Source organism: Symphalangus syndactylus, chromosome 14, assembly GCF_028878055.3.
Source record: "Symphalangus syndactylus isolate Jambi chromosome 14, NHGRI_mSymSyn1-v2.1_pri, whole genome shotgun sequence".
Taxonomy (NCBI): Eukaryota; Metazoa; Chordata; class Mammalia; order Primates; family Hylobatidae; genus Symphalangus; species Symphalangus syndactylus.
Window position 1 is genome coordinate 55358284 of NC_072436.2, and position 278077 is coordinate 55636360.

The window sequence follows — 278077 nt, forward strand, 5'->3', positions numbered from 1 at the left end:
TCTGTGCATTTATAACTAAAATATAATAGGATTCATATTCATTTTGAGGAAATGATGGCTCATGTAAAAATAATGTGTTTTTGTATTGTATGAAACATTTTCTTACGAAAACATAGAACAAAATTCGTCATCTCTAAAATAGTGCTTAGTTTAAATACTTTTAAAATTCTTAAAATTTGTGAGGAAAGAAATCTTTCATATAATTCTGCATTTCTCTTTTTTTACTTTTCTCAACTTTTATTCTAGTTTCAGGGAGTACATGTGCAGGATTGTTACACGGGGAAATTGAGTGTCACTGGGGTTTGGTTTACAAATGATTTCATCACCCATATAGTGAGTATAGTACCCAATAGGTAATTTTTTGACCCTCCTCCTCCTCCTATCCTCCCTCTTCAAGTAGGCCCAAATGTTTATTGTTCCCATCTTTATGTGTATGTGTACTCAGTGTTTAGCTCCCACTTGTAAGTGAGAACATGTGGTATTTGGTTTTATGTTCCTGTGTTAATTTGCTTAGAATAATGGCCTCCAGCTGCATCCATGTTGATGAAAAGGATATTATTTCATATTTTTTATGGCATTGTACCACATTTTCTTTATCCAATCCTTTGTTGATGGGCATCTAGGTTGCATGTCTTTGCTATCATGAATAGCGTTGCAATGAACATATGAGTGCCTGTGTCTTTTTGTTGGGCAATTTATATTTGGTGGTCCATTTGATGGTATGGTTTCTCTCAGTGGGAGCAACTCTTCCTCATTACCTCTAGTCACCCATCATCAAAAGCAGTCACCATTTTCTTTTTCAGTGTAATTTTTAATAGCTTCTCTACTGTAGATCATTCCAGATACTCCTGAAAGTAACGAGTGCCCACACTTGAAAGGCTTTTCAGTAATTGAATAAGATGACAGGCCTGAGATCCTACAACTCACATCAAGGAAATACAACAGCAGCCTAATTACTGATATATTGTATTCATTCTGCATTTCTCTTGCAGTAAATGAAGTAAACTTTATGTTCTCCATGTTTCAGTTTATGCTTTTTATTGTCTGCCTTTGCCTGTCTTTGTTCATCCTAATATAAAAGCATTTAAGTATTCCCACTTTTGTTGGTCTTCATTTACTTATGAGGGCTCCCATGTCATACATTATATTAAATAATATAAACTTTTATTAAATAAATCTGTATGTCTGTCTCTTGTTAACCTGTCTTTTTTTTTTTTTTTTTTTTTTTGAGATGGAGTCTCGCTCTGTCGCCCAGGCTGGAGTGCAGTGGCGCAATCTTGGCTCACTGCAAGCTCTGCCTCCCGGGTTCATGCCATTCTCCTGCCTCAGCCTCCCGAGTAGCTGGGACTACAGGCGCCCACCACCACGCCCGGCTAATTTTTTGTTTTTTTAGTAGAGACGGGGTTTCACTGTGTTAGCCAGGATGGTCTCGATCTCGTGACCTCATGATCTGCCTGCCTCGGCCTCCCAAAGTGCTGGGATTACAGGCATGAGCCACCGTGCCCGGCCTAACCTGTCTTAATGTAAGTTTAATTCTCGAGTCCAGCCAAAAAACCCTAAGAGGGCAGAGGTAAAATTTTGCCTCTTCTACACATACATTTGAGTAGGAGTTAAATAATGATAGCAATGTTTTTTGTTGTTGTTGTTTTGTTTGGTTTTTTGAGACAGAGTCTTGCTCTGTCACCCAGGCTGGAGTACAGTGGTGTGATCCCAGCTCACTGCAACCTCAACCACCCTGGCTAAAGCTATCCTGCCTCAGCCTCCTGCATAGATGGGACGACAGACGTGTGCCACCCCACCCAGCTAATTTTTGTATTTTGAGTAGAAACAGGGTTTTACCATGTTGGCTAGGCTGGTCTCGAACTTCTGACCTCAAGTGATCCACCCACCTTGGTTTCCCAAAGTGCTGGGATCACAGGTGTGAGCTACCGCGCCCAGCCTGTATTTTCACTTGCTTCTAAAAGAGTAATGTATTTCTTGTGAAGGTTAATTAGAGCTGGGAGTACTCAGGAGTTCTTAGTCATGTTAAAAGAAAAACCAAACTCTGTAAAATTTTTTAGATATTTATTCAGGGCCAATGTGACTGACCACAGCCTGGGAAAAACACAAACCCAAGGAACTTTGAGTAAGTGGTCCTGAGGTGGTCAGATTACGATTTTATGCATTTCAGGGAGGCAGGAGTTACAGGCAAAGATGTAAGTCAACTCATGGAAGGTATACATTGGTTTGGTCCAAGAAGCCAGGATATGCTGAAGCGGAGACTTACAAGTTACAGGTGAATTCAGAGATTCTTTAATTTGCAATTGGTTAAAGTCGTAAGGCTCTGTCTAAAACTTGGAGTCAGAAGAAAGAAATGTTGAAGATAAGGATGCTATGTCAGAGTTAGCCACAATATTTTGCGTCAAAATGATCTATTCAGCAAGACTGATGGCCTGCAGGCATGACTTAACCCTTGCCTTGCATGGCCTTAGATCTTTCTATAATTTGGTATCTTATTGCCACAGAGTCTTATGATCCCTATTTTAACATTAATGCCAGTCAGTTGTGTCTAAACTCTAAAAGGGAGGAAGTAGAAGGATGAATGTCCAATCTCTTCCTGTTATGGGTAGAAACACAATTTTCAGGTTTCTCTGGGGTCCCCTTGGCCAAGAGGAGGTCTGTTCACTCAGTGGGAGGCTTAGGATTTTATTTTTAGTTTACTGTCAGGACCCATGGAAAACTAGGGGTTTTATAGAAAGACTTCTGAGGGATAAAGTAGCCAATAGATATCGTTGGCTACATTTGGTGTGTGTTTATATTTTGGGGAGAAAGTGTCTGAGGCTTTTATCAGATTCTGAAAGCATCTAGTAATATCAAAAAGTTTAAGATTCATATTCAGTGGACATGGAAAATAAAAATTTTAAATTAAAACACTTTTATTTTTATTTTTGAGACAGTCTTACTCTGTCACCCAGGCTGGAGTACAGTGGCGTGATCTCGGCTCACTGCAACCTCCACCTCCTGGGTTCAAGCGATTCTCTTGTCTCAGTCTCCCGAGTAGCTGGGATTACAGGCGCCTGCCACCGCACCCAGCTAATTTTTGTATCTTTAGTAGAGACAGGGTTTCATCATGTTGGCCAGGCTGGTCTCGAACTCCTCACCTCAGGTGATCCGCCTGCCTTGGCCTCCCAAAATGCTGGGATTACAGGTGTGAGCCACCGCGCCCGACCAAAACACATTTTTTTAAAAAAGCAAGGTTCATGGCTTTTCTCTGTAATGTAGAATACACACATCCTTTAAAGCTTTCATTGAAAGATTTTTATTGCTGGGGGCAGTGGCTCATGCCTGTAATCCCAGCACTTTGGGAGGCCGAGGTGGGTGGATCACCCGAGGCCAGGAGTTCAAGACCAGCCTGGCCAAGATGGTGAAATCTTATCTCCACTAAAAATACAAAAATTAGGTCGGCATGGTGGTGTGCACATGTAATCCCAGTTACTCGGGAGGCTGACACACGAAAATTGCTTGAACCCGGGAGGTGGAAGTTGCAGTGAGCAGAGATCCTGCCATTGTACTCCAGCCTGGGCAACAGAGTGACACTCTGTCCCCCCACAAAAAATAATTTTATTTTAGGACCTACTACTTATTTAATTTTTTCATTAAATAACTTTTTATTACAACAGTATTACATGTACACTGTAGATATTTAGAAAAATCAGGTAAGCAGAAAGCCATCCTCAGTTACTAAGAGATATACACTATAACTATGTTGGTGAATAAACTTCCAGACGTTTTCTACGTAGGTTGATAGATTTTACTCTATTTTATTTTATTTATTGAGACAGAATCTCTCTCTGTTGCCAGGCTGGAGTGCAGTGGCATGATCTTGGCTCACAAGAGCGAAACTCCACCTTAAAAAAAAAAAGAAAAGAAATCACTGAAGTGACAGAAACCCCTATAGAAAATGGACAAAGAAATAGGAAGGAATACAAGCAGCCAATAAATATAGTAAAAAAGTATTTACTCTCAAAATTTAAGAAATGCAAATTAAAACAGTGAGATAATATTTTTCATGTATCATATGGCAAAGGTTATAAAGAATAATATAGCTGGGTACAGTGGTGTGTGCTCATAGTCCCAGCTACTTAGCCTGAGATCGGAGGATAACTTGGGCCTGGGAGGTCCAGACTGCAGTGAGCCAACATCGTGCCACTGCACTCCAGCCTGGGCAACAGAGTGAGACCCTGTCTCAAAAATTAAATTGGCCGGGCACGGTGGCTCAAGCCTGTAATCCCAGCACTTTGGGAGGCCGAGGGGGGCGGATCACAAGGTCAGGAGATCGAGACCATCCTGGCTAACATGGTGAAACCCCGTCTCTACTAAAAATACAAAAATACAAAAAATTAGCCGGGCGTGTTGGCAGGCGCCTGTAGTCCCAGCTACTCGGGAGGCTGAGGCAGAAGAACGGCGTGAACCCGGGAGGCGGAGCTTGCAGTGAGCCGAGATCGCACCACTGCACTCCAGCCTGGGGGACAGAGAAAGACTCCGTCTCGAAAAAAAAAAAAATTAAATTAAATTAAATTAAAAAAATAATATCAGTCAGTGTTACTAAGGTTTCATAGAAATAAATAGGTGCAGCCTTTCTGGTAGGTAATTTGTAAATTATGTGTTTAATGGTGCTTTTTCTGCTTGCCACCCTTTGATTTATGCTTTTTCTTTTTCACCAACCATTCTCTGCAACTTCTGTAAGTACATGTAAAACAATCTATAGTTTGTCACTAAGTTTGGTTTACTTGGAGCCATGGAAGCAACTCTGAATTTGCCTTTTATAAAATTATTTTAGGAAGAGAAATATATTTTTTCTATTATAAAAAATGCCTCTGGCTGGGCACAGTGGCTCACACCTGTAATCTCAGCACTTTGGGAGGCTGAGGTGGGTGGATCACCTGAGGTCAGGAGTTTGAGACCAGCCTGGCCAACATGGTGAAACCCCTTCTCTACAAAAAATACAAAAATTAGCTGGGCGTGGTGGCGCATGCCTATAATCCCAGCTACTCGGGAGGCTGAGGCAGGAGAATCACTTGAAGTTGGAAGGTGGATGTTGCAGTGAACCGAGATTGTGTCACTGCACTCCAGCCTGGGCAACAGAGTAAAACTTTTTCTCAAAAAAAAAAAAAAAAAAGAGAGAATACCTCTTTACTGGATAAATGTTAATTAAAGTAGTCTAGATGAGTAGATTCTCAACCATGTGGCACTGCCTCGAAAGGGGCATTTCAGTTGTCACTTTTTTTTTTTAGACGAAGTTTTGCTCTTGTCCCCCAGGCTGAAGTGCAGTGGCACCATCACTGCAACTTCCACTTCCTGAGTTCAAGCAATTCTCCTGCCTCAGCCTCCCGAGTAGCTGGGACTACAGACATGTGCTACCATGCCTGGCTAATTTTTGTATTTTCAGTAGAGATGGGGTTTCACCATGTTGGCCAGGCTGGTCTCGATTTCCCGACCTCAGGTGATCCACCCACCTCAGCCTCCCAAAGTGCTGGGGTTACAGGCGTGAGCCACTGTGCCCAACCTCAGTTGTCACTTTGAAGGAAGGGTAGGAATGGAATAGGTGGGAGAGAGGTCAGATATATAAGACATCTTCCCACGCAGGGTAGATTCATAAGGGTGAAAAACCTGTTTGTTACTATCTAAGCCTAAAGTCAAACTCTATTTTATATATAAACACAATCTATTATTATTATTATTTTTATTTTTTTGAGACGGAGTCTCGCTCTGTCGCCCATGCGACAGAGTGCAGTGGCGTGATCTCGGCTCACTGCAAGCTCCGCCTCCCAGGTTCATGCCATTCTCCTGCCCCAGCCTCCTGAGTAGCTAGGACTACAGGCGCCCGCCACTAGGCCCGGCTAATTTTTTGTATTTTTAGTAGAGACGGAGTTTCACCATGTTAGCCAGGATGGTCTTCATCTCCTGACCTTGTGATCCACCTGCCTCGGCCTTCCAAAGTGCTGGGATTAGAGGCATGAGCCACCACGCCCAGCAACACAATGTATTTTTAGTTTAGCATTAATGTATACAGAATATTCCAGCTTTGCAATGACTGTAGAGTGAGGAAAGAGTGTTTTTTGTTGTAAACTTTACCAACTGTCGTTCACATTTCAGAACATCATGTTACCAGAAGCAACTGCCCTCCCTCTGGAGTCACCAATATACCACACACCTGTATCAATTTGCATTTGTAGAAGTCACAGGTGATTCTACATAAAGATGTAAAGATGCAGATCATCTGGCTACTTTGTATGTCTTTTAGTCAACTAGTATAGGTGTACCCAAACACACATATTATATTATAAATTACTTTCCTTTTCGTTTTATGATAAATTACAATTAGGTCATTAAATTGATTTTTAAATTGAGATATTCACATACTATGAAACTAATCTTTTAAAGTGTACAAATCAGTGGGTTTTAGTATATTAACAAGGTTGTGCTTCCACTTCCAGAATGTTTTCATCATGCCCCAAAGAAACTCTGTACCTATAAACAGTCACTGCCCATTCGTCCCCTCCTCCAGATTCTGGCAACTATTACATTACTTTCAGTCTCCATAGATTTGTCTATCCTGGACATTTCATATAAATGGATGTCCAACATTTGGCCTTTTATGTCTGGCTTCTTTTACTAATCCTGTTTTTTTTTTTTTTTTGAGACGGAGTCTCGCTCTGTCGCCCAGGCTGGAGTGCAGTGGCACAATCTCGGCTCACTGCAAGCTCCGCCTCCTGGGTTCACGCCATTCTCCTGCCTCAGCCTCTCCGAGTAGCTGGGACTACAGGTGCCCGCCACCACGCCCGGCTAACTTTTTGTATTTTTAGTAGAGACGGGGTTTCACCGTGGTCTCGATCTCCTGATCTCGTGATCCGCCCGCCTCGGCCTCCCAAAGTGCTGGGATTACAAGCGTGAGCCACCGCGCCCAGCCTACTAATCCTGTTTTTAACTCTCATTCATGTTGTAGCATGTATCAGTACTTTACTCCATTTTATGGCTGAATAATATATCGATTTTTTAAAATTATGTGGGTGGGAAGTTATATTAGCTATGCATTTCATTTCAGGATAGTAAATAAGGTGTTAACAAAATATTTGTCATATAAAAGAACATTGGATCAGAGCCACTGATCTAGCTGGAAAGACAAGTGTATATAAAAAGGCAATTAACAACCCAAACAAAAACATTATGTAATCAGGAGATAGTTAAACTTTCTGGAACAGAGAATGACAGGTAAGGATTAGGCAGAGATTAAATCTGAGTGATCGATCCTATTCAGTTAATGGGTTGGCAAGTCCCGGAATGAGATACAGCCATCTAAAAATTAAACTGCCAAATTTAGAGGCTGCTACCCCATCACCAGTAATCTCTGCGAGCAATCTTTCTTTCCAGTAGGCTCTGCAGTGATGAAGGGGATCAGGGGAAGCTAAGTGACCCTACTGGAACCAAACGGATATTTCCATGGAGGTATCCTAAGGGGATGGGTTTTGTAGAGCAAAGCTGTAAGCTGCCAACTCTGACCCGTGGGGAAGCCTTGCCTCCAGGTTCCCCATGGTGGTTTTGCACAGGCTATTTAGGCACATCTCGGCCGCCGTGGCGGGGCCCGGCTCAGCTGTTGCGGGGCGGGGCCTTCGCAGAGCATGGCGGCGGGCGAGCTTGAGGGTGGCAAGTCCCTGAGCGGGCTGCTGAATGCGCTGGCCCAGGACACTTTCCACGGGTACCCCGGCATCACAGAGGAGCTGCTACGGAGCCAGCTGTATCCAGAGGTGCCACCCGAGGAGTTCCGCCCCTTTCTGGCAAAGATGAGGGGGATTCTTAAGGTACTGCTCTTCTCTGTAGTCTCCGGCTTGGAGCAGAACCCCTTGGCCGCTGGCTTCAGACTCGCCCCCCTCGCCTTCCCCCGTCCCCACAAGCTGAAAGGCTTTTCCTTCTCAGACCTCTACTCCGTGGGCTGCACATCGGGCTCCTTCAGATTTGCTCGTTCTGTCTCCCCTTCTCTCTTTCCTAAGGGTGACCTTTTTCTGCTGAAGTTCCCAGTCCCCCGGTAGACTGACACCCACGGGGGTTTTTCCTTCAAGACATTTCTGTCTCTTGGTAACCGTCGCGTTTCCTCAGCAGATCTGTGGGATCTGGAGTTTTTAAAATTAAGAGTTTTAGGTCGCTAGCTTTCCCCTGTTGTGGAAGTTGGGAGCGTTAAAATGAGCCAGTGTCTGCTGGATAAGGGGTGGCTTAGCCCGAGTGACATCTGTCAAGCAGTCCACTGCGTGGTTAAGAGAGCATAATTACCAGCTTGAAGTCAAAGTATAGACTAGATCGTCCAATAGAAATATGTGAGCCAAAAAGGTGGAATTAATATTTTAATAATATATCTTATTTAATCCAGAATTACCTGAGTTGTGACATAATATTGTGAAGCAAGGTGTCAGTGGAAATAATTTGACTTAATTATAGTATGCTATACAAAATAATTCTTTCTTTTCTTTTCTTTCTTTTCTTGGCGGAGTCTCGCTGTGTCGCCCAGGCTGAAGTGCAGTGGCGCAATCTTGGCTCACTGCAACCTCTGCCTCCTGGGTTCAAGCGATTCTCTTGCATCAGCCTCTCTAATAGGTGGGATTACAGGCACCTGCCACGACACCCGGCTGATTTTTGTATTGTTAGTGGAGATGGGGTTTCTCCATGTTGGTCAGGCTGGTCATGAACTCCTGACCTCAGATGACCTGCCCACCTCAGCCTCCCAAAGTGCTGGATTACAGGTGTGAGCCACCACGCCCAGCCTGTATTTGTATTGATTGGCATAGCCAGAGGTTTGGGGTCCTGCTATCTGGTAAATAGGCAAATATTCAGTAAATGTTTATTGAATTGTAATGTGAAATATCTTTAATGCACCAGAAAGTTGTAATATTTACCATATAATTTTTTATATTAATGAAGAAATGAAAGACAGCTTGTTTTTCTTTCAGCTCCAGTCTCACTTGCTCTACCTGTATTCTACCTGGTATTGTTACCTTTACATTCTTCTGTTCCCACTGCCACCACCTTCTTTTAGTCAGGACTCTTGATTCCAAGTTATAGGAATGCAGCTTAAATTGAATAGTTGATGGAATTTTGGGTTGTCTGTAGGAAGGATGCTGAGATAGCATTATAGAATTGCAGGAAGGCCTGCAGGAACCAGGGTCTTGGGAACTGTAAAACAGGTGTATCACCCCATTAAAATCCACTCTCATCTCTCCTTGGCTTCATTCTATTTTCTTGCAGACATGCTTTTGCCAAAAGGTCCAAGAAAATGCTGTCTGTAACCCCAGCCTCATATCTTTCTTATACTGTGACCCAAAAAGACAAGACCATTTCTCCTGCCCTAAATTGGGAAATTCATTTAGACCAGTCAGTGTGCCCAGAGAAAGGAGGATATTGTGATCTGTTTGGTTTGGAGCTTATGCCAGTCCCCATGGCCACTAGCAGATAGGGGCATAGCAAAGAAGAGGCAAGGGGAAGCTTACCCTGGGGGACTAACTTATTAACTGCTGCTGTCCTCTCCTAGGCTCCATTGCCCTAGCCCTCTGAAAATTTTTCACTTCAGTCCAACTACTTACTGTTATCAGATTCAGCTTAAAAATTTTTTTTTTAATTAAAGACATTTTTAAAAGAGAGACAGGGTTTTGCTGTGTTTTCCAGGCTGGTCTCAACCTCCAGGGCTTGAACAATCCTCCTGCCTCAGCCTCTGGAGTAGCTGGGACTGCAGGCATGTGACACCACACTGGCCAGATTCAGCGTTCTAAACCACATGTTGCATCATGATTTCCCAGTTACCTAGCCTTTAGTGGCCCCTCATTGCGTATATATAACAATGTCTAAACTTGATGTACTTTAATCTGGCTCTAGACTGCCTTCTCAATCTTATCTCAGTTTTTCTATTCACTGTTAAACTGAGCTAGTTGGCCCTCTAAGTTCTGATAACACTTACATATTCCTCACTCAATCGTCTAAACCTTAAGTAAAAAATTTGTGGTAATACTCTTCAAATCATTGTTTGATGTCTCAGGATCTCTGAAGGCCAGCAACTGAAGCATTGTAGCCACTCGTTAGGGACTGGCATCTCTGTATCATTGTTGGCAGAATGTACCAGTCTACATTTTTTTCAGTGGTAGTGATACCGAGTCTACTTCTCTATGTAGTCACTTGTGACAACTAATCAGAGGGAAACCTGGCTTAACTGTTGAGGCTTTGGCCCTGCACTTAGCTCATGGTGCTTTCAGGAAAATCAGTTGACTGCTTGAAGCTTCAGTTTCCTTTTCTGTAAGTTGAGAGTGAAGAGCACTATAATACTATCGTCTATCTCATTGCCTTTGAAAATTGATTATGAGGGTCAAGTGCAGTAATACAGACATACCTCAGAAATACTTTGGGTTTGGTTCCAGGTGGCCACAATAAAGTGAATAATACAATTAAGCGAGTCACATGAATTCTTTTGTTTCCTAGTGCGTTAAAGTTGTGTTTATACTATACCATACCATATCATACTACACTATATTGTGTGTAAGAGCACTGTGTCTTTAAAAGCAGTATACATACTTTAATTAAGGGATACTTTATTACTATTCAAGAGGCTGAAGTGAGAGGATTACTTGAGCCCAGGAGTTTGAGGCTGCAGTGAGCTATGATTGTGCCCCTGCACTCCAGCCTGGGTAACAGAGACCCCATCTCCCAAAAAAAACCTAAAAACTTTATTGCTAAAAAATGCTAATGATTACCTGAGCCTTCATCTAGTCATATTCTTTTTGCTGGTGGAGGGTCTTGATGTCTTGTTTTTGTTTTCTAAGTGTGTGTGTGTGTGTGTGTGTGTCAGAAGTGGGATTTTAATTGCCTTGATGTCAGTGGCTGCTTACTGATCAGAGTGGTGATTGCTGAAAGTTGGGGTGGCTGTGGCAATTTCTTAAATAACACAACAGTGAGGTTGTTTCATCGGTGGACTCTCCCTTTCATGAAAGATTTCTCTGTAGCATGTGATGCTGTTTGATAGCATTTTACCTACAGTAGAACCTCTTTCCAAATTGGAGTCAGTTCTCTCCAACCCTGCGGCTGCTTTATCAACTAAGTTTCTGTAATGTTCTAAGTCCTTTGTTGTCACTTCAACAATGTTCACAACATCTTTACTAGGACTAGATACCAAGAAACCACTTTGTTTACTCCTCCATAAGGAGTAACTTCTTATCCATTCAAGTTTGATCATAAGATTGCAGCAATTCAATCACATCTTCAGATTTCACTTCTAATTCTTGTTCTCTTGCTGTTTTCACCACATATGCAGTTACTTCCTCCACTGAAGTCTTGGACTCCTCAAAGTCATCCATGAGGGATGGAACCAACTTCTTCCAAACTCCCGTTAATGTGGATATTTTGACATTCTTCTATGAATCGTGAATGTTCTTAATGGCATCTAGAATGGTGAATCCTTTCCTGAAGATTTTCAGTTTATTCTGCCTGGATCCATTGGAGTAATCACTGTCTATGGCAGCTATAGCCTTACAAAATGTATTTCTTTCTTTCTTTCTTTTTTTTTCTTTTTAGACAGGGTCTTGCTGTGTCACCCAGGCAGGAGTGCAATGGTGCCATCTTGGCTTATGCAGCCTTGATCCCCTGTGTTCACAGTCATCCTCCCACCTCAGCCTCCTAAGTAGCTGGGACCACAGATACGTACTACCCTGCCTGGCTAATTTTTTTGTATTTTTTTGTAAAAACGTGGTCTTGCCATGTTGCCCAGAATGGTCTTGAACTCCCAGGCTCAAGCAATCTGCCCACCTCGGCCTCCCAAGTGCTGAGATTATAGGCTTGAGCCACTATGCCTGGTCACAAAATGTATTTCTTAAAAAAAAAAAAAAAAGACTTGACGGTCAAAATTACTTCTTGATCCATGGACTGCAGAATGAATGCCGTGTTAGCAGTCATGAAAATAACATCTCCTTGTACGTCTCCATCAGAGCTCTTGAGTGACTACGTGCATTGTTAATGAGTAGTAATATTTTGAAAGGAATCTTTTTTCTGAGCAGTAGGTTTCCGTAAAATATTAAGCGCACTGTGAATATTTTAAATTCAGCTGAATATTTTAAATTCAGCAAGCCATGCTGTAAACAGATATGCTGTTTAAGCTTTGTTGTTCCATTTATAGAGCACGGGCAGAGTAGATTTAACATCATTCTTAAGGGCCCTAGAGTTTTCTGAATGGTAAATGAGCATTGGCTTCAACTTCAAGTCACCAGCTGCATTAGCCCCTAACAAGAGAGTCAGCCTGTCCTTTGAAGCTAGGCATTGACTTCTCTCTAGCTGTGAAAGTCCTATTTTATGAGAACTCACAAACAACAAATAAAGTCCTAGATGGTATCTTTTTCCAATACATGGCTGTTTCATCTATATTGAAAATCTTTTGTTTAGTGTAACCACCTTCATCAAATAGCTAAATCTTCTGGATAACTCGCTGCAGCTCCTACATCAGCACTTGCTGCTTCATCTTGTGCTTTTGTGTTAATGGAGACAACTTTCTTTAAACCTCACGAACCAACCTTGCTTCAAACTTTTCATCTATAAGCTTTCTCACCTCTCTCAGCCTACATATAATTAAAGAAAGTTAGGGCCTTGCGCTCGATTAGGTTTTGGCTTATGGGAATGTGGTGGCTGGTTTGATCTTTTGTCCAGACCACCAAAACCTTCTCCATATCAGCAATAAGGCTGTTGTGCTTTCTTTCTTTCTTTTTTTTTTTTTTTTTGAGACAGAGTCTCACTCTGTCCTCCAGGCCGAGGCTGGAAGTGCAGTCGTACTATCTCGGCTCAGTGCAACCTCTGCCTCCTGGGTTCATGCATTTCTCCTGCCTCAGCCTCCCGAGTAGCTGGGATTACAGGCGTGCACAACTACACCCAGCTAATTTTTGTATTTTTAGTAGAGACAAGGTTTCACCATGTTGTCCAGGCTGGTCTCGAACTCCTGACCTCAAGTGATCTGCCCGATTCGGCCTCCCAAAGTGCTGGGATTACAGGCGTGAACCACTGCGCCCGGCTCTGTTTTGCTTTCTTGTCATTTGTGTGTGCACTGGAGTAGCACTTTTAATTTATTTCAAGAACTTCTCCTTGGCGTTCACAACTTGGCTAGCTGTCTGGCACAGGAGGCCTAGCTTTCAGCCTATCTTAGCTTCCTCTCTAAGCTTAAACATTTCTAGCTTTTGATTTAAAATGAGATATGTGTGACTTTTTCACTCGAATACCTAGAGGCCATTGTAGGGTTATTAATTGGCCTAATTTCAATATTGTGTGTCTCAGGTCATAGGGAGGCCTGCAGAGAGGGAAAGAGAAGGAACGGCCAGTGGTTGGAGCAGTCAGAACACAAGACATTTATCAATTAGTTAGTTTATCTGTCTTCTATGGGCGTGGTTCATGGCACCCTGAAAGAATTCCAGTAGTAACATTGAAGATCTCTGATCACAGATCACCATGACAGATATAAATAATAGTGAAAAAGTTTGAAATATGAGAATTTTCAAAATGTGACACAGAGACACAAGGTGAGCATATGCTATTTGAAAAATGGCACCAATAGACTTGCTTAGTATAGGGTTGCCACAGACCTTCAATTTGTAAAAAATGCAGTATCTGTGAAGTATAATAAAGTGAAATGCAATAAAATGATGCACAATAAAATGAAGTATGCCTGTAGATGTGAAAATGCTATGGTATGCTAAAGATTACTGTGCAAATTTAAGGCATGTTACTATGCTTGAGCTTATATTTAGTTACTGTGTCTTCTTGGATGCTAGAATAGAGAACCCAGATTCAATGGCAATTAACTTTTGAAAATTTATGGGAAAGTATAAAGTAGTATATAATTTCACAGTAGTATTATTGTGAATGAGCTGTTTGGCTGAAGATGGGCTTCAAAGCTAAGATAATACATTCACTTAACAATAATTTACTTAGTGCATCATATGGATAAGGCATTATACAGTTGAAGTATATCAAACCAAGCCTGGCTATAAGGCATTGTGAAATTATGTAAGATTTTATCAGACAACCAATTAATTTTATTCTTTTGTTTTATTGTTATTATTTTAGAGACAGGGTCTTGCTATGTTGCCCAGGCTGGACTTGAACTCCTGCGCTCCAGCTGTCCTGCCTCAGCTTCCCAAGTAGCTGGGACTACAGGCACATACCACCACACCTGGCTTGTTTTATTACTTCAAAAAAATTTTCATTTTATCTCCCCGCCATAGAACTGGATATTTAAAAATTATATTCTAGTTATTGATACCAAATTGAGTGACATGGAATTTTTAACAGTAGCTTTTCTGATATTTGATGTTTCCAAAGGGAGTATTTTTGTTATAAAGAGCTTATTCTCATTATTTTCTGCTCCCTCCCCCACCCACTTTTTTTTTTTTTTGAGTGCAGTCTTGCTCTGTCGCTCAGGCTGGAGTGTAGTGGTGCGATCTGAGTTCACTGCTACCTCTGCCTCCCGGGTTCAAGTGATTCTCCTGCCTCAGCCTCCCGAGTAGCTGGGACTACAGGTGTGCGCAACTACACCCGGCCAATTTTGTATTTTTAGTAGAAAAACAGGGTTTCACCGTTTTGGCCAGGCTGGTCTCGAATTTCTGATCTGCCCACCTCAGCTTCGCAAAGTGCTGGGATTACAGGTGTGAGCCACACCGTACCTGGCCTCTTTACTATCCCTTGATGACCTTTTATTAAAGTTTATTTCAGTGATTTTTTTTTTTTTTTGAGACAGGTTCTCTCTCTGTCACCCAGGCTGGAGTGCAGTGGCGCAATTTTGGCTCACTGCAGTCTCTGCCTCCCGGTTGAAGCGATTCTTGTGCCTCAGCCTCCTGAGTAGCTGAGATTTCTGAGATTGCTGTTATTGCATATATACCACGCACAACCATGCCTAGCTAATTTTTGTAGTTTTAGTAGAGACAGGGTTTCACCACGTTGGCCAGTTTGGTCTCTAACTCCTAACCTCAAGTGATCTCACCTCTGCCTCCCAAAGTGCTGAGATTACAGGCGTGAGCCATTGTGTCTGGGCTATTTCAGTGATTGAAGAGTCACTCAAAATATGATCTGTAGTTAAGAAGCTATCTTTTTCTAATTACCTACTAAATTCAAATTTTTTGCTTTTTCTGTCATCTTTATAGTCTGTTGCGTCTGCAGACATGGATTTCAACCAGCTGGAGGCATTCTTGACTGCTCAAACCAAAAAGCAAGGTGGGATCTCATCTGACCAAGCTGCTGTCATTTCCAAATTCTGGAAGAGCCACAAGACAAAAATCCGTGACAGCCTCATGAACCAGAGCCGCTGGAATAGCGGGCTTCGGGGCCTGAGCTGGAGAGTTGATGGCAAGTCTCAGTCAAGGCACTCAGCTCAAATACACACGCCTGTTGCCATTATAGAGCTGGAATTAGGCAAATATGGACAGGTGAGTTAAACTTAAGTCAATTTTCCTTTGTAAACTCTATTTTTCACTACATGTTAGCTTGTCTATTCAGCTTGATTTTATGCAATAACAGCAACAGGAAAAGACACTGTTTCCTAGAATCCTTTTTCAGAGGTAGAATTGTCTGAAAATTTGGATACTCTCACTTGTGGACAGAGTCTGGAAACTAGCCTCAGGGTCCTGGCAGCTGTCTCAGAAGAACGGAATGGGCCAATAATGTGATTGTTCAGAAGCTGACCACTACTGCATTTGGTTAGATCTCAAAATCCTTGGCGTTTGGTCAGAATTTCCAAGGCAATAATAGAGATAATAAATAAAGACCAAGAATTTGGATTAAACAACACAATCTCATCCAGTCATCTTTAATAATCAGTCAGGTATAGGAGGCAGTGTATCTTAATTTACATTAATACATTGTTCGTAAAGACCCCTAAATGTGCCATCAGAGTCCTTGAGGTCACAAATAATTCTCAGTTTAATCTTACATACAGTGCTTCTTTTCCCAACAGTTACAGCAGTCATTATAGCAGATAATTTTAATGTCTATATGGTTTTTCTTGAAGTCATTCACTTTGTGTTCCAGATGACTGCCAGCTCAGACTTTTAATGATCTGGCTTATGTCTTTGGGGAAAAAAAAAAGAGACTGGTAATTAGGAAGAGAAAACCCAGGTCAATGAATTAGCTAATCACATTCATTTTCAGATAAATAATCAAATAAGTGCTTCTATTATATCCTACAACAGAAATTTATTTCTTACTTGATGAGCTGTCAGATTTTCTTACATATTTTCTTTTATAGTTTCTTTAGATATTTCAGTGTTTGCAGTTCTGTACTGACTTTAATTTTAATTTAAAAGATAAATCAGGGCCTGGCATGGTGGCTCATGCCTGTAATCCCAGCACTTTGGGAGGCTGAGGCGGGCGGATCACCTGAGGTCAGGAGTTCGAGGCCAACCTGACCAACATGGAGAAACCCCGTCTCTACTAAAAATACAAAATTAGCTGGGTATGGTGGCACATGCCTGTAATCCTAGCTACTCGGGAGGCTGAGGCACGAGAATTGCTTGAACCCAGGAGGTGGAGGTTGCGGTGAGCCGAGATCATGCCATTGCACTCCAGCCTGGGCAATAAGAGCAAAACTCTGTCTCAAGAAAAAAAAAATTTTTAAATAATAAAAGATAATTCAGCCCGAGCACAGTGGCTCACGCCTGTAATCCCAACACTGGGAGGCCAAGGTGGGTGGATCACCTGAGGTCAGGACTTTGAGACCAGCCTGGCCAACATGGTGAAACCTTGTCTCTACTAAAAATACAAAAATTAGCCAGGCATGGTGGCAGGTGCCTGTAATCCCAGCTACTTGGGAGGCTGAGGCAGGAGAATCGCTTGAATCTGGGAGGTGGAGGTTGCATTGAGCTGAGATCGAGCCACTGCACTCCAGCCTGGGTGACAAGAGCAAGATTCCACCAGAAAAAAAAAAAAAAATTCATTAAAAATTTTTGGCCAGGCGCAGTGGCTCATCTCTGTAATCCCAGCACTTTGGAAGGCCAAGGCAGGTGGATCATTTGAGGTCAGGAGTTCAAGACCAGCCTGGCCAACATAGTAAAACCCCATCTCTTCTACTAAAAATACAAAAACAAAACAAAACAACAACAACAAAAAAAAATTGCCAGGCATGGTGGCGGGCACCTGTAATCCCAGTTACTCAGGAGGCTGAGGCAGGAGAATCGCTTCATCCTGGGAGGTGGAGGTTGCAGTGAGCAGGGATCACATCACTGTACTCCAGCCTGGGTGGGAGACCCTGTCGCAAAAAAAGAAAAATTTTAAATTTGGAGTACCTTTTATTCAGTTATTATAAAGTAGTTCTACTTGTACTTGTTGACTACTTTGTCTGATCCTAAAGTCAGTTATCTTGCTGGGCACGGTGGCTCATACCTGTAATCCCATCACTTTGGGAGGCTGAGGCAGGTGTATCATCTGAGGTCAGGAGATCGAGACCAGCCTGGCCAACATGGGGAAGCCCCATCTCTACTAAAAATACAAAAATTAGCTGGGCATGGTGGCAGGCACCTGTAATCCCAGCTACTCGGGAGGCTGAGGCAGGAGAATCACTTGAACCCGGGAGGCAGAGGTTGCTGTCAGCCGAGATGGTGCCACTGCACTCCAGTCTGGGCAACAGTGAGGCTCTGTCTCAAAAAAAAAAACCAAAAAAAAAAAAACAAAAAAACAGGCCGGGTGTGGTGGCTCATGCCTGTAATCCCAGCACTTTGGGAGGCCAAGGTGGGTGGATCATGAGATCAGGAGATCGAGACCATCCTGGCTAACATGGTGAAACCCCATCTCTACTAAAAACACAAAAAAATTAGCCGGGCATGGTGGCGGGCACCTGTAATCCCAGCTACTGGGGAGTCTGAGGCAGGAGAATGGTGTGAACCCGGGAGGCGGAGCTTGCAGTGAGCCGAGATTGTGCCACTGCACTCCAGCCTGGGTGACAGAGCGAGACTCCGTCTCCAAAAAAAAAGCGAAAAAAAAACTTGTCTGTTCTCTTAACCATTATGTTATGTAACAGATATTTTTATACACACACACACACACATCCAACAGATTAGAAAAATTTAATAAGTACACTTGGATATCTAAGTTTTACCAGCTATTTATATCGGCTATTTAGTTTTCATCCTGCCAGCAGTGCTTATTTCATTTTGTCTATATTTAACATTTGGGCAGGAATATGAAAACATATCTATTTTAAGATTCCTAGAAAGCTATGATATTATTTCGTTAATACTGTCATAGGTTTCTAGGTTACAGGTTGCTCGCTTCTGTAATCCCAGCACTTTGGGAAGCTGAGGCAGGCAGATCATTCGAGGTCAGGAGTTTGAGACCACCCTGGCCAACATGGTGAAACCCTGTCTCTACTAAAAATACAAAAAATTAGCTGTGTGTGGTGGTGTGTGTCTGTAGTTCCAGCTACTTAGGAGTCTGAGGCACAAAAATCACTTGAGCCCGGAAGGCGGAGGTTGCAGCAAGCCAAGATCGGATCACTTCACTGTAGCCTTGGTGACAGAGTAAGACTGTGTCTCAGAAAAAAAAAAAAAAAGAAAAAGGAAAAAAGTGTGGCAATGATTGTATACATATGTCAAAACTTATAAAGTTGTACACTTTATTATGTACAGTTTATTGTACATCACATACTTCAAAGTAGTAAAGATGTAGTCACAATGAAAATGATTGATGTTGCAGTTTAGCCCATAAAATCCTTTTTATTTGTTTTTTGAGACAGAGTCTTACTCTGTCACCCAGGCTGGAGTGCAGTGGCACAATCTCAGCTCACTGCAACCTCCGCCCTCCGAGTTCAAGTGGTTCTCCTGCCTCAGCCTCCCGAGTAGTTGGGATTACAGGTGCCTGCCACTGCGCCTGGCTTATTTTTTGTATTTTTAGTAGAGATGGGGGTTTCACCATCTTGGCCAGGCTGGTCTTGAACTCCTGACCTTGTGATCCACCCACCTCGGCCTCCCAAAGTGCTGGGATTACAGGCATGAGCCACCGCGCCCGGCCTATAAAATCCTTTTTTAATACAAATATATGAAGTCAAGAAAAGTTGTAAAGAATAAAGTAAACAATAATAGAACCTAGACTGGCAGTAAAATATACAGCCCACATCCTACAGGAAATGTTTTTGTGAGAACTGGATCCTTGGTTAGTACTTATGCCAGCTTCTAGGTTAGTGTTATTTATGAAATACTCTACTAAATCAAGTTCCCAATTTTTAGAACACCTATAGGCACCCATCTCAAAGTTGTTTTCACACTGCTGACATTGGATGTGCTTGTGAGAGAATTAACAATCCCAGGATATCAAGAAGTTGCTTCCAAGAAGGGTGACCAGGTTTTTGTTGAACTCTGGTGTGTGTGTATGTCTATCTGTGTACCCCAGGGCAACTAAAATACTGTCTTCAGTTTATATTATTTTAAAGCAGTAGTTTTCAGCCATGGTCACACATAAGAATCACATTCAGAGCTTTAAACATTTTGATGCTCAGGCCTTACCCCCAGCCAATTACATAAGAATCTGTGGGGATGGAACATAGGTATCGTTATTCTTTAAAGCTCCCCAGATGATTTCAGTATCCAGGGTTGAGAACCATTGTGTTAAAGGTAGCCAAAATAATTGGATTTGATGTGTTAATAGAACTTGGTATCATATTTTTACAAGAATTCAATATATGTTGGCATATTGCTTGTACTTGATATAATTTGTAGAGTGCTTGAGATTATTTATTCAGGAACTAGTGAAGGTGGGTTTCTTTCGTTTCCCTCACTCCCTATTTAAATTTCTCTGTCCTGTTCAGTTTGTCTGTATTACTTTTCTTTGGTCTAAAAAGTACATTTGAAAATCGGCAGCCAAGTACATACATAACCTTGTTTTCTAAACCACAGTATATATTGCAATATCCTTTGAGATATGAGGAAGCCAGAGTAATAGAGAAATAACTAAGGCAGTATACCTTAATGGAAATCTGCAAAGCTAGAGAAAATGAGTAGGAACTACTGACCCAATTACTTTGCTTGTAGTGAATGTTTTTTCCAACAGAAGTAAAAATTTTGCAAAGATAAAACATGATTCAATTATAAAAACATGCAGAAAGCTTTAAGGTGAATATTTTATATCCAAAAGATGAACATCAAGTGCTTTGCTTATGAGACTGAAATCCTGTCATATTTGGCCATAAATCACTGTGAGATCCGAGCCATGAGGACTGTAGGAATCTGGCATATGTCTTTAGAAATGTTTTATATTTGCTCACCTAACACCTTTGTTGTGTTTTCCTTTCTTGGAACTTCAGTAGAGATTACGATAGAAGCGTTTTCTTTTTTTAAACACTAACTGGAGAGAAGGGATGGTAATTTATACCTTTAGCGGAACCTCATTATGCTTATTTCTTCTTTTTAGGCTTGAATTTGGGTATTTTATAAAAATGTATTGGGTTTTCTTTTATGACTTCTTGTCCTTCAAGGCCAAAAGGACATTTTGTGAGGAAACATTTAGACTTAGTCTCAGTACTGAACCATTTAGTACTGAATTGTTCTTGCACATACATTTTAAGATGCCCTGCATGTGGAGATCCCAAAATATAAAACTTTTTTCTTTATTGTTTTTTAATTTATTTATTAATGGCAAATGTTATTGCCTTTTCTTAAGTAAGTTTTAGTTCAAGCACTTCTCCAGTTTTGGGTTGAGTTTTCAGCAGACCTGTAGAGGAAGACAGATTTTTATATTTTCTGATCTAGTTGTTTTTTCTAACCAACTCATATGCTCACTCCTGTCATTTATAAGCAATTAGATGAGGGGGATATTCACTGACCATACATTACAGAATCAAAATAGGTTGGGCTCTATATTAAAAACCCAGCAATTTTGTCTGAAATATAGATAAACCTCTAATCTCAAGGGAAGGTATTCATTTATTTTTAATTTCTAAATTTCTTTTGAAATAAACTAAATACAATCATGCTCTGCATAATGACATTTCAGTCACTGATGGATCACATATAGGATAGTTGTCCCATAAGATGATAATACTGTATTTTTAAGGTATCTTTTCTATATTTAGATATGTTTAGTTACACAAATATAATACTTATCATTGTGTTGCAGTTGCCTACAGTATTCAGTACAGTAATGCCCTGTACAGGTTTATAGCCTAGAAGCAATAGGCTATACCATATAACCTAGGTGTATAGCAAGCTACACCATCTAGGTTTGTGTAAGTACACTCTATCATGTTCACACAATGAATCACCTAATGGCACATTTCTCAGAAGGTATCCTCATCGTTAAGCTATGCATAACTATACACTGATCTCCTTTTGTAATTCTAGCTAGTAAATAAGGAGTAAGAATCTGCTAAAACCTATAAATAATCCGTTTATATCTGGGCGCAGTGGCTCACACCTGTAATACCAGCACTTTGAGAGGTTGAGGGAGGCAGGTTACTTGAGCCCAGGTGTTTGAGACCAGCTTGATCAACATGGCGAGACCCCGTCTCTACAGAAAACATGAAAATTAGCCAGATGTGATAGTGCATGTCTGTAATCCAAGCTACTCAGTAGAGTGAAGATCCCTTGTGCCGAGGAGGTCGAGGCTCCAGTGAGCTGTGATTGCGCCACTACCCTCCAGCCTGGGTGACAGAGTGAGAGTGAGACCTTGTCTCTAAATAAATAAATAAGTAAATAAATAAAATCAGTTTATACTGAGCTTGGTCATGTACCATTGTAGCTTCACAAGCCTGAGGAATGTCACCACAGCTATCTGCTATCAACATTCAGTGACCATTTTGAGATCATGTTGTCTTACTCCAAATAGCTACCAAGGGGAACAGATATCGTGCTTGGTTATATAAGCTGTAATGCAAGCAATACAGATTTGTTTCTGATAATTCTTGTATTTAAGGTTGATTTTTATTTTTAATAATGTACTAAAGGAAAGCCTCCAAAAAATTAGTGAAACTAGTTTTCTGATAAGACATTCAACTATCATTTGTCAGTAGGGATTGATAAAATTTAACAGCTTGAAGATACTTAAATCAGTTTAGAATACATTATTTATTTGTTTGTTTATTTATTTATTTATTTACTTACTTACAGAGTCTCCCTCTGTTGCCCAGGCTGGAGTGCAGTGGCATGCTCTTGGCTCACTGCAACCTCTGCCTCCCATGCTCAAGCGATTCTCCTGCCTCAGCCTCCCAAGTAGCTGGCACTACAGGCATGCACCACCACACCTGGCTAATTTTTGCATTTTTAGTAGAGACAGCATTTTACCATGTTGGCCAGGCTGGTCTTGAACTCCTGACCTCAAGTGATACGCCCACCTACCTCGGCCTCCCAAAGTGTTGGGATTACAGGTGTGAGCCACCGGGCCCAGTCTAGAATACTTTTAAAAAAAACAGATAAAGGAATTTTCCATTTCGTATTTTATATCAGATTTAGAACATGGAATTTACTTAAACTTTAATTCTGAATGAGTCAACTCTTTTTGTAGCTCTAAGAAGTGTTCCATAATAGTTTGTGTTCTAAAGTTATGGTCTTCAACTTACAGTTGAATTTAAAAGTATAATTTATAGAAGGCAATGCTTAAAAGTTTATAACAGAAAAAAGAAAGAATAAGACTGGGCATGGTGGCTCATGCCTGTAATCCCAGCACTTTGGGCGACTGAGGCAGGCAGATCACCTGAGCTCAGGAGTTTGAGATCAGCCTGGCCAACTTGGTAAAACCCAGTCTCTACTAAAAATACAAAAGTTTGCCAGGCATAGTGGCACATGCCTGTAGTCCCAGCTACTCAGGAGGCTGAGGTAGGAGAATTGCTTGAACTGGGAGGCAGAGGTTACTGGGAGGCAGAGGTTGCAGTGAGGCGAGATCACACCACTGTACTCCAGCCTGGGCAAAACAGAGTGAGACTGTCTCAAAAAAAAAAAAAAAAAAAGAATAAGAAATTTTGTTTCCTTAGAAAGTTGTTAACATTTTTGCTTTCACACACTTGTTAAAAAAAATCTATGAAAATCCAAAACTTATTATTGAAATTCAAACTAACTCTGAATTAGCTATTTGTAAAAACACTTTGTAGAGAAGGGAATGTTTTACCAGAATAAAATAAAAAATAAAAAAACTAAGAAAAACCCCTTTTAAAAACATTACTAGTTATAATGAATAGTGAAAGGACTATTCTTATGAATTCTAGTGAATGGCTAGTGAAATACTTGTAGTAACTAGTGAAATAAAAATGTAAGTTTAATGCTTTTTAGTTTTGAAAACATTAAAATCAGAAGTATTCAGTTATTGATAACTTACCAGTTGAAAAGTAGAAATTTTTGGGAATGCTTTACATAAGGATTGTAATAAATGATATTTATATTTTTGATGTATTGAAGATTAGACTGCTGTACTGTTAATACAGTACTTCTTTTTCTTGGCCAAGTCTTTCCTTTAAAATTGATATAATGTTTTTGCATTTATTCTCATTTTAAATAATAGTCTTGAGATTTTAGTTACTGGATCCATAATCAACATTTGACACACTTGAATTGCCTTGTCTTTGAAATATTTGTCTTCCAGAATACCACATTTGCCTGATTTTCCTGCTAGCCTTCTAGCTCTTTTTTTTTTTCTTTTAAAATCTCTTTTGCAGCTTCCTTCTAATCCTCACAACATCTAAATGCTGGTGTACCCTTGAACTCTGTCCTCGATCTTCTTTTCTTCCTTTTTACAACTCACTTCCTAGTTGATCTCATGTAATTCCTTGCATTTAAATACCATCTGTATGGTAATGACTCCCAAATGTATATCTCCAAACTGGATTTCTCCCCTAAATTTCAGATACATATTTATGACATACTTGAGATCTTCACTTAAATGTGTAAAAGGTATCAAAAATTGAATATGCCCAAAACTAAGTTCCTCATATATCTCCAAAACCTGTTCCCCCTGCATTTTTTCTCATCTCAGTTAGTGGCACCTCCATTTTTCCAGTTCATATCTTTTTGTTTTCTCCTACCCACATCCATTCCACCATCAAATTTTGCTGGGTCTATTTTTAAAATATATGTAAAATTTGAACACTTCTCACCACCCCCAACTGCTTTGTTTAGATCACCATCACCTCTCTCCTAGATTATAACATCCTCCTAACCGATATCTCTTTCTGCTTTTCAGTCTGTTTTCAACACACAGCATCCAGAATGACTGTTAATGCATAACTCAGAAAATATATTCATGGCTTCTCAGTTCACTCCAGTGGCTTTCTATGTCAGTCAGATTAATAGTTCTCTCCCTTACTTTGTCTACTCTAGCTAGACCCACTGGCCTTGTTGCTAATTTCTGAAACATTCCAGGGATCTTCAGGACCTGTATACTTGCTCTTGCCTCTTTCTCAATTTGTCTTACTCCAGTTGTGGCTAGCCTTTTCACTTCCTTAAAGTCTTTTGTTTTTTTTAATCACCTTCTCATTAGGCCTTCACCAGCTACCTCTCTAAAAGAGTTCTCCATGTCCTGCTTTATGTTTTATATTTACAATTTACAATGTATAATACGATAAACTATTTAAAGTGTACAATTTGATTAATTTTGGCTGGTGTACATGTCTGTGAAAACACCACTACAGTCAAGAACCAGAACACGTTCCTCGGCCCCTAAATGGGGACTGTATCCCTTTACAGTCATCCACAATTTGTCAACAACTGCTGGTCTGCCTTTTGTTACTTTAGTTGTTTTTCTTCTTGTTACTTATTACTACCTAGCATGCTATTTTACTTATTAATCTTGTCAGTGCTCCAGATTAGCATTTAAGAGGACAAATATATATTTTTTTAATTGCTGCATCCTCACAGTCTTGGATGCATCCCGGCACATGGTGTTCAGTTAATATTTCTTGAGTGGATAAATCCCGTAACTCACTATAAAGCATCTCCTATGTGTCAGACACTACATAGGAGTTGAGGAAGTATCAGTGAACAATACAGACAAGTTCATTATCTTATGGAGCTCACAATGAAAGAAAGTTGTTAATAATTAGTATAAGAAATTATATCAGAGATGGAAGAGCCTTACCAAAGCTCAAAAGATGGAATGGCTATCTTTACCCAGGAAGTTGAAGAAGGCAGTTCTTAAGAGGTAACATTTACATATGATTTTTCCAACATCGTAAACTCTCTGATCCAGAGCTGAGAATCATGAAATAAGAACAACAAAAAAGTTGATACAGGCAGGATGGATTCTCTAGAGTTTATGAACATATCTTTGCATTTAATGCATAGATGTACGGCTGGGTGCAGTGACTTATGCCTGTAATCCTGGCACTGTGGGAGGCTGAGACAGGTGGATCACTTGAGGTCAGGAGTTTGAGACCAGCCTGGCCAACATGGTGAAACTCTGTCTCTACCAAAAAATACAAAAATATTAGCTGGGGCTGGGTGTGGTGGCATGCACCTGCAATCCCAGCTACTTGGGAGGCTGAGGAATGAGAATCGCTTGAACCCAAGAGGCGGAGGTTGCAGTGAGCCAAGATCACGCCATTCCACTCCAGCCTGGGTGACAGAGTGAGACCTTGTCTCAAACACACACTCGTACATGCATACATACACGCACGTGACCTTTGGCAGTGATTTTTTTTTTTTTTGAGATGGAGTCTCACTCTTGTTGACCAGGCTGGAGTGCAGTGGCTCTCACCGCAATCTCTGCCTCCCAGGTTCAAGCAATTCCCCTGCCTCAGCCTCCTGAGTAGCTGGGATTACAGGCGTGCACCACCACGCCCAGCTAATTTTGTACTTTTAGTAGAGACGGGGTTTCTCCATGTTGGTCAGGCTGGTCTCGAACTCCCGACCTCAGGTGATCCACCCGCCTGGGCCTCCCAAAGTGCTGGGATTACAGGAGTGAGCCACTGCACCCGGCCCCTTTGGCAGTGATTTAGTACAAGTCCCTAGTGATTGCCATTTCTTTCTCACCACCTCCCACAATGTTGGTTTTCCATTTTTTCAGCCCGCTGTCAGTAAGACGTAGCAAGAAGTAAATTGGCAGAAAAGCTATTATAAGCAAAAGGAAGATTCACTTAGCTAGTGATTCAAAGCATCACTATATGTCAGACTCACCTGAGGAGCTTAAAAAGAAATTAAGATGCCCAGACCCCACCTCAAAGTAAGTGGCTTTACTTTAATTTGAGTGAAGGAAGATTTCTTCTCTGAGGTGAGCTGAGCTTTGAATGACAAGAAGGAGGCAGCCCCAGGAAGATCTGGGGGCACAAAATACAGGCAGAGGGAGCAGCCAAGGCAAGAAATTAGCCTTGTTAAGAATTTTAAGTGTAATGGGAAGCCATTAGAGGGTTTTAAACAAGGAAAGATGTGATGCGACTTATGTTCTAATAGGATTGCCTTGATTCACCCATGGAGAATGGATTTCTGGGATCTCAGTACTAGGATACTGAAATCCCAGGGGGAAAATATCACTAAGGTTGGAATTGCTTTTCTGCACATTAAAAGCAATTCTCTTTTGCCTCGAAACCTCCATGTGATGGTAATTAGGTAAATGGGATTTCAAGGAAAAACAAAATACAAAACAACAAAAAGAAAAACCGTTATCCTTCATTCTCTTAATAAGATGAGGTGTTCAGAAATGAATGGAGCCAATATTAATATTCCACTCCAAAAAATAGTAGAAATGAGTTTACGTGGACTTCTCACAATCTCCATTCCACATTTCCGTCTCTGTTTCTCATTTATGACAGGTCCCTTCCTTTAAAAACTTTTTTTATTATAATGTGTTCCAAAACTTGTTTGTCAAACCTAGGGATAACTAATAAAAATCAGTATTGTAGGGGGAAAAAAGTGAAAGCAGGAGGCCACTTACTGGGCTCTCACAGTGGTCCAGGTGAGATAACAGCATGGAAATAGAGGTAATTTTAACGAAGTGAAGTGAGCAGGTAGAGTGTATGTTTTGAATATGGGTGAGTTGCTTTGAGTTGACTTGGAAGGGATGTAGAGAATGAGAGAAAGTGAGGAATTGGGGATAACACCTCATTTTTTCTTGTAAGACTATGTTAGCATAATTTGGTAATTCTAGTCATTGTTAAAGTCTTATTGCAGTGTTGACTGTCTAATATACAACTTGAGTTTTGTGGTAGCTATAATTACCCCTTCCACTTGGAGAAAAATATAAAAGAAATCATTTAACATTTGGCAGTTAAGAAAATGTTGTTTGTGCTGAAGTAATTTTATTTTTAAAACTCTCAGCTTACAGAGAGATGCACTTGAGATTACTGAACATAAATTTTTTATAGACTTTAAAAGAAAATCATTGTTTCTTATGATGTGCCCTTTCTTATGTATACTATACCCAATAAAATGATTTAAAGAGGAGGAGAGAAAAAGATGAATGTCTTTGCAGATTCATTGACCCTGTGAGAATAGGGCTTTGGCACTGCTGAAGTCCTCAGCCTCTGACTAGTAGCTTGCCAGCACGCAGCCCCTGGTGTTGGACTTCTTTCAGCTGTTCAGGCTGTCTGTTTCTATTCTTGCGGACAGATGGGGTGCTTGAGAGGAAGCCAGGAAGCCGAGCCTTAAGAGGACTTGGAAGCAATTTTTGGATATAAGTCCCTTGTCCTAAACTCAGGGCAACAGTGTATCCTGCCCAGCAGTGTTGAACTGCCTGTGTTTGTCTAGTATGTGTGTACTGCTGGTTGGCTCTGGGCTTCATTCCATGTATGCCACTGCTCTATTGCCAAGATAAATGTAGAAGGCCTCTGGCCCAAGCCCATCCTTAGTACTTAATAAAAAAAAAAATTGTGGTACAATATACATAACATAAAATTTTACCATTTTAACTTTTTTTTTTTTTTTTGAGACAGAGTCTTGCTCTGTCGCCCAGGCTGGAATGCAGTGGTGCAGTCTTGGCTCACTGCAACCTCCACCTCCTGAGTTCAAGTGATGCTTCTGTCTCAGCCTCCCGAGTAGCTGGAACTACAGATGTGCACCACCATGCCGGGCTAATTTTTGTATTTTTAGTAGAGATGGGGTGTCACCATATTGGCCAGTATGGTCTTGAACTCCTGACCTCGTGATCCACCCCCCTCAGCCTCCCAAAGTGCTGGGATTACAGGTGTGAGCCACTGTGCCTGGCCGTTTTAGCAGTTTTTAAGTGTATAGTCCAGTGGTATTAAGTACAGTCCAGTGGTATTAAGTACAGATGGTTTTCTTTTTTAAGAGATGGCAGTCTTGCCACCCAGGCTGGAGTACAGTGGCATGATCATAGCTTACTGTAGCCTCGAAGTCCTGGGCTCAAGCAGTCCTCCTGCCTCCACCTCCCAAAGCACTGGGATTACAGATGAGCCATTGCATCCGACCCATTCATGATGTTGTATAACCATCACCACTATCTATTTGCAGATCTCTCTTTTTTAAATCCCAAACAGAAATTCAGTACACATTAAACAATAACTCCCAATTTCCACCTCTCTTCAGCCCCTGGTAACCTTTTTTCTCTATGTATTTGCCTATTCTAGGTACCTCACATAAATAGAACCATACAATATTTGTCCTTTTGTGTCTGGTTTATTTTACACATAGTGTCTTCAACTTTTATCCTTGTTGTAGTACATATCAGGATTTCATTCCTTTTAAAGGCTGAATAATATTCCATTGTGTGCATATGCCACATTTTGTTTATCCATTTATCTGTTGATGGATATTTGAGTTGTTTCTACCTTTTGGCTCTTGTGACTAATCTGTGAACATGGGTGTACAAATATCTATTTTAGTCTCTGTTTTTAATTCTTTTGGGTATATACTAGGAGTAGACTTGTTGGATCATACGGTAATTCTATGTTTTAACTTTTTAAGGAACTGACAAACTATTTTCTACAGCGGTTGCTCAATTTTATGGTTTTTTGCAGTACATGAAGTTTCCAATTTCTGTACATCCTCACTAACGCTTGTTAGTTTCTGGGTTTTTTTTTTCTTTTTTTTTTGATAGTTGTCATCCTAATGTATATAAAGTGGTATCTCATTTAGTTTTGAGTTGAAGTCCTTAATGATTAGAGATGTTGAACATCTTTTTATGTGCTTATTGGGTTTGCCCTTTTTGTTTGTTTTTTTGAGACAAGAGTCTTGCTCCATCTCCCAGGCCAGAGTGCAGTGGTGCAATCTCGGCTCACTGAAACCTCCGCCTCCCGAATTCAAGTGATTCTCTTGCTCAGCCTCCTGAGTAGCCGGGATTACAGGCACACACCACCACGCCTGGCTAATTTTTGTATTTTTAGTAGAGATGGGGTTTCACCACTTTTGGCCAGGCTGGTCTTGAACGCCTGACCTCAGGCAATCTGCCTGCCTTGGCCTCCCAAAGTGCTGGGATTACACGCGTGAGCCCCGACGCCCAGCCAGGTTTGCCCATTTTCAAAAATCTTTTTTATTTTTCTTTCTTTTCTTTTTGTCTCTCTTTTTTCTTTTTTCTTTTCTTTTTTTTTTTTTCGAGACAGGGTCTTGCTCTATTGCCCAAGCTGGAGTGCAGTGGCACAATCTCGGCTCACTGCAACCTCTGCCTCCCAAGCTCCAGTGTTCCTCCCACCTCAGCCACCTGAGTAGCTGGGACTACAGGTGCAAGCTACCATGCCTGGTTAATTTTTTGTAGAGACGGGGTTTTGCCATGTTGCCCAGGCTGGTCTTGAACTCCTGGGCTGAAGCAAGCCACTGCCTCGGCCTTGCAAAGTGCTGGGATTATAAGCATGAGCCACTGAACCCAGCCTCTTTTTTTTTTTTTTTCCTACACCAAATACCTGAATCCATTTTACCCACTTTTATTGTTTTTTTAGTGTATTCAGGATATCAATCATATATTAGATATATGGATTTGCAAATATTTTCTCCCCGTCTGAGTTCTCACCCCCCTCCAGATCATATCCTTTGATGCATAAAAGTTTTAAATTTTGATGTGGTCCAGTTTATTTTTACTTTTGTTGCCTTTGCTTTTGGTATCCTATCCAAGAAGTCATTGCCAAATCCAATGTCATGAAACTTTTCCTCTATGTTTTCTACTAAGAGTTCTATAGTTTTCACTCTTAGGCTTAGGTCTTTGATCCACTCGAGTTAATTTTTTCATATGATATGGGGCCATTCTTAAAATTTTATATGGATTTTTAAAAAAATGATTTATGCTACTAGGGAAACAGAAAATAGGACTTCTGAACATGAAGCTGATAAGTTGTAAATTTATCATTTTTCTGAATTTTCTAGATAACTGTGTAATTAATTAAACAGAGCTGTTATCACCCAAGACGTTAATGAGTGGTAGTTTCTAGGAACCAACTCAGACTAACTGCCAAATAAGCTAAACTTCCTTTTTATTGCCAGAGTTATTAACCTAAGTGGATTATAAGTCAATAACAGAGGAAATATATCTGAATTTTAATGAGCCATTTTATAGTCTTGTGGATACAGTACAAAAGCCTGAACTGAATTATGATAAACCTAGTGAATGTAACAGTGTTGATCACAAAATGAGTTTGATCTTTGATCCTGTGATATTGGCCTTCCTCCACACACACACTTCTTAGTCTAAAGAAAACAGCCTAGTCTTCTTAGAATATCATTTAAAGGCTGGGTGCATTGGCTCATGCCTCTTATCCTAACACTTTCAGAGGCCAAGGCAGGCAGATCACTTGAGCCCAGGAGTTCAAGACCAGCCTGGGCAACATGGTGAAACCCTATCTCTACAAAAAATAAAAAAAAATTAGCAGGGCATGATGGTACACACCTGTAGTCCCAGCTGCTTGGTAGGCTGAAGTGGGAGGATTGCCTGGGCCCAGGAGTTCGAGGCTGCAGTGAGCTGTGATCCTGCCACTGCACTCCAGCCTGGGTGACAAGAGTGAGACCCTGTCTCCAAAAAAAAAAAAAAAAAAGGAAAAATGAAGGTATCTTTTGGCTGTGTGGCTCTGTTCATCTAATTCTTTAAAAACGCTGACTTCAGGCCAGGCATGGTGGCTCACGCCTATAATACCAGCACTTTGGGGGGCCAAGACAGAAGGATTGTTTGAGGACAGGAGGTCAAGATCAGCCTGGGCAACACAGGAAGACCCCATCTCTACAAAAAATTTTTAAAATTACCTGGGCATGGTGGCATGCACCTGTAATCCCAGCTACTTGGGAGGCTGAGATAGGAGGATCACTGGAGCTTTAGAGGGGAGATCGAGGCTGCAGTGAGCCATGGTTGTACCTCTGCACTCCAGCCTGGGTGTCAGAGCATGACCTATCTCAAAAAAAAAAGTCTGACTTTATGTCGAGGTAAGATCATAGCAGGCTCATACCCATCTTTTCAGGTACTTCCATCTTCCCAACACATGTATATTGATGAAAGGTGGATTCTTATTTTCCCTGCTTAGGTCACATGGCACATGGCTACCCAGGGAGAAATCACTGTTTATTGGAATTAGGGTAATTTAGGGAAGGTGTAAATTGACAGCTGATACCACAGGGAATAAGTGAGGAGCAGTTCACCAAAGGAATTAGGCGTGCTGGACAAACAAAACCAATATGATACAAAGGTACTTTTGTCAAAATAAGAAACTAACAGTAGTACTTCGTTACTAACTAAACTCCAGATTTTATTTCTATTTCAGCAGTTTTTCCATTAATATTCCCTTTCTGTTCCAGGATTAAATCTAAGCTACCACTAAATTGCTAACTAACTAAATTGCACTTACTTATCATGTCTCCCAATCATGTCAGATCACTGTTTCAGTTTTTCATGAGCATTATGGTTATTTTCCAGCTTTATTGGGATATAATTGGCAAATTCAAATGGTATATATTTAAGGTATAAAACGTGATGTTTTGATATGTATGTACATTGTAAAATGACCTTGACAGTCTTGAAGAATACTAGCCAAGTATCCTATAGTGTGTCCTCTAATCTGTGCTTGTCTGTTGTTTTTCTCATGGTTAGATTGGTTTATAGGTGTCTTAGTGCGTTTTGTGCTGCCATAACAGAATACCTGAGCCTGGATAATTTATTGAAAACAGAAATTTAATTTCTCATAGTTCTGTAGGCTGGGAGTCCAAGATTGAGGTGCTAGTAGGTTTTGTGTTTGGTGAAGGCCTGGTCTCTGCTGCCAAGAGGGTGCCTTGAATACTGCATTCTCCAGAGAGCAGGAGCACTGTGTCCTCACATGGTAGAAGAATAGAAGAGAGCAAACCCACTCCTACAACCAACTAACCAACCTCCCTCCGTCCCTCCCTCCCTCCTTCCGTCCCTCCCTCCTCCTTCCTTCCTTCCTCTTTCTTTCTCTCTCTTTCTTTCTCTTTCTCTCTCTCTTCCCTCCCTCCCTCCCTCCCTCTCTCCCTCCCTCCCTTCCTTCCTTCCTTTTCTTTCTTCCTTTCTCTTTTCTTTTCTTTTTGACGGAGTTTCACTCTTGTTGTCCAGGCTGGAGTGCAATGGTGTGATCTCAGCTCACTGCAACTTCTGCCTCCCAGGTTCAAGCAATTCTTCTGCCTCAGTCTCCCAAGTACCTGGGATTACAGGCACCCACTGCCACACCCAGCTAATTTTTTGTATTTTTAGTAGAGATGGGGTTTCACCATGTTGGCCAGGCTGGTCCCAAACTCCTGACCTCGAGGGATCCGCCTGCCTTGGCCTCCCAAAGTGCTGGGATTATAGGTGTGAGCCACTGTGCCCGTCCCTAAAAGCTCTTTTCATAATGGCATTAATCCATTCATGAGAGTGGAGCCTTCATGATCTAAACATCTCCCAAAAGGCCCTACCTCCCAACACTGCTGCACTGGGGTTTAAGTTTCTAACACATGAATTTTGGGGGACACATTCAGACCATAGTAGTGGATTTTGGGAAAGAGCACAACAGAGGTGAAGTAGCTTTCTTGTCATACCATGTTAGGCGATAGATGCAATCCGCATGGCATCACTGTTGATGTTAACCCTTACCACTTGGTTAAGGTAGTGTTTATCAGATTTCTTCACTGAAAAGTTACTATTTTTCTCTCTCCCTACTCTATTCTTCAGAATTTGCTTTTTTGTTATCGTAGAAACAAGTCAGTCCAGCCCGCACTCAAGAGGAGGGAAGATTGGCTCTACATTTTGAAGGAAGTGTCAGAGAATTTGTGAACATATTCTACATCTGTACAATACACTCTTCGGCCACAGATTATTTACATTCATCCCACGTGCAGAATACACTCACCCCCTCCTAATATTCTGCAGAATTCTCATTTATAGCATCAGCTTACAGTCCAGGATACTGTCATCTAAATTAAGTCTAGTTTTGGATGAGGCTCCTCAGTTGTATGTAGTTTCTTCAGCTCCCTGAGTACATTACTTCTCTATGTGAAGACCTATGAAACTAAAGAGGCAAATTGTTTGCCCCACATGTAACCAAGATGCAATGGTTGGTCAGGTGTATGATAACTAGTGTAGACATTCTTGTTCAAACAGAGGGAAAATGTTGGTACAACGGTGTCGTTACGTCACACCATTTTTGAAATTCAGCTGGGCACAGGTTGGTAATTCCTTGATTAAAATTCAGGTCTGGAAATAATTCATTATGGCTCTTAGCTCATCCTTCTGGGCTTTTGTTTCCACACTCTTTTTTTTTTTTTTTTTTTTTTTTTTTTTATTATACTTTAGGGTTTTAGGGTACATGTGCACAATGTGCAGTTTTGTTACATATGTATCCATGTGCCATGTTGATTTCCTGCACCCATTAACTCGTCATTTAGCATTAGGTGTATCTCCTAATGCTGTCCCTCCCCCCTCCCCCCACCCCACAACAGTCCCCGGAGTGTGATGTTCCCCTTCCTGTGTCCATGAGTTCTCATTGTTCAATTCCCACCTATGAGTGAGAACATGCGGTGTTTGGTTTTTTGTCCTTGCGATAGTTTACTGACAATGATGTTTTCCAGTTTCATCCATGTCCCTACAAAGGACACGAACTCATCATTTTTTATGGCTGCATAGTATTCCATGGTGTATATGTGCCACATTTTCTTAATCCAGTCTATCGTTGTTGGACATTTGGGTTGGTTCCAAGTCTTTGCTATTGTGAATAGTGCCGCAATAAACATACGTGTGCATGTGTCTTTATAGCAGCATGATTTATAGTCCTTTGGGTATATACCCAACCTGGGATGCAAGGCTGGTTCAACATACGCAAATCAATAAATGTTTCCACACTCTTGAGTTTTCTTTTCTGTGAAAAGTAGGAAAGTAGGCTTTTTTTGCAGCTGTCTAGATTCCTCTATCCACTTCCAACGTGTAGATGTTTGGGAGTCCAAGGCCCTCTTTTCATTTTGTACTATTTCTGTCTCTTTCATTCAAAATAGGCAGTGTTTCTGCCAATATAACTTTCTTCAAAACCTTATGGGTCTCCTGTTAATATTTGGGCGCACTTCCTTAAACAAAAGTCACACCTAAAAATCTCTTTGAGATAAGCCATTCTCATTCTTGAAATTCCACTGAGGCAATAGCTTTTAGCTTCTTAGAAACTCTACTCTTTGATGGTTGGGCGTGGTGGCTCACTCTTGTAATCCCAGCACTTTGGGAGGCCGAGGTGGGCGGATCACCTGAGGTCAGGAGTTCGAGACCAGCCTGACCAACATGGAGAAACCCCATCTCTACTAAAAATACAAAAAAAATGAGCCAGACGTGATGGCGCATGCCTGTAATCCCAGCTACTCGGGAGACTGAGGCGGGAGAATTGCTTGAACCTGGGAGGCGGAGGTTGCGGTGAGCTGAGATTGCGCCATTGCACTCCAGCCTGGGCAACAAGAGCAAAAGTCCGTCTCAAAAAAAAAAAAAAGAAAAAGAAAAAGAAACTCTACTCTTTGATTAAAATAATCTGTAAGTCACACCTTTAAAATCTTTAGGAGGCCTTTTGTCTAACTGAGTAGTACTCAGAGGCATGATCTGGGATCTTACCAAGGTTGAATTTTGTAGCTGTGTCCTCAACCACATCTTTTAGATCATGTTTTCTTGACAGTGCTTGGGATTTGAATTTTGCTGGGAAGCCATTTTTTGTTTTAGTATTTTTTGCGTGTGAGAGACTAGGAATCTTCAAAACCAGCAAGTTCTGGCTCCTTTTTGCTCAACTGTTCTTGAGATATTTATTAGAAGTTTGGAAATTTGAGTCTTTGTTACAGTGGTGCAGACTTGGCAAAATGAGAGGTCTGGGAGTCTTGAGCATTTGTTCATTGGAAGTTGAAGAGATTGAGGAGCAGAAGGAAAGCTAAGGGTGGAGCTTTGAGAAATGTGTATCTTTAATAAGCAAATGAAAAAAGACTGAGAGAGACAAAGTTGAAGGGGGTCAAAGACAGATTGGAGAAATGGAAAGTACAGGATCAGAGAAGTATTGACAGTGGCCTGGCCTCCTCACTTTCTTAACATGGTTGGTTTGGTGGAAAGTTTTCCAGTTTCTCTTCGTAATAAACTCTTTGAGTCAAGCAGATTAATACCTTTTATATCTTAATGTTTATGTTGTTAGCTTTTGTATTAAGCTGAAGAATGAAAACACCACTCCAGAGGCAAAGTTGGAGGGCAAGTCTATATAACTTCGCCCTGTATAACCATAAAGAATACCATGGAAAAGAATGTTACATTCTTAAAGTCATACATGCTTTCAAAAATTGGCTTGTCTTTTCGTTGTTGAAGTTTCACAGGGTTTTAATCTACTGTGTTTTTAACATCAAGGTTAAACTCTCTAACAGATACTTGATTTGTGTTTTCTTCTGTAGAATGTCTTTTCACTTTCTCAATAATGCTCTTTGATGTACAAAGTTTTTTAATTTTTATAAACTCCTATTTTTTTTGTTTGTGCTTTGGCGTCAAATCTAAGAATCCATTGCCAAATCTGATTCATGAAGATTTACCCCATGTAGATCTTATATTAGATTGTTGATATACTTGGAGTCAGTTTTTATATAGGGAGTAAGGTAGGGGTTGAATGAATTTTCTTGTTTTATTTTATTTTAGAGTGTGGGAATCCCAACTGGTGAATATCTGTCTGTTCTTATACATTGAGGGCAGATAGTATACAATCGTATACAATACAGGTTTTAGGAGATTTTCTATAATGTAGTTTTTAACTCCTCTGTCAGACTCTTAAGAAAATTGCTTGACCCTAGTTCCTGGAATTTGGTTTTGCTTCTTTTTTTTTCTTTTGAATTTTGATTATAAAGAAGGATAGTTCTAGAAACTGTAAGTTAGATATTTTAGTTAGATAGTTCTAGAAACTGTAAGTTAGATATTTTAGCATGAGTCTTCTAATATTATTTACCGGTGCTTCATTTTTTTTTTTTTTTTTTTTTTACATGAAGCCGAGACCAGTGTATGTTGAGGCACTTGGTGAACAAACAAATCATAAGGGTAAAGTATTTTTAACAATGTTTGGATGTTCTCCTTGGAATGTGTTTTAATTCTAGTTTTACCATTTTTTTTTAGCCAAATCAATAGCTGCGTGTCACTTTTTTTAAAAACAATTAATTGGAAATACTTCTGAATAAAATGATTTTTGTAAATTCATACTTTGTACCCCCTCTACTTTAGTAGAAATGATAGATTAAATGTAGAAATTGAAAAGACTTAGCCACATTAAGGAAAGATCAACATGTCTGTGAACCTGAAATGGAATCAAAGAGTGAGGTGATGAGTGAGGCTGAAAGCCGGGGATCGTTTAGAGTCCAATGTAAGTGCTAGTCACTGAGTTTCATTCCTAAGTAGTAAGAGAAGTAAATGTACTTCATGGACACCATTTATATAAAGCTTTTCAGAACATCCAGTTCACTTTAAAAATCTCACACCTGTAATCCCAGCACTTTGGGAGGCCGAGGTAGGCGGATCACCTGAGGTCAGGAGTTCGAGACCAGCCTGACCAACATGGTGAAACCCCATCTCTACTGAAAATACAAAATTAGCCGGGCGTGGTGGCACATGCCCGTAATCCCAGCTACTCAGGAGGCTGAGACAGGAGAATCGCTTGAACCCGGAAGACGGAGGTTGCAGTGACCTGAGATCATGCCATTGTACTCCAGCCTGGGCAACAAGAGCAAAACTCTGTCTCAAAAAAAAAAAAAAAAAAAAAAAAAAAAAAAAAAAAAGCATGAGAATGCAAACACAAAATTTAGAATAGTAGGTACCCCTGAGGAGTGGAAAATTGAATAAGGGAAGACATAGTAGCCTTTAACACTGTATGTAAACATTTGTTAAACTTAAATCCAAAACAAAGAGAAAAACTGAATGTGTGTATTGTGAGGAAGAAGAGGTACCCATAGGAATTTAGCCTAAAGAAACAACCCAAGATTCTACAAATATTTATATATGCAAATATTTATTGTGTATTTTTTTTTTTTAATACAGAGTTTCCCTCTTGTCACCCAGGCTGGAGTGCAGTGGAGCAATCTTGGTTCACTGCAAGCTTCACCTCCTGGGTTCAAGTGATTCTCCTGCCTCAGCATCCTGAGTAGCTGGTAGTACAGGTGCACACCACCACGCTTGGCTAATCTTTTGTATTTTTAGTAGAGACGGGGTTTCACCATGTTGGCCAGGCTGGTATCAAACTCTTGACCTTGGGTGGTCTGCCCGCCTTGGCCTCCCAAAGTGCTGGGATTACAGGCATGAGCCACGGCGCTTGGCCTATTGTGGAATTTATGTGGTAGAAAATTAGAAACAACTGAATGTCCAATAATAGGGAATGAATGGGAGGAAAGGGAAGAACAGGAGAATACAATGGTTATAGCTACTCTGTGGAATATTCTACAGCCATTTAAAAAAAATCAGTGTTGTTGCAGACCAATATTGGAAAATGTTTATGAAATAATGTTCAGTGGAAGTAAAAGCAAGATACAGAATTGCATACATAGTATAATCTAAATTTTTTAAAAATGTTAATTGTGGTAAACTACATATAATACCATTAAAAACATTTTGGTATATTCACAATGTTGTTCAACCATCATAATCCAAATTTAATAAATAAATATTTTGCATAGGAAAAAGTACCACAAGAAAATACATGAAAGGTGTTCACGGTGATTTTTTTTTTGTTTTTTGTTTTTTTTTGTGGAGACAGGGTCTCCCTCTATAACTCATGCTGGAGTGCAGTGGTGCTATCTCAGCTCACTGTAACCTCTGCCTCCCGGGTTCAAGCAATTCTCCCACCTCAGCCTACTGAGTAGCTGGGACGATAGGCGCGCACCACCATGCCGGCTAATTGTGTGTGTGTGTGTGTGTGTGTGTGTGTGTGTGTGTTTAGTAGAGATAAGGTTTCACCACGTTGGCCTGGCAAGTCTTAAACTCCTGACTTCAAGTAATTGCCACTTTGGCCCCCCAAAGTGCTGGGATTACAGGTGTGAAACACTGCATCTGGCAGATACTTGTAGTTCTTTTTACCCCTCAGTAGTTTCCAAATTTTCTGTGGTGAAAATGCTTTGCTTGTTTTCTTTTTCCTAAGAAGATATTCAGCCTTGAAGTGGTTCAGGAAAAGCATGCGTATATGAATAGTTGAAGCAAAAATGGCAAAATTTTAGCAAGTATTGAACTTAGTGGTAGATACATGAGTGTTCGCTATTTCTTTCTCTCTTTCTCTTTCTTTCTTTCTTTCTTTCTTTCTTTCTTTCTTTCTTTCTTTCTTTCGTCTCTCTCTCTCTCTCTCTCTCTCTCCCTCTCTCTCTCCCTCCCTCTCTTTCTTTCTGTGAATCTCACTGTATTGCCCAGGCTGGAGTGCGGTGGTGCAATCTCGGCTTTCTCCAACCTCTGTCTCCCAGGTTCAAGCAATTCTGCCTCAGCCTCCCGAGTAGCTGGGACCACAGGCACACACCACCATGCCCGGCTAATTTTTGTATTTTTAGTAGAGACAGGGTTTCACCATGTTGGCCAGGCTGGTCTCGAACTCCTGATCTCAGGTGATCTGCCCATCTTGACCTCCCAAAGTGCTGGGATTACAGGCATGAGCCACCACACCCGGCCCCACTGTGTCTTTCTTAAAAGAATTCTGTTTGAAAAAATGTTAAAACAACGTTTTATTCATCACTAGCTGGTTATAGTGGCAAAAAGGAAAAAAAAATTTTGGAGAAGTATCACACACACACACACGTGTGCGCGCGCACACCCATTCCAAGCTTCAAAGTAGTAGTCTATCCTCTTTCTTTCTTTCTCTTTCCTTCTTTCTTTCTTTCTTTCTCTTTCTTTCTTTCTTTCTTTCTTTCTTTCTTTCTTTCTTTCTTTCTTTCTTTTTCTTTCTTCTTTCTTTCTTCTTTCTTTCTTTCATTTTAATCATTTTTTGATGTTTATTTTCCTTATGTTTTTATTTTAAAATATCATACAAAGGGCTAGAGGGCTTGAATAATTCATTTTTGGCGTGTATCCAATCAAATGCCCTACTGAATCAGGTTAATAATAAAAACATTAAGAAATTGAATGAAGTTTGGAATTGAGCTTGTTGGTAATGTTTCCAGGTACTTTCTTGGTTGTTGAACAGTATTCTAAAAATGACCATTTTAAAAATGGTCATTTTAAATGGTCATTTTTAGAATATTGAAAATGGTGAGATTACCATTTACTCAGATTTTCAAATTTATGAATAAACATGTATATTACTATTTTCTGATCATAAAATGCTCTTCATATTTGTTTTATTCTGTAATTGGCAGAATTTAGGTGATGAAGTTGTGGAAGAATTGTACTGTGTTTGGGCTTAAATCTGCTGGAGGCACTATTTTACAGTAGTTCCCCTTTATCCTAGGGTGATCTGTTCCCCAGACCCCCAGTGGATGCCTGAATCCACAGGTAGTACCAAACCTTATATGTACTGTTTTTTCCTGTACATACATGTCTATGATTAAGTTTAATTTATAAATTGGGGGATGCAGTAAAAAAATTGACAACAATAATGATGAAATAGAACAATTATTACAATATGCTATATTAGAAGTTACGTGAATGTGGTCTCTTTCTCTCTCAAAGTATCTTATTGTACCAGACTCACCTACTTTTGGGCCGCAGTTGACTATGGGTAACCAAAACCACAGAAAGCGAAACCATGGGTAAATGGAGACTACTGTATTTTTTGTTTTTACTGTGCAAAAAGTAAAGGTAGACCTAGGATCTTCTTCAATTAAAGGAAATGCCTACAAGATTGTTAATGTGTTAATTGCAAGCCTAGTAAATTCCATTATAATGTATGTGATTATACTCTGTAGAGTAGTATACTATATATACATCCTTTGCTATTGATGGTTACATTCCAACAAAGTTAAACTGGAATTTTGTATTGAATCTTTCAGGAGGAACTTTGAAGTTGTTTATGAATATCTCCGAATATCTTTTTCGGGGCTTATATAAATTAAAAGTTATACAAGACCTTTTCGACCTAGTTAGTCTCTTAAGAGTGTTCTTTGTTTATAGGCTTCTGTAAATATGTAATGTAATGTTACCTTATGTAATTAATGTAAGCTACCTTATTTTGAAAATTCAGAATATTTGCCTTATAAGATTTTTTTTCTACAAAAATTTATCTGATGCTATCGGACCTGTAATTTCTTTTTCTCTCCACTCAGGTTTAAAAATTCAAAATATTGGTACATATAGGTAGTTAACAAGAAGCAGTCATTAATGCTATTATAAATTCTGTTCTTTCTTTCTTAGTGAACTAGAATTTTCCTGTTTCCTATGCGATCTTGATGCTTTTAAAAAAAGGCCAGGCGAGGTGGCTCATGCCTGTAATCCTAGCACTTTAGGAGGAGGCGGGCAGATCACCTGAGGTCAAGAGTTCAAGACCAGCCTGGCCGAGAACCCTGTCTCTGCTAAAAATGCAAAAATTAGCCAGGCGTGGTGGTGCATACCTGTAATGCCAGCTACTTGGGTGGCTGAGGCAAGAGAATCGCTTCAACCTGGGAGGTGGAGGTTGCAATGAGCCAAGATTGCACCACTGCACTCCAGCCTGGGGGACAGAGCGAGACTCTGTCTCAAAAAAACAAACAAATAAAAAAAAAAAACAACAGGCTGGGTACGGTGGTTCACACCCCAGCACTTTGGGAGGTTGAGGCAGGAGGATCACTTTAGGCCAGGAGTTCAAGACCAGCCTGGGCAACATAGCAACACCCCATCTCTACAAAAAAATTCTTAAAAGGTTAGCTGAACATGGTGGTGCACACCTGTAGTCCCAGCTACTTGGAAGGCTGAGGTGAGGGCATTGCTTAAGCCCAGGAGTTGGCGGCTGCAGCGAGCTCTGATTGTGCCACTGCATTCCAGCCTGGGGAACAGAGCAAGGCATCTCTTTTAAAAAAACAAACAAAATCAAACAAACTCAACCCCAAAGGCAGAAAGTAGACAACCGATGCTAAGTCAATAATAAAAAAAATACTAAGGTCATTTGCTTTCTGACAGGTAAGTAAAGATGAATGGGGATACACTGTTTTTTTGTGTGTCGGTGTTTTAAATTATTTTGTTTTTGGAGTCAGAGTGTCGCTCTGTCACCCAGGCTGGAATACAGTGGCACGATCTTGGCTCACTGCAACCTCCACCTCCAGGGTTCAAGCCATTCTTCCGCCTCAGCCTTCTGAGTAGGTGGGATTACAGATATGTGCTACCATGCCTGGCTAATTTTTTTTTTTTTATAGTTTTGATAGAGGTGGGGTTTCGCCATGTTGGCCAGCCTGGTCTCAAACTCCTGGCCTCAAGTGATCTGCCTGCCTTGGCCTCCCAAAGTGGTGGGATTACAGGCGTGAGCTACTGCTCCTGGCCAGGATACGCTGTTCTTCTACCTACTTTGCACTTAGGGAAACGGGCATGGAGAGGTGAATTATCATAAAACTAGTAGAAGGTAGAGCCAGAATTCAGACACAGGCCTGTCTGATTCCAGTCAGGCTTTATATAAAACTCAGCAACCCATCCAGCTACCTGTTGCTGTGTGTATTAGGCCGTTCTTGCTTTGCTATAAAGAAATACCTGAGACTGGGTACTTTATAAAGAAAAGCAGTTTAATTGGCCTACAGTTCTGCAGGCTGTACAGGAAGCATGGTGCTAGCATTTGCTTGGCTTCTAGGGAGGCTGCAGGGAGTTTTTACTCATGGTGGAAGGCAAAGGAAGAGCAGACAGTTCACATGTCGATAGCAGGAACTAGAGAAAAGGGTGGGTGGTGCCACACACTTTTAAATGACCAGATCTGTTGAGAATTCACTCACTATGGTGAGGACAGCACCAAGCCTTGAAGGATCTGCCCCCTCGACCCAAACACCTCCCACTATGCCCCACCTCCAACATTGGAGATTACATGTTAACATGAGATTTGGGTGGGGACAAATACCCAAACTGTATCACTATGTGATTAGTAATCTCTCTCACTTTTAGCTGTTCCTCTCTTGGAACTATACCTTACCCCTTGATGCCAAAGCCACTGTATTCTTTAGGGAGATGACATTGTCACAAAAGGTATAGGACAAAGATGGTAGATTCTGGATCCTGACATTCCTAGACTTAAATCCCACTTCTGATAGTAATCAGCCATGTCTCCCCACCATTATGATCCTCAGATTTCTCATTCCTAAGGCAGTGTAGTAACATATACTGTTAAAGATTGTTCTGAAAATTAAAGATAATATATATTATGTGTATAAACATATGTATATGTATATGTGTATTCATTCTTTCCAACGCTTATCTAATATCATTGTAACTTATGATTCCTTTTAATTTTAATCATGATTGTTGGGTTTCTAATTTCATATTTTCTCTTTTGCTACTTCTTTTGATACCACCTGGTTTTGTATATACTTGAATCCTTTTTGTATTTATTTAGTGATAACCATTATCTTAGTACTATTAAGATATCATGTGAAATTTTTATTCACTTTTGTCAAAAAATCACTAGCCTAAAAGTGTAAATCCCAATCATTGATATGGGATAGTGTAGCAGTTTCTTTGTTAATATTGCTTATTATATCTTGCCTAAGTTCTGAATTATGTGGACTGTATAGGTGTAGCATTCTACATTATGAGCTTGTGTTTCTCTTCTGGCTAATACAAAAATCAAGAGCTGTAAGAGTTTATAAAATCATGGTTCTAATATTTACCATCTCTGTGGTAATTTGATCTAATGAGTTGACTCTGTTATTACTAATGTTTATACAGCATAGGCAATTATTCCACCAAGAACAATTGTTTTTAGTAGCATGCCCTACATAGGGCTGTTTTCATTCATAATTTTTTTGTCACACTTGTCAAATAGGTAAAAGTTACTGGCAACACTGGAACACCTCTTTTAGAACCATATTGAATATGGCATTACTCTTCATATTTTGGAGACATTTTAATCTTCAGTATAATTTTGTGACAGAAAAGGACAGCAATGCCTGCAAGTCCCTATGCCTTACTTTTATTTTATTTTATTTTTTATTTTATTATTTTATTTTATTTTATTTTATTTATTTTTTATTTTTTTATTTTATTTTTTTATTTTATTTTTTATTTTTTTCTTATTTATTTATTTATTTATTTTATTTTATTTTATTTTAATTTTATTTTTTTTGAGACAAGGTCTCGCTCTGTCACCCAGGCTGGAGTACAGTGGTACTATCTCAGCTCACTGCAGCCTCCACCTCCCTGGCTCAAGTAATCCTCCCACCTCAGCCTCATGAGTAGCTGGGACTAACCACACTTGGCTAATTTTTGTTATTTTTTTGAAGAGACAATTTCTTGCTATGTTGCTCAAACTCTTAGGCTCAAGTGATCTGCCCACCTTGGCCTCCCAAAGTGCTGGGATTACAGCCATAAGCCACCATGCCATTATTTTAAAAATGGGTAATAATAGCAACTAAATTTAGTTCCTAATTTTTATAGTCCATGTTAGCCTGTTCAGTGCATTAAAGAAAACAGTGGAGTAGAAAGTCTTCTTCACTTTAGAATTGAAACTCAGTGACTACTGTATTTAGGAAGAATAGAGTAGCAACTAACTGCCACCATGGAGATTTGTGCTACCCAGCTGACTTCAGTGATTGTGGCTTTGTTTAAGAATCTTTGCAGAGGACAGGTTGTCAGCATGATTACTCTGTCTTTAAGCTTCTGCATAGGTTTGCAGTAAGGTCTTCTTTTTTCAATATAAAAGGAAAGTATGTTGTTTTCTGAGAGAAGATAGATGATAGCTTTCTCTGAACTGTCACTGGGTAGGGGTGAGTCTTGATACACTTTAATATTTTGTAATAATTTAGCAAAACATTATTTTTTAAACTAGTTTTTAATGCTTTATCCAAACTGTAACCATGTCTTTTGTAATTCAAAAGCAGTATTATTTTCCTTCTAGCTGAAGATTTTGACAAAAACTTGAGTCTGGGAGGTCATGAGCCATGACTGTGTCACTGCACTCCAGCCTAGGCAACGAAGTGAGAGCCTTTCTCCAAAAAACATGAAAATAAAAAGGATTAAAATAATGATGCTAATAAAACTATTGGATAGGTTTTTTTCCCCAAAAGGGTGTTATATTCTACTACATTGGATGGATTATAAAATTTAATATTACAGTTGTCTTCAGTGACTCTTCTTTGAATACATTTCATTAATGAGATATAGTCAAATTATTTTATTGTAGTCACTTAAAATATTTCCTGATTTTGTTCTAAATGTATGAACACTTGCTTGATGAATACTTCAGTTATTTAAGTTCATTTTTATTATGAGGGTACTGATGTCCTAAAAACTGCCAGTTTTTGTCTCCAAGCTGCTTTTATCTAAATGATCTTTCTTACTAGTAGCATTCTGGTTGCCAGAAAATAGAGGAAATTGGCTTCACCATCAATTTATGAGATAGGTAGGAAGATATGGTTGACTCTCCAAAGGGATGCTAGAATTATATTTAGCTACCATATGATTATTTCGTAATGATTATAAATGGTTATAGATAGAAGATTCATATATATGAGATACTGCTAGATATCCACTGTACCTAAGAATAGAAACGCTAATAATATTATGAGATGTACATACTGTTTTTTAAATTCATATTGTTTTTTAAGTTAGATACCCAAATCTAATTGTTATACTCTTTGGGCACAGTTACCGATTGGTATCAAGTCACAAGCCCAAGAATACAACAGGATATGTGTATGCATAAAGTTCACAAATTTAGATAAATCTCATTTCACTTTATTAGATTCTAATTTTGTCTTGATATATGGAGGCTTTTTATTATCTCCTTTTAAATTTTTTATTATGGAAATTTTAAAACAAAACAAAAAATATATATAATGTATCCAATATATGGGCATAAATAAAATAATATAATGTACCTATATTCCTATTACCCAGCTTCAATGGTTATTAACCCATATCCCTTCTTGTTTTCATCTATATTTCTTTGCCCATTAGGTTATTTTGAAGCAAATTCCAAAAATCATTTAATCATTTAAAGAGAAACTCTGTTTCTTTACATACATAACCATGATGTAGTAATCATTATTGCATCTGAAAAGAAAATTAGAGTTTCCTGTGTTCTGGATTTTGCTGATTGCATCCCCATGAAGTTCTGTAGCATGTTTCTCTGACACCTGTATTTCCTGTTAGATCTAGAAAAGGTTCTCTCAACTTCTCACTGTTGGAATTTTGTACTGGATAATATTTTATTTTGGAGGACTGCCATGTGCCTTGCAGAATGTGTGGGAGCCAAGCCCTTCAACCCCAGTGGTTTGCTGAAAAATTACCGACAAGAAGCAGATTGATTAATAGGAAAAAAAGGCATACACATTTGTTTAACATGTATACACGAGAGCCTTCAGAACAAAGATCCAAAGATATAGGGAAATTGTTCATTTTTATGCTTAGGTCCAACAAAGTATGGACAGCCATGTAGAAATATGATTGGATGAAAAGAGTATGATCTAATGCTAATAGACTTAATGGGAAAACCCAGCAAAGCCTGTTTGTTCAGATTCTTCTTGCCCTCTCAGAGCATGCATTTCCTCCTTCTGGATGTGGGCAGGGCCCTCTCTGGGATAGGGGTCTTATGGCCTACAGTCAAACAAGGTAGGTCATTTCATTTCTTTATGGCCAATTTTTACACAGGGTATTTTTAGGCTTTCTGGTTGGCTTTTGAGGAAAGGGGTTCTGATTTCTATGACCCACCTTGGGGAAGGGGGATTCTAGTTTCTGTGGCTGACCTCAGGGGAGAATGGGACTGAGAGACAGGAGAGCAGAAGTCAGAAAAAAAGCTTAGCTTCTGCAGCTGCTTCTGAAGCCTACAGTTTGGGGATTGTTTTCTGAGCTCCAGTAGATGTTTAGCAGCATCGCAGGTCTCTAGCTGCTAGTCAGCAGCACCCCCTCCACCAATTGTGACAACCAAAATTGTTCCAGACATTGCCAAGTGTCTCCTGGGGGCAAAAATTGTCCCCTGTTGGGAACTCTGCTAATCTAGAGGCTGATGAGATTCAGGTTCAGTTTCTTGGCAAGAATTCTTCATATGCTGTTGTGGTATTTTCTACCTTTTCTAAATATCACTTTTTATCTCTTTTGTCATATACAGTCTCTTAATAGACTATATACTTAAAATATTTGCTGAAGCTTTAGAAGCCTCAGTTTTAACATTTATTTGAGTATTTATATGATAATACCCAAAATATATTAGTTACTTTACCATTTATTTTGAATTTTAGAAAAAAACACAATATATTTTACAATTTGGTAAAAATACGGTACTCTAGGTAACTGTGTAACCTCTTAAAATTTTTTCATTTAAACCCCCCAGGTTTGGATTTAGGTTTACAGTTTACAGATACAGGTGCTTCTTGTTTTAGTATTAGTTTGATAAAGTACCAATTATTTTTAAAAGGGATGATACTTAGTATCATTAAATAGAATTCCAAATGATTAATAAGAGAGAGAATGCAGGCAAAGTAAACCTTTGAGATTTTGTAAAACATCCTCTGAATTCTCTGTATTCTGGCCATACTGATCATTGCCTCACTACTCTTTTATCTGTCTTGGCAATTGACCTTAGTCTCCAGCCCCTTAACCGACTATTCCTTAAGTCCTCACATTAGTTAGACACAACCAGCCCCAATTCTAGTGAGCTAGGCCTCTGTATAACAGAAGACAAAATATAATTAAATCCTAAATAAATGATACTATGTTTATTGAGTACTTTTTCCTTTTAAATTAAGTTTACTTAGAAATTCAAATGCATTCAGTAGACACTGTTTTGTGTTTGATCTTTTAAGTGCCCGACTCTGTTGCTACAAATCATAGATACTTTTTCTATCCCATTAATTGGCTTGATTGAAGCTGTTAAGAAGCATAATACTCATTGGTAGGATACAGACTAAAAATACTGGTTGTTTCTAACTGTGCTTCACCAGTGAAAGTTGTTGGTAATTAAAATGGATTAACTCATATCTGGTTTTTCGTTTCACATTAAACTGAAGAGCCAGGGTATCTGTCATCTTACACTGGGCTCATCTTTTCTCTGGGGGCCTGTTGTTTATGTTAAAGTACATTTTGTTTGATTACTTGTTTTCATGATGCTAGATTTGCATGAATTTCATTTTGAAGACCTTTGTGGTTATCAGTGGCTTTTAAAATAAAAATAGTTCCACATTCTCAGGAGGAGTTGGAATTTGATCTCTAACGAATCATACAGGGAAAGGCTTGTGTGGTGGGATTCCAGTGATCTTTACTCAGATTGTCTCTGTCTGACATCTCAGAAACTGGGTTATTTTAGCTCCCTTTAAATTTGCTTTTGAGAACATCCACTATCACATTAACAATACTTAGTTGATTGTTGCTTCTGTGAAATGCTCTTTTCTGCTACATTGGTCTACCTTTTCTTTATATGCCTTTAGCACTTTAGTATGTATAACACAATCTATCACTTCGTACAATTTATTATTTCCCTAGTTAAATTTTTGAAAAGTTTTGAGTATAAAATTGTGTGTTATATATCTTATACTGAACACATAGAAAAGACTCAGAATATGCTTTTGATTGATTGTTAGGTAATTAAGAACTATCCAGAATGTATGAATTTTGTAAATATGCTCACAGGAAGAGTTACTTCAAATCTGACTGTGCCAGAAACCATTGACTCATGACCAGGTGTGGTGGCTCACACCTGTAATCCCAGCACTTTGGGAAGCTGAGGCAGGAGCATCACGTGAGCCCAGGTGGCCGAGATCTCCCTGGGCAATGAAGCAAGACCTTGCTTCTACAAAAAATGTAAAAATTAGCCAAGTGTGGTGGCATGCGCCTGTAATCCTAGCTACTGAGGAGGCTCGGGTGGGAGGATCGCTTGAGCCCCAGAGTTCCCGGCTGCAGTGAGCTATGATCATGCCACTGTACTCCAGCTTGGATGACAGAGCAAGACCCTGTCTCTAAATCAAAATAAAATTAAGGAAAAAACCTACAAACCATTGACTCATGGAAATAAAAAATCATATCTGCTGTTCAAAGCTTCAGGCATGTTCTTTGAAATTGGTAATTGTTTATTTTGGTGGAACCTCATACATCCCTATAGATTTCCCCCTTGCTGCTCTTTTTCTATTGGTTTAGCTTCTTTCTCTCCTTCTCTCCTTCTCTCTCTCTCTCTTTCTTTCTCTCTTTCATTCCTCCCTTCCTTCATTCATTCATTATTTTTTTGAGACAGAGTCTTACTCTGTTATCTAGGCTGGAGTGCAATGGCGTGATCTTGGCTCACTGCATCCTCTACCGCCCGGGTTCAAGCAATTCTCCTGCCTCAGCCTCCCGAGTAGCTGGGATTATAGGCATGTGCTGCCATGCCCGGCTAATTTTTGTATTTTTGTAGAGATGAGGTTTCTCCATGTTGGTGATGCTGGTCTTGAACTCCCGACCTCAGGTGATCTGCCCACCTTGGCCTCCCAAAGTGCTGGGATTACAGGCGCGAGCCATGTTGCCCGGCCAGTTTAGCTTCTTTAAAACAGACATAAATAAATGTACCGTAACTTACATCTTAGGTTTAGATTTTTGAACCATTTATGACTTAGCTGTATTTGGTTACTATTTCGTACTAGCTTAAAAAAAAAGAAATTAATTTTACCAGACCCGATTTACTTCTTTTTTCTTTGGAAACAGGAATATCTGGTATAAAGGGTAACATCCTACTAGAGATGAATGAGGAAACCATAGTTTTAAGATGATTTCTGCTGATACAGGATATGCTTTCATTATGCTTTTACTTACCTTTCTCCTCAGTTAATGAACAAAGGCAAGTCTGACATATTTTTTGGAATGAAAATGTTGAATTAGGATAGCCTTGGGGGAGAACAGAAAAATATCTTTTTTAAAAGTTGCTTTTTGGACACAGTGGCTCATGCCTGTAATCCTAGCACTTCAGGAGGCTGAGGCAGGTAGACTGCTTGAGCCCAGGAGTACAGGACCAGCCTGGGCAACAACACAGCAAGACCCCCATCTCTAAAATTAAAAAAAAAAATTTTAAGCTACTTCTTAAAAAGAAGTACCTTAGATATAAATAATTCAAATATTTGTTTGATTTTTCCTGCTCTCAAGCTACTACATTTAGTTGTTAAATTTGAACTCCAGGTTTCAGCTAGTGGTTATATTAGCACATTAGAGAGGGTGAAACCCATCAAATGGTGTGACTGCCCACCTTGTCCTCTATCTACATTTATGATGAAAACTGAAGTTAAAAATGTATCAAAAGAGGCTGGACACAGTGGCTTGTGCCTGTGATTTCAGCACTTTGGGAGACCGAGGCAGGAGGATTGCTTGAGGCCAGGAGTTCAATACCAGCCTGGCCAACATAGGGAGACCCCATTTCTACAAAAATGTAAAAAAAAAAAAAAAAAGGCTGGTGGTGTGCACCTGTAGTGCCAACTACTAGAGAGGCTGAGGTGGTGGGATCGCTGGAGTCTGGGAAGTCAAGGCTGCAGTGAGCCAGCCTCAGCAACAGAGCAAGACCCTGTCTCAAAAAAAAAAAAAGGAAACGTATTAAAAGAGGTTATGGATTTGAAATTCAGCCTGTTGGGGTGGAAATGTTAGGTAGGAGACTGTTTTAGTTTGGTTCTTTGTTTCCATTAATAGTCACACTTGGCCGGACATGGTGGCTCACACCTGTAATCCAGCACTTTGGGAGGCCAAGGCGAGTGGATCACCTGAGGTCAGGAGTTCGAGATCAGCCTGGCCAAGGTGGAAACCCCGTCTCTATTAAAAATACAAAAACTAGCCAGGCATGGTGGCAGGCACCTGTAATCCCAGCTAATCGGGAAGCTGAGGCCGGAGCATTGCTTGAACCCGGGAGGCGGAGGTTGCAGTGAGCCGAGATCGTCCCACTGCCCTCCAGCCTGGGCGATAGAGTGAGACTCTGTCTCAAAAAAGAGAAGAAAAGAAAAATACAGTGAAGACTCGTGTACCTACCACTAATTTCATTACTTTCTAAAATTTTGCCATTTTTGCTTCAACTATTCATGAACATCTAAATGTTTTCAGATGGTTAGGGCTTAATTCATCATTTTATAATTGGGCCATATCTACCTTGACCAGGAAGTTGTTATAGTATAAAATACACAGTATAGTTGCCAGTCACTATGTGTATGGATGACTGGTAAGGTTTTCTCAATGTACAAAATACCTGACTTGCCTTTGCCCTTTGATTTCTAAGGAGAAACAGTTTTAAAAAAAAAGTCTCATCCTATGTTTCTGAATACTAGACTGTGAGAGCTTTAGTTTAGACACACATTAAAGAGAACCAAGCAATAAGTGAAGCTGTCAGCAGCATGAGGCTCAAATTACTTGCTTCATCATCATCTTTGCTCTCATGACAGCCAAACACTGTTATCCAATGACTATTATGTGTAAGATAATCATTTCACATGTTTAATTCTTATGTTTCCTCCTGTGAAGCATGTAGGAAGTTTGGGACATGATTTCAGTATTTGATTTAGATAAAAATTTGTGCAGATCTAAGCTTGCAGATCCACACTACTACAGCACAGACCTCTGCAGCACAGGGCCTTAGGGATAGGGTGGAGTAGGCATTCATAAGTTTAACTGAATAGTGTTATTTTGTATACTGATACTTAAAGAAAAAAATGGCACCTCTCATTTAATGGTTTCTCTAGAAGTTTTCACAATATACCTTCCCCTTTATTCTAATACACATTAGGCTAGAATTCAAAGCTCAACTGAAAACTGCTCAGGCAATTGAAATAAGTTTTTATTGATAGTGACCTCTGATTGATGAGGATTCCCAGTTCTATGTTTGTGTGTTGAGAGAGTGCCAGAGTATGTGTATAAGCTGTAGCAATCAAGGTAGAATGGTTTTTTGGCCAGACATGGTGGCTCATGCCTATAATCCCAGCACTCTGGGAGGCCTAGGCAAGTGGATCACTTGAGCCCAGGAGTTCAAGACCAGCCTGGCCAACATGGTGTAACACTTTCTACAAAAAATACAAAAATTAGCTGGGCATAGTGGTGCACACCTGCAGCTCCAACTACTTGGGAGGCTGAGGTGGGAGGATCTCTTGAGCCCAGGAGGTTGTGGCTGCAGTGAGCTGTGATCATGACACTGCACTCCAGCCTGTGCAACAGAGACTCTGTCTCAATTAAAAAAAAAAAAAAAAAAAAAAAAAGCAGGGCTGGCATGGTGGCTCATGCCTGTAATCTCAGCACTTTGGGGGGCTGAGATGGCAGATCACCTGAGCCTCAGGGGTTCAAGACCAGCCTGGGCAACATGCTAAAACCCTGTCTCTAAAAAAAAAAATACAAAAAATTAGCCGTGTGTTGTGGCATGTGCCTGTAGTCTCAGCTACCCAGGAGGCTAAGGTGGGAGGATGTCTGGATCCTGGGAGGCGGAGGCTGCATTGAGTCGAGATTACTCAACTGCACTCCAGCCTGGGTGATAGAGTGAGACCCTGTCTCTCTCACACACACACACACGCACACACACACACGCACACACACACACACAAAGTTAGGATGGTTTCTTAGAAAAAAGGTGTAGGGGTTTTTTCTTCTTGAGACAACAATGCTAAATTAATATGGAATCTTTTCAAGTTTAGTAAACAAAGATAAACCTTCTATTTGCCATGATTGGTTGGTAAAATGAATATCTTTCACACTGACGAGTTACATAATAATACTTTAAATCGTGTTTTATGGACATTGTTTTATCATATCCTTACAACAATACTGTGAAATAAGTAGGGCAGCTGTTAGAATCCCTTTTTTTTTTTTAACAAATGAAAAGGCCTGAGAAAAAAATTACTTGCTTTTTAGCACACATGGGTAATTTGTAACATAGGCAAGGAGAAAACAAACTTACATTCCAGTTTGCTGTTCTTTTTGAAGACCACGTAGTCTTCATAGTCTTTAAATTATTGTGTATTACAACTGCAGGATATGGTATTAGGTATAACAGCTAATTTATTGGATGATATGTCTTTGGTAGTTAGAAAGAAGTGCAGCTGATAGTGGCTCCTCTGGAGCTGATGTAAGGGGCTTTGTTTTGTTTTGTTTGTTGTTGTTGTTTCCTGACCTTACATGATTTAAACTTTGACATCAGTTCCAATGTTCCTGATGCTTTGTAGACGTAGCCTGTCATTGGTAGTTGTATACATAGACCATCCATCACTTCCACCTTGGTTTTATTCTGAATTTAAGATTTATTTTCAAAGGTAAACTAAAATTTACTTTCCGTTTGGCTCCTAGGATTAATAAATTTAACCTGCTTGTTGATTATTGCTCATACTCTTGTGGTAGGACTTTTTAAAATAATACTTTATTGTTGTTGTTTTACAAGCCATTTGTAGAAGAGTGATATATAGTGGTTCATTGGGGTGATTGGGGACAATGAGGTTTTGTTGTACCTTGCATTCAAGTATATTTACTTATGCCTATAAATCATATTGCCTCTCCTTTTTCAGATGTCAGTCCATCAACAGTGTATGCTCTTCACCATTTGCATTTCAAGAACCACTTGGAAACTTGGAAATAATCCTTTATTTTTGCTAGTCATGCCTCCGTCGTAATGTTCTAAGAGGCCTGGGCTGCTTTGGAGAGGCTTGTGTGGCTTTGCCTGCCCCCTGCCTCATTTAACTACAATAGAATAGCTCATAAGATGCTCTCTGCATAAGATTTTATTTGAAGGAAGGTATCTATATTTAACTTGGGAAACAAATAGCTTAGGTAGAATTGTAAATGAGATGGTAATATTGCCAAATAAATGGGATACACCCTGCCCAGCTCCTTCCCATTCTGTCACACACAGTGCATAGGAGCAGTTTAGTAATTAGTAAACTCTTTGTGGCCATGATCTTTGGAATGGTATGTATGGGATATAACTTTTATTTCCATTAATATATATTTATGATTATGAAAGTCTTAGATATGGTAGCTGCGAGAGGTATCATTTTACTGGTTATTAGTCTTATTCATATTTGGATTAGAACTTTATGGATTTCCTTGGGCAATTAGGGAGATAACTTTTAATGGTTTACATTTTGCTCCTTGAAGTTATGATGTTACCCAGAAGTCTCAAAGCCCATCATGGGGGAGGGAGAAGCCAGCTGAAATATACATGGCTCTGGCCCTAATAGCTATTTTAGTTGGAGGAGCTCCAGTTTTATCTGTTAAATTAGTGGGGTTCTACAAAAAATTAGTTTGAAAGAGGATTCTGGGGGTAAAATAAAATTTGAAACCACTGGATTAGTAGAAAGATCTAGGAGTTAGAAGACTTATGTTCAGTTTTGGATGTCCCATTAACTAGCTTTTTGTAGTGTTAGATAAGTCACTTAACATATCTTTCTCAGTTTTTCACATATAAAATAGAACTAATTCTATCTGCCTCACAGAGTTGTCTTTGGATAGTGGTTTTAAAAACCGGTGAATCAGGCTGGGCATGGTGGCTCACTCCTGTAATCCCAGCACTTTGAGAGGCTGAGACGGGAGGATCACCTGAGGTTAGGAGTTCGAGACCAGCCTGGCCAACATGGTGAAACCCAGTCTCTACTAAAAATACAAAACTAGTCGGGCATGGTGGCATGCACCTGTAATCCCAGCTACTTGGGAGGCTAAGGCAGGAGAATTGCTTGAATCCGGGAGGCGGAGGTTGCAGTCAGCCGAGATGGCGCCATTGCACTCCAGCCTGGGTGACAGAGTGAGACTCTGTCTCAAACAACAACAACAAAAATAACCAAAAAGCAATGAATCAAAATGTATTAAGTAATGAAGATATTGTTAATAACAGCAATACTCCAATAACTGAGAAATTGAAAATGGCTTTGAATTTTGTTGTAGAATTTATCATAATAACGTATGCCTTTCTTTTTTCCAATTTTCTGTTATCTGGGCATGATTGTTTCTTTTTTAAATGTTTTATTTTTTGATATTTTATTTTTTATCATTTATTTATTTATTTTTGAGACGGAGTCTTGCTCTGTTGCCCAGGCTGGAGTACAGTGGCACAGTCTTGGCTCACTGCAACCTCAGCCTCCTGGATTCAAGCAAATTCTTGTGCCTCATCTTCTCAAGTAGCTGGGCTTACAGGCATACATCACCACGCCTGGCTAATTTTTGTATTGTTAGTAGAGACGGGGTTTCACCATGTTGCCCAGGCTGATCTTGAACTCCTGACCTCAAGTGATTTGCCTGCTTTGGCTTCCCAAAGCGCTAAGATTACAGGCGTGAGGCATCACTCCTAGCCTCTTTCCTTATTTTTTTAATGTTAGATTTGTTGACCACCTTCCTTAAAATTTCATTTCTAATGAAAGACAGTTTATGTATACTCATATACACAGCATATATAGTTGTGTGTATGTATTTTGAAAAATTTATATTGATTTTCTTTTACAGTTTCTAAAACGTAAGTAGATAAATGAAGCTTAATTTGGAGAAAACTTTAACATTCTCTGCCATTCCCAAGAGAAATCAAGCTCAGGATGCTTGCATTTATTTCCAGCCTTTGAAGGGCCAGAAAATTGTGCCTGAAAATTGGGTTAGCACATTTTCTGAATCTGACTGCTGTTAAGTTACTCTGTAGTTGGGTTGGATGCTATTTCCTGTCTCCTTTCCTTCAAGCAGAGAATATGCACTTCACATTTTTTAGGGAAACCATCCCTAGCTTGTATATTCATTTACATTCTACATCTTATGATTGCAAGGATACACATAAAGAGTAGGTCTTATTCAGAAATGTCCTGGCAGCTGTCCCAGCCTTAAAGAGAACAAGCCTGTGCTCTTCCCTTTTACCTAATGGAGTATCACTATGGCCTTTCTTTGAGGAGTTGATTAGCAAACTTGACTCAGAGAGGAAGTGAGAATAGCACCTTGTGGTTAGGTGGTGCTGGCTGATTTTCTAGCTCTTGCACAGCATATGCCTCTTAAATATCAGGGGGAGTAAGCTGCTCTTGCATCATACCACCATGGTTGGATAGCCCAAGTTGCAATTTCAAGTATTGCTGGCCAGTTTCTGGTACGTAGTTATGGAAATATAGGAAAGCACAATTCTGTCTGACGAAGGAACATATCTGCTTGTGGAGTATTAAGTGTGAGATATGCCAGGTAGTATTTTCTATCTTTTGGAAGTTAAGAAAATTAAATACCTGAAAAGAAGTGTTCTTTTTTCTTATTTAAAGCTCTTTCTACTAAACACAAATATCCTTAGAACCAAGAATTCCATAAGAACTATGAAACCTAACTGGTCAAGTATTTTCTGGCATAGTAACATGTAGTTTTATTGTCCAAAGGCCCTCCTGGGAAAAATTTATATAGCTAGCAATCCCTTTGATAATCATAACAATAGCCATTTGTTAAGAGTACCTCTTGGCTGGGCACAGTGGCTCATGCCTATAATCCCAGCACTTTGGGAGGCCAAGACTTGGGGGATTGCTTGAGGCCAGGAATTTGAGATTAGCCTGGTCAACAAAGAGACCCTGTCTCTACAAAAATTACAACAATTAGCTGGGCATGGTGGCATGCACCTGTAGTCCCGGCTACTTGGGAGGCTGACGTGGGAGGATTACTTGAGCCTAGGGAGTTGAGGCTGTCATTAGCCATGATTGCATCACTGGCACTCCAGCCTAGGTGACAGAGTGAGACTGTCTCTAAAAATAGAAAAAGTACCTCTTATATGCCAGTTCTTAAAAAATTTATTTTAAGGTAAATAAATGAAGACAAAGGTCATACAAGTTAGTAGCAGGGCCAGAGGGTTGAGTACAATTCTCCCTGGTGTAAAACTCATTTTCTTTCCCTGTGTTCTCTCAGTGAAAAATCATTTATAAAATATATCTTTTACTTTTCAGAGTATAGTTTCTCTTGAAAACAATGTATGTGAAGTGAAACCTACTTGTATTTTTCATGGTGAAATTAGACATAATATCCCTAAAAATGAAAACCCAAAAGACAAAATATTTCGGGGAGAAAATTAAGCTTGGAGTTCTTGGAATTATATATCACCAAGATCAATTTGCCTTGCTGAGGGTTTTAGTATACACCTGTCACTTTTTGCTTGTGTCATAGTCTTTAGTACAGGAATTTTTCTTTGCCCCCTTCCCCCCGCGCTTTTTTTTTTTGGAGACAGTCTTGCTCTGTCACCCAGGCTAGAGTGCAGTGGCGCGATCTTGGCTCACTGCAACTTCTGCCTCCCGGGTTCAAGTAATTCTCGTGCCTCAGCCTCTTGAGTAGCTGGGATTATAGGCGTGCGCCACCACACCTGGCTAAGTTTTGTACTTTTAGTAGAGACGGGGTTTTGCCACGTTGGCCAGGCTGGTCTCAAACACCTGGCCTCAAGTGGCCTGCCCACCTTGCCTCCCAAAGTGCTGAGATTACAGACATGAGCCACTGTGCCCGGCCTTTTTCTTGCCCATTGGTCACTATTTTCCTCTTCACAGTGATGTACTCTACCCCCAGAACATTGCGAGGATCTTATCGGTCCATGCTCTTTGCTCTTCCTCTAGAAACTTTGCTCTTCCTCTAGATATTCATGACTTATATAGGAATGCAATATTACATTTAGTCAGTAGATGCCATCATCTAACATATGATGTTTCAGACTGAAGCTTCTTTAATTCGTGGCGTTAGTTTATTTTAAATTAATCCATTTCTACTCTCTAGATTAAAAATTATGAATCTCTTGATTTGTTAATGAAAACTACTTGTAGTTTTTTTTGCTCAATAAATTACATTTGTAAAGTTGATGTGTGTTTTCTTTTGCCAGTTTTATTAATAGAAAAGTAATCATTGAGCTGTTTTTATGCATTTTGTTAGTATTTTGAGATAGGGTCTCACTCTGTCACCCTGGTTGGAGTACAGTGGTGCTATCATGGCTCACTGCAGCCTTGACCTTCCAGGCCCAAGCAATCCTCCTACCTTAGCCTCCCGAGTAGCTGGGCACACTTGGCCAATTCTTTCTGTATTTTGTGTGGAGATGAGGTTTCACCATGTTGCCCAGGCTGGTCTTGAGCTCCTGAGCTCAAGCCATCTGCCTCCCTGTCCTCCCAAAGTGCTAGTGTGTCCGGAATTGGTGGGTTCTTGGTCTCGCTGACTTAAAGAATGAAGCCGCGGACCCTCGTGGTGAGTGTTACAGTTCTTAAAGATGGTGTGTCTGGAGTTCGTTCCTTCAGATGTTCAGATGTGTCCGGAGTTTCTTCCTTCCTGTGGGTTTGTGGTCTCGCTGGCTTCGAGTGAAGCTGCAGACCTTCGCTGTGGGTGTTGCAGCTCATAAAGGTGGCGCAGACCCAAAGAGCAAGCAGCAGCAACATTTATTGCGAAGAGTGAAAGAACTAAACTTCCACAGCATGGAAGTGGACCTCAGTGGCTTGCTGCTGCTGGCTCAGGTGGCCTGCTTTTATTCCCTTATCTGGCCCCACCCACATCCTACTGATTGGCCCATTTTACAGAGAGCTGATTGGTCCATTTTACAGAGCGCTGATTGGTCCATTTTACAGAGAGCTGATTGGTCCTTTTGACAGAGCGCTGATTGGTGCATTTACAAACCTTTAGCTAGACACAGAGCGCTGATTGGTGCATTTACAATCCTTTAGCTAGACACAAAAGTTCTCCCAAGTCCCCTACTCGATTAGCTAGCCACAGAGTGCTGATTGGTGCATTTACAAACCTTTAGCTAGACACAGAGTGCTGATTGGTGCGTTTGCAAATCTTCAGCTAGACACAGAGTACTGATTGTTGCTTTTACAATCCGTTAGCTAGACAGAAAAGTTCTGGTGCATTTACAATCCGTTAGCGAGACAGGAAAGTTCTCCAAGTCCCCACCCGACCCAGAAGCCCAGCCGGCTTCACCTCTCAATGGTACTCTCTGGGGGACTTTGTGGCACCTAGCCTGGGCACTCTGGCAACCCAGAGGGAGCTTGTCCCCCGATCAAGCCCAGCAGGTGCCGGCCGGCCCTGCCGAGTGCAGGCCCGCTGAGCCCGTGCCCACCCGGAACCCGCGCTGACCCGCGAGCGCCGCGCGCAGCCCCGGGTCCCGCCCGTGCCTCTCCCTCCACACCTCCCCGTGAGCAGGAGGAGCCGTCTCTGGCCTCAGCCAGCCCCAGCGGTGGGCTGAAGGGCTCCTCGAGCGCAGCCAGAGCAGATGCGGAGGCCGAGAAGGTGCCGAGAGCGAATGAGGGCTGCTAGCACGTTGTCACCTCTCACCAGGACTACAAGCATGAGCCACCACACACCCGGCCTCTTTTATGCATTTCGTATGCTGCCATTGAGGTAATGGTGCCACTGGTAAAAGCAACCCTTTGATGTAGATGAGATAGTAGGTCAGTTAAAGCCTTTGTCTCCGAAGGTATTTACAAGAAATTGAAATAACGTCTTTTATTTTTAAGGCCAAACAATACTTCAAACCTATTTTTTCTGTGAAGTTTTAAACAGTTGAGAAGATTGTCACGTATCTTCCAACTTTAGACTAAAGAACTCTGAGTCTACAGTCTTTCACCCACTAAATACACATTGTTTTATTCAAAGATGCCAAGTCCTATCATCATCTTGAGATTTGTCCATGAGTCAGACTTTGGAAATACCAGCTAAGCCAGTGACACTGGATATAGCTTCAGGCAAAGGGAATAGTTTGTACCTTGGCCAGGTGGAGATTAAACAAGAATAGCAGTTATTATTCACTGAAGATGCTTCTACTTACTAATGGCTAGGGAGTCTAGGGGTATCTCTTTAAAATGTCAGACTTGAGTTCATTGCTATTTCATATTTCTTTGTTAGCTGCGCTTCCATCAGTTCTTTATCTTTTTATTTTTTAGGACCAAACCTTGTTGGGAGTCATTTTTCAGTCTCATAAGGAAGAAGGAAAAGTCTTTAAATTTTTGTTGTTGTTGTTACAGATATGAGCCACCAAGCCCAGCCAGGTCTTATTCCTTTTTGCATCACAGGTGCTTATGACAGTATTAGGCTTAGTGGTGCCAAATATAAACTTGTCGCATTAATGGACAAACTGAGAGTCAGGTGTTAGGAGAGGCAACTAATTCTGGGTAAGGATTTGCCTAACTGATTCTCTCCAGAATATTAGTTCCCTAAACTAATAACTCTCCTCTAAAATCTTGCTAACTACCTTGACTGAGTACAGATAGAAAGAAGAATATTAATGATGAATATGGAGAAAGTTAGCTTTTCTGAGAGAGGATCTTGTATAAATTTACAAGATCAGTGGTAATTTGCTTTTTGGTAACCATGAGAACATTAAGCCATTTGTTTCTGAATTTATCGTGCTGGTGTTTTGGGTATGTGTATTTCATTCTTTCTGGTTAGGCTCTATATCTGTTTTTTCCTGATGCTATGTCAGTTTATAATAGTCCTGTATCACTCACTGTCTGTGGCATCAAGGAATATCTGTCATATCATTTTTGTTATATTTTTGTTTTTCAATGAGGTGAGGGAGAGGGGCAATCCAAACATTTTCCACACAAAAATCATGATCCTCATGTAGTAAAGTTTTATGCTTTGCTGTTTTTATGGCCTTCTTGCTGCTAATCTCCAGGTGGTGGTTTTGCCTTTTGGCTTCCCTCTTGTTTATGTTAAATATGTCAGTAATTGAATTCCAAAACCCTTGCAAACTTTGGCAGCCAATTTATAATCAATTTGTTTATTCTTTTTCTTCATTATGATTAACCAAGACTAGATTTTACTTTGCAGATTTACTTAAATTTGTGGCTGTTTAACAACTCTTCATTCTCCTCAATTAGTCTTCGTAGCATTAGGTTAGAAGAGAGATGTCATTTTGAAGGAGAGATCTTTATGTTATGTCTGATAACCTAATCTACCTCCTGGTTTATCTCTTGCATTTGCTGTTTGTGTGTTCTGTGTTCTGCCTTGATCCTTTTACTGATTTCTGTATTGACCTCTGTTTTTTAAGCTACCAACTTAAACTGGAAGTTAGGCACAGAATTTAGAATGTGAAAATAGTTCTTTAATATATTTTGCTTTATAGTGCCTTCCCTCCAAAAACGCTTCCTGCTTTTATAAGTAGCTTATTTGTCTTCCTGGCATCTTTGCAGAATAGATTCAAGGATTGGGATCAGTGTTTCTTTTTTTACATTTGTTTTCTGAAAGGGTGAACCAAACATTGTGGGCTAGCGGCCAGTGTCAAAGAAAAGTGAAAAGTTACATTAATGGGATGCATTCCATTTCTTCTCCCTTCACCTACCAAAGAAGCAGGTGAGAATGAGATTCTGATCATTTGTATGTAGAATCTTCAAGGAGCAAGCTCCTAACTTAAAAAAAAAAAAAAAAAAAAAGACCTGTTTTCTTCCTGAATAAACTATCAAAGAGCTTCTATCATCATAGTTTTATTAATTTGATCTGTGTTACAGACATTGGGGAACTAAGATTGTAATTGCCCGATGGGTTCTTCCCCACCTGCTGCACAGACAAAAATCAATTCACTGAGACCATGGCATTGCAGTAGAGAAAGGGTTTAATTGACATGAGGCTGGCCATGTGGGAAAACCAGAGTAATCACTCAAGTCAGTCTCCCCAAAGGCCTGCAGTTTAGGGTTTTTATGGACAGTTTGGTGGATGAGGGCTAGAGAATGGGTGCTGCTGATTGGTTAGGGATGAAATCATAAGGGTGTGGAAAAACTATCCTTATGTGCTGAGTCTGTCTCTGGTGGAGCCACAGGACCAGTTGAGCCATGAATCACAGGTCTGGGTGGGGTAGATCTGAAAAACATCTTTAAAAAATTAATCTTAGATTGTATAGTAGTGATGTTATCTGTAGGAGCACGTGGGGAAGTTGTAAATCTTGTGACCTCTGGCCACGTGGCTCCTGAGCAGTAAAGATTTATAGAAACTATACCTATATCTTAGCAGAGTTCAGGCCCCTCCCATAATCCTATTCTTGTGGCCTTTGATTAGTCTTTTTTTTTTTTTTTTTTTTTTTTTTTTTTTTTGTTTCGTGGTCTCTTTTTTTTTTTTTTTTTATTAATTTTTTTTGCATACAAAAACAATAAACATTTTCTAAAAATACATACAAACAAAAAGATGCGTATCAAACATATTAGGAAGGTTGCACATGGGAAGTCGGGGAATAGAAATGGGGGTGGGAGTTAAAATAAATGAGAGAGGGACTTTATATGGATCAGTGATAATAACTCAATCCTCTATTTGACAAAGAAGAGGGAGAAGGAAGAGGAAGAAAAAGAAAGTGGGATAAAGGATTAGAAAGGGAGGAAAATAGAAAAAATTAGAGTATGACTCCAGGGTAGACCTGTTTTGTTGTCATTGAGTTGGTTGGTTGGTTTGTCTGTTGTATTCTTCATGTTTCGCCAAGTTGGCCAGACTGGTCCCGAACTCCTAGCCCGAAGTGATCAACCCGCCTCGCCCCCTAGAGTGCCGGGACCACAGGCGTGAGCCACCACGTCCAGCCCCCACATTGCTTCTGGCCTCCGTGGTACACCTCCCAGACGGAGCGGCCAGGCAGAGGAGCTCCTCACTTCTACCCAGACACGGGGCGGCCGGGCAGAGGGGCTCCTCACTTCCCAGACGGGGCGGCCAGGCAGAGACGCTCCTCAATTCTTCCCAGACGATAGGTGGCCGGGCAGAGGCGCTCCTCACTTGCCAGACGATGGGTGGCCGGGCAGAGGCGCTCCTCACTTCCCAGACGATGGGTGGCCGGGCAGAGGCGCTCCTCACTTCCCAGACGATGGGCGGCCGGGCAGAGGCGCTCCTCATCTCCCAGACGATGGGTGTCCGGGCAGAGGCACTCCTCACTTCCCAGATGGGGCAGCCGGGCAGAGGCGCTCCTCACTTTCCAGATGATGGGTGGCCGGGCAGAGGCGCTCCTCACCTCCCAGACGATGGGTGGCCTGGCAGAGGCGCTCCTCACCTCCCAGACGATGGGTGGCCGGGCAGAGGCGCTCCTCACCTCCCAGACGGGGCGGCCGGGCAGAGGCGCTCCTCACTTCTTCCCGGACGGGGCAGCCGGGCAGAGGCGCTCCTCACTTCTTCCCGGACGGGGCGGCCGGGCAGAGGCGCTCCTCACTTCTTCCCGGACGGGGCGGCCGGGCAGAGGCGCTCCTCACTTCCCAGACGGTGGGTGGCCGGGCAGAGGCGCTCCTCACTTCCCAGACGATGGGTGGCTGTGCAGAGGCGCTCCTCACTTCTTCCCGGATGGGGCGCCCGGGCAGAGGCGCTCCTCATTTCTTCCCGGACGGGGCGGCCGGGCAGAGGCGCTCCTCACTTCCCAGACGGGGCGGCCGGGCAGAGGCGCTCCTCACTTCTTCCCGGACGGGGCGGCCGGGCAGAGGCGCTCCTCACTTCTTCCCAGACGGGGCGCCCGGGCAGAGGCGCTCCTCACTTCTTCCCGGACGGGGCGGCCGGGCAGAGGCGCTCCTCACTTCTTCCCGGACGGGGCGGCCGGGCAGAGGCGCTCCTCACTTCTTCCCGGACGGGGCGGCCGGGCAGAGGTGCTGCTCACTTCCCAGAAGGGGCGGCCGGGTAGGGGTACTCCTCACTTCCCAGACGGGGCGGGCGGGCAGAGGCGCTCCTCACTTCCCAGACGGTGGGTGGCCGGGCAGAGGCGCTCCTCACTTCCCAGACGATGGGTGACCGGGCAGAGGCGCTCCTCACTTCTTCCCGGATGGGGCGGCCGGGCAGAGGCGCTCCTCACTTCTTCCCGGATGGGGCGGCCGGGCAGAGGCGCTCCTCACTTCTTCCCGGATGGGGTGCCTGGGCAGAGGCGCTCCTCATTTCTTCCTGGACGGGGCGGCCGGGCAGAGGCGCTCCTCACTTCCCAGACAGGGCGGCCGGGCAGAGGCGCTCCTCACTTCTTCCCGGACGGGGGGCGGCCGGGCAGAGGCGCTCCTCACTTCTTCCCGGGCGGGGCGGCCGGGCAGAGGCGCTCCTCACTTCTTCCCGGGCGGGGCGGCCGGGCAGAGGCGCTCCTCACTTCTTCCCGGACGGGGCGGCCGGGCGGAGGCGCTCCTCACTTCCCAGACGATGGGTGGCCGGGCAGAGGCGCTCCTCACTTCCCAGACGGTGGGTGGCCGGGCAGAGGCGCTCCTCACTTCCCAGACGGTGGGTGGCCGGGCAGAGGCGCTCCTCACTTCCCAGACGGTGGGTGGCCGGGCAGAGGGGCTCCTCACTTCCCAGACGGTGGGTGGCCGGGCAGAGGCGCTCCTCACTTCCCAGACGGTGGGTGGCCGGGCAGAGGCGCTCCTCACTTCCCAGACGGTGGGTGGCCGGGCAGAGGCGCTCCTCACTTCCCAGACGGTGGGTGGCCGGGCAGAGGCGCTCCTCACTTCCCAGACGGTGGGTGGCCGGGCAGAGGCGCTCCTCACTTCCCAGACGGGGCGGCCGGGCAGAGGCACTGCTCACTTCCCAGACGGGGCGGCCGGGTAGAGGCACTCCTCACTTCCCAGACGGTGGGCGGCCGGGCAGAGGCGCTCCTCACTTCCCAGACGGGGCGGCCGGGCAGAGGCGCTCCTCACCTCCCAGACGGGGCGGCCGGGCAGAGGTGCTCCTCACCTCCCAGACGGGGCGGCCGGGCAGAGGCGCTCCCCACCTTCCAGATGGGGCGGCGGCCGGGCAGGGGCTGCAATCCCAGCACCCTGGCAGGCCAAGGCAGGCGGCCGGGGGGTAGAGGCTGCCGCGAGGCCAGACCACGCCACCGCCCTTCAGCCCGGGCAACACCGAGCACTGGGTGAGCGAGACTCCGTCTGCAGTCCCAGTACCTCGGGAGGCTGAGGCGGGCAGAGCACTCGGCGCCAGGAGCTGGCGAGCAGCGTGGCCAAGATGGCGAACGCGTGCCTGCATCCAAAGGAGAAAAGGCAGGCAGGGGTGGGGCGCGCTGGCAGTCCCAGGCAGTCCGCGGCGTGGGCAGCAGCATGGCGAACGCGTGCCTGCATCCAAAGGAGAAAAGGCAGGCAGGGGTGGGGCGCGCTGGTAGTCCCAGGCAGTCCGCGGCGCGGGCAGCAGCAAGCCGAGTAGACTGTAGCCGGGGCCAGAGAAAGAAAGAAGGAAAGAAAGAAAGAAAGAAAGAAAGAAAGGAAAGAAAGAAAGAAAGAAAGAAAGAAGAAAGGAAAGAAAGAAAGAAAGAAAGAAAGAAAGAAAGAAAGAAAGAAAGAAAGAAAGAAAGGAGGGAGGGAGGGAGGGAGGGAGGGAGGGAAAGAAAGGAAAGAAAGGAAAGAAAGGAAAGAAAGGAAAGAAAGGAAAGAAAGAAAGGCGATTAGTCGAAAGAAAGAAAGAAAGAAAGGCGATTAGTCTTACAAAGGCGGTTTTTGGTCCCTGAGCAAGGTGGGGGTTCATTTTAGAGAGGGACTGTTATCATGCTTACTTTCCTTCTTCTTTTTTTTTTTTTGTATTTTTTGTAGAGACAGGGTTTCACTATGTTGGCCAGGCTGGTCTCAAACTCCCGACCTCAAGGGATCTGCCTGCCTCAGCCTCCCAAAGTGCTGGCATTGCAGGCGAGAGCCACCAAATCTGGCCTCCTATTATCATCTTTACTTTCAAGTTAATTTTTTTTTTTTTTTTTTTTTTTTTTTTTTGAGACAGAGTCTTGCTCTGTCTCCCAGGCTGGAGTGCAGTGGCACCATCTCGGCCCACTGCAACCTCTGCCTCCCGGTTCAAGCAATTCTCCTGCCTCAGCCTCCTGAGTAGCTGGGATTACCAGTGCCCACCACCATGCCTGGCTAATTTTTGTATTTTGAGTAGAGATGGGGTTTCACCGTGTTGCCCAGGCTGGTCTCGAACTCCTGATCTCAGGTGATCTGCCTGCCTTGGCCTCCCAAAGTGCTGGGATTCCAGGTGTGAGCCACTGTTCCTGGCCTTAGGTTAAATTATAAATTCCTCCCAATATTAGCTTGGCCTATGTCCAGGAATGACCAAGGACAGCTTGGAGGTCAGAAGCAAGATAGAGTCAACTATGTCAGATTTCCCTTACTGTCATAATTTTGCAAAGGTGGTTTCAAGATTATTAGTATAGTTTTTACAGATAAAGAAATCAAGTCCTGGTTAAGTCATATAACTTTATTCTAACTATCCTTCAGCAAGTGCTAAAAATAGTTCTATGCTATAAAGGTACAGAAAAGTAAAGAACTTTTCTGGCTATGGATAAGACAGGTGCTTGTATGTGCAATTCTGACCAATAAAATTTATGATAGTGTGGACAAAAGTGCTAAGTAACTAAAAGTCAAGGTAAATGTGACTAGTCAAAAAAAGAGTTCATGAAATCGTGACTTGAGATGGGTAGAATTTATCCAGAGCCCTATGACTTGTAAGATAATTGGGATTTGTGTACATCATGATGTGCATTATATACTACTATTTTCTGCCTGAAAATTAAAATTAGAGTAGAATGTACGATGAAGCATTCACTGAAGAAGTTAAAGAGAAGATCTTATGAATTCCTATGCCTACTATATTGCCTTGATCCTCTGAACGCAGTTTATTTTCCTTCAGTGAATTTTGACAAGATGATTCAGAGAATTTAGCAGATGGCAGTTTTGAGGAAAGAACAGATGCATTTCTTTTTTCTCTCTCCAATTTACGATTTATAAAGCAGTCACATTATTCAGTTGTTTAACTCTCTGCAATAGCTGCAGCATTGGAATAGGTGAACTAATACATGATTTACAAAGATAAGACTAAGCAAATGAAGTTCTTGTGAAGCAAATAAAATGTTTGGTTTCTCTCCATTATCTTTGGATGCAAAGTAGTGGTGGTTATTCCTACCACCACCCCAAACTGCAGAAACGATCCAGAGTTCCTTGCTTGAGAAAGAAGACATTAAGAAACATTTATTCAGTTTTGCTAGATACCAAAAAGTATTCAGGAGAGTTACGCAGTCCCTACTCCCAAGTCCCTTACAATCTGGTTGGGAAGACAGAAATGAAGAACATACCTTAAGTCTGCATATTGCTAGTACTTTACAATTTATGAGCACTTTTCTCATACACAGTCATGTGTCCCATAATGATCTTTTAGTCAATGACAGACTGCATATATGATGCTGGTCCCATAAGACTGTAATGGAGTTGAAAAATTCTTACTGCCTAGTGACATTGTAGCTGTCGTAATGTCATAGTACAATTACTTTAGTCTAAGTGTAGAATATTTATAAATTCTACAGTAGTATACAGTAATGTCCTAGGCCTTCACATTCACGGACCACTGACAGACTCACCTGAGCATCCTCCAGTTCTGCAAGCTCCATTTATGGTAACTGCCCTTTCTTTTCTTTCTTTCTTTTTTTTTTTTTTTTTTTTTTGAGATGGAGTCTCGTTGTGTATCTTTATCCAGGCTGGAGTACAATGGTGAGCTCTTGACTCACTGCAACCTCTGCCTCCTGGGTTCAAATTGATTCTCCTGCCTCCAAATGATTCTCCTGCCTCAGCCTCTTGAGTAGCTGGGACTACAGGCGCGTGCCACCACACTAGGCTAATTTTTGTATTTTTAGGAGAGATGGGGTTTCACTGTGTTAGCCAGGCTGGTCTCAAACTCCTGACCTCGTGATCCACTTGCCTTAGCCTCCCAAAGTGTCGGGATTACAGGTGTGAGCCACTTCGCTTGGTTGGTAAATGCCCTCTTACCATTTCAAAATCTTTTTATACTGTATTTTTACACCGTATATTTTTTGCACTTTTATACTGTATTATACTTTTTCTATGTTTAGATACATAAAATACTTACCATTGTGCTATAGTTGCCCAAAGTGTTCAGTACAGTAATATGCTGTACAGGTTTATACCCTAGGAGCAATAGGCCATACCATATAGCTTAGGTGTGTAGTAGGCTATACCATCTAGGTTTGTGTAAATACACTCTATGATGTTAACACAACAACAAAATTGCCTAACAAATGATTTCTCAGAATGTGTACCTGCAAGTGACACATGACTGTATTCTGTTTCAAGAGAGTCTTGAAGTCACCATCCAAGCTGCCCAGTTGACAGACTAGAAGCCACATGATTTTTAAGTTGATGTGAATGAGGAACTAAATTTCTTTTTTTTTTTTTTTTTTTTTTGAGACAGAGTCTCGCTCTGTCGCCCAGGCTGGAGTGCGGTGGCGCGATCTCGGCTCACTGCAACCTCCGCCTCCCGGGTTCACGCCATTCTCCTGCCTCAGCCTACCGAGTAGCTGGGACTATAGGCACCCGCTACCACGGCCGGCTAATTTTTTTTTTTGTATTTTTTTAGTACAGACAGGGTTTCACCCTGTTAGCCAGGATGGTCTGGATCTCCTGACCTCATGATCCGCCCGCTTCGCCCTCCCAAAGTGCTGGGATTACAGGCATGAGCCACTGCGCGGGCCAGGAACTAAATTTCAGTACTTGGATTGCTAAATGTTATGCTATGGACTGTGGACAGTAAAATATTAATGGTCATGCAAGAATGAGAGAGACCATTGTTCATTGACAGATTTTAGGGGGTTTACAAAATCCCTGAAATTATATGGTAAAGTTTATACGTAAGTGTGTGTTTCTAGAATATTCATAGTTTTCAGCAGATTTTTTTCTCTTTTTTTTAATTGATGTATAATTGGCATTCATATCATCAGATTTTGAAAGTAAGTTCCTGCCTTAGAAAAAAGGTTTCAAAACTACTTGTCTTGAGTATTTGGAAAACGTTTCTTAGAGCATGAGGCCTTGGGATGAGTTCTGAAAAATAAGCCAAGCAAAGAGAAAGCAACCTGGACATAGAGGTGACAGCACCTCTACTTTTCTTTTTTTTTTTTTTGAGACAGAGTCTGGCTCTGTCCCCCAGGCTGGAGTGCAGTGGCGCAATCTCGGCTCACTGCAAGCTCCGCCTCCCGGGTTCACGCCATTCTCCTGCCTCAGCCTCCCAAGTAGCTGGGACTACAGGCGCCCGCCACCACGCCCTGCTAATTTTTTTTTTTGTATTTTTAGTAGAGACAGGGTTTCACTATGTTGGCCAGGATGGTCTCGAACTCCTGACCTCGTGATCCGCCCACCTCGGCCTCCCAAAGTGCTAGGATTACAGGCTTGAGCCACCGTGCCTGGCCAGCACCTCTACTTTTCATAAAGTGTCCCTTCTTCCCTTTACTCTGCCTCCTGTTACAGGAGTCCTAACTGATTTGGATATAGTGGTTACTGGTCACATCATAGTCTTAATAATTTTTAGATGTTATTGAACTAATATTTTTCTAGTTAAAATGGGTGAAGGAAATACATTTAAGAAATCACATTACATGCAATAGAAATGCAAGTTTAACCAGAAAATTGAATAATAATTAATTGCCCAATACTAAGGATATGGTATCTACATATTTTAACCCAGAAGCTTATCATGGACCAGAAATTTCTGAGAATATAATTACCAGGAAAAAAAAAAAAAAAAAAAAAAAAAAGACCTAGCCCTTGCTCTCCTGGAGCTTTCAAAAGGAATCCCACAAATGTGTGTATAATTTTAAAAACTCAGCTATGCTGTTAGATGTCTCTTTTTGGGAAAATCCCAAATAAGATTATTGACATATATTGGCAGGCCCCCTTTCAGATAGTTGTTCTTTTATTAGATGAGTGGATTATCCTGGGGGTTTGGGAGGAGGGATTGTCCCCCCAGGGGACATTTGGCAATGTCTGGAGACATCTTTGGTTGTTTCAGCTGGGGGCATGCTACTGATATCTAGTGGATAGAGGACAGGGATGCTGCTAAACCTCCCATAATGCACAGGACAGCCCCACAACAAAGAATTTTCCAGCTCAAAATGCCAGTCTTACCATGGTTGAGAAACTCTGCCCTAGTGGACATTTCAAAGTAACTGAAAAGTTAATATTACTGAACAGGCCTTTATAAGGTAGAGGCAGCACTTACTCAGGTATTCCAGTACTGCAATATCGTAGCATCTTATGGTTCTAGTGTTTCCTCATTAGTAGGTTTCAGACTTTATTAAAAGTTCCTCTGGTATACTGAATTTATATTCTGCTTTTGGTCCATTTCAATGGAGTGATTAATGTAGTAGGGGATAATGGCTAAGGTTTGAAGTTGGAACTGTGCTTTTAAAAGAAAAAATGTCCTAAATTTAGTGGTATGATTAATATATTGTTATTATTATCTGTTGTCAGTTTTACTGAAATTGCATGAATATATCTAACAGATAAATCAAAACAACATGATCAGTTTGGACTGACATATAGGAAAGACTTAGAAAGTAATCAAGATAGGTATTTCTGGATGAATCTCTATAACAGCGCTTCACTGGCTTTAACATGCAGATGAAACACCTGGGAATCTTATTAAAATATAAGCTACTGATTCTGTACGTCTGAGGGGAGGTCTGAGAGTATGCCTTTTTATGAAGCTTCTGGGTGGCAGGTCCAGATGAAGCATTACATCATTGCAAAAATAAGTCTGCTTTAAATATCACTTTAACCAAAAAGAAGACAATAAGTTTTAAAAGACTTTCTGGCTTTTTATTTATTTGTAATTTCATTTTTTAATTATAAAAGTGACAAAACTAATGTTGGAGAAAATTTGAAAAACAGAATAGAAATCTCTAGTACTAATAATGTCTGCCATCTCAATGAAGTTGCTAGTATTTTGTGTATCTTTCAGTTATTTTATCTTAAGCGCCAATTAAAAATGTTCTTAAAACGCTGTATGCATTATACAACTTTTTATTTTCTTTTGTTAGGGAAAAAGAGAAGAAAAACCTTCTCCTTTATAGTTTTCTCACTTGTCTTCTCTGCTACTGTGTTTTGTTATTCAGCCTTGAATAATTCATTTCAGGAAAGAATTTTTTACTCCTTTAGGAAGAGGCTTGCTGAGAGAGATCAAGGATCACATGCCTTGCTGTAGAAACTTCATTTTGTAAGCTGACTTATGTCATGTGGTAGTTAAAAATATATCTCTCATCACTGGGAAAACTAAAATGAGAAAAGTCTGTCCCTTTAAATTTGATTTTGTTTCTCCTTGAAGATGTATGACTGATGTTCTGAAACTTGACCTAGTCGAAGAACATGAACTTTTTTTTTCTTAAAGAAATACCTTTTCAGAAGAAGATCAGGACTCATGGATCAAAAACAAAAACAGAAACAGAACCCCTTTTCTTCCTTAAGATTGGCAGCTTTTTGACAAATATGTGGTTAAAGTACAAGTTTACCTTCATATGTGCAGGTACTTAAAATCTGTAGGTGAAATTGTTATTACGAATCTTATTTTCCATTTACTTATATTATTAATTCAGAAATGCCCTCTAATGAGAAGACTATAAAGAAGTTTACAGGTTGTTAGAGAAAATGACCCTTTGCTCTATGCTTTTAATGCAGCTTATTTATCTATATTTTATTTAATTATATTTTATTTATTTACCTGCTCACCTTAGTTAGGCTCAGTATATCTCATGATAGGCTTCTAGACTGACAAGAAATTAACTTACACTCTGTAGGGGTTACTATTATTATTATTATTTTAAAACTCCATGTAACTTATAAGCCATCTGAGATCTCTGAGGGTTCAGTAAACCATACATACTTCTTTAATCTCAACTCATAATTTGTAGAAAGCATCATGTTTGAAGAAAAATTGTAGAGTCATTTTATAAAGTTGTAAGAAATGTTATTGCTGTTCTGAAAACTAATATTTTTTCATATATGCATCTTAATTGTCAATCTAAAAGGTCAGTGACTGGTGACAAACTTTCTTCTCCTCATCTTTGGTCTTTGTCTTCTGATAGTACTCTTTCAAGCCTCTTGATAGTTTCTTTAATTTGACAAATTTCTGAGGTAGATTACATAATGTATCCCATTGGTTAGTTAGCCCTGTTGCACTGTTGAGTGATTGTTTTCCGAATTTTCTTAGGTCTGACTTTCAGGAATGAATTTTTAAGTTTCCTATAGTTATATCATAGTTGGTTCCATTGAAACCTCCTGGAATTGATTGAAAACAACACTGTAAATAGTCCAAAGGTTTTAAAAGCTGTATGTTCAGTAAAGCATGTTAATGGTTTAGTAAGCTCATGTATTCTGTCCAGTTACCAATGTGATTAGGCTTTATAGCAACTATTAGCATTCAGTGACTATGCCAAGGACTTAGCTCATTTACCAAGCTGAGTTCACTCTTTATACAAACGGCTCTTCAGACCTGCCACATTATATTGGAAGAATAGTAATAAAAAGTTCCTCATCTCCTTTCTCAGAGAATTATCATCCACTCTTTCAGTCTTCTTCAATGAGATGACTCTACGGCTCACTCAAAAGGAATTTCTTAACCATCCTGTTTCTCCTTACCGATTGTGTCAGTTGGGATTAAGTTCAGCTGCAAATAATAGAGAGCCAAATTAACACGGGCTTTAAAAAGATAGAAATTGGCCCAGCACGGCGGCTCATGCCTGTAATCCCAGCACTTTGGGAAGCCGACGCTGGTGGATCGCTTGACCCTAGGAGTTTGAGACCAGCCTTGGCAACATGGTGAAACCCTGTCTCTACCAAAAATACAAAAATTAGCCAGTCTTATAACCTGGTATTTAAATAAATAAATAAATAGATTAAAATTAAAAGAAAAATATAGAAGTTTATTTCTCGTTTATGTAAAAGTCCAGAGATAGGCTCTGTTCCACTTATCTTCAGGGTCCTAGACTTTTCCATCAGATTATTCCATTGTTCCTTGGGTATGATCCTTGTCCTTGTAACCCAAGACACCATTATATCCACATCACACGTCAGGTAATAGGATGCAGGAAGGGTCAAAGAAGAAAGGATAAAGGTACATATCTCCTGACATGAGCTATTTGTTAACATATTCACATAATCTCTCTTCTCTTTCTGAATTTCCATATACCACTACAGAGTTTATTTTTTCACTAATCACTGCAGTTTTTTTTATCATTTGGGCCAAAGGGACAGCTAACTAGTGGTCATGTTTATGGAAAATTCTTCCAGTCTTCAGAGTCCTAAGTATAAAACCCACGCTGATCAAAAAATATCATTCTTGGCCTGGGTGTGGTGGCTCACACCTATAATCTCATCACTTTGGGAGGTTAAGGTGAGTGAATCTCTCGAGCCCTAGAGACCAGCCTGGGCAACATGGCAAAACTCCGTCTCTACAAAAAGTACAAAAGTTAACTGGGTGTGGTGGCATGCACCTGTAGTCCCAGCTACTCGGGAGGCTGAAGTGGGAAGATCACTTCAGCCTTCACTGAGCCCGGGAGGTTGAGGCTGCAGTGAGCTGTGATCGCACCACTGCACTCCAGCCTAGGTGACAGAGAGACCGTGTCTCAAAAACAGAAAACAAAAATTATCATTCTCATACTTTTTATAATTCTGATGCCTGTCTCACCCCCTGAATACATCAGAGTATTAAAATATGAGTCACAAAATAATGAGAGGAAGATGAGTGTAGGAGCAGGATACTATCCATAGAATCAGAACTTGGAACTTTAAGAAATTGGGGTCTCTGGAAAATAAATGAAGACCAAGACCAGCTAATAGGAAATAATTTGCTCATATATTTTTTGGAGGTACTCGTCTTATTTATTTGTGGGGTTTTTTTTAGTGTCAAATTTTATTAATAGGGTTTTGTGCAATGAAAAAAAATACTTCCACCTCGCTTTCTTAGTGGATAGAAGAAACAGTATTACTTCTCAACTTTGACTGATCTACATATGTTTTTGAGGCGAATGAGCTGAGGTCTAAGGTTAGAACTGTAAGAAAAAAGAATGAAGAGAGCCAGTTCCTTCTTCTGAGGTGTTCAGATGAGCTCAAAATTAGAGCTGACTTACCTCAGCAGTGAGATTTTAGGGATGACTGGAATGATTGAATTGACGATAATCATCCAGCAGAACATCTGGAAACACATTTGGCCAAATTCTAAGGATCAGTGGCCATAGAATACCACATTGATGTCACACCAGTTACCCCAGAGAAGAAGGGTTTTTGTGCATGATGTATTACAGTTAGTATAGGTACATGGAGTATTTACATATGGCTGAATGTTTCATTTTGTTTTTGTCAATTTAAAATGAGGCCTGGAAACAACCCTAAAAATAGACAAATGGAACTTAAAGTTTCTGCACAGCAAAAGAAATAACCCACAGAGTAAAGAGACAGCCTGTTGAATGGAAGAAAATATTTGCAAACTATTCATCCAATAGGGGTCTAACATCAAAATACACAAAGAACTTAAACAGCTCCACAACAAGATCCAAATAATCCTACTAAAAAGTGGGCAAAGGACATGAATAGACGTTTTTCAAAAGAAGACATATAAATGGCCAACAGGTATATGAAAAAAATGCTGAACATTACTAATTATCAGAGAAATGCAAATCGAAACCATAATGAGATATCATCTTACCCCAGTCAGAGTGCCTGTTACTACAAAGACAAAAAATAGCAGATGTTGGCAAGAGACTCTTGAGCACTGTTGGTAAGAATGTAAATTAGCACATCCTTGGAGATAATGCGAAGATAGTATGAAGTTATCTCAAAGAACTAAAAGTGGAACTATCATTTGACCCAGCAGTGCCACTACTGGGTATCTAACCCCCAGAAAAGAAGTCAGCATATAAAAAAGGTACCTGTACTCGTATGTTTATCACAGCACCATTCATAATAGCAAGGATATGGAATCAATCTAAGTGTGCACCAATAGATAAATGGATAAAGAAAATGTAGTACATTAGGCCAGGCGTGGTGGCTCACGCTTGTAATCCCAGCACTTTGGGAGGCCGAGATGGGCGGATCACGAGGTCAGGAGATCGAGACCACGGTGAAACCCCGTCTCTACTAAAAATACAAAAAATTAGCCAGGCGTGGTGGCGGGCGCCTGTAGTCCCAGCTACTCGGAGAGGCTGAGGCAGGAGAATGGCGTGAACCTGGGAGGCGGAGCTTGCAGTGAGCCGAGATTGCGCCACTGCACTCCAGCCTGGGTGACAGAGCGAGACTCCATCTCAAAAAAAAAAAAAAAAAAAAAAAAAAAAAAAAGAAAATGTAGTACATATATACAATTGGATACTATTTAAGCCAGAAAGAAGAATGAAATCATGTCAGGGACAGCTGACTAATGGTCATTTGCAGCAAGAACTGGAGGTCATTAAGTGAAACAAGCCAGGCACAGAAAGACAAGTAGCACATGTTCTCACTCATGAATAGGTGCTGAAAAAAATGTGTTCAGGTGAATGTAGAGAGGTGGATAGATAATGGAGACCTGGAAGGGAAAGGAAGTGGCAGTGGAGCAGGGGAGGATGATCCGAAATTGGTTAATGGGTACAATTTACCTTATTTGGGTGATGGATACCCTAAAAGCCGTGACTTGACCACTATGCAATCTATGTATGTAACAAAATTGCACATGTACTCCATAAATTGGTACAAATAAAAAGGAAAAAAATAGCTCATAGGAGTACAAACCCTATTGTGAACTATGCATTCAAGGGATCTAGGTTGCACACTCCTTAGGAGAACCTAATGCCTGATAATCTGAGGTGGAGCTGAGATGGTGTTGCTACTAGCACTGGGGAGCAGCTACAAATACAGATTAACATTGGCAGAGAAGTTTGCACAGAGACCATAATCAGTTGCTTGCAGACTCATATCAAAACCCTATCAGTGAGTGGCAAGTGACAATTAAGCTGCATCTGGTGGCAGGCTTTATAGTGGCAAGTGAGCTGCATCTGGTGGCAAGCTTTAAGTCAGGCTTTATTTTAGTCTGTGCATGGCCTGCCCGCTATTTACCACTTCCATCTGGGCCTCTTTTCCTGCACTGTGCACTTGTCTCACTGACAGTTTTGTTAGCCCACAAGCTAACCCTAGCCAAAATAAGTAAAAAGCAAGAGTTTATTTGAAAAGGGGGAAAGACCCAGTGATGAGACAGCAGAAGACTCTAAGACTGCCAGCAAAAAAGAAAGCTGCATTGAAAAGAAAATACCAAGAGTTCTACTTAAATTACAGGTTCATTGCAACAGGTGATTCACATTCTCCAAGCCCACTTTGTATATGCGGTGACCGGCTATCCATTGAAGCCATGAAACCTTCAAAACTGCTTTGCCACATGGAGACCAAGCACCCTGCATTAAAAGACAAGCCTTTGGAGTTTTTCAAAAGAAAAAAATGTGAACACAAAGAACAGAAGCGATTATTGAAGGCCACCCACTTCAAATGTGTCTGCATTGAGAGCATCATTCTTAGTAGCTAACCGCATTGCTAAAGCTAAGAAGCCCTTTACTATTGGTAAAGAGTTGATCCTAAGGACATTTGTTTTGAACTTTCAGGAGAGGACACAGTTCAGAAGGTGGCACGTGTTCCTCTCAGCTAGCACCGTTAAGTAGTTGAATTGATTAAATAGAGGATATTGAGGCACAATTGATAGAGAGCATTAATGAGTCACTGTGGCACGCAGTCCAGGTTGATGAGTCTACTGGTGTTCACAAGGCAACAATGCTTGTTTTTGTGCACTATATTTTTCAGGAGGATGTGCATGATCATATGTGCACTTTTGTTGCCAACCAACACCATAGCTGCAGAAGTATTCAAGTCTTTGAATGGTTACATATCAGGAAAACGGAATTGGTCATTTTGTGTCAGTATATGCACAGAGTGGCTGCCATGACTGGACAGCTTTCTGGTTTCACTACTTGGGTCAAAGAGTTTGCTTCTGAATATGAGCGTATGTACTGTGTCATCCATAGAGAAAGGCTAGCTAGCTGAAAAATGTCACCTGAACTTAACATTTTGCAGGATGTGATTAAAATTAGCATCCACATTTAAGTACATGCTTTTACATGTTCACATAGCTCTGTGAGGAGATAGATGCAGAGCACACACATCTTCTCTTACGCACAGAAGTGAAGTGGCTTTCTAAATGTCCATCACTGGCCAGAGTTTTTGAGTTATGAGAGCCACTCCAGAGATTTCTTTTAGAAAAACAGTCACCACTGGCAGCACATTTCAGTGACACAGAATGGGTGGCAAAACTTGCTTGTGTGACATATTCAACCTGCTCAGCAAACTCAATCTGTCACTTCAGAGGAAAATGACGACCGTGTTTAAGTCGGCAGATAAAGTGGCTGCGTTCAAAGCCAAACTGGAATTATGGGGGCGATGAGTGAACATTAGGATTTCTGACATGTTTCAAACATTTGCAGAGATTTTGAGAGAGATTGAGCCAAGGCTTTCTTTCTCCTAGCTGGTGCATTATCACCAATCTCAGCTTTCAAAAGAGTTTGAGCATTACTTCCCAACCACAAAAGACCCATGAGCTGGGAAGGAACGGATCCACCACCCATTTGTGAATAAGCCAGTGGAATCGATTTTGTCCATGCTAGAAGAGGATTAACTGCTTGACATCGCAAATGACGGAGGCCTTGAAAATATGTTTGAGACAACTTCAAATCTCCATACATTCTGGGTTAAAGTCAAGGTGGAATATTCTGAGATTGCCACAAACGCACTCAAAAAGCCTGCTTCTGTTTCAACATTCTTTGTGAAGCAGCATTTTCTGCAGTGACAGCAACCAAAACAAGATTGTTACAGAGTAGACTGGACATAAGCAACACACTTCGAGTATCACTGTCTCCCACCACCCCCAATCCTGCAACTAAATGGGACCATCTAGTTGCAGGAAAACAAGTTCAGGGCTCCCACTGATTCTGCATTATGGTGAGTTGTGTAATTATTTCATTATATGTTACAGTGTGATAATAATAGAAATAAAGTACTTAATAAATGTAATGCACTTGAATCATCCTGAAACCAGTCTCTGGTGCCAAAAAGGTTGGGGACCACTGACCTGGATTATGTATATAATCTCATAGCCAAAAACGATAATATAATATCCATATATATGTGCATATATATATGTGTCTGTGTGATGTTATAATATTAAACTACCTTGCATTCCTGGGATAAACCCTATTAGCTCAAGATTTATAATCTTTTTGATATATTAATGGATTTGATTTGCTAATATTCTGCTAATATTGTGTGTTTATGAAGAATTTTGTTTAAAGCTTTTCTCTTGAGTACTGCTTTAAAATTTGGCACAAAAATTTTCATGTGTTGCATTTCGTCATTCAGTTCAAAATATTTTATTTATTTTTATTTATATTTAAGTTTTTTTAGAGATAGAGTCTTACTCTGTTGCCCAGGCTAGAGTGCAGTGGCCTCCACTCCTGGGTTTGAGCTATCCTCCTGCTTCAGCCTCCTGAGTAGCTGGGATTACAGGCATGCACCACCATACCTGGCTAATTTTTTATTTTTCTGTAGAGGCACATTCTCCCTATGTTGCCCAGACTGGTCTCAAATTCCTAGGCTCAAGCGATCCTCCCACCTTGGCCTCCCAAAGTGCTGGGATCACAGGTTTGAGCCACCACACTCAGTCCAAAATATTTTCTAATTAACTTCGTGGTTTCTTCTTGACCCATGGTTTATTTTGTTTTTATTTTTATTTTTTTTCCAAACCCTGCATGTGGCATTTGAGCATGGTTTATTTTAAAATATTATGTTAAATTTCCAGATACTTGGGGCTTTTCTAGGTATCTTACTGATGCTTTCTGATTTAATTTCATTATGCTCAGAGAACATACTCTATATAAGTTTACAATAAATATTTTGACATTTATTGAGACTTACCTTCTGATTTAGCATTTGATCTGTATTGGTGAATAGACCATGCACACTTGAAAAGAGTATGTTTTGCAAAGTTGTTAGTGTAGTATTTACAAATGTCAATTAGATTAAGTTGGTTAATAGTGGTGTTCACATGATCTATGTCCATACTGATTCTTTTTTCATCTATTTATTATTTCAGTTACTATGAGAAGGATGTTAGTTCACAATCATAGTAGAGATTTTTAAAAAATCTGTTTCTCCCTTTAATTCTCTCAAATTTTCTTCATTTTGTTTTGTTTTGAGACAAGGGTCTCACTGTGTTGCCTAGGCTAGTCTCAAACTCCTGCACTCACACAGTCTTCTCACTTCAGCCTTCAAATTTTCTTCTTAAGACCAGGCATGGTGGCTTATACCTGTAATCCCAGCACTGGGAGGCTGAGGTGGGAGGATTGCTTGAGCCCAGGAATTTGAGACCAGCCTGGGCGACATAGCCAGGCATGATGGTGCACTCCTGTGGTCCCAGCTACTTGAGAGGCTGAGGTAGGAGGATTGCTTGGGCCTGGGAGGTCAAGGCTGTAGTGAGCCATTATCGTGCCACTACACTCAGCCTAGGTGAGAGAGCAAAACCCTGTCTCAAAAAAAAAGAGGGGGGGTGGTTATTAAATAACAACACATTTTCTTTCTTTCTGTTTTTTTTGAGATGGAGTTTTGCTCTTTTTGTCCAGGCTGGAGTGCAATGGCGCAATCTCAGTTCACCTCAACCTCTGCCTCCTGGGTTCAAGCGATTCTCCTGCCTCAGCCTCCCGAGTAGCTGGGATTACAGGCATGTGCCACCATGCCCAGCTAATTTTGTATTTTTAGTAGAGACAGGGTTTCTCCATGTTAGTCAGGCTGGTCTCGAACTCCTGACCTCGTGATCCACCCACCTTGGCCTCCCAAAGTGTTGAGATTGCAGGTGTGAGCCACCACACCTGGCCACAAATTTTCTTCTTAAGGTTGAAGCTTTATATCAGACATATATACATTTCTGATTATATTTTTCTGATAAATTACCTGTTTTATAATTTTTTTTTTTGGAGACAAGGTCTTGCTTTGTCACCTAACAGGAGTGCAGTAGTATGATCACGGCTCACTGCAGCCTCTACCTCCTGGGCTAAGGTGATCCTCCCACCTCAGCCTCCCTAGTAGCTGGGACCACAAGTGCAAGCCATGGCACCTGGCTAATTTAAAAAAAATTTTTTTTGTTTTTTGTCTCACTATGTTGCCCAGGCTGGTCTCCAACTCCTGGACTCAAGCGATCCTCCCGCCTTGGCCTCCCAAGGTGCTGGGTTTACAGGCATGAGCCACTATGCCTGTCCTGTTTTATCATTATGAAATGTCAGTCTTTATTTCTGGTAATACTCTATCTTGGAGTCTATAACTGAAAATAATATAGCCTCTCCCCATTTTTTTTCCCCTTAAACATTATGCCATAAAAAGCTTTTCAAAAGGAGCTAAGTTGCCTGGCTGGAGTGCAGTGGCTATTCACAGGTGTGATTATAACCCACTACAGCCTTGAACTCCTGGGCTCAAGAGAGCTTCCTACCTCATCCACCCCAGTAGCTAGGACTATAGACACAAGCTAGCCTTTTTATACTTACTGTTTTCATCAAATGTCTTTTTCCAACCAGTTTCCAACCTGTCTTTGTATTTGAAGTGCATCCATTGTAGATAGTTCAGTGTTGCTTTTAAAGTGCTTACTCCATTTATGTTTAGTATGTTGACATGGTTGGATTTAGATCTACTATTTTGCTTTCTGTTTTTATTCCTGTTTATCCTTTTTTACTTCTTACAGCTTAATGAATTTTGGGGGGGGGGATTCCATTTTAATTTCTCTCTTGGGTTTTTAGCTACATCTTTCTTTAGGATTGCACTAGAGATTACAATATACATTCTTAATGTCTCACCCTTTTGCCTGGGGCGGTGGCTCATGCCTGTAATCCCAGCGCTTTGGGAGGCTGAGGTGGGTGGATTGCCTGAGCTCAGGAGTTCCAGACCAGTTTAGGCAACATGGTGAAACCCTGTCTCTGTGAAAAATACAGAAACATTAGCTGGTTGTGGTGGCACACACCTGTAGTCCCAGCTACTTGGGTGGCTGAGGTGGGAGGATCCCTTGAGCCTGGGAGGTTGAGGCTGCAGTGAGCTGAGATCATACCACTGCATTCTAGCCTGGGTGACAGAGTGAGACCCTGTCTCCAAAAATAAATAAATAAAACAATACCATTTAATTTAAATTTCAAGAATTATACAACCACAGAATTCTGTTTATGACTCTTCTTTTATGCAGTGTTGTCATGGTTTTTTCTTAATGTGATAACCCTGTATTTCAATATTATAACTTTTGTTTTAAGTAGTCATATGTATTTCCAGTAGATGAGAAGAGAATAAAACATAGTCTTATATATTTAACCATATATTTATCAGTTCCACTGATCTTCATTTCTTTCTGAAGACCTGTTCCGCCATCTAGTTTTGTTTCCCATTAGTTTGAAGAATTTCCTTTAGCATTTCTTGTTGTGCAGGTATGTTGGGCAGGGAGTTGGCTTAGTTTTCACTTATCTGAAAGTCTTGTTATTTCATCTTTATTCTTGATGGATATTTTTGATGAATATGGAGTTTCAGCCAAACAACAGTTTTGTTGTTTGTCTTCAGCAAAAGACAGTTTTTGCACTTCCCATTCTTTTTCTTATGAGAGTCCAATTAGGCAGATGTTAATTTTTTTAATACTGCATCCCATATGTTTCTCAGGCTCTGTTTTTTCCCCCAATCTTTTTTTCTCTCTTTTCAAACTGGATAATTTCTTTCCATTTATATTTTAGTTCACTGACCCTTCCGTCATTTCCAATCTGCTGTTTTGACCTTTTAGGGAATTTTTTCTTTTTTACCTCAGATATGTTTTTTAGTTTTAGAATATCAATTTGATTAGTTTATAGTTTATTTCTCTTTTGAGATTTCCTACCTGTGTGTTAATTTTCAAACATTTTTTTTATTCACATCCTTAATCATAGTTATCACTGTAGCTTTCTCTGCTAATTCTGACACCTAGGTAATTTCAAGTTTGGTCTCCAACTGTTTCTTTTGAGTGTGTCATATTTTCCTGTTTATTCATATAGCTAATAATTTTGTATTGTATACTGGACATTGGGAATGCTGCATTGTAGATATATGGATTCTGTTATTATTCTCTGAGAAATGTTGACTTTTTTGTGTTTGCAGGCAGTTAACTTGACTGAGTCTAACACCAACCCCTCTCATGCCTTCAGTGGGTACCTGCTGAAACTTGTGTTCACATATTTTAGCTTTATCTGGGCTTCTTAGAATCTGTCCTGTACATTCAGAGTTTACTTGTCAGCCAGAAATCTCAGTAGAGTTTATATGCAGAGTGTGGGTTTATGTGTGGCTGTCTTTCTTTCCTTTTCTTTCTTTTCTTTTTTTTTTTTTTTGAGACAGAATCTAGCTCTGTTGCCCAGGCTGGAGTGCAGTGGCACGATCTCAGCTCACTGCAAGCTCTGCCTCCTGGGTTCACGCCATTCTCTTGCCTCAGCCTCCCGTGTAGCTGGGACTACAGGCGCCCGCCACCATGCCTGGCTAATTTTTTGTATTTTCAGTAGAGATGGGGTTTCACTGTGTTAGCCAGGATAGGATGGTCTCAATCTCCTGACCTCGTGATCCACCTGCTTCGGCCTCCCAAATATTGTGTATTTTTAAAGTATCTACAGTAACCTTGTATCAGCTTAGTTTGTCCATCTATTAATACTAAATGTAGCTCCTTCAAAGCAGTTGGAACTATGTGCTACATAAATTTCAGTTTCACCCAAGGGAAGAAGTGAAATTAGTGAAGACAGTTACAGCAAAAAAACAAAAACAGAAACAAATAAAAAACATAAAAATTAAATAGCTGGCTCCAGTGAAATTAGCAAGGACTTTGGAGTCAAACTGACCTGGATTTGAATCCTGATCCTACTGTTTGTAGCTGTATGATCTGGACAAATGACATTAACTCTTTGTAATCTTGATTTTCTCATCTGTAAGACGCCAGTTGTAACTCCTAAGGATACTGAGGGGGTTGTTTTTGTTTTTTGGTTTTTTTTTTTTTTTTTTTTTTTGAGATGGAGTTTCGCTCTTGTTGCCCAGGCTGGAGTACAGTGGCATGATCTCAGCTCACTGCAACCTCCCACTCCCAGGTTCAAGCAATTCTCCTGCCTCAGCCTCCCAAGTAGCTGGGATTACAGGTGCATGCCACCACGCCTGGCTAATTTTTTCTATTTTTAATAGTGATGGGGTTTCACCATGTTGGCCAGGCTGGTCTACAACTCCTTTCCTCAGGTGATCCACTCAGCTTGGCCTCCCAAAGTGCTGGGATTACAGATGTGAGCCACCATGCCCGGCCTAGATACTGAGGATTTTTTTAGATGCACGTACAGTTCCTGACCAGTGGTTTGTGCCTAATAAGTAACTTATTACAAATTGTTACCCAGTAAAAACCCTGAGACAAGAGTGAAAAAATAAAGCTAATTAATCCATTACTTGCTAGTAAGAAAAAAAAAAATACCTCTGTTCATTTATGTCTTAAGATTTATCTTAAGATTTATCAATATCTCTATATAGTTTTGCATAGTATTACTATTATAGGAGGTGCTTTTTATAAAATGTCAGATGTTAGGCCAGACACAGTGGCTCACACCTGTAATCTTAGCACTTTCGGAGGCCAAGGCAGGAGGACTGCTTGAGCCCAGGAGTTCATGACCAGCCAGGGCAACATAGGGAGACCCTGTCTCTAGCAAAAAAGAAAAAAAAACTTTAAATATTAGTAGGTTGGCCAGGCATGGTGGCTCATGCCTGTAATCCCAGCACTTTGGGAGGCCAAGGCGGGCGGATAATTAGGTCAGGAGATCGAAACCAGCCTGGCTAACATGGTGAAACCCCATCTCTACTAAAAATACAAAAATTAGCTGGGTGTGGTGGCACACGCTTGTAATCCCAGCTACTCAGGAGGCTGAGGCAGGAGAATCGCTTGAACCCAGGAGGCGGAGATTGCAGTGAGCCGAGATCGCACCACTGCACTCCAGCCTGGTGACACAGCAGGACTCCGTCTCAAAAAAAAAAGAAAAGAAAAGAAAAGAAAATATTAGCAGGTTGTGGTGGTGCATGCCTGTAGTCTCAGCTAGTAGGGAGCCTAAGGTGGGAGGATCACTTGAGCCCAGGAAGTTGAGGCTTCAGTGAGATGTGATCTTGCTACTGCATTCCAGCCTTGGTGACAAAGTGAGACGCCGTGTTAGATGCTGAAGTCTTTATTAGTGCAGGAAGGCCAAAAAAAAAAAAAGTTAGATGCAACTTATATTAGTATTTGAAACATCCTTTTGAGCCTGTAGAATTTGAGTTAGAAAAAAAAACTCAATGAAAAATATAAAGCAGTACTTAATGGGAAACAGAAGCTACTCATTGAAAGAAGAAAATAGAACAATGTGCTAGGTGCTTACAGTCTTATATTTCCAAGATGTATGTATATACATCCACACACATATTTGGATACTGTTAATATCAGTAATATTTATCTCTATATAATTAACTCAGTTTTTAGAAAATTCCTTGATTCTCATTAAAGGTTAACAGAGGTATATTGCAGTTGATTTTTGGATTATTTTGGTCCTAGGGAGCTTGAGAATTTATGAGATTTGTTAAGGTCTTTAAACATTGTCCTGGCAGGATGCTGCTAGTAACATATCTGCTACTTGTAATATTGTGTCATCATCAACTAGTGGCTAATACCTTGTATCTCTGTAGCACATTTAAAGCCTGGTCACATCTGTTGTTGTGTTTTCCTCACAATTTCTCTATGAAGTAAATATAGCAAGCGATGTCAGCATTTAATAGATGAGAAGTTGAGACACAGTTTATTGGCTACATAAATATTCTGATTTCCAGTCATACTTTTTTTTCTAAGCATAGAAATCGAAATCTCCACAATCTTGGCAAATTTCTTGGTCATTTAAGTTTGAACCTCGACATAAAAATCAAGTTCTTCTTTATAACTATAAACTAAGTATCACCTCTCAATTTAGTACTGATAGATGATAAATATTTCTTGATTTTATTGATGTCTAACACATAGGAGGTGCTCAATAAATATTTATTTATTTATTTATTTTAGATGGACTCTCACTCTGTTGCCCAGGCTGGAGTGCAGTGGTGCAGTCTCGGCTCACTGCAACTTCCGTCTCCCAGGTTCAAGAGATTCTCCTGCCTCAGACTCTCAAGTAGCTGGGACTACAGGCATGTGCCACCACGCCTGGCTAATTTTTTGTATTTTTAGTAGAGACAGGGTTTCACCCTGTTAGCCAGGATGGTCTTGATCTCCTGACCTCATGATCCACCCGCCTCAGCCTCCCAAAGTGCTGGGATTACAGGCGTGAGCCACCACACCTGGCCTAATATTTCTTAAATGAGTGAATGAGTAAACAAGACAGCTTTTCTTATAGTGTAGCCAAAATACAAATTCCAGAGCATGGGGCTGTATTTCTTAGAGTAGTGTTGCTACATTAACTACTCTAATTACTTTTGGGTAAAAAATTACTTTTGGATACTTTTGACCTGCATGTTTCTATAATTTTCTATGCAGAAATTAACTTAAACTGTTTTGTATAAACAACAACAGTGTGGGCATTTTTAGCATTTTTCTTTGAGATTAGAGACTTCAATTTAGTGATTATATTTTCATTTCAAGAAATTCTATTTGGCTGTTTTTCATATCTGGTCATTTAAAATAATATATTCTTCCAGACTGGACAACAGAGTGACACTGTCTCTACAAAATATATATATATATACACAAAATATATATATATTAGCCAGGTATGGTGGCGTATGCCTGTAATCCTAGCTACTCAGGAGGCTGAGGTAGGAGAATCATTTGAACCTGGGAGGTTGAGGCTGAAGTGAGTGGTGATCACACCACTGTCACACCACTGTATGCCAGCCTGAGTGACAGAGTGAAACCCTGTCTCAAAAAATAGAATAAAATAATTTTTATTCTGTATCTGATTATTCCGTTTTGTGAAGTTCTTACAGGTCTAAATGCTGTTATTTGTTTCTGCTGATTATCACACATAGTAGATTTTTTATTCCTATTTTTTAACTTTTTATTTATTTTGAGACAGTTTCACTCTGTTGCCAGGCTGTAGTGCAGTGGCGTGATCTCAGCTCACTGCAACCTCCGCCTCCTGGGTTCAAGTGATTCTCTGCTTCAGCTTCCCAAGTAGCAGGGATTTACAGGTATGTGCCACAATGCCTGGCTAATTTTTGTATTTTTAGTAGAGACGGGTTTGCACCATTTTGGCCAGGCTGGTCTCGAATGCCTGACCTCAAGGGATCCACCCACCTTGGCCTCCCAAAGTGCTGGGATTACAGGCGTGTGCCACCATGCCCGGTCCATAGTAGCTTTTTTATTCCTGTGTTTTATAATTTTTGATTGAGAGCTCATGTGATCTCTTTGTTATCTTCTAAGTAGATTTTTGACTTGTTCATTCTTTTGCTGAGGAGAAAGCTCTCTGAAGGTTACAGTTTCATACAGAAGTCTCAATTCCCTCTCTGGCTTGTATAGCCCTCAGGCATTGTCTTCTGTCCTGTGTAATCAGTAAAATCCATTGATTTTCAACTCCCTCTTTGTTCTTGGCCCTCTTGCTTTTTTTGTGAGCTTAACCATTTATTTCAAAAGAGGTATTTATTTATCTAACCTTTCTAAATTTTTTTTTTAAAAGAATATTTGTGTACCATGTTCTTAGAAACTATTTAGCCTTTTTGTATCAATATTTGGCATCATAAAAATCTATGCTGTGCCAGGTGCAGTAGCTCATGCCTGTAATTCCAGCATTTTCAGAGGCCGAGGCAGACAGATTGCTTGAATCCAGGAGTTCCAGACCAGCCTAGGCAACATGGCGAAACCCCATCTCTACTAAAAAATACAAAAATTAGCTGGACATGGTGGCAAGCACCTGTAATCCCAGCTACTTGTAGGATCCCACAAGTAGCTGGGATTACAGGGGCTGAGGCAGGAGGATGGCTTGAGCCCGGGAGGTTGAGGCTGCGGTGAGCCAAGATTGTACCACTGCACTCCAGTCTGGGTGTGAGAGCAAGACCCTGTCTCTCAAAATATATATATGGTATATTTTCCCGTATTTTCCTGGGTAAGTGGGCGATGAAGCTTGAAATTCTATCAATAGCATGCAGAGATTCAGAACATATGAACAAAACTATAACTCCACCACACCTGGCCCTTCTATATACTTACTTTAAAGGTAACTGGAAATTTAATTGTTGCTTTTATTTCAAATGCTTTACCAGAAACAGTACCATTTAGATCATGAAGGTATGATGTTTATTATAATTGTTCATTTGTTTTTAGTAAAAGTCTTCAGGGTGAAACTTTTGATAGATTATACCTCAAAGCAAAAATTAACGTAGATGTTTCTGTGTAATTTAGGAGGAACCATTTAACTGGAAAGCTCTGTGATGATTTGAATTCTGTTATGCAGTTTAATTATTAAATTAGAATCTTGAAAGCTATGGAAGAAAAACGAGAAAAAGAGAGAAATAAGAATGGGAAATAGCTAGTCACAATGGAAGGAGTGTGAGACAGACCCAGGTGTAGAAATTGGGTCTTTCCACTTAGCACCCTAGAAGTATATTAGAATTTCCCACTCAATCTGGCTGATTTTAGGCAGTGAAACTGGCATTACTGGGGTTTAATTTGAATTGACTAAGGGTACTTGTCCTTATTTCTTCTGAAAGATAAAATTGGAGAGAGGACAACTGGATTCTTGAATTATTTGTCATTTCTAATCTTACAGTTATTTCCTAAAATGACCCACAGATACTCCCTACCCCACTTTTTTTTTCCCCCACTACTGTGCTCTAGCTCTTGAAATGATCTTTGTTTCGCATTCAGATACCTATACTTAGGTTGAGGGAGGAGAAGAGGGCAAAGTGATAATGAAAATGCCTAAACTCCCAGGGAACAATTAGGGGAAATTTTGACTACAGCTGCTTCATTTCTGTAATGACTGATCAGGGATGCAAAGCAAGATCAAATCTTTTTTTTTTTTTTTGAGATGGAGTCTCGCTCTGTCACCCAGGCTGGAGTGCAGTGGCGCGATCTCGGCTCACTGCAAGCTCTGCCTCCCGGGTTCACGACTACAGGTGGCCGCCACCATGCCTGGCTAATTTTTTGTATTTTTAGTAGAGACGGGGTTTCACCGTGTTAGCCAGGATGGTCTCGATCTCCTGACCTCATGATCCACCCGCCTCGGCCTCCCAAAGTGCTGGGATTACAGGCATGAGCCATCGCGCCCAGCCTAAAGCAAGATCAAATCTATATAGATTTTTTTGTTTGTTTTTGAGACACAGTCTTGCTCTGTCACCCAGGCTGGAGTGCAGAGGTGGGATTGCGGCTCACTGCAACCTTCACCTCCTGGGTTCTAGCAATTCTTGTGCCTCAGCCTCCCGAGTAGCTGGGATTACAGATGTGCACCACCATGCCTGGCTAAATTTTGTATTTTCAGTAGAGACAGGGTTTCTCCATGTTGGCCAGGCTGGTCACAAACTCCTGGCCTCATGTGATCTGCCCACCTTGGCCTCCCAAAATGCTGGGATTACAGGCTTGAGCCACTGTGCCCAGCCCAAATCTATATAGATTGATGGGCTATTTGTCATTGTTAAAATCCTAGGTTCCAGCCGGGCGTGGTGGCTCACACCTGTAATCCCAGCTACTAAGGAGTCTGAGGCAGGAGAATCGCTTGAACCCCGGAGGCTGAGGTTGCGGTGAGAAGAGATGGTGCCACTGCATTCCATCCTGGCTGACAAGAGCGAAACTCCATCTCAAAAAAAAAAGGAAAAAAAAAAATCCTAGGTTCAAGTTTCAATATTAGATGTGGAAAAAAGTACGGAACTTGGTCCTTATAAGTACTTAAAATTAGTTTTCTAAGTGAAAAATTGTAACAAATCTTCTATTTGCATAGTTCATTCTAGGCGTTTTCCTGTTTGCTTATTTGACCTTTAACAGTCTTTTGTTGTTAGACATTATTTTCCCCAAGCCCCATAGAGTTGTATGACTTCAAGTTAAAGGGGAGAAAAAAGTTTATGGCCGATGGCTCATAACAAGACAGAGTAACAAGAAAAAAGCTTGCAAATTTATTTAATATGAGTTTTACATGACATGGAAGCCTTCAAAAATGAAGGCACAGAGACCGAGGGAAAACTGTATTTTTTATGCCTAAGTTTGATGAAGAATGGGCAGTTATTTAGAAGTATGATTGGACAAAAGCAGGGATATGATCCTATGGTAATAAATTGAGGGTAACTAAGCAAGGCCTGTTTGCTCGGATTCTTCTTGGCCTTTCTCTGTAAGATTCCTTTCCTTTGCATAGAGGGCAGGACACCTGTCCCTTTGAGGATCTTCTAGAGAGAGGTCAGAGACCTTTCTCCTTCTAAGCTTTTCACAGTTTCTTTCAGCTTAAAATACTCAGTATGCTAAGGTGCTGTATTTTGAGGTATAGTGTTCTGTGCCCTGACAAGGTCATTGTTGATGGGACTTTTACTAGAATTGATTTTTATTAATTCTTAATCTCATTTTCTATTTATAGAATGCTGATTACCCTATCAAATTCTCACTAATGAAGAAACACACTGATCACAATGTAGCCACCAGATAAAGCCGTTCAGTTCGTGGTCCCAGTTAAGTGAGAAAGGATAAATACCTAGGTCAATATAATACTATATAGAGTCCAGAGCTATACCTACAGATATTTGGTCTTTTGATTCTCAACGAAGATTATTCCACGAGGAAAGGATATATTTCTTTCAAGAAATAGGGTTGGGACAATTAGACATCTGTATGTGTTGAGGGGAGCGGGAGACCTTGAACCACATACGAACATTGACTCAAAATGGATCATAAAACTATAAAACCTCTCCCAGATATTTTCTCCTAGTTTCTGGCTTTTCATCCTCTTAACAGTGTGTTTTGCAGAACAAAATAAGTAAGCAGAAAATGTTTGTGATTTGGGGTTAGGCAAAGAATTCTTACATATAACACCAAAAACATGATCCATAAAAGAAAAGTAATAAATTAGACTTCATCAAAATTAAAAACTTCTGCTGGAATTCAAAATGACTGCTGAAAGTTACTACAAGGATAGTAGTTACCTCTAAGGGTAAGATTGGAGAATGCAATTGGGAAGGAAGCTGCAGGGGCTTCAAAGATAGTAGTATTATAATCTTTTTTTTTTTTTTTTTTGAGACCGAGTCTCACTCTGTCTCCCAAGCTGGAGTGCAGTGGTGCGATCTCGGCTCACTGTAACCTCCACCTCCTGGGTTCAAGCGATTCTCCTGTCTCGCCCTCTTGAGTAGCTGGGACTATAGGTGCATTCCACCACACCCAGTGATTTTTTTTTTTTTTTTTTTTTTTTTTTTTTTTAGTAGAGATGGGGTTTCACCATGTTAGCCAGGATGGTCTCGATCTCCTGACCTCGTGATTCACCCGCCTCGGCCTCCCAAAATGCTGGGATTACAGGCGTGAGCCACCGCGCCCAGCAGTGGTATTATAATCTTAAGACAGGTGAAAAGATACTAAAGACCTTTTTGGAGAATGAGAATACCACTGTCAATCAATAAATCCAACTATATTAAATAGTTTTGTCTAGAGCTATAATATAGAGGATTTAGGAAAACTTTGCTTTGTATAACAAAGGCAGATATTTTATATTCTGGTTCTATTTTTACTTTTTCTGATATTAACTTCAGATTTTTTGTTTTGGCTTTTTTTTGTTTTGTAGAGACAAGGTCTCGCTGTGTTTCCCAGGCTGGTCTCAAACTCCTGGGCTCAAGCTATCCTCCTGCCTCGGCCTCTCAAAGTGTTGGGATTACAGGCATGAGCCACCATGCCCAGTCAACATCAAGTTTTAACATGATGTTAATTCTATGTGTTTTAGGACTTTGTAGAATAAGGAAAGAGGCAAATATGGGAGATTTGAAGATTTTCAGTGAGACAGGCAAAACAAGTTAACAATCTGATAGGAAATAATGTGACAGAAGGAGAAGTTTTCATTGATTAGGGCCAGGCCCTTTATTTGACTTAAAATAATTAGAGCTCAGATAGTATTAGGAGTAGCAACTCAGGTGGGATATTAAGTGAAGGGGACAGAATTGATGTGGGTGATGGGTAGGGCAAGGACTTAAAGTTGACCAAAAATACATAACAATACATATTGCTGGGGCTGAAGGACAAACCCTCACTGGTTGTATTTCTTGGCTGGCAGGCTTATAACAAGAAGTTTTCAAGGGAGACTACGTGTTAGTTTTTTATTTTGCTTGAAGAGAGAGATCATTTCCAAGTTGACTTTTGTCTTCTCAGTGTAACATTTGGCACTTCTTTTCCTAAAATTATCGCTTGTGGCTGAGATACAAGCTGTTGAATTCAGGCTATAAGCTAAATTGTTGGCTCTCGATTATTCTTGAGATTGAAAATCTTTCTGGCATCAACAATTTAGATCTATCAAAATGTGTTAATAGCGGTAAATCTTCAACTTAGAGACTTAGAATATACTGCAATATTTCAATTCTGATGCTAACCACTCAAAGTTAGCATAGACCCCACAAGTTAGAGGCAGTTCCCAACAAGACTGCCCTCACTTCAGATGCATGTTGCAAGTTGGGGTTGGGGGTCCCAGGCCATCTTCATTTCTGACCAACTGGCTATAAATTAGAGGGATCCCTTAAGCCTCCTTCAGGCTCTGTAATTAGAACAACTCACAGAACTCAGGAAAGCACTATACATTTGACCCTTGAACAACATGGGTTTGAACCGCACAGGTCCACTTACTAGTGATTTTTTCCCAACTAAAAGTAAATCAGAAATATAGTTGGCTGGGTGCAGTTGCTCACGCTTGTAATCTCAGTACTTTGAGAGGCCGAGGAAAGAGGATTGCTTGAGGTCATGAGTTTGAGGCCAGCTTGCACAACATAGTGAGACCCTGTCACTATAAAAAAATATTTAAAAATTAGCCAGGCATGGTCATGCTTTCCTGTAATCCCAGTTACTGTGGAAGCTGATCACTTGAGCTCAGGAGTTTGAGGCTTCGGTGAGCTATGATCATGCCACTGCAACCCAGCCTGAATGACAGAGCAAGACCCCGTCTCTAAAAAAAAAAAAAAAAAAAAAAAAACAACTAAAAGATAAAAGGAAACAAAGTATTTGCAGGATGTGACACCCATGTATATGTGTTACCAGAAAGGGCTCCTGATCCAGACCCCAAAAGGGTTCTTGGATCCCACGCAAGAAAGAATTAAGGATGAGTCCATAGAATAAAGTGAAAACGGTTTATTAATAAAGTAAAGGAATAGGCCGGCACTATAATCCCAGCACTTTGGGAGGCCAAGCATGCAGATCAATTGAGGTCAGGATTTAAAGACCAGCCTGGCCAACTTGGTGAAACCCCGTCTTTAGCAAAAATACAAAACATCAGCTGGGTGTGGTGGTGCATGCCTGTAGTCCCAGCTACTTGGGAGGCTGAGACAGGAGAATCACTTGAACCTGGGACATGGAGGTTGCAGTGAGCTGAGATTGTGCCATTACACTCCAGCCTGGATGATAGAGCAAGACTCCATCTCAAAGAGAAAGTAAAGGAATAAAAAATGGCTACTTCATAGGCAGAGCAGAGGCATGGGCTGCTCAGCTGCTTATTCTTATTGTTACTTCTTGATAATATGCTAAACAAGGAGTGGATTGTTCATGAGTTTTCTGGGAAAGGGGTGGGCAATTCCTGGAACTGAGGGTTCCTCCCCCTTTTATACCATATATAGTAATTTCCTGATGTTGCCATGGGACTTGTAAGCTGTAATGTTGCTGGTGAGAGTGTCTTTTAGTATGCTAATGCATTATAATTAGCACATAATGAGCAGAGGGATGACCATCTTGGACTTGGAAGGATTTGTCTGGCTTTTTTTACCACGTGCTGTTTTATCAGCAAAGTCTTTGTAACCTGTATGTCCTGCTGACTTTCTGTTTCATCTCATGACTAATAATGCCTTAACTTCTTAGGGGAATGCAGCCTAGTAGGTCTCAGCCTTATTTTACCCAGACCCTATTCAAGATGGAGTCACTCTGGTTCAAATGCCTCTGACATACGGAGGGGCCAGTTCTACTTACGATTACAGTTTAGTTATAAACTATTGTGTTCCATTCACTGAAAGGAAACTTTTTAAAAATGAAAAAATAATTATAAAAACAAACTATTATAAATCAAAAATAAAATCCTAAGCCTCCCATACCCCATGATCAACTGAGCAGACCCTCTTTTGACCATGGGAACCACAGAGCCACCTGAAAAACTAAATTCCCAGCCATGATAGGAAGGAAGGTTGAACACACCTCATTATACCCCCTCCCTTTTGGAGTTTAGGCACAACTGATTAGCATTAAGTTTAAAATGGAGATCATAAGACTGACAAAACAGACTCTTTATGGCAGTAAGATACCAAATTATAAATAAGACCTAAGCCCATGCAAGGCAAGTGGTAAGTCACACCCTCAAACTGTAAAAATCTTGTTAAATTGGTTTTTTTTTAAATTAACCCAGTATAATGTGGCTTACTTTCCAACCTCATTCTAGTATAGTATCACATGACAGATAGTAGACCCTGAAGAAAATAAAAATATTTTACTACACTATATATATTTATATGTATATATTCATTTATGAGCCACCTCCCCATGCTGCTGATAGTGACAGGAGGTAGACAAATTCCTAGGCAGACAGGGGCGGGTCCCTGGTGAAACCCAACCTTCAAACCAAAGACAAATTAAAGCCTGAAAACCAAGCTGCCAGTTCTGGGTAAAGTCCCTGACCAGGGTGAGAACTTCCTCAATGCCTTTTAACCAATCAAATGGTGCTGTTCTAGGCCCACCCATGGACCAATCAGCACTCACTCCCCCATTCTGAGCCCATAAAAACCCTGGGCTCATCCACACATTGGGACTGCCTGCCTTCAGGTAGGGGTTACCCACTTAAAGTCCCTCTCTGCTGAGAGCTATTCTGTCACTCCATAAAACTCTTCTCCACCTTGTTAACCCTCCAGTTGTCCACATAACCTCATTCTTCTTGGACACGGGACAAGAACCTGGGACCTGTCAAAGGGTAGGTATGAAAAGTGCTGTAACATGTTCCTGGCCAGCTCACCAAGCTGCAGAGAGTGACACACTCTTGTCTGCCAGACCATAGGAGTGAAGAGCAGCAATGCTTCTGCTCCCTTGGGGCTCCACATTTGCTGGCATCTCTGAGTTTTTGGGCACCACCGCATTCCCCACATCTAGATGCTGGTGCCCAAGGCAGAAGCTGCTTGAGGCACACCTGGTCCAGCCACAGCCTTGTATGGAGCTCATGCCTGTGCCAGAGTCTGCAGCTGTCTACCCTGCCACAGCAGCCGGTGTGCCTGGCTGTGCACTATGGATGGACCCTGCACTTACTTGCTCACACACCCCTTGCCACTCCATGTCTGGCTCACTTGTGGTGGGCATGGGATCCAGGCTGATAGTGCTAGCTGAGTGCAGTCCGCCAGGCCGAGTGGGGAAAGCAAGCCCAGTGGCGAGCCCAGCTGGCAAAGTGGCACTGAAAGAATTCTGTGTCACTGCCCTGTGTGGACCGCCACATAGGTTCCCACCCAGCATCACGGACAGGAAACAGCCCCACAATATATTTCTTTGATGTATTTTCAGATGGCTGCCACAGTGCTAACCTATTGAAATGGCCCTGCAAAGCCATCTTTTGTGGGGGAAATTTGCATTTGTAGCGAATCTCTGTTAATGCAACTGGGCCCTCCCTTTCTAGGCCTTTCCTGCATCTAGGAGAGATTGAGAGTCTGACGCCTTTAAGTTCTAAAAAGAGACATTTACCATCATTCTCTCTGAGGCCTGCTACCAATGAGGCTTTATGTATATAACAAGAACTTTGACCTCCACCATCCTCTTATCTTCACCTAAGCATTCCTTTCGGCCAACCTCAAGTCTTCAGACAATAGCTTTAATCTCTCAACCAATTGTCAACTAAAGAATTCCTAAAACCTACCCATGACTTGTAAGCCCTCAATTCAAGATGTCCTGCCTTTTTGGGCTGAACCAATGTATACCTTACCTGTAATTTCCATTTCCCTAAAATGTTTAAAAACAAACTGTAACTTGACTGCCTTGGGCATACTTTCTCAGGATCTCTTGAGACTGTACCCTGAGCCATGGTCACTCAAATCGGCCCAGAATAAACCTATTTATTTAGTTAGTTAGTTATGAGATGAAATTTCACTTTTGTTGCCCAGGCTGGAGTGCAGTGGTACGATCTCGGCTCACTGCAACCTCTGCTTCCTGGGTTCAAGTGATTCTCCTACCTCAGCCTCCCAAGTAGCTGGGATTACAGGTGCCGCCACCATGCTTGGCCTCCTAAAGGGATTAAAGGCATGAGCCACTGTGCTAAGCTAGAATAAACATCTTCAAAATACAGTTTATTTTTTCTCTTAACACTATATAAACCACGGCCAGCCAAATGAGGAAACATGTAGGGTGAAGTCTAGAAGGATTCCACAGAGCTTCCATGCACTCTTCCTTTGGAATCAGGGCACATCACCCTCCCATCACATCAATGTGTTAATTAACCAGGAAGGTCCATTGAGACTCTCATGTCCAAAGATTTTTATTGAGGTTTCATTACATAGGCATGATTGATTGAAGGTTGGCCGTATGATTGAACTCAGTCTTCAGCACTCCTCTGTTCTGAGGTTAGGCTAATATTAAGTGGCTCAAAGCCCCATCGCTGTAATCACATGGTTGGTCTTTCTGGCTTGGCCCACCCCTCATCCTGAGTTATCTCATTAGCATGAGCTCCCTGGGGGCCCACAATGAATTGCCTCATTAGTTTAAACTACCAGGGCCCCCCGTGAATAACAAACACACTCCTGGTCACTTGGGAAGTTCCAAGGTTTAGATGCTTTCTACCAGGAACCTGAGACAAACCAGTCAAATTCTGCATTATACAACACTCTGAACCCAGGAGGCTAAACAGTATGCAGGGTTTCTTCTTTCTGTGTTTGGGATTGTCTCTGAACAGCAGTATCTAGTTTGTCTTCTCTATCATGTATTATCATTTTCACAGCACAGGAAAAACCAAAAACTAAGTGGTAGAATCATAACTAGCCATTAACTTCCACTCTCACCAAGTCTTTGGAGCTTCTAGCAGGGGAACTATTAATATATTTGCCATTTCTCCCTTCCCTCTTAGCCATTAAGGCATAGATTGCAAGCCGATGGCTTCCAAATTTAGGCTGACAGATGTTTCATTTGGTGCACATTTTGTTTGTGTGGTTTTTTTTTTTTTTTTTTTTTTTTTTTGAGACAAAGTCTCGCTCTTGTTGTCCAGGCTGGAGTGCAATGGCGCGATCTTGGCTCACTTCAACCACTGCCTCCTGGGTTCAAGCGATTCTCCTGCCTCAGCCTCCCTAGTAGCTGGAACTACAGGTGCACGCCACCACACCCAGCTAATTTTTGTATTTTTAGTAGAGACAGGGTTTCACCATGTAGACCAGGCTGGTCTTGAACTCCTGACCTCAGGTGATCCACCCACCTCGGCCTCCCAAAGTGCTAGGATTACAGGCATAAGCCACCATGCCTGGCCTGGTGCACATGTTTTTTTAAAAATTTCAATTACATGTCAGTGTTCAGAAAAACAGAATTCATATTAATGTGAACTTTCTGACTTCTCTTTAAAAAGAATAAAAACGTCACTGGGCCTGTGTTCCTCTATAGCAGTAATTGGCTAAGGTGGAATAGTGGCTGTTCCCTTTTAAAGGCAATTTAGAATGTCTCCAGTTTATCACAGTCGCTACCCCTACTTCCTCACTCCCATCCTGCAACTTGATCTTTAAGGAATCTCTGAGTTTAAGAGTAAAATTTTGAAAGCCCATCTATAATGTATCACCCTCTGGCTACAGCCTTTTATGCTGTCTCAGTTATCTCTGGATGTAATCATATGAGGTAAGCATTGTAACTCCTCTTTTGTCGTTGAACAGAATGAAACTGGATTCATGAGTTTCCCAAATGAATTTCCCAAGGCTTCGTAATTTATGAGGAACTAGAACTCAAATCCCATTCATAGTTCTGCTACCCTGGCCCCAGACTTCTGGCTCCCACCCGTTTCTGAGAGCTATAACTCACAATTCAGACACTAACAACACATATTTTAAGTGTGTGGCACAACTTCTTGCTCAGTGTAGCAGCTCAATAAATGCTAACTGACATAAAAAGCAAATTCCTTGACATCTGATTTGTATGAACCATATGTTGTCACATGGCAATATAATGGTTGGAAGTCTTAGAGAAAAAGGTTTTCCAGCAGAATTGCTAGAATATCTGTCTGAGACCACTCTAAGTTCCCTAGACCTTTTTCTCTTATCTGTAGGGGGAGAATAAAGGGAACAGAAAAGACCTTGCTGTTGCAATATTCCTTTCCCAGTGTCTTAGCCACGCTGGCTGCATTTGGGAGCTTTGCAAAAGGACTCGGCTTCTCTCATTTTCTCTGATTCTGCCTGACTGTGGTACAAAGTCTCATCCTTTCATCCCTTAACAGATCAGTAATTTGTTGAATGCTTAACTATGTTCAAAACACTGTGTAGATGCAATAATGAATCAGATTCCTGTTGGAGGAAAAGAGCTGTGATGTACACAATGTTGTCTTTGTTAGGAAAGGATGATTGCCAGGAGAGTGGACAGATAAAGTGCTGAGAGGGACCAAGATGAGGCAAGAGGTGGTGAGGTTGGCATCTGAGACGGATGCATAAAAGAGGGTGTCTTTGGCCTAAGCCTTGAAGAATAGGTAGATAGGAGACAACAGAGATGGGAAAGAGGTCAAGTTGAAAGAATAGTAAAAACAGCGGCTGGGTGCGGTGGCTTACGCCTGTAATCCCAACACTTTAGGAGGCCAAAGCGGGTGTATTGCTTGAGTCCTGGAGTTCAAGACCAGCCTGGGCAACATGATGAAACCCCGTCTCTACTAAAAACACAAAAACTAGCCAGGCATGGTGGCAGGCACCTGTAATTCTAGCTACTCAGGAGGCTGAGGCACGAGAATCACTTGAACCCTGGAGGCGGAGGTTGCAGTGAGCCGAGATCACACCACTGCACTCCAGCCTGGGCGAAAGAGCAAGACTCCGTCTCAAAAAAAAAGAAAGAGTAGTAAAAACAAAGGAAAGAAACGAGAAAGCAGGGGCCTATACCAGGACAAACAAGTGGCTTGTTGAGTATTTATTAAGAGTATTTAGGTTGGGCACAGTGGCTCCCGCCTGTAATCCTAGCACTTTGGGAGGCCAAGGCGGGAGGATCATTTGAGCCCAAGAGTTTGAGACCAGCCTGAGCAACATGGCGAGACCCTGTCTCCATAAAAAATAAAAAATTAGCCTGGCGTAGTGGCTCATGCCTGTGGCCCCAGCTACCTGGGAGACTGAGGTGGCAAGATCGTTTGATCCCGGGAGGTTGAGGCTGCAGTGTGCTATGATTGCACCACTGCCCTGCAGCCTGGGTGACCGAGTGAGACCCTGTCTAAAAAAAAAAAAAAATTATTAGAAGGGATTGATGTAACTTGACAGAGTCAAATGGAAAGTGTTCAGTTACTTACTGTAAACAGATTTGCTCTGTTAAATTTGGTTTAAGAGAAGGAAGAAATATTGTTTATTGTTCCAATTTGTGATAAAATTACACATTTATTTTGTTAGGTATGCTTGTTAGAATTAATATTATAAAAGGAGCAAATAGTGAATTTTAAACACAGGGTTAACCAAATTAGTTTCCTCTTTGTATTTTGAGAAGTGACTGATGGAAGGGAAACTTCAGTTGAAGGTATTTTTATCTCTCAAATTGGGATTTTCTTTTTCTAGAGTCTGCCAACCAAACAGCATTGACATTGTTATGCATGTCATAGGCAACTTGTATAGCCTCCCACACATCCCTCTTGTCATACTTTACTTCACATTGTGGACAGGATCTATTTATATTTCTCTCTCTTCTATGGGATTGCAAATTGCAGGACAGGGACCTAATCTTTGTAATAAGAAGAGCCAAACTCTGTAAAATATGGTAAGAGATTTATAAATATATATATTCTGAGCCAAATGAGAGTGGTCATGGCCCGTGACACAGCTCTCAGGAGGTCCTGAGAACCCAAGGTGGTCGGGGTGCAGCTTGGTTTTATACATTTTAGGGAGACATGAAGCTTCAATGAAATACATTTCAGAAATACATTGGTTTGGTACAGAAAGATGGGACAACTTGAAGTGGGGTGGGGCTTCCAGCTTATAGGTATATTTAAAATTCTTCTGTTTGACAATTGGTTGAGTTTATCTAAAGACCTGGGATCAACAGAAAGGAATATCTGGGTTAAGATAAAGAATTGTGGGATGGGGCGTAGTGGCTCAGGCCTATAATCACAGAACTTTGGGATGCCAAAGCGGGCGGATCATGAGTTCAGATCGAGACTATCCTGACTAACATGGTGAAATCCTGTCTGTACTAAAAATACAAAAAATTAGCCGAGCGTGGTGGTGGGCACCTGTAGTCCCAGCTACTCCGGAGGCTGAGGCAGGAGAATGGCGTGAACCCGGGAGGTGGAGCTTGCAGTGAGCGCAGATCACGCCACTGCACTCCAGCCTGGGCTACAGAGCGAGACTCCATCTCAAAAAAAAAACAAACAAACAAACAACGTGGGGCCGGGCACGGTGGCTCATGCCTGTAATCCCAGCACTTTGGGAGGCCGAGGTGGGTGGATCATGAGGTCAGGAGTTCGAGACCAGCCTGGCCAGCATGGTGAAACTCTGTCTCTATTAAAAATAAAAAAATATTAAAAAAAATTAGCTGGGCATGGTGGCACATGCCTGTAATCCCAGCCACTCGGGAGGCTGAGGCAGGAGAATGGTGTGAACCTGGGAGGTGGAGGTTGCAGTGAGCCGAGATTGCGCCACTGCACTCCAGCCTGGGCAACAGAGTGAGACTCCGTCTCAAAAAAAAAAAAAGAATTGTGGAGACCAAAGTTTTTATTTGCAGAGGAAGCCTTCAGGTGGTAGGCTTTAGAGAGAATAGGTTGTAAAGTGTTTCTTTTCAGGCTTAAAGTCTGTGTTGATGTTAATGCCAGAGAGGTATAATGAGGCATGTCTGACCCCCACCTCCCATCATGTCCTGAACCAGTCTTTCAGGTTAAATTTTTAAAGTGCCCTTGTTACAGGAAAGGGGTCCGGATCCAGACCCCAAGAGAGGGTTCTCGGATCTTGCACAAGAAAGAATTCAGGGTGAGTCCACAGTGCAAAGTAAAAGCAAGTTTATTAAGAAAGTAGGCCGGGTGCGGTGGCTCACGCTTGTAATTCCAGCACTTTGGGAGGCCGAGGCGGGCGGATCACGAGGTCAGGAGATCGAGACCACGGTGAAACCCCGTCTCTACTAAAAATACAAAAAAATTAGCCGGGCGTGGTGGCGGGTGCCTGTAGTCCCAGCTACTCGGAGAGGCTGAGGCAGGAGAATGGCGTGAACCCGGGAGGCGGAGCTTGCAGTGAGCCGAGATCGTGCCACTGCACTCCAGCCTGGGTGACAGAGTGAGACTCCGTCTCAAAAAAGAAAAAAAGAAAGTAAAGTAGTGAAAGTACAGCTACTCCACAGACAGAGTAGGGCGTTCCTGAAAGAGGAGGAACGCATCCACCCTGGGTACAGTGCTTGTTTATATATAGGATAAAAAGATCATGAGGGAATGTGCTCTGCTACAAGCATTCGTTCTTAATTACTATATTTTGCAAGAATCAATATTATTATCTTTAAAGCAAAATTAGGAATGCCTTTGCTCTCCATATATTGGGATATTAGGACACTCCCAAGTCTGGGTCTGTTTAATAAATACTATCAATCTGTTCCCTTCACTGGAAACTAATCTAGAGGCTAGATGCTGGGAAGGCAGCCCAGCAAGTCCCAGCCTCATTTTCCTAGTCCTCACTCAAGTTGGAGTTGCCCTGGTTTGAACACCTTTGACACCCTGGCTGAGGAGCAAGTCCATTCAGATGGTTGGAGAGGTGTTAGAAGTTTATTTTGGGTTTACATTTTTTGTGTTTTTTGGGTAGCATATTTAATGGACATAATACGTACTTAGAAACAAACCATTTTTCCTTCAGACTTTATTCCTGGAGACATCACTTTAAACAAGATCTTTCCAAGCTCAAGGCAAAATTCTCCCTGCTGGTGTCTGTCAGATGTCAACAGAAGAAAATGGATTGAACTGGAAATTCACTGAGAATTGGTATATAGGGCTTTTATGTAGCATTTAAATAAATAGGGAGAGGTAGAATGTGAAGCACTGGAAAGTATTATCTCTGAATATAATCTTTCCAAAAGGTCCGAATATAATCTTTCCAAAAGTTAGCACCCAAAGAATTATACTTCCTGGAAAATGTAAATAGTTTTGCACCTCAGATTTCCTCCTGTAGTGATGGCTGGCATTCTGTGTGATTTGCTCTTGTTCCTACCTATGGTAAGAATCATATAAACAATATGCTTCCAAAGAATGTCCATAAAGAAAACCAGAATGAAGATGAAGACTTGGGCCAGGAGTAGTGGCTCATGCCTGTAATCCCAGTGCTTTGGGAGGCTGAGGCAGGAGAATGATTTGAACCCAAGAGTTTGAGACCAGTTTGGACAACATAGGGAAACCCTGTCTCTACAAAAATAAAAAAAGAGATGAATACTAGCAATATGCCTGCGTTATTCACTGCCCTGTCCCTAGTACCCAGTAGAGTTGGCTGAAAATAAGTATACTTTGAGTAAGTGGATAACGTCATCTGTATACATGGTGTTTGTTAATTGGTGCCTGAGATGTACATTTGGGCCATGTTGTGGTCAGGGGAGAAATCATTGGGGGAGTTGTTGAATATAATTGACTTCCAGCAGAGGAACAGGAGTTCATAGTCCCAGTTCTCTTTAAACAGTCCCAAAATGGGATAAAGAATTCAACTCCTTTTCAAAAATTACAAAAGAATACTACTCATAAAACTACTGAAAAATACAAAAATATACAAAACTTAAATAAGGTATCCCCAGTTCTACCAATATTAGTATTCTTTGACATCATTTCTCCTGCAAATACAAACATAATCATACTTGTGGAGTTCTGGGCGATAGTTGGAATTTTTTTTTACCAAAATTGGCTATATTATATATATTACTCAGGCAAGTTGCTTTACTGAATAGATCATGGGCAACTCTCCAGCTCAATAGTTACAAGTATAACACTGTTTCTTTTTTAATAGCTGCATAATACTTATTCCATATTCTGGGCAAGGTTCTGTTAATGACATTTAAGATGTTTCTACTTTGTTGTTTTTATTGGTGTTTTTGCTACTACAAACCAGAAAAAAAAAATTATTATATATGTATATATACCCTTATATACTGGTGCTTTTGTTTTTTGATTTTAGGATAGGATTTCTGTTGCAAAGGGTATACATGGGTTAATTTTAATAGCTACTGCTGGATCACTTTTCAGAAGGTTGTAATAGTTCACACTTCTGCGAGCAACATACCAGATTTTTCCTTTGTCTACATCTTTACCATCCCTGAATGTTACCCTCTAGTTTTTCTCAATCTAGATTTTTTTTTTTTTTTTTTTTTTTTGAGACAGAGTCTCGGTCTGTCGCCCAGGCTGGAGTGCAATGGCGCGATCTCAGCTCACTGCAACCTCCGCCTCCCAGATTCAAGCAATTCTCCTGCCTCAGCCTCCCAAGTAGCTAGGATTACAGGAATGTGCCACCACACCCGGCTAATTTTGTATTTTTAGTAGAGACGGGGTTTCTGCATGTTGGTCAGGCTGGTCTTGAACTCCCAACCTCAGGTGATCTGCCTGCCTCAGCCTCCCAAAGTGCTGGGATTATAGGCGTAAGCCACCGTGCCCGGCCCAATCTTGATTTTTTTAAAAAATGATATCCCTTGTTGCTTTACATTTCCTTGTCCACCAGTGAGGTTGAGTATGTTGTCATGTCTAGTAGCTATCTAGATTTCCTCTTACTAATTGCCTGTGTATATCCTGTACCTCCTTTTTCTCTTGGATGATTTATGATTTCCTTATCGATTTATAAAAGCTTTTTGAATTATAGGAATTTGAAATCTGTTATGTATTATAGTTTATTGCTTTTTTACTTTGTTAATGATTTTTTTCTTCAGAAAAAATTTCAATTTTTATGTATTCAAATATGTCAATCTTATGCTTTTATCTGAGGTTTCCTGCTTTTTTTAGATCTCTAAAACCATTCTGTTTTGGGTTTTTCTGTTTGTTTTTGGCATTAACATTAAATTTGTAAACTACTAGGAATTTGTGCAGAGTGTAAGTCAGGAATCTAATTTCCCTTTTTTGGTAGTTAGAAAATGTCATTGAAATGTATATACTACATTTATCATTGGACCACAAAGTTAACCTTGTATCCATTAATTTGACATTTATCACTGGATGGAGGGTTAGGAATTAGATATAGGACCTCTCTCACCTGAAAAGTGACCAAATTACAAAAGCTTGTATATATTTCTGATTTGCGATGCTGAATTTTTTATGTCTTTGTGATGATGAAGAACAGAACATAGACTTTTTCCAGTTCTAAATGCATACATGCTTTGCTGATACCTGAACCAGAATCTCGTAAATGTTCTCATACTGCATTGTTTCTGTATCCTTTTAACCTCTGTTAATTTGAAGTGGGGAGACCGTAGAACACTCAAGTGGTAATCCTGGCACTAGCAGGAACTAGGAGCTGCTGGAGGACCTGGAGCCAGGTTGTCCCACACACCTCTGCCTTTCCCTTAGATGACGCGCCCCATGGTCTGTGGGCAGTGACTAGCTCTCCCAGTGAAGTTGGAAGCTTTCATTTCTTTGCTTTCTGTTCTGTCCAGCTTTGTGATCATGTGTAACCATAACAGTTTTAAAATTTTAGGCTGTCTTGGCCGGGTGCAGTGGCTCACGCCTGTAATGCCAGCACTTTGGGAGGCCGAGGCAGGCGGATCACGAGGTCAGGAGTTCAAGACCAGCCTCACCAACATGGTGAAACCTCGTCTCTACTAAAAATATAAAAATTATCTGGGTGTGGTGGCGCGTGCCTGTAGTCCCAGCTACTCAGGAGGCTGAGGCAGAAGAACTTTTTTATTTTGATTTTGAACCTAGGTTGGTTGGTTTTAAGCTTTAGCTTTTTAAATAGGTAACATATATGCACATGTAAAAAAATCAACAATTAGAAAACCATATAAAAAACAAGTTTCCTTCCCTTCCTTGGTATCAGCTATCCAATTCCCCTTTTTAGCATCTCTCATTTTTAGGAGACATTTTTGTTAAAATTGGCCAGGCACGGTGGCTCACACCTGTAATTCCAGCACGTTGAGAGGCTGAGGCAGGAAGATGGCTTGAGCCCAGAGTTTGAGACCAGCCTGGGCAACATACTGAGACCCCATCTCTACAAAAAATTTAAAAATTAGCTAGGTGTGCTGGCATATGCCTGTAGTCCCATCTACTCAACATAACGCCTAACATGGGAAGTTTGCTTGAGCCTAGGAGGTTGAGGTTGCAGTGAGCCATGATTGTGCCACTGCACTCCAGCTTGGGTGACAGAATAAGACCCTGTCTCAATTGAAAAAAAAAAAAAAGTCCTGGATAATAAATATTTCAGGTTTTGTGTGCCACATTGCCTCTGCTGCAGCTATGCAACTTTGCCATTGTAGCCTGAAAGCAGCCACAGATTATGTGAAAATGAATATAGCCTCGCTATATTCTGATAAAGCTTTAATGAAGAAGATAGGAGCAAGCCAGACTTGCCCATGGGCTGAAGTTTGCCACAAACTTCTGATCTAGAATAGTCCTGCTCATTTACAGTAGTCTTTTCTCTCTGTCTCTCTCTTTCTCTCTGTCTCTCTCGAAGTGTCTAAGTCAGTGTTCTTATAGAATGCCTTACTTCCTACTTTTTCCTTTTGTCATTCAACTTTTTTTTGTTCTTCGGTTTCCTGTAAGATGAAAGGTAAGTCTAGAGATTTCATTAGATTCACATTAAACATTGTTGGCAAGAATTGTTTGTAGGTGAATTTTTTAACAAGTTTTCCCAAGGGGCAGAAGGAGAGATTTTTAGAGTATAGAGATTGATGGATGATACTCAAGTGTATAAGGGATCCAACATCTGAGAAAGGTGTGATCAAAACAAAGGGAGTGACAGAAAATATTCTTAGTTCCTAGAGACTAGAAGAATTTCAGTTTTCATGGAGCAATTCCTGTCTGTTGACCACTCATCAATGAACACATTGCACTCAGAGTACTCAGTCTGATTGGCTACTGAAATTCTGGCTTCTAAAAAATTTAATTAAACATCTTTCTGTTTTCTCCTAAATAAAGCAATTCTTAAAACTTTGGTTCCTGGGTTGTTTTTGTATTGTTTTGTTTTTCTTCATAGAGTCAGCTCTAAACACAACTTCTATTGATAAGTCAGGGGAGCACATGGCTTAGACAATGACTTCTCAATTCATTATTAAATACAGTTGATCTTTGAGCAACAAAGGGGTTAAGGGACACCAACTCCCCCACGCCCAGCATAGTCAAAAATCTACATATAATTTTGACTTCTCAAAAACTTAACTACTAATAGCCAGAAGTAGTTAAGTTCTAACCAGAAGCCTTACATAACAGATGATTAACACATGTCTTTTTATGTATTATGTATTATATACTATATTACAATAAAGTGAGCTAAAGAAAATGTTATTAAGAAAATCATAAGGAAGAGAAAATATATTTACTATTCATTAAGTAGAAGTAGATCATCATAAAGCTCTTCATCCTCATCCTTCACATTGAGGAGGAAGAAGGGTTGATCTTGCTGTTGTAGGGGTGGCAGAGGGGGAAGAAAATTTGCGTGTAAATGGACCCATGCAGTTCACACCCATATTGTTCAAGGGTCAACTGTATTCTGTTTTGTGATTTCTCAAAAAGGCTCATTTGGTCTTTTTTTGTGATGAGGTAAAAATATGTCACCATCAGTTGCTTTCTGAATGGTTTTTTGTTCTCTACATGGGGCCTATTATTTTTATAACATGTCTTACTAGTATTTTTTTAAATGCTCTACATAGGCTCCATCACTGTTATAACTGGCCTACATCTAGATTAGACAAGCTGAGACTTATATTTAAAGGGTTTTTTTTGGTATTCTTTTCCAAGCACAGACTTTAGGGAAACCTAATTAGGAAAAATGACATCAGAATAATTCCACTAGTCACCTGCCAGAAAACAAAAGAAAAAGGAGTAAGTCTACTGGTCATTGGTAATTAGGGCCTTTCATCTGTGCAGTTAAAAGAGCTATAAAAACATTATCTCATAATTCTTACATGGCCCTCTGAAGTGAGCAGGCAAATAACTATAACCCTAATTATAGAAGTAGTTTGTGGTCTCTAAGAGGTTAGAATCTCCTTCACATAGAGTTAAAATCAAAGGTGGGGATGAATTTTAAAAACTTTATGAATCTTTCTAACTCTCTAAGTCCACAGTTGCTGTTTTTAGAACTATAAGGATTGTTATAGTTGGAATTTTTTTATTTTTGAGACAGAGTCTTGCTCTGTCACACAGGCTGGAGTACAGTGGCACCATCTCTGCTCACTGCAAGCTCCGCCTTCCAGGTTCAAGCCATTCTTCTGCCTCAGCCTCCCCAGCAGCTGGAACTACAGGCGCCCACCACCACGCCCGGCTAATTTTTTGTATTTTTGGTAGAGACGGGGTTTCACCATGTTAGCCAGGATGGTCTCAATCTCTTCACCTCGTGATCCACCTGCCTCAGCCTCCCAAAGTGCTAGGATTACAGGCATGAGCCACCGTGCCTGGTTTGTAGTTTGAAATTTTTTCTAGACAAAAGATAAAAACATGGCTGGGCATGGTGGCTCATGCCTATAATGCCAAAACTTTGGGAGGCCAAAGTGAGAGGATCATTTGAGCCTAGGTGTTTGAGACCAGCCTGGGCAATAAGTGAGACTCCATGTCTCTATAAAAAAATTTTAAGAAAATGAGCCAGGCGTGGTGGCACACACCTAGTCTCATCTACTGGGGAGGGAAAGAGTGTGTGGGGGTTGAGGTGGGAGGAGCGCTTGAGCCCAGGAGGTGGAGGCTGCAGTGAGCCATGATCACACTGCTGCACTCCAGCCTGGGATACAGAGCAAGATGCTGTCTCAGAAAACAAAAAAGATAAAAACATGAAATTAAAATTTCCCTTCTGTGGCCAGGCGCGGTGGCTCATGCCTGTAATCCCAGCACTTTGGGAGGCCGAGGTGGGCGGATCACGAGGTCAGGAGATTGAGACAATCCTGGCTAACACGGTGAAACCCTGTCTCTACTAAAAATACAAAAAAATTAGCCAGGCATGGCGGCCTGCACCTGTAGTCCCAGCTGCTGGGAAGACTGAGGCAGGAGAATCGCATGAACCCAGGAGGCGGAGCTTGCAGTGAGCAGAGATCGCACCACTGCACTCCAGCCTGTGTGACAGAGCAAGACTCCATCTCAAAAAAAAAAAAAAATTCCCTTCTGTTCCTGTTAGTGCCTTTCATGTTCAACTAAGCATTTCTGGTAGGTGCTTAATAAATACTAAATGATAATGGCCCCTCTCATCAAAAATATTTAAGACTTTACAAAAAACAATGGACACACTACCATTTATTATTTATAACCTAAATGTCCTCAAAGTGAATAGTGCTTTGTTCTTAAATGTTCCCCAGAACTAGACAGTGAACCTAGGATCCAGAACTTACTTTGGGTGCAGATTACTTATACTGTTAACTCTTTAATAAAGGCAATTTCTATATGTAAAACAGCAATATAATATTGGAAGAATTTCTTTTTTGTTTTTGCTTTTTTTAAAATTTGAGATGGCGTCTCCCTCTGTTGCCCAGGCTGGAGTGCAGTAGTGTGATCTCAGCTCACTACAGCCTCTGCCTCTCAAGTAGCTGGGATTACAAGCATGTGCCACCATGCCCGGCTAATTTTTGTATTTTTAGTAGAGACAGGGTTTCACCATGTAGGCCAGGCTGGTCTTGAACTCCTGACCTCAAATGACCTGCCTGCCTTGGCCTCCCAAAGTGCTGAATTACAGGTGTGAGCCACTGCACCCAGCCTAATATTGGAAGAATTTCTGAATAATGTTCTCCAAACAGCAAAATGTGTTTTTAAAGAACAAAATTATTGAATGATAATAGATGTCAGTTTTTCTGAAATTCTTCATAATTTTTGTTCATATACCCTAAAGTTTTAATGATTTGGAGGTAGAGTCCGTGAAGGTCACATGGCTGCTTCAGGATTTATCAAAGAAAGGCCTGAATGCAAATGGAGAGTAGATAACAAATCCTCATATTAGAAAACTCTACTTGGCATACTTGTAGAAAAACAGGACCCAATGTTATTTTCAAACACTCTTCTGAGATAAAGGTATTTTCCTCATTAAAAACCTTGATAAGCGGGGCGTGGTGGCTCATGCCTGTAATCCCAGCACTTTGGGAGGCTACAGCTGGTGGATCACCTGAGGTCAGGAGTTTGAGACCAGCCTGGCCAACATGACGAAACCCTGTCTCTTCTAAAAGTACAAAAATTAGTCGGGCGTGGGTGACAGGAGCCTGTAATCCCAGCTACCCGGGAGGCTGAGGCAAAAGAATCACTTGAACCTGGGAGGCAGAGATTGGAGTGAGCTGAGATCGTGCCGTTGCACTCCAGCCTGGGCAACAAGTGTGAAACTCCCTCTCAAGAAACAACAAAAACCTTGATAAATTTCATAAAAATGCCTTCTGATGCATCCACCGTATGTTAGTCCATATGTTAGTAGGGAGATAATATCCATGTTTTCTAATGAGAAATTGGAGACTCTTCGCCTTACCCTCAAAATTCATTAAAATGTAGTCTATACTCACTGTCTCTACTTTTTCACTTCCCATTTACTCCTGAGTCTGAGGGGTAACCATCTTCTTCCTCACACTGTTTTTCTTGAATTGTTCTGGCAAAAGTCATGGATAAAATTTTAACTACCAGAGTCCGCATCCTCTTTTATTTCTCATCTAATTCACCTGTATTTGAAACTTTGACCTCTCCTTCCTCCCTTGACTTTGACACTGCTCTCTCGTGTTTCCCCTTCCTTTCTTTTTTTCTGTCTCCTTCATTGATGTCTTCTTCAGTACTTCATTACTTGTCTTATGAATAACACTTCCAGCATTAGCTTTCTTCTTTTTTCTCTGGGCTTTCACTTGAAAATCATATCCACCCTCCAACCCCCACTATCTTTGCTTTCAGTTCCTTGTGAGCTGCTTCCAAATTCATGTCTTTAGCTCTCCCTTTTTCTCAAAAACTCAGATCTAGATGTTTTAACTGCATCGTAAGCACTGATGCATAAATGTACTGTGGGCACTTTCAGCTCAATATGACATTTTTACTTCAAATATGTTTTTTCCCGTTTCCTGTTTCAGTTAATGGCATTGCGATCAAACTTATAATCCAGGCTGGAAATATAAATGGTCTTCATTACTTCTCTCTCCCTCATCTAGGAGATGGTTACCTAGTCCTATATGTCTACAGTATTTTGTGTACCTACCCATTTACTCCCATGGCTACTACCCTAGATCGAGTCCTCTTTTCCTGGTTTCTAATCATTTGCCTCTAGTCCTTCACATTGCTTTCTGAAGTACATACCCGACCATTTGACAACTCTTTAATGATGTCCACGAAAAGAGCCAAACTCTGTAAAATATTTGAAGAGATTTATTCTGAGCCAAATATGAGTGATCATGGCCCGTGACATAGCCTTCAAGAGGTCCTGAGAACATGTGCCCAAGGTGGTGGGGGTACAGCTTTGATTTATGTATTTTAGGGAGGCATGAGACATCAATCAAATACATTTAAGAAACACATTGGTTTGGTTCAGAGAGGCGGGACAACTCAAAGCAGGGGAGAAGGGTGTTGCAGGCTATAGGTAAATTTAAACATGTTCTGGTTGACAATTGGTTGAGTTTATCTAAGGATCTAGGATCCATAATAAGGAAATGTTCAGGTTAAGATAAAACATTGTGGAAACCAAGTTTCCTTTGAAGTCTTATAGTGGCTGCTCTTAGAGACAATAGATGACAAATGTTTCCAAAAGGTACTAGACTTTTAGCTAATCTCTTCAGGATTGGGAGGGCTTGGAAGAAAAAAGATCTAGCTATGTTAATAGAGATTCTTTACAGATGCAGATTTTCCCCTACAAGGATGACTTTGCAGGGCCATTTTCTCTTTCTTTTCTTTCTTTCTTTTTTTTTTTTAAGACGAGTCTCACTCTGTTGCCGAGGCTGGAGTGCAGTGGCGTGATCTTGGCTCATTGCAACCTGAGCCTCCCAGGTTCAAGCGATTCTCCTGCCTCAGCCTCCCGAGTAGCTGGGATTACAAGCGTGCCACCACATCCGGCTAATTTTTGTATTTTTAGTAAAGACAGGATCTTGCCATGTTGGCCAGGCTGGTCTCGAACTCCTGACCTTAAATGATCACCTGCCTCTGCCTCTCAAAGTGCTGGGATTACAGGCGTGAGCCACCGCACCTGGCCTGCAGGGCCGTTTTCAAGATATGGCAGGGAAACATGTCTTGGGGCTAAATATTTTTTAGGTTTTTCCTTGTCTCATGTTGTGCCAGAGTCAGATTGGAAATTAAGTCACAATATATAGGGTTAAATAAAACTCATCTGATGAGAATTTATGGTTTGTGGAGCGTGGCTCCCGAGACTCCTTTGAAAGGAATTTGGGCAAGATAAAAAATGAGAGCTTTGTCCTCGGTCCCTCCTCTTGGCCAAAAAGCATTCCTCAGAATGCATATGCAGGCCAACAAACAGCGGCAGATCCCACAGCACTAAGAAGGCTCATTCCTAGAGTAGTCTGGTTAGTAGCAATAGTTTTAAATACCTGTGATTTGGATCACTGGGAGATGGCACAGTCTAACCTGATGTAATAGCCAATAGTTTAAGGGGTGAGATGGAGTCAGGCCTAGGGTTTAGTCTAAAAAAAAAATCCCAGGTCATATTTATTTTGTGAGCTATCATGATCCAGTTCTTTAATTGTGCCTTTTCCTTTTGCTGTATCTGGCATAACATTTACAAGAGATATATAATCCTAATACAGTGGCAAATACCATAAAGATAGCAAAGATTAGGCATCCAAGAAGGTTATAGGTAGAGTCAGAGGGCAGTAAACAACCTAACAGGCCAAAAAAACCACTGCATGCATTATCATATTCTTTGATTAGACTCACAATGTGATCACCCTCCTTATCAAAGGTCATTTGAACCCTATGATAGATCTTATTTGAGGATTGTAGGACTGACACTAAATCAGAATCCAATAAATTTAATGTCTCTTCTGGCCAATTTGTCTCCATAGATATAACATCCTGAGGAGGGTATAAATCAAATGCAAGGAACGCCTGGTCCTCAATGTCTAAATTGTCATAGGACTTGTTAACAGTGGACAAATCTATTTTTCCAACCACTTTTGTATTGCACCGTATACTGATATTTGGAAGAGAAAAGGAAGTTTTGTTACAGGAGAAGTCATATAATTCTACAATGTTGTTTTTTTGTCCCTCCCAATAGAAGCAGCCCTTCCGCATATACCAGATGTTATGTCCCATTGAGGTGGATATTAGAGGCCAAGTTTTGGAAAAATCAGGGTTGCAAGTAGTTTGAGGGCATAGCCATTCTCCTTTTCTGTTTTCACAATCTGAAAGGGAGATGGGATGCCGTGTGTTATTACCAGCTAAAATAGCCCGCCTATTTCCCAGGGGGAGTATTCCTGTATTGTTTATAATAGTCCCAGTGCCTGCCAGTTGGACAACAGAGTACCTTTGAGCCTCATTTAACTTCGGTGCCTGTGCTCTGAGAATACAATGTTTAAGGTCACATTTACCGTCCAAAAATCTCCATAAGTGTGGTGGACCATATGTTTTCCACAGGTGTTTTGATTGTGCCTCAGAGCTGAGGATTGTAGGCCATTGCTTCATAGCCACCTCAGATTCCATTTGTAGTAAAATAGACAGGAGCCCCTGTTGGGTAAGAGTACATGCTTGTTCTCATCTTTGGGTTTGGAAGTATGTTTTCATGGTTTGTCTGGTTTCTTCTATCCATTTGATGAGTGCTGTATTATCTTTTAAAGCAGCTTCCCATCCTTTTCCCTCTTCCTGGAATAGCATTCCTTCAACGTGGCCTACTTTTGATAGGGAATTTTTTTCTAAAGAATGTCTGTCTTCATTAGTCATGAACTCGGCTTGCCCCAGTATGCCTAGCCCAGCTCCAACTCCTTCAGTGAGGTCATGCTTTAGTTTTTTGGGTGGCCAATTTTGGTGTATCCACCAGGAATGCTGTTGCCATTGTATACTGATGGCATTTGTGTAATTTGGATAAATGGAGTCAATCCAGAACCGCTGGGTATCCCAGACAATTATTAGGTGAGTGGAGGTTACACCTAAGTATGCCCATGTCTGGGTATTCCATAATGCTTCCCAGAGGCACCCTGGTCTTAGGGTGGAATGTGCTGTCAGGGACCTCTGTCCACCACTTGACCATAAATAGTTCTTTAAGGGCAGTGTCAGTGTGGTTGGTGCTGGATAGGAGGATCCAGCCACAAGCACAGGGCTGGTGGTTATTTGGGCAGGCCATGCTATGGCAGTTTATACGGGAGGCAGCTAGATTTTTCCCATTGTAACCAGGCAGTTGTCTCAACTGATAATCCCCAATATCTGTTGTTATGCAGTGTTCTACCTGGTTAGACCCCCTCAGTGATCGTCCTGAGGCATTGTTAGGCAAGTATTCCTGCAGAGCGTCATATTTGGTTGCAGCCCTATAATAGAGGTACCCTAAAATCTAGACACCTTGGGGAATGTTTAGAATGGTGCTGTTCCATATAATACTCTTCATTGCATCCTGATCTGTATCATACCAAATGATATGGGCTTTGCCTGCAGGAAGATTGCTGAGGTTTGCAGGGGACCAGGAGAAATTTTCAGGTCTGAATAGAGAAGGAGTGTGGGGTAGGCAGACAGAAGAGATTGTGGGAATGAGAATGAACAAGTAAAACATTTTCCTGGCTTTAGCAAGGGAATGTATAGCTACACCCATTTAGAAAGTTATACCAAGGAAGAGAGTGCATTGATCCCAAACAGCTTCTTAGGGGTCTCAGTTAAAACAGTCAGGGTTTTAGCAATATTCTATAGCAGGGAAAGTAAGAATGAGAGTTATTTTAGGGTTCATGAGGACTGGCCTGGTCCAGCATCTCTGGAAGTATATCTGCTTTCATTGTAGCTCTGGAGACTGGCTGAGCCTCCAGTTTTCTCTTGATTTGCAGGCAGGTGTCAGAGACTGGTTCAGAAGTCCAGGGGCGGTCAGAAATGTGGTCGAGTGCTCATTTCAGGAGTGAAATGTGAATCCAAGAAGTGACTCCCTTTAACTTTGCAGTGCGAGAGTTGATTGAAAACCCCTGATAAGGTCCTTTCCAGTGGGGTTGTAGGGAATCCTTCAGTTGGAGTCTTTTCCAATATACAAAGTCACCTGGCTGTAATCTGTGGTCTTTGGGGTCATCAGCCCCCAGGAGCTCACTGTGGAAAGATTCTGTTAACAGCTTTGTTTTATTTGTTAAGGTTTTGAGGAGCCCTTGACAATAATGGAGTATTTCCCCTTTGAGTAAGGCCAGTTTGTATAAGCCCTTAGCCAACCTCATAGGTCTCCCTGTTATGATTTCATAGGGTGATAAACAGTGTTTTTGAAAAGGAGTGGATCTAAGATTAAGCAAGACCAGTGGGAGGGACTTTGGCCAAGGGAGGTTAAAAGCCTCTGTCAACTTAGCTAAGTGAGTTTTTATTGTGCTATTTGTCCATTCCACCAACCCAGAGGATTGGGGATGGTAGGCACAATGGAAATGTTGTATTATAGGCCAGATTTTGCAAATGGATTGAACAACTTGTCCAGTAAAATGAGTCCCATGGTCACTGTGCATTTCAGAAGGAAGTCCCCAAACTGGAATGATTCTAACAAAATTTTCCCTACTGTTAAGGTGGTAGCCCTCCAAGGAAATCTTTCTACCCAATGAGAAAACATACAAGCTAAGACCAGCATATATTTGAAATTTTGTGATGGCGGCATCTGGATAAACTCCAACTGCCATAATTCAAAAGGTCCTATTGGCAAAGGAAAATGACCTTGGGAGCCATGTAAGGGCTTGCTAGGGTTAGGTTTTGGGCATATAGTACATCAAGAGTATACCTTTTGGGCTACCATGGGGGATGGTTTCCAAAAGTATTGTTTTCCCATGATACTATTTTTTCAGGGTCCCAATGAGTCATTTTGTGAATAAACTGAAGGAAAGGCAATTGTGCACCTATGGGAGCTATGGGTTTTTTGTTAGACCCTATCCATAATCTCTTACTTGGGTCAAACATACCTTCCCTCTGTTTCTCTTGAGGGGTAGATGCTTATTGTAAAAGAATGTTAGTGAGGGTATTTGTAGGACGAAAAGTACATTGCCGTACAGGACAGGCCATCTTTCCTAGAGCAGCATTCTTCGCTGCAGCATCAGCTAGATTATTTCGTTTTGCTTCTCAAGTGTTATCCTTTGAGTGCCCAGAAACTTTTATGATTACAAGTTGATTTGGCATCTGAATTGCTTCTAGTAACTCCGAGACTTGGTGCCCATTTCATATGGACTATTCGGATGAGGTAAGAAATCCTCTCTGTTTCTATAGCATGCCAAAATCATGGGCTACTCCAAAAGCACATTGGTTGTCAGTAAATATATTTGCCACTTTTCCTTTAGCTAATTTACAAGCTCTAGTTAATGCTATTCAGCCATCTGGGCTGGTTTGATTCCTTGGAGTTGGACACTTTCGATTATGTCTGTTATGGAAATGATGGCGTATCCTGCCCAGTAATGCCCCTGGTTGTCCCTTAAATAAGAACCATCCATGAACCAAATTAATTCACCATTCTCTATGGGAGTTTCCTGTAATTTTTCCCTAGGGGAGAGTAAGACATTAGTTAGTAGATTGCAGTCATGTTCCTCTTCCTCTTGTTGTTCACCTGGAAGGGGGAGCCAGGTAGCAGGGTTAAGAGTGTCACAGTGCTTCAAAATGATGTTGGGGGCAGAAAGCAGGAGTACCTCATAAGAGGCAAAGCAGCTAACAGAATAGCGTTGAGTGCAGTGAGAGCTTAGAAGAGATTTCACAGAGTTGGGGGCATAGATGGTCAGAGGGGACCCTAGGACAAATTCTTTGATGTTTTTGCATAAGGTGGCTGCAGCCAGTATAGCCCTCAGGCAAGGAGGGTGCCCCCTTGCAACTGGATCTAACCTTTGACTGAAATAACCAGTTGGTCTGTGATTGTCACCATATTTTGTTGTTGTTGTTTTACAAAAGGAAATTTATTTCAAAAGCATGAGGGGACATTTACATTTAAACAAGGTGATAAACAGGTGTGTTGCAAAAGAAAAAAATCCATGGCATTAGGTTTTTTATTCAAATTCGGAAGCAAAAATAACCTAAATTGTGCACTATTGCCTTAGGAAAGGGAAGGGGAAGAGTGAGGGGTAAGGGAACAGTCAGTCAACTCAGTATCAAACTTGAGAGAATAAAGTCACTTCTGCTCAGCTTTGAGTTTACAAATATGCTTATAAAGAGGAAAAGTGGAAAAATTATACTTAATGTTCAAATTTATTTAGCTGTAGTCTCAATACAATTTCTGTACTTGAAAAGGCTTTGGGCCACTGGCTGATCTATCTCTGAGGTCCAGATTAGCTGGTCAGTTTTCAAATGGCAATTTTATATTCTTTTTCTATTCAGATTCCAAGGGAGTTTAGGTTCAGCTCATAGTCTTTTGGAATGTTTAGAGATTATTGCCACCACTCCATAGTCAAGCTGACCAACTTCTTTTGCTCACTTGTATCATTCTAGCCTTTCGGAACTAATTTCCCCATGCACATGTGCAATAATTCTCACAAAGGAGTTTTGCTTCTTGTGCAGTGTAGAGGAAATGGTAATGAAGACACCTGCATTGGAATCACAAACTGTTCCTCAAAAAATACATCAAACTACTAGAAATGTCATTCAGGCATTTGATTTGAATAGCAAACTTGGGAGGGAAGATTAACTGTGAAACAAAAATATGCGAAACATTCAAATGCAGAACAAAGGGTCTATGCTACTAAAAATGCCCATGACATTAAATACTCCACAAACCCCCATCTGTTGTTTTAACCTAAAAATTCTATTGGCTAACTTAATACAATAATTTTGATTAATAACGTGAGAAGTTAAAATCTTGAAAGTAGCAAACGCAAACTAAGAGAGCATCCCTTACTTATTGGTACCATGTTATCAATGGGTAGCCCTGGTTATTAAATCTCCAAATTCTAAATTACACTATCCCTTCCTGTAGCAACCTATATGTACATCAGATTCAGTATTTTAGCTGTATTTCATCAATAGCAATCTCCAATTTATCTTTGAAAATGCAGCATTTATTTTTAGTTTTAAATGACAATAATCATATAAGTACAACTCACCCAGAATCCCTTGCTACTGGGAGTAAAAACCTAAATAACAAGATAATAATGGATTCAGCCTCAAAAGGATAATCACTGTATCAGACTACCCATTCCTGGAATTTAAAAAAATGATTTATGTTGTATAGTCAAGTTTCACAGCATGCATATGTGTATATATATATATATATATACACACACACACACACACACACGCTTATGTATGTATGTACATTATACACACACATTTCTATTCAAATAGTAAGATTCCATATTCAAAAGTTTGTACCACAATATATGGAAAAGAGTTAAGTAAGCAGTGCAAAGCAACTAACTTTCTCCTAAAAATGTAATGTCATTCCTACATTTTAAGAAAGCTATGTAAGTATTTTGCTTTTATGACACTAGGTAGGAATGCTGCACCACTGCCTAGCAGCTTAATTAAAAAACAATGAAAACAAAATGTTAAGATTGACTATTACTCTTCTCCATATATTGGGCAAAAAACTAAGAGGGAAGAGAAAAATCAGTAACCTTTCAAAACTGATGATCTTTATCAGCAGAACTAGACTGAATTTCACTATTTTAGAATGAACATCTTTCAACAACAAGTCACCATGTTTTTGAGTTAATATTCCTAGAGCATTCTCATTTATTTCATGTACAAAGAGGGTAAAAAAAAGACTGTGATTGAGATGGCGTAGAGCAGGTGCTTGGGTGACAACCTGTTTTAGATCTTCTATGTGTTGTTTTTTTCCCCTCTTCCCCAGTGGATTGGGTCCAGCTAGGTCTGTTTTAGATTTTTATATAGGGGTTAGGCCATTAAGGAGTAGTTTGGAATCCAACTCCTGCAACAGCCTGTTAACTCTAAGAATACTCTTAATTGTTTTTTTAGTTTTGGGCAGGGGAAAGGTCATAATAGCAGAGATTCTCTCAGAGTTTATTAATAGCCCCCTTGGGGAAATCATATGTCCCAAATATTTAACTTGGGGAGGCAAAATTGTAATTTATCTTTCGACACTTTGTGTCCTCTAAAACCAAGCCATTGTAATAGGTGGACAGTATCTTCTCTGCATTTTGGTAGGGAGGATGAGCACAACAATAAATCACATACTGAATTACAGTAGATTCATTTGGAAATTCAGTGTCATCTAAATCTGGCTTTAATATTTGAGAAAAATAAGTAGGACTTTCTGAGTAGCCCTGGGGTAAGACTGTCCACGTGTATTGGTGATTTTCCCAAGTGAAAGCAAAAAGATACTGGCTATTTTGCTCCACAGGTATGCTGAAGAATGCACTGCATAAATCAGTAACAGAGAAGTGGCTGGCAGTGATAGGAATATTGGACAATAAAGTGTGGGGGTTAGGAACAACAGGGTGTCTAGGAATTATTTGACTTATAGCCCTTAGGTCTTGAACAAGTCTCCAGCCTGTCCCATTTGGCTTTTTAACTGGGATAATTGGTGTATTCCAAGGGCAGGTACAGGGCATTATAAGTCCTTTGTCTAAATCGTCCTGAATGATTGGTTTGATTCCTAGTAAGGCTTCAGGTCTTCAGGGATATTGCCTTAGGTTTGGCAGGGGTTTGGATTTACTTAAGGTTAGCTCTATAGGGACTGCTGACTGAATTCTCCCAGTATCTGTGGAAGAGTTTGCCCATAGGAAGTCTAGTACCTTAGATAAGAAAGGCTCTAATTCTTCCTGTCCAGAATCTTGATTAACTTTCACAAGCATAATATACATGTGGGCTTTTGTAAGTCTGCATCTCCCAAGTTGAGAATCATTTCTCCCTTCTGTGAAAATGAGATGTGAGCATTATGGGTCTCTAGGAAATCCCATCCTAGTAGGTGTATGGGGGCACTATCTACTATAAGAAAAAGGTGATGCCCCACTAGTCCTCCTAATTAAAATTGAAAGGGATTTGATTTAAAGGCTATAATAAGAGAGTTTGAAACCCCTACCATTTGGACTTTTGCTTTACTTCGAGGGAGAGGGTTTTTAATCTAGGTAGGGTTGAGGACCGACAGTGTAGCGCTGGTGTTGACAAGGGCTCTGGTATTTTCCCCATTTATGGCTATTTCTACTTCTCCTAAAGCATTAGTTAGAAGTAGGGGGGAAACCCTCTCTGTTCCCTCAGAGCATCCTTATTCTGGTTTTTGAGTTGCTCTGGTGCCTTCCTCTGGGGCCCTTTGTCCCCTTTGTGCAAGCACCTATTTAAGTTTTTTGCATTCTTTTTTAAAATAATTCTTTCTTTTTGCAATAGTGGCAAATTGCTTCCTCTTGGGGTTGCTTAGATCTCTGGGGACCATGGGACCCTTGCAAACTCCCAACTTGGTTGCTAAGTTGTTTTAGTTGTAAACTCATAATTTTAGAGACTGTTTCCTTTCCTTTCTTTCTTTTTATTTTTTTCTTTTTGAGACAGATTCTCACTCTGTTGCCCAGGCTGGAGTGCAATGGCGCGATCTTGGCTCACTGCAACCTCTGCCTCCTGGGTTCAAGCAAGATTCTCCTGCTTCAGCCTCCCGAGTAGCTGGGATTACAGGCATGTGCCACCACACCCGGCTAATTTTTTATTTTTAGTAGAGACAGGGTTTCACCATATTGGCCAGGCTGGTCTCGAACTCCTGGTCTCAAGTGATCCACCTGCCTCAGCCTCCCAAAGCACTGGGATTACAGGTGTGAGCCACCATGCCTGGCCTCCTTTTCTTTCTTAATGATTGTGACAGCTAGGTCAGCTAGGGTTGACTAGGTGGCTGGTGGGCAAGGAAGCCCAAGCCACGTTATTCCTCCTTATTAGGGTTGCTAACTCCTTATCTAAACCTTGCATAAACCCAGAATTTAGTAAGGTATCACTTACTTTCCCCAGGGGTATTCCTGAAAACTGTTTGAATGTCTTTTCAAACCTGATATAAAAGTCAGGCACGATTTTGTTTGGGCGTATTTTACATTGTTTCACCTTTGCCCAATCTATAACCGTGGAGAGTATCTGTGGTACAGTTTCACAGAGGCGATTCACAGAGGCGCTGCATTTCTCTCTTCCAGCTGCATCTATTTTGTCAAAATCTTCTAAAGGCTGTTTCCAATCTGTTACTCTAAACTATTCTTCAGCTTTGTTCTGGGGACCAGTAACTCAATCAGCTGACACATGTCAGAGAACCCTGGATCGTAAGTCTTAAGTGTTAGTTGGAATTCCTTAGCAAACCTACAGGGATCTTCAGTCGAACTGGGGAATCCAGGTACCAGGGCCTTTAACTCTGATTTGGTCCAGGGGGTATACATTATGTTAGGATCCCCTCTGCCTGTAGGTTTTACCCTAAAAGTAGCAACTACTATATTATTTTATCCAGCTATTTCTGGTCCCCCAGTGGCTTGAGGCAAGGGAGTAGGGGAGGGAGAAGGAAAAATGAAATTGTCTGGACAAGGAAGTTCAGAGAGCAGAGGGTCAGGAGGAGCAGAAGGGGAGACAGTTTCTGGAGCCTTCCTGATTTCAGAAGTGGTGAAACAGTTTCAAAATTTTTTTTTGTTAACTTCCTAAAGGGAGGCAAGCTTATAATTTCCTCTTTTTGATGATTCTAGGTGCCAGCTAAGTACGATTCCCATTCATTTTCTTTGATTTGGGAGCCTAAGTTTTCTAATCTAGTACACAAGAAAACCAATTTAGGGACATCAAAAGTTCCCCATTTTGGAAACCTTAGACCTAGGTCATCTTTAGTAAGATCTTCCTATTTACATAAATACTTGCAAGTCAAGGCACCATAATTATTAAACATAAACCCAGCTGTGGTGCCCACTGGGGACTGCTCTCCTTGCCTTTCCTCTCTTTTGGAGGGTTTATTTGCCATCTCTCTTTTTTTTTTTTTTTTTTTAAGAGCAACTGACCTGTGGCCTAAGGGTTTTGTGTGGTGGATCGATATGTGCTGCTTGTGGGCAGCACTTTACAGTGTTTCAACACTGAGTCATTTCTACCCTCTTACGTGTCTCAGTTTCTCTATTCAGAGGTCTGTCACCTCTGAGAGGGCTCAAAACACCGGGTGACCAGCCCTGGCCGGGCGCGGTGGCTCACGCCTGTAATCCCAGCACTTTGGGAGACAGAGGCGGGCAGATCACGAGGTCAGGAGATCGAGACCATCCTGGCTAACATGGTGAAACCCCGTCTCTACTAAAAATACAAAAAAAAATTAGCCTGGCGTGATGGCGGGCGCCTGTAGCCCCAGCTACTCGGGAGGCTGAGGCAGGAGAATGGCGTGAACCCCAGAGGCGGAGCTTGCAGTGAGCCGAGATCGTGCCATTGCACTCCAGGCTGGGTGACAGAGCGAGACTCCGTCTCAAAAACAAAACAAAACAAAACAAAAAAAAACACCGGGTGACCAGCCCTTATATGCGTTTCCTGGACAAGCCTTCTTAATATTTGTGGGGGAGTTTCCTATAGGGCCGCTGCATGTCACGGAGAGTCAACCCTCCCAGGCACTCCCACGAGGCCCCTGGTCACCCAGGGGCGCCTTCCGGCTGGGAGGAGCAAAATGCCCTTTCTCTTCAAAGCTGAGGAACTCTCTCATTTGCTTATGAAAAATAACAGTTCAGTTCCTCATGCAAAGTGCGCACAGACAAGTCAATTGAGATTAATTTTGAGAGAAAAGGCAATGGAGAACGACTGTTTTGAATACACCTCTGAAACCAAAATTAAGATTTTAACAAACTTCCTAGGAGAAAAGAGAGCTAGAGAGAGAGAAAAAACAGCTCAGAATAAATCAGGGACCATCAACCAAAATGGGAGGTCTAGGACTCAGGCGGACTTACCAGTTTCACCAGAGGAGAAGCTAGAACTTGGTGAGGCTTCAGTGGGTCCCTGCTAGTACCTTAGCTCGTGTTTCAGGCAACTCCTTCAGGGTCCTGAGTCTTCTCTGTGGCCCCACGTGTTTGGGTACCAGATTATTGTTAAAGAGTCAAACACTGTAAAATATTTGAAGGGATTTATTCTGAGCCAAATATGAGTGACCATGGCCCGTGGCACAGCCCTCGGAAGGTCCTGAGAACATATGCCCAAGGTGATCAGGGCACAGCTTGGTTTTATACATTTTAGGGAGGCATGAGACTTCGATCAAATGCACTTAAGAAATACGTTGGTTTGGTTCAGAAAGGCGGGACAACTCAAAGGCAGGGGGCGGGGAAGGGGACAGTGGGAGCAGGGAGGTACTTCCAGGCTATAGGTAAATTTAAACATTTTTCTGGTTGACAATTGGTTGAGTTTATCTAAGGACCTAGGATCCACAGAAAGGAAATGTTCAGGTTAAGATAAAAGACTGTGGAGACCAAGGTTCTTTTGAAGTCTTATAGTAGCTGCCCTTAGAGACAATAGATGAAAAATGTTTCCTATTCGGATCTTTAAAAGGTACTAGATTTTAGCTAATCTCTTCAGGATTGGGAGGGCCTGGAAGAAAAAGATCTAGCTATGTTAATAGAGATTCTTTACAGATGCAGATTTTCACACTACAAAGGATGGCTTTGCAGGAACATTTTCAAGATATGGCAGAGAAACATGTTTTGGGGTTAAATATTTTGATTTTTTTGCTTGTCTCATAATGTTATGCCAGAGTGTGATTGAAAAGTAAATCATGACATATAGGGTTAAATAAAACCCATCTGATGAGAATTTATGGTTTGTAGGACATGACTCCCCAGATGTCTTAGGAATTTGGGCAAGATTAAAAAAAAAAAAATGAGAGCTTAGTCCTCAGTGGCTTTTCTGGGCTTTTATTCACAACACCTCTGACACCAGAAGTATAGGTTTTTTCTCCCCTGCATGCCAACCAATTCTCTAATTCTCTGAATACCAACTGGATGTTCTACAATTAAATTCTGATACTACCCAGAGTTATTGGAGACCCCACAGGTCTTAACCCCATTTTGGATGCCAGTCAAAAGTATTGAGTCCCTGCCAGACATGGTGGCTCACACTTGTAATCCTAGCACTTTGGAAGGCCAAGATGGGAGGATCACTTCAGCCCAAAAGTCAAGACCAGCCTGCGCAACATAGCAAGACCCCATCTCTACAAAAAATTTAAAAAATTAGCTGGGCATAGTGGCAGACACCTGTAGTTCTAGCTATTCAGGAGGCTGAGACAGGAGAATCACTTGAGCTCAGAAGGTCTAGGCTGCAGTGATCCCTGCTTGCACCACTGCACTCCACTCTGGGTGACAGAACAAGACCCTGTCTCTCTCTCTATATATATGGTCCCCAGGTTACCCACACTTGTATCTAGCTACAAATTGGGTATTCTCATGATCCCTACCCCCAGTTCAATAATATGCTAGAATGGCTCACGAAGTAAAGTTCTTTACTTACCAAGGTATGGAGGAGGAACACAAAGCTTCCATGCCCTCTCCAGGTACACCACCCTTCCAGCACTTCAGTGTGCTTATCACCTTGGTAGCTCTCTAAACACTGTTGTTTAGGGTTTTTATGGTGTCTGTCTCTTGTAGGCACCATTGATTAAATCATTGGCCATTGGTGATTAACTTAATCTCCATCTCCTCTCCTCTCCCTGAAAGTCAGCCTATAGGACTGAAATTTCTAACCCTCAAATCATGCTTTGATCTTTCTGACTACCAGCCCCATCTTGAAGCTATCTAGGGGCCCCCAGCCACCACTCATCTCATCAGCATACAAAAGATACTCTTATCATGAGATTCGAAGGATTTTAGGAGCTGTGTGTGAGAAACCATAAACAAAGATCATATATATTTCCTATCATATCACTGCTTCCCATCACCTGAAGTATGAAGTCCTAATGCCTTATGACATCTCACGTTGACTATAAATCACCTGGATTATAAATCACCTAAAAAATGACTAGAATAATTTTGCTTCACAGATCATAAAAGCACAGGAAAAAGTTGCTTCTTTATACGTTTCCTGAAATCAGCAATGTAAACAGAAATGGAACCTTGTATCATCTATAGTAAATTATTCTCAATAATTGGAATTGTAATGTGTGCCATCAGTATTTTTTTTTTCCAAGACAGGGTCTGGATCTCTCACCCACGCTGGAGTGCAGGGGCATGATCTCAGCTTACTATGTGACCTCTGCCTCCCAGGTTTAAGCGATTCTCCCACCTCAGCCTCCCAAGTAGTTGGGACTGCACACGCATGCCACCACACTCAGCTAATATTTGTATTTTTTGTTTAGGCAGGGTCTCACTTTGTTGCCCAGGCTGGTCTTGTACTCCTAAGCTCAAGGGACCAACTCACTTCAGCCTCCCAAAGTGCCAAGATTACAGGCATGAGCCACTGCCCAGCCCATCAGAATTCTTTTTGATGAAGCTTGTTATAGGATAGTAATATGGGTTAGCAATATTCACTGCATCCCTTAGGCTGGGCACAGTGGCTTACCCTTATAATCCCAACACTTTGGGAGACGAAGGCAGAGGATCACTTGAGGCAAGGAGCTCACAGTGAGCCTGGGCAACATAGTGAGACCCCATCTCTACAAAAAGTTTAGAAGAAAACAACAAGCCACGCACAGTGGCTCATGCCTGTAATCCCAGCACTTTGGGAGGCCGAGGTGGGCAGATCACCTGAGGTCAGGAGTTCAAGACCAGCCTGACCAACATGGTAAAACCCCATGTCTAATAAAGATGCAAAAATTAGCTGGGCGTGGTGATGGGCACCTGTAATCCCAGCTACTCAGGAAGCTGAGGCAGGACAATCACTTGAACCTGGGAGGCAGAGGTTGCAGTGAGTCAAGATTGTGCCACTGCACTCCAGCCTGGGCGACAAGAGTGAAACTCTGTCTCAAAATACAATAATAAATGACCAGATCTCTCAAGAACTAATTTACTGCCACAAAGACAGCACCAACCCTCCAGCATTGGGGATTACAATTCAACATGAGATTTGGACAGGGACAAATATCCAAACTATGTTAGGGATTATATTTAAAAGACCTATGAAATCCTTTAGAGAATGAACTTTTTTTTTTCTTTTGAGACAGGGCCTGGCTCTGTCACCCAGGCTGGAGCGCAGTGGTGTGAACACAGCTCACGTCCAGCCTCAAAATCCTGTACTCAAGTGATGCTGTTAACCTCAGACTTTCAATGTGCTGATATTACAGGCATGAGCCGTTGTGCCTGGCAGAAAATGAACAGTTTTCACTTGGGTGAAACTAATTCTTTATATATGGCACTTTGCTTGGACCAAGGGGCACATATACATCATTTTTAGTCAAATAATCCATTTGTTTATATCAGTACCATTTAATCTTATATATGTTTGCTAATCTTAAATGGCCATCACTTCTAACATTCTTGGTTTTTAACATTCTCTGTGTTCTACTCAGGGTAGCTTTATTTTCTGCTCTTTCTGAACTATAGCAAAAGATATGTATCTTTGTCTGTCCTACCCTGTCAGCTTACCTAAAGGAAGCTACTTTCCCTATACCCTTGCTGTGTGAATAGTAGAGCATGCCAGCTTTTCAACCCTACCACTGGCCTCAGCTAATTAGATCAGAGGAGACCCTGAATAGGGGGTGACCTATCCACATTCTAAACAAGTATTTCATGGTTTGGTGTGATGAGCTTCACTCAGACAGAGATAATAGTTTTTGAGACATAGAGTCGTCTCAGGATTTTCAACTTATAGACGTAGGCAAGCTGCCAGGTGGTGATGAGCACCAAAACAGAGGTCGCATAGAATTTGAGTTAGGGTAGTAATTATTGGCCATCTGTATACTGCAGAAGTTTTCTGGAAGGGAGAAAAGAAGAGAATCAGTAAGCAGAAGCAGAGACTGTGTGGAAAGTGCACATCCGTGTGTGAGAGACTGTAAATCAGGAAACAAAGGAAGGGTGGAGAAAAATACTAATCTACATGCTTGCAAGAGTAGCAACAGTTCCTGGTGGGTCCCTAGGCCCTGTGAGGCCCAGACTTGCCTCCTCACTATTCTGCAGGTCTACCATGCTCATTCATTCCCAGCTCTACATTTGCGTACCTTGGTCTTCCTGCTTCTGATCTTTCTCACCACTTCAAGCCATACTGAGTATTACCACCAGGTTAGTGTTCCTTAAAATCCTTAAAATTTTAAGGATCATGTTATTTACCTAGGCAAAATTCATTAATGGTTCCCTCATTGCCTTATAGGAAAGTTTAAGTTATTTAGCAATATGTATATTGCTTTTTCAACTCTGTCTTCTAGGATGTTTTCTCTAAAAGAACAAAGTTCATTTAATTTGGTATTTTAGTGTTGCAGGTAATGGTGAGGGTCACCAGCTCTATTCTCCTGGCCATTTGTTTCTAGCAATTTTTCCTGAGAGTATCAACTGGACTGGTAGCCCTAGAATCATTTGTTGCAGAAGAAAACAAAAATGGCTCTGGGGCTGAAACATGAGCTGGTGGAGGCATATCTCCACGTGGTGAATATGGATGGCAGTGCATTCTGGGGCTGTTGTACCTGGTTGAAGACTTTTACGAGGCCAGCCTTCTTTATCCAGCTTCTTGCCAACTTTCAGGCAGGTTGAAGAGAGCTCTGCCTGATGATGAACCTGACAAAATGCCAAACTGTCCAGTAGCCTTTTCTTTGGGGTTTACATTCTAAATGTTTTTATTGATTAGAAAGAAATAGCCTCTTAGAAATCATTTAATTTTTGCTTTGAAAGCCTTGACCACCACATTGCCAACAGAATTTACTTATAATGTGGTTGGTTAAACTGGCATTCATTTGGGAATTTTTTAGAACTCTAAGTTTTATGTGTCAACATTCAGCTTTATCTTCTATTTTTGAAAAAATGGAAAAAACAGTAACATATAACCCTCGACAAGATATGAAATATAGTGGTCCTTTCCTCATAATAGCTCTCCATTATCTACAGACTTTTTCCTTTAAAGGTTATAAAAAACTGTAGAATTCAATGTCTTTCACATTTTTTCCCACCTATGCCCTATGCCTTCTCAAAAGGAATCCTATCTTTCAGCAAAATGAGTCTGTTTATCCCCCAGCATGCCAGCCATATTTCTACCTCAGTATTCTTGCATATTATGTTTGCCCAGCCTGAACTGTCTTCTCTCCCATCTCTAGCTTGCAAGGCCCTGCTTAATATTTACTTCCCCATATAAGAATGATAAAGGATACATTGGCATCACAATGCCTGAAAGTATTTTAGGCAAATACTTTTTAAATACATAACTCATCCTTTCACAGCCAGAGAATTCTGCACTATAATGTTTGTAGGAGAGAAGAAAACTTTTCCCTCCGCCCTCTAGTTTCAGTGTCTGGGGCCCTGTCAATTAAACTGACAGAAGACAGATTAACAGGAGAAACAGTTTTTTTTTTTTTTTTTTTTTTTTTGAGACGGAGTCTCGCTCTGTCGCCCAGGCTGGAGTGCAGTGGCGCGATCTCGGCTCACTGCAAGCTCCGCCTCCTGGTTCACGCCATTCTCCTGCCTCAGCCTCTCCGAGTAGCTGGGACTACAGGCGCCCGCCACCACGCCCGGCTAATTTTTTTTTGTATTTTAATAGAGACGGGGTTTCACCGTGGTCTCAATCTCCTGACCTCGTGATCCGCCCGCCTCGGCCTCCCAAAGTGCTGGGATTACAAGCGTGAGCCACCGCGCCCGGCCAGGAGAAACAGTTTATTACATGTGCATATGGAGGACTTCATAGAAAAAAAATGAAGACCTAAAGCGGTTAGGCCTGAGATCTTATGTACCATTTTTAACAAAAAGTGGTAAATTGTAGAGATGTACAAGACAAAAAAGGGGTTTGAGCTTTCTAGGGGTGGTAAATTGTGGGAAGGTAAATATAGGGGTTGTTTTAGGTTTGTTAGGCAGATTTCTCTCTTGCCATCTATGGGCTAATAATAATAAGACTCTAGAATCATCTCAGGTGATTAAGAGTCATTTTGCACTTCCTGTATAAAAGGTAGGGACACTTCCACAAAGGAGATTTATGTTCTGCTTTTAGGCAAAGCATTTCTCCTGTTTATCAATTGCCTTCAATTCAAAAAAATCATTCTGCGAAGGTGGCATATTTTGGGGTGGTATGCTCTGATATCCTTCCATTTGTAGTAGAGCTAGATAACTATAAGCATTGTGAAAATAAAATAAAATTCGGTGTGTGTCACAAAATGTACTTTCTGTAATTTTTTTTTTTTTTTTTTTTTGAGACGGAGTCTTGCTCTGTCCCGCAGGCTGGAGTGCAGTGGCGCAATCTCGGCTCACTGCAAGCTCCGCCTCCCGGGTTCACGCCATTCTCCTGCCTCAGCCTCCCGAGTAGCTGGGACTACAGGCGCCCGCCACCACGCCCGGCTAATTTTTTTGTGGTTTTAGTAGAGACGGGGTTTCACCATGTTAGCCAGGATGGTTTTGATCTCCTGACCTCGTGATCTCCCCGCCTCTGCCTCCCAAAGTGCTGGGATTACAGGCATGAGCCACCACGCCCGGCCTGTAATCTTTTGAAATAACAAAGATCTGGCAACACTGGGCCCACTTTTCTATAAATAACAGGCTAGAGCTGAGAAGTTATTATCCCTTTAGATGATACTGTACTCAGCACTTCAGTCCCACCACTCCTTACTCTCCCCATATTGCCCCAGCAAGCTTTAACTCTCTACTTGGCCTGTCTGCCCCACAGGCAATTGAATTTAAGATAGAGATACCCAAAAGAGCAGTATTCCAAGAAGAACAGAGATTATCAAGGTGCTTGATAATGACTTAATAGCTAAGAGAAGTGACTTCATACTTATTTCCTATCTCTTAATTGAAAGTAATTAGCATACCAAGAAATGAAAAACCTTTCAAAAGGAAAGTAATTTTCTGATCTGGCTTGGTGAGGTTGAGGGTAATCACTAAAAAGTGTTCTGTAAGCCCTGATATCATTTTTTGGGATCCATTTCCTCCAAAGCTCTTGGGGACAATAGAATGGAAGCTAAGGTTTTGAAACAGCTAATATACAGGAGCAGGAACTCATTTGGTCTTAAATATAGCTATGCCCATCTCTTCTCATTTGAGTCTTCTTATAAACATTTTGATTAGGCAGTTATAGTTAGCGTTTGTCCAATGCTTTAAATATTTCAGGTGCTTTTATTATATTGCCTTCTTAAAACTTTCTAAAAACCATATGAAGTGGGATAGAATAGATGAAGAAAGTCAGGCTCCAAGAGTTTTAAGTGAATTACGTGAATTCCCATGAGTATTAGGTGATAGACTTGGAAGTAGATCCTATAACTTCAGTCTTCTGATTTCTGGTCTTGTGCTTTGTAATTTTATACTGTCTGGGTCTTCATGATCTCCCTATAAATGATGTCATCCTGTTTTTGTATGTTATCAAAGGACAGAGGTGACTCCGCTAACCCTACCAACTAGATAAGAATGTGAGAATTGAATTTTGGAACTGGGTCAGCCTCTATCTGTAGTTTATTCAGTTGTCTTTGTCCCCTTGAATAAACTACCTGGGAGTTGGCTAATAGTTGTCTCATGACATGAAAAGTATTAATCTACATGATCTTGATCTTTTTTTTTTTTTTTTTTTGGTAGAGATGAGGTCTTGCTATGTTGCCTAGGCTGGTCTTAAACTCCTGACCTCAAGTGATCCTCCTGCCTCCCAAGTTGTTGGGATTATAGGTGTGAGCCACCACATCTAGCCCTACATAATCTATTGAAATTGCCCTTTTCTGGCAGGGGTGGGAGACAGGGTCTCTGTTGCCCAGGCTAAGTGCAATGGCACAATCACAGCTCACTGAAGCCTTGACCTCCTGGGGTTAGTCTCCCACCTCAGCCTCTTGAGTATCTGGGACTACAGGGGTGTACCAGCATGCCTGGCTAATTTTTGATTTTTTTTTATAGGAATGGGGTCTCACTATATTGCCCAGGCTGGTCGTCTACTTCTAGGCTCAAGTGATCTTGCTGCCTCAGCCTCCAAAGTGTTGGGATTACAGGCATGAGCCACCATACCCAGCTGAAGGGCAGACACTATTGTTTAAAGCTGAATCCCCATTGTCTACGACTATGCCTGGCAGGTATAAGACACTGAATTAGTTTTTTATGCCTAATTCACTGACTTACAGTTTTGTGATTCTTACATTGACAACTGACTGCCCCAAGTCAAATGTTAGCTGCTTTTCTGACATCCCCTTTCTCCTTGAGGTCTGACAGAAGTGAAGAGTGATCAGCCCTGTGAGGCAGTGTGGGCATTGACCCTGAGCTACATGAAGTTGAGACAATTATATTTATGTGATTAAAGTCTCTGTGTTAGATGGCAAATAGGTTTATCTTTGTATACCTTTCTCTCAATTCTGCTTGTACTTTAACTTTTTGTAGTATAAGGGAGGAAAAATAATTTTCTCCTCCACCATTCACGAGTTCTTATCTGGGACACCGTTCAAAAAATACAGATTAACAAGAGAAAAACAAATGGAAATTTAATAACATACCTCTTGTATATATGAAAAATAACCCAGAGAGATGAGTAAATCTTTAGGGTAGATCTCAAAGGGGTAAACATCAGGCTTAAATACTGTCATTCTCTGAAACAAAAAAAGAGTGGGGAAAGGCCCAGCTAAGATGGCCACGAAAAGCACCATAAAACAAAGGTAAGGTTTATTAATGCAGATTTAAGTCTGTGTATTCTCTATTGATTGAGTCCCTAGTGATTTAGTCATCTTTCTTTACCTGGTGCAGAGAGGAAAGATACCTTTACGAATGGAGATTTCCTTTATAGATGTGCATTTCACTTACAAGTTTCTCAAAATAATCCTTATGCTAATGAGGCACATTTTGGGGTGGCATGTCCTGAGCCTTGTAAAGGTGGAAAAATTATAATACCTTTTCTTACCCATCACAAGGGTCACAGCTGACACTCCAACAAGGACAGGTTAACAAGAGAAAAGCAAAATAAATTTATTTCAGCCAAGTTTTATGTGACAGGGGAGGCTTCAGAATGAAGATCCCAAGACACAGGGAAAACCGTCTGTCTTTATGCTTAGGTTTGATAAAGAATGGACAGTTGCGTAGAAGTGTACATGGGGTGTATTCTAATGGTAATAGACTGAGGGGGGAAGCCCAGCAAGGCCTTTCTGTTCAGATTCTTATTGGCCTGTCTGTATAGCATTCCTTCCTCCCAGACATGGGGCAGGACCCTCTGGAATAAGGGTTTAGAAGGGAGAGAGTGACCTTTCTAGGTTTTATGGCTTGCTTTGAGGGAAAGGGGGTTCTAGTTTCTGTGACCCACCCTGGGGAAGAAGAATTCTGGTTTCTATGACTTGAAATGGGAAAGAGGGGAGGGAGACAGGAAGGCAGGAGACAGTCAGAGGCTTGGCTTCTGAGGCTACTTCTGGGGCCATCTAGTGTTTTAATTCAAAGTACTCACCATGCCAAAGTGCCATGCTTTGGGATATTGTTTTTTGAGCCCAAATAGTCCCATTAGTAGTCATCAGTACTTTCAAGTCCCTTTAGTTCAGAGCTTTCCAAGAGGTGCCATTTTTCAAGGTCTGTCTGTACCATGAAGTGAGAGAGGTTGGAAAGCACTGCCTTATTAAATTGTAGTCATAGTCTGAGATTCAGGACTTCAGTAAGAAGTCTTCTACATGGTAAGTTCTTTGGTAATGTAGGTGAGGAAAATACACAGATGTGTTTGAACCAGTACATCAACAAGTCTGCTATTTTCAAGAAAAGCAAGCGCAGAAATCGAGATTTTAAAAGGTTAAGAAGGGCTTACTGTTTAGTCCTGAGACTTTGCCAGTTTCTTCATGGTCGAACCTGGCTTTTTCTGATTCCAAATATTTGAGTGCAGTGGGTGGTCATGTTGAATAAAGACCTCTCTTAAGGGAAAAGAGGGCAAACAGTGTGCCTGATCCTTACAGGGAGAAAAAGACTCTTGGAAGGGCACAAAGTTCTCAGGATGTTAAGTAACACTGTAAAAACATGCAGGAAGAGATTTATGTTTTGGGGCTTGTCATACCTGAAGCAGTTGGTACTGTTCCCTAACATGAGAACTTTTTTGTTTCTCCGGAACAATGTCAGGCCCCAGGAGTCTTTCACATGACTGTTTGTCACTATTAAGAGCCAAGTGCCTGTTTTGAAGAAAACAGAGCTGGTAGTTAAAATGTTTAGCAGAACTCCTTATAAAGTGTAAGGGGACAGGATATGTGTAACAAGGTAGAAAGAAGGACTAAACAAACATTTATTGAGAGTCTGTTTCATACCTGACACAATGCTGGGTGCTTGTACATGTGCCATCTTATTTAGTCTTTATAACAGTCCTACAAGATAGGTATTACTTTTCCATTTTTTAGATTTGGAAGCCAAGATTCAAAAAATTAATTTTTTTCCCCAAGGTCACACTGCTAATAGTAGTGGGGACATATCTAAACCTATATAGTCAGACTCTTAAATCAATGATTTTTTCCCTCTTTTTTTTTTTTTTTTTTTTTTTTTTTTTTTTGAGACAGAGTCTCGCTCCGTCACCCAGACTGGAGTGCAGTGGCGCAGTCTCGGCTCACTGCAAACTCCGCCTCCTGGGTTCACGCCATTCTCCTGCCTCAGCCTCTCCGAGTAGCTGGGACTACAGGCGCCCGCCAACACGCCCGGCTAATTTTTTGTATTTTTAGTAGAGACGGGGTTTCACCATGGTCTCGATCTCCTGACCTCGTGATCTGCCCGCCTCGGCCTCCCAAAGTGCTGGGATTACAAGCGTGAGCCACCGCGCCCGGCCGATTTTTTCCCTCTTAATACTGCTTTGGGTTCCGCGGGTAATGATGGAGAGGACTCACTTCCTGATCTTTTTTTTAAATAAAGAGAAAGGGAAACAGTATAAAATAACAGCATTTATGTGCAAAGACTCTTTTCTAACCCTAATCTTCAAAATGTTCTAAATATACTGAACTTTTAAGCATTATATTAAGATCTCATGAGTGATGCAGTAGAGTGAACTGAGAAGAGATTTTTCTCCTTGAATTAAAGATGTCTACAAAAGCATATATGGGCTGGGTGGCCCATGCCTGTAGTCCCCCTACTTTGGGAGGCAGAGGTGGGAGGGTCGCATGAGGCCAGGAGTTCAAGACTAGCCTGGGCAACATAGCAAGACTCCATCACTACAAAAAAAAATTAAAAAAAAAAAATTAGCTGGATGTTGTGGTGAGTGCCTGTAGTACTAGCTACTCAGGAGGGTGAGGCAGGAGGATTACTTGAGCCCAGGAGATCGAGGTTATGATGAGCTATGATTGTGCCACTGCACTCCAGCCTGGGCAGCAGAGCAAGACACTCTCTCAAAAAAAAAAAAAAAAAGTATATATGATTTTCTGGAAATTTCCAATAGAGCCATTATGGTTTTTATTTTTATTTTATTTTTATTTTTGAGACGGAGTCTCGCTCTGTCACCCAGGCTCACTGTAACCTCCACCTCCCGGGTTCAAGCGATTCCCCTGCCCCAGCCTCCTGAGTAGCCGGGATCACAGGCACCCACCACCACACCCAGCTAATTTTTGTATTTTAGTAGAGACAGGGTTTTACCATGTTGGCCAGGCTGGTCTCCAACCCCTGACCTCAGGTGATCCACCTGCCTTGGCCTCCCAAAGTGCTGGGATTGCAGGCATGAGCCACTGTGCTGCCTGGCCTGAGCCATTATATTCTAAGAAATAGATGCTAACATACCTTCAGGATATAGTATGTTCATTGTCATCACATTGATTTAGCCTGCAGTTGTTTAATAAGTATTTCTCAGAGGCAGACTCAGACTTAGGGCCTTTGCTCTATAAATGGCAGAATTATGGGAAGTTTCATTTTATATTTGTGTTACAGTATTTTTACTCTTCATTGATGAAGAGAAATATAAAGGCTTTGCTTTAGAATTTTCTTTTCTCTTTTCAGATGGCAAATGTAAACACTCATCACAGCCCATTTATGAGGATATAATTTTGCATTAGCTTTGCTGGAGGCCTGTCCTCTCAGTTTGAAATGAGGGATTCAGGGATTTTTCTGTTTGTTTCATTTTATATTTTTATCCATAGGTAGCATTTTACTTTCATTTGAAGTTCTAATTGACAGAAGGAAAAACAGAAAAATGATAGAATGTTTGAGTAATAACATAGAAAACCCCAAATTTTATTTGATCCCAAATCTCGAGGTGGGTTTGTACTTCTGTACTTTGAAGAATTGATGCAGCTGCTGTATTTCTTGTTTTGTTTTTTTCTAATCTCTTACACAGAGGATTGACTGAACATAAGTAGAATAATTTTATTGGTATTTTCTCAGAGGTGAAGAGGATGAGATTATTATACTAAAACAATAGGTTGGAAATGTTCTGCGTACCACCTCCCTTGCTCTTATCAAGAGGGCAAGGGAATTATGGAAATGAAGTATGAGTGGCATCTTAACTGTGGACTTCCTGATTTTTCAGTGTTATTTTTGAATATTAAAGTTATCTCCCAATTTGATTATAAGAAAATTGCTTGATTTGAGTACTCTCCTCTTCTTTCTTAGGATTGCCAGTGATGGGTAGACAGGAAAGACAGTTTGCACCTGAGCTCTGGACCCTGCTTTTAGTCAGTGCTCATTAGCAGTCCCCTAAGCAGGCTCACGTTCTTGGCCGCTCCAGACTGGAGTCTTGTTTGTGTTTGGTGCCCTGTCATACTCTTCCACTCTGCTGCACTGGCCAGTGTCACGCCCAGAGCTTGGAGGGAAGGAACACACTTGACTCTGGTGCCTCTGGTATTCTTCCACTAGCCGATGCATGTGTACAAGGCAGCAGCAGGATATCAGGAGGTAGCCATTAGGAACATCCAGGAAGCAGGATACTGCTGCAGATTTCAGGCTGGCAGCGAGGTTCCTTGGTCAGACTAGATCGCTAGGGGTGCAGTGAGTTACTGTCAGAGTGAAGCACTTATTTTTCCCTTTGGGAAAGTAAATAGAGATAGTGCTTAACTGGCCAACATTTTTTAATATTGTGGAGTATGAGATATTGTGGTAAAAAATCAGAGGTGTAAGACACAGTTTTACCACCAAAAAACTGTGAAGTTGCTTTAAATGCATTATCATTAAATTCTCACAACTACCTTATTTGTTAAATCAGTTAAAATGACTATTTTGCAGATTAGGAAACAAAAACCTAGCCAACCACACAGCTAGAAAGTGGTGGAGTCTTTATTTAGATTTCCGTTTAGGTCTGTATGATTTCAAAGCCCATGTTCACTAATCATTGGGGAGAGGAACTAGTCAATAGATTAGGCACACACACACATAGTGTGCAATATTTCTCACATTTATAAGATCATTAAATTTTCCACTGATTCGGAGGAGGGAGAGGCCTGTTTGGCTAGAGTATCAGGAAAATCTTCATTAAGAAAATGGAACTTAATCTAGGCCTTGAAAGATACGTGAGATTTAGCAGTAGTGAGGCCGTTCAATGTGGGAATAATAGTGTGAGTAAAAGATAAAAGAGTTATGACATCTAAATCCAGTGTGTGATCATAGATTTGATTCTGGGGAAAAGTCTGTTTAGGATATTACTAGGGCATTTGATAAAATTTGAATATAGACTGGATTAGATAGTATTTATCAATATTATATAACTGTGGCTATGTGAGTTAGGAAATATACACTAAGCTAATTAGAGATAAAGGGGTATGACATCCTGTACTTACGAGTGGTTGTGTGTGAGAGAACGATTGACAAAGCAAATATAGTAAAATGTAAACAATTGAACAATTGGTGAATCTGGGTAGAATATAGGAGAGTCATAATTTTGGTGGGTTTCTTTTTTTCTTTTTTTTTTTTTGAGACTTAGTCTTGCCTTTCTCCCAGGCCAGAGTGCAGTGGCGCAATCTCTCGGCTCATTGCAGGCTCCGCCCCCCGGGGTTCACGCCATTCTCCTGCCTCAGCCTCCAGCGTAGCTGGGACTACAGGCGCCCGCCACCTCGCCCGGCTAATTTTTTTGTATTTTTAGTAGAGACGGGGTTCCACCGTGTTAGCCAGGATGGTCTCGATCTCCTGACCTCGTGATCTGCCCGCCTCAGCCTCCCAAAGTGCTGAGATTACAGGCGTGAGCCACCGCGCCCGGCCTTTTTTTTTTTTTTTTTGAGATAGGGTCTTGCTATCACCTAGACAGGAGTGCGTGATCTTGGCTCACTGCAACTTCCGCCTCCTGGGCTCAATTGATTCTCTCACCTCAGCCTCCCAAGTAGCTACAGGCATGAGGCAGCATGCCCAGCTAATTTTTGTATTTTTTTATAGAGATGGGGTTTGCCGTGTTGCCCAGGCTGGTTTTGAACTCCTGGGCTCAAGCAGTCCATCTGCCTTGGCCTTCCACAGTGCTGGGATTACAGGCGTGAGCCACTGCACCCAGCCCTGTTGTATTTTTGATATGCTTGAAATTATATAACAACAGTATTTCAGATGTCTTACGTTTTATAAGTGTGGCTAAAATTCTTCAGAAACCAGCAAAACCCAACTAAGGCATCTCAGCCAGGACCATATTCTGTTCTTGCTTCCTCCATTGGTAAAAAAGTTGCCAAACCAAGTTGATGAGATAAACAGAGACTATAGTTTTACAGAGAAACTATGTTAAGTTGTAGTTAAGATGTTTTTCTTGGCCAGTTGCAGTGGCTTATGCTTGTAATCCCAGCACTTTGGGAGGCTGAGGCAGACGGATCACCTGAGGTCAGGAGTTCAAGACCAGCCTGGCCAACATGGCGAAACCCCGTCTCTACTAAAAATACAAAAATTAGTCGGGCGTGGAGGCATGCGCCTATAGTCCCAGCTACTTGGGAGGCTGAGGCAGGAGAATCGCTTAAACCCAGGAGGTGGAGGTTGCAGTGAGCGAAGATAGCACCACTGCACTCCAGCCTGGGCAACAGAGCGAGACTCTGTCTCATAAAAAAAAAAAAAAAAGACCGGGCGTGGTCGCTCACGCCTGTAAATCCCAGCACTTTGGGAAGCTGAGGCAGGCAGATCACCTGAAGTCGGGAGTTCCAGACCAGCCTGACCAACCAGACCAACATGGAGAAACCCCATCTCTACTAAAAATACAAAACTAGCCGGGCTTGGTGGCACATGCCTGTAATCCCAGCTACTCAGAAGGCTGAGGCAGGAGAATCGCTTGAACCCGGGAGGCGGAGGTTGCGGTGAGCCGAGATCACACCATTGCACTCCAGCCTGGGCAACAAGAGTGAAAACTTCTTCTCAAAAAAAAAAAAAAAAAAAAAAAAAAAAACGACAAAGATGAACCTTGTCTACAGTTCTGCTGCTGATGGTAATAAGTAGCTATACTATATACTGGATCCTCTCTGCCTCCCTCTTTGCCCCCACACGTACCCACAGAAAGAGAGAAGGAATAAGAGACCACCTTGCCTCATAATAGGAACTGAGTCTCTTTATAACATGCTTCTCTGCCTGGGTCACATGCACATATTAACTCAGCCGGGCTGCTGCCCCATCACACTACTACATTCATGCTAGAAATCTACCAAAATGGATGTACTCATTGCCTGTACATAAAGTGGTTTTTATAGGCTACTTAAGGTTGACTGAGTGTTAGACTGGCAACACCCTGCTTTCCTTTGAGTCTTAAAGTTAACTGAATCTTAGAATAATATTTGCATATGGGTAATTAGTGACTATTAATGATGGCGTTTATGTTCTATATGAATGTGAGTCAGGATTGTGAAACAGTTAAGTGCTCAGGTCCTGAAGCCAGATAGATCTGGGTTTAAAACCAGCTCTGCTACTTACTACTTGTGTGGCTCTGAACGAATTACTCCTTATCTTTCCTCCCTTTCCTCATCTGTAAAATGGGATAAAATTATTCTCACCAACTGAAATAACACATGTACAGCACTTCACATAATGCCTGGCATTTTGTATGTGTGGAATAAATGTTAGCCATTGTTAGTTATCATTATCATTATTTTTTGTTATTTTGTGTGATTTCTGGCTCCCCCTGAATTTGCTAATGTCTTCCAATTTGTCAGACTTTTCCCACAATCTCTCCTACTTCTGTCTTCCATGCTGATTTTTCTTTAGTGGCTTTTCATTTTTTAGGCATTTCATTTTTCCCAAGGGTCCAGAAATGATCCCTGCACCCTGCCCCCCAACACTCCCCCCGCCAACTTTTCTATTCTCTCCACTGCTTTCAAAGAATGAGTGGTGTCCAAGTAAGAAAGTCTGTTTCTTCCCTAGTTAGGACCTGACTACCTACTCTGTGTTTTGTAAAGGACAGAACTTTTAAACCAAGTTTATAGAATTGTGTGCATTTTAAGTAAATGAGGTCTTACTTTCTTTTCCTCCCTAACTTAAAAGTATATCAAAGCCCTTAAAATCCATTGCATTTTCTGATAAAATCTTTCTGCCAAATATGACTGGAAGAATGTGCTTTGGGTTAGATGGGCAAATTCTGTCATTTTTACAGTTATTCAAAGTGCCTTACCTTCTGGCTTGATCTCTTCCTGTTTAACAGTTCTGTTCTAAGGATCAAATGAGATCATGCATGTGAAAGGGCTTTCTAAACTGCAAAGCACATTGTTAATGTGAGGGATGATTATTGCATTTGAACAAAGGCCCAGCAACCCAAGTGATGTCAGAATTCAACTTTAGATAATAAAGCAACCTCCTATCTTCCTGTCTGTCTAACACCACCTCCAGAAGTTTGCATGAAGCTATTTGAGCTAGAGAGATTTGGTGACTAACTTCATGCAGTGACTACAATCCTTTCTCCTAATCCCTCATCCCCATATTATTCTCTCTCAGGATGGTGTGCCAGATCGTGAGTCAGTCTTCAGAGCTAGACTTTGGGATATAGCATGGCAGGCAAGGCACTTAATTGGATCTAGTTGTGGGGATTAGGAGAGATTTCTTTTGTGCCATTTTCTAATCCCCTTCCTCACAGGTTTTATCCTGGCAGTCCCCATAAATTAAATCACATTTCAAAATCAAGTTCAATGAGGGTGAGACCAGATACGGCTTCTGCCAAACTGGGCTGGCAGACCTGGGCAATTAAGCAGATGGCTTTGGTCTGTTGTGTTTTTCTTATTTCTGGACTAAATACCAGAAATTATTATTTGTACCATGTGGACAGCAAATCAGGAAATAGGTGTGAGATCATCACCATCAACCACAAACACTTACCAGATGCTTGATAAGCACAGGACCCTCTAAGCACTGGGGAATATTTTGTTGCATCCCCCCGCCAAATTCATATGTTGAAATTCCAACTCCCAGTACCTCAGAATGTAACTGTATTTGGAGATAAACACATAAAGAGGCAGTTAAGTTACAATGAGACTGTGGGGCAGGGGGAGAGGGGCTTAAATCCAAAATGACTTGTGTCCTTACATACACACACACACAAAAGACACCAGCTGTACCTGCACACAAAGAAAAGGCCATGAGAGAAGATAGCTGTCTACAAGCCAAGGAGAGGCCTCAGGAGAAACCACACCTGCTGACACCTTGATCTTGGACTTCTAGCCTCCAGATCTATGAGAAATAAAATTTCTATTGCATAAGCCACCCAGTCTGTGATATTTTGCTGTGGCAACCCTAGCAAATAAACAGAGATATGAAGAGATAGGAAAAGCTTTTGCAATGGGAAACCCAATAAAATTAATCCTCACAACCATACAACTCCACCCCAGCCAAAAAAAACAAAATCCAAAACTTTTTTTCCCCAAATCAGCATTTTCTGAATTTGAAAGTCCTCTTATCGTTGGTCATTTCAACATTTGCCCTCCTTACATAGCTTTATTTGCTTTCTCTAGAGAAGGGTCGAGAGAAAGGCTGCTTTCTAACTATGCCTATTTCTGCCTAATGGTGCTGTCATGAGTTAACTTAGAGAAACCACATTGAGAAGGCTGGGAATAGATAGATGGCGGAGTTAGTTGGTGATCCCTTTTGTTGGAGAAGAAATGCAATCCCGGAATTGGTTTGATTAGTACCACTTCTGCTTTCCTCCTCTGCCAAGGAGTTTCAAATTCATTGCTGATGCTGTGTTCCTATTTTTGTATTAGATGTATTATGATGTTTCCCCATCTTAATCTGTAGATTATCATCCTTAGAAAGCAAGTACTATTGCGTATTTTGTTCGGCCTATAGTGATGTGCAGATGTTCAGGCAACTCTGGATGACTTCGTTTATTTATTTATTTTATTATTATTCTTTTTCTTTTTTTATTTCATTTCGAGACAGGGTCTCACTCTGTTGCCCAAACTGTAGTACAGTGGTCCGATCACAGCTCACTACAGCCTTGACCTCTGGGCTCAAGCAGTCTTCCTGCCTCACTCAGCCTCCTGAAGGCTGGAATTACGGGTATGTGCCACCACACTGGCTAATTTTTGTATTTTTAGTAGAGAATGGGTTTCACCATGTTGCCCAGGCTGGTCTTGAACTCTCCAGACTGAAGTGATAACACCTACCTTGGCCTCCCAAAGTGCTGGGATTACAGACATGAGCCACTGCACCCAGCTGTGGTTTTTTTTTTTTTCTTCAATTCCTCTCTGTTTCTTTCATGTAAATATATTGTAGTTTGTTTATCAAATTTGTTTGCAGATGAGTAGTTGCAAATGGAATGAACCTCATCAGGAATGATGAGGGGCCCTAATCTGAACTTCAAACTAAAATCAACAACACTCTTTTTTTAATGTGCTAAGAGTTGTGTCATTTTGGTTTCTTTGAGATTTTAGTGAAATTTATTTCTCCTTCATTGTGATTTGCCTTTCAGCTCTTCAGTGATTTTCTTCAGGTATGCTGTCCATTGTCATATGGGAACTAGTTCTACTTAGCCAAAAATAAGATGATTTCCCACACATCAAACGAGAGCACCTAAAAATAATTTTTTAACCAAATTTCTTTCAGCCAAAGTTTTTCAAAATACAGAGAATTCTTTTTTCTTTTCTTTCTTTTTTTTAGAGATGGAGTCTTGCCCTGTCACCCAGGCTGGAGTGCAGTGGCACAAACACAGCTCACTGCGGTCTTGACCTGTGCTCAAGCAGCCCTCCTGCCTCAGCCTCCCAAGTAGCTAGGACTACAGGCATGTGCCACCATATCCGGCTAATTTTTGTATTTTTTTTTTTTTTTTTTTAGAGACAGTGTTTTTTCATGTTGCCCAGGCTGGGTTGTGAACTCCTGAGCTCGGGCAGTCCACACACCTTGGCCTCCCAAAGTGCTGAGATTACAGATATGAGCCACCACGCCCAGCAAAATACAGAAAATCTTAACAAGTAATCATTAAATCCTCCCTAAAGGCCAGGCACAGTGGCTCATGCCTGTAATTCCAGCACTTTGGGAGGCCGAGGCAGACAGATCACTTGAGTTCAGGAATTTGAGACCAGCCTGGCCAACATGGTGAAACCCCATCTCTACTAAAAATACAAAAATTAACTGGGCATGGTGGCATTTGCCTATAATCCCAGCCACTTGGGAGGCTGAGGCAGGAGAATCACCTGAACCTGGGAGGCGGAGGTTGTAGTCAGCCAAGATCACACCACTACACTCCAGCCTGGGCAACAGAGTGAGAGAGACTTTCTCCAAAAAAAAAAAATTCCTGCCTAAAATGAAAAGTTGTAAAATGAACTAGGATGTGATGTTTTGAAAAAAACAGGACTGGGCGTGTTGGCTCATGCCTGTAATCCCAACACTTTGGGAGGCCAAGGTGGGTGGATCACTTGAGGTCAGGAGTTTGAGACCAGCCTGGACAACATGGTGAAACCCCATCTCTACTAAAAATACAAAAATTAGCCAGGCATGGTGGTGCGCACCTGTAATCCCAGCTACTTGGGAGGCTGAGGTAGGAGAATTGCTGGAACTGGGGAGGTGGAGGTTGTAGTGAGCCGAGATTGTGCCACTGCACTCCAGCCTGGGCAACAGGAGCGAGACTCCATCTCAAAAAAAAAAAAAAAAGAGAAAGAGAAAAAACATAGAAATTAGCCATTTGTTTATTTATTTTGAGACAGGATCTCACTCTGTCTACCCAGGTTGGAGTGCAGTGGCACAATCACAGCTCACTGCAGCCTCTATCTCCCGGGCTCAGGTGATCGTCCCACCTCAGCCTCCTAACTAGCTAGGACTACAGGTACCCACCACCATGCCCAGCTAATTTTTTGTATTTTTGGTAGAGACGGGGTTGCCATGTTGCCCAGGCTGGTCTCAAACTCCTGGGTTCAAGTGATCTGCCTACATAGGCCTCCCAAAGTGCTAGGAAATACAGGCGTGAGCCACCGCACCTGGCCATATTTATTTATTTTTTACAGCCCTTTAATGCATGAGAAATTAGCGAATTATTAATTGTATCTAACTTTTAGTGTTTATGTAACTTGGCTACATTTTATTTTATTTTGTTGGATGTTTCTAAAATCCCTTTGTAAATGCTTAAGTCCTGGTGCTTATGTAAATCAATACGGAATCAGGTATTTCTAATTAGTTCCCATTCTACTCTGTTAAATGTTTACCAGTTGGGTTTGAAAGTATCAAAACTCAGGAGTCAGATGTGAGTCAGGAGTTAGGCAGTGATAGGTTGAATCAAAGAGCTGGGAATTACGGGCTTCACATAATGAGGGAAAATCTCTAAGTTTCTTTCTTTTTTTTTTTTTTTTTCTAGTGGTGAAACAAAGATTGGTGGTACCTCTACCTTTTATTATCCACTGGCCTATAACAGGGAACAGAGTGTATGTCAGACTGCTTTGAAATCTCTAGGGGAAAAAGAATAGTGATTACTCTTGGTTTAGCTGTACGTTATTCATCCAACCAAAGAACCACTCATTCTTGCAAGATCAAAACTATTTTCTCCCTTTCAGAAACAAGGCAGGGTGGCCTGGGCCAAAATACATGTTCCTTTTGACCACATATTGGCAGGACAGGAGTATCTGTCTAGCTAAATTATGGCTCTAGCTTTATTCTAACCAAGAAATCTCAAACCAAAAGAAGAACCTCTGGGTCCTATTCTTGGCACATTCCCACTTTCTCTCTTCTTGGAAATTTAAACAACTTTGAGTGGGTAGTGTTTTTAGAATCTCATTGCCTTGTAACGCACAGGCCCTGAGCCTGCAGATAAAAATGGAAGCACAGCAGTAGGAGTGTATGTGTGTGTATGTGTTAATTCAGACTTTGGTTTTTATTGAGATTATCTTGCTAATGCTCCCTTTGTAAGGTTCCCTAGGTTTTCTTGATGTCTAGCAGCCTTGGTAACTGAGTGATTAGAAAGGCATGGAAGCCAGGTGTGTTGGCATGCACCTGTAGTCCCAGCTACTTGGGAGCCCAAGCCAGGAGGATTGCTTGACCCAAAGAATTCAAGACCAGCCTGGGCAACATACCAAGACCCCATCAGAAAAAAAATACTTTTTAAAAAGAAAGGCATGGGCTGGGCATGGTGTCTCACACCTGTAATCCCAGCACTTTGGGAGGCTGAAGCAGGCAGATCACGAGGTCAGGAGTTCAAGACCAGCCTGGCCAATATGGTGAAACCCCTTCTCTACTAAAAAATACAATAACTAGCTGGGTGTGGTGGTGCACACCTGTAGTACCAGCTACTTGGGAGGCTGAGGCAGGAGAATCGCTGGAACCCAGGAGGCGGAGGGTGCATTGAGCCAAGATTGCACCACTGCACTTCAGCCTGGGCAACAAAGCGAGACATGTCCAAAAAAAAAAGAAAAAAGAACAGGAAGGAAGGAAGGTAGGCAGGAAGGAAGGAAGGAAAGAAGGAAGGAAGGAGAGAGAAAGGAAGGAAGGAAAGAAGGAAGGAAGGAGAGAGGAAGGAAGGCATGGAGGGTATGGATCAGCAAATCTGAATAACTGAAAATATTTTACCTATGGATCTGTGTGTGTATCTGATAGGAATTATAGAGTAAGGAGAAGGATTTGCCTTTGTTACTTTCCTGATTCTTTTATATCTTGTGCTTTGCAGGGTTTGGTCCTACACCCCCTATCCCCAGTCCCTCTTAATGCTTTAAGGCAGACTACATGGTTCATTCTTCCTGGGAGAAAATAAATCTCTTGATTTTTAAGTAACAGAAAGGTGTTAATGACCTCTCCTGGGAGTATTTATGTTTTTAAAACATAACCTAGGCTGAGGGCAGTAGTCCTGGTCATCAAAGGAAGGGAAATATTTGGGAATAAAAATATTTTTTGGCCTTAATTGCACCATAAGGTATGATTTTCCAAAGTAGTGTGAAGTCACAGTTAAAGTTCCTCCCAGCCAGGCACGGTGGCTCACACCTGTAATCCCAGCACTTTGGGAGGTCAAGGTGGGCGGATCACAAGGTCAGGAGTTTAAGACCAGCCTGGCCAACATGGTGAAATCCTGTCTCTACTAAAAATACAAAATTAGCTGGGTATGGTGGCACACACACCTGTAGTCCCAGCTACTTGGGAGGCTGAGGCAGGAGAATTGCTTGTACCTGGGAGGAGGAGGTTGCAGTGAGCTGAGATCATGCCACTGACTCCAGCCTGAGCAATGGAGCAAGACTCCGTCTCAATAAATAAATAAATAAATAAAGTTCCTCCCAATAGCTCTAATCTCCTTTTCCAGAAAATGTTTTGCAGAGCTGCTGTGATATGGTCAGGTTAACCAGTTTAAGTTCACTTTATTTTTCCATCTTGTGGAAATATCTAAAAGATGGACCAACAAAGGCGGCAGAAGAGAAGCAGCAGAGGACCTGGATAATCTCTGAATAATTAAGATCTGATATTATTTTATTTTAAAAATGCCTTTTGTTTGTTTGTTTTTGAGACAGAGTCTCACTCTATTGCCCAAGCTGGAGTGTAGTGGTACCATCTCAGCTCACTGCAACCTCCGCCTCCTGGGTTCAAGTGATTCTCGTGCTTCAGCCGTATGAGTAGCTGGGGTTACAGGTTTGTGCCACCAAGCCCGGCTAATTTTTGTATTTTTAGTGGAGATGGGGTTTTACTATGTGGGCCAGGCTGGTCTCAAACTCCTGGCCTCAAGCAATCCACCTGCCTTGGCCTCCCAATTTTGCCATTTTATATTAAACTTGTGTGTGTCTCTTGGAAAATTGATCACTTAGATTTGTTTAGCAATAACTTACATCAGTGGTAAATCTGAAATTTCCTAGGTACCAAATGTCTCTTTCTTCCTTGAGTTTCTAGTAAGCCATTTGAAAGTTCATGTTTCCTGTAAAGTTTATTTTTCAATACAAGAATTTATGGGAATGCAGTCTTTTTAATTTTTAAGCATTCTAACACTGTCATCAGGTTGTCGTCACAAAAATCCTTTGAAATGCCTGAATGACATCTCCAGAAAAATCACTAATTGTCCAGTGATGATTAATGTTTTTGTATTACACTAATACTGTAATACTTAGTCTTTTTCTAGGAGATTGTGAGAATATGGATAAACAATTCCTCTAGAAGATTCTGTGGCTCTGAAAGCACCTGGTAGGTGCTGAGGCACTGCTCTGTTCATTTATTAGAGTAAATTCTGTTACTTCCTGCAGACTCTATCTTAGTCCCACATAGCTCTCAGCACGATATGGGTATCTATTGAGTTTGGGGGTGAGTCATTTTAATTTAATTGCTCAGTAATTAAGTTGCAGTCCTAGACTGACTGATGTCAGTCCTTTTTCAGCCTCAGTAGGATGACTTGCATTGTGATTTGCAGTATGATTTTTTTCTCTTTTGTTAGCATGCTCTCTGAACATAGTAGATGTGGGACTTATTGGCTATTGTGTTTGAAATGAGGCTATGTCTAGATAAAAATGGCCTGAATAAGGACCATTGGTAGTAATATTTATTGCTTAAAAAAAAACTTTGTCAAAGGCTAAAAAAAAAATACTATGTCACAAATTTTCTTTTTGTAAAGTATTGTTTTAAGATACAGCATAAGCTATCCATTGTATAAGAACAGGTCATGTTCTTATACAAGGCCATGTTTCAGTTGTCCAGGACTTTTGATGCAAATTCTCTCTTTTTTTAAAATTTTTATTTTAAGTTCTGGGGTACATGTGCAGTATGTGCAGGTTTGTTACATAGGTAAACGTGTGCCATGGTGGTTTGCTACCTATCAACCCGTCACCCACATATTAAGCCCAGCATGCATTAGCTATTTTTCCTAATGCTCTCCCTCCCCCCACTTCACCCCTGACAGGCCCCAGTGTATGTTGTTCCCCTCCCTGTGTCCTCCCATTGTTCAGCTCCCACTTACTTATAGGTGAGAATATGCGGTGTTTGGTTTTCTGTTCTTGGATTAGTTTGCTGAGGATAATGGCTTTGTTTTCTGTTCCTGCATTAGTTTGCTGAAGATAATGGCTTCGAGCTCCATCTATGTCCCCTGCAAAGGACATGATCTTGTTCCTTTTTATGGCTACATAGTATTCCATGGTGTGTATGTACCACATTTTCTTTATCTAGCCTATCATTGATGGGCATTTGGGTTGATTCCATGTCTTTGCTATTGTGAATAGTGCTTCAGTGAACACATACGTGCATGTATCTTTTTAATAGAATGATTTGTATTCCTTTGGGTATATACCCAGCAAGGGGATTGCTGGGTCAAATGGTATTTCTGGGTCTAGATCTTTGATGAATCACCACACCGTCTTCCACAATGGTTGGACTAATTTTACATTCCCACCAACAGTGTAAAAGCATTCCTATTTCTCCACAACCTTACTAGCATCTGTTGTTTCTTCTTAATAATTGCCATTCTGACTGGCATGAGATGTTATCTCATTGTGGTTTTGATTTGCATTTCTCTAATGATCAGTGACGTTGAGCTTTTTTTCACATTTGTTGGCTGCATGAATGCCTTCTTTTGAGAAGTGTCTGTTCATGTCCTTTGCCCACTTTTTAATGGGTTTTTATAAATTTAAGTTGCTTGTAGATTCTAGATATTAGACCTTTGTCAGATGGATAGATGGCAAAAATTTTCTCCAACTCTGTAGGTTGCTTGTTTGCTGTGATGATAGTTTCTTTTATGAGAGCCATTCATGACAAACCCACAGCCAATATCATACTGAATGGGCAAAAGCTGGAAGCATTCCCCTTGAAAACCAGCATAAGACAAGGATGCCCTCTCTCACCATTCCTATTCAACACAGTATTGGAAGTTCTGGCCAGGGCAATCAGGCAAGAGAAAGAAATAAAGGTATTCAAATAGGAAGAGAGGAAGTCAAATTGTCTTTGTTTGCAGATGACATGATCCTATATCTAGAAAACCCTATCATCTCAGCCCAAAAGCTTCTTAAGCTGAAGCAACTTCAGCAAAGTCTCAGGATACAAAATCAATGTGCAAAAGTCACAAGCATTCCTGTACACCAACAACAGGCAAGCAGAAAGCCAAGTCATGAATGAACTCCCATTCACAATTGCTACAAAGAGAATAAAATACCTAAGAACAGCTAACAAGGAAAATGAAGGACCTCTTCAAGGAGAACTACAGACCACTGCTCAAAGAAATCAGAGAGGACACAAACAAATGGAAAAACATTCCCATGCTCATAGACAGAAAGAATCAAAATCGTGAAAATGGCCATACTGCCCAAAGTAATTTATAGATTCAGTGCTATTGCTGTTAAACTACTATTGACATTCCTCATAGAATTAGAAGTATTTTAAAATTCATATGGAACCAAAAAAGAGTTCACATAACCAAGACAATCCTAAGCAAAAAGAACAAAGCTGAAGGCATCATGCTACCAGACTCCAAACTATACTACAAGGCCACAGTAACCAAAACAGCATGGTACTGACACAAGAACAGACACATAGACGAATGGAACAGAATAGAGAACCCAGAAATAAGACTGCACATCTACAACCATCTGATCTTCAACAAACCTGACAAAAACAAGCAATGGGGAAAGGATTCCCTATTTAATAAATGGTGCTGGGAGAACTGGCTAGCCATATGCAGCAAATTGAAACTAGACCCCTTCCTTACACCTTATATAAAAATTAACTCAAGATGAGGCCAGGGGGCCGGGCGTAGTGGCTCATGCCTGTAATCCAAACACTTTGGGAGGCCAAGGCAGGCAGATCATTTGAAGTCAGGAGTTTGAGACCAGCCTGACCAACATGGTGAAACCCCATCTCTACTAGAAATACAAAAAAATTAGGCATGGTGGCATATGCCTGTAGTCCCAGCTACTCAGAAGGCTGAGGCAGGAGAATTACTTGAACCCAGGAGACAGAGGTTGCAGCGAGCCGAGATCATGCCACTGCACTCCAGCCTGGGAGACAGAGCGAGACTCCATCTCAAAAAAAAAGGATGAGGTTGGGCACGGTGGCTCATGTCTGTAATCCCAGCACTTTGGGAGGCTGAGGCAGGTGGATCATTTGAGATCAGAAATTCAAGACTAGCCTGGCCAAAATGGTGAAACCCCATCTCTACTAGAAATGCAAAAATTAGCCAGGCATGTTGGTATGCGCCTGTAGTCCCAGCTACTTGGGAGGCTAAGGCATGAGAATTGCTTGAACACAGCAGGCAGAGGTTGCTGTGAGCTGAGATGGCACCACTTCACTCCAGCCTAGGTGACAGTATGAGACTCTGTCAAAAAAAAAAAAAAAAAGAAAAAAAAAAACTCAAGGTGGATTAAAGACTTAAATGTAAAACCCAAAACTGTAAAAACCCTAGAAGAAAATCTAGGCAGTACCATTCAGGGCATGGTCACAGGCAAAGATTTCATGACGAAATCACCAAAAGCAATTGAAACGAAAGCAAAAATTGACAAACAGGATCTAATTAAACTAAAGAGCAAATTCTTAATGAAATCTCATCTTAGTTGTTGATGATGTTGTTCTTCCTCCTCCTTCTACTCTTCTGCCTGCCTCCCTCCCTCCCTCCTTCCCTTCCTTTCATTCTTAAGATGTCAAAGTGCCACCATATAAGATATTTCAAGACCGGGTGCGGTGGCTCACGCCCGTAATCCCAACACTTTGGGAGGCCGAGGCGGGTGGATCACAAAGTCAGGAGATTGAGACCATCCTGGCTAACATAGTGAAACCCTGTCTTTACTAAAAATACAAAAAATTAGCTGGGCATGGTGGCACATGCCTGTAGTCCCAGCTACTTGGGAGGCTGAGGCAGGTGAATTGCTTGAACCTGGGAGGCAAAGGATGCAGTGAGCTGAGATCATGCCACTGCACTCCAGCCTGGGTGACAGCGAGACTCCGTCTAAACAAACAAACAAACAAAAATTCAGTATCAAATGATAATAGAAAATATCAAATATTGGTTCTAGCTTATCCTATTATTTAATACTTGGAGGGCAACCTTCTTACCAACCTAGGCATGATGACAGTCCTTGCTCTGCTCAACCTTGGAGTTTGTATTTGGTGATTCTATGCTTCAGCAGTCTGAAGAGACTTAGCTTTATGTGTGTACTGTTGGCTTTGTAAACCGGAAGAAATAGTGATTGAGACCAGTAAATAAAATAGGAAATGAAGAAACGATACCCTACATAGAAATTATTGGAAATATCAGAGGAATTAATATAATAACCTCTTTCTCCTCTTGCCTGAACCCAACTGTAAGGAGTGACACAATTTTTTGAGAACAGCCCCACAGGACATGGAATAAGGCAGAGAAGGGAAGATAATGAATATGAAAGGACAAATGGAAAATAATCAGCACAGTTTTCAGGAAAATACAAAATTTTAATTGGGGCCACTTGTTCCTTAGGAAGGAAGTTGGGTGATCTCTTGCTACAGAGAAGCTATTTCTGGGATTCCAGGTCTCTTGAAGTAAAGGAACAGTATCAATGATAATTGTGAGAAAGCCACAGAAGTGTGGGAATGAGTGGTGAACACAGGTTTACTTATGAAGATGTTTTGAACTTCTCTGGCAGGCAATGTTCAGTGCTACTGGGTTTCTGATTTATTACTTAATTGCCCTTCAAGGAGCCATTGCCAATTTTAATGTCTGCCATATGTGTTCATTCTTGAGTGCTTGCTCTTCCTCTTCATCTTTCTCTCTTTCTCTCCCCTCCTTCCACTGTGGTTAAACGCAGAAGACAGTTGCAGAGTTGTGGGTCAAAGGGTTATTTTAAGCATGTGAAAGGACAGTCTAAACAGAAGATAGGCTTTATGGCCAAAGTTTGTGCTCAGTAAAGAGTACCTTTGTGTCAACAAATGAAATTAAAAGAAAAATATGGGGTAATAAGCTTTATAAAACATAGCCAGCTTTATGTGGCTTTTTTTTCTTTTTTTTTTTTTTTTCTTTTTTGAGATGGAGTCTCAATCTGTCGCCCAGGCTGGAGTGCAGTGGCGCAATCTTGGCTCACTGCAACCTCCCTCTCACAGGTTCAAGCGATTCTCTTGCGTCAGCCTCCCAAGTAGCTGGGATTACAGGTACACACCTACGTGGCCTTTTTGAATCAGTATTGGTTAGTGAAATTCTAAGGCATCCTTTCCCACTCTCACCCTCCATCCGCCAACTTTCATCATTTTTAAAAGAAAACACAAGACATTAGAGCCAACGTTGCCAATGTTGTATTATAATCCTAAATATGATCCATAAATTAGGGGATAAAGCTTTGTGAAAATTTTGCATGGGAAGTAGTATTACTGTAGAAAATATATTATAGGACTGTTGTTTTATTTTATGTTGAATTTGTTCTAAATGGTTCTATTTAAGTATTTAATATGTGATAAGTGTTTTTTATTTTCTATTTTAAGCATTTTGTCACTGTAGTCTTGTTTTGCAGAAGAATTGCCCAGAACCTAGTTAAGGAGATTTTTAAAATGTACAGTTACACACAAAGAGGTTATTTAGTGTGCAGATGGATGAAACCAAACATTTGCTTACTAACAGCCTTCAGTTATTCTGTAAACTAATAATCAATTATACTCTCTAACCTTGCTAGGAAATGAGTTTAAGCTAAAGCATTAAAGATTTCGGCTTCACCAGTAAGAGTTTCCTGAGGAGTGTTGAGTGGTTACCAGGGAAGGAGTTCCTTAGGAATATGTGAGATGGCCTTGTCAGGAAGTGTTAGAGCTGGCTCGGTTTTTTTGTTGGTTTGGAGAGGGAATCCTCTCAAGGATTTTCTCATAGGATTTTGTGACTTTTTAACATTTGCACTTGGAGAGACAAAAATTTGAATATTTTGCCTTTGCTTTCCATTGTAATTTGGAATGGCTATTTAAACCGTTGAGTTTAATACACTGCTGTACTCCCCAGGATCACAAAGTACATGTTCTTGACAATGATGTGCTTGCTTATCTGCTAACCACATTCTGACCCTGCTCCATACTGCATCCTTTACTGAAAACAAGCTAGTTTGATTCTTGACTCAGATACTTAAATACAGGAATTTTAGTCATCATCTCTTATTTTTATCGCCAGTTAAGCCCAAGATGACCATGAAAAAAGTAACAAGTGTTTCAGATTGCTCTTGTACCTTCTGCCTCTGGCTTGATAAGCATCACATCTGCCTGCCTGCCTTCCTTTCTTTTCCTTTCTTTTTCCTTTTCCTTTCCCTTTCCCTTCTTTTCTTGAGACAGGATCTTACTCTGTTGCCAAGGCTAGAGTCCAGTGGCATGATCTCAGCTCACTGCAACCTTGACTTCCCAGGCTCAAGCAATCCTTCTGCCTCAGTCTCCTAAGTAGCTGGGACTACAGGCACATGCCATCATGCCCAGCTTATTTTTATACTTTTTTTAGAGATGGGGTTTCGCCATGTTGCCCAGGCTGGTCTGAAACTCCTGGGCTGAAGCAATTCACCTGCCTCAGCCTCCCAAAGTGCTGGGATTGTAGGCATGAGCCACCACCCCAGCCCACACCTGCATTTCTAAATATATATTTATATACACACACACACATACACACGTACACACACACACACACACACATATATATATATATATTTTTTTTTTGAGATAGAGTCTCGCTCTGTCGCCCAGGCTGGAGTGCAATAGCATGATCTTGGCTCACTGCAACCTCCGCCTCCTGGGTTCAAGCAATTCTCCTGCCTCAGCCTCCTGAGTAGCTGGGATTACAGGTGCCCACCACCAAGCCTGGCTAATTTTTGTATTTTTAATAAAGACGAGGTTTCACCATGTTGATCAGGCTAGTCTCGAACTCCTAACCTCCTGATCCACCCGCCTCGGCTTCCCAAAATGTTGGGATTACAGGCGTGAGCCACCGTGCCCGGCCTCTATTTTCAAGTGCATCAGATGTATTTTCCGTAGGGTACCCGAGCCAAATGCAAAATGTGAAGAAATTTCTATATGTTAAGCTGCAGTTTAAAGGCTCTTGAATTCCTTATAAAATATTTTGATAGCATATCTACATGAAAGTAGGCCTTGGTAATACAGCTTTAAGTAAACAGTTTCAAGTGTCATGTATGTTTACATGTCACTTTTGAAGGCTGTTAATGTGCATTATTTCAAGTGAAGAAAGGTGAAGATTGGGATGGAAAATATATCTGTTTAACTTTGGGCTTCTTTATTTATTTTTTATTATTATTTTTTATTTTATTTGTTTTGAGATGGAGTCTCGCTCTGTCGCCCAGGCTGGAGTGCAGTGGCGTGATCTCGGCTCACTGCAAGCTCCGCCTCCCAGGTGCATGCCATTCTCCTGCCTCAGCCTCCCGAGTAGCTGGGACTACAGGCCTGCCACCATGCCTGGCTAATTTTTTGTGTTTTAAGTGGAGACAGGGTTTCACCGTGTTAGCCAGGATGGTCTCGATCACGGACCTCGTGATCCACCTGCCTCAGCCTCCCAAAGTGCTGGGATTACAGGCGTGAGCCATCACACCCAGCCTGGACTTCATTATTTAGCCTACTCTTTCTCTAGTATTTGGCATCCCTCAAAAATAAACTGAGCTTCATTCATACATAGAGGTCCAATCACAAATGAGTCCTGAAACCTACAACAAACTAATGATCCCTTAGTCAGAAAAGATCCTGGCTATTTTTAAGCATGCCTTACTCAGTTGCTCCTATCTCTATGAATATTATTCCTGGTAATCTCTTTGCCTATACATAGAAAACCAGGTGATTTATTACTATAACTTTCTTTCACTGAGGTGAAATATAGGCTACATCATCTTTTTTATCAATGTCCTTAATATATATGTTAGTTACTGGTAATCACTAATTTCTAGACCATTGTGTCCAAGGCCAGATGTTTAAAAAATTGTTTTAGGCCAGACACAGTGGCTCATGCCTGTAATCCCAGCTCTTTGAAGGCCAAGGCAGGTGGATCACTTGAGGTCAGGAGTTCGAGACCAGCCTGGCCAACATGACGACACCCTGTCTCTACTAAAAAAAAAAAAAATACAAAAATTAGCCAGGCGTGGTTGTGCACACCTGTAATCCCAGCCACTCAGGAGGCTGAGGCAGGAGAATCGCTTGAACCTGGGAGGTAAAGGTTGCAGATCGGGCCACTGTACTCCAACCTGGGCGACAGAGCGAGACTCTTCTCTCAAAAAAAAAAAAAATTGTTTTAAAGTCAAACCAAAGGCCTCAATAAAACCGAATGAAGGACAGGCTTTCACATCTGAGAGCTGTTCTGAATTTTGCCGACTGAACTGCCTAATTTGTCATAAATTTGCTTTTCTTTCCAAAAAGAGATAACCCCTCCTACAGCTTGAACACTTAATTAGTATTCTTTCTTTGTTTAAACTTGGTTTTTGCTTTGGACTAAATGAAAACTTGGCAAAGTTTCTAAGCTCACATATGAGACTGTACTTCTCTCCTATCCAAATACATGTCTGAGGACAGAACTCCTGTAGACAAGGAGAGCTGCCTTCCCTGTCTTTGGAAGTCTTTCATCCGAGAGGCCCCTTCTTTCCTTTTGTAGTTATTTCTCCTTGGGGGATGTTCACTATCATCATTGTAGACTCAGCAGCTTAGCAACAGCAAAATCAACTCCTGAATGTTCTTCTGGCTGATGGCAAAGTGACACCCTCCTTCTGAAGAAGCTTGTTGGCCTTCCTTTAACTACCACTTTGGAGATGGGGGTAGGAAATGCCATAGTATTGTAGGGGAGGAAAAACTTTTTCTCTGCCTTCTTAGGTTCATGTATAAGGCCTGCAAATTAAACTGACAAAAGATTCACAGGAGAAAAAAAATTACAAATTTTACTGTTGTAAGTATTTTTAATTTTGTATGCACACAAGCTTAACAGAAAAAAAAAAAGAAAACCCAAAGAGGTAGTTAGACTTGAAAGTTTGCATACCATTTTAACAAAGGAAGATAAATTGTGGAGAGAAGTGACTAGACAAAGGAAGAAGGGTTTGGTCTCCTAAAGGTGGTAAATTATGGGAATTAAGTATATGGTAAATCTAATAGTAGATAAGAGTTATTTTACTAAGGTTTGGGCAGACTTATCGTGGTGTCAGCTTTCCATCTTTTTCATGCCCATAAAACTTCCCCAGAGAGGGATTTATGGCAGTTCTCACCCTCTCTTTTTTTTTGAGACAAGGTCTCACCCAGGTTGCTAGGCTCAGTCCATCTCTTGGGTTCAAGCGATCCTTCCACCTCAGCCTCCCAAGTAGCTAGGACTACAGGTGCACACCACCATGTCTGGCTTTTTTAAATTTATTTTTATTTTTATTTTTAGAGATAGTGTTTCATTATTATTGCCCAGGCTAGTATTGAACTCCTGGCTTGAAGTGATTCTCCTGCCTCAGCCTCCCAAAGTGCTGGGGTTACAGGCATGAGCCACCATGCCTGGCCTGGCAGTTCTCATTTTTTAGAAGTTTCTGCTCTTGGCCAGATAAGGGAAACTCCAAGACTTATTTTTCCATCTGTTGAGTCTCAATTGCCTTCAGCACAAAATAACCTATATGTCAACGTGGCAAAGTTGGGGCTGGTATATTCTGATACTTTTCAGTAGTTAGATAGGAAAATACAGAGAAAAGAACATTGATTTAGTGACTGTCATCAACAGAGGGACATTAATTAGCCACATCATTTAACATGCCTGGGGCTTGATTTAATTATCTAGAAAACAAGGCAATTGGATTATATGCTCTGTAAGGATTCATACTGCTCTAAAATTACTTGATTACTGTTCTGAAGGATTTTGAATGTAGTTGCTCTTAGATACATAAAATTTATCCTTGTCTCTCAAGATAATGCAGATGTAGAATTTGTCCAGTGTACATGAAATTCCTGCTACCATAACTCAGAGATCTTACAACTGGGCAACATACTGATCCCCTCAACTCCCCTCTCTACAAAAAAAAAAAAAAAATTTTTTTTTAATTAACTGGGCATGGTTGCATACCTGTAGTCCTAGCTACTCAGGAGGCTGAGGTGGGAGGATCACTTTAGCCCAGGAATTTGAGGCTACAGTGAGCTCTGGTCATGCCACTGCACTCCAGCCTGGACAACAGAGGGAAAAAAAAAATCTTATTTTTTGATATCTAGCATCTACCTAACCTAAGATTGATTGACCAATCCTAACAGTGATTGAAGGGAATGTATTTAAGGGAGCTGTGAGGAGGGTTGGCTTGCAGCAAGTGGAAGGACCCCAGAAATGTTTGTTCCTATTTCAAGATCTGGTTATCTTTCAGTTATCTGGCTCATGTTTCCCAAGCAACTTGTCACAATTTCTGGCATAACCACTAAATCCAAGTTAGCTCACTTCCCAGACTAACTCAGAGTCCATCAGAGTCAGTCAAAATTCTCCTTTCATTTTTGTAATCCAAGGTGCTGTGGAGACAGTATGGACTTCAGCGTCATCCAGAGCTGAGAGTTCACCGTCTGATTCTGCCTTTTTATGGTATTTATTTTTGATACAGGTTAACCTCTTTGTGCCTCAGGGTCCTCATTTTTAAAACAGCACTACTCAAGTTCTTACCTTAAAAATTATTAGAGGATCAAATGAGATGACAAAGAGGAAGAGCTTCTCATATGCCACCTAGTGAGAACATCTGACATTAGTATGCCTCTTATTTATCAATGTGAAACACCGTCATAAAAGCACTTTTATTTAGGGCATTATGTGGATATGCTTTGCTGGGTAAAATATCACTTCGATATTAAGTTCTGAGCTGGGCTTGCTGGATTGGGACCCTGGGTATTTTGAGTTTGGTCATGCCTGATGGCCTTGGCTATCTTGTGGTTTCCCTCTAAAATATTCTTTATGTTTTCCAGGAATCTGAATTTCTGTGTTTGGAATTTGATGAGGTCAAAGTCAACCAAATTCTGAAGACGCTGTCAGAGGTAGAAGAAAGTATCAGCACACTGATCAGCCAACCTAACTGAAGATGATGTATGAAGGAGTTGGAGTTGTTGAAACCAAGGTGTTCATGATCCCTCCCCGCTGATCTTTTTTAAAAAAATTCTTGTGCCTGCATTGGTATTAAATCCTCGCATTCAATCTTCCCACCTCTGCTTGCTCAGATTTCTTTTTTTCTAGCTTTCATTTACTCTTACAGTTGTTCCAGTGCAGAGGTTCTCACCCTTCAGTGTGCATAAATGTTATAAGGGGTACTTGTAAAAGCATTCACTTTTTTGTTGTTATTATTAAATTCAGAGTCTTGCTCTGTTGCCCAGGCTGGAGTGCAGTGGTGCAGTCATGGCTCACTGCAGCCTCAAGCTTCTGGACTCAAGCGAGCCTCCCACCTCAGCCTCTCCAGTAGCTGGGACTACAGGTGCATGCCACCACACTCAGGTAATTTTTGTGTTTTTTTGTAGAGATGGGGTTTCACCATGTTGCCCAGGCTGGTCTGGAACTCCTGGGCTCAAGTGATCCTCCTGCCTTGCCTTCCCAAAGCCCATAAGTGCTGGGATTACAGGCATGAGAAAAGCATTTACATTAAAAAAAAAAAAAAGGAGACTTCCAGGGGCCTATCCCCATAGACTTGGATTCAGTAGGATTAGGGTGAGAGGGATCAACAATGGAAATCCTTGATATAGTGGTTTGTCCTGGGTGGGGTTTTAAGAATTTATACCTGATAAATCATGCAGGAATTATTTTTAAAGTAGAAAAAAAAAGCTTTTATCATGCAAATATAGGGCTGACCAAAGTGCTATGTCCTTAGCTGAGGCATAGGAGCACCTACCTAACCTAGAAAAGATGTACCTGACCCTAGTTAAAACCTGAGATCCTTCTGAAACTGATTTGGGCATTTGGATTAGTTCTGCTTAAATCTGGGGCATCGGGTTTGATCTGAACTACTGAGAGACTCAGGCTTTTCTGGAACCTAGAACTAAATTGGCCTCGCAACAAAGGGACTCCCTTCACTTGCCTCAAGTCAGGATCGTGGGAAGGGGCAGATGTCTGCTGAGACAGACGTGAGGTCTTTTACCTCAGAAAATTTTACCTGAGTCATTAAAATAAAACCCCTTTCAAAAAATTTCTTTAAGAAAAACTAGTGTAATAAAAACTAGGTCTTACTAGAGAAGTTACCAAACACCAAGAATATTCCAAAGGAGGAGGCTGTCAACCAGCATATTGAGGCTATGGTCCTTGTTGAACAGGTTTTGTCATCTGATACTGATAATATTTAGAAATCTAAGATGCCTTTGGGGTATAATATGTTCAAAAAATGTGGTTCTCTTTGTCTGTGGTTACAGCATATGTCCATGCTAAGGAGTTTGTTTCAGGACAGGAATAAGTCCTCTTCTGTTAAGCAGTTTCTCCTGAATCAGTTTGGAGACATTTCAGGAGTTCTTCTAACACCCAAGCTGAAATTAATGGCCTCTTCTCCGATTAAAACCATCCCAGCAGTCAGCAAACAATAACAAGAAGGTTTTCAATGTAGCCCCTGTGGACCCTTCAGAAAACATCTTGAAACAGTACTGTAAATAGATTCAAGAAAGGAATGTGGTTTGGAAAAAAAAAAACTATTTTAAACTTGCCTTCTGTTCCCAGGGCTGCTGCCATGTAATCTAGGAGAATTTTGATAAGGTCTCCTGCTGTAAAATGGAGCAATAGAATATCTCATCAGATAATCGGATTCCAGATGTCCTTGGAAGGAATAACTAGAGCGGCCACCTTAGTATTGACTCACATATCCCATGGAAGTCTGTGGAAGTGTGAGGGAACAGCACATGGGCCACAAGGAGAGGAGATCATTGTCATAGTCTGAAGCTCTGTTTAGGTCATCCCACGAAAGTAATAGCTACAAGAGTGGCCATGGGCTTTTAAAATTGTGTTCCCAAACCCTAGGTCATTGGAAGAACTACAGTTAATGTATACTGAGTTTTCAAGAATTAAAAAGAAAACCAAAAACTGGTTGTTGAAGGTGGTCCCCACATTTAACACTAAGCACTTCTGAATGCAAGTTGTTTCTAACAGGGTATATTTTATATTTACTGATGATTTTTAATTTTTTATTATCAAAGGTATACATGTTTATTATAGTCTATTATGAAAATACAGAAACATACTAAGAACAGTTAATGACCCATCAATCTAATGTACAGAAAGAAGGCTAGAGCTAGGAGAAGAGTTGACTTTCCTTGAATAAATTCCCAGAAGTGGAGTACACAGTTTTATTTATTTATTTAGAGACAGAGTTTCACTCTGTCACCCATGCTGGAATGCAGTGGTGCAATCTCGGCTCACTGCAACCTCCGCCTCCCGGGTTCAAGTGATTCTCCTGCCTCAGCCTCCTGAGTAGCAGGGGCTACAGGCACCCACCACCAAGCCTGGCTAATTTTTTTTTGTATTTTTAGTAGAGACAGGTTTTCACTATGTTGGCCAGGCTGGTCTCGAACTCCTGACCTCAAGTGATTCACCCGCCTCGGCCTCCCAAAGTGCTGGGATTACAGGCGTGAGCCACTGCACCCGGCCTAGTACACAGTTTTTAAGTTTGATAAACATTGCCAAATTCCTCTCCAGGAAGGCTGTATTAATTTGTATTCCCTCTGAGAAAGTATAAGACTAAATTACCCCCTCTCTTGCCTAATTGGCTATCATCATTTTTTTTATTTTCTGGGGCTAAGTTCTTAGAAAGTTTTGTAAGGGACACTTACATTAAACCAGGACATCTCCCTGGTAACAATAAAAGCATGGAGAAAGGACCAGGGAAGGAGAAAACAGGCATAAAGTTCCCAGAGACCCCACTAGGTTTTCTACCTCTGCGATCCTAGATTAAAACCACTTTGTTTTGGTTTCAGGAAATTAGGGACAAAATAAAAATCTCAGCCTGAACTGGACCTTGTAGAAATTATCCCTGCTTGAGCAATAAGCACTCTAAATTCAGTCTGTTTAGAAACGTTCCTGCCCGTTAGCCGGGTGTGGTAGCACAGGCCTCAAGTCCAAGCTGCTCAGGAGGCTGAGGAAGGAGGATGCCTTGAGCCCAGGAGTTTGGGGCTTCAGGCAACAACAGCAAGAGCCCATCTCTAAAAAAGAAAGAAAAGGAGAGAGAGAGAAAGAAAGAGGAGAGAGAGAGAGAGAAAGACGAGAGAAGAAAAGAAAAAAACAGTCCAGCCAAGCTAAAAGTTAGCTTTCAGAATAAAGTCAGAAAATAACTCCAGACTTTGGTAGCGTTGTGTTGATAAGAAGCAAAAGATTTGGCCTTATTCTTAGGTCAGCCTTTCCTTGGAAGCTCTAGTTCTTCTCAGCTGTAACAGCAAAAGCCTAAATTCCATTATAGATGCTTTATTTCCTTTATATAACCTCTCTTCCCCCAGTCTTATTTTAATAATGATTCAAAAAGAGTTGCAGCATTAAAAAAAAGTAGTTTAACTCTTCGCCCCCAAATGCAAGAAGGTGGTGAAAAGCAGAGGATGACATTGAGTATCTTAAATAGCTGACATCATGTCAAACTATTAATTGTTGAAGTTATTTTTTTGCACCTGAGTGAACATTTAGAAAATAATAGAAATAGAAATTAAAGGGAAATAAATGCTAAACAGATGTTAGAAAATACTGTTTTCTGAAGTGTACAAGTAAGTATCTTTTTGTGTTTTTTTTTTTCTTTTTTTATTTTTAATTTATTTATTTATTGAGATGAAGTCTCACTCTGTCGCCCAGGGTGGAGTGCAGTGGCGCGATCTTGGCTCACTGCACCCTCCGCCCTTTGAGTTCAAGCGATTCTCCTTCCTCAGCCTCCTGAGTACCTGGGATTACAGGCACCTGCCACTGCACCCAGCTAATTCTTATTTATCTTTTTTTTTTTTTTTTTTTTTTTTTTTTTTTTTTTTTTTTTTTTTTTTTTTTTTTTTGAGACAGTCTCGCTGTCGCCCAGGCTGGAGTGCAGTGGCGCGATTTCGGCTCACTGCAGGCTCCGCTCCCCGGGGTTCACACCATTCTCCTGCCTCAGCCTCCCGAGTAGCTGGGACTACAGGCGCCCGCCACCTGGCCCGGCTAATTTTTTGTATTTTTAGTAGAGACGGGGTTTCACTGTGTTAGCCAGGATGGTCTCGATCTCCTGACCTCGTGATCCCCCCGCCTCGGCCTCCCAAAGTGCTGGGATTACAGGCGTGAGCCACCGCGCCTGGCCATTTTTTTTTTTATTTTTAGTAGAGACGGGGTTTCACCATCTTGGCCAGGCTGGTCTTGAACTCCTGACCTCATGATCCATCCGCCTCGGCCTCCCAAAGTGCTGGGATTACAGGCGTGAGCCACTGTGCCCGGACTTTTTTTTTTTTTTTTTTTTTTTTTTGAGAAGGAGTCTCACTCTGTCGCCCAGGGTGAAGTGCAGTGGTGCAATCTCTGCTCACTGCAACCTCTGCCTCCTGGGTTCAAGCGATTCTCCTGTGTCAGCCTCCTGAGTAGCTGGGATTACAGGCATGCGCCACCACACCCAGCTAATTTTTGTATTTTTAGTAGAGACAGGGTTTCACCATGTTGGCCAGGCTGGTCTCAAACTCCTGACTTCATAATCCACTGCACCCAGCCTCAAAGTGTGTAATAAATATCTAAACCAATGAAAGGGACAAGATATAGAAGGAATCCTAGGATCAGCTGAGAAATAATTGAATAGTTTCCTAAAAGAAGACAATACTGGAAGGGATGGGGCTTTGTGGGACAATTGCTATTTTGAATTCTTAGGTGTCCAACTTTACAACCAAGGTTTACAAATATTTTAAATGGTGATTTAGTCAGCAGAAGGGAAAACTAAAATAGAACATAATTAGCTTAAGCTTACCTCTAGTTGTAGAGTATACAGGTTTTGACCTCAAAATTTGAGAAATTGCAATTTTTATCTAAGTGCAATCAAGTTTTCCTTATTTGGGGATGGTCATGATTGTCTCTCATGGCAACCCAACTGTATGCAACACTGAACCATCCTTTGTTGCAAAGGAACCTGCCTGGGCCTGCTTCCTGTTAGATAAATGGTCCCAACTGGCATAACTTACAAGTTTGGTACATAAACTATCTGATTACAATACTAATGCCGTACATGAGCAGATAGTAAAATATGGGCATTGACATCATTTATTCACCAAGAATTGTAATTAGGCATTTTCTTTCTCTTTTATTATATTTTAAAATTTAATATAGAGACAGGGTCTCACGCTGTCCCCCAAGCTAGAGTGCAATGGTGCAACCACTATTCACTGCAGCCTGAACTCCTGGGCTCAAGTGATCTTCCCACCTCAGCACCACCACGCCTGTCTTGTTTCTGTTTTACATGCTCTTGGCTAGTTTCTGTTTCCCACTGGTATTAGGGTTTTAACTTCTGTTGATTCACAGGATGCAGGTGGGGGAGAGATGGCAAGGGGGAAAATATGAATTTGATTACTCAAGTGGAACAAGGTGAAACCGTTAGTTTAAAATAATTTTAGGCTGAAAAATTAAAATCGTTAAATTATTTCCTTCATGCTGCTATTACACTGTTTTTATATTAAAGAAGCAAGCATAAATATGAGGATTGTATATTAAAATACAAATATTAGCTGGGCATGGTGGCACATGCCTGTAATCCCAGCTACTTGGGAGGCTGAGGCAGGAGAATCACTTGAACCTGGGAGGTAGAGGTTGCAGTGAGCTTAGATCATGCCACTGCACTCCAGCCTGGACGACAGAGTGAGACCCCATCTCAGAAAAAAAAATACATAAATAAATAAATAAAAATAAAAATTGTATTTTTCTATTTATGATGTTTTTCTGTAGATCCTGAATATATTTATAATATTTAGAGTTACCCATTTTAAGGTTCATGTATTCTCATTCTGTCATCTCTGTCAATTCTTGATGTGTTTGTATTAATTGAGATTTTCCTTCTAGTTGTGGGTCACAATTTTTACCTTCTTTGCATGACAGCTTTTTTTTTTTAATTTAGGTGCTGTATTTGTGAATTTTCCATTGTTACATGCTGGAGTTTTTTTGCATTCTTTTAAAGAGCATTAATTAGCTGGGCGTGGTGGCACGTGCTTGTAGTCCCAGCTACTTGGGAGGCTGAGGCTGGAGAATCTCTTGAACCCGGGAGGCAGAGGTTGCAGTGAGCCAAGATTGTGCCAGCCTGGGCAATACAGTGAGATCCATCTCAAAAAAAAAAAAAAAAAAGCATTGTACTTTGTTTAGCAAGCAGTTAAATTCCCTGCAGATATTTTTGTGGGTTGGTTGGAAAGGTTTGTTTGAGTGGGTGTAAGGCGGCCTTTGTTCTAGAGCTACTTTAACCCCAGTTGTAAGGTGTGCCCCTTCTGAGGACTCTGTGTCCCAGGTTGTGAAGCCTCCTTACCTGCCTATGTGGGTTCTGGCAGTCTTGTCACCTACTGCTGTCTGGCGATTCTTTCTCATGACCGTGGAATGTCATTCCACGCGTGCACTAGTCAGTTCTCAAAGGATCAAGGGCACGCCTCTGCAGAGCTCCGAATGCCCTTTCTTTGCACATTTTCTTCAGTACACTGCTCTGTGTATTCCAGTTGTCTTGGCCTCTTCATTCTACAGTTGACTCGTGAACAATGAGGGGGCTAGAAGGACTGACCCCCACCCGCCTCCCTGTGCAGTCAAAAATCCACATGTAACTTTTGATTTCCTCCAGACTTAACTAATATAGCCTATTGTTGACCAAAAGCCTTATCAATGACCAGAACAATCAGTTAATGCATATTTGGTGTGTCATATGTGTTTTATACTGTAGTCTCACAATAGAGTAAGCTAGAGAGAAGAATCTTCTAAGAAAATCATAAGGAAGAGAAAATATATTTCTTATTTATTAAGCGGAAGCAGATCATCATAAAGGTCTTCATCCTCATTATCTTCATGTTGCATAGGCTGAGAAGGAGGAGGAGGAGGGGTTGGTTGCGTTGTCTCAAGGGTGGCTGAGGCAGAAGAAAATCCTTGTATATGTGGCATGCACAGCTCAAACCCATATTGTTCAGGGGTCAACTATTAGCTGTGTAGTTATTTTCTCTCAGCTTCTCGGCTCAGTGAGACCTCGGTGGGGGACCGGCGGAGGGGAGGGCTCTTCAGCTTCTCCACCTGGTGCTGCAGCCCAGACTTCGCCTCCAGAAAGTAAGCCAAGGCAATCATAGGGCTTATCTGGTTTGTTTCTCTTCTCTCAGGAATTGCTTCCTTTGCTTCCTTGCACTGCCTGTTGCTCAGTCTCTGAAAATAGCACTCATTTATTTTGTTTTGTTTAAGTTTTTATGGCAGGAAGATAGTTCCTGTAGCAGATTATCTTCCACGGGTGGAGGCTGACATTCTGGATAATTTTTTAATGGTTACTTTTATATTGCTTTCCCCATTTAAAAAGTTCTTGCCGAAAAGAAATCTTAAGTCCATTTATAGTTAGTGTGTAGTGTCCGGAATGTTTTATAATACATTCAAGGTCAGAGTAAAAACATGATCATACTTGTGTGGACCCAGAAAATCTGAGACAGGTCTCAGTTAATTTAGAAAGTTTTGTTTTGCCAAGGTTGAGAACATGTGCCTGTGATACAGCCTCAGGAAGGCCTGATGACGTACCTAAGGTGGTTGGGGCACAGCTTGATTTTATACATTTTAGGGAGATGCGAGACATCGATATATGTAAGAAGTAGATTGGTTCGGTCTGGAAATGTGGACAACTGCAAGCGAAGGCAGGAAGACTGGAAGGAAGTGGGGAGGGGGCTTCCAGGTCACAGACAAACAGTTGCATTCTTTTGAGTGTCTGATTAGCCTTTCCAAAGGAGGCAATCAGATGTGCGTTTATCTCAGTGAGCAGAGGGATAACTTTGAATAGAACGGGAGGCAGGTTTGCCTTAAGCAGTCCTCTCCTCAGCTTGAATTTTCCTTTTAGCTTAGTGATTTTGGGGGTCCAAGATATTTTCCTTTTACATTTGCAAACAAATGTGAATACTTGGCAGTCTTATGGAGGATGCTGGTAAACCTTGTGGAGCCCGTGCAAACACAAAACTTCTAATGAAGACATGGCAAGCAGAGAAGATAAGGAAAGACTCAACAGATCCCAGGAGTCAATGTCATTAGAGGGCAGATGTGGTGACTTCCCCGAAGGACATGGCCTAGCAACAGGTGGGAAGGTGATGGGGGAGGAAAGCGGGGGTTTAGGGAAAGGCAAGGGCAAAAGAGCGTTTGTGAATGACACAAACTTTAGAAACTACAAAGGAGGGAGGTTCAGCCTCACGGCCTCTCGTGGCCGAGGGAAAGCAGTGGAGCTGAAGGTGCAGGAGACGCTTTCACAGGAGATGGGCTCCGGGCTCAGCCTTGCCGCTTGCTTTCCAGAAGGAGAGACTGGGAAGATCTGTCCCCTTGTGCAGAGGCAGCATGCAAGCACACGAGCCCAGACCCCATGAGGAGCTCCTCCTGCAATTGGGGGCAGTTTCTTCATAAAAAGCAAGTCGGAAAAAAACACATTGTTTTCTCTCATAGGGATTTTCCCTTCAAACCTTGTTAACCCAGAATATCTGAGACAGGTCTCAGATACTTAGAAATTTAGAAAGTTTATTTTGAAATTTAGAAATTTAGAAAGTTTATTTAGAAATTTAGAAAGTTTATTTTGCCAGGGTTGGGGACGCGCCTGTGACACGGCCTCAGGATGTCCTGACAACATGTGCCCAAGGTGGTCGGGGGTACAGTTTGCTTTTATACGTTTTAGGGAAACATAAGACATCAATCAGTATGTGTAAGCTGTGGTTTGGCCTGGGAAGGCGGGAAGTGGGGGGCCTCCAGGTCAGAAGTAGATAAGAGACAAAAGGTTGCATTCCTTTGAGTCCTTGATCAGCCTTCCACTGAATACGCAATTTAGTCTGGCTCAGTGAATCTGCATTTTTACATAAACAATAGGGCAGAAGAAGCAATCAAATACGCCTGTGAGCCTTAGAGGGATGAGCCTTAGAGGGATGACTTCTAGAGTTCTGTCTGCCCTTTGTCCACAAGGAATTTCCTGTGGGCAAATTGTGAGGGAGGTATCTTAGTAGCTATCTTAATTTAGGAATAAAACGGAGGCAGGTTTGCCTGACATAGTTCCCAGCTTGACTTTTCTCTTGGCTTAGTGACTTTGGGGTCCTTAGATTTATTTTCCTTTCACAACCTTTACTTGAGTAAAAGTTTCTCCTTTAGAAACCACAAAGGCCAGTCAGTCCCTGAGCTTCTGATTCTTTTGTCTCCTTAGTGACTATACCTATGTGCCATTTCACCACACACCTTTGAATCCCTTTAAATTCTGCTGAGGTACAGTAAACAATCACCTATGTGGTTTGACCGGAGGGATCCCCAGAAGGGTGGTCTTCTGAAATGCTGCTGCCATGTGTTTGCCTCAATGCCAGGAGTCCCTCTGTGTGGTGCCTCCAGGCAGTGGCAGGGGACGTGGCAAGCCGGCCACCCTGCAGCCCCACGTGAGTGTGACTTGGTGTGTTAGCTTCCAGTCCTCATGACAGTGACAGAGACCAGGCCATGGAGGAATGGGAAAAGGGTGGAACTTGGGATGTGGAAAGCCCTGTAGAGAGAACAAACTTGGAGGGTTAAAAAACCCCAGTGGTAGAGGGCATTAAAGCAGGAGATCAGAAAGAGGAGATGAAGAGACTACAAAACCAAACTCTGCCTATACCATTCCTTGTGTCAGGTTGGCATCAGTGGCTCATGCTTAGTCACTGCTTTGCATTCGTACATCTTCTGTCCAACCTATGCTCCATGGCTGACCTGCCACCCACCACCTGAACTCTGGTCCGAAGGCGTCCTGCAGCAAGCCAGAGCATGTTCCATGTCGCCTGATTGTGCAGACGTGGTCTGGGCACCACCCTGTCTACCTTCTGTACTCCACAAAGGGATAACAAACCACCAGCCACACAGTAAGACATACCCTTGTACTCAGAGAGATTTTATTTTGGAGCGTTCCTTCTATTCTGACCTTAGCTTTCTGTACTTAGCTCTCTGCAACATCGGAGGGTTTGTATTGCTGGGAGTTTTGAAAGTGCTAGGCTGAAGGTCACAGCCAGTTTATTTCCCCACATCTTTCCTTCTCTCAGCTGCATTCTTTGGGTTCTGAATCAGTCTTTTTTTTTTTTTTTTTAATTGCAACTACGTCATAGGTATATTGGTTTTTCCTGGAAACAGAGGTGGGGCTGCTTAGGTGAGGATGACCTGTTCATTCCCAGACCTCAGCTCCGGTATGAGTATGTCTCACTGAATCCCAACCCACACCCTACATCCTAACCTCATAATAGCATGATAATTATATCACAAAAATAGCAAACAAGGACGATCAAATTTGGGGGTGGGGGCTAGGAGAGGAATGTTCAAAAAGATTTGTCATTCTGAGTTACAGGGTTTCCGAATTAACAAAAAATAACCACTTGAGATTTAAAGTAATAGGAAAAATAAATACATATTAACCAAACAACATTAGCACTAATTAAGGTCCAAATGTTTAAAATAATTGGCCAGAGGGGAAACTGCTGAGCTCCCAGGCATTTACCAAGCGCTGAGATTCGCCGGCTGTTGTTATTAATTACTGAGCTTTGAGTTGTAAGCATTTTATATCAAATTCTGCCACTGAGCTGTGTTGTGCAACTCTAATCGAATAGCATTGTGTCTTTGGAGCCACGTCTGTTGCCTAACATGGTATGTTCACGTTCACTCAGACACTGCATAAATTTAAAAACCACGTTTTTATTTTCTGTATTTTATTTATTTATTTTTGAGATGGAGTCTCGCTCTGTCGCCCAGGCTGGAGTGCAATGGCACAATCTTGGCTCACTGCAGTCTCTGCCTCCTGGGTTCAAGCAGTTCTCCTGCCTCATCCTTCTGAGTAGGTGGGATTACAGGCACGTGCCAACAGCCCAACTAATTTTTGTATTTTTAGTAGAGATGAGGTTTCACCATGTTGGCCAGGCTGGTCTCAAACTCCTGACCTCAGGTGATCCACCCGCCTCAGCCTCCAAAAGTACCGGGATTACAGGCGTGAGCCACCACGCCCAACCTATTTTCTGTATTTTAATTGTACTTCACCTTGTAGTTTGTTTTTCCAGCTGAGCCTTCCTCCTTTTATCTAACACACACTGTCAGAATTATATTCCTAAAACACCACCTTGCAAACGTCCTCCCTCTGCCCAAAAGTGGAGGTTGCCAATTACCTGTTGATGAGGTCCACACCGCGTAAATCGGCTCTTGTCATGGAGAACTGGTGGACACCATGAATAGCAGTGCTATAAAATGGACTGGAGCTGCCAATCACTTCTCCCACCGAGGGAGAAACTACATAGGCTGAGGGTGGTGGGTTAAATTAAATGACCCCTCTGCCCACAGTTTTATTGGCCCCAGGGTTGAAACTTGAAACTATTAGGTCAGTCAGATGATCCCTCCCCCACATCTGGAAGTGGGCTGAGAAACCCCTTTTTAGTGAGCCTTGAACAGAGCTGCTCAGCAGCTTTACCTGCTCCCTGTTCCCCGCTGAGCTTTGCACAGCACAGAGAACTGCTTTAGAAAGGAAAAAATAAATCATGGGCCAAGCATGGTGGCTCACGCCTGTAATCCTAACACTGGGAGGCCGAGGTGGAAGCATCACTTGAGCCAAGGAGTTTGAGACCAGCCAGGGCAACACAGCAAAACCCCATCTCTACAAAACATTTAAAAACCTTAGCTGGGTGTGGTGGCACGCGCCTATGGTCCCAGCTTCTTGGGAAGGCTGAGGTGGGAGGTTGAGGCTGCAGTGAGCTATGATCACACCACTGCACTCCAGCCTGGGCAACAGAGAGAGACCTTGTCTCAAAAAAATAACAAATAAAAATAAAAAAATTAAGTAAGCCAGGCGTGGTGGCTCAGGCCTGTAATCCCAGCACTTTGGGAGGCCGAGGCAGGTGGATCACCTGAGGTCAGGAGTTCGAGAACAGCCTGAATAACATGGCGAAACCTCATCTCTAATAAAAAATACAAAAATTAGCTGGGCATGGTGGCAGGCACCTGTAATCCCAGCTACTCGGGAGGCTGAGGCAGAAGAATCACTTGAACCTGGGAGGTGGAGGTTGCAGTGGGCCGAGATTGTGCCATTGCACTCCAGCCTGGGTGACAGGAATGAAACTTCATCTCAAAAATTAAAGCAGACATGTATAAAGGGCATCAAAGACTCAATAAGAGAAACAGCAGCAATTCAGTGTAAGTCAGAATCGTACAGGATGCTCAAACCCCTTTAGGAATTACAAAATGAAGCAATGAGAAATCATTTTTTGGCCAATGATATTGGCTAATTAAAAACAAACTGGAGGCCATTGCACTCCAGCCTGGGCAACAGGGCAAGACTCCATCTCAAAATAAATAAATAAATAAATAAATAATAAAAATGGGGCCAGGCGCAGTGGCTTACGCCTGTAATCCCACCACTTTGGGTGGCTGAGGCAGGCAGATCGGGAGTTCTAGACTAGCCTGACCAATATAGAGAAACCCTGTCTCTACCAAAAATATAAAAATTAGCTGGGCGTGGTTGTGCATGCCTGTAATCCCAGCTACCCGGGAAGGCTGAGGCAGTAGAATTGCTTGAACCTGGGAGGTGGAGATTGCGGTGAGCCGAGATCGTGCCATTGTACTCCAGCCTGGGCAACAAGAGCAAAACTCTGTCACAAAAAACAAAAAAACAAAAACAAAAAAATCCCAAAGTAGAATATATGCAGCGAGGGTGGGTGGGTAGGCAGGCAGGAAGATGCTTAGTTAGACCCAAATAGCGTGGGGCTTCCTAGTGGCTTTCTTGCCATCCTCTGGAGTGGCATTGAAGCTTGCTCTGGCTCAGTCCCTGTGTGTGTCCATGAGGTCATAGTTCCATGAGGTTCCATCCAGCTCAAGCTCTGTGGCTGGGCCTGAGCCCCAGGGCGTTGTGTAGAGCCACTCCAGTTGGGCTTGTTCCAGTCACTCGGCCTGGCAGGCTGCACTCAGCTCATGTTACTGACCTGGGTCCCATGCCTGCCAAGGGCAAGTCAGGCATGGAACAGCAAGGGGTGTGTGAGTGAGCATGGGGTCCAGCCACTGCATACAGTCAAGACATGCCAGCTACTGCAACAGGATGGACAGTTCCAGGTGCCAGCATGGGCGCCGCCAGCTCTCCGTGAGGCTACAGCTGGACCAGGTGTACTGCAAGCAACTTCCATGGTGGGCACCAGGGAACACGGTGGCACCCAGAAGCTTGGAGACACCAGGAACCATAGGGGCCCAAAGAGGGAGTCACAGCCCTGGCTCAGGGAGCTCCCAAGTCTGGGCTCCTCAAAGGGCCACAGCTCTTCTCTCCTTCTCTTTCACCGTGATGTGGTGAGCAAGGGACATGTTTCAGGCCTGTTTGTGTTAATGCTCTTTTAGCCCCACCATTCAACAGGTCCCAAGTTCTTATCCTGTGACCAGGAAGAATGAGGTACACAGACAGGTGGAGGGTGAGCAAAACAAAGAGGAGCTTTACTGAGTGATAGAACAGCTCAGTCTCCCACATGGGCAGGGGGCAGCTCCTTTCTGCAGCCAGGCTGTCCCCACAAGTGTTCAGCTCCTGGCAGAGAGGGGACCCTGGAATAGGAAGTTCTTCTCTGCAGGTAGATCACCCCACTGTCTCTGCAGCTCTCAGAAGAGAGGAGGCCCTGGAGTGGGTTGCTGCTCTCTGCAGGCAGATCATCCTGTCATCTCCCCAGCTCTCAGCAGAGAGGAGGCCCTGGAGTGGGTAGCTGCTCTCTGCCACTGTTCATACTGACATCTGCCCAGGTTTGGCTGAGCCTGGGGATTTTATTGGCCTGCAGGGGAGGAAGTGCACAGCGGTTGGTCCATGGGTGGCCATGGGCAGGCCTGGAAAAGGTACTGTAAGTTCCCACTCCAGTCCGTGGGACTGGCAGCCTAGCCTCCAGCCTTCAGGCCCTCCCTGGACTGAAGGTGGGGCCTCACTGGGACTTGCCCCCTTCTGCCCAGGAGCCTGTCTGCCTCCTGCTGTGGTTCATGGTGCCCAGGCTGTTCATACCAAGGGCCGCCTGCAGGCCAGCGCTGCTGAGCTGGCCTCAATCCTGCCTTGGCTTCCTTTCCATGCTCATCCACACCCAAAATCTGGAGGGATCTGAGGTAACAGGGGCCTGGTGTGTCAGCACTGCCCCAAGTGTGCGCACACCCAGCCAGGCTGCAACAATGCCCAGGCTCAGCCCCAACTTTGCTCCAAGATTGCAGCAGGCACTGACAGCAGGGAGAAGCCAGGCAGTGGGAGGAGGCACTTCCTGCAAGGGCAGTGGGGGCCTTCTTGGGCCCCCAAGAGTGCAGGGATGCCTGGGTCCACAGCTGTAGTTTGGGCAGCTGCAGCTGCATCCTGGGGTCAGGGTTCCTGCTTGCTCCATGGAATGGGAGCACAGGGATGTCTGGATCTGTAACTGTGTCTTGGGTGGCTGCAGCTGCATCCAAGGAGCTCCTGCTTCAACTCAGAAGGGATAGGAGGCCGGGCGCGGTGGCTCACGCTTGTAATCCCAGCACTTTGGGAGGCCGAAGCGGGCGGATCACGAGGTCAGGAGATCGAAACCATGGTGAAACCCCGTCTCTACTAAAAAAATACGAAAAATTAGCGGGGCGTGGTGGGGGGTGCCTGTAGTCCCAGCTACTCGGAGAGGCTGAGGCAGGAGAATGGTGTGAACCTGGGAGGCGGAGCTTGCAGTGAGCCGAGATTGCACCACTGCACTCCAGCCTGGGTGACAGAGCAAGACTCCGTCTCAAAAAAAAAAAAAAAAAGGGGGTAGGGCTCCTGCTTGTCCCCCACTTTACTGGCTTCATTGAGCATGAAGCCCCAGCCATGCCTCCCTGCTGCAGCTGGTGTGATGGCAGTGTCAACTCCAGATGGCCCACTGCTGCCATCATTAATACCTTAAGAAAATTTTGTTTCAACGTAGGGAACCAATGTTAGAACAACTATAACTTTTAAATAACTTTTGGATTAGACAACAATTATTTTCCTTTTGTTAAGAAGTTAAGGTTTGTACTGCACATTGCTGTGTGAGTTCTGTGAAGGGGGAGCAAATGAGGAGGTGATCTACATACTGTAGAAGTTAGTCCCCCTTAGAGATTGCTTGGTTAGATTTCTTGCTAGGGTTTGTCTGAAAAAGTGTGAGCTATTTGTAACCCTGGAGGTAAGACTATCTAGGTGTTGGGAGGCCGAGGCAGGCGGATCACGAGGTCAGGATATCAAGACCATCCTGGCTAACACAGTGAAACCCCATCTCTACTAAAAATACAAAAAATTAGCCGGGCGAGGTGGTGGACGCCTGTAGTCCCAGCTACTCAGGAGGCTGAGGCAGGAGAATGGCGTGAACCCCGGGGGACGGAGCCTGCAGTGAGCCAAGATCGCGCCACTGCACTCCAGCCTGGGCGACAGTGAGATTCTGTCTCAAAAAAAAAAAAAAAAAAAAAAAAAAAGACTATCTAGGTGAAGGTTATTGATTAAAGATTTAGGTGGCTTTCCTGGGAGAAATAGGACTATTAGAGGGAAAGATGAATTCAGAAGTTGGGTAAATATTAAGCAGGCTACCATTTTGGAAAGTATATTTTTGTCCCAAAGGGGTTTGGGGTATTTAGATACTATAGGGACTGTTGGGAGAAAGGTAATTGGCTCCTGAAGTAATATAAAGGGGTGTTTTTTGGGGGAGGGAGCAGGTGCCACTTGCCCTCATTACCTGACAGAATTTGGAGGAGAGTTGTTCAGGGAAGGAGATTAGTACAAAGTAGGTAGCTTTTGAACTTAAAAGGGAAATTTATAATTTTACTTGCCACCTCCAGAGTTGCCCTTGGTTTTGTTATGTTGATGGTGGTGTCTGATTTGGAAGCCAGCTGGAGCAGAGAGCCCCTTCAGCTCAAGTCCGCCAAAGGTTGAAATTCTGTCCTGGAGGCACTTCAGCCCTCAAGGCAGTTTCATTTCCGGTGGCTGAGCTTGTGGCAGAGCCATGTGGAGCTTTTTCCCATTTATCCTATTGGGGTAGTTTGCCTTCCAGTGGCCTGGCAGCTACCTGGAGAAGTTTCCTTAGAGCCATGGGGAGGGGCTGGGGCTTGTACAGCAGCCAACAATGAAGCTTGCCTTTTGTCCTTGTATTTTTCTTTCTCCTTAGCCCTGTCCTCCTTATTCTGCTCTTGGTTATAAAAGACTGAGGAGACTAATTTGAGGATTTTCTGCATAGGGGCCATGCTGTATTTCACAAGAAAATTAGACCTTCCTTTTTGAGGGTTTGGGGGTTGAATTTGTCCCAGTGCTTTGGAATGCAGCCTAGAAATGAGTTTGAAGGAATAGATGGGTCCCATGGTGGGACTGGAAAATGAGCCACCCAGGGCTAACATCTCCTGGGGACATGAACCACACATTCTCTTGGGGCATCCCACTGAGGAAAAGGGTTTCACTCATGTCTGCTTAGGGACTTGGGTGCACTTTCTTTTTTTCTTTTTTCTTTTTTTTTTGAGATGGAGTCTCACCTTGTCACCCAGGCTGGAGTGCAATGGGGGGATCACCTCACTGCAACCTCCACCTCCTGGATGCAAGTGATTCTCCTGCCTCAGCCTCCCCAGTAGCTAGAGTTACAGGCACACGCCACTGCACTCAGCTAATTTTTTATATCTTTAGTAGAGATGGGGTTTCACCATGTTGGCCAGGCTGGACTCAAACTCCTGACCTCGTGATCTGCTTGCCTCGGCCTCCCAAAGTGTTGAGATTACAGGTGTGAGCCACCTCGCCTGGCCTCAGGTGCACTTTCTAAAGGGGTGTCCCACCCATTAGAAAAGAGCTCTTCATGCTGGTGCCTTATGCTGGATGGCCAGTCCAGGTATGCAGTTATGCTGGGTGATTAACCCAGGTACAAGGAAAAAGGGTAAAGGAAGAACTTGGCTTGGTGCCAGTCCAGGAGAGGGGGTGAGTAAAGGAAGATATACCATTCTGAGGCTGTCTGGGAACACCTGATTTAGCAACATCCAGAGCAAGATGACTGGGTGACTTCACAGGAGAATTTAGAGTGAGAAAGAGAGGATATGAGTCACCCAAAATGTGTGTGAAGTCGCTCTGAATGAGCTACTGCTGCCAGTCATGTCATACTTAGGGATTAGCGACCTTTGGCCAGAAAAGAGAGGAGAGAGAATTTTCCTCCATCACAGGCAAGGCAGCCAACCCTGTTTACCCTTTGGCCTTTAGGCAACACTGAGGAGCAGCCCCAGCTGGTTGCTGTTAGTTGCTAGAGGGATACTAGCAGCCGGCTGCTGGAAGACTGAAAAGAGAAAATAAACCTAGGTCCCTCACCTGATGGGTGGTGGCAGTTGGACACTTTCATATGGACACCTTTCAGTCCCACCAGAGTGTAACTTGGGCCAGAGACCTTCAGTTGTCTCCATGCTTAGACGCTGTCCACCGAGAGCCCTGGGTTGGGAAAGAGAGAGGGGAGAGGGTTTCCTGTAAGAAGAGAGAGACCTCATATGGGCCACCAAAATGTCGTGGATAGCAACTAGCTGGGGCTGGTGGTGTGGGTGGTAAAAGAATTTACCAAGACAATCGTCGGTACAGAAAGGCAAATTTTTTAGCAAAAATAGGAAAATACATTGCAAGAAAGCAACAGGCATATCAGCAAGAGAGGAGCTGACTGCTGGGGATTTAATAGGATGGTGCTTGTAATGGAGAGGGCTGCATGCAATACTGATAATGCCAAGGTTGCAGTGAGCTAGCTTGCATTTTTCTGTCAGCCAAGGTTCTGGTGATAGCTGGGCACAGGAAGATTGTGAGTTATTTGTACAGGAGAACTGTGTGGCCTGGACCATGAAGAAGGGCAGACGCATGGCTTATCTGCCTTTTCTTTTTGCTTTCCCCTGCTCCCACCAGCCTGACTCCTTTTCCCTTACTAGGACCCCACAGCTTATTCATGCCCCTAAATATAACACAGGAAAGGATAAGCATCCCTTCTTATATGACAACATCTTTTCATGCATTAAACATATCAAATAAACCAATTTATTTTTATATTTTCTCTTTTTACAAGATTAAAGAACCAATCCTTGAAGATTTTCAAGAAGCCCTCTGGGAAATCTCAAAGTCAGTTTGAGAACAAGATTTCATTTAGGATTTGATTTTGGGAAGGCAAAATTGACACACACACACACACACACACACACACAAACTTCAACTCTTAAAAGTGACAAGTGTTGGTACTCTTAAATAATCAAGGACATGACAGAGATTAACATAAAGCACAGGAGATTCTGGGAATATGTAAAATCTTGGTTTCCCAGACGGATTATTTAAAAGATAAAGAAAAACCTTTTACAATCTCTTTCTGAGAAAACTTTGCTGTATTAACAGAGAGAAAAACCAAATTTTAGTTTTGCACCAATGTACTTCTGATATTAGGGCTTAAAAAACATAAATAAATCCATTCAAATCTTAGCCAGCTTGACCATACATAAAATTCCTTTCCCAAGATTCCTTTTCCACAAACCTACATCCATTCAGGTCCCCTCACCTCCTGCCCCACATTTTCCTTTCTCATTCTGGAACAACTAGATGTTCTATTAATATGTTAAAATAAAATTACCCTCTTTCTCTTAACAAAAAAACATACCTTCATCTTACTGTCTTTGCATACATACCCATCTGATTTTCCTTGCATACTTTTCATATGCAGTTGTTTTCCTCCACCTTTATTATTTCTAATAGTTTTAATTACATATATTAATTATAATTTTAACTATTAGTAACCTTTCTTTTACAGAGAAAACTAGGAAGCATACAATTGTGAACTGTCATCACATACCAGTATTCTATAGCAGATTAGCAAAAATACTATACAAATACTAGCAAGTGTTTTATGAATATACTGACAATTTCTAGAGACATATGCTGTTTCTTTGTAGTAAAATTTTTCAATATGACAAAAAGAATGTTTATTAACAGATCCAAATGTATTTTATCTACCTATACCATATAAAAAGAAAAACCCGAAAGTTTATAAATTTAAACTTAATCTTAGTGATATGGTTTGGCTCATCTCAAATAGTAATCCCCACGTGTCGAGGGAGGGAGGTGATAGGATGATGGGGGTGATTTCCCCCATGCTGTTCTCATGATAGTGAGTTATCATGAGATCTGATGGTTTTATAAGTGTTTGGGAGTTCCTTTTTCCGTCTTCTCTCTCCTGCCACCTTGTGAAGAAGGTGCCTGCTTCCTTTTCTGCCATAATTTTAAGTTTCTTGAAGCTTCCCCAGCCATGTGGAACTGTGAGTCAATTAAACTTCTTTCCTTTATAAATTACCTAGTCTCAGGGAAGTTCTTTATAGCAGTGTGGAAATGGACTAATACACTTAGCCATGAATGTTTTGGTAGTTTATCATACTTAGAAATAATGTAGACATTTAATGGATTTCTGTTACTTAATTTAACTTAGCATAACTCCAAGGTTTCAAGTTACCAAAAAGATTTTGAAAATTGTTTTCAGGTATTAAACAAAGCTAGCATCAAGTAGCCTATAATCCCAGCACTTTAGGAGGCTGAGGCGGTAGGATTGCCTGAGGCCAGGAGTTTGAGGCTGCAGTGACCTGTGATCATGCCATTGCACTCCAGCCTGGGCAACAGAGCAAGATCCTACCAAAAAAAAAAAAAAAGAAAAGAAAGCTAGCCATCATCTCAAATTCTTCTTCTGTTAACTATTTTTACAGCACATGCATGTTAAACAAACATCATAAAAGTAAAAACCTAAATTACTAAATATATAGAGCTTTTGCTTTACTATTGTGTTTGCTTTACTATTGTGTTTGATATAAGTGAAATAATGGACTTCAAGCAATTCACTTTTACTGCATCTTTACTCGTACATTTGTTCTCATATTATATTAACAGTTTTCATATTCTTAAACATCCAGTAGATAAAATATTCGCTTATTTAACTAGTAAACCCAAGTTGAATAGAAATGTATGCTCATATTACATTTAATGCTGGAACTCAGAAGACACAACTGTTTTTATTAAGCCAATAATATTAAACTAATCTTACATATCAAAGATTTACCCAAGTCATATAAACTTGAAAAGCAATATAGTTCCTTTATTTCTGAGAGTTTTAGGAATATTTAAATTATATAAGCACTTATTTTTATTTTTATTTTTTTGACAGAGTCTCGCTCTGTCGCCCAGGCTGGAGTGCAATGGCACGATCTCGGCTCACTGCAATCTCCGCCTCATAGGTTCAAGTGATTCTCCTGCCTCGGGCTCCTGAGTAGCTGGGAATACAGGTGCCCACCACCATGCCTGGCTAATTTTTTGTATTTTTAGTAGAGACTGGACAGAGCTCTTTTATTACTTAATTTTGGCAACACCATGTGGAAATAGAAAACTATCACATGTACATCACGTATATACATGGACAAATGCAAATAGAGATCTTACAGCTTTCCATTCTTTTTTTTTTTTTTTTTTTTTTTTAGATAATCTCGCTCTGTTGCCCAGGCTGGAGTGCAGGCCTGATCTTGGCTCAAGCGATTCTCATGCCTCAGCCTCCTGAATAGCTGGGATTACAGCCATGCGCCACCACACCTTGCTACTTTCTGTATTTTTAGTAGAAACTGGGTCTTACTTTGTTGGTCAGGCTGGTCTCAAACTCCTGGCCTCAAGGGATCTGCTCACCTCGGCTTCCCAAAGTGCTGGGATTACAGGCATGAACCACTGCACAAGGCCCATTCTAAAATTTTAATACACTCTTATCTTTGATATTTGTATCTGAATCGTGTGTTGCTTTTGTGTGTGTGTATGTTTGTGGGGGAGATTTTTAAGATTTCCTTCTGCCCTGATATGTAATGCCTTGGAGCCTGTGGATCACATTTTAAGCATGTTACTAAGGAGATGCTGGGGGCTGCCTGAATGTCCTCAAAGCCCACGTGAGTGGATAAAAATTTAGTCTAATTCCAATTAGCTTTTTTCTTTTCAGCTTCAGGAAGTTGCTTTTGGGGTAACATGAGTCCCCTGACAGCCCCTGATTGGGGCAGGGGGACTGAAATGGATGAGGGAGCCAAGGGCTGGGAAAGGGAAATGTCTGGTGGGGGTGGATAGAGGCAGGAGGGGGAGGAGTTTAAAGGGGACACATCAAAGGATTCAAGGGAGCTGAAGGGAAGATCAGAGGTGGTCAGAGGAGGAAGGAGGAGGAAAGAATGGGAAGACAGAGGTCTTAGAGGAGCCGTTTTGGGGAGGTCTTAAGTTTCCCAGAAAGACCAATCAAGTTCTAAATTATCCTCAGCCAGCTCATGCACTAAGAAGACGGACAGAGCTGGTGGAGCATATAGTTAGCCAGGGTTCAAGAAGGAAGTTTCAGTGGACTGAAAGTTTCTCGTGGGAGGAACAGGGCCAAATAGAGAACAGAGAGGCTTCATGAAGATTCTTCAGCGAAGAATCTTCCAGCCCAGGATTTGGGGAAGGGATCCACACTTGAAACAAAGCGAGGAAGAATTTACCAGCCCGGAGCCAGGCCTAGGAGTCAGAGAATGAATGAATCATCTCCACTGCAAACAAAGAGCAGGACTTCCAGTCCAGCAGGTAGCTTCCAATCAAAGACACTTGGGTCTAGCACTGTGGCTTATGTCTGTAATCCTAGCACTTCTAGAGGCTGAGGCGGGGGGATTGCTTGAGCCCAGGAGTTTGAGATCAGCTTGGGCCAATCCTATCTCTAAAAAATAAAATAAAGTTAGGTGTGTGTGGTGGCATGCACCTTGATATGGCTTGTCCCCACCCAAATCTCACCTTGAACTGTAATAATCCCCACATGTCAAGAACAGGGCCAGATGGAGATAACTGACTCATAGGGCTGGTTTCCCCATACTGTCCTCATGGTAGTGAATAACTCTCACAAGATCTGATGGTTTTATAAATGGGAGTTCCCTTGCACAAGCTTTCTTGCCTGCTGCCATGTAAGACATCCCTTTGCTCTTCCTTCATCTTCCACCATGATTGTGAGGCCTCCCCAGCCATGTGGAACTGTGAGTCCATTAAAAATCTTTCCTTTATAAATTACTTAGTCTCAGGTATGTCTTTATTAGCCACATGAGAACAGACTAATACGCAGCTGTAGTCCCAGCTACTCAGGAGGCAGAAGTGGGAGGATCACTTGAGGCCAGGAGGTCAGGGCCACAGTGAGCTATGATTGCTCACTCCAGCCTAGGTGATAGAGCAAGAACCTGGTCTCTAAAAACAAAACAAAACAAACTTGACTGTAACCCAGCTTCTTACAGAGAGAGAATCTTGAGACTCTAATTCAGCTTTTAGCTTATACTCAGTCTTTAGAAATCTGTGCTCACACTAGACCACCTCTCTAGATTCTTCTTCACTGGGCAGGGCATCTCTGAAAGAAAGGCAGCAGCCCCAGTCAGGGGCTTATAGATAAAACTCCCATCTCATTGGGGCAGAGCCACTGGGGGAAGGCATGGCTGTGGGCACAGCTTCAGCAGAATAAAACGTTCCTGCCTGCCGGCTCTGAAGACAGCAGTGGATCCTGAAAATAAGGGTTCTACCAGCACAGCACTTGAGCTCTGCTAAAGGACAGACTGCCTCTTTAAGTGGGTCCCTGACCCCCATGCCTCCTGACTGAGAGAGACCTCCCAACAGGGTTTGACGAACACCTCATACAGGAGAGTTCCAGATGGCATCAGGCCAGTGCCCCTCTGGGACAAAGCTTCCAGAGGAAGGAGCAGGCAGCAATCTTTGCTGTTCTGCAGCCTCTGCTGGTGATACCCAGGCAAACAGGGTTTGGAGTGGACCACTAGCAAACTGCAGCAGATCTGCAGAAGAGGGATCTGACTGTTAGAAGAAAAACTAACAAAAAGAAAGCAATAACATTAACATCAACAAAAAGAAGCCCCACATAGAAACCCCATCCAAAGGTCATTAGCCACAAATATCAAAGGTAGATGAATCCATGAAGATGAGGAAAACCAATGCAAAAATGCTGAAAATTCCAAAGACAAGAATGCCCCTTCTCCTCCAAATGATTGCAAGTCCTCTCCAGCAAGAACACAAAACTGACAGAGAATGAGTTTGACAAATTGACAGAGGTAGACTGTGGGTAATAACAAACTCCTCTGAGCTAAAGGAGCATGTTGTAACTCAATGCAAGGAAGCTAAGAACCTTGACAAAAGGTTATAGAAACTGCTAATTAGAATAACCAGTTTAGAGAAGAACATAAGTGACCTGATGGAGCTGAAAAACATAGCACAAGAACATCATGAAGCAAACATAACTATCAATAGCCAAATAGATCAAATGGAAGAAAGGATATCAGAGGTTGAAGATCAACTTACTGAAATAAGGCATGAAGAGATTAGAGAAAAAAGATTGAAAAAGAATGAACAAAGCCTCCAAAAATATGGGACTATGTGAAAAGACCCAACCTACAGTTGATTGGAGTCCCTGAAAGTGACAGGGACAATGGAACCAAGGTGGAAAACACACTTCAGGATATTATGCAGGAGAATGTCCCCAACCTAGCAAGACAGACCAACATTCAAATTCAGAAAACACAGAGAAGACTACTAAGATACTCCTCAAGAACAGCAACCTCAAGACAACCAAGGTTGAAGAGAAGGAAAAAATGTTAAGGGCAGCCAGAGAGAAAGGTCGGGTTACCTACAAAGGGAAGTCCATCAGGCTAACAGCAGATCTCTTTGCAGAAACTCTACAAGCCAGAAGAGAGTGGGGGCCAATACTCAACATTCTTAAAGAAAAGAATTTTCGGGCCAGGCGTGGTGGCTCACGCTTGTAATCCCAGCACTTTGGGAGACCGAGGCGGGCGAATCACGAGGTCAGGAGATCGAGACCACAGTGAAACCCCGTCTCTACTAAAAATAAAAAATAAAAAAAAAATTAGCCGGGCGTGGTGGCGGGCGCCTGTAGTCCCAGCTACTTGGAGAGGCTGAGGCAGGAGAATGGTGTGAACCCGGGAGGCAGAGCTTGCAGTGAGCCGCGATTGCGCCACTGAACTCCAGCCTGGGCAACAGAGCAAGACTCCGTCTCAAAAAAAAAAAAAAAAAGAAAAGAATTTTCAACCCAGAATTTCATATCCAGCCAAACTGTTTCATAAGTGAAAGAAAAATAAAACCCTTTGCAGACAAGCAAATGCTGAGGGATTTTGTCACCACCAGGCACACCTTACAAGAGCTTCTGAAGGAAGCACTAAATATGGAAAGGAACAACCGGTACCAGCCACTGCAAAAACACACCAACATGTAAAGACCAATGGCACTTGGAGAAACTGCATCAACTAATGTACAAAATAACCAGCCAGCATTATGATGACAGGGTCAAATTCACACATAACAATATTAACCTTAAATGTATATGGGCTAAATGCCCCAATTAAAAGACACAGACTGGCAAATTGGATAAAGAGTCAAGACCCATCGGTGTGCTGTATTCAGGAGACCCATCACACATGCAAAGACACACATAGGCTCAAAATAAAGGGATGGAGAAATATTTAACAAGCAAATGGAAAGCAAAAAAAAAAAAAAAGGAGTTGCAATCCTAGTCTCTGGTAAAACAGACTTTAACCAACATAGATCAAAAAAGACAAGCACATTACATAATGGTAAAGGAATCAATGCAACAAGAAGAGCTAACTATCCTAAATATATATGCACCTAATACAGGAGACCCCAGATTCATAAAACAAGTTCTTAGAGACTACAAAGAGACTTAGACTCCCACCCAATAATAGTGAGAGACTTTGACACCCCACTCTCAATATTAGACAGATCAACGGGACAGAAAATTAACAAGGATATTCAGGACTTGAACTCAGCTCTGGACCAAGTGGACCTAATAGATATCTACAGAACTCTCCACCCCAAATCAACAGAATATACATTCTTCTCAGCACCATGGTACTTATTCTAAAATTAGCCACATAATTGGAAGTAAAACACTCCTCAACAAATGCAAAAGAATGGAAATCATAACAAACAACCTCTCAGACCACAGTGCAATCAAACTGGAACTCAGGATTTAGGAACTCAATCAAAATTACAAAACTACATGGAAGCTGAACAACCTGCTCCTGAATGACTACTGGGTAAATAACAAAATTAAGGCAGAAGTAACAAAATTCTTTGAAACCAAGGAGAACAAAAAGACAATGTACAAGAATCTCTGGGACACAGCTAAAGAAGTGTTTAGAGGGAAATTTATAGCACTAAATGCCCACATAAGAAAGTGGAAAAGATCTAAAATCGACACCCTAACATCACAATTAAAAGAACTAGAGAAGCAAGAGCAAACAAATTCAAAAGCTAGCAGAAGACAAGAAATAACTAAGATCAGAGCAGAACTGAGAGAGATAGAGACATGAAAAACCCTTCAAAAAAATCAATGAATCCAGGAGCTGATTTTTTGAAAAGATTAACAAAATAGACAGCTAGCCAGACTAATAAAGAAGAAAAGAGAAGAATCAAATAGACGCAAGAAAAAATGATAAAAGGGAGATCACTACTGATCCCACAGAAATGCAAACTACCATCAGAGAATACTATAAACACCTCTACAAAAATAAACTAGAAAATCTAGAAGAAATGGATAAATCCCTGGACATATATACCCTCTAAGACTAAACCAGGAAGAAGTCGAATCCCTGAACAGACCAATAAGAAGTTCTGAAATTGAGACAGTAATTAATGCTCACCAACCAAAAAAAAGCATGGGACCAGATGGATTCACAAATTCTACCAGAGGTACAAAGGGAAGCTGGTACCATTCCCTCTGAAACTACTCCAAACAACAGAAAAAAAGGGACTCCTCCCTATGTCATTTTTGGAGGTCAGCATCATCCTGATTCCAAAACCTGGCAGAGAAATAACAAAAAAAAGAAAATTTTAGACCAATATCCCTGATGAACATCGATGCAAAAATTCTCAATAAAATACTGGCAAACCGAATCCAGCAGCACATCAAAAAGCTTATCCACCATGATCAAGTTGACTTCATCCCTGGGATGCAAGGCTGGTTCAACACATGAAAAATAATCCATCACATAAACAGAACCAATGACAAAAACCACATGATTATCTAAGTAGATGCAGAAAAGGCCTTTGATGAAATTCAACATGCTAAAAACTCTCAATAAACTAGGTATTATTGGAACATATCTCAAAAAAAAAGAACTATTTATGACAAATCCATAGCCAGTATCATACCAAATGGGCAAAAGCTGGAAGCATTCCCTGTGAAAACTGGCACAAGACAAGGATGCCTCTCTTACCACTCATATTCAACATAGTATTGGAAGTTCTGGCCAGAGCAATCAGGCAAGAGAAAGAAGTAAAGGGTATTTATTTATTTATTTTATTTTATTTTTTTTTTTTTTTTTGAGACGGAGTCTTGCTCTGTCACCCAGGCTGGAGTGCAGTGGCACAATCTCGGCTCACTGCAAACTCCGCCTCCCGGGTTCATGCCATTCTCCTGCCTCAGCCTCTCCGAGTAGCTGGGACTACAGGCGCCCGCCACCATGCCCGGCTAATTTTTTGTATTTTTAGTAGAGACGGGGTTTCACCGTGGTCTCGATCTCCTGACCTCGTGATCCGCCCGCCTCGGCCTCCCAAAGTGCTGGGATTACAAGCGTGAGCCACCGCGCCCGGCCAAGTAAAGGGTATTTAAATAGGAAGAGAGGAAGTCAAATTGTCTCTGTTTGCAGATGACATAATTGTATATTTAGAAAACCCCATTGTCTTAGCCCAAAAGCTCCTTAAGCTGATAAACAACTTCAGCAAAGTCTCAGAATACAAAATCAATGTGCAAAAATCACAAGCATTTCTATACACCAGTAATAGACAAGCAGAGAGCCAAATCATGAGTGAACTCCCATTCACAACTGCTTCAAAGGAAATAAAATACCTAGGAATACAACTTACAAGGGACGTGAAGGACCTCTTCCAGGAGAACTACAAATCACTGCTCAAGGAAATAGGACAAGACACAAACAAATGGAAAAACATTCGATGCTCATGAATAGGAATAATTAATATTGTGAAAAATGGCTATACTTCCCAAAGTAATTTATAGATTCAATGCTATTCTCATCAAGCTACCATTGACTTTCTTCACAGAATTAGAAAAAACTACTTTAAATTGCATATGGAACCAAAAAAGAGCCTGTATAGCGAAGACAATACTAAGCAAAAAGAACAAAGCTGGAGGCATCATGCTACCTGACCTCAAACTATATTACAAGGCTATAGTAACCAAAACAGCATGGCACTGGTACCAAAACAGATATATAGACCAATGGAGCAGAACAGAGGCCTCAGAAATAACACCACACATCTACAACCACCTGGTCTTCCACAAACCTGACCAAAACAAGCAATCAGGAAAGGATTCTCTGTTTAATAAATGGTGCTGGGAAAACTGACTAGCCATATGCAGAAAACAGAAACTAGACTCCTTCCTTACACCTTATACAAAAATTAACTCAAAATGGATTAAAAACTTAAACGTAAAACCTAAAACCATAAAAACCCTAGAAGAAAACCTAGGCCATAACATGCAGGACATAGTCATGGGCAAAGACTTCGTGAATAAAACACCAAAAGCAATTGCAACAAAAGCCAAAATTGACAAATGGGATCTAATTAAAAAAAAGAGCTTCTGCTCAGCAAAAGAAACTATCATCAGAGTGAACAGGCAACCTACAGAATGGGAGAAAATTTTTGCAGTCTATCCATCTGACAAAGGTCTAATATCCAGAATCTATAAGGAACTTAAACAAATTTACAAGAAAAAAACAATCCCATCAAAAAGTGGACAAAGTATATGAACAGACACTTCTCAAAAGAAGACATTCATGTGGCCAACAAACATATGAGAAAAGCTCATCATCACTGGTTATTAGAGAAATGCAAATCAAAACCACAATGAGATACCCTCTCACACCAGTCAGAATGGCGATCATTAAGTCTGGAAACAACAGATGCTGGTGAGGATGCAGAGAAATAGGAATGCTTTTACACTGTTGATGGGAGTGTAAATTAGTTCAACCATTGTGGAAGACAGTGTGGCGATTCCTCAAGGATCTAGAACCAGGAATACCATTTGACCCAGCAATCCCTTTACTGCGTATATACCCAAAGGGTCATACATCATTCTACTATAAAGACACATGCACACGTATGTTTATTGTAGCACTATTTACAATAGCAAAGACTTGGAACCAACCCAAATGGCCATCAATGATAGATAGACGGGATAAAGAAAATGTGGCACATACACACCATGGAATACTCTGCAGACATAAAAAAGAATGAGTTCATGTCCTTTGCAGGGACATGGATGAAGCTGGAAACCATCATCCTCAGCATACTAACGCAGCAACAGAAAACCAAACACTGCATGTTCTCACTCATAAGTGGGAGTTGAACAATGAGAGCACATGGACACAGGGAGGGGAACATCACTCACTGGGGCCTGTTGTAGGGTGGGGGGCAAGGGGAGGGAGAGCATTAGGACAAATACCTAATGCATGGGGGGCTTAAAATCTAGATGATGGGTTGATAGGTGCAGCAAACCACCATGGCACATGCATACCTATGTAACAAACCTGCATGTTCAGTACATATATCCCAGAACTTAAACAAGAAAAAAAAAGATGAAAAAGAAACAAAAAAAAGACAGAAAAAAAAAAGGAATCTGTGCTCACCAACTTTGACAGTCATTTGACTGGAGCAATGGTTCAGGAGTCTGACTCACCAATGGATCCCAAATCAATCAGGAGTGAAGACTAAAGGCTTCAGTGATGCACACTTAGGATACTGGATGAGAAGCCCAGGACTCCAATGATGAATCTGATTGATATGGTTTGGCTGTGTCCCCACCCAAATCTCATCTTCAATTGTAGTTCCTGTAATCCCCTAGTGTGATGGGAGGGACCCGGTGGGAGGTAATTGAATCATGGGGGTGGTTACTCCCATGCTGCTGTTCTGATGATAGTGAGTTCGTTCTCATGAAATCTGATGGTTTTATAAGGGCTTTCCCCCAACTTTGCTCTGCACTTCTCCTTGCTGCTGTCATGTGAAGAAGGATATGTGTTTTCTTACCCTTCCACCATGATTGTAAATTTCCTGAGACCTCCCCAGCCCTGTGGAACCGTGAATCAATTGAACCTTTTTCCTTTATAAATTACCCAGTCTTGGGCAGTTCTTTATAGCAGTGTGAGAACGGACTAATACACTGATCCTACCTGAGTCACAACACCTTAATTGTTAAAAATTAATAAATGGTACTTGTTCAAGGCAGGAAGGTAGACTTTATTCAAGACCTGTTTCTTTTATTCAGGGTATAGGTGTAGGCACTACTGCAATGGGCCTCTGCAGCAGGGATGAGAGAGTGGGCCCAATTCCAAACATAACAAGGAAAAGGGAAATGTATAGCCTCCCAGGGTGGATGGGGTTCAGTGGCTGGAAAACTACTAAGAGGAAGCCTCGGGGGTCAGAGGGCTTCTGGCTAAACCTACCTCACAGGCCAGCATGATGGGACATCGCCTTGGGGTTGGGGAGGATGAGGAACCTGGTCTGATATCAAGGGTGATCAGATAATGAGGGTGGGGGTTCTGGCTAAACCAACTTAGCAGGGTTCTTGCTAAAATTAGACAATGCAGAGATGAACACAGAAACCTAAAAGTCAAGGCCTAGTTGAGAAGATGGTTCTGGAGAAAATAAATTTCTGTTTTTGTTTGTTTGTTTGGGACAGAGTCTCGCTCTGTCGCCCAGAGTGGGGTGCAGTGGTGCCATCTCAGCTCACTGCAACCTCCACCTCCCGGGTTCAAGCAATTCTCCTGTCTCAGCCTCCCAAGTAACTGGGACTACAGGCACCCGCCACCATACCTGGCTAATTTTTGTATTTTTAGTAGAGACGGGGTTTCACCATATTGGTCAGGCTGGTCTCAAACTCCTGACCTCAGGTGATCCACTCTCCTCAGCCTCCCAAAGTGCTGGGATTACAGGCCTGAGCTGCTGCACCCACCCAAATTTCTGTTGTTTAAGCCACCCAATCTGTGATATTTATTATGGCAGCCTGAGAAGATTAACACATTTTCCTAGATTCAGGCACTAGCTTGGTTCTAATTTCCCTTTACAAAGAGTACCTTTGTGAAAAGAATTATTTCCCTTTGTGTTATTTCCCTGAGTATATTTGTGGTGATGATATTTTCTCAGACTCTAGAATAGTAACTACTGGGGAGAAGACAATTTTCCTTCTACTCTCTGAAGATTCGATATTTGAGTCTCTCAGAAAAATAAAAACACCTGACAGTAGACAGGTTAACGGGAGGAAAAGCATACAAATTTATTACATGCATACACACGAGAATCTCACAAAATATAGGACTCAAAGAAAGGCCAGAAGATTGAAGTTTGTTTGTTTGTTTGTTTGTTTGAGACGGAGTTTTGCTCTTGTTGCCCAGCTGGAGTGCAATGGTGAGATCTCGGCTCACTGCAACCTCCACCTCCTGGGTTCAAGCAATTCTCCTGTCTCAGCTTCCCAAGTAGCTGGGATTACAGGCACCCACCACCATGCCCGGCTAATTTTTGTATTTTTAGTAAAGATGGTGTTTCACCATGTTGGCCAGGCTGGTCTCGAACTGCTGACCTCAGGTGATCCACCCGCCTCAGCCTCCCAAAGTGTTGAGATTACAGGTGTGAGCCACCACACCCGGCCTGAAGTTTTTATAGCATTGGAATAGGGTTTTGAACTTCTGGCTGCAGTGAGTTATGACACCAGATGGTGGCAGATCGTGAAGATGGTGACAAGCTATGAGAGGGTTGGGGAAGCAATGCACAGTGAATGTCTTATGGGCACAGTGGCTCAGGCCTGTAGTCCCAACACTTTGGGAGACCAAGGCAGGAGGATCGCTTTAGCCCAGGAGTTCAAGACCAGCCTGGGCAACACAGTGAGACCCCCATCTCTAAAATTTTTTTTTAATTAGCTAGGCATGATGGTGCATGCCGCTAGTTCCAGCTACTCAGGTGGCTGAGGTAGGAGGATCAATTGCCTGAACCCAGGAGTTCAGGAGTTCAAGGCTGCAGTGAGCTATGATCATGCCACTGCACTCCAGCCCGGGTGACAGAGCAAGCTCCTGTCTCAAAAAAAAAAAAAGTCTTATTATGCAGCTAAATTCTCAGGTAATCTCGAACTGCCCACAGAATAGTGATGGCCTGTGACAGTCTCTGTCTGGGCAGGTGCCTAGTCTCTTTCTGTGATATGATCCTTCCTAGCTGTGACTGTAGACAGGTAACGGGCTCTTAGAGAAAGCTTCTGCTTTCATCCGTTGTGGATTAATGTAGATTTCCTTTATAGATGTAAATTTCTTTTACAAAAGGACAGCTTTTCAGAGCTGTCCCTGCGCCTGCAGGCTCTCTGAATAGCCATCTTGAAATATGTTAAAGAAGTATATTTTGGGATGGCATATCTTGTCTCCCATCTAATACACGTGTTATAACCACTATACAAGTTCTTACGGGGCCACAGGAAGAAAATGCTAAGATTGGGCTGCTCTGGCCAATCCTGGAGGAACAATCAACAGGACTACAGTTGCAGCAGTGGAATGCCCTGCCTGGCCCCCAGCCCTGCCCATTGCCCCATTCACCTGTCCCCTCGCTTCTCTAAACCTCCCTGTAACTCTGTCTTCTGGACCCATGTTTGCCGGGTGTACAGCACCCAGCACTTGGAGCCAGTGAGTATCATATGTTAAGGAAAAATTGTTGGGCTTCGACCAACCATCCACCCCATTCCAGCCAGAGCCTGTCTCTTGTTTGTTCACTGACTACATACCCTGTCCAAACCAAGCCTCTGGCTCTTGTCCTCTAAGTGGCACTGTTAAAGCGGAAACATTAAAAGGAATAAAGGAGCTTATTCTTTTTTCCTTCTTATTTATTTATTTAGAGACAGGGTCTTGCTTCATCACCCAGGCTTGAGTGCAGTTGTTACAGGAAAGGGGTCCTGATCCAGACCCCAAGAGAGGGTTCTTGGATCTCGTGCAAGAAAGAATTCAGGGCGAGTCTTCAGTGCAAAGTGAAAGCAAGTTTATTACAAAAGTAAAGGAATAAAAGACTGGCTATTCCATAGAGCAGCCCCGAGGGCTCTTGGTTGCCCATTTTTATGGTTATTTCTTGATGATATGCTAGACAAGGGGTGGATTATTCATGCCTCTCCTTTTTAGATCATATAGGATAACTTCCTGATGTTGCCATGGCATCTGTAAACTGTCATGGCGCTGGTGGGAGTGTAGCAGTGAGGACGACCAGAGGTCACTCTTGTGGCTATCTTGGTTTTGGTAGGATTTAGCCAGCTTCTTAACTGCAACCTGTTTTATAGGCAAGGTCTTCATGACCTGTATCTTGTGCTGACCTCCTATCTCATCCTGTGACTTAGAATGCCTTAACTGCCTGGGAATGCAGCCCAGTAGCATTCTGCCTCATTTTACCCAGCTCTTAGTCAAGATGGAGTTGCTCTGGTTAACACGCCTCTGACACAGTGGTGTGATCTCAGCTCACTGCAGCCTCTGCCTCCCAGGTTCAAGCAATATTCGTGCCTCAGACTCCCGAGTAGCTGGGGTTACAGGTGCATGCCACCACACCCAGCTAATTTTTGTACTTTTTAGTAGAGACAAAGTTTCAGCATGTTGCCCAGGCTTGTCTCAAACTCCTGAACTCAAGCGATCCTCCTCCCTTGGCCTCCCAAAGTGTTGGAAGAAAGACGTGAGCCACTGTGCCCAGCCGTGGTGTCTCTTCTTACAAGGTCACTAATCCTGCAGAACAGGGTCCCACCCTCGACCTCACCTCGTTTAACCCTGATTGCTTCCTTATAGGCCCTATCTCCCAATATAGTCACATTGGTGGTGAGGGCATCAACATAGGAATTTGGAGGTGAAGGGGAGAAAAAAATGTATAATTTCTTTTTCAACCCTCGTAAGTTCCTAGCTGGGACACCTCTGTAACAAAAGACGGATCAATAGGAAAAAACGGTTGGGCTCAGTGGCTCACGCCTGTAATCCCAGCACTTTGGGAGGCCGAGGAGGGCGGATCACTTGAGGTCAGGAGTTCAAGACCAGTCTGGCCAACATGGTGAAACCCCATCTTTACTATAAATACAAAAATTAGCTGGGCGTATAATCTTAGCTGCTAGGGAGGCTGAGGCAGGAGAATCACTTGAACCGGGGAGGCAGAGGTTGCAGTGAGCCGAGATTGCGCCTCTGCACTCCAGCCTGGGTGACAGAGCAAGACCCTGTCTAAAAAAAAAAAAAAAAAACGGAAAAAAAGGAATATAATTTTTTTGGTGTGAATGTACAAATTTATTGACATGCATATGAACAGAAGAGACACATACAAAATATAAGACTCAAAGGAGGGGCCAGGCCACTGAAGTTTTTACATCATCCTGAGGTTACAGAGGGACACAGGTTATGGGAAAGTGTGTCTAACAAAGGCTGTCTTGTGGTGCAGATGAAAACATCCCTCAGCCAGACATTGTGGCTAATGCCTGTAATCCCAGCACTTTGGAAGACCGAGGCAGGAGAATCGCTTGAGCCCAGGAGTTTGAGACCAGCCCTAGCAACATAGCAAGATACCATCTCTGAAAATAATTTTTAAAAATTAGCTGAGCATGGTGGTGTGCACCTGTAGTCCCAGCTACTCAGGAGGCTGAGGTGAGAGGATCCTTAGAACCTGGAGTTCGAGGCTGCAGTGAGCTCTCACTGCACTACTGCCCTCCAGCCTGGGCAACAGAGCAAGACCCTGTCTCAAAAAATTAAAAAAAAAAACAAAGAAAATATCCCAGGTACACTCAGAGCTGCCCTCAGAAAGAATAGATGGTGGCCTTTGGTAAAAGATTCTCTCTGAGACCTTTAAAAGTGTCAGACTTTAGTGTTTATTTTCCTGAGTTAATCTTTCCTAGATTCAGATAAGGGAGGCATTACCCCCAAAACCGGGTTTGTTTGCCTGGTGAGTAACAAATGACTCTCCATGAGGATGCAGGTTTTGATCAATAAAAGTTTTATTACCTGGCCCAAGTAGGGAGGACCCTGGGAGTATTCTCCAAGGCAGTGTCCCCTGAGAGAAAGTGACAGGAGGGTTTCATGGGGCGATGGAGGGGGAGAGGATGTGTCCTCGCATGTGGAGGAGGGGTCTCAGAGGTGCAGACGCAGTGATCCTCATGCCAGCACACAGATCACATGTGATGGTGATGGAGCTGAGCTGTAGCCCCTCCTGGGGTGGAGACTTTAGCATGGTAACAAGAAAGGTCACTTGGGTTCATCTGTAAGTTGCTAGGGTCTTTTGGGAGCTGGTTTGAACCAAGTGGGTGACTGCATTCTAAACAGGGCTTGGAAGAAACAGGCTGCAGGGCAGGAGGCTGTAAAACAGGCTGATAGGCTGGGTGCGGTGGTTCATGCCTGTAATCTAGCACTTTGGGAGGCCAAGGTGTGTGGATCACCTGAGGTCAGGAGTTCAAGACCAGCCTGGTCAACATGGTGAAACCCTGTCTCTACTAAAAATACAAAAATTAGCCGGGTGTGCTGGCACGAGCCTGTAGTCCCAGCTACTCGGGAGGCTGAGGCAGGAGAATTCCTTGAGCCAGGGAGGTGGAGTTCGAAGTGAACCGAGATCACACTCCAGCCTGAGTGAAAGAGTGAGACTCTGTCTCAAAAAAACAAAACAAAACAAAAAAACCCAAAACAGGCTGATTGCTTAAGTTGATTAAATTCCTATAATCCTTGGAGATCCCCCAACCCCCTCACCCCTGCACCCCACTTGCTTACAGGGGCCTCAGAGAAAACCTGGGCGTTGATTTCACTAACACAGATTTTCTCTCCAGGTGCAACTCTCCCTCACAAAAGGCAGCTTTTCAAAGTCCTTCTTGTGTTTGCAGCCTCTCTGAATAGCCATCTCAAAATAAGCCAACGAGGTATATTTTGGGGTGAAATATTCTCGTTTCCTTTGGGGGGAACACAAACATTCAACCCGTAACAGAGACAGTCCCTGTCAATGTTATGTGTTAACAATTGGGAGCAAGCCAGGCGGTGGGAGGCAGCCCAGGGCAGAGCAGCAGGCTGGAGACCCAGGATTGCTGGGCTGAGATCCGGCTGGGGCATCCCTGAGAGCAGGAGGCAGCTGGACCGCAGGAGGTCAGTGCCTGCCTGGTGGGGAGCCCCCAGGACACCTGTCTGGGTTAGCTGAGCGGAGAGCATCCACCCCGGGAGGAGTGCAGGCAGGACTCCCGCTGACAGGGCCTGCTTGGTAGGTGCTGGGCAAGTAATTAGAGAAGGGACGATTACCAACCACAGGTTGTTGGCTCTCGATGTAAGAGAAATTGACATGAGGCCAAAAGAGTTATCCCAGATGAGGCTTCATTAGAGCTTATGCCTAGACAGAAGGGAGGCAGCACTAGACAGAAGACAGAGAGAGAGACAGAGACAGAGAAAAAGACAGAGAGAGACAGAGAGAAAAAGACAGAGAAAGAGACAGAAGGACAGAGATAGAGACAGAAAGACAGAGAAAGAGACAGAAGGACAGAGATAGAGACAGAAAGACAGTGAGAGAAAGGCAGAGAGAGCGACAGAGAGAGAGAGACAGAGACAGAGAGAGAGAGAGACAGAGGGAGAGAGAGAGACAGAGAGAGAGAGACGGAGAGAAAGAGAGAGAATTTCCTGACTGACTCTCCAAAAAGAGCCGGTAGAGATTTTTTTATTAGACAAAGCGTAGGAACTGACATCAGGGGTAGGGCGAGCAGGCTGAGCTGGGCAGACCTCATAAGGGGTAGGGTGTGCAGGTCAGCATATTTGATTGCCATGGTTATCATGGTCAGGATAACCATGACCCATTAATAATAATGGGCCACCTGATGGTCTGGCTGGCAGCAACAAAGCTTTAAATCAATTGTTCAGAATTCCTTCCTGGGATGCGACACTGTGCAACCTTGGTTATCTCCTAAGGCCAGTTCCTGGAATTTTTTTTTTTTTTTTTTTTTGAGACAGGGTCTTGCTGTGTTGCCAGGCTGGAGTACAATGGCACCATCATGACTCACTGCAGACTTGACCTCCCTGGGCTCAAGTGATCCTCCCACCTCAGACTCCTGAGTAGCTGGGACTACACGTGTTTGTCACTATGATCAGCTAATTTTTGTATTTTTTTGGAGAGACAGGGTTTTGTCATGTTGCCCAAGCTGGTGTAAAACTTATGGACTCAAGTGATCTGCCTGCCTCGGCCTCCCAAAATGCTAGGATTACACATGTGAGCCACTGCGCCTGGCCAGAGTTCTTTAAGTAAATGGCATGGTTAAACATTATGGCATCAGTGGGGTAGTGGTGTGGGTTTTGTGATCCGTGGGAATGCTGTAGTGGGGTTGAGCTGAAGCCAAGTCTTATCTCTACTGTCTCAGTACTCTCACTCCAGCTATTACCGAGCAAATGGGCTTGCTGCCTGACTGCACAGAAGCCAACGCTACTGCTCCAGCTTTGAGAAAAGCAAAGCTTCATTGTGAGGCAGACCAGCAAGGAGACAGGAGGCACAGCTCAAACTTCTCTCTCCAATTTGGGGTGTGGGGCACGTTTTAAGGGGTCAGAGGGCAAGGGAAAGTATTTAGGAATGTTGGCTTGGCAGGGTCTGATTGGAGGGCTTCAAATTTAACCATTTATGGTAAGGTATGTTGAGGCAGATTTTAGCTCCAGATCTTCCAGGCCCATGGACCCTTTGCTTTTGAAAGTGTTCCAGTGTTCAGGTTCTGGTCATGTCCCAGTCCCGTTGGCTCTGCAGGAAGAAATCATTGGTTCCGGTGTTGTTAGAGGTCAAAGCTTTTTCTATTGTGCCTGGACTACATGACTTGCAGTTTTGGCTTGGTTATACCTACAAGGTAACTTGACATTCTCTTATCAACAGAGTAGGCTCAGTTTGGTCTGGTTATGTGATTACGCCACTCCTTGTATCCTCTCAAATAACCATTTCAGGCTGGGCATGGTGGCTCACACCTGTAATCCCAGCACTTTGGGAGGCTGAGGCAGGAGGATCACTCGAGGTCAGGAGTTTGAGACCAGCCTGGCTAACATACAAAAACTAGCCAGTCAAGGTTGCGGGAGCCTGTAATCCCAGCTACTCAGGAGGCTCAGGCAAGATAATCATTTGAACCTGAAAGGCGGAGGTTGCAGTGAGCCGAGGTTGCGCCATTGCACTCCAGCCTGAACAATGGAGCAAGACTCTGTCTCAAACAAACAAACAAAAACAAAAACAAAACAAAACAAAAAACCCCACCCATTTTGTTACAGTTTGAGAGAGTCTGAGAGGCTGAAAGGACTGGATCCTTTCTGTGTGGGTGTTGATGTCACAGATTTGACATCATTGTCCCCTGGCCACTCTGGGGGAGTTGGCCCCTGCAGTCCCTGAGGCTGAGTCTGGGCGTGAAAGGCTTGCTCTTGGCTGGCACACTGGGACCATTGTTTTCAGCCAACAGATGAAACCCAGCCAGTTGGAAGAGGCCCATTCAACCCCAGTGTTTACACGTGAGGAGCTGGGGGCCAGGGCGACAGGAAGTGACTTGCCCATGTCACTGGAGCTGGTGGCAGAGCCAACGCTTGGCAGAGGATGGCTGCCCACAGCCCCAGGCGATGGAGGCACCCCATTTCCAGTGTGGCTGCTTCGTGCTTGCTATTGACTTGCAGTTTGGAACCTTGTACTGCGTGCTTCATTCGCAGGACCGAAGCTAAATCTGCGCCCTCTGCCGTCCTCTCAGAGGAAGTGCCTGTATTTGGTGAGAACTGGGGTGAGAGAGGCTCCAAGATGCTCCTTGCCAGAAATTTCCAGAAATTGGCTGGGAGGAGGCTCACCCCACCTGAGCAGGAGCAAGCGGGGGTAGGGAACACAGCACGCACGAAATAGCAAATGCACACTGATTATTGAGAAGAAAGAAGAGGGGGTGGATTTGGTGAGCTGGAGGTGGTCTCCTCGCATATCTGTTAGGATGTTTGCAGCCATGAGCAACAGGAAACCTAATTCCAATGACCTAAACAAGGAGGGTTTGTCATCCCACATCACAGGCAGCCCCAAGGCAGGGCAACTCCGGGTCGGCTACTTTAGTAGCTCAATTTGGTACCATCAAGAATCATAAATCATGGATGGGCACGGAGGCTCATGCCTGTAATCCCAGCACTTTGGGAGGCTGAAGCGGGAGGATCACTTGAAGCCAGAAGTTGGAGACTAGCCTGAACAACATAGCAAGACCCTATCTCTACAAAAAAATGTGTAAAAAATTAGCCAGGCGTGGTGGCACATGCCTATACTTCCCCCTACTTGAGAGGCTGAGGCAAGAGGATCTCTTAAGGCCAGGAGTTTGAGGCTGCAGTGAGCCATGATCATGGCACTGAAATCCAGCCTGGGTAACCGAGCAAGACCCCCACTCTCTAAAAAAAGAATCATAAATCATAACATCACTTTGTACTCCAACAATTTATACAATTATAAAATATCGATGTACAATTTTAAAAAAAACAGGAGGGAAAAAAGAGTCCTTCCCCCTTAGCCATCCTCAGCATACAGCCTGGCCCCACCTCCCATGCCTGCCAAATGGCAGCTGCAGGCTCACGCAGACAGCCAGCTCTGCGGGGAAGATTCGCTGTGAGTTTCTTTAAGAAAGTATCCCCCATCGGCAGGGCGTGGTGGCTCATGCCTGTAATCCCAGCACTTTGGGAGGCTGAGGCGGGCAGATCATGAGGTCAGGAAATCAGGACCATCCTGGCTAACACGGTGAAACCCCATCTCTACTAAAAACATAAAAAATTAGCCAGGCGTGGTGGCGGGCACCAGTAGTCCCAGCTACTCGGGAGGCTGAGGCAGGAGAATGGCATGAACCCAGGAGGCAGAGCTTGCAGTGAGCCGAGATGGCACCACTGCACTCCAGCCTGGGCGACAGAGCGAGACTCCATCTCAAAAAAAAAAAAAAAAAAAAAAAAGGAAAAGAAACTAACCCCCAGCAGATGTTCCTGTACATCTCATTGGCCAGAGCTGCATCACGTGCCCATTTGTAAACCAATAATGGACAAGGGGAATGGGGCCACTGTGACTGCTTCAGCCAATCAGATTAGGCTAAGCTGGAGCTGGGACTCTGGTCACCTTCCCTGAGCCTGCGGGCCAGATGGGCAAAGAAGGAAGACAAGGCTGCCTGTGGAGAGACAGCAGTGTTACAACACCTACCCACCTGTTTTTGAACCTGCCAAAGTCAGAGTTGGACAAAAGGGTTTCACACCCTGTTTTATTCCCTATCAAAGTCCACACAGTATCCAGATGCTCCCCTTGTTGAAATGGGGTCTTTGGCAGTCCAGCCTCCTGGGTCTCGGTGGGCAGGGTGTCAGGGAGACACGGCCTCTGCTGGGGTGTCTGGTGACTGTTTCAGCAGGAGGGGATGGATGGGCACCCTAACTCTATTTCAGAGCCCTTCTAGGCCTGAGATTGTGGCCCGGATGGCCTCTTACAAAAGGAAACCTGCCTTCGACTCCTTCCAGCAAAATCTCCAGGAATTTAAACAAAGGGAGGGTCTTAAGCTACAGGCGGAATTCCTCCCTGGATGGAGCAGGAGGCACATCCTCGAAAGTAGGATTCCCAGCAGAGGCACTGCAGGCACAGAATTCGCGTTGTTAACCAACAACAGTGTCCAGAGCAACACTGACACCTTTTATTCTGGCAAAAAATAAAAATGAAGAGAGAGTGAGAAATTGCTGTGTGGCCTCAGTTTTCCTGCTCTGGTTGTGAGGGATGAGATGGGGATTAAATTAGATGAAGAATCTTTTGTTTATTTTAAAAATGTATCTTAACATTTTATTTTGAATTATACAAATAAGACATTCTTATTAAGCTCTTCTCCCATCTTATTAAACCCATCCAGGTCCCCCTCAAAGGGATCCAGTCTTCCAGACTTTTGCTGTATATTTCCTTCTTTTTTTTAAGACCAGGTCTCACTTTGTTACCCAGGCTGGAGTGCAGTGGTGCGATCACAGCTCACTGCAGCCTCCCATTGGATCGGCTGCTGCAAAGATGCCAGCTACAGAGGGGAGGTGTGGCCAGGGCTACACACTCCATGGAGCCAGCTGGAGCTGGGGACAAGCGGGAGCCCCACCCCTTCTGAGTTAGGAGAGTGGAAGCTCCCTGGGCACAACTGCAGCTGCCTAAGTCTCAGCTGTGGACCCGGGCCTCCCTGTGCTCCAGGGCGCTGGGGGCAGGCAGGAGTCCCACCCTCCTGGGTGCAGGTGCAGCTGCCCAAGCTGTGGCTGTAGACCTGGGCATCTCTGCACTCTTGGGGGCCCAGGAAACCCCCACTGTCCCTGCAGGCTCACAGGTGTCTGCTCCCACTGCCTGGCCTCTCCCTGCTCCCACTGCCTGCTCTGATCTCAGAACAAGGTTGGGGTCAAGCTTGGGTGCTATCACAGCCTGGCCAGGTGTGCGCATGCTTGGGGCAATGCTGAAACACCTCCTGCCTGCTGCCTCAGCCCCCTCTGGACTTTCAGTGCTGATGAGCAGGGGAGGGAGGCTGAGGGGGCACTGAGGGCAGCTTGGTGCTGGCCTGTAGGTGCCCCTTGGCACAAACAGCATGGGCACCATAGAAAGCAATAAGAGGTAGAGAGAGTCCAGGGCAGAAAGTGGTGGGTCCCCAGTGAAGTCTCACCTTTAGGCTGGGGAAGGCCTGAAGCCTGAGGGCCAGACTGCCAGCCCCAAGGACAGGAGGGGGAACTGGTGGCACCTTTTCCTGGGCCTGCCCATGCTGCCCATGGACAAATCAGCATGCACTTCCTCCCTTCTGAGGCTCATAAAAACCTCTGGACTCAGCCATATTTTGGGAGATGACAGGACAACCTGCCTGCAGAGAAGAGTTACCCACTCCAAATCCTCCTGTCTATTGAGAGCTACAGAGAAGATGGAACAACCTCCCTGCAGAGGGGAGCTACCTAACCTAGGGTCTCCTCTCTGCTGAGAGCTGAACACTTGACCGGACAACCTCCCTGTGGAGAGGAGCTACCCACTTCCCTGCTACCCATTCTGTTGCTCAATAAAGCTCCTCTTTGCCTTGTTCACCCTCCACTTGTCTGTGTACCTCATTCTTCCTGGGCACAGGACAAAAACCTGGGACCTGCTGAATGATGGGGCTGAAAGAGCTGTAACACCAATGGGACTGAAGCACACCCCTCGCTCACCACGTTGCGGCAGAAGAGAAGGAGAGAAGAGTTGCGGCCCTTCGGGGATCCCAGACCTGGGAGCTCCCTGAGCCAGGGCTGTGACTCTCTCTTTGGATCCCTGCAGTTTCTGGAGTCTCCAAGCTTCTGGGCATCACCACATTACCTGGTGCTAACCATGGAATCTGCTTGCAGTGCACCTGGTCCAGCCATGGCCTTGCAGTTAGCTGGTCCCCATGCTGGCACCTAGAGCTGCCCATCCCGCTGCAGCAGCCAGTGTGCCTGACAGTGTGCAGTGGCCGGATCCCATGCTCACTCACTCACACACCCCTTGCCACTCCATGTCTGGCTTGCCCTTGGAGGCATGGGATCCAAGTCAGTAACATGAGCTGAGTGCAGCCTGCCAGGCCAAGTGGGTGGAACAAGCTCAGCAAGCCTGAGCAAAACTCAGGCCCAGGCACCACTGGCCACACAGGTTTCTGGCCAGAAAAGCAACACCCCAAGTATCCTGTGACACCATCTCAGCCCCCCAAGTAGCTGGGACTACAGGCATGTGCCACCATGCCTGGCTATCATTTTTTGATTTTGTATTTTTTGTAGAGGTGGAGTTTAACCATGTTGCCCAGGCTGGTCTCAAACTCCTGAGCTAAAGATTTGTTGGCTGAGCACAGTGGCTCACACCTGTAATCCCAGCACTTTGAGAGGCTGAAGTGGGCAGATCACGAGGTCAGGAGATCGAGACCATCCCAACACGGTGAAACCCTGTCCCTACTAAAAATACTAAAAATTAGCTGGGTGTGGTGGCAGGAGCCTGTAGTCCCAGCTACTTGGGAGGCTGAGGCAGGAGAGTAGCGTGAACCTGGGAGGCGGAGCTTGCAGTGAGCCAAGATGGTGCCACTGCACTCCAGCCGGCACGACAGAGCAAGACTCCATCCCAAAAAAAAAAGATTTGTTATCAGAGACACTGCAGGCAAGGCACTATTATGGCAGCCCAAGCAAACGGACACATTCTGTATAGAAATATAGAGGGCCGGGAGCGGTGGCTCATGCCTGGAGTCCTAGCTCTCAGGGAGGCCGCCTATGTATTTCTATACAAATTGTGTTCATTTGCTTGGGCTGCTGTAACAAAGGACCACAGCCTGTGGACTTAAACAACAGAAATGCATTCTCTCACCATTCACTGTCTTACAGTCTGGGAGGCTGAAGTCCAAGGTCAAGGTGGCAGCAGGGTTGGTTCCTTCTGAGGCCTCTGAGCAAAGGATCTGTTCCGGCCGGGCATGGTGGCTCACACCTGTAATCCCAGCACTTTGGGATGCCGAGGCGGGCGGATCATTTGAGGTCAGGAGTTTGAGAGCAGGCTGGCCAACATGGTGAAACCTCATCTCTACTAAAAATACAAAAACTACCCAGTGTGGTGGCGGACGCCTGTAGTCCCAGGTACTTGGGAGGCTGAGACAGGGGAATTGCTTGAACCCGGGAGGCAGAGGTTGCAGTGAGCTGGGATTGTGCCATTATACTCCAGCCTGTGTGACACAGTGAGACGCCATCTCAAAAAAAAAAAAAAAAAAAGGATCTGTTCCAGGCCTCCCTCCAGCCTCTGTAGGCCTCTGGCCTTCCTTGACTGTGGATGGTGTTCTCCCTGTGTCTTCACATCATCTTCCATCTGTGTGTGTCTCTGTGTCCAAATTTCCCCTTTTAAAAATTTATTATGTTTAATTGTGATAATATTTACCATCTTAACTATTTTTAAGTGTACAGTTTAGTGGCATTTAGTACATTCACATTGTGTGCAACCGTCACCACCAGCCATCTCCAGAACTCTTTTCATCTTGCAAAATGGAAATTTTATACCCATGAGACACTAATTCCCCATTTTCCCCTTCCCTCCAGCCTCTGGCAACCACATTCTTCTGTCTCTGTGAATTTACCTATTTTAGATATATCATGTAAGTGGAATCATACAGAATTTGTCTTTTGTGACTGGCTCATCTCACTCAGCATGTCTTGAAGAGTCATCCATGTTTTAGCATATGTCAATATTTCCTTGCTTTTTGAGGCTGAGTGATATTATATGGCTAGACCTCATTTTGTTCATTCATCCATCGTGGTGCTTAGGTTGCTTCCACATTTTGGCTCTTGTGAATAACGTTACAGTGAACACAGGTGTGCAAATATTTCTTCAAGACGTTGTTTTCCATTCTTTCTGTACATACTTAAAGGTGGAATTGCTGGGTCATGTGGTAGTTTTATTTTTAATTTTTTGAAGAACTTCCATACTGTTTTCCATAGTGGTTGTACCATTTTATGCTCTCAGCAACATTGCACAGGGGTTTCAGTTTCTCTACATCCTCACCAACCTTGCTGTTTTCTGATTTTTTGACAGTAGCCATCCTAATTGGTGGACACCAATCATATTGGATTAAAGCTCACCCTAATAACCTTATGAGTATATGTGTTATGGGCTGAATCATGTTCCCAAAACCATGTTAATGTCCTAAACCCAGTACCTGTGAATGTGACCTTATTTGGAAATAGGTGCAGATGATCAAATTAAAATAAGGTTATACAAAAGTATATAGTGTGCATATTCTGTTTTTCTTATATAAATGGTATTCTTTTCTATAGTTTTTTTTTTTTTTTTTTTTTCACTTAAAAGGTGAAAAATAGGCCGGGCATGGTGGCTCATGCCTGTAATCCCTTTGGGGATTACACTCCTGTAAGCACTTTGGGAGGCCAAGGCAGGCGGATCACCTGAGGTCAGAAGTTTGAGACCAGCCTGCCCAGCACAGTGAAACCCCATCTCTACTACAAATACAAAAAATTAGCTGGGCGTGGTGGCAGGCACCTGTAATCCCAGCTACTCAGGAGGCTGAGACAGGAGAATCGCTTGAACCCAGGAGGTGGAGGTTGCAGTGAGCTGAGATCGTACCACTGCACTCCAGCCTGGGCAACAAGAGCGAAACTCTGTCAAAAAAGAAAGTGAAAAATAGTGTGTTTTGGGGGCTCCTTCCACCTCAGGAGCTTGTTTTTGCTGCATATTAGTACGTGGTGTGGCTGTTCAACAATTCCTTAACAGTAAGCATTCAGCTACTTTGAGTATTTCAAACAAGGCTGCAAAGAACATTCTAAGAGCTGTTTTGACCCCAAAGAAATATAGAATGTTCTTCACAGCATTGTCTGAAATACTCAAAATCAAGTGTTCCTCCCACCTAGGCCTCCTAAAGTGCTGGGATTACAGGCGTGAGCCATGCACCCTGCCAAGAACATTCTTCACAAGCGTCTCTGTGCATCTGGATGAGTTTGTCTCTAAAATAAAGACCTAGAAATGTAATTGTTGGGTTGGAGGGAGTGTGCATTTATATTGTAAATATTGCCAAAATTGTCCACCAGCATTGGTGGGGGGCAAGTACAAGTCTCCCCACCTCCTTGCCAATCCCTGATGTTATCTGTCTCCCCGACAGCCTTCTCCCTTTGCTGCATGGCCTCCTACCTGGGCAGCAGCCCTTTCTCCTTCCCCCAGGGATTAACTACCTGTTTGCATCTGTCTCAGGAAGGATTAAACCAGCTGCATGTAACAGAAAGGATGAAGTTACATTTGTTTGATCACATATGTATTTGTCTTGTTTTGTTTATATGAAATAATCCTGTCATAGGCAGTAGAAGGCTGGCCCTGTGGCTCATGGGCATTAGGGACCCAGACTCTCTCTGCCTTTCTGTATCTTCTGTGTCTGTAACACATGGCTTCCTTTCTCAAGGTCGCCTCGCAGTCATGAGGGCTGGCTGCTGGAGCTCCACCTGGAACCCGCATCCTGGACCATGGGGAGGACGCAGTCCTTGCGGGGAAGGATGGGCTCTTTCGAAGCACTTTTCTCAGTCCTGCTGACATGTCACTGGGACAAGTCAGAATGGAGTCACCTGGCCACACCTAATTGCAAGGTTGCCTGGGCCGTGCAGTCTTCAGCTGTGCACGTTGCCAGGGTTCTGTTGCTGAGGAGGGAAGGGGGGTGGTAATGAGTGAGTGGTGGCAGCCTCTGCCTCAGCATCCTTCCCTGTGCCTCAGAGTATGGCATTTCAGGAGTGTCAGGAGCAGGGCCTCGTGGGCAGTGGTAGGTGACAGGGAAGGGGGAGGCATCCGTGTGACCTGTCTCATGGGCAGAGTTCTCTCCATCAGCAGCAGATGTTAGTAGGGGGCTGGCTCCTCAGCCTTGAGCAGGGCCTGCCCAGTGGAGGATGGAGGCAGCAGGAGAGCAGGCCCCTGGGAAAGCTCAGCACCCTGAGGCAAGAGCTGCACCTGCTGGGAGCACCTAAGTAGTCTCAGAACCCACCCAGACAAAAGGGTGGAGGCACGCTTAGGCTGGAGTGAAGGCAGAAGGAGAGGACGCAGGAGGGATGATGTGTGTGTGTGTGTGTGTGTGAGTGAGGGCGTGAGAGTGTGCATGAGTGTGTGTGAGGGTGGGTGAGTGTGCATGTGTGTGAGGGTGTGTGAGATTGTGAGGGTGTGTGTGTGTGTTAGTGTGTGTGGTGCCAGAGAAGTGGGGTGTTGCCACTGCGAATACCCAAAAATGTGGATGCAGCTTTAGAACCACGTAATGAGTAGAGGCTGGAACCGTTTTGAAGTGAATGTTGGGAGAAGCCTGTACTGCCATGAATAGAGTGTTGATGGCAATTCTGGTGAGGGCTCAGAAGTGGAAAAGAGCTGTAGGGAAAGTCTGAAACTTTTTTTTTCTTTTTTTTTTTGAGGCGGAGTCTGGCTCTGTCGCCCAGGCTGGAGTGCAGTGGCGCGATCTTGGCTCACTGCAAGCTCCGCCTCCTGGGTTCACGCCATTCTCCTGCCTCAGCCTCCAAGTAGCTGGGACTACAGGCGCCCGCCACCACGCTTGGCTAATTTTTTGTATTTTTAGTAGAGATGGGGTTTCACCATGTTAGCCAGGATGGTCTCGATCTCCTGACCTCATGATCCGCCTGCCTCAGCCTCCCAAAGTGCTGGGATTACAGGTGTGAGCCACCGCGCCTGGCACAACATTCTTAAAGAAAAGAATTTTCAACCCGGAATTTCATATCCAGCCAAACTACGTGAAGGAAAAATAAAATACTTTACAGACAAGCAAATGCTGAGAGATTTTGTCACCACCAGGCCTGCCCTAAAAGAGCTCCTGAAGGAAGCACTAAACATGGAAAGGAACAATCAGTACCAGCCACTGCAAAAACATGCCAAATTGTAAAGACAATCGATGCTATGAAGAAACTGCATCAACTAATGAGCAAAATAACCAGCTAACATCATAATGACAGGATCAAATTCACACATAACGATATTAACCTTAAATGTAAATGGGCTAAATGCTCCTTGAAAGACACAGACTGGAAAATTGGATAAAGAGTCAAGACCCAGCAGTGTGCTGTATTCAAGAAACCCATCTCATGTGCAGAGACACACATAGACTCAAAATAAAGGGATGGAGGAAGATCTACCAAGAAAATGGAAAACGAAAAAAAGCAGGGGTTGCAATCCTAATCTCTGATAAAACAGACTTTAAATCAACAAAGATCAAAAGAGACAAAGAAGGCCATTACATAATGGTAAAGGGATCAATTCAACAAGAAGAGCTAACTATCCTAAATATATATGCACCCAACACAGGAGGGCTCAGATTCATAAAGCAAGTCCTTAGAGACCTACAAAGAGACTTAGACTCCCACACGATAATAATGGGAGATTTTAACACCCCACTGTCAACATTAGACAGATCAACGAGACAGAAAGTTAACAAGGATATCCAGGAATTGAACTCAGCTCTGCACCAAGCAGACCTAATGGACATCTACAGAACTCTACACCCCAAATCAACAGAATATACATTCTTCTCAGCACCACATTGCACTTATTCCAAAATTGACCACATAGTTGGAAATAAAGCACTCCTCAACAAATGTAAAAGAACAGAAATTTTAACAAACTGTCTCTCAGACCACAGTGCAATCAAACTAGAACTCAGGATTAAGAAACTCACTCAAAACCGCTCAACTACATGGAAACTGAACAACCTGCTCCTGAATGACTACTGGGTACATAACGAAATGAAGGCAGAAATAAAGATGTTCTTTGAAACCAATGAGAACAAAGACACAACATACCAGAATCTCTGGGACACATTAAAAGCAGTATGTAGAGGGAAATTTACAGCACTAAATGCCCACAAGAGAAAGCAGGAAAGATCTAAAATTGACACCCTAACATCACAATTAAAAGAACTAGAGAAGCAAGAGCAAACACATTCAAAAGCTAGCAGAAGGCAAGAAATAACTAAGATCAGGACAGAACTGAAGGAGATAGAGACACAAAAAACCCTTCAAAAAATCAATGAATCTAGGAGCTGATTTTTTGAAAAGATCAACAAAATTGATAGACCACTAGCAAGACTAATAAAGAAGAAAAGAGAGAAGAATCAAATAGACACAATAAAAAATGATAAAGGGGATATCACCACCAATCCCACAGAAATACAAACTACCATCAGAGAATACTATAAACACCTCTACACAAATACACTAGAAAATCTAGAAGAAATGGATAAATTCTTGGACACATACACCCTCCCAAGACTAAACCAGGAAGAAGTTGAATCTCTGAATAGACCAATAACAGGCTCTGAAATTGAGGCAATAATTAATAGCTTACCAACCAAAGAAAGTCCAGGACCAGACAGATTCACAGCCGAATTCTACCACAGGTACAAAGAGGAGCTGGTACCATTCCTTCTGAAACTATTCCAATAAATAGAAAAAGAGGGAATCCTCCCTAACTCATTTTATGAGGCCGGCATCATCCTGATACCAAAGCCTGGCAGAGACACAACCAAAAAAAGAGAATTTTAGACCAATATCCCTGATGAACATCGATGCAAAAATCCTCAGTAAAATACTGGCAAACCAAATCCAGCAGCACATCAAAAAACTTATCCACCATGATCAAGTGGGCTTCATCCCTGGGATGCAAGGCTGGTTCAACATACGCAAATCAATAAACGTAATCCAGCATATAAACAGAACCAAAGACAAAAACCACATGATTATCTCAATAGATGCAGAAAAGGCCTTTGACAAAACTCAACAGCCCTTCATTCTAAAAACTCTCAATAAATTAGGTATTGATGGGACGTATCTCAAAATAATAAGAGCTATTTATGACAAACCCACAGCCAATATCATACTGAATGGGCAAAAACTGGAAGCATTCCCTTTGAAAACTGGCAGAAGACAGGCATGCCCTCTCTCACCACTCCTATTCAATATAGTGTTGGAAGTTCTGGCCAGGGCAATCAGGCAGGAGAAAGAAATAAATGGTATTCAATTAGGAAAAGAGGAAGTCAAATTGTCCCTGTTTGCAGAAGACATGATTGTATATTTAGAAAACCCCATTGTCTCAGCCCCAAATCTCCTTAAGCTGATAAGCAACTTCAGCAAAGTCTCAGGATACAAAATCAATGTACAAAAATCACAAGCATTCTTCTACACCAATAACAGACTAACAGAGAGCCAAATCATGAGTGAACTCCCATTCACCATTGCTTCAAAGAGAATAAAATACCTAGGAATCTAACTTACAAGGGATGTGAAGGACCTCTTCAAGGAAAACTACAAACCGCTGCTCAACGAAATAAAAGAGGACACAAACAAATGGAAGAACATTCCATGCTCATGGATAGGAAGAATCAATATTGTGAAAATGGCCATACTGCCCAAGGTAATTTATAGATTCAATGCCATTCCCATCAAGCTACCAATGAATTTCTTCACAGAATTGGAAAAACTACTTTAAAGTTCATATGGAACCAAAAAAGAGCCCACATTGCCAAGACAATCCTAAGCCAAAAGAACAAAGCTGGAGGCATCATGCTACCTGACTTCAAACTATACTACAAGGCTACGGTAACCAAAACAGCATGGTACTGGTACCAAAACAGAGATATAGACCAATGGAACAGAACAGAGCCCTCAGAAATAATACCACACATCTACAACCATCCGATCTTTGACAAACCTGACAAAAACAAGAAATGGGGAAGGATTCCCTATTTAATAAATGGTGCTGGGAAAACTGGCTAGCCATATGTAGAAAGCTGAAACTGGATCCCTTCCTTACACCTTATACAAAGATTAATTCAAGATGGACTGAAGACTTAAATGTTTGACCTAAAACCATAAAATCTCTAGAAGAAAACCTAGGCAATACCATTCAAGACATAGGCATGGGCAAGGACTTCATGTCTAAAAGCAATGGCAACAAAAGCCAAAATTGACAAATGGGATCTAATTAAACTAAGGAGCTTCTGCACAGAAAGAAACTACCATCAGAGTGAACAGACAACCTACAGAATGGGAGAAAATTTTTGCAATCTACTCATCTGATAAAGGGCTAATATCCAGAATCTACAAAGAACTTAAACAAATTTACAAGAAAGAAACAAACACCAAAGTGGGGCAAAGGATATAAACAGACACTTCTCAAAAGAAGACATTTATGTAGCCAACAGACACATGAAAAAATGTTCATCATCACTGGCCATCAGAGAAATGCAAATCAAAACCACAATGAGATACCATCTCACACCAGTTAGAATGGCCATCATTTAAAAAATCAGGAAACAACAGGTGCTGGAAAGGATGTGGAGAAATAGGAACACTTTTACACTGTTGGTGGGACTGTAAACTAGTTCAACCATTGTGGAAGTCAGTGTGGCAATTCCTCAAAGATCTAGAACTAGAAATACCATTTGACCCAGCCATCCCATTACTAGGTATATATCCAAAGGATTATAAATCATGCTGCTATAAAGACACATGCACACGTATGTTTATTGCGGCACTATTCACAATAGCAAAGACTTGGAACCAACCCAAATGTCCATCAATGATAGACTGGGTTAAGATAATGTGGCACATATACACCATGGAATACTATGCAGCCATAAAAAAGGATGAGTTCATGTCCTTTGTAGGGACATGGATGAAGCTGGAAACCATCATTCTCAGCAAACTATCTCAAGGACAAAAAACCAAACACCACATGTTCTCACTCATAGGTGGGAATTGAACAATGAGAACACTTGGACACAGGAAGGGGAACATCACACACCAGGGCCTGTTTTGGGATGGGGGGAGGGGGAGGGATAGCATTAGGAGATGTACCTAATGTAAATGATGAGTTAATGGGTGCAGCACACCAACATGGCACATGATGTATACACATGTAACAAACCTGCATGCTGTGCAAATGTACCCTAGAACTTAAAGTATAATTTTATATATATAGATAAATTTTTTTAATTAGCCGGGTGTGGTGGCATGTGCCTGCAGTCCCAACACTCAAGAGTCTGAGCCCGGGAGGTAGAGGCTGCACTGAGCTGTGATCACACCACTGCACTCCAGCCTGAGCAACAGAGCAGAGAACTCTGTCTCAAAAAAAGAACAAAAACAAAAAACCGGCAAGTCATGGTGGCTCACACCTGTAATCCCAGCACTTTGGGAGGCTGAGGCAGGCGAATCACTTGAGGTCAGGAGTTTGAGACTAGCCTGACCAACATAGTGAAACCCCATATCTACCAAAAAATACAAAAATTAGCCAGGCATGGTGTCTCACGCCTGTAGTCCCAGCTACTCAGGAGGCTGAAGCGGGAGAATTGCTTGAACCTGGCAGGCGGAAGTTGCAGTGAAACAAGATCGTGCCATTGCACTCCAGCCTGGGCGACAGAGTGAGACTCCATCTCAAAAAAGAAAAAAAGGGAAGGGAATGGAAAGGGAAGTAGGGTATCTGGCAGAAGAAATATCTAAGCAGCAAAGCATTCAGGGTGCAGTGTGGCTTCTTTTAACTGCATGAAGATGCAAGAAAAGAGAAGTGATTTAAAGGCAGAATTCAGAGTTAAAAGGGAAGCAGAACAGAAAGATGTGCAAAATTCACAACGTGGTCGTTTAAAGATTAAAGAAGTACATTCAAGGGAGAATATCAGGGATATGGCCAAGTGAAAAGGAGATTAGTATGTGCTATAGCCAGTGCTGCTCATCGACACTGGGAGAATGACCCCAAAGGCACTTCAGAGATCTTTAAGGCTGCCCCTCCATCACAGACTCAGAATGTGAGGGTCTTGAGGGCAGAAAGGGCTTGCTGTCCAGGGCTGCCTCAAGTCTCTGCTCTATGCACTCCAGCACAGCACCCCTCGGCCACCCCAGCTGTGTGGTTCAAGCAGGCCCAGGTGTGGCTCATGCTGCTGCTCCAGACGGCATAAGCCTGTAAGCCTGGGCAGCATGCGCGTGGTGCAGGAGCATAGAGGGCACAGGCTGTGGGGCCACAGCATCTCCTGCCTAGATTGCAAAGGATGCCTCTGGGAGCCTTCAGAGTCCACACAGAGAACTGCTGCTGGGGTGGAGCCACTACAGAGAGCCCCCACTAACCCTAGAAGATACATGGGGTGGGGCTACCCCCCAAGACCCCGGAACTGTAGAGCTGGGAGACCAGAGTGCCACACCAGCCTGGGAGAGCTGCAGGCCTGAGACTTCAATCCGTGAGAGCTACTGCATGGGCTGAGCCCAGGAAAGCCACAGAGGTGGGGCTGACTGAGACCTTGGAGGTCCAACCCCTAACCTCATCATGTCTAGGAGATGGGACAGATAGTCAAGAAGCACTGCTGAACCTTAAGATTTGATGTTGTTCACTCTGTTGGGTTTTGGATGTTCTTCTCGGGGCCAGTTACCCCTTTTTCCTTGCCTGTTTATCCCTTTTGGGATGGAAATGCCTGTCCCATGTCTGTCCCGTGTAATTTGGAAGTGGGTAAATTGTTTAATTTCACAGGCTCACAGCTGGAAGGAAATTTGCCTAGGGATGAATCACACCTTGAGTCTCAGCCATACCTGATTTAGAAGAGATTCCATATCTAAGCCTTTTGAATTGTTGTTAGAATGAGTTAAGACTTTGGGGATATTGTAATGGAATATGTGTATTTTGCGTGTGAGAAGGACATGAATTTTGAGGGCCAGGAGCAATGCTATGATTTGAATGTGTCTCCCCAAAAGCATGTGTTGGAAATGTATTGCCGTTGTAACAGTTTGTTTGTTTGTTTGCTTTTAAACAGAGTCTTGCTCTGTCACCCAGGCTGGAGTGCAGTGGTGCAATCTCAGCTCACTGCAACCTCCACCTCCCGGGCTCAGGTGATTCTCTTGCCTGAGCACCCCCAAGTAGCTGGAGCTGCAAGTGTGCCCCACCATGCCCGGCTAATTTTTGTATTTTTAGCAGAGGCTGGGTTTCACCATGTTGGCCAGGCTGGCAATGTAACAGTCTTAAGAGGTGGAATGTTGAAGAGGTGTTTAGGCCATGAGGGCTCCACTCTCATGAACGGAGTAATGCCGTCATCCTGGGTCATTCAAAGAGGGCAAATTTGCCACACCCCTTTGACTCTTCTGCTTGTGAAGATAAGTGTTCCTCCCCTCTGGAGGATGCAGCATTCAAGACATCATCGTGGAAGCACAGACCAGACCCTCACCAGATACCAAACCTGCTTGGACTTACCTGCCTCCGGAACTGTGAGAAATACATTTCCACTTATTATAAATGACTCAGCCTCAGGTATGCTGTTATAGCAGCACAAATGAACTAAGACAGTAGGTATATAAATATAAGTAAATGCTGTTTCAAAAACATTAAAAAGCAGGAAGGGTCCTAGAAGCCCAGAGCGGGGGGACAGCTTTACAGATGGGACCTCCCCGGTGCCAGCTATTAAGTCACTGTCTCTCAGCTCCAAACTCACCTACTCTTCTCCACTGGGCGATGCTGGGTCTGGCTCTGCAAACTATACTTCTGCTTTGCCGGACACTCCCTGTTAGGCTATCCCAAGAGGCATTTGAGGGAGACTGTGGGGCAGGAGGAAAAGGGACTTGACCCTTCCTGTCTGCTTCCCACCCCTGAGAGCGTGCCCTTGCAACACTTCCTCACCCTGGCATTGCCAGTTCCTTCCCACCGCAGCCATTTGCAGATTTCCTGACACTCGCCCCCCTCATTGTGCTCCTTGAAGACACTAGTACCAGCTGAGCAGCAGGGTCAGAGTTTTAGCTCTATGGAGTTTTAGCTCTTCAAAGTCTCTAAATCTTTCTCTTTCTTCTCTGAGTTTCCCAGCCCTAGAGGTGGTGGTTTCTTCCAGCCAGTGCTACTTCCCTGATACCTTAGACTTCCCATTTTGTCCTTTCGGTGGTCAAAAACTCTATACCTGTAAACAATTCTTTATAGTTAATTCTCTGTTCAAATCACAGGTTCCTGTCTCCTGGCTAGACTCACAGCATACAACATCCATCCCTATTTTTGATAGGAGATGACTGAGACCAGAGGGAATCTCTTAAGGCAATGTCATTAATTCAGTACTTTCATTTATCTGCAAGAACAGGGAGATAGATGATTTCCCTAACTGGGCTTCCATTTTGACAGAAAGTAGCGGTTCTCACGTGTTTTGCCAGTGACACCCACTGGGTAGCTGAGTGTCTCAGTCTCAGCGGATTCAGTTCCTCTTCCACAGTGGCCACATTTCCTCTGGGTGCTGTGAGATTGTCATCCTCTTTCCTCCTGATTGCTCCTTCAGCTAGAAGAGGGAGGTCAGCTCTGTTCCTTCACCTTTCTCTTCTAGGACAGTCTGTTTTCTGGTTCTGCCTTTTTTTTTTTTTGGAGACAGAGTCTCGCTCTGTCACCCAGGTTGGAGTGCAGTGGCACGATCTCATCTCACTGCAACATCCACCTCCAGGGTTCAAGTGATTCTCCTGCCTCAGCCTCCCAGGTAGCTGGAATTACAGGTGCCTGCCACCATGCCCGGCTAATTTCTGTATTTTTTAGTAGAGACAGGGTTCCAACATGTTGGTCAGGCTGGTCTCGAACTCCTGACCTCAGATGTTCCGCCCGCTGCCTTGGCCTCCCAAAGTGCTGGGATTACAGGCATGAGCCACCGTGCCTGGCCCTGCAATATTTTTATTTCTGAGGAAGTGTCATTAGAGCTCACTTGAGGAACCCAGTTGTAAATGAATCCTGCTTATCCTCTTCCAGGGAAAACCATCTCTGACAGTAGCAAAAAGATTTTGGCTGGGCACAGTGGCTTACAATTATAACCCCAGCACTTCAGGAGGCCGAGGCGGGTGGATCGCTTGAGCCCAGGAGTTTGAGACCAGCCTGGGCAACGCGGCAAAACAAAACCCCATCTCTACAAAAAATTAAAATATTAACCAGGTGTGATGGCACATACCTGTAGTCCTAGCTACATGGGAGGCTGAGGTGGGAGGACCGCTTGAGCCCAGGAGGTTGAGGCTGCAGTGCGCAATGATTGTGCCACTGCACTCCAGCCTGGGTGACAGGGTAAGACCCTGCCTCAAAAAAATAAATAAATCAATAAATTCTGTTTGGAAAGGCTACTGTGAACTTGGGGTCAGAACACCTGGAGCAGCTTGCCCCCAAGCCTTCTGAAAAGCAGGGAAATTTAGGAGACTTCTATTTCCTTCCTGGGGAAATAAAATAAGCTTGTTTAGCAGGGCCTGCGAAGGAAACTTTCCAGCCACCATCCCTATGGAACAAAGGACGTTTATGTTCATTGGAAATGCGACTGTCACTGCCCACTGGCACTCCGCACAAAGTCTGAATTGTCACAGCAGAGATGTGGCGGGGACGTAATAAATGAGAAGAGACGTTGAGTCTAGAATGAACAGAGTGTTGAGATATCAACCCATTGACAGAGTCACTGCCTGGCAGTTCCACTAGAGAGACACAAATACAATATTGTTCCATTTAATCTGACAAAGGCTTTTCCCCACTGATTTGAGGATTTACTCGTGTGAGAAATCTTACAAAGATATACAGATGAAATCACAACCTTTTATTTCATAAGTCATTTTTATGGAACATATAAAATTCGATGAACTCAGGACTGTTGGAAGAATCCAAGGAGAAGAGTTCTGGGGACAGTCCATCCCAGAGGGGAGCACTCTGTGTCTAGTCAGACATCCACAGTGCATCGAGCACACATGACATGCAGCTGAGCAGACAGTCTCTGCTTTGCTTAATAAACAGAATCATTGCTGAGACACAGGACTCTGATCCTGAATCAGAGGGTCTTGGATCCTGGGGTCTTGGTCTTACAGAAAAACAAATGTGTAGCAAACTCTAGTAGGAAGCAATGAACTTCCAATTTGCTTCAGCAAGGGATTAAGAAAAAGCACAACATGTCTACAGAATTATGGGAGCAGCTCTTCTAGAAGACATTCTTTGATACCTGTACAGTTTCAACTTTCTCCAAAGCACTCTGGTCCACATTAGGCCTGTGAAGCAAGCAAGGCAGGGATGATTATGCCTGTTTGGTGATGAGGAAGCTGAGGCGTACAGAGGCTAGGGGTCCGGTCCAGCACTGCACTGTTACGCACTTTTAAGAGTACCTAGCCCACACCTCCAACCCTGTGTCCTATGGTTGCTCGCTGATTGTCAGTTTGTCTTTTGTTTTAAAAGGGATCTGGCCAGGTGCGGTGGCTCATGTCTGTAATCCTAGCACTTTGGGAGGCTGAGGCGGGTGGATTGTCTGAGCTCGGGAGTTCAAGACCAGCCTGGGCAACATAGTGAAACCCCGTCTCTACTAAAATACAAAAAAAAATTAGCTGGGTGTGGCAGCGTGCACCTGTATTCCCAGCTACTTGGAAGGCTGAGGCAGGAGAATCGCTTGAACCCAGGAGGTGGAGGTTGTCGTGAGCCGAGATCACGCCATTGTACTCCAGCCTGGGTGATAGAGCGAGACTCCGTCAAAAAAAAAAAAGGATCCCTCATTCAGTACATGTTTATTGAGTACCTACTATATATTGCTTCAGAGGCTGGAGATGTGGTCGGTATGGAAGGCAAGGCCTCTCCCCTAGGGAGCTGCCGTTCTGGAGTTAACACCTGAGATCGTTTTCAACAGCAATGAGGCCATGGAGGCAATAGAAGAGGCTGGGGTGAGAGGGACGTGGGGGATATGTTGGGAGGCCAGGAACGGACACACCAGGAAGTAACATGGAAGCTGAATCTTTAAGATCCCTCTTTCCTGGAGTGGCCTTTTCTCCCACAGTCAACACATGGAGACCTGGGAACAGCATTCCACACAGAGGGAACAGCAAGCGGAAATGGGCATGGTTTGCTGCAGGGACAAATATAAAAGGTCAGTGTGCAGGGGAAGGACGAAGAGCTGGGAGCCTCAGTGGACAGGAGGGCAGAGGGCTGGCGGAGGCCACCTGATGGTGTGGGGTCAACAAAACATGCTTCGATGCTGAGTGCAGCGGGAAACACACAGACACAGTCACACGCTGATACAGTTTCAATACATGACCCCACCTAATCTCATGTTGAATTGTAATCCCCAGTATTGAAGATGGGGCCTGATGAAAGGTGATTGGCACATGGGGTAGAATTCTTATGAATGGTTTAGCGCCATCTTCTTGGAGCTGTTGTTGCAATAGTGACTGAGTTCACACGAGATCTGGTCATTTAAAAGTGTGTGGCATCTCCCCCACTGCACTCTCTCTCTCTCTCTCTTTTTTTTTTTTAAGACAGGGTCTCACTCTGTCACCCAGGCTGCAGTGCAGTGGCGCAACCTTGGCTCACTGCAACCCCCACCTTCCGGGTTCAAGTGATTCTCGTGCGTCAGCCTCCTGAATAGCTGGGATCACAGGTGCCCACCACCACGCCCAGCTAATTTTTGTATTTTTTGTAGTGATGGGGTTTAACCATGTTGGCCAGGCTGGTCTCAAACTCCTGACCTCAAGTGATCTGCCCACCTTGGCCTCCCAAAGTGCTGGGATTCCAGGTGTGAGCCACTGTGCCTGGCCCCCTACTCTCTCTCTTGCTCCTGCTCTGCTATGTGAGATGTCTGCTCCTGCTTCATCTTCCACTGTGAGTAAAAGCTCCCTGAGGTCTCCCCAGAAGCTGAGCCGATGCCTGTGCCATGCTTCCTATAGGCTGCAGAACCATGAGCCAATTAAACCTCTTTATAAATTACCCAGTCTCAGGTATTACTTTTCAGCAATTCAAGATAATACACACACATGCAAGGGCTAATACACACACACAAACACACACACAGGCAACTGGTGGAGAGTGACCATTTTGTAGAGGCAGGAGTGAAGTGAGCATGCAAACCCCCAAAACAACAGTGATAAATGTCATGGGAATGACACAGCAAAGGTTGCTGCCTAGGTATTAGAAGCAGAACAACACACCAAAATGGTTCAAGCAGATGACCAGGGGTAAGAACTTAGAAGCAGCTCTCTCACCTAGCAGCTCCCCACTTTTCCTGCTGCTTCTGTTTAATGGACCATTCAGGCATTTGTGCATGAACTTAAGGTGACCCACATCCTATTTCCTTATCTATACTCCCAAGCTCTGGTGAGCCTCCTTATACATACTATCAGTTGCTGCCCCCTCCCCCTCACTTTCTCTCTCTCTCTCTGTCTCTCTGTTTCTGCCGGACCCTTTGTTCCTGCTTCGTGTGAGCAAGGAACAGGAGACATCCTCCTGACTCACTGTGCCTTCCCTGCCCAGGATCTGAAAGTAATAAATCTTTGAGCTTGTTTCTGATTATGGTGTACTGCGCCCTCCATCTGAAGAACCAGGGGTTACCCCAGGCAGAGTTTTCCCTGGGATGCCAGGGAGAACACAAGGTCAGGCTCCTAGCACCAGAGCAATGAGCAGGCAGGCATAAACTGGACATGGGTCAGACAAGAGCCACAAGGGTGTCTGCCAGTATAAACAAGTTTCCCAGTGAGGAACACCTGGTCATGGGTCACACAACTAGGCAGCAGGTTGTCCACAGTTAGAAGTAACGAAAGGCACAGTGTAAACACCCACATCCTGCTCCTGTTTATTTTGTGTTAGGGCAGTGTTGCTAGGCACTGTGGTACCAGACTCCCAATTTAGCTGGGGGCTTTCAAAACAGCAAAATACTGGATTTAAAAAAAATACTTAAAGGCCAGGTATGGTGGCTCACACCTGTAATCCCAACACTTTAGGAGGCCAAGGCAGAAGGATTCCTTGATGCTGGGAATTCAAGATTAGTCTGGGCAACATAGAGAGACTCCATCTCTACAAAACTTTTTTTTTTTTTTAAACTAGTTGGGCATAGTGGCATGTGCCTGTTGTCCTAGCTACTCCAGAGGCTGAGGCAAGAAGATCACTTGAGTCCAGAGGTTCAAGATTACAATGAGCTATGATCATGCCACTGCTCTCCAGCCTGGGCAACAGAGTGAGACTCTATGTATTAAAAAAAAAAATCAAAACAAAACAAAAAACCCCAAACTTAAAGATACTGGAAATCAGACAGAAACCAAAAGAGTTTTATTTTTTATTTTTTTCGAGACAGGATCAAGATCCTCTGTAGCCCAGGCTGGAATGAATTGGTGTAATCACGGATCATTGCAGCTTCGATCTCCTGGGCTTAGGTGATCCCACCTCAGCCTCCTGAGTAGCTGGGACTACAGGCCCATGCCACCATGCCTGGCTAATTTTTGTATTTTTTGTAGAGATGAGGTCTTGCCACAATGCCTAGGCTGGTCTTGAACTTTTGGGCTCAAGTGATCCTCTGGCCTCAAAGTGATCCTCTGGCCTCAAGCTCCCAAAGTGCTGGGATTACAGGCATAAGCCACTGCACTCAGCCACAGTTGTTTTTTGTTTTTTGAGACAGGGTCTGGCTCTGTCACCCAGGCTGAAGTGCACTGTCACAATCGCAACTCACTGTAGCCTTGACCTCCTGGGCTCAAGCCATCCTTCCACCTCAGCCTCCCAAGTGGCTAGGACCACAGGCGTGTGACACCACGCCTGGCTAATTTTTTTTTTTTTTTTTTTTCCAGAGACAGGGTCTCACTGTTGCCTAGGCTGGTCTCAAACTCTTGGGCTTAAGTGATCCTACTGCCTCAGCCTCCCAAAGTGCTGGGACTACAGGCCTGAGCCACCACACCCTGCCTCAGAAGAGTTTTAAACTAAAACTAAAATCAAAACAAGCAAACAACAATACACAGTTCTGGGCATGAGCTGCTTTGCTCCACTGACAGTTCAGCTGTGCGTATGTGAAGCAAATCCCTGAGGGCCTGGTGAGAGAGTCTTCTCTTGAAAGACAGCTATGCAGAACAAGAGCTGTGGGTCTGATGCTCCTTGCCTCAAACACATGCATCTTGGGTTTCAAAAAGCTGAAGTTAAGGACAGAGTACACAGCAGGCAGAGCAGCTGGAAATTAGGGGAATCCCTAGAAGCAAGGAAGTCACAGCCACGATGAACCCCATATCTGCCCAAATACTTGGCTAACCACCAAATTTGGCAGGCAGAGGAAAGACCTGTGGGATCAGGCTTAAAGCAATAGTGGGTCACAAAAAGAACAGATATCAGTAAGTACACTGCCAGGGATATGAAGTTTGCAGTTTGAATCCGGACAATTAACTGCTTAGTGGAATAAAAATCCAAGCATCTTTAGAAGAACATGACAGAATCCAAAGTCACTATAACATTGTATCTACAATATCCAATGTTCAACCAAAAATTACTAAACATGCAAAGAAACAGGAATATGTGATCTCTATTCAGGAAAAGGGGCAAATAGAAATTGATGCTACATGGGCCCAGATGTTTGATTTAGCAAAGACTTCCGAGTAGCTATTATAAATATGTTTAAATAATTGAAGGAAAATATACAATCGTTGAAGAAATGGAGAATCTCAAAATAAAAATAAAAACAATAAAAATGTAATCCCAGCACTTTGGGAGGCTGAGGTGAGCGGATCATCTGAGGTCAGGAGTTTGAGACCAGCCTGGCCAACATGGCAAAACCCCATCTCTACTAAAAATACAAAAATTAGCTAGGTGTGGTGGTGCACACCCGTAATCCCAGCTTCTTAGGAGACTGAGGCATGAGAATCGCTTGAACCTGGGAGGCAGAGGTTACAGTGAGTCAAGATCATGCGACTGCACTCTGGCCTGGGTGACAGAACCAGAATCTGTCTCAGAAAAATAAATAAATAAATAAACAAATAAAAATAAAAATAGAAATCCTAGGCTGGGCATGGTGGCTTATGCCTGTAATTCCAGAGCTTTGGGAGGCCAAGGCAGGAGGATCCCTTGAGCCTAGGTGTTCAAGACCAGCCTGGGCAACATACTGAAACCCTGTTTCTACAAAAAAAAATTAGCCAGGTGTGGTGGCACATGCCTGTAGTCCTACTTCCTGTAGCTCCTAGGGAGACTGAGGCAGGAGTATTGCTTGGGCCCAGGAGTTTGATGAGCTATGGTCACACCACTGCACTCCAACCTAGCTGACAGAGCGAGACCCTGTCTCTACAGTAAAAAAAAAAAAAAAAGAAGCCTGGACGAGGTGGCTCATGCCTGTAATCCCAGCACTTTGGGAGGCTGGGGTGGGCAGATCACTTGAGGTAAGGAGTTTGAGACCAGCCTGGCCAACAGGGCGAAAGCTCGTCTCTACTAAAAATACAAGAATTAGTCAGGTGTGATGGTGCATGCCTGTAGTCCTAGCTACTTGGGAGGCTGAGGCAGGAGAATCACTTGAAACCAGGAGGTGGAGTTTGCAGTGAGCTGAGATTGCACCACTGCACTGCAACCTGGGCAACAGAGCAAGACTCTGTCTCAAAAAAAAAAAAAAAAAAGGAAATCCTATAGCTGAAAATTATTTAATTGAAATAAAAATTGTGCTATATAGGCTTGTCTCATTCAGTTTGGGTTGCTGTAACCAAATTCTATAGACTGGGTAAGCTTCTAAAGAACAGACATGTATTGCAGTAGAATGTATTGCAGTTCTAGAGGCTGGGAAGTCTAAGAGCAAGGCGGCAGCAGATTGGGTGTCTGGTGAGGGCCCACTCTCTACTTCATAGACTGTTCCTTCTTGCTGGAACCTCACATGGTGGAAGGGGCAAACAAGCTCCCTCAGGCCTCTTTTATAAGGGCCTTGAATCCATTCATGAGGGCTCCACCCTTATGACCTAAATACTGCCTGAAATCCCCACCTTTTTTTTCTTTTTTTGAGATGGAGTCTCACTCTGTCGCCCAGGCTGGAGTGCAGTGGTGCAATCTCGGCTCACTGCAAGCTCCGCCTCCCAGGCTCACACCATTCTCCTGCCTCAGCCTCCCAAGTAGCTGGGATTACAGGTGCCCGCCACTGCGCCCAGCTAATTTTTTTTTTTTTTTTTGTATTTTTAGTAGAGACGGGGTTTCACTGTGTTAGCCAGGATGGTCTTGATCTCCTGATCTTGTGATCCGCCGGCCTCAGCCTCCCAAAGTGCTGGGATTACAGGCGTGAGCCACCACACCCGGCCAAGTCCCCACCTCTTAATGCTATTGCATTGGGGATTATGTTTGAACATATGAATTTTGCTGGGGACACAAACATTCAAACAATATCAGACCTCAAGAGCAGACTGAAGATGTCAGAGAAAGGAATCAGTGAACTTGAAATTGATGGAAATTATCTAATCTGAACAACAGAAAGAAAAAGATTAAAGAAAAATGAGTATACATTAGTCTTCAGGGAAATGCGTATCAAAATCATAATGAGATGCCACTTCACACCCACTAGGATGGCCATAATAAAAAAAAATGTGGACAGTAGCAAATATTGGCAAGGATGTGGAGAAATGGGAACTTCTGGTAGGAATGTAAAATGGGGCAGCTGCTTTCAAAAATAGCTTAGCAATTCTTCAGAAGATTAAACTTAGTTACCATATGACCTGAACATTCCATTCCTAATTATGTATACAAACGAATTGAAAAAAATCCACACAATTTGTGCGTTAATTTTATAGCAAATTATTTGCAATAGCCAAAAAGTAGAAACAACTCAAGGTCAGCATCAAATGAACAGATAAACAAAATGTGGTCTATCCATATATCTCAGTCATTTGTGTTGCTATAAAGGAACACCTGAGGCTGGGTAACTTACAAAGGAAAAAGGTTTACCTGGCCCACATTTCTGCCGGCTGTAAAGGAAGCATGGCACCAACATCTGCTTCTGGTGAGGCCTCAGGCTGCTTCCACTCATGCCAGAAGGAGAAGGGGAGCTAGTGTGTGCAGAGATCACATGGCATAAGCACAGAAGCAAGAGAGAGAGGAGGGAGGTACCAGGCTCTTTTAACAACCAGCTCTCATGGGAACTAACTCACTCATTACTGCAATAATGGCACCAAGCCATTCATGAGGAATCCGACCCCATGATCCAAACACCTCCCACCAGGCCCCAACTCCAACACCAGGGATCAAATTTCAACATGAGACACAGTGGGGCCAAACAGTCTCTATCCAAACTACAGCACCATAGATGTTGTACTATTTGGTCATAAAAAGGAGTGAAGTAACAAAACGTGCTACAACATGGATGAATCTTGAAAACATTATGCTAAGTGAAAGAAGCCAGTCACAAAATATTACATATTGTATTATGATTCCATTTAATGAAATGTCCAGATGAGGCAAATCTCTAGAGACAGAAAGTAGGTTAATGGTTGCCTATGTATGAGGAGAAGGGGGCCAGGGGATACAGTTTCTTGTAGGGGGTGATGAACATGCTCTAAAATTGATTTGGGGCTGGGTGCAGTGGCTCACACCTGTAATCCCAGCACTTTGGGAGGCTGAGGCAGGCGGATCACGAGCTCAAGAGATCAAGACCATCTGACCAACAGGGTGAAACCCCATCTCTACTAAAAATACAAAAATTAGCCTGCCTGCCTGCCTGCCTGCCTGCCTGCCTGCCTTCCTTCCTTCCTTCCTTCCTTCCTTCCTTCCTTCCTTCCTTCCTTCCTTCCTTCCTTCCTTCCTTCCTTCCTTCCTTCCTTTCTTTCTTTGCCCGCCACCGCTGCCTGCCTTTTCTCCTTTGGATGCAGGCACGCGTTCGCCATCTTGGCCACGCTGGTCGCCAGCTCCTGACGCCGAGTGCTCTGCCCGCCTCAGCCTCCCGAGGTACTGGGACTACAGACGGAGTCTCGCTCACCCAGTGCTCGGTGTTGCCCGGGCTGGAGGGCGGTGGCGTGGTCTGGCCTCGCGGCAGCCTCTACCCCCCGGCCGCCTGCCTTGCCCTGCCAGGGTGCTGGGATTGCAGCCCCTGCCCGGCCGCCGCCCCATCTGGAAGGTGGGGAGCGCCTCTGCCCGGCCGCCCCGTCTGGGAGGTGAGGAGCACCTCTGCCCGGCCGCCCCGTCTGGGAGGTGAGGAGCCCCTCTGCCGGGCCGCCCCGTCTGGGAGGTGAGGAGCGCCTCTGCCCGACCACCCACCGTCTGGGAAGTGAGGAGCGCCTCTGCCCGGCCACCCACCGTCTGGGAAGTGAGGAGCGCCTCTGCCCGGCCACCCACCGTCGGGGAAGTGAGGAGCGCCTCTGCCCGGCCACCCACCGTCTGGGAAGTGAGGAGCGCCTCTGCCCGGCCACCCACCGTCTGGGAAGTGAGGAGCGCCTCTGCCCGGCCACCCACCGTCTGGGAAGTGAGGAGCGCCTCTGCCCGGCCACCCACCGTCTGGGAAGTGAGGAGCGCCTCTGCCCGGCCACCCACCGTCTCGGAAGTGAGGAGTGCCTCTGCCCGGCCACCCACGGTCTGGGAAGTGAGGAGCGCCTCTGCCCGGCCACCCACCGTCTGGGAAGTGAGGAGCGCCTCTGCCCGGCCGCCCCGTCTGGGAAGTGAGGAGCGCCTCTGCCCGGCCACCCACCGTCTGGGAAGTGAGGAGCGCCTCTGCCCGGCCACCCATCGTCTGGGAAGTGAGGAGCGCCTCTGCCCGGCCGCCCCGCCCGGGAAGAAGTGAGGAGCGCCTCTGCCCGGCCGCCCCGTCCGGGAAGAAGTGAGGAGCGCCTCTGCCCGGCTGCCCCGTCCAGGAAGAAGTGAGGAGCGCCTCTGCCCGGCCACCCACCGTCTGGGAAGTGAGGAGCGCCTCTGCCCGGCCGCCCCGTCTGGGAAGTGAGGAGCGCCTCTGCCCGGCCGCCCCGTCTGGGAAGTGAGGAGTGCCTCTACCCGGCCGCCCCGTCTGGGAAGTGAGCAGTGCCTCTGCCCGGCCGCCCCGTCTGGGAAGTGAGGAGCGCCTCTGCCCGGCCACCCACCGTCTGGGAAGTGAGGAGCGCCTCTGCCCGGCCACCCACCGTCTGGGAAGTGAGGAGCGCCTCTGCCCGGCCGCCCCGTCTGGGAAGTGAGGAGCGCCTCTGCCCGGCCACCCACCGTCTGGGAAGTGAGGAGCGCCTCTGCCCGGTCACCCATCGTCTGGGAAGTGAGGAGCGCCTCTGCCCGGCCACCCACCGTCTGGGAAGTGAGGAGCGCCTCTGCCCGGCCGCCCCGTCTGGGAAGTGAGGAGCGCCTCTGCCCGGCCGCCCCGTCTGGGAAGTGAGGAGTGCCCCTACCCGGCCGCCCCGTCTGGGAAGTGAGCAGCGCCTCTGCCCGGCCGCCCCGTCCGGGAAGAAGTGAGGAGTGCCTCTGCCCGGCCGCCCCGTCCGGGAAGAAGTGAGGAGCGCCTCTGCCCGGCCGCCCCGTCCGGGAAGAAGTGAGGAGCGCCTCTGCCCGGCCGCCCCGACCGGGAAGAAGTGAGGAGCGCCTCTGCCCGGCCGCCCCGTCCGGGAAGAAGTGAGGAGCGCCTCTGCCCGGCCGCCCCGTCTGGGAAGTGAGGAGCGCCTCTGCCCGGCCGCCCCGTCCGGGAAGAAATGAGGAGCGCCTCTGCCCGGGCGCCCCATCCGGGAAGAAGTGAGGAGCGCCTCTGCACAGCCACCCATCGTCTGGGAAGTGAGGAGCGCCTCTGCCCGGCCACCCACCGTCTGGGAAGTGAGGAGCGCCTCTGCCCGGCCGCCCCGTCCGGGAAGAAGTGAGGAGCGCCTCTGCCCGGCCACCCATCGTCTGGGAAGTGGGGAGCGCCTCTGCCCGGCCACCCACCGTCTGGGAAGTGAGGAGCGCCTCTGCCCGGCCGCCCCGTCTGGGAAGTGAGGAGCGCCTCTGCCCGGCCGCCCCGTCTGGGAAGTGAGCAGTGCCTCTGCCCGGCCGCCCCGTCTGGGAAGTGAGGAGCGCCTCTGCCCGGCCACCCACCGTCTGGGAAGTGAAGAGCGCCTCTGCCCGGCCACCCACTGTCTGGGAAGTGAGGAGCGCCTCTGCCCGGCCACCCACCGTCTGGGAAGTGAGGAGCACCTCTGCCCGGCCACCCATCGTCTGGGAAGTGAGGAGTGCCTCCGCCCGGCTGCCCCGTCCGGGAAGAAGTGAGGAGCGCCTCTGCCCGGCCGCCCCGCCCGGGAAGAAGTGAGGAGCGCCTCTGCCCGGCCGCCCCGCCCGGGAAGAAGTGAGGAGCGCCTCTGCCCGGCCGCCCCGTCCGGGAAGAAGTGAGGAGCGCCTCTGCCCGGCCGCCCCGTCCGGGAAGAAGTGAGGAGCGCCTCTGCCCGGCCGCCCCTGTCCGGGAAGAAGTGAGGAGCGCCTCTGCCCGGCCGCCCTGTCTGTCTGGGAAGTGAGGAGCGCCTCTGCCCGGCCGCCCCGTCCGGGAAGAAGTGAGGAGCGCCTCTGCCCGGGCGCCCCATCCGGGAAGAAGTGAGGAGCGCCTCTGCCCGGCCGCCCCATCCGGGAAGAAGTGAGGAGCGCCTCTGCCCGGTCACCCATCGTCTGGGAAGTGAGGAGCGCCTCTGCCCGGCCACCCACCGTCTGGGAAGTGAGGAGCGCCTCTGCCCGGCCGCCCCGTCTGGGAAGTGAGGAGCGCCTCTGCCCGGCCGCCCCATCTGGGAAGTGAGGAGTGCCCCTACCCGGCCGCCCCGTCTGGGAAGTGAGCAGCGCCTCTGCCCGGCCGCCCCGTCCGGGAAGAAGTGAGGAGCGCCTCTGCCCGGCCGCCCCATCCGGGAAGAAGTGAGGAGCGCCTCTGCCCGGCCGCCCCGTCCGGGAAGAAGTGAGGAGCGCCTCTGCCCGGCCGCCCCGTCCGGGAAGAAGTGAGGAGCGCCTCTGCCCGGCCGCCCCGTCCGGGAAGAAGTGAGGAGCGCCTCTGCCCGGCCGCCCCATCCGGGAAGAAGTGAGGAGCGCCTCTGCCCGGCCGCCCCGTCTGGGAAGTGAGGAGCGCCTCTGCCCGGCCGCCCCGTCCGGGAAGAAATGAGGAGCGCCTCTGCCCGGGCGCCCCATCCAGGAAGAAGTGAGGAGCGCCTCTGCACAGCCACCCATCGTCTGGGAAGTGAGGAGCGCCTCTGCCCGGCCGCCCCGTCCGGGAAGAAGTGAGGAGCGCCTCTGCCCGGCTGCCCCGTCTGGGAGGTGAGGAGCGCCTCTGCCCGGCCACCCATCGTCTGGGAGGTGAGTAGCGCCTCTGCCAGGGCACCCATCGTCTGGGAAGTGAGGAGCGCCTCTGCCCGGCCACCCACCATCTGGGAAGTGAGGAGCGCCTCTGCCCGGCCACCCACCGTCTGGGAAGTGAGGAACCCCTCTGCCCGGCCACCCACCGTCTGGGAAGTGAGGAGCGCCTCTGCCCGGCCACCCACCGTCTGGGAAGTGAGGAGCGCCTCTGCCCGGCCACCCACCGTCTCAGAAGTGAGGAGCGCCTCTGCCCGGCCACCCACGGTCTGGGAAGTGAGGAGCGCCTCTGCCCGGCCACCCACCGTCTGGGATGTGAGGAGCGCCTCTGCCCGGCCGCCCCGTCTGGGAAGTGAGGAGCGCCTCTGCCCGGCCACCCACCGTCTGGGAAGTGAGGAGCGCCTCTGCCCGGCCACCCATCGTCTGGGAAGTGAGGAGCGCCTCTGCCCGGCCGCCCCGCCCGGGAAGAAGTGAGGAGCGCCTCTGCCCGGCCGCCCCGTCCGGGAAGAAGTGAGGAGCGCCTCTGCCCGGCTGCCCCGTCCGGGAAGAAGTGAGGAGCGCCTCTGCCCGGCCACCCATTGTCTGGGAAGTGAGGAGCGCCTCTGCCCGGCCACCCACCGTCTGGGAAGTGAGGAGCGCCTCTGCCCGGCCGCCCCGTCTGGGAAGTGAGGAGCGCCTCTGCCCGGCCGCCCCGTCTGGGAAGTGAGAAGTGCCTCTACCCGGCCGCCCCGTCTGGGAAGTGAGCAGTGCCTCTGCCCGGCCGCCCCGTCTGGGAAGTGAGGAGCGCCTCTGCCCGGCCACCCACCGTCTGGGAAGTGAGGAGCGCCTCTGCCCGGCCACCCACCGTCTGGGAAGTGAGGAGCGCCTCTGCCCGGCCGCCCCATCTGGGAAGTGAGGAGCGCCTCTGCCCGGCCACCCACCGTCTGGGAAGTGAGGAGCGCCTCTGCCCGGCCACCCATCGTCTGGGAGGTGAGGAGCGCCTCTGCCAGGCCACCCATCGTCTGGGAGGTGAGGAGCGCCTCTGCCCGGCCACCCATCATCTGGAAAGTGAGGAGCGCCTCTGCCCGGCTGCCCCATCTGGGAAGTGAGGAGTGCCTCTGCCCGGACACCCATCGTCTGGGAAGTGAGGAGCGCCTCTGCCCGGCCACCCATCGTCTGGGAAGTGAGGAGCGCCTCTGCCCGGCCACCTATCGTCTGGGAAGAAGTGAGGAGCGTCTCTGCCTGGCCGCCCCGTCTGGGAAGTGAGGAGCCCCTCTGCCCGGCCGCCCCATGTCTGGGTAGAAGTGAGGAGCTCCTCTGCCTGGCCGCTCCGTCTGGGAGGTCTACCATGGAGACCAGAAGCAATGTGGGGGCTGGACGTGGTGGCTCACGCCTGTGGTCCCGGCACTCTGGGGGGCGAGGCGGGTTGATCACTTCGGACTAGGAGTTCGAGACCAGTCTGGCCAACTTGGCGAAACATGAAGAATACAACAGACAAACCAACCAACCAACTCAATGACAACAAAACAGGTCTACCCTGGAGTCATACTCTAATTTTTTCTATTTTCCTCCCTTTCTGATCCTTTATCCCACTTTCTTTTTCTTCCTCTTCCTTCTCCCTCTTCTTTGTCAAATAGAGGATTGAGTTATTATCACTGATCCATATAAAGTCCCTCTCTCATTTATTTTAACTCCCACCCCCATTTCTATTCCCCGACTTCCCATGTGCAACCTTCCTAATATGTTTGATACGCATCTTTTTGTTTGTATGTATTTTTAGAAAATGTTTATTGTTTTTGTATGCAAAAAAAATTAATAAAAAAAAATAAAATAAAAATAAAAATACAAAAATTAGATGGGTGTGGTGGCACGCGCCTGTAGTCCCAGCTACTTGGGAGGCTGAGACAGGAGAATTGCTTGAACCTGGGAGGCAGAGGTTGCAGTGAGCCGAGACTGTGCCACTGCACACCAGCCTGGCAGCAGAGCAAGACTCCGTCTCAAAAAAAAAAAAAAAAAAGAAAAAAAAATCGATTTGGGGGCCAGGCACAGTGGCTCCCATCTGGAGTCCCCCCAGTTCAGGAGGCTGAAAGCATGAGGATTGAGACCAGCCTGGGCAACATAGGGAGACCCCCCTCTCCATAACAAAGATAAATTTAAAAAAAAAATTTTGGTGATGGTTGGTGATAGTTGCATAACCCTGTGAATATACTAAAAACCACAGAATCATATACTTTAAATGGGTGAATTGTATATGAATAATATCTCAATAAATTTCTCACATACATGCAAAAATAGAAACTCCAAGATCTGTGGGGTAATATGAAGTAATCCAGGCTGGGAGCAGTGGCTCAAACCTGTAATCCCAGAACTTTGGGAGGCCGAGGTGGGTAGATCACTTGGGGTCAGGAGTTCGAGACCAGCCTGACCAATATGGTGAAACCCCATCTGTACTAAAAATACAAAAATTAGCTGGGCGTGGTAGAGCATACCTGTAATCCCAGCTACTCTGGAGGCTGGGGAAGGAGAATCGCTTGAACCCAGGAGGTGGAGGTTGCAGTGAGCTGAGATTGCACCACTGCACTCCAGCCTGGGGTGACAGAGTGAGACTCTGTCTTAAAATAAAATAAAATTTAAAAAAATGAAGTTGTCCAATATACATGTAACTGAACAGCAGGAGAGGGTAGAAAGAGGAAGAAAAAAATACTAATAATGGCTGAAATCTTCCAAAATTTGGTGGAAAATAGTTGATCCTCATTATTCATGGGTTCCATATTTGCAAATTCACCTATTTGCTAAAATTTGTAACCCCCAAATCAACTCACAGCCATTTCAGTTATTTGTGAATGTATGTAGAGTGGCAAGAACTTTGAGTTGCCCAACGCACATATTCCCATCTGAGGCTGAACAAGGTGACACTCTGCCTTCTTGTTTCAGCTTTCATACTGTAACAAGTGGCCTTTTGGGGTCTCTTTAGTTCCATATTTTTCACATTTTGGTGTTTTTGTTTTGAGATGAGGTCTCTCGCTCTGTCACCCAGGCTGGAGTGTAGTGGTGCGACCATGGCTCACTGCAGCCTTGACCTCCTGGGCTCAAATGATTCTCCCACCTCAGCACTGTGAGTAGCTGGGACCACAGGCACACACCACCACACTCAGGAAGTTTTTGTATTTTTTTGTAGAGACAGGGTTTTGCCATGTTGCCCAGGCTGGTCTTGAATTCCTGGGCTCAAGTGATCCGCCCACCTCAGCCTCCAAAAGTGTTGGGATTACAGGCATGAGTCACCATGCCCAGCCATTTTGGTGCTTTTTGTTGGTGATTTTGCTAATTAAAATGGCTCCTAAGTGTACTGCTTAAGTGCTGGCTTTAAACGGGTGAATTGTATGATGTATGAATAATATCTCAATAAAGTTGTCACATATATGCAAAAATAGAAACTCCAAGATCTGTGCGGTAATATGAAGTAGTCCAGGCTGGGAGCAGTGGCTCATGCCTGTAATCCCAGCACTCTGGGAGGCCGAGGTGGGTAGATCACCCATTTAAGTACTGCTAAGTGCAAGAAGGTTGTGATGAAATGTGTTACATAAGCTTCATTCAGGCATGATTCATAGTGCTGTTAGCTATGAGTTCAATGTTAATGAACCAACAGTACAGTATATACAAAGGAGGAAATTCACCCATCTATACTACATGAAGCCATTCTAGAAAATGCTAAAGTATTATGACATCTACAGTGTATGACATAGCTATGGGATGGAATGAAAAAGCAGCTAAATTTGTGGATTCATGAGACGATTTTTTTTTTTTTTTTTTTTAAGTAGACAGTACTCTTGTGAGGATAGAAGCCAAATAAATTTACAGTCATGTTACGCACGATCAGGAAAATGTTAAACCCTTCTTGGCTAGTGTTTTAATAAATACTGCCTATAATTTGTAAGATATAAGCCGGGCGCGGTGGCTCAAGCCTGTAATCCCAGCACTTTGGGAGGCTGAGGCGGGCGGATCACGAGGTCAGGAGATTGAGACCATCCTGGCTAACACGGTGAAACCCCGTCTCTACTAAAAACACAAAAAATTAGCCGGGCGAGGTGGCAGGCGCCTGTATTCCCAGCTACTCGGGAGGCTGAGGCAGGAGAATGGTGTGAACCCAGGAGGTGGAGGTTGCGGTGAGCCGAGATCGCGCCACTGCACTCCAGCCTGGGAGACAGAGAGAGACTCCGTCTCAAAAAAAAAAAAAAAAAAAAAAAAAAATTTGTAAGATATATTAAATGTCTTTAAATAGGAGCAGACATAAAACAAGGTTATTTGTTAACCAGTTGATGAAAATGTTTTGACCAGAGGCTCACAGGAAGCTAACCCCGTATCTCACCTATGAGCAATGGTTCAGCATTTGCTAATTCTGTGCTTGCGGAGACTTTATAGAATATGGCTACCATGAGAATTCACTGTATTAATTTTCTGATCCAAGAAGCTCAAGAAATCCTAAAGTAAGTAAACACAGAGAATTACTCCTAGATATGTGATAGTTAAACTGATGAAAGCCAAAGATATAGAAAAGAGCTTGAAAGCAGTCTGAGAAAAAAACAGCAATTACATACAAAGGAACAGTGATGAGTATATGCCTACCTTTCTTCAGAAACTATGGAAGCCAGAAGACATTGGAAGACAGTCAAATGCCAAAGGAAAAAACCTATCAACCAAGCATTCTACATCCAGTAAAGCTATCCTTCAAAAATGAAGGCAGTCTGTAATCCCAGCACTTTGGGAGGCCGAGGTGGGCAGATCACGAGGTCAGGAGATTGAGACCATCCTGGCTAACATGGTGAAACCCTGTCTCTACTAAAAATACAAAAAAATTAGCCGGGCGTGGTGGCAGGCGCCTGTAGTCCCAGCTACTCGGGAGGCTGAGGCAGGAAAATGGCATGAACCTGGGAGACAGAGCTTGCAGTGAGCCGAGACTGCACCACTGCACTCCAGCCTGGGCGACAGAGTGAGACTCCGTCTCAAAAAAAAAAAAAAAAAAGGAAGGCAAATGAAGACAATTTTTTAAAATTTTATTATTTTTAAAATTGTTGTGGGTACATAGTAGGTGCATATATTTATAGGGTACATGAGATATTTTGATACAGGCATGCAATGTGAAATAAGCACATCACAGAGAATGGGGTATCTATCCCCTCAGGCATTTACTCTTTTCAATTACATTCTTTATTTTAAAATATACAATTGTTATTATTGACTATAGTCACCCTATTGTGCTATCAAATAGTAGGTCTTACTCATTTTTTTTCTTTTGGTACCCATGAACGATCCCCACTTCCCCCAAAAAACATTTTTAAATGAACCAAAACTGAGAATTCTACTCGCAGACCTAGATCATGGCTTGCTGCCTCAGTGCTGAGCAGCTTGGCTTCAGCCACCATGAACGGTTCCTTTCCTTGCTCCAGGACACCAAACTGGTTGCCACAGATGCTGCAAATCCTTGTCGTGTTGAAATGGCCCAGTATCCTGTGCTAAGAAAGGGAACAATGCCCCACTCTGCCTGTGATCCACTACAGTTGCACCACAGCAGAATTGCTAGGGCACCAAAGTGTTACCTGCAGCCTCTTGCTCCCCAGGGGGATCCTACCCTATAGGGTGGTCTGGCCAGGGAAGTGCACCTAGCTGTACCATACTTTACTGGGAACTACAAACCCCCTTCAGGTACCTGTCCTCCTTGTTCAATTCAATTTGTAATACCTGGTTCCCTCTTCCTTTGGATGTATTCTCTCTCAGGGCCCCACAATTCTCTCTTGCAAATTGCCCTCTCTTGCAAATTCTCCTGCCCTTCAATTCTGGTTCTGTTTGGCAGAGAATGTTAAAACTTCAGTTATGGACACGGTATATGCTCTTATCTCAGGAGGCTTCTCAGCATCTGAGGCAGATACTGCTGGCTACCTCAGATTTTCTTTTAACCTTAACAGAACCCAAATTTTTAGCTGGACACATTACCACTTGTATTAGTTTGTTTTCTGTTACCTATAACAGAATACCTGAAACTAGGTAACTGACAAAGGAATTTATTACAGTTATGGAGGCTGCAAAGTTCCAGGTTGAGTCCACATCTGGTGGGAGCCTTCTTGCTGGTGGGGACCTTTGTGGCATCCTGAGGTGGCAAATATTCATATCGACCCCCAGGAAACCGATTTAACAGGGAGCAGCAGTTCTCTTTTCCCCCAGTCCTTCATCCTGCTGCTTAGACTATCGATGTGATGGCTGGATTCCAGCAGCCACACTGAAACACAAGGATGAGCTGGAAGGATCCCTGGTCTCTCATAATTTCATGGAACTGTCACACCAGTCCTGGAACACCTACTTCCCAAAGTATTTTATATAAAATAAACTTATCTTGCATACCCACTGTCTTAGTCAATTTGGGCTGCTATAACAAAATGACTTAGACTGCTTAATTTATAAACAAAAATTTATAGATTTATTGTTCACAGTTCTAGAGGCTGAGAAGTCCAAGATCAAGATGCCAGCAAATCTGGTGTCTGGTGAGGGGCTCCTTGCTCACAGATGGTGCCTTCTCATTGCATCCTTACAAGGCAGAAGGGCAAGAGGAACGAACAAGCTTCCTCAGGCCTCTTTTATAAGAGCACTAATCCCATTCACAAGGGATCTGCCCTCATAACCTAATCACCTCCCAAAGGCCCCATCTCTTAATATCAACATATTAGGGGATTTCAACAAATGAATTTTAGACACAAACATTCAGACCACAGCACACATAGCCCACAGCAACCATGTAATGAGGGAAACTTAGGAGAAGCAGGGTTGTTCAGGGAAGGGGATTTCATTGTAGAAGTTGGTATTGAACTCACCAGTTTTTTGTTTGTTTGTTTTTAAGAGATAGGATCTCACTCTGTTGTCCTGGCTGGAATGCAGTAGCGTGATCATAGCTCACTGCAGCCTCAAATTCCTGGGCTCAAGTGATTATCCCACCTCAGCCTTCTGAGTAGCTGGGATTACAGGCACACACCTCTGTGCCTGGCTAATTTTTAAACATTTTTTTAAAAGATGGGGGTCTATTTTGCCCAGGCTGGTCTTGAACTCCTGACTTCAAGCAATCCTCCTGCCTCTTCCTTTCAAAGCACTAGGATTTACATGTGTGGGCCACTGCACTTGGTCCCAATCTTTCTAGTTTTACTGGTAATTCAGCCCCCCCCCCGACCAGACCCCACTATAGAGAAGTGGGGCTGACTGAGGGAAGGAATGGGCTTAGCCAGTTCTACTCTCAGGAATAGAAGGAGAGCAAGAAGCCCAGCACTAACCTGGCCTGGGAAAGTGATGGAGACTTCAGCCCCAGCAAGACAGAGTGTGGATTCTCACCTGTGGTACCACTGCTTTTTCTAAAGCATGCTCTTAAGTCTCTAACCCTCTCAATACAACAGAGCAGGTAATGTTTTGGACACAATTTGGAAAGCATATTCCTGTGGGGAGGGGATTATTTTTGTTTTGTGTGGTTTTTGGCTAAGAAGCAAGTATTATCAGGAGCAATTTCCAATTATATACTTCACTGCTTCTGGCCTATATCCAAGATCTCCATTTAGCCAGTCAATGATGACGGGTGTTCTGGCAGAGATCCAGGACCAGCCAGTAACAGAACTACTTGGATAAACATCTATAATATTGTTCCAAATTGCAAGCAAAGTTAATTCCCCTGTTCCTCTGAGGTTAGGGGAAGAACTTGTACATTTGTGTGTGTGCTGCATTCCGTGGAGATGGACAAATCTGAGTACTGCTCTCCACCCACTGCTGAGCCTGTATGATCCATCCAGGTAGCACATAGCACAATGGCCGAGAGCAGACTCTGGAGGCAGATTACCAGGCTCAGGCCACCCCTGACAGTTAGCCGGCTGCCCTTATGCAAGTTACTCTACCTTGGGTGTCTGATTCCTCCTCCAACATGAGAGTCACGATAGTAAGTTCCTCCTAGGGATGCTGAGAAGGCTACATGAAGCGACGTACAGAAGGGACAAGTATCACTATCAGCTCCATCCAGCAGAATCCTGGGATTTAAGCAGGACCCAGTCTTGCAATCTGAATGTCCAGTCAGTGATCTCTCTCTTCCATTCTCCTCCGAGGCAAACTATCTTGGCCCTTAGGCATCTTCTGCCTTATACTGACATGTGGGTATCCTGGATAACTACCAGGACTGCATCCCCGTCAAGGGTAAGAACTAGGTCTGATACTCATCTAGTGGACACTCAAATATTTTGCCATTTATATTATTAAGAATTTTATTTTTGAGCATTCTATATACATTTATAAGTGTACATATGATGTATTTTATGTACATGGATTAGGAAGTTCTTCAAGGGCAACATTAAGTGCCCACTGGAAAATTTTCTACAAGAGAATAGTTTGGAAAATAACAGATCAATCTAGGAGACTAAAACTATACATTGATATAAAGAATGGATATAGGTTTTCTCAATCCAGAATAGTACCCTCACCCCCTCTGCCCTCCCCTCTCCTAGATGGTCATCATAGGGCAGTAAAGTTTAATCACTCAAGCTCAGAGCTTCAGGGCACTGGCACCCAGACTCTCCCAGACGGAGAGAAGGAAAGAGCAACAAATAAACAGGCACGTTAGTAGTTGGCTACAGCCTGGGTGTGAGCCCATGGCATCCTCTTCCACCCAGACTGGGGATGTCCCAGCAACTAAGTGATGGGCCTCCTGCTGCTGACTTCTCCATAGTGAACTCAATCTCCTTGCCTCACAAGAACATCAGAGAGGTCCTCTGTTCCTTCCAGTTTTAGATTCTGAGGGAAGACCAAAACATGCATGGACTTTGGTATACTGAGAATAAAAGCATCATAAATTCCAATCACAGTCACAAGGTAGTGACTACAAAGAAGAAAGTTTGTCCCATGATTATAAGAAAAACTGTTTCATAGCACGTATAATTTTCATGGAAAAACTGATTCCCAATCCTTATTATAACAAAATGACTTAGGCAAAAAAGCAAAAAGCAAGCCTTCTCTGGCTCTGGTTCCTACAACCCACCCCCTATAAAGGGCCTAAGAGCTGAGCTGTCTGCCCTGAAGATGCTAATGGAGGCAGATGGGAGGTCATCAGGAGCCACAACACATACATATAGTCAGTCGTCCCCCCTTATCCTCGAGGGGTGTTCCAAGGCCCCCGGTGGATGCCTGAACTCATATAGTACCAAATCAAATACACATATATCATTTTTATATATACGTATACACAAACATACCTTGTTTTTTCCTATACATACATACTTATGATCAAGTTTAATTTATAAATCAGGCACAGTAAGAGATTAACTATAACTAATAATAAAATAGAAAAATTAAGTCAAATAAGAGGGAATGGAACACAAGCACTGCAGTACCGCAACAGTCGACCTGGGAACTGAGATGGCTACCAAGTGACTAATGGGAGAGCTGTGTCTGCAGTGTGGATCTGGTGGACACAGGGACGGTTCAGATCCGGGGCAGGATGGAGCGGGACATTGTGACATTTCATCACACTACTCAGAACAGTTGCAACTTAAAACTTATGAACTGTTTATTGCTGGATTTCCACTTAATATTTTCAGACCATGGGTGACTGTGGGTAACTGAAACCATGGAAAGTGAAATTGTGGAAACAGGGGGCTACTGTATTAACCCCATCCACGCACACCTCCTCCAGGCACCCCTCAACTGCCCCATTGACCCATCCCTCCATTAGTTCCTGACAGCAGTGCCCTCCTGCCAGTCTCTGCACAGGCCTTTCCCTACCTACCTCCCAGCTCTTCCCCAACCCCAGGCAGTGTTTCCCTCAGGACTAAGCAGCTATGAGACACCTTTCCTGATGAACTTCACCACAACCAGCCTGCCCTGGCTCCGCACTGGAGGCAGATGGGACGTGCCAGGGCTCAACAGCCACTCACACCTTTCCTTGCCACTAAAGACAGAGGGCTCAAATCACACCTCGCGGGTTTTCTGCAGCTCAGGTTCTGGTAGTCGCACACTGCTAGCATGCAGAGCCATGAAGGCAGAGGCCTCATGTCCATCACCGGCTCCTAAGCCCCACACACTGCCTGGCTATGTGAGGGGAGATTGTTATCACAGTGCTGGAGGAACAGACTCCAGACGGCAGTGAAAGATGGAGAGAAAGAAGTCCCAGAGGAGGTCAGGTTCTGCTGTGAAGCGTTGAGAATATTTCTCTTGGTGGCTGTAAGCTCTGAGTTATCACAGATCCCTGTAGATTATCACAGTAACTGCTGTGGCTAATGTTACAAGCCCAATTTTCTCAAACAGCCTGAAGCCAGGCCCCAGTAATGGCCTCGGTGCTCGACCCAACAAGTCATGGGCTGTAGCCACCCCCCATTCTTCAAACACCCCCATTCTTCAAGAGCTCTGGGACCCTTAAAAAGAGACTTGATCACAGCAAAATGAACAAGCCTGCACTGCCACTGAGAGCAGGGGTGCAGAGCTGGAGTCAGAGCAGCACGACCTCAGTGAAGCCACAGAATCACTATTATTTCTTAGCAGTGATGGCCTGGCCTGACTCCTTAAGAAAGAAGTCAGGTTTCTGTGGAGACACACAACCCAGAGAAGCACTCTGACCTTCAGGCTGGGGCTGATGAGCGAAAGCAGTAACACTCTTAAATTGGACTCGAAGGGTTTCTGAGCTTTGGAGGCCAGCCTAGGAGCCTGGTGTGCTAGGAGACCAGCACCCATGTGGGAGAGTCACCAGCACCTATTTCCACCAGGATGGTGTGCGAATGAGATTCCAGGCCTCCCCCGACACTTCTCAAGTCAGAGAGGTGGATGGCCTGCACACCACCCACCTCAGATGGTATATCCTCAGCAGAGCCACTTATAGATTTCTTGTCAGAACAATGATAATAATGTATTTTTTAATTTTTTATTTTTTTAGTCATTCTCTCTTCATATAGTTTGCATGTGACATCAGATGCCTTAGGATGTGTCAGGTATAGGAACTACCACCCCCCATAACCACGGGCATGTCTGCCTTCACAGGCTTGTGAACAGGGCACGTCCTCTCTCTGCAGTCAACGGTCACCGCCTTACCGCCCCCCAACAGCAGCCGTGCAAGTTCAGCATTCCTGGGTTAAAACCATTCCCAAGGGCTCTGATGCACAATCATTCCTTCTTGGGAACTACACTGGGCTCTTTTGTTTAGGCCTCAGGTTTGAACACCCAGACTGGTGGTTACAAGCCCAATGGTCAGCACAGTAGTTGGAGACATACAGCACTTGGTCCTGGCCCAGTGGCTCTTCTACACCTGTTCCCCACCCAGAATCAAAACTAGCTTCTGCTAACTGGACAGTTTCTTCTTCTTTATGAGGTTGTGAGCTAAGCAAGGTATTGACAAGAGAAAAATCGGTCTCTGACTTCCAGTGGCAGGTCACTGGGATTGGCTGATGGCTATGCCACACAGGGCAACTTCTCTCTAAAGCAGTCAGACCTGGAAAATGGAGCCAATCCTCACTGCTCCTGATTTCATTAGGAGGCCAGAGGTCACATGTTGGCATGTAGGAAATCCTGGATGCTTCCACCAGCACCCCATTTTTGCTACCATTCCATTCCCATAATCACCCTCTAAAACCACACTTCGGCATTCAGATAGTAACTGCACTCCAGTGCCCACCCCTCCTCCTGGGGAGTTGACAGCGGTGGTGCACACCATGGCCACGGTGCCCCAGCCCCAGGGTGGTGCTTGCCGCACACGCCATGGCCCAGCCCATAGCCCTCTACTGCAGGTGCCAAAGGCTGGGCTGTGCATCAGCTGGCTGGGGACCCTAATGGATACCAAGTGTTGAGCGATGCTCAAATGTGTGGGCTTGCTGCTGGCTGCCCTCTCTGTGGTATCCCTGGGTAGTACCACTCGGCTCCTGAGAAGATGGGTGCCCTCCTCTGCTCTTTCAACAGCTGTCCCATGACTATGCAGCTGTTGGATGGCCTGGCATAGGAGTCTGACACGCTGACCCAGCTGGCACTTCAGGATTCTCCTTCCTTGTGACAGACAGCTCGACTTTTCTGGCTGTTACCTCTGTAGTTTAGTACTCTTCTCTTTCTGCAACTGTTTTCTTTTCATCCTCATCTCTCTCCTCTTCTCTCTGCCATGTCTCCCATATGTCTTGACTTTGGTACTACCAGGCTTTGGCCTTTAAAGTCTTTGACACCCAGTGAAGTAAAAGCACGTTGTATTCTTAGGTTGGGGAACTTACCGATCACAATTCCATCATCTAAAATCTTACTATTTGGGTCCTCTGTGCTATTTTTATTGCTAATCAAACCTGATGGCTTTTTCCTAAGTTACTTCTAGGTGCCTGGCTAATCATTTGGGTTGAAGGTACTACATAAGTCACTGTATTTAAAAAATCCTATGGTAGCCCATGAAATACAAAGCTAAATGAGTTGACATAGACAGGGAATACTCTAATACTCCCATGCTTACCTTAATTACCTACCTTTTCATTGGCTAAATGTAGGAGGCAGGCAAAAGCCAGAGGTATGGAGAGGTTCTGAGCCATGACGGGGGGCAGGCTGATAAGAAAGGGGCAAGTATTTAGGTCACTGCCAACTGTTTAGAACAAAGGCTCGTTCATCAAGTCTGAATAATATACACATGCAATGACTAAACTATTGAGAAACAAATTTTTCAGATGCATTTTATAGGCAGATTTTTCTAGTTTCTTATTTGAGATAAAATATCTCCTGTTACACTCTGACCACTGACACAGAAAAACGCCTTTTTAAAAGTTGGTCTGTATTAACTTATCTATCAACACAGAGAGAAAACAGAACAGCCACTACAAGTGTCATAGGAAACAGGTTGTGTGTGGAAGGCCCGCCATGCAGACAGCTCAGAGAGAAGGTGAGCCCCCACAAAGCCCCCACGCCTGCCGGCCCGCACCTCCTATGCAGGTCCTTCGTGAGCCCGCTGAGCATCTTCTCGTCAGCCACTTCTGCCAGGGCCCCTTCTTTTCCAGCTTCCCTGTGGTTTGCCTAACAGAAGCACATTTATACATCGGACAGTTAGGGGTAGTGCACTTTTGAAAGGACAACAAAAATAAAGTTGTATCACCAAAAAGTCTATACCTAAATGAAAACAAATTTCTTAGTGATTTTGAAGAAAAAGGATCTACAGTGGGAACCAGTGCCTCAGCCCCGCTCTAATGACATTGTGAATGAACATGGATGTCAACAGCCAGCATCACCCTGGTAAAGGAGACACTGCAAAGAGTGTACTAGGGTGCCCTGAAAACAAACAAGGAAAAAAAGCAGTAATAAAAAGCCATTTTTTTTTTTTTTTTTGAGAAAGAGTCTTGCTCTGTCGCCAGGCTGGAGTGCAGTGGCAAAATCTCGGCTCACCGCAAGCTCCACCTCCCGGGTTCAGGCAATTCTCCTGCCTCAGCCTCCCGAGTAGCTGGGATTACAGGTGCCCGCCACCACACCCAGTTAATTTTTTGTATTTTTTAGTAGAGATGGGGTTTCACCATGTTGGCCAGGCTTGTCTTGAACACCTGATCTCATGATCCACCCACCTTGGCCTCCCAAAGTGCTGAGATTACAGATGTGAGCCACTGTGCCCAGCCAAAGCCATGATTATTTATAGCTTCAACTGGACTACACTGCTAAGGGCAGCACAAAATTCATATTTAAAAGTAAACTCAAACTTTCCACTTAAGACAAAGACACACACTTGCATCCCATTCTATTCTAGTTGATAAAACTTTATAAATATGACTGAAGCTTTCTCTGATACCCAGCACAGGGCCCTCAATCAACTTACGAGTTTTCATTTCTCAGCTACATAAGGTCTAAACTCAGAATATTACCTGAGCAGAAGGAGTCAGAAAGAGGGAGGGATTCTAATTAACTGAGACTTCCTTTCATTGAGGTGGACCAAGTTAATCAAGGTTTCAGCTTGTTCTGAAGGAGAAGTAGAATCTGACAATATAGTAATTACTTTTCCACTATCTTCCTACTGAGAATACATTCCTGAAATCAGTATTAGATCAAAGGGTTTAAACAATTCATAGCATATAGGAACTTAAATTGCTACCAGCAGTGAATAAGTACTCCAAATTTTCCTCCTCAGTAATGGAAAACAGTTTAATTACTAAAACTGCTGCTGTTTTAAGTAGCATCAAGATTGTTTCATTTGTCTTTTTTGATTACCGGCAAGGCTGAATCACACCTTACACACTAGTTTGCTATTTGTATCGGTCTGTGTGACCTGCCTGCTTGTATACTTGGTTCATTTCTCTCTTAGAGGCATGATGTCTTCCTTGTATTTTTGTTTTCTTTTTCAAGATACAGGTTCTCTCTCTGTTGCCCAGACTGGAGTGCAGTGGTACGATCATATCATAGCTCACTGTAACCTCAAACTCCTGGGCTCAAGTGATCCTCCCACTTCAGCCTCCCAAAATGCTGGGATTACACGTGTGAGCCACCATGCCCAGCTCCTTGTGTTTTTGAATGAACATTTCTGTATTGGAGGCATTGCCCAAATCGAGGTGTCTTCAGCTGCAGACATCAACCACTCCCCTCCCGCACGCTGGGCACCTAGAGAACAGGCAGAGCATCTGACCTCTGCATCTGCCTCCTTTCCGGAGAGCGCTGTCAGCAGACTCCACATGCTCTGCTTCAACTTCTTCATGTCCATCTTTTTGGCAGTCTTGGCATAGTGAATTTCAATTTTATTTACCTGAAATAGGTACATGACAAAGTAAAACTGAGCAGAATAAAGAAACTTTTACCGTAACTCACTGTAAAAACAAAGGTCTGGAGTTCAACTAAAGAAGGAATCCAGTTTCAACTAAGGAGCTACAGAGCTGTTTTTTGTTTGTTTTTTCGAGACGGAGTTTCACTCTTGTCACCCAGGCTGGATTGCAATGGTGCAATCTCAGCTCACTGCAACCTCTGCCTCCTGGGTTCAAGCGATTCTCCAGCCTCAGCCTCCCAAGGAGCTGGGATTACAGGCACCTGGCTAATTTTTGTATTTTTAGTAGAGATGGTGTTTCACCATTTTGGCCACGCTGGTCTCAAACTCGTTTTTTTTTTTTTTTTGAGACGGAGTCTCGACCTGTTGCCCAGGCTGAAGTGCAATAGCATGATCTCGGCTCACTGCAACCTCTGCCTCCCGGGTTCAAATGACTCTCCTGCCTCAGCCTCTAGAGTAGCTGGGATTACAGGCACCTGCCACCATGCCCAGCTAATTTTTGTATTTTTATTAGAAACGGGGTTTCACCATGTTGGCCAGGCTGGTCTCGAACTCCTGACATCGTGATCTGCCCACCTTGGCCTCCCAAAGTGCTGAGATTAGAAGCATGAGCCAGCACGCCCAGCCCAGAGCTCTCTGTGGACACTAAAATAGAGTCCCTCATATCAAATCTAATTTCTTTTCGATCAAGTGCAATCTACATTAAGGCTAACTGGAATTCCAGTGTAAAACAGATAAATGAATCAAATATAAAGGCAAGCATAAAGCCTGCCACCTGGTATGGAAGAGATAAATGTTTAATGCATGATAGTTTAATACAAACTGAATTTGGCCAAGATTTTTCAGAGCCACACAGCTAGCTAGCCTTGCTGAATTAGCATATAAATTTATATTCTCTGCCTGCAGCCTTCATTCATATGCCTTATTTGGGTGACCAGTTCCTCCCTAGTCATATGTCTTATCAAGGTCTTTGGAGAGATGGTCAGTTGCACACAAACCTAATTAGCATCAGCTCACTCCCACAACCCTACTTTTATTTATTTATTTTTTTTTTTCTTTTTTTTTTTTTTTTTATTATACTTTAGGGTTTTAGGGTACATGTGCACAATGTGCAGGTTTGTTACATATGTATCCATGTGCCATGTTGATTTCCTGCACCCATTAACTCGTCATTTAGCATTAGGTGTATCTCCTAATGCTGTCCCTCCCCCCTCCCCCCACCCCACAACAGTCCCCGGAGCGTGATGTTCCCCTTCCTGTGTCCATGAGTTCTCATTGTTCAATTCCCACCTATGAGTGAGAACATGTGGTGTTTGGTTTTTCGTCCTTGCGATAGTTTACTGAGAATGATGTTTTCCAGTTTCATCCACGTCCCTACAAAGGACACGAACTCATCATTTTTTATGGCTGCATAGTATTCCATGGTGTATATGTGCCACATTTTCTTAATCCAGTCTATCGTTGTTGGACATTTGGGTTGGTTCCAACTTTTTGCTATTGTGAATAGTGCCGCAATAAACATACGTGTGCATGTGTCTTTATAGCAGCATGATTTATAGTCCTTTGGGTATATACCCAGTAATGCACAACCCTACTTTTAAAACTTGGAGAGTAACAGGTTAAAAGCGAGAAGAAAAGAAATCAAGCTCAGACTCACATGACTCTCATATAAGAGGCAATTAAATAGATTTCAGGCAAACAATGCAATTCTCAGCTGTTTCATCCGTACCTTCTGAGGCTCAGCTACCAGGTTTGACTCCCCATATGTTGTGATGTCTAATCCTTGGGCTTCCAGAGTGTCACCATTCTGTTGTGCTATCTTAGGTGGATGGCAAGGATAAGGTGAGAGGTCAGAGTTCCCAACTGGTCCCACAAATAAGTCATCCAAATCTTCATCATCACTGTCAGCAGCCTGGGCAAGAAACAGCTTTTCGAGTTTGGTGGAAGCTGCAGAAGAGCTTAGAAACACCCTTGAAATAGACTCCGTGTTTACAAAGCAAGAAGAGACCATCTGATAGTTCACTGAGTGAGTTACACTACAATGAACTTCTAAGTGCCTCTAGTTATCCTGTTTCACATAAACCCTATTAGAGAGGTGTCTGTTATCAACCTAAGACCCTTTGAGCGGGAGTTAAAAGGAATTCAATAATCATAATTGCCACTATGTCCCCCCTTCAGCTTCTAACCAATTTAGGATTTCATTTTACAGAAACATTCCTCAAATACCGGAGATATGACCTGCACATATCATCCAAGGAAAGCACAGGAGATTCCTGGGGTCATCTGGTCAGTAGTAGCAGGCGTACCACCCAGAAGCAGGTGAGAAAGTCATTTTTGGGATCACATCCAGAGTGAATATATCAATATCTTCAGGCAGGGGGTGGAGTGGGGAGACACAGGTCAGAAATCAGTCTTTAAATAGGCTCCCTGGGTGATTTGTATACAAGTTAAAGTTTGAGAAGCACTGGTCAAGAGGTCAGTCTGAATTTTCACTAAAATATAACAGACTAACTCTCTTCCAAATAAGAAAATAAGATGAATACATTTTTTTTCCAGTTCTTTCCCCCCTTTCCACATACACGGACACAGATGAAGCCTGTTTTTCCAGTTTCTGTTACCTGTATTAGCCATCTCATCAGTAGACTCAGAGAAGGGATATGGAAATTATTTAGTCTAAACCATGATCTAAAGATGGGGGGTGGCTTGTACAAGTTCACAGCAAGCTTGCAATATGAGAACTACATTCAGAGCTAGAAACCTGGTCATCTGAGATACACCCTGAAGACTTATTTTTTTGCCACACCAGATCACACCACCTTCACATGTCTATGTGTTTTGTCTACCTGGCCAAAATATTAGCTCATAAGAGGACAAAGTGTTTATATTCCTTTGAAATCCCACAATAGCCAAGATTAGTACTTTGTAGCAGAGGCTAAACACCCATCCACATGTCGACGCATTCACTCGAGTGTGGCCACTTGCTTCCTGCATGTAGGATGTGAGGTAAGGCAGGCCAAGGGTGAGGCTGTTTCCTTGACTCTGCTCAGCTCCCTGCACTGGGTGGAAGGCAGACCCTTTACCCAGAAAACCTCCACTGGATTCAAAATTTCCAACAGTCTCCCGCCATATAAAATGGGGACATGAGAAGCAGAGAAAAATGACTCCCGGGCTTAGAAGAGAGGACAGAGCCCCTTTCCCCCCTTTACCTGTAATCCAGGGCAAAAGTTGGAGGTGTCGTTAGGGTTGTTGTAATCATAGTCTTTAATTTCTTCATAATGCTCAGTCTCTGCCCTATGGCCCTGGGCCATCTTAAGTAACTAAAGGAAAGAATAAATGCAGAAAGCTATTTTGTTAAAAGGTACTGAACTAGGTTAGGGAAGTAAATCTTAATTCCTATGCCCAATCTCCTCCTAGAATTATACAATTTTAGAGTCAGAAGGGCCTTCACAAGTCATCTAACAGACTTTTCCATTGCACAGTGCAAACCTGGAGTAGCAGGGCTTAGCATCTCTACCAATCCCAAATAAACCAGAGCAGCTCTATTTCTGTGTGACTGGCAATTAGGCCTTCTGCACAGTTTTACTTGAAAAAGGGTTCCTTCACTAAAAACAAAAGTTGGAAAATCTACCCTCCAGCTTTCTGAAAGTCAGCTTGTTGCACTTGAACAATTTTGATAGAAAACCCATTACCAGCCAGGCATGGTGACTCACACCTGTAATCCCAGCACTTTGAGAGGCTGAGGTGGGAGGACTGCTTGAGCCTAGGAATTTTGAGACTAGCATTGGGCAACACAGTGAGACCCCATCTCCACGAAAAAGATGGCATGGTGCTGTGTGCCTATGGTCTCAGCTACTCAGGAGGCTGAGGCAGGAGGATCATTTGAGCCCAGGGGTTGAGGCTGCAATGAGCCATACTCATACCACTGCACTCCAGCCTGAGACCCTGTCTTTTTAAAAAAAAAAAAAAAAAAAAAAAAATGGAAAACCCATTACCTTAATTAACAGCCTGTCTTATCTGTCTCATTTCTGAGTGGAAACCACTGTTCCCTACATGACAACAAGGAGAGACATCCAGCTCTTCCCTCTAATTACATCCTTCATCCTCATTCTGTATTCCAGAGCCTCATGGAATAAGGCTCCTCTTTTAGGAGTGCCTACGGACCACAGTCTTTCAAATATTTGCAGGTCCTTCCTTAGACCAGTGATTTCTACCTGATATACAAATCTCTGAAGTGGGAGAAATGTGACTGGAGATGTGCACAGTTTACAAGAGCACACTGAATATTTTAATATAATTCTGTGCTTCAAAAACAACCCAAATAAACCCACAATGTGCTTGTAACAAATCCAAAACTACTACTGAACAATAAATATTTGAGTTAAGAAACGCCCCATTTTCTTCCACTGTTCTTCATATGACACAACTTCTAACCGCCTCTTCATTTAGAATACTTTCCTCTGGGCACACTCTCAGGTGTCCCCAGCCAAATGTCCAGTGTTTAATACAGGCACTTACACTCACACAAATTTAAAAGTTATGCTTATACTATGCTGGAGTCTATTAAGTGTGCAACAGTATATGTCTAAAAAACAATTTACATACCTTAATTAAAAATATTTCATTGCTAAAAAATTATAATGATCATTTGAGCCTTCAGTCAGTTATAATATTTTTGCTGGTAAACGGTCTCGCCTGAAGACCCTTTATGTTGATGGCTACTGACTGTCAGGGTGGGTGGTGGTTGCTGAAGGATGGGGTGGCTGCAACAATTTCTTAAAATAAGACAACAATGAACTTTGCTGCATCAATCAACTCTTCCTGTCACTAAAGATTTCTCTGAAGCATACAAGTCAATCTTCTCAAACCCTGCCACTGCTATATCAACTAAGACTATGTAACATTCTAAATCTTTTTTTTTTTTGTAATTTCAACAATGTTCACAGCATCTTCACCAGGAGTAAATTCCATCTCAAGAAAATGTTCTTTGCTCATCCATAAGAAACAACTTCTCATCCATTCAAGTTTTATCAGGATATCGTACTAATGTAGTCACATCATCAGGCTCCATTTCTCATTCTAGTTCTCTTGCTATTTCCACCACATCTGCATACCACATCTGCAGTGACTTCCACTGAAGTCTTTTTGAGACAGAGTCTTGCTCTGTAACCCAGGCTGGAGTGCAGTGGTGTAATCTCAGTTCACTGCAACCTCCACCTCTTGGGTTCCAGTGATTCTCAGGCCTCACCCTCCTGAGTAGCCAGGACTACAGGCCTGCACTATCATGCCTGGCTAATTTTTGTATTTTTAGTAGAGATGGGGTTTCGCCATGTTGCCCAGGCTGGTCTCAAACTCCTGGCCTCAAGCGATCCACCCACCTCGGCCTCCCAAAGTGCTAGGATAATAGGCGTGAGCCATGGTGACTGGCCTCCACTGAAGTCTTGAACCCCTCAAAATCATCCGTAAGAGTCAGAAGCAACTTCTTTCAAACTCCTGTTAATGTTGATATTTTGACCCCCTCTCATGAATCACAAACTTTGTTTTGTTTTTTTTGAGATGAGGCCTCACTTTACCCCCCAGGCTGGAGTGCCCTGGCATGATCATAGCTTACTATAGCCTCAGGCCCACAGGTAGCTAGGACTGAAAAAAAGAGAGTATTTCTATTGAAGTAAACAATATTGATCAGAAAGAAAAACATATCTTTGTTAGTTTATAAAAATAGAATGTGAGGCCAGGTGTAGCGGCTCACACCTGTAATCCCTGTACTTTGGGAGGCTGAGGCAGGAGGACTGCTTGAATCCAGGAGTTCAAAGTTACAATGAGCTCCAATTACACCACTGGACTATGGCCCAGGCAACAGAGCAAGACCCTGTCTCTAAAAAAAATAAATACAAAAAACAAATAGAATGTGTAATATCAGTCAATTCAGGAAAAAAAAAAATACATATATATATATATATATATAGTTAAAATCTTATGGAAAAACAGGCAAAATAAAGAGGAAAGTGTAAAGTGTTCATACACTCCATGAGAGTAGGAGAACCAGTAATGCAAGTAAGCAGAGGATGTGAATGGAATGGTTTACATGAACCACTGCTTACCCTGTCAGCGGGGACATGTGAGAAGAGCCCCAGGCAAATAAAGGAGGCAGTAATCAGGGTGCAACACCAGGTAATGCAGAAGGCTCCATGTGACAATCTCAGAAGGAGCCCCGGCAGCCTGTGCAACCCTAGGAGACTTCCTGAGGATGTGAGCCCATGTGTCACCTTGGGCTCGCTTCGACTTGGATCATGAGTAAGGCAACCTTACTGTATAAAGCAATTGGTGAGTAAATCCACAACTTCAGTGAGAAAGTGAAGGAACCAGCCGGGCACAGTGGCTCACACCTATAATCCCAGCACTTTGGGAGGCTGAGGCGGGTGGATCGCCTGAGGTCAGGAGTTCGAGACTAGCTTGGCCAACATGGTGAAACCCTGTCCCTATTAAAAATACAAAAAATTCACGGGGCATGGTGGCAGGCACCTGTAATCCCAGTTACTTGGGAGGCTGAGGCAGGAGAATTGCTTGAACCCAGGAGGGAGAGGTTGCAGTGAGCCAAGATTGCGCCATTGCACTCCAGCCTGGGGCAACAAGAGCAAAACTGTCAAAAAAAAAAAAAAAAAAGGGGAGAAAGCAAAGGACTCAAGAAATAACTTAAAAACTGTTGAAACTTCACCAAAAGACTACACTCACTGCCCCCATGAATTTCAGCGTGGAGGCTTCAGTGTCCAGCATTCTTGCCAGGTAAAGTATTTCCAAGTGTTTACTGTGTGTCCATCATATAAGTCTTTCCTTTTAGCCTTCTTTGCCTTATCTATTTGATTTCCTGGCAACACGCTTTGGCTAACACATACCGCTCCTCACATTCTCCCCTTTCCTCAAAGGCACTGCCTAACTGTCATACTATCAGCCACTTGACATCTCACGTGCTTAAAGGAACCAAGAAATAGGCTTACCCTGGTGCCTGGTTTGAGGTGAAGCTGGACCAGAGCATCGACATCGTAGTTGAAATCTGTAGGAAGGGTGGTAGCTCTCCAATTCTGGTTCTCCAAAGTGGACTTGGTCAGAATAGTAGCAGCCTATTAATATTTTTTTTTTAAAAAGTGTTTTAGGCATTTTAACAATGGGCAAAACATCTTATTTTTTTAAAGCAGTTTGGGAAGGGTTTGGGCAGCATGAGTCTACCATCAGTCTCACAGTTCTATGCAAAAAAGTGATTTTGCTAGCATTATTCTTTTTATTCTAAATTTGATTCTTTCTGCCACTGAGTTTAGGACTATTTCTCAATAGTGCCTTTAGGGAACAAGGAAGAATGTAACCATCTGTTTGCTCTAACAGTTAAATTTATACGGAATTTTAAAAAATCACATCTGAAAGGGAAAAACGAGTAAGCACAATCCTAATAAATTCGGTACAAACCTTTGTTTTTCTAAAATATACATCAAAGTCAATATCATCTTCAAAGTCAATTTCAAAATCTTTCTTTGTACTCTTCTTCTTGTTTTCTGATTGGGCGGGAGCATCTTCTGCAGAGTGAACACAGACGTCAGCACATCACTTCTGTGGCCTAAACTATTTACTCATTTCACAAGATCTGCTGACAGCCTTATCAAGGCTTATCAAAACCACAAGGTGGCATCTTGTCTGAGCATCACAACAGTAGGAGTGCTCAATCACACACCCTCTTTTCATCCTAAACTTATAATTTGTGTTTTGGCTAAGAAAAAACATCAGAAACATGCTTGGCCGGCTGCAATAGCTCATGCCTGTAATCCCAACACTTTGGGAGGCTAAGGCAGGAGGATCGCTTGAGGCCAGGAGTCGAGACCAGCCTAGGCAACAAAGCGGGATCCCATCACTACAGAAAATTTAAAAATTAACTGAGCATGCTGGCATGGCCCTGCAGTCCCAGCTATTCAGAAGGCTGAGGTGGGAGGATGTTTAAGCCCAGGAGGTCAAGGCTGCAGTAAGCCGTGATTCACCACTGCACTTCAGCCTGGGTGACAGTGTGAGACCCTGTCTCAAAAGCAAAACAAAACATAAAACAACAGATGCTTATCCCTTTCTTTCAAAGAGACAATGCAAAACACATAAGGTCAGCACAGCCCTTTGGAGTTCTACAGAATGCCAACATGTGCAGTAGCTCCTGTGTGCCCTCTAGTGCCCGGGCGTCATGCCCACCCGTGGCCACTGAGTGAAGTTATGTGGATACTAGGGAGCAGTGTGAGGCTGGGAGCCCAGTTCTCCTGACTCCAGTACTCACTCTCCTCACTCAGAGGCTTCCATTTTCACTGTCCCTTCATCCCAGGCCAGGCAAACTGACCAACCAGGAGGCTGGCTCATCTGTATGCTTCTTCAGCTTATTAAGAGACACAACAGGGCTGTGACTGGCATTTCTCTTCCTTGGCTAATTGCTGACTGGCTGGTTATCTACACTATTTCTTTTCTTAAAATTCCACCTAGAATTACATACGTTTGCGTCGAGGCCTAAAGCACCAGTGATCCGGGCCAGCCCACATTGACATGGTCCGAGGACTGAAATAAGAATATTCTCCAGGTTTCACAGACAGAAGGGGGCACATGGTCCTGATGTCTCCATCCCCAAGGGAAATCATTTCTTCCCTGTAACACACATGAAATATTTGTACATGTACAATACATATATTATAATGCTGCATTTACATATGAAGCATGTCCATAAATGAGTTGCATTTCTGTGAGTCCAATACAAATACTTCATTATTAATAATTCCTTTTACTTCTCAAGTACATTTGCTTCCCTTAATTTTATAACAATATAATCATATCTATACAAGTACTCTGGAAGTTTCAAAGTGCACCATAAAATGCTAGTCTACCTAATTTGAGAGACAAGATGACAAAAGTAAAGAGAATTCTTTTGGCCGGGCGCGGTGGTTCACGCTTGTAATCCCAGCACTTTGGGAGGCTGAGGCGGGCGGATCATGAGGTCAGGAGATCGAGACCATCCTGGCTAACACAGTGAAACCCCGTCTCTACTAAAAATACAAAAAATTAGCCAGGTATGGCGGCAGGCGCCTGTAGTCCCAGCTACTCGGGAGGCCGAGGCAGGAGAATGGCGTGAACCCAGGAGGCAGAGCTTGCAGTGAGCCGAGATCGAGCCACTGCACTCCAGCCTGAGTGACAGAGTGAGACTCCGTCTCAAAAAAAAAAAGAGAACTCCTTTGGGTAAGAATCCACAGCTAGTAAAATGCCGGAGCTGGGAGCTGGACACAGTTCCCTTAATCTCAGCCTCAGGGTCTTTCCACACACAGTCTTCTTGCCACACAAGATGACAAATCCCTCATTCGTCACCATCCTTCCATAAATGAGGGCTCCAAAAGATACCACTATAGTTCCTACTAAAAGTGAAAAAAATGTTTCTCTAATTATTTAGTTCCTCTAACGCTTTGGGGGCCCCCTTATAATCTGTCAGGTCACCCAGCTTTATTCTTTGCTGTGTGTAAAGTGTCTAAGTGGTCAGTGCAGCATGGCAGTTTCGGTTTGGTTTTTCACTCTTTCTACATTTTTAAAAAATAGAGATGGGGTCTCACTATGTTGGTCAGGTTGGTCTTGAACCCTAGCCTCAAGCAATCCTCTTGCCTCAGCCTCCCAAAGTGCTAGGATTACAGGCATGTCAGGATTACACCACGCCCAGCCATTTTTCGCTCTTTCCACAAGGCCCAAGGTTTCTCCTAAAGGGCTCAGACATGTCAGAAAGGATGCTGGTGCTGCTGTACTGCCCTCTGAAGGTAAGGGAACAAAGAAGTTTCAGAAGAGTGGCTTTGTATTTGTATTGAGCATACATATAATTCCCGTTTATATAAGCCATATGGGATAAGCTAAAAAGGCTTTTAAAAGGGGATTTTGTCTTTATATACAGAATTTAAAAAAACAAAAACAGGAGACTATATTTGCGCATTTATTGTGTAATTATAACCTAATTTAAAAAAATTAAACACACAATAAAAAAAATCACATTTCTAGTCTGTATGGCCTAGTGCTGTAACAGAATCTGATACCTAGCATGTTATTAAGTTACAAATGCACTGTGCTGTGAACTCCAGAGGGAGAAGGAAGACAGTTTCCACAGCATCCCCATTCCATTCTGCTGGATATTCTTCCATTAGGAAGAGTGGCTCCCATTCCCGATTCTGGTGATAGAGCTGGACAGAGGCTCTGCAGGATTTTTGAACTGTAGTAATTCAATAATTCTTTCAACATACAATGCTATGTCACAGGCATCCTACCAGTCCCAATTTCACCACTCAACAACTAAATGAATCCATCTATAGTTCAAAATAGTCTATCCATTTTTCAAGGCTGCCCACTTCAAACATCTCCAGTCCCTCCAGGAAAACTCTTTATTTCTTCTATCCCCTCCCCATAATATCACAGGGTCCCTCCTTCAATTTAGCTGTGGTTCAATCCATTGTCCTAACACTGGCAAGATAAGGTCTCCTACCAGCTGGCTCAGCACATCAGGCAGCATGCAGCCGAATGTTTCATTCTTGCATGCCTGAAGTAGGCTGTGTTCTGGGCTCTGACCTCCGACTAGGTCATTAACCACAGTGACTGCCTTATATAAGCACGCTCGTACTACAGAAGGGTTGGCCAGAGAACACAGAGAACACTTGGCTCCAAGTGTTCTTGGGCTGTTGCTGCTGCTGCACAAAGAGAGGGAGCTCACTCTTAGACATCAAGCACCTTCGTAGACCAGTCCTTACCAATGCATGTGCACAAAGAACTCCACCTTTTACGCTTGCAGTTGTCAGTGTGCTGCCATGCAGGGACCAATAACGTGAGGCATCTACACAACACTGGTATTTATCACTCAGCATTGCCCCACCCCACCTTAATCCAGAGGCCCCCGAAGACCTCTCAGTAGAGTACAATGGTTTTCAACCCTGGGTGCAGAATACAATCACCCGGGGATGGTAACGTGATGTCTGGCCGCCTCTACCCACTGAGATGCTCAGGTGGTGTGGACTGGGGCCTGCCATCCAAAGCACTATATGTGGCCAGGACTGGTCAAAGGTGCTGGGTGGCAACCAGCTCCACCCCATTAAACTCTCTGAGACTGTTTCCTCATCTGTAAAATGGGGATAATAGGACCTAATTATAGGGTTGCTGCAATAAAATAATTAATTTCAGATATTATGTAAATTATGTGAAATAACACATATAAGGCACCTGGCGCAGCATCCTGCACAAAGAATAAGGAGCTCAATAAATACCAGATATTGTTATTATCACCTGGTCCCAATCTTGCATTTTATGGATGAGAAAACAAAGACTGCAAAAGGTGATAACATTGCCCCACATCTCAGGGCTAGTCATGGCAAGATCAGATCTACTCCAGATCACTCACTCACTGAACTCCCAGGAAAGGCCAGCGATGTGGCAAGGGGAGGGGATTTAAGGATGGGTAAAACCTGAGACTAGAACCGCAGCCTCCCGCCCCTAATGTACTAGGTAGGAGAGAGTCTAAGATTTTGTGCTGTTTGGAATAGGGGAGAGAAGTGCAGACATTTGTTCAAAATAAGCAGCAGAAAACATCTTCCAGAAACCAAATAAAAGTCATGGAAGCCCTTTGTTATTGTCAGTCCCTTAGATGTCACCTACTGTTTAAGGAAAGTGATAGCTTTTCTCTGACATTTGAAAATGATGTTTTTAAGAGTTCATCCCATCGATCTATCATTTCTACCTTCTTAGAAGACAAGATGGCCAGGCGCGGTGGCTCACGCCTGTAATCCCAACACTTTGGAAGGCCGAGGCGGGCGGATCACGAGGTCAGGAGATCGAGACCATCCTGGCTAGCATGGTGAAACCCTGTCTCTAATAAAAAAATTAGCCAGGCATGGTGGCGGGCACCTGTAGTCCCAGCTACTCGGGAGGCTGAGGCAGGAGAATGGCGTGAACCTGGGAGGCGGAGCTTGCAGTGAGCAGAGGTCGCGCCACTGCACTCCAGCCTGGGCGACAGAGCAAGACTCTGTCTCAAAAAAAAAAACCCAAAAACAAAAAAGGATGAGAATGGGGCAAAATTGCAGCCATGTGAACAGTACAATTCTGGACAGCAGGGTGCTACTGGGCCTGGATGGGCAGTGGCGCCTTGATAATGTCTTTAAAAGACATTATCAACCTAATCGTTTCCCACAAGGGCAGACAAAATGAGCTTAGGAAAGACATCCAAGCAGGGCTCTTGAAGAGATTTTTGTCATAGTGGGAAATTATACTAAGCAACTTCTAAGGTTTTACTCAAAACCAGCTTGGCTGTCCCCAATCCCAGTTCAGCAAAGCTCTGTTATAGACGTAGGAGTTAACAGAGGGACTGTTCACTCTAATCTCATGAAATCTCCTACCCCCAGGCCCATTCAAGACCTTCACAGGACCATGACACTAAAGGGTTGTGGGACCCTGCTTCCAAATCATATTTAGAATTAAAACAATACTAACCTATTAAGTACATAAAGGCCAACCAAGTTCTGATTATTTTTATGATGTTTACTAGGGTAATCAAAAATTTAAATTACTAAACCAATTCTTCTTCTCCTCCTCCAAATATTCTCAATTCATTGGTTGGTTTTGTTTTCCCTGCCTTGCTCATCCCCAGTATGCCCATCTGGTAACCCAACACTGCCTAACCCCCACTTGCTTACCTTTCAGGTGGTAAATTGGTGGCTTAGAGTCACCAACAGCCACACTATAAAAAGTGTGTACAGGCCGGGCGCGGTGGCTCACGCTTGTAATCCCAGCACTTTGGGAGGCCGAGACGGGCGGATCACGAGGTCAGGAGATCGAGACCACAGTGAAACCCCGTCTCTACTAAAAATACAAAAAAAAAAAAATTAGCCGGGCGTGGTGGCGGGCGCCTGTAGTCCCAGCTACTCGGAGAGGCTGAGGCAGGAGAATGGCGTGAACCCGGGAGGCGGAGCTTGCAGTGAGCCGAGATTGCGCCACTGCACTCCAGCCTGGGCGACAGAGCGAGACTCCGTCTCAAAAAAAAAAAAAAAAAAAAAGTGTGTACAAAGGGAGCATGCTCTCTGCTACCAAAATGCATGTGGTAACGACAGCCACACTGACGTAATTACTAGATCCCAGGTGCTTTGTTCCAAACGCTTTACATTGTTCTAATCCTTACAAACTCCTGCAATGTCAGTTTTATAACCAAAGTGGCTAAGCCGACATTCAAAGCCAGGTGTGATTCCTCTGAGTCAGAAAGGCTCAGCTGAAAAGCTCAGCTGATGTGTATGACACAGCACAGCAGCCCAGCCAATTAGACATCAAATTCAATCACCCCAGCAGGAAATCTGTTAAGAACTGATAGTGGCCAGGCGTGGTGGCTCACACCTGAAATCCTGGCACTCTGGGAGGCCAAAGCAAGAGGATTGCCTGAGCCCCAAGAGTTCAAGACCAGCCTGGGCAATGCAGTGAGATGACTGTCTCTATTTTTGGCGGGAGGGGGGGAAGAAAAATTTTTTTTAATTAGAAAAAAAGGAAAAGAAAAAAAGAACCAATGGAAAACTCCTATAGAAACACTTTCTGTGACTCTGAGAGCCTTACTGGCAGCTCTGAACTTGGCAGGGCTCCTTCCAGCTCCTGAACTCTTCATGATCCCCAACTGCGGTGTGGTCGGGTTCATCGTTGGCATCAAAGTCATCCCCCAGGGATCCATCAGGGAAGTCTCCACAGTCACTCTCCTCAACTTCAGCATTGATGTCAAATACTTGGTCATTCTTCTTAAACTTGTCTACCAGGGCTGACACAGACTGGAGGGACAAAAGAGGGTTCTCTAAGTTCTCATTCCTATAACCACCCCAAATCACCAGTGGAGGAACAGCCTTCTCACCCTTAAATTTCAGTTTCCAGCCTCCTCCTTCCCGAGCCACCCTTCCCCATCCCCTGCCTGCCTGGGCCAAGACTCTCACGATAGTACAGTGAGGGGGAAGTTTATATTGTGCAGCACAGGAGGAAGCTGCATTGTTGTCAGGCACATTTTGTAAAACATGAAACAGGATTCTGTACCCATTAACTACATGTTTGCAGAAAACAGTTTTCCATGGAGACCATTTATTTTGGAAATTGTAGTAAGTAGGCTAAAGGGGGACATGCTAAAAATACACAGAGGAAAGCTCTACACATGACAATTTCTCAGGAAACTCTGTGCCAAGGGACTCAACCCCAAAGAGCAGGAAATTCCTCAAGCTTGACAGCAGCCTAAGAGATTCGAGGCCACTGGGATAACCACATTCAAGAGTAAATCTAATTATAAATGTTCACCCATTAATGCCAGGGCTGCCTTACCCTAGGATAGCAGAAGAGAGGACATAAAGCTGATCCCGGAACTCACTTACCTCTAGAATAGTCCTGCTGGGGTTCACAACCCTACCCCTCCTCCCTCAGGGTTTTTGTCCCTACAGAAGTGCCAAAGGAAATATTTTCTGTACTCCTGGCTAAATAAAGATGATGCCACAGTTTTGGTTCCCACTAGGCAGGACCACTCTTGAGCCAACTAACTGAAACCATGAGCCACTAAAAGTTGACCACACCTCATTATGTGTTTCACTGTCCCATTGAGTAAACTGGAACCCGGCCAGGGAAGGGCAGATCTGGCGATCTTCTGCACACTGCTGCAAGGGTGCTGGAGAGGATAGCAAGATCACAAAGAGAGATTAAAAGTGGGTCAAGTGCATTCCTTACTCCCTTCAGAATGATACTGAGTGGGATGAGAGACGAGAGGCACAGTTACCTCATTGTCCTCCAGCAAAGGCTCAAGTATCATCAGTGGCTGGCTGGCTGCCAATCTGTGTCCCTGCCTCTTCTGGGGGCTAGCAGATGCATCGGCCACACCCACGCTGGAGTGAGGCTATGCACTGTCATCACACAAATTAGTAAAATACTAGAGGAGAAGCCTAAATCACAGACATTCGATTCTGAAATGAATTCTGTGACCTATGCTATAGCTGGGAAATCAAACGCTTCGTCTTAAAAATACACTAAGTGCATAGGCAATCATGTAATGGTACTTTAACTTATTTTTAGTCCCAAACTAGAGAAGACTTACTTCAGGGAATTAGAGCCCCAAATGAGAGCACAAACTTGGAAAATAGATTGTTAGCACAAAAATTATACTAAACAAAATTGAGGCAAGAATAGAAATGACAAGAATGGGAGCTGTAACAACTGCCCAGCCTGGAGGGGGAGTATTAATTTCATTCAACACGTAAAAATGACTGCATTTGAGATGAAGCTCAGCGAGAGTACGAACACTGCAGTGGAAATCTGCAGAAGGGGGCAGCTCTTCTGGGACCCCAAGTGTAGCTACTGCACTGCACGCACCTGGCCTCCCCACCGGCTGGCACCTCATTACAACATCCCGAGGAGAATCCCCAACTCAGGGGTGGAGGTGTAAATGGGAGGGATGCTAAAATCTGTCAAGCCAGTATAGGGGACTGATAACAGGAGAGATCAGTTCTTAGACTGCTGCAGAGGAGTCTCAAAATAATTCACAATGCTCTCTTCTCCTCAGGGCCCCCTGGATGGGGAGCAAATAAAGACAAAGCCTCCCTGGCTAGGCAACGGTCTCTCTACGTCCCCTTCCCAAGAACAAACTCTGACACTCCAGGAGGAATCCAGGACTCCAAAATGTGACTTGGAGAGCTGACTGCAAACAGTGGGCACCTAAGGTACGGGGCACATCAAGACCAAGAGGCAATGGTTTACTGTTTTAGACTCCATGCCACAGAGAAGACAAAAGTTAGTGGGTTGCAAGGCACTCCCAAAAGGATACACAATTTGGCATTCCAGAGGAAACTTCTGGGTAATTTAAGCAACATAAAAGCATGATGGGCTTATTGTACCCCATGGTTATGTAAAAAAATTCCCCAATGATTGAAATGCTCTGGTGAAAGGCATCACTTGTACTTACCTTTTAAATCTGTCATTTCTACCCAACCTAACTCTGGCACCTCAAGAGGTTCTCCCGTGGAGAGAGTCTGGACATCAGAGGGAAACAGCAGCTCACTTCTGTAGTCCTGGCAGTGGAGAGTGGACAGAAACACCCCTGCTGTGCTGCACTCATCAAATGAGGCTGCTGTCTTCTGAAACATGGGATCAATCTGAACACAGAGAGAGAAGAAACTGAAGATTTATGGCATGTAGCCAAGGGAAAGATAAACTCTCATGCATTTGGCCCTGTTCATTAGCAGGTATATACACTGGACTGAAATATCTCCACTCATGGTCAAGTGTTTTTTTTTTCTTTTTTTTTTTTTGAGATGCAGTCTTGCTCTGTCACTCAGGCTGGAGTGCAGTGGCGTGATCTTGGCTCACTGCAACCTCTGCCTCCCAGGCTCAAGCGATTCTTGGGCCTCAGCCTCCAAAGTAGCTGGGACTACAGGTATGCACCACTATACCTGGCTAATTTTTGTATTTTTAGTAAAGACGGGGTTTCACCACGTTGGCCAGGCTGGTCCCGAACTCCTGACCTCAAGTGATCCACCCACCTTGGCCTGCCAAAGTACTGGGACTACAGTTGTGAACCACCGCACCCAACAAAAGTGGCTTTCTAACTGATCAGAGAAAATCCCGGTTCAAAAGAAAGGCTGGTTATAGTCAGGGGATAAACATATACTGCTCCAGAAGACAGTATGTGGTGGCAAGTGTACAGTGTCAAATGGCTGTTTTATAATACATCTGGACGTGTATCCTTGCTGCTGGTCTCCTTCTGTAAGTCACTGACAAATTCCATTGGCTTAAAAAGCCTGTATGATAGGGCTAGTCACAGGGCTCTATTGTTCCTCTGAACAGGAATATCTTCTAAAGTTTGGAAGAACATACCCAAGATATCCAGGCAAAGGACAGAGTCAGTAGGGCTAGCTGGCTGGATAAAACCTGAGAGAGGTTTTAAGAAGGTCCCTAAGGCTGGGTCAGGAGCAGGAGTGGCATGGCCATATGACACCAAGCCCAAAGGCAAAAATAGGCACTGGGCATAACAGGGACAAGGTGAACCACATACATGTGCAGCAAGAGGCTAGAAGTCCCCTGGGACTCTGCAGGTGACCTTGAGACAGGAGATACGGTTGGGTATGGGGTTCACAGGTCTTCCTGATGCCTCAGAACATGGCTACTATGGAGAGAGAGGGGCTTGGATAGGACAACACAAATGTGCCTCCCTGGCTCTTTCCTGGCCCCCTTAGCTTGGAGTCCAAGCTCATCAGAACTGAGGTTCAGCTCCTGCTGTACCATAAACCCATCTCACCACTCTTCGTCCCAGAGCAGCATTTGTCATCTCCACATTCTCCCATCCCCTTGGCCCTTAGGCAGCCACACGTCCAAGTCGGTTTCCTCCCAGTGCATCTTTCCATCCCCAGAGCCAGCAATATGACCCTTATCTCCGGCCTCTCCCAATTCCCATCCTAAAAATACCAGTGCTGTTACTCCTATTCCCTTCTCAAATGCTATCCAGAGTAATGGTTTCCCACCTGGAGCCTTGCACCCCTAAAAGTCTTGGGTAGGTAGTTAACGGAACTATACTCAGCACTTCAGAGCCAACACGGAAATTGTACATTGACCCACATTAAAGCTGAAAGCACTATGATAATGTTCCTCACTTGTGTCTACAATTATATCATGTGTGACAACAGAGGGATTTATATCCCCGAGCAATTCAATGGGACAATGAATTATGGCTGACTGCGTAGTTTGAGTAGATGAAACCTTCTGAAACAAGGGTCCACGGTAAGGAAGGACCACAATAAAAGGCCTTAGAATAGACTGAATGATAAAGTTCAAGATCTCTTTAGGTGATTTCTAAAAGCCAATCCTTGGCGCTAGCCAAACTCGTATACTCTCAACTTCCTAATCAGAACCTTTCTGTGCTATGGCTTTTGCTTTTACACCTCTGCTTAGAACCACCTCCCTGGCAATGCCTACCTGACAGACACCTAGCCTTCCTTCACGGCCCAGTTCAAGTCTTGCTTTTTCCATAAACTCTGAGCCCTACCAACTCTGGTTTCTTATAATATGTGCCTTGACCTTCCTTGCATTCATCTACCTGTATTCTCCTGGTATAAAGAACTGAAGCATAATCATGTTCAAATCCTCTATGACAGCAAATGTTCTGCACATACCAAAGAGCTGTGTCCAAAAGAGATCGGCTCATATATAAAGAAGTGCTCTCAACTGGTCTAGACATACCCACACATTTGCTTTCTGATCTCCAAGAAAATGAGAGTTTACACCTGTAATCCCAGGTGTACTGGGAGGCCGAGGCAGGCAGATCACTTGAGGTCAGGAGTTTGAGACCAGCATGGCCAACACGGCAAAACCCCAACTCTACTAAAAATAAAAAAATTAGCCAGGCGTGGTGGTGCATGTCTGTAATCCCAGCTACTTGGGTGGCTGAAGCAGGAGAATTGCTTGAACCCAGGAGGTGTAGGTTGCAGTGAGCCAAGATTGAACCATTGCAATCCAGCCTGGGCAACAGAGTGAGACTCCATCTTAAAAAAAAAAAAAAGAAAATGAGAGTTTAATAAACAGTTGAAGCTTTAAATTCTGTATGTGACAATCCATCCCTCTTTTTTTTATCTTCCATACTTTTTTTTTTTTTTTTTTTTATACTTTAGGTTTTAGGGTACATGTGCACAATGTGCAGGTTTGTTACATATGTATCTATGTGCCATGTTGTTTTGCTGCACCCATTAACTCGTCATTTAGCATTAGATATATCTCCTAATGCTGTCCCTCCCCCCTCCCCCCACCCCACAACAGTCCCCGGAGTGTGATGTTCCCCTTCCTGTGTCCATGTGTTCTCCTTGTTCAGTTCCCACCTATGAGTGAGAACATGCAGTGTTTGGTTTTTTGTCCTTGCGATGGTTTACTGAGAATGATGGTTTCCAGCTTCATCCATGTCCCTACAAAGGACATGAACTCATCATTTTTTATGGCTGCATAGTATTCCATGGTGTATATGTGCCACATTTTCTTAATCCAGTCTATCGTTGTTGGGCATTTGGGTTCATTCCAACTCTTTGCTATTGTGAATAGTGCCGCAATAAACATACGTGTGCATGTGTCTTTATAGCAGCATGATTTATAGTCCTTTGGGTATATACCCAGTAATGGGATGGCTGGGTCAAATGGTATTTCTAGTTCTAGATCCCTGAGGAATCACCACACTGACTTCCACAATGGCTGAACTAGTTTACAGTCCCACCAACAGTGTAAAAGTGTTCCTATTTCTCCACATTCTCTCCAGCACCTGTTGTTTCCTGACTTTGTAATGATGGCCATTCTAACTGGTGTGAGATGGTATCTCATTGTGGTTTTGATTTGCATTTCTCTGATGGCCAGTGATGATGAGCATTTTTTCATATGTCTTTTGGCTGCATAAATATCTTCTTTTGAGAAGTGTCTGTTCATGTCCTTCACTCACTTTTTGATGGGGTTGTTTTTTTCTTGTAAATTTGTTTGAGTTCATTGTAGATTCTGGATATTAGCCCTTTGTCAGATGAGTAGGTTGCAAAAATTTTCTCCCATTCTGTAGGTTGTCTGTTCACTCTCATGGTAGTTTCTTTTGCTGTGCAGAAGCTCTTTAGTTTAATTAGATCCCATTTGTCAATTTTAGCTTTTATTGCCATTGCTTTTGGTGTTTTAGACATGAAGTCCTTGCCCATGCCTATGTCCTGAATGGTATTGCCTAGGTTTTCTTGTAGGATTTTAATGGTTTTAGGTCTAACATTTAAGTCTTTCATCCATCTTGAATTAATTTTTGTATAAGGTGTAAGGAAGGGATCCAGTTTCAGCTTTCTACATATGGCTAGCCAGTTTTCCCAGCACCATTTATTAAATAGGGAATCCTTTCCCCATTTCTTGTTTTTGTCAGGTTTGTCAAAGATCAGATAGTTGTAGATATGTGGCACTATTTCTGAGGCCTCTGTTCTGTTCCATTGATCTAGGTCTCTGTTGTGGTACCAGTACCATGCTGTTTTGGTTACTGTAGCCTTGTAGTATAGTTTGAAGTCAGGTAGCGTGATGCCTCCAGCTTTGTTCTTTTGGCTTAGGATTGACTTGGCGATGCGGGCTCTTTTTTGGTTCCATATGAACTTTAAAGTAGTCTTTTCCAATTCTGTGAAGAAAGTCATTGGTAGCTTGATGGGGATGGCATTGAATCTATAAATTACCTTGGGCAGTATGGGCATTTTCACGATATTGATTCTTCCAACCCATGAGTATGGAATGTTCTTCCATTTGTTTGTATCCTCTTTTATTTCATTGAGCAGTGGTTTGTAGTTCTCCTTGAAGAGGTCCTTCACATCCCTTGTAAGTTGGATTCCTAGGTATTTTATTCTCTTTGAAGCAATTGTGAATGGGAGTTCACTCATGATTTGGCTCTCTGTTTGTCTGTGATTGGTGTACAAGAATGCTTGTGATTTTTGTACATTGATTTTGTATCCTGAGACTTTGCTGAAGTTGCTAATCAGCTTAAGGAGATTTTGGGCTGAGACAGTGAATGGAACCAAGTTGGAAAACACTCTGCAAGATATTATCCAGGAGAACTTCCCCAATCTAGCAAGGCAGGCCAGCATTCAGATTCAGGAAATACAGAGAACACCAGAAAGATACTCCTCGAGAAGAGCAACTCCAAGACACATAATTGTCAGATTCACCAAAGTTGAAATGAAGGAAAAAATGTTAAGGGCAGCCAGAGAGAAAGGTCGGGTTACCCACAAAGGGAAGCCCATCAGACTAACAGCTGATCTCTCAGCAGAAACTCTACAAGCCAGAAGAGAGTGGGGGCCGATATTCAACATTCTCAAAGAAAAGAATTTTCAACCCAGAATTTCATATCCAGCCAAACTAAGCTTCATAAGTGAAGGAGAAATAAAATACTTTACAGACAAGCAAACGCTGAGTGATTCTGTCACCACCAGGCCTGCCCTAAAAGAGCTCCTGAAGGAAGCACTAAACATGGAAAGGAACAACCGGTACCAGCCCCTGCAAAAACATGCCAAATTGTAAAGACCATCGAGGCTAGGAAGAAACTGCATCAACTAATGAGCAAAATAACCAACTAATATCATAATGACAGGATCAAATTCACACATAACAATATTAACTTTAAATGTAAATGGGCTAAATGCTCCAATTAAAAGACACAGACTGGCAAACTGGATAAGGAGTCAAGACTCATCAGTGTGCTGTATTCAGGAAACCCATCTCACGTGCAGAGACACACATAGACTCAAAATAAAGGGATGGAGGAAGATCTATCAAGCAAATGGAAAACAAAAAAAGGCAGGGGTTGCAATCCTAGTCTCTGATAAAATAGACTTTAAACAAACAAAGATCAAAAGAGACAAAGAAGGCCATTACATAATGGTAAAGGGATCAATTCAACAAGAAGAGCTAACTATCCTAAATATATATGCACCCAACACAGGAGCACCCAGATTCAATAAAGCAAGTCCTGAGTGACCTACAAAGGGACTTAAACTCCCACACAATAATAATGGGAGATTTTAACACCCCACTGTCAACATTAGACAGATCAACGAGACAGAAAGTTAACAAGGATATCCAGGAATTGAACTCAGCCCTGCACAAAGTGGACTTAATAGACATCTACAGAACTCTACACCCCAAATCAACAGAAGATGCATTTTTTTCAGCACCACACCACACCTATTCCAAAATTGACCACATAGTTGGAAGTAAAGCTCTCCTCAGCAAATGTAAAAGAACAGAAATTATAACAAACTGTCTCTCAGACCACAGTGCAATCAAACTAGAACTCAGGATTAAGAAACTCACTCAAAACTGCTCAACTACATGGAAACTGAACAACCTGCTCCTGAATGACTATTGGGTACATAATGAAATGAAGGCAGAAATAAAGATGTTCTTTGAAACCAATGAGAACAAAGACACAACATACCAGAATCTCTGGGACACATTCAAAGCTGTGTGTAGAGGGAAATTTATAGCACCAAATGCCCACAAGAGAAAGCAGGAAAGATCCAAAATTGACACCCTAACATCACAATTAAAAGAACTAGAAAAGCAAGAGCAAACACATTCAAAAGCCAGCAGAAGGCTAGAAATAACTAAAATCAGAGCAGAACTGAAGGAAATAGAGACACAAAAAACCCTTCAAAAAATTAATGAATCCAGGAGCTGGTTTTTGAAAAGATCAATAAAATTGATAGACCGCTAGCAAGACTAATAAAGAGGAAAAGAGAGAAGAATCAAATAGATGCAATAAAAAATGAAAAAGGGGGTATCACCACCGATCCCACAGAAATACAATCTACCATCAGAGAATACTACAAACACCTCTATGCAAATAAACTAGAAAATCTAGAAGAAATGGATAAATTCCTCGACAAATACACCCTCCCAAGACTAAACCAGAAAGAAGTTGAATCTCTGAATAGACCAATAACAGGCTCTGAAATTGTGGCAATAATCAATAGCTTACCAACCAAAAAGAGTCCAGGACCTGATGGATTCACAGCCGAATTCTACCAGAGGTACAAGGAGGAACTGGTACCATTCCTTCTGAAACTATTCCAATCGATAGAAAAAGAGGGAATCCTCCCTAACACATTTTATGAGGCCAGCATCGTCCTGATACCAAAGCCTGGCAGAGACATAACCAAAAAAGAGAATTTCAGACCAATATCCTTGATGAACATTGATGCAAAAATCCTCAATAAAATACTGGCAAACCGAATCCAGCAGCACATCAAAAAGCTTATACACCATGATCAAGTGGGCTTCATCCCTGGGATGCAAGGCTGGTTCAACATACACAAATCAATAAATTTAATCCAGCATATAAACAGAACCAAAGACAAAAACCACATGATTATCTCAATAGATGCAGAAAAGGCCTTTGACAAAATTCAACAACGCTTCATGCTAAAAACTCTCAATAAATTAGGTATTGATGGGACGTATCTTAAAATAATTAAGAGCTATCTATGACAAGCCCACAGCCAATATCATACTGAATGGGCAAAAACTGGAAGCATTCCCTTTGAAAACTGGCACAAGACAGGGATGCCCTCTCTCACCACTCCTATTCAATATAGTGTTGGAAGTTCTGGCCAGGGCAATCAGGCAGGAGAAGGAAATAAAGGGTATTCAATTAGGAAAAGAGGAAGTCAAATTGTCCCTGTTTGCAGATGACATGATTGTATATCTAGAAAACCCCACTGTCTCAGCCCAAAATCTCCTTAAGCTGATTAGCAACTTCAGCAAAGTCTCAGGATACAAAATTAATGTACAAAAATCACAAGCATGCTTGTTTATCTTCCATACTCTTGATGATTACAAGTTTACAGCAACTTACAGAGCAAAAAAAGCTTTCCAGGATTGGAGTATTTGGCATTTCTTCATGACAGTATTCAGCCCTACTTGCTGCTCTCTCCTTTTCTCTTTATAATCATGGGAAAAGCTAATGCAGGCCTGGGAAATAGTCCGTTTTCCTCAGGCTCCCAGAATTAAGATTACCTGGTAAGAAAGAAGATGACTACAAAACAGAATTTCCAAACATCCCGTACTTAGTAATCCCTGATTGATTTGAACATTTCACTATAGAATCAAAAGCAAGAATGATAGTAAGGGCCAGGAGCAGTGGCTCATGTCTGTAATCCCAGCACTTTGGGAGCCCCAGGTAGGCAGATCACTTGAGATCAGGAGTTCGGGACTAGCTTGGTCACCATGGTGAAACTCCATCTTTACTAAAAATACAAAAAAAATTAGCTGGGCGTGGTGGTGCGTCCCAGCTACATGGGAGGCTGAGGCACGAGAATCATTTGAACCGGGGAGGCAGAGGTTGCAGTGAGCCAAGATCGTGCCACTGTACTCCAGCCTGGGCCACAGAGCCAGACTCCGTCTCAAAAAAAAAAAAGAATGACAGTAAGATAAATTCCAGATTATTTGGGAAGGGGAAAAAACAAGGAGAACTGGGGGAGGGAAGGGAAGGTAGAAAGGGCTTTCTGGATCCCTACGACTAATAAATAATACCTCTTCAGATGTGTGTAGCATATCACCATGTTTAAAGACCTTGACATAGGCCGAGTGCAGTGACTCACACCTGTAATCCCAGCACTTTCGGAGGCTGAGGCGGGCGGCGGATCACAAGGTCAGGAGATCAAGACCATCCTGGCTAACACGGTGAAACCCCATCTCTACTAAAAATACAAAAAATTAGCCGGGCATGGTGGCGGGTGCCTGTAGTCCCAGCTACTCGGGAGGCTGAGGCAGGAGAATGGCGTGAACCCGGGAGGTGAAGCTTGCAGTGAGCCGAGATAGCGCCACTGCACTCCAGCATGGGTGACGGAGCAAGACTCTGTCTCAAAAAAAAAAAAAAAAAAAGAGAGAGACTTTGACATAAATGGATTCACTAATATAAAACCGAGATGTGAGTGGGGCCAGCGTTCCCCATTTTTTATAGTATATGACAGTGAGATTCACACCTCTTCCCAGGTCACACAGCTAAGCACTACACCCGGCCTATGTCAAGGTCTTTAAACACGGTGATATGCTACACACATCACCCACAATTAATGCTGACACACACATAAGGAAAAAATACAACTCCCTCTCCCCACAAGAGCCAGCCACTCTCGCCTCTCCCCTCCCTCTTAGGCCTCATTCTCAATGACTCTCCTTCCTCTGGCCCCTCCCTGCCCGTGCACAGCAATGCCCCGCTCACCTCACCACTCAGAGTGGGCATGGCAAGGCCCCACCTCCCTAGCCCCTTGCACACTCAGTCTTACCACTACCATCTGCTATAAGAACACTGGCATTCATCTCACTGGTGCCCTTTATCTGGCTTATTTATTAATTATACAAAAAGACCCAAGATACCCACAATTCTACATTTCTTGGACTCTAAGATCTATAGAACTCTGATGCCACCTCCCACCCCACCACAGCCCCCATCTCCCACTCCTCCTCAAAAACTGGTATTTCCTCAGGGCCCTCTAGACTCAGTCATCAGCAAAATTCTCTCTATCGCCCACTTAGTTCCTGAGGATTATCTCCACCTACTTGTTTATGTATTCTCAATGGAGTTCTCATTTCACTCTCAATGGGTGAAAACTGTTTCCTGGAGGCAAGGTGGAAAAAATCTTAGATATTACAATAATGTTTGCCTATCCAAACCTCCACCCTATCTGACAAAATCTTATTCCTTAGTATTTCATTTCAAGGGGAAGGAGTAGGCACAAAATGTGTAAATGGGTCTGAAGAGGCAAAAGTGATAAAAAACAGGCTGAGAGGCACTGCTCCAATTGAGACATGGTACCAGCCTGAGGATATGCTTCCCCTGCGGGCCTCTGCAGTGGCTGCTTTCTCTTCACAGCCCTCAAACCAGTGGCCTACAGGTGGGCCAGGTGACTGCAGCATCCAACTATCCTCCCTCCCAATTTCTAATGCCCTAGCTGTGAGTACAATATCAGCCTTTGCCACTGTCTGCCCATCTGTGTTGCAGTCATCTTCCAATCCCCAGGTCACAACCTGCCCTTCTTCTCGGAAGATCTTAGTATTAGTTTATGGCTCATTACTAGTCTCCAAATTTATTCCTGGTGTAGCTCTTATTGATTTCAATATCCATATGTTGATCCATCCAGGACACTGCCTCTTGGTTGATATCCTCTCCTTCAATGGTCTCCTTCATCCTAAGAAACCCAGGACTCTAAGACAGCCAAGTAAGACACCAAGACAGCCTAGTAAGACCCCTACCCCGCCTCTGCCATTTGCTCCCTTGCCTGCTCTGAGTTGAGTCATTAACCATGACTGCAACCTCTCCATATGCTCAATTCTAAGAGCCCCTCTCTGGCAACCACCTCCTACATTGCCAGCTCACCCCTTCTTGTCCCCAACACCAAGAAGTCTTTGACCCCACCAGGCCTACAATCTACTGATTATATTACTTTCCACTGCCCCTCATTCCCCTCTCTTCCGAGGTAAAATTCCCTGAGCAGTGAATGCAACCACACCTTTACACATGCACTCACCTCCAGTGTCCCTTTCCAGCTGTGTCCATTCACTCAGCTCAACAGGATCCCATATTAAACCCAACTTTCTGCCTACTCCATGATTGTACCCACACAGCTATTCACGGCTGGAGAAAGACACAAAATCATGCTGGCTGACCTCACTTTATATCCATCTGCCACCACCCTCAAGTAGACCCTAAGTTGTCTGACAGTCACACCATATCTCCCAAGTTCATGTACTCGCCCACCTCCTAGAGGACTCTTTCCTACCCTTTCCCCTCCTCACACCCCCAGTGCCTTCCTCCCCTATCCTCACTGTAAGCTGATGACCTGGCTTCCTGTTTTAAGACAGTATCCAGAAGGCTCCCCAATGAGTGCACCCAAACACCACCCCTGTCAGCCGAGCCCAACCTGTGCTGTCCATTCCCTTCCCTCTCACCTGTGCAAGGACATCACCCTGGCAATTCTCCTTTCTGCTGCATCATCAATAATCCCTTCTCCACTAGACTGCTGTCATCAACAAAATATGCTGTCATTTCTCCCATTCAAAAACAAAATCAAAACTCTTGGCTTTACTTTTCCCTCCATTTGCTATCCCTACTCCAAATTATACCAAAACTCTTCAAAACAACTACCTATATTCAAGTGTTTTGAGTCCTTTCCTCCCATTTATCATAAAAAAATTTCAGATCCACAAGAATGTTGAAACAGTAATATGAATCTCTATAAAGCTTCTACTTAGATTCCCCAATGGGTAGCATTCTGCATATTTGTTTTCACTTTCTCTATACATATCTCTCTCTCTCCCCACTCGAGAGTCTTTTGTCAGTAATCCTCATGACACTTCACCATGTGCCAGTTACTAAGCTACTGCCTCTCAGCTGTAAGCCTACCCTCTCTCCTCGGCTGTGATGCGGGATCTGGGACATTCAGCTTTGCCAGCAGCTCCCTGTTAGGCTCTACCAAGAAGGGGCACTAGAGGGAGACTACAGGCTCCAAGGGAGAGAAGGCACTTGCTCCTTTCTGCAGGCTGCATGTTAGGAGAACGTCACCCAGCAGTGTCCCACCCCGGCTGCAGCAGAGCCCACCTGTAGCAGCAGCTGAACCCCACTGGCAGATTTTCACACTCACAGAACCAGCCTTATTGAGACACCAGCACCAGCCAGCATGCCCCCGCTCCAGGGTCTGGGTGCTGGGCACACAATCCCCTCCCTCAAACTCAGGGACACTAGCACCAGCCAAGTCCTTCCCTGGAGGTCTGAGCTTGAGTTCCAGAGGGGCCCCCACTCCAAGCTCATTAGTGGCCTCAGGTTGCCACATTTGGCATGGTTGATCATTCCCCACTCCTTGAAATATTTTCTCATTTGGATACCACGCTCTTCTGGTTCTCCTCCTACCCACTGGATGTTTCTTCAGCTCTCTGAACTCCTAAGATTGGGGAAAAGGAACTCCCAGTCTTCTTCTCACATACATTCATTTCCTTGGTGACCAATTCCAATTTTGTGACCTTAATTACCATTTATGAATGTTGTGGAGGTAAGAGAGAGAAGTAATCTAGTCTACTGCTAGTGGGAGAGTAAATTAGTACCTTTTTTTTGAGGGCAACTTAAAATCCATGTCTCAGAATTTTCTTACAGATATTCTCCTATACGAGTGCAAAGATAATATGCATTACAATGTTCACTGAAACAATGTTTTTAATGGCAGAATTAAAAAATAAAATTGTAGTAATACCTGTTTGCTTTAAATTAACTGTGCTAATTATAGATGAGGCCTCCAGTACCATTTGTTTAAGCAGATTCTTTAGGATTTGCTAGATAGATGATTTAAAGCTAGGATTCTGGAGTTAGATCACTTAGCTTCAACTTCTAGCTCACTTACTAGATGTGTCGTTTTGGGCAAGTCATTGTGCCTCAGTTACCTCTTCCTAAAATGATACAAGAATGTTGTGAGGATTAAATGAGTTAACACAGGTTACAGGTTTAAGGAAGCACATGGTGCTCACTATGTGTACATTAAATGTTAGCTAACGTAACCACTGCTACATATACTAGGAAATAAAATTAATTTTTTATCAATTAGATTTCTCAGCAATTTGCAGTCTCTTCCTTCTCAATCATTCTGAAACACTGAGAGACTTACTTTTAGTCTTTACTGTCAAGCTAAAAGATGATAATGCAGAGATATCAGTTGAATGTTTTACTCCCTTGAGGCTTAAACAGGCACATACCAGCAAGGCAGCCTTAGCCCTGCCAAGTCTCAGCCCCTAAGGTTCTGAATTAGTCAGAAACCACACTGCGCACACAGTTCCTCACCTCACACTTCCGATCTGCTTCGGAGACATTGAGGTTGTTTACGTTCTGCTCAATGGTTCTGTGTAAGTGCTTCTTCTTTGGCTTTGGAGCCTTTTTGGTTGTTCCCATTTCAGTAGCACTTCCATCTAAAAGGAGAAATACAATTGCGTACTGTAAGGGCTGCTTTGAAGCATGTGAACTTACTAACTCAAGTTCTTCAAAACCTGTCGTAATTTAAACACGTGAGGCCGGGTGTGGTGGCTCATGCCTGTAATCCTAGCACTTTGGGAGGCTGAGGCAGATGGATCGCTAGAGCTCAGGAGTTCAAGACCAGCCTGGCCAACATGACAAAACCCCGTCTCTACAAAACAGTACAAAAATTAGCCAGACATGGAGATGCACACCTGTAGTCCCAGCTACTTGGGGTGGTGAGGCAGGAGGATCACTTGAACTTGGGAGCCAGAGGCTGCCGTGAGCCAAGATCGCACCACTGCACACCAGCCTGGGTGACAAAGTGAGCCTCGTCTCAAAAAAAAAAAAAAAAAAACAACTCCAACCCCAACCAAACAAAAAAAACATGCAGTTCTCTCAAAACATCAGGCATATTTAATCTGCAACTTATGGAGAAACCAAACTCTTAGATTTGGTTTCTCATGCAAGTCCATTTCCAAAGACTCCCAGATCAGAAGTTCCTTAGTTGGTGATGTTTACACAACCTGGCCTAAATAAAATATAAATGCTTTTATAAGGCCCTTCTCTTTTTCAAGGAAATGTAACTTTAGTGTTTGAGTATCTTCTCATGTAAGACCATATATGGTTCTAAAAATGCCCTGTCTTCAATAAAATGAGATCACTGATTTCTTGTGACCTTCTTCTAGTATATTACTCAAGTAACTACCTGGTATGCCCTAAAAAGAGCCACTTAAATCCAGATCCCTACCCACCTACCAGCAACATGGCCTTCCACTTCTTCCAAAGACGGTGCATCTTTGCCCAGCCCCCCAAGGACTCTGTATACATCGGCATGGACAGCATCCACACGCACGGCATAGATCTTCGTGCTGGCATCCAGAGTACCCGCAGCCACCTAGTCAAACGATCAGAGCTACACTCACAAAGATGCACAAAAAAGAACTTCTGAACAGGTAAAACACAGCAAGCTTCACAAAATATTTACTTGCCCCAAGGAAGCAATGACAAAGATCCCTCTATGACTGATAGGGAATAAACAGAATATATATTCTCTCCGTATTTCATCAGTTTAGGAAAAGAAAGTAAATTAACTAACATAACATCTAAATGAGAAGTCTCTCATGTATTTGCAGAATTCAACTGTGTTATGCCAAGTAGTAGAAATCATCGTCATTTAATTCAGATGCAAGAGAAAGTGGACATCCTTCTTACTTTAAAGTTGGTTGGTTCGGTGTCTTTCTGTTTAAGAATCTCTGACATAAAATCAATCAAGTGCAAACCAAAAGCATTCTTGGTAGTGATTTTCTGAAAACAGAAAATTGCAGAAAGGATTGTTATTTATAGCCTAGACTCATGTAAATAATGCCTCTTTTAACAGAGGAAGCTAAGTCTTTACATAGGAATACCCACGTATTGTCACTGATCTCTCTTCCCAAAAACACTTGTCAAGAGCCAAATCCTCACAGGCATGTCCTCATATTCAAGGCTAGGGAATGACAGCACAAAATTCCTGAATGCTCAGTGTGCAGGCCCTACTCTAAGCACTGCACACAAAGGGACTCACCCTTCAAACAACTTCATGAGGCAGGCAGTACCCCCATTCTCCAGAGAAGGACACGGAAGCAAAATGGTTGGGTGGCTCACACACAGCTTAGAAGCATGTAGCCTCCAACTCAGGCTAGCTCCAGAACTCTATTATTAACTCGTGCGCCATGCTGCCTTTCTAGATACACGGCAGGCAGATAGCTGGCAGCCTCTCAGGAGGTACACCACAGGTCCAGAGGAAACAGTAAAACCACCAGCATTACCGGTGGAAACCACCAGCACTAAGATGACTCACTGGAGAATTATCATCATTAATTGTGCATTCTCTACAGAAACAAGATAGCTGGATTTCCCCTGTGATCAAGGGATCACATCTTCCATAATAAACCAGCAGATACTCACATTTTCAGTGGACAGTTTGATACACGTGGAGTAATGTTCCGTAATCTGCGTGTTTGTAAACTTGGGGATAGTAGCTGAAACGTCAATACTCCTAAATGGAAAACAAAAACAAACAACTCTGGCAAGAATCCATGATAGTTTAAATTTTCAAAACCTAGACCCATGAAGTTTAGTGGAGATGCCTGGACCTACGCAGCCCACATCAAGGCGGCCGCCTCAAGGAGAACCAGCCCAGGAGCCCCTCACCTGCTGGAGGGGGAGGCCAATAAGCGAGGTGAGTCGGTGCTGAACTGCAGATCAAAGACCCTCGAGCGCCTCCGCTGCAGCCGCTCCTTCTCATCGTCATTCTGAGGAAAGTCTTCGAGGACTGGGGTGCCAGGAATATTGAGAGGTGCCTTCCTGGGCAGGGGCATTGGGAACACTCGCTCTGAAGGAGAGGAGGCACTGTGGGGGTGTCCTCGGGTCTCTGAAGAAGAGTTATTCATTGTGGCTGGCAGTGCTGGAACAAAATTCTTGCTCAAGAAACCTTCAAGAGAACATTTCCTATATCCAAAGAAGACTTGAGCCTGTCACAGAGGTGGAGGTTCACCACACATTGTCCACTGAGATCTTCTCCAACTCTAATACTTAATGGCTAGAACCTCTAGAGTTTGGGTTTCTTGGAGGTGCAGGGGGGAGGCCATAGGTTTCTGATGCTTCTTTGCTAATCTGGGACAAATATCCACTCTGCAGCTATTGTGAATTTAAGTACTGCACGGATATAAAGATGGATGATATAATGTTGCTGCCTCTGATAAGCTCACAAACTGGACAACAGACATACATAACCCATCATGCCAGGTAAGACAAGAGAGAGACAGACGCTGAGACAAGGGTGAGGTATGGGCTATAGAGTCAGACAGGCTGGGCTCTAATCCCAGCTCCTTCATATCTTGGCAAGCAGACAGAGAAAAAACAACATAAACATGTAAAACAAATAGAATGTTCCAAAGAATCATCCAGATTATTTGCTAACTACAAAGGGAAAAATGTCTTTTACAATAAAAACTCTACCAGTCACCACATTAACCAGTCAAATGTAGCCTCACTAAAAATCAATCTGAAAGTTACTCATCTCTTCATGTGACACAATGTGAAATTCATAGCATCACCCAGGAAATATTTCCACCAAACATGTTTAACCTAAATTTAACCAAAGAACTTTAGATCTTTAACTTCTGGTTTATAAGAAATACAAGGGGTCGAGGAACAAGTTAAATGATATCACAAGGAAACAGACAAATCTAGAATGCAGGACAGTTTTCAAGAAAACTAGCTTAGTCTCTTAACTTAAAAGATAACAACCAAAAAAAAAAAAAAAAAAAAAAGACTGGACATGGTAGCTCATCCCTGTAATCCTAGCCCCTTGGGTGGCGGAGGTGGGAGGATCCCTTGAGGCCAGGAGTTAAGAAACAGCCTGGGCTACCAGGCACAGTGGCTCATGCCTGTAATCCCAGCACTTTGGGAGGCCGAGGTGGGTGGATCACCTGAGGTCAGGAGTTCGAGACCAGCCCGGCCAACATGGTGAAACCCTGTCTCTACTAAAAATACAAAAATTAGCTGAGCGTGGTGGTGGGTGCCTGTAATCTCAGCTACTCAGGAGGCTGAAACGAGATAATCGCTTGAACCCGGGAGACGGACGTTGCACTGAGCCAAGGTTGTGCCATTGCACTCCAACCCAGGCAACAAGAGTGAAACTCCGTCTCAAAAAAAAAAAAAAAAAAAAAAAAAAGATGCTTATTAGTATTAGTCATCTAACTGGGTTAGACAGGTGGGTATCTAATCCCAGAATTTAGGGAAAGTTCCAGATGAGATACACACACTGGGAAGTCATCAGCATGTAAAGGGTATTCAGAGCCATAATACTAGATGAGATCACTAAATAACTGAGTAGAGGAACACTTTAAAGGTTTAAAGAGCAGGAAAGCACTTTGGGAGGCTGAGGCAGGCGGATCACATGAGGTCAGAAGTTCGAGACCAGCCCGGCCAACATGGTGAAACCCTGTCTCTACTAAAAATACAAAAATTAGCTGAGCGTGGTGGTGGGCGCCTGTAATCTCAGCTACTCGGGAGGCTGAGGCAGGAAAATCGCTTGAACCCGGGAGGCAGAGGCTGTAGTGAGCCAAGATCACGCCACTACACTCTAGCCTGGGCAACAGAATGAGACTCTGTCACACAAAAAAATAAATAAGTAAAAATAAAGGAGAAACCAGCAAAAGAGCTGGGAAATGTGCAACTAGTGAGGTGGGGAGAAAATCAGGAGAATGTGGCATTCTAAAAGCCAAGTGAAGAAAGTATTTTTAGGGGAGGAGGATGTGATAAACTATGTAGATGAGGACTGAGAACCGATCATTGGATTTAGAACCTAGGGTTACTAGTGATCTTGACAAAAACAGTTTTCCTACAGTAGTAAGGGAGAAAGCTGAACTGGAATAGTTCAAGAGAAGATGGGAGAAGAGAAACGGGAGACAGCAAACGATGACAAGGTGTTCAAGGACTTTTTTTTTTTTTTTTTGAGACACAGTCTTGCTTTGTCGCCCAGGCTGGAGTGCAGTGGCAGGATCTCAGCTCATTGCAACTCCGCCTCCCGGGTTCAGTAGCTGGGACTACAGGCGCCCGCCACCACACCCAGCTAATTTTTTATATTTTTAGTAGAGACAGGGATTCACAGTGTTAGCCAGGCTGGTCTCGAACTCCTGACCTCGTGATCTGCCTGTCTTGGCTTCCCAGAGTGCTGGGATTACAGGCGTGAGCCACCACGCCCAGCCCAAGGACTTCTACTGTAAAAGGGTGAAGAGAAATGAGAGGGTGAGAGTTGAAAGGGAAGTGAGGAATTTTTAAGACAAAAAAAACAAACAAAAAAAACCTCGGCATGGTAGAAAGAATGAAGCAAAGAGATTGTATTAGTTTTCTATGGCTGCTGTCACAAATGACCACAAACCTAGCAGTTTAAACACACATGTGGCCAGGTGTGGTGGCTCACGCCTGTAATCCCAGCACTTTGGGAAGCCGAGGCGAGCAGATCATGAGGTCAGGAGATCGAGACCATCCTGGCCAACACAGTGAAACCCCGTCTCTACTAAAAATACAAAAAATGAGCCAGGCGCAGTGGCGGGTGCCTGTAGTCCCAGCTACTCGGGAGGCTGAGGCAGAAGAATGCAATGAACCCAAGAGGTGGAGCTTGCTGTGAGTCGAGATCGCGCCACTGCACTTCAGCCTGGGTGACAGAGTGGGACTCCGTCTCAAAAAACAAAAACAAAAACAAAAACAAAACCACACATGTATATGTGTTCTCTTGCAGTTGTAGAGGGTTACACTCATTCTGGAGGCTTTGACGGGAGGATCTGTTCCTTGCCTCTTGCAGCTTCAGAGCTGCCTACATTCCTTGGCTCACTGTCCCCCCATCACTCTAACCTCTTGTTCTGTCATCACATCTGCTCTCACTCTGCCCCAACGACCTTCCTTTTATAAGGACCACTGTGATTAAACTGGGCCCACCCAGATGATCCATGATAGTCTCCCCTTCTCAAGAGCCTTAACTTAATCACATGTGCAAAGTCCCTCTTACCATGTAAGATAACATATTCACAGGTTCTGGACACCTTTAGGGCAAGTGTTATTCAGCCTATCACAGTGACCATCCAAAATAAAAGGTAAAATTTGCTGAACAATGTACTCAAGTAGGTAAAGGGGTTGCCTTTGTAGAGAGCACAGAGAGCCCATCCTCGGCAACAGGAGAAAAGACAGAGGCACAGGCACAGATGCAGGCAGGGAGCAGGTGCAATGGCAGACTTGGGGATGTTCCCTTTTGTTTGCTTTTTTTTTTCAGTAAAATAGGAAGTAAAAACAAGGCTGGGCGCAGTGGCTCATGCCTGTAATCCTAGCACTTTGGAGGCCAAGGTGGGAGATCACTTGAGGTCAGGAGTTCAAGACCAGCCTGGCCAACAAGGCAAAACCCCGTCTCTACTAAAAATACAAAAATTAGCAAGGTGTAATGGCGCATGTCTGTAATCCCAGCTACTCGGTAGGCTGAGGCAGGAGAATTGCTTGAGCCTAGGAGGCAGAGGTTGCAGTGAGCCAAGATCAAGCCACTGCACTCCAGCCTGGGGGACAGAGCAAGACTCTGTCTCAAAAAAAAAAAAAAAAGGTTGTTGGAGTCAGGGAACGAGGGAGTGAATTAGAAAGATATAGGTGGTATTGAGAAGTGGGGTACTTTGCCAGGCATCTGTGGTTCCAGCTACTCAGGAGGCTAAGCCTGCTTGTGCTCAGCGAGGCTGCAGTGAGCAAGGACAGCACCTGTCAATAGCCAAGTACTCCAGCCTGGGCAACACAGCAAGACCCTGTCTCTAAAAAATAATAGGCCAGGCGCGGTGGCTCACGCCTGTAATCCAAGCACTTTGGGAGGCTGAAGCGGGCAGATCATGAGGTCAGGAGATCGAGACCATCCCAACACGGTGAAACCCCGTCCCTACTAAAAATACAAAAAATTAGCTGGGCGTGGTGGCAGGAGCCTGTAGTCCCAGCTACTTGGGAGGCTGAGGCAGGAGAATAGCGTGAACCTGGGAGGCAGAGCTTGCAGTGGGCCGAGATTGCGCCACTGCACTCCTGCCTGGGTGATAGAGGGAGACTCCATCTCAAAAAAAAACAAAAAAAAAACAAAGTAAAAATAGGAAGGGAGGAGGCAAGAGACATTTTTAGAAATGGAATCAAGAGGACTTGTGAGGACAGCATTTGGATGTAAGCACAGTAGGCTACAGGCTAAGGAAGGAAGCTGGACCTTTGGAGAAGATACCTTAACAGAAATAGGAAGCACTGAAGGAGAACCTTGTCTAAGAGAGAAACTAAACTTGGAATTAGAGGCATGCTTTAATTCTCCGAATCTTCTTCCCATGGTTTCTCTCCTTGCCTTTGATATTATGCATCCATTCATTCAACCGATGGTTACTGAGCTCAAAGACACTTCCTATGTATACTTCCTCATTTCCCACTCATTTTTCAACCCACTCTGGTCTGGTTCCTATTCCAACTTCATGAGAACTATCTTTTCGTGATCATCTACAACTTCCATGTTGCCTAAACCCTATGGTCATTTTCTGGCCTTTCTCTTGGAATCCAGCAGCATTTGAAACAGCTGACAGTCCCTTCCTTGTTGAAACACTCTTGGCTTCTTCCTATACCATTGTCTTTTGAGTTTTTCCAGCTCGTCCTTCTCTATCCAGCTTCTAAATGTTGGTCCTAGATGTGCAGGGCCTTCCTAGTGTTCTCACCTGTTCTCATGGTTTTATGGTCTAATGGCCTATATGATAATGGTATCCAAATTTATTTCTCAATCCATGGGTCACTTCCCTGAGTGGTCCACATAACTCCCCTGAGAGCCAAATTCTCATCTAAGTGATTATAGATCCCTTCGCCTGAGTCTCTCTCCGGTAAGTCACACATACCATGTCCAAAATGTAACTCAATTTCCAAATCTCTTACCCAAGGCCTCCAGACCCTGCCTACGTGTCAGGCCTCACTAAGCTTAGTCACAATGTTCTGGTCAGGTCCTAGGCCAGGCCAGGCTCTTCCCTGCCTCATTTTTGTACTTGCTATTTCTGTCTGAAATACCTTCCCTAGTATCTGCCTAAAGATCCTCCCTGAACCCCTAGCGGAGCCACCCCCACTCTGCTATACTCAATCACAGCACTCAGCCTCATATGTAATTATTTCTTTTGTTTACTCTCTGTCTCCCCAACTCCAACAGTATAGAGATATTATCAGTTTTGTTCGCCCAACGGGAGAGCTCAGTACTTTTGAATAGATGCAAAAATAAACGCATGCATGCTAAGCATACAACGGTAACCACATCGCTTCCAAAGCCCTGAAAATAACGTCTATTCCAGGAAAATCACCATTTTAATGGAGAGACACCGAGCACGCTTTAGGAGCCCAGGGAGAAGGCCGCCCCACCGCCCGCCAGGGAACAGAGGAGTGTGAGGCAGGGCCCGCGCGCGCTCCGACACCGGCCGAAGCCACTTTCTGGTTGGCTGAGCGCACAAGTTCCGCCCGCCCCGCGCCGGCCCTCCCCTCCCCACCCCCCGCACCGGCCTCTGCTGTCGGCCGCAGGGCCAAGACCCGGGCTGAGCAAATCCTCTCTCCCCGCGCAGGCCAGCCCGCCAGCCCTGCCCGCCCGAAGTACTGCTTCGCTCGGGGCCCTTCCCGCCGCGCCTCCCGACCGCCCGGCTCACCTGGGCCGGGAGGTCCCATCTTGCCTTGACGTCTCCTGAGCTGGTTTTAAATTGCGCGCGTCGAGACGCCTGAGCGGCGTAACGGCCGCGTGACGTCGCCGGCGGGCGGGGCCAGCAACACGCCTGCGCAGACCACCTCGGGCCTCCGCGGACCACCTCGGGCCTCCGCGGGCGGCGCCAGCGTGAGGAGTTCTGGATTGAGGACCCCGTCTGATTGGGCTTCTTGGGGTCGGTGCACCCCCCCCCGAAATAGTATGAAAACCCCCTCCTTTCGACCACTAAGTGCAGGACTGGGCTTGGGGACCCAGCGTCGAGCAGGGCGAGCAAGGCCCGTCTTTCGTGGAATTTACTTTCTTTCTTTTTTTTTTTTTTTTTGAGACGAAGTCTAGCTCTTGTCCCCCAGTGCAGTGTCGCGATCTCGGCCCACTGCAACCTCCGCCTCCTGGGTTAAAGCGATTCTCCTGCCTCAGCCTCCCGAGTAGCTGGGATTACAGGCGCCTGCCACCACGCCCGGCCAATTTTTGTGTTTTTAGTAGAGACGGGGGGGGGGGGGGGGGGGGTTTCACCATGTTGGCCAGGCAGGTCTCGAACTCCTGACCTCAGGTGATCCGCCCACCTCGGCCTCCCGAAGTGCTGGGATTACAGGCGTGAGCCACCGCGCTCAGCCCGTGGAATTTACTTTCTAATGGGGAGGCAGATGATCAAGAAAACGAGGTTTATTTCCCGTAGAGAACTGTGCTGTGTGGGCAGCAAAACGCTGAAAACCTCGGAGAAGAGGGACGGAGGGGAGCGGGAGCCTACGTGGGAATGAGCAGTCCAGGTGGGGAAGAACTGATGCAAAAATGCTATATATACATTTAATATAGTACAAAATGTACATTTAATATAGTATAAAATATAAGATGAAGGCCATCGTTTTATTCAGATTCGTGTGAATAGCTTCCTGGAAACACCCCCCACCCTTCAAAAAAAAAAAAAATAAAGGTCGAAAAAACGAAATAAGCATAAAATGCCATCTGTCCCCAGTTTCATGTAACCCTAAGGATTGAATTATGGGAGTAAAGGCCAGGGTGATTCCCTGGAATATCCCTAGCACATCCTAGAATTTCTTGTAACTCTCATATCTGGCATCTTTTATAGTGTTTCTCTTCAAGGGCACTGTTGGCATTCAGGGTGAAACAATTCTTGGCATGATAGGATGTTTGCCCTCTTTGTGGGCTCTTAAGCCTCTGTGACACCATTTGCCCACTAAATGCCATCAGTGCTGTCACTCATTTTGGCAATCAAAAAGTGCCACCCATTGTTGAAAACCACTTTTTTTTGTTTTTTGAGACAGAGTCTTGCTTTGTTGCCCAGGCTGGAGTGCAATGGCACAATCTCAGCTCACTGCAATCTCCACCTCCCGGGTTCAAGCGATTCTCCTGCCTCAGCCTCCTGAATAGCTGGGATTACAGGCGCCTGCCACCACACCCAGCTAATTTTTGTATTTTTAGTAGAGATGGGGTTTCACCATGTTGGTCAGGCTGGTCTCGAACTCCTGACCTCAGGTGATCCACCTGCCTTGGCCTCTCAAAATGCTGGGATTATAGGCACGAGCCACTGCACCTGGCTTAAAACCACTTTTTAAGTCTATCTGTTGTTCGTATAAACTTGTTCTTCTAGTGACCACCTTCAAATCTTCAGTGTAAGGCTGTGTGAGTTAGAGAAAACGGGTTGACACTGTTTTTTTTTTTGTTTTTTTTTTTTTTTTTGAGACGGAGTCTTGCTATGTCGCCCAGGCTGCTGGAGTGCAGTGGCGCGATCTCGGCTCACTGCAAGCTCCGCCTCCCGGGTTCACGCCATTCTCCTGCCTCAGCCTCTCTGAGTAGCTGGGACTACAGGCGCCCGCCACCAAGCCCGGCTAATTTTTTTTGTATTTTTAGAGACGGGGTTTCACCGTGGTCTCGATCTCCTGACCTCGTGATCCGCCCGCCTCGGCCTCCCAAAGTGCTGGGATTACAAGCCTGAGCCACCGCGCCCGGCCGGTTGACACTGTTTATCTCAGTAAATGATACCATCAGCCACCCAAGAACCCAAATCAGCACCCAGGAGTCATCCTGGGGTACTCCCTCCCTTTCTCTCCCCACACAATCCATTATCAAGCAAGCTATTTTCACCTCCTAAAAATCGCCAATCCTGCCTTTCTCCTTCCATCCACATTACCTTCTCACTGGTCTGCTCTGGCCCCCCTCAGGCCCTGAGTAGTGTATGCAGAGTCCAAATCTGAGCTGTCACTCCCACTTGTCCCCCACCACTTCCTCCCGGAAGTATAACACTTCAGGGGTTCCACCAGCCTGGGAACCTCTAAGCGTCCTACAAGGCCCTGGAAGGGTCTTCCTGCCTGCCTCCCCACCCCTGCAGCCTCTCCAGCCTCCTCAGGGACCTTGCTCCCCTTGCTCCCTGCCCTCCAGCTGCCCTGGCCTTTTTTCAGATTCCTCTCATCACAGCTGCTCCTACCCCCAGGCCTCTGCACACACACACTCCTCTAGCTAGGATCCTCTTCATCCCCATCTTAATCCCTGTAGCTCCAGTCAGGTTTCTACTCCCCTCAGGTTCCTTAAGGAGACCTTCCCTGATACATACAACTCTCCATACTGGAGGCTTCAGGAGAACTTGTCACAGCTGCAATTTTCCATGCACTAGGGTGACTATTTCATGTCTGTCTCCTACATAGACTGTCAGCTCCATGAGGATGAAGCCATATCTGCTCACTGTGGTTTTCCCATGGCCTGGTGCTGGCCCTGGACATAGCAAGTACTTAAATATGTATTCAATGAGTACAGCTGGAAGACAATTTTAAATCCTGGGTTGGGCACGTTAACCTCTCTGGGCCCCATTTTCTTCCCCATCTATAAAATGGGGAAGGCAGTATCCCCTGCACTGGACTTGCTCAGTATATACTAGGGTCCCTGTCATCTCCCTCACTTGTTCTCTCTACTGAATGCATCTGAGGGAGGACATTGGGACAAGTGTGATCCTCTGGATTTCATGTGTACATAAGAGCAGCAAGGGTTAGGAGGTGATACACTGAATCAGGAGCCTCTGAAGGACAGCTTGGAAGCCCTGGGGGAGGAAAGCTACTAAGTGACCCACTAGGTGAGCCTTGAGGCTGTTCTGTGGGAATAATGGAGCCACCTGAGCTGCTTCCAGCTTCACGTGCAGGAAGGCAAAGCCAGCTCCATGCCCAGTGTCTCTCTGGGCCAGGGCTGCCTTATGCAGGCGGGTCTTTCACCTCCTGCTCTGAATGCCATCTTTGTTTTGTTTTTAGGGCTGTGAAGGGTGCCAAAACAGTGAATGATTTGGCCGGGCATGGTGGCTCAAGCCTGTAATCCCAGCACTTTGGGAGGCCGAGGCGGGCAGATCACAAGGTCAGGAGATCGAGACCATCCTGGCTAACACAGTGAAACCCTGTCTCTACTAAAAATACAAAAAAAAAAAAAAAATTGCCTGGTGTGGTGGCGGGCACTTGTAGTCCCAGCTACTCAGGAAGCTGAGGCAGGAGAATGGCATGAACCCAGGAGGCGGAGCTTACAGTGAACCGAGATGGTGCTACTGCACTCCAGCCTGGGCGACAGAGCAAGACTCCATCTCAAAAAAATAATAATAATAAATAAATAAAGAACAGTGAATGATTTATCACTGATATCAGTGGTGTACAAAGCTCAATACCTCTGTTTGTGCAAAAGTAAAGTAGTTAAGGTTCCTCCACTAATCCTAGGCTGCCAGAAAAGCAGAGCTGGTGTCGTCTCCCTTCCCCACCCCATTTTACTCTTCATGGAGATTCTACTGGAAACTGCCTTAGTTTAGGTGAGAAACAATAGTGTTATCCATTGGCCACCTGAACAAGCAATCTTTTGGCTTCAAATTTGCCCTGACTTTCCAGCCTGCAGCTGGCTTATATAATCATGTAGTCTGTGATAGAAACCATCAAGTCACTGGGACTCAGTAGGCACGTAGTTGAAATGGCTTTGTGTTCATTTTGGCCTCTAAGCAAATGCCTTTTTTTTTTTTTTGAGACGGAGTTTTACTCTTGTTGCCCAGGCTGGAGTGTAATGGCGCCATCTCGGCTCACCACAGCCTCTGCCTCCTGGGTTCAAGTGATTCTCCTGCCTCAGCCTCCCGAGTAGCTGGGATTACAGGCATGCACCATCATGCCCAGCTAATTTTGTATTTTTAGTAGAGACAAGGTTTCTCCCTGTTGGTCAGGCTAGTCTCGAACTTCCAACCTCAGGTGATCCACCCACCTCAGCCTCCCAAAGTGTTGGGATTACAGGCGTGAGCCACTGCGCCCGGTGCAAATGCCTTTAATTTTTGCATGTGATATGAAATTCCTGACCTCCTTAAGACTGGGCTAAGAACCAACAATTTCTGTCTTCTAGAATTTCTAAACAGTAACATACCATCTTTTAAAATATAGTGCTTTTTGCTTCTCAAAGCCCTTTAACCCCTACATCTTGTTTTATTTCCAAGACCAAGCTGAAAAGTTGCAATGGCAGATAGTTTCTTCCAGGCTCTGCCACTAGCTACGTGACCTTGGGGAAGTTGTGCACCCTTTCTGCGCCTCAGTTTCCTCATATGTAAAATGGAGGGGATGAAGGGCCCACTTCATGGGGTTATAGTATGAAGATTAAATGAGTTACCAGATGTAAAGCCATCAGAACAGTGTCCTGAACACTGGCAAAGCTCAGTGAACATTAAGCATTCCCATTACTATAACTGCTGTTGTATCCTAGGGGCTAGCCAGGTTTTGTTTTAGAATAAAGCTTAGCTTCCTATCTGGAGAGGTTTCCTCTTTAATTGTAAAAGTATTCCCAGAGCACTACAGGTCTGTTCTTTCCATTACTACTTGTTTTTTTGTGTGTTTTTTCTTTTTTTTAATACTCTTTCTTGCACCCTCTGCTCCACCCAAGTTTTGCTGACTGCTCCCTTTGTAATCATCTGCTCACTCTTATAACTTTATGTTTTCTTTTTTTTTTTTTTGCGACAGAGTCTCGCTGTGTCACCCAGGCTGGAGTGCAGTGGCGCAATCTCGGCTCACTGCAACCTCTGCCTCCTGGGTTCAAGCGATTCTCCTGCCTCAGCCTCCTGAGTAGCTGGGATTACAGGCGTGCGCCACCACACCCGGCAAATTTCTTTAAATTTTTAGTAGAGACGCAGTTCCGCCATGTTGGCCAGGTGATTTCAA

General features: G+C 43.4%; 2 protein-coding genes across 14 annotated transcripts; one reads left to right on the top strand and one right to left on the bottom strand.

The window, feature by feature from the left end:
* The first annotated feature begins 6767 nt into the window (after positions 1-6767).
* On the top strand, positions 6768-154929 carry LOC129461867 (COMM domain-containing protein 1). Of its 4 annotated transcripts, none has more exons than XR_008650706.2 (4): positions 7622-7838; positions 15186-15467; positions 138829-138948; positions 154696-154824. XR_008650706.2 is itself a non-coding variant. In XM_063617708.1 (4 exons), exons 1-4 carry the CDS (start codon positions 7659-7661, stop codon positions 154701-154703), a joined length of 519 nt encoding a protein of 172 aa, XP_063473778.1. In that variant the 5' UTR covers positions 7622-7658; the 3' UTR covers positions 154704-154929. The 4 variants fall into 4 exon arrangements, 3 of the variants coding, with proteins under 3 accessions (XP_055097294.1, XP_063473778.1, XP_063473779.1); XM_063617708.1 differs by lacking the exon at positions 138829-138948 and adding an exon at positions 36339-36387 and having other exon boundaries at positions 154696-154929; XM_063617709.1 differs by lacking the exon at positions 138829-138948 and adding an exon at positions 39761-39804 and having other exon boundaries at positions 154696-154929.
* Positions 154930-209936: 55007 nt separating this feature from the next.
* On the bottom strand, positions 209937-273020 carry NCAPH (non-SMC condensin I complex subunit H). Of its 10 annotated transcripts, none has more exons than XM_063617686.1 (18): positions 272854-272937; positions 266834-267086; positions 266588-266678; positions 265853-265945; positions 265397-265535; positions 264470-264594; positions 252071-252260; positions 250692-250783; positions 249706-249911; positions 244598-244746; positions 243544-243650; positions 243081-243203; positions 239295-239405; positions 237818-238000; positions 235957-236073; positions 234277-234368; positions 233818-233906; positions 209937-210397 (listed from the first exon to the last, which is right to left on the bottom strand). In XM_063617686.1, exons 1-17 carry the CDS (start codon positions 272870-272872, stop codon positions 233819-233821), a joined length of 2178 nt encoding a protein of 725 aa, XP_063473756.1. In that variant the 5' UTR covers positions 272873-272937; the 3' UTR covers positions 209937-210397; position 233818. The 10 variants fall into 10 exon arrangements, with proteins under 10 accessions (XP_063473756.1, XP_055097276.1, XP_055097275.1 ...); XM_055241301.2 differs by lacking the exon at positions 209937-210397 and adding an exon at positions 229590-230141 and having other exon boundaries at positions 233831-233906; positions 266834-267053; positions 272854-273020; XM_055241300.2 differs by lacking the exon at positions 209937-210397 and adding an exon at positions 229590-230141 and having other exon boundaries at positions 233831-233906; positions 272854-273009.
* Between the last annotated feature and the right edge of the window lie 5057 nt (positions 273021-278077).

Coding starts and splice junctions, on each gene's coding strand:
- LOC129461867 (XM_055241319.2), top strand. CDS start 7,659: ATGGCGGCGGGCGAGCTTGAGGGTGGCAAGTCCCTGAGCGGGCTGCTG. Junction 7,839..15,185: donor AGATGAGGGGGATTCTTAAG/GTACTGCTCTTC, acceptor TCATCTTTATAG/TCTGTTGCGTCTGCAGACAT. Junction 15,468..154,695: donor AATTAGGCAAATATGGACAG/GTGAGTTAAACT, acceptor TATGTTTTCCAG/GAATCTGAATTTCTGTGTTT.
- NCAPH (XM_063617683.1), bottom strand. Junction 252,261..264,469: donor AAGCAGATCGGAAGTGTGAG/GTGAGGAACTGT, acceptor CTCTGTGTTCAG/ATTGATCCCATGTTTCAGAA. Junction 249,912..250,691: donor ACAGTGAAACACATAATGAG/GTGTGGTCAACT, acceptor TTGTCCCTCCAG/TCTGTGTCAGCCCTGGTAGA.